General features: G+C 45.6%; 2 protein-coding genes across 4 annotated transcripts; both read right to left on the reverse strand.

Moving 5' to 3' along the window:
- Positions 1-4225: 4225 nt before the first annotated feature.
- Positions 4226-42070, reverse strand: ASPHD2 (aspartate beta-hydroxylase domain containing 2). 3 transcript variants are annotated; one of them, XM_030219718.1, is made up of 5 exons: positions 41954-42070; positions 38535-38614; positions 25455-26583; positions 11297-11410; positions 4226-5841 (listed from the first exon to the last, which is right to left on the reverse strand). In XM_030219718.1, exons 3-5 carry the CDS (start codon positions 26338-26340, stop codon positions 5732-5734), a joined length of 1110 nt encoding a protein of 369 aa, XP_030075578.1. In that variant the 5' UTR covers positions 26341-26583; positions 38535-38614; positions 41954-42070; the 3' UTR covers positions 4226-5731. The 3 variants fall into 3 exon arrangements, with proteins under 3 accessions (XP_030075578.1, XP_030075576.1, XP_030075575.1); XM_030219716.1 differs by having other exon boundaries at positions 38488-38614; XM_030219715.1 differs by lacking the exon at positions 38535-38614.
- A 14633-nt stretch (positions 42071-56703) lies between these two features.
- On the reverse strand, positions 56704-238336 carry SEZ6L (seizure related 6 homolog like). The gene is made up of 17 exons (XM_030218263.1): positions 238264-238336; positions 230102-230785; positions 224289-224422; positions 159292-159484; positions 155004-155189; positions 153154-153319; positions 144074-144240; positions 139666-139860; positions 135707-135845; positions 106399-106595; positions 94802-94996; positions 90482-90673; positions 78905-79099; positions 65168-65200; positions 61760-61871; positions 61014-61116; positions 56704-56781 (listed from the first exon to the last, which is right to left on the reverse strand). The coding sequence occupies exons 1-17, from the start codon at positions 238334-238336 to the stop codon at positions 56752-56754; spliced, it is 2994 nt and encodes a 997-aa protein (XP_030074123.1). The 3' UTR covers positions 56704-56751.
- Between the last annotated feature and the right edge of the window lie 50022 nt (positions 238337-288358).

The raw sequence follows: 288358 nt of genomic DNA on the forward strand, positions 1-288358 counted from the left end.
TCTGAAAATCCAGATACACAATATCAACCGGCTCACCTTTATCCACATGTTTGTTCACCCCTTCAAAGAAATGTAGTAGATTGGTGAGGCAAGATTTCCCTTCACTAAATCCATGTTGACTTTGTCTCATCAATCCATGCTTTTGAATATGCTCTGTAATTTTGTTCTTTATAAAAGTCTCTACCAATTTGCCCAGCACTGACGTCAGACTCACCAGTCTATAATTTCCCGGATCTCTCTGGAACCTTTTTAAAAAAATTTACATTGGCGTTACATTGGCCACCCTCCAATCTTCTGGTACCACGCTCGATTTTAAGGATGCTGATGGTTCTTTAAATTTGTGTGGCTGTCAGGACCTATTTTTTTTGCTTTGGCTGCAGCTGTTCTCTACCACCCCCAGGGTTGTCCTCCTAGGCAAGGACCTAGCCTACCTCATGGCTGAGCTGCCCTGTCTCTCATCCCCCCTCCCCTTCTGCTTGGCACCTGCAGGGGCTTGTGCAGGTGGCTGCTATATCTGCTTCCTCCCTTCTGACTGGTGATTTCACTCTGTTCAAATCAGCTACAGAAAATTCGGTGGCAGCGTATCCAATGGTTAACCCGACTGGAGGATTTGGTTTTGATCTCTAATGGGTTGAGACATAAGTGATGCAAACCACTGCAGCCCCAATGCTATCCTTTAGCACCGAAGTTGATTCCTGTGCTAACATTACCCCTGATGCAATATGAAATTTTAGTGTGGGAAAGTTGCACTGATAGCATCATGCTAAAAGCTAGTGCAGTAGGCATGCAGATCACTGAATGGTAAATTACTCTGAATATTAAAAAAAAACAAACAAAACAAAAAAAAACATCAAAATTTAGACAGACTCTTTTAGAGTGATCTGAGGTGAAATGTGGAACTTCAGGTCAGCCAAGATCCCTGATGGCCCAAGTGGGGCCATGGACTTCCCACCCCTCATCTACCAAAGATCTCCCTGATGACCCAAGTGGCTCTCTTGCACCTCCCCTGGTGGTTTAATTGGACTGCACTCTCTCCTTAAGTTGGGAGGAAGGCACAATGTCTACTAACTCCTGCTTCTGGTAGTACCATCCACAAAAATGTCAGTGCTTGACCCACAGTGGTGTGTTCTGATACACTGCTTGGGGTCAAGATAACGCTTGCTAAATAAGGAAAGTGGAGGAGTGGCCTAGTGGTTAGAGTGGTGGACTTTGGTCCTGAGGACCTGAGTTCAATTCCCACTTCAGGCACAGGCAGCTCCTTGTGACTCTGGGCAAGTCACTTAACCCTCCATTGCCCCAAGTAAGCCGCATTGAGCCTGCCATGAGTGGGAAAGTGCAGGGTACAAATGTAACAAAAATAAAATAGATACTATTGGAGATTCTACATGGAATGTTGCTATTCCACTAGCAACATTCCATGTACAAGGCTGCGCAGGCTTCTGTTTCTGTGAGTCTGACGTCCTGCACGTCAGACTCACAGAAGCAGAAGCCTGCGCGGCCACATTGGTGATCCATGTAGAATCTCAAATAGTAGCAACAGTGGAGGAGTGGCCTAGTGGTTAGAGTGGTGGACTTTGGTCCTGAGTTCAATTCCCACTTCAGGCACAGGCAGCTCCTTATGACTCTGGACAAGTCACTTAACCCGCCATTGCCCCATGTAAGCCACATTGAGCCTGCCATGAGTGGGAAAGCGCAGGGTACAAATGTAACAAAAAAAGCATTCTCTAACGCTCCAGCTCTACATTCTAATGTACCACTTCAGGCAAGGTGGCATGAGAACTGCTCCTGTCTCCCAACATCAGGGGTGGTCGCACAGGGCCTTGCGCTCCTAGGGGCCCCGTATCCCTAGCATGTCTGTCCCCTTGTCTCAGAACACCTCCCTGCTCTATGCCTTGATGTGAATCCGCATGTCAGTAGGTGGCAGCGATTTTCATATCCCACTGGCCACTGAACCCACAGCCTCCTCACTGCTGCGACCCCTCCCCTTTTGATGTCACTTCCTGCTTCTGCAAGGGTGGGACACAGCAGCGAGGAGGATCTAGGGTCAGTGGCCAATGGGATATGAAAATCACTGTCACTACCTGCCGCCCTCTACTGAAACACAGTGGATGCATGTTAAGGTATGGAGTGAGTGGATTTTATTTTTTATAAATTTAAAAAACCTTGGGGGTCTTTTACTAAAGCTTAGCTCGATTTATCTACAGCAGATTCCGGCGGCGGGCAGGGGAAGAGGGCCCCCAATGAAGCGGTCTGCACAGGGCTCACGATTGCTAAGACCGGCCCTGCCCAACATTAGCGGTAGATACAGTCAAAGGGCTCACTCAACCCACTAGAGGCTTATAGGCAGGAGGAGAATTCCCGTCGCCCAACAAGTCCCGACTCTGGACCAGCTAGCCGGGGGTGGGGGGGAGTCAGGAGTGGCCAGAACCAATTAGGCAAGTTTTGTGTGTGGGAGTCCATCCAGTGTGTGTGTGTGTTTTGGTCTCTCTTCTGCTCAGTGCAAGAGCCTATCCTACTCCCCCCCCCCCCTTCCTAAATTGTGCCTTGAAATTTCAACTGGAGTCTTATTTTAATTTTTTTTTGTTTTCCTTTTTATATTCTTGCCTCCTATCTTTCCTCTCACACACTGTAATGCCCTTTCCTGTTTTATCTTTATTTTATATTTACCCTTTTATTTTTCTCTCATTTTACTGTATTTTTCTGTAAGCCACCTACTGGATAGTTCTCTAATAGGTGATAAATCAAATCAGTTTGACACCGGACAAGAGATTTACTCACAATGCAGCAAAGAGCTACATAGGACTGTGGTGGTGTGTATTATTTTTTGTCGACATTGCACTTTTTAATATCACTTTCATTTGCATGCCATTACCTTACTGCATCAGGAATAAAATAATCGAGCTTAGTGCAGTGTTGGAATGCACTGACTGCATCAAGGCCTGCGTTTAGCCTAATGGTGATCTTTATGTGGGGGTAGGGGAAAGCCTTAGCGTTCAAAGAGATCTCCCTTTAAGACCTCACACTTCTCAGAGCTATTAAAGCAGTTTTCTATCCTGCAGGTAACCACTCCGTCAGGATACAGGATTCTCATCTTTTCCTTCCACTTAGAGGCTCACCTTCAAAGAGATTTAGAGGGGTAATAACAGTGAAGTGGCCTTGCCCCCCCCCCCCTCCCCACACACAACCCAGCCTGAGCAAAGAGTGCTGGTGATGGTGAAAGCCGACTTCTTTACTGCTGAGCCAGCACTGGGGTGGTAGATCTAATCAGCTGGCAGGGACTGGGCACCCCCACGAGCAAAAGCAAAATTATTATGGGGGGGGGGGGGGGGGGGAAGAGTAGCCAGAAACTGCATTGTCGCCCCAGTCCACCCCCAAAGACTGAATCCTGGCTATGCCCCTGGGTAGTAGTTACCCCCACCCAATTACCCTGGCTGAAAATTGTTTTCCCCTGCTCCACCCCGACGTATGTTTCTGCATGCACAGGGTGTGGACATCCAGCCAGTTTGCAAAGCGTGGTAAGGGGACGGTCACGTGCACATTTACATTTTTTAGAAGTTCATGCAGGGCTTTGCTCCGTTCCAGTACCTGCACACAAGGTTGCTACACAGTAATTATGCACCCACAAAGGTGGTCTACTGTTTTTAAAGAAAAAACTAAGCTACGTACACTGATTTCCCTTGAAATGGGTGTTTCTATTGCCATGGGTCTTGCGGTCGGTGTACTTTGCAACAACACATAGGCAAGTAAAAATGACCTCCAGTTTATCAGACTGTGTAGAAACCCGAAGAGCCACCAAGAATAAAATGAATCAACAAGAAAAGCAGAGGGATAGGGATGGCGTTAGTTATAAGGGTGAAGAATCTTTAATTTCTTTTCACATTGTAAACTTGTCATCGTATACAGTTTAGAGTAGATGCATGTCCCCGCCTCCCCACTTGACTAACACGTACACCAGTGGCGTAGGCAAAGGTGGGCCAGGGCTCAGGCCCACCCAACAGTAGCAGATGTTTAGCGGTAGCTGATGGAGAGCCCAAGCTCTGTCAGCTGAAGACTTTCCCCGGATAGTAACAAAATTCTACTCTGCACAATACCGGCACCTGCGCATGCTCAGTTTTCAGCGCATGCCTGCTGCAGACTGCCAAGGTGGGAAGAAGCATTTTCCTGCCAGCTGAGATATTTTTGTGGTGGGGGGGGGGGGGGGGGGGGGAGGGGACATTTGGTGCCCACCCACTTCTTAACTAGGCCCACCCAAAATCTGTTGTCTGGCTACGCCCATGATGTACATGGGTACATTTCCTGGTTTTGGCAACTGGAACTGTGGGCTCCTGCTCCGTTGTTGATCCGTTGTCTGATCGTTCTGCCGCTAAGAGGCACAAGGAAATGTTAGAGCGCCTCCTTTGCAAGGTTATAAGCAAGACGACCCCCCCTTCCCCCCACTACTTCATTGTTTTAAAGAAATAAAATCCAATTCTTGAATACTGCTGTAAGAAATGTTGCAAGAGTATAAAAAAAAAAAAAGCATCTTGGGAGGTGAAAAATTTGTCATTGCCATAAATTAATCTTTGTATCTTGCCTACACAGTTTTATTACAGAATTAAAATTAAGTCAGTTGCATTGTTCACTTACAACACAACTCTCTTTCGGACATGAAATACAGGACGGCTGCTGTACAAGAACAGAAACAGATCTAGTTTAAGTAGTCAACGGTCATAAAGACTTAATGCCGAAGGGGAGTGAGACCAGCTTTGGTCAGAGTCTAACATTTACAATCTCTTCTCTCTGCACAAGAGTGTGATGAGAGGGTGTAGATTGGGGGGGGGGGGGGGGGGGGGTTACAAAGTTTATGACACCGGGAGCCTTGGCAAATCTCTTACCACACTCTGTAGTGTTTAATTTGAAGCAAGCCACTGTTCATAGTGTTCCACCTTCTTAGTCAACATTACATTAAGGTGCTACGGAAAAGTCCTTTGATAAAACTGGCAAAGGCTTTCTGTGCGGAAGCCAGAGCCTGGACTTAATGTCTTCTAGATGCAACTGTGTCATGGAAACTCAACAGCATTCAAACAGCAAAGCCGCCAATAGCTTATTCAACTTCGGTGTAAGTGCTGGCTCAAGTCTTAGATACCGAGGAAAATCATTTGGCTCAACCTAGTTGCTGGTCTTGTTACAGACGGAGAGATTTAGATCGTAACACGAGCTAAGCAAGATTATTTGCTTATTGGTAATTTCCAGTTAGGCATGATTAAGTCTCTGAGAAAAAAATGCTCCCCAGGGTAAATGTAAACAAGAACGTTGTAGGCTGTTCATGTCCCACGTGTTAATTTGCTTCTTACAGATGATCACAAGAAGTTTAAGATAAGAAACTACCTTTAAAAAAAAAAATGTTACGCTATAGCTCTGAACACTGCAAAAACACAGTAGCTAACTAATGCGTTTTAAGTAGCATTGCATTCTATCACCGAATGAAAATAAATACACTTCTTTGCTAACAAAATAAAATCATTGGCAAGCCAATGAGTAAACCAACATAAGGAAAAAAAATACAAGTAGGAAGACTTCATCCACAGTAACAAAAATAAAGCTGTTATGAACAGTGGATGGTGTGGGTTATAAATAAAGCTTTTTGTTGAGGCGAGTCTCTTGGTGGTGCAAACTGCACTAACGAGCCGCATGTAACTGTTCCTCCCACCATCAGCCTCATCTTTGAGAACGCTCTTGGAGTGGAGCAGGATCATCGTCCTGGAGCAAAGATGAAATCGAGAGCCTGGCGCTCCGCTGCTGCCACATTTGGGTGCCATAAATCAACCATAAAGATTGCTCGAGGCCCTTCGTCTGCCGAACCTAAGCAGCAGAGAGAACAAAACAGTGAGTTGATTGAGACAGAGGCCTGCTGGCTATGGCACCAGACTGCCTGTGTGATCAAATAGATGGTCCCATGCTCTTTATAGGCCATTTCTGACCTTGTTATTGTCTACTCTTACAAGACCAAAACTTAACACCCAACACACCTTCCAAAATTAGTACGTCTGGTGTCTATCACATCTAGCCACCCCCAGGCTTATTGGCTGTACATGCTACTGCTTGAAACAAATGTGTACAGTGCTTTCATCTCAAATAACTGAATTAGAACACCCTATGAGGCTCATTTTCAAAGCACGTAGACTTACAAAGTTACATAGGAACCTATGGAACTTTGTAAGCCTAAGTGCTTTGAAAATGAGCCCCAATGTGTACCAACAGAAAGCTACAGTGACTAGTGAAAGCCTTCAAATCATGGTCTGCTGTCTATAAAATGCATTAAATCAGGAACCTGTTTCACTGATCTTCACAATGTTCTTTTGTGTTGAAAGTGGAGTTATAGAAATATTTATTTATTATGTATAGCATTTGTATCCCTCATTTTCCCACCTGTGGCTTACATTATGCCGTGATGGCGATCGCCATTTCCGGTTACAGAATTTCAAATGGTAATACATTTAGGCGTATACCTACATGGTAAAGAGGAATACATTGTGGTATTGCATACCAATGATTTTGCATCAAGGTGCATACATACATGGTACAGAGGATTGCGTTATGGCATTGTATAGAGGTTTCTAAGTGATAAAATGAGTTGTAGGATAAGTTAAACAGTCAAGTGACAAGAGTTCGGCCTTGTCTAGTTTGTGTAAAGTCTATTTATTTTGTATTTAAGATGGAACATTATGGTAAGCCTTCTTGAACAGGTTCGTTCAGTAGTCTACGGAAGATTGTTAGGTCATGTTATTCAAACATGATCTAAATGAAATCACCAACGAGATCAACCAAAGCCTTCAAATAATGCACACTTGGGCAGATGCATTCCAACTAAAACTTAACGCAGAAAAAAACACAATGTCTCGTACTCACCTCACAACATAACACAAAAAACTTCACCACCATAGTCACACCATACTGTTCCCTTCCTGTCTCACAATACTTGAAAATTCTTGGGAGTCACCATTGATCGAAACCTCACTCTTGATACCCATGTGAAAAACACAACGAAAAAGATGTTCTACACCATGTGGAAACTTAAAAAAGAGTAAAACCTTTTTTCCAAGATACATCTTCCGTTCCCTGGTACAGTCAATGGTAATAAGTCATCTGGACTACTGCAATGCACTGTACGCCGGGTGTAAAGAACAGACAATCAAAAAAACTCCAAACGGCCCAGAATACGGCCGCCAGACTCATATTTGGAAAAACTAAATATGAAAGTGCAAAACCCCTAAGAGAGAAACTTCACTGGCTTCCACTTAAGGAACGCATTGCGTTCAAGATCTGCACGATTGTACAAAATCATTCATGCAGACGCCCCAATCTACATGCTAAACCTCGTGGACCTACCTCCCAGAAACGCCACAAGATCAGCCCGAAAATTTCTCAACCTGCACTACCCCAGCTGCAATGGACTTAAATACAAGCTGATGCACGCCACTACCTTCTCTTACAAGAGCACGCAGATATGGAATGCACTACCTACAGACTTGAAAGCAATCAACGAAACAACTATCTTTCGAAAATCTCTGAAAACATTCTTCTTCAACAAGGCCTACAATGAGAACCTACAGCCTCACTAAGTCACCTCACCAACCCACTCAATTATGAACGCCCACCTTCTATAACTACCCTAAATCACTCTCTTCCTTCTTCTCTTCCTTGATTACTACACATTACTAACTGTATCTGATATCCTGAAATGACAATGTTAACAAATCTATGTAAGCCACACTGAGCCTGCAAATAGGTGGGGGGATGTGGGATACAAATGCAATAAATAATAATAAACAATATTCAAAGGAATCAAAAATTCTTAATTGTGCTAAGTCTTCACATCACTTGGCTCATACTTGGGGGAAGCCCCTTTGTGGCAATAACAGCCAGGGGGGTGCAGTTTTTGCCATTCTTCTGGGCAGACTAGCTCCAGCTCTTAAGTTGGCTGGAGCTCGTTCCGAGACGGCAGTCTTGCAACAGATTTCCTATTAGATTCAGGATCTGGGCTTTGACTGGCTGCACAAAGACATTCACTTTCTGCTCGCTGAGCCACTCCATTCTTGCTTTTGCTTTGTGCTGAGGCTCTGTGTCCCGCTGAAAAGTCATCTCCCTCCCACCAGTCCTGCAACATAGGATCTTCCTAGACTTTGCATCACCCGTCTTTCCTTCATTCTTCACAAGCCTCCCTGTGCCCTCTGCTGCATTGCATTCCTACAACATAGCGTTGCAGCCACCGAACTGTGTTTTATAACCGCAGATATTGTTTTGCAGTTCAGACCACAGAACCTCCTACCTGTGTAGTGTTTCCTACCTGTTTCTTTACAAAGACTATGCAAGAACATCTCTGCTTTTTTTTTGCAGCAGTGGCTTCCTTGCTGCAAATCTCCCATATGGGCCATGACTGTGGAACAATCCTGAAATTGTAAAACAAACATTTTCCCCCAGTCTCTGAGAGACTGCTGTAGTTGCTTTAAAGTAACATACTATTAGGTCTCACCATGACCTTCCTCAGCAGTTTTTCTTAACCCATAACTACAGACTTTGAAGAGACAACCTGATCGTGGCAAACTGTTTCCACTTTGCATATACCTGGGACACTGTCAGGTCTCTTACTGCAAACACATTGAAAATTGTCTTATAGTCTTCCCCCAATCCGTGCATTTCACTAACTATCGCAGAGTAATCAGTTTTCAGCAGTTCTATGCTCAGTAGGTTTAGACCTCTACTTCAAATGTCATGACACATGCATCCAGTTTTTCTTATATAGGCACGCAGCTATGGAATGCACTGCCAACTGCCATGAAAAAAATACATGACCTAATCAACTTTCGGAAATCCTTGAAGACCCACCTCTTTAACAGAACATACCATAATGATCCATCATTTGAACTTTAGTAAAGCACCGTCTCATCTGCTATTCTATAAATGTTCTGTCTATACATGTTACTTGTATACACTATATTTCCCTTGTTTCCTATGTAATTACTAATTGTATATGTTTATTCAGTCATGATGATACCATGACGGAGCAATGTAAGCCACATTGAGCCTGCAAATATGTGGGAAAATGCAGGATACAAATGCAATAAATGTAACAGAAACAGCTTGATTCTTCATCCAAAAGTATGTGAATCAGTCTAACTACTGTGACTGGACAAGTGGGCTCTATTTACTTTATTATGGGGCCCTTTTACAAAAGCGTGAAAGGGCCTAAGTGCGTCCAGCGCACACCAAATTAGCATTACTGCCCGGCTACCGCATACCGCAGGTGGTAATTCTGAATTTGGCACGCGACAAAAACACACGATAGAAAATATTTTCTATTTTCAAACCATGTAGCACTTACCCGGCGGTAAACAGCAGTGGATGCACGTTGCATGCCTACCGCCCAGGTAGCACATGAAACCTTACCTCTAAGACAATGGCGTGGTGGTAAGGTCTCAGGCCGAAAAAATGGACGTGAACTGTTTTTTTTTAATTTTGCCACATGTTCATTTTCCAGCCCCTTTAAAAAAAAAAAAAAAAGCCTTTTTTTCTAGGACACGGCAAAAATTGGCCCAGCGTGCGCTCAAAAGACGCGCTTGCACTGCCACAGGCCGCTTTTTGCTGCGGCTTAGTAAAAGGGGGCCCCTGTGGGCCTTAAGGCAATTTTTTGAACTGGAGCTAATCTGGGTCTGTTACAAGGGTGTGAAGACTTATGAAATCACGACTTGTTGTTTTCTTATTTTTATGCTATAGAACTAGAGGACATGAAATGAAGTTGCAAGGAGAGAAACATAAAAGCAAGATCAAGAAATACTTTTTCGCAGAGAGTGGAGGAATGGCCTAGTGGTTAGGGAGGTGGACTTTGGTCCTGGGGAACTGAGTTTGATTCCCACTTCAGGCACAGGCAGCTCCTTGTGACTCTGGGCAAGTCACTTAACCCTCCATTGCCCCATGTAAGCCGCATTGAGCCTGCCATGAGTAGGAAAGCGCGGGGTACAAATGTAATAAAAATAAAATAGATACTATTGGAGATTCTACATGGAATGTTGCTAGTATTGGAGATTCTACATGGAATGTTGCTAGCAACATTCCATGTAGAAGCCTGCGGGGCACATTGGTGATCTGCAAGGGCCAACTTCTACATGGAATGTTGCGAATAGCAACATTCCATGTAGAATCTCAAATAGTAGCAACAGTTGAGGAGTGGCCTAGTGGTTATGGTGGTGGACTTTGGTCCTGGGGAACTGAGTTGGATTCCCACTTCAGGCACAGGCAGCTCCTTGTGACTCTGGGCAAGTCACTTAACTCTCCATTGCCCCATGTAAGCCGCATTGAGCCTGCCATGAGTGGGAAAGCGCGGGGTACAAATGTAACAAAAATAAAATAGATACTATTGGAGATTCTACATGGAATGTTGCTACTATTGGAGATTCTACATGGAATGTTGCTAGCAACATTCCATGTAGAAGGCTGCGCAGGCTTCTGTTTCTGTGAGTCTGATGCCCTGCACGTACGTGCAGGACGTCAGACTCACAGAAGCAGAAGCCTGCCCGGCCACATTGGTGATCTGCAGGGGCCAACTTCTACATGGAACGTTGCGAATAGCAACATTCCATGTAGAATCTCAAATAGTAGCAACAGTTGAGGAGTGGCCTAGTGGTTAGGGTGGTGGACTTTGGTCCTGGGGAACTGAGTTCGATTCCCACTTCAGGCACAGGCAGCTCCTTGTGACTCTGGGCAAGTCACTTAACCCTCCATTGCCCCATGTAAGCCGCATTGAGCCTGCCATGAGTGGGAAAGCGCGGGGTACAAATGTAACAAAAAAAAACAAACAAAAAAAAGGTGGTGGATGCCTGGAACGTTCTTCCATGGGACGTGGTGGGATCAAAAACGGTGATGGAATCCAAAGAGGGGTTGGATAAATACAGAAGTTCCCTAAATAATTCACTCAATTGGAGTAATTTCTAGTGTGGGGTGGGGGGGGGGGGAGGGCAATAAATAGATTCCTCAATCCCAGTGCTCCACAATATTCTTCGCAATGCTATATACATCTCATTTAAATAACCAACCACTTGTAGCACTTTAAAATCTTCACTGAGTCATCAGCTTCAGCTCATGATTTGCCTTACTCTATTAAAAGGGAGGGATGTCTGTTTTCCATATGAAGTGAACATGTTGAGTATTCTTGCATAACCAAGCTATGCAAAATTAACCTACCTCTCAGACCAAATATATGTAGCTCTGCCCAATAAGACTGTTCGCAGCTCTGAAGGACTCCTGTCATTAATGGACTTACCTTCATGGAAAGCAGCATGCAGAAAGGAATCGTCGAACAGAAGACATCGACCTTCTGCCCAGCATTGTGGCTCTCCGCCAACCACGAGTTCACAGTTACTGGGAGTCTTCAGACCTTCAGTTGCAAGACAGGCAAAGAAAAATCAGCTTACATCAGGGCTTTTCAAACCTGTCCTGGGGACCTTGTAGACAGGTGGTCGTTCAGGACATCCATGAAGAACATAAGAGATAATTATCAGATACAGCGGATTTCCAATGTATGCAGTATGCAAAGGAGAAATTAGGTCTTACCTGATAAAATATTTTTCCATTAGTCCTTCCCATTATTCCAGAACCTGTGGGAAAGGTGTGTCCATCAACCAGCAGGTGGAGCTAGAGAACTGAAAACTGAGCTAAGACATATCTCTCTTGGCATCCAGTCCAGCTCCTTAGTATTTACATAGACAAGCAGTAAGGAAAAACTCAGAATATACACAACAAACTTAAACAACCTACTAACCTAACACTAACCAGACGAGCAAACATGTGTGGACCTCTCTATTTCTGGACAACTTCTAGAGAACAAGAGATATGCAGGAGGCGCAATGCAAGGCGACAGTCATTATCTGATCCATTACTTCGCACAGATTAAACATCTCAGAAACCTTGGGCAGGCCTCTGGAATAGTGGGAAGGACGAATGGAAAGAAAACGATCAGTAAGATCTAGTTTCTCCTTCTATTACGTAGTTTCCCACTATTCCAGAACCTGTGGGATATTTAAAAGCAATCCCTAGAGTGGGTGGGATCCTGGTACTGCTACCCTGAGGAACGAAGTCCCAAAACTGACTTCCGAGCGCCGCACTATCCATCCTGTAGTACTTGGCAAGGGTATGTGCAGCGTTGATCACGCTGCCTTGCAAATATCCATTGGTGACAGTAAGGTAGTCTCTGCCCACAATGCTGTACATCTTGTAAAATGAGCCCGCAAGACCTTAGGAGCGATAGTCTTCTTCAGTCTTCTAGCAACTGTGGGCTTGGAAACCATGAGGCCAAGCCTCAGCTTACCAAAAAGCACAGTCTGTCCGATTTGCAAAACTCATTCATGGCTTCCAAATATCTAATGAGGACTCTATGCACATCTTCAAGGAATACTGAGTCTATTCGTCCTCTCTACGAAAGGACAGACATTCCACAGATTAGTCGAGATGAAACGCAGATATCACTTTCGGAAGAAAGAAAGGAAATGGTGCACAGGGAGATCCCCTCCACCGAAAAGCGGAGAAAGGGATCCCAACAAGTGAGAGCCTGAAGCTCCAAAACACTGTGTGACACAACAGCCACCAAGAATGCTGTAATTAGCGTAAGATCTTTCAAGGAGGCCTTCCCGAGTGGCTCAAAAGGAGGCTTCTGAAGAACCCAAAGGACTAAATTAATGTTCCACTCTGGGCATGGCGTACAAAAGGGAGGCGGCAAGCAGCCCACTCCCTGCAAGAATTGAGCCATATCCGGGTGAGCCGCAAGAGACATCTTCTGTAGTCAGCCACTGAAATAGGCCAAAGCCACACTTGAACTTTTAGAGAAACCAATGCCAATCCTTTCTGAAGACCTGCCTGGAGAAATGCTAGGATGTGTGCGATCTAAGCAGAGAAGGGAGAAAATCCATGCTCGGACCACCAGCCTTCGAACATCCTCGCATACACCATAGATGTAGAGCATTTCTGAGCCTGTAGGAATGACCGAATCAGAATATGTTTTGTTTTTTTTTACTGAAATTTGAAAATAAACTACAACAGAAATAAAATCGTAACACAACTAAAATTGTACCATCATTATCATAATGGAAAGAAAAAACAATGTATTCAATCCACTACATTACAGAAATGTAGAGAAGAGAGAGAAAAATTACAAACCAATACGGGTAATACTGTTAACTTATCTAACTCCCCCTATACCTATTCGTACCTGGAAGAAAAATATCAAACAAGCTATATTTACATAATCAAAAGGAAAGCCTCCAGTTGAGAAGGATCATTAAACACACAGGGGTCCTTTTACTAAGCCGCGGTAAAAAGTGGCCTGTGGTAGTGTAGGCGCATGTACTGGGCACCCGCCGGGCCAGTTTTTACCGCATCTGCCAAAAAGGGCTTTTTTTTTTTGATAAATGGGACAGGAAAAGAGCCTGTGGTAAAACTGAAACCAGCACACCGAACTGGCCTGAGCCTTTAACGCCACCCATTGATCTAGAGGTAAAGGCTCACACGCTGCATGTGCAGCGTGTGCCGATTACTGCCAGAAACGGCACGTATAGGAGGAAATATAAAAAATAAATCATTCAGGCGTTACGGGCGCATGCCAAATCTGAAATTACCACGAGGGGGCGTGGTAGCCTTATTTTGACAGGCACTGCACATGCGTAGCGCCTAATGCGCCTTTGACTCCTCTCTCTCCTTCTCTGCGCATATCCAGCAGATAGCCAAGACCTGTTGCTTCTTCCTCTTTAACATCAGCAAAATTCGCCCTTTCCTCTCTGAACACACCACCCGAACTCTAGTCCACGCTCTCATTACCTCTCGCCTGGACTACTGCAACTTACTCCTCACCGGCCTCCCAATTAGCCATCTATCCCCCCTTCAATCTGTTCAGAACTCTGCTGCACGTCTCATATTCCGCCAGAACCGATATACTCATATCACCCCTCTCCTCAAGTCACTTCACTGGCTTCCGATCAGATACCGCATTCAATTCAAGCTTCTCCTTCTTACCTACAAATGCACTCGGTCTGCTGCCCCTCACTATCTTTCTACCCTCATCTCCCCTTACGTTCCCGCCCGTAACCTCCGTTCACAGGATAAATCCCTCCTCTCGGTACCCTTCTCCACCACCGCCAACTCCAGGCTCCGCTCATTCTGCCTCGCCTCACCCTATGCTTGGAACAACCTTCCTGAGCCCTTACGCCAAGCCCCCTCCCTGCCCATCTTCAAGTCTTTGCTTAAAGCCCACCTCTTCAATGCTGCGTTCGGCATCTAACCCTTACCGTTCAGTGAATCCAGACTGCCCCAATTTGACTGCCCCTATCGGACCGACTGTTCACTTGTCTATTAGATTGTAAGCTCTTTGAGCAGGGACTGTCTCTCTTTGTTAAATTGTACAGTGCTGTGTAACCCTAGTAGCGCTCTAGAAATGTTAAGTAGTAGTAGTAGTAAAAAGGCCCCATAATTAGTATGTTAATATGAAATTAAACATCTACAAGGAAACCGTAAGAAAAATGTAGTTCCAACAAATAATATTTTAGATTCAAATTGAAGAAACTGTCTCCTCAGCTGGGTACATAAGTACATAAGTAATGCCATACTGGGAAAAGACCAAGGGTCCATCGAGCCCAGCATCTTGTCCACGACAGCGGCCAATCCAGGCCAAGGGCACCTGGCAAGCTTCCCAAACGTACAAACATTCTATACATGTTATTCCTGGAATTTTGGATTTTTCCAAGTCCGTTTAGTAGCGGTTTATGGACTTGTCCTTTAGGAAACCATCCAACCCCTTTTTAAACTCTGCTAAGCTAACCGCCTTCACCACATTTTCCGGCAATGAATTCCAGAGTTTAATTACACGTTGGGTGAAGAAAATTTTCTCCGATTTGTTTTAAATTTACTACACTGTAGTTTAATCGCATGCCCCCTAGTCCTAGTATTTTTGGAAAGCGTGAACAGACGCTTCACATCCACCTGTTCCACTCCACTCATTATTTTATATACCTCTATCATGTCTCCCCTCAGCCGTCTCTTCTCCAAGCTGAATAGCCCTAGCCTCCTTAGTCTTTCTTCATAGGGAAGTCGTCCCATCCCCGCTATCATTTTAGTCGCCCTTCGCTGCACCTTTTCCAATTCTACTATATCTTTCTTGAGATGCGGCGACCAGAATTGAACACAATACTCAAGGTGCGGTCGCACCATGGAGCGATACAAAGGCATTATAACATCCTCACACCTGTTTTCCATACCTTTCCTAATAATACCCAACATTCTATTCGCTTTCCTAGCTGCAGCAGCACACTGAGCAGAAGGTTTCAGTGTGTTATCGACGACGACACCCAGATCCCTTTCTTGGTCCGTAACTCCTAACGTGGAACCTTGCATGACGTAGCTATAATTCGGGTTCTTTTTTCCCACATGCATCACCTTGCACTTGCTCACATTAAACCTCATCTGCCATTTAGCCGCCCAGTCTCCCAGTCTCGTAAGGTCCTCTTGTAATTTTCCACAATCCTGTTGCAAGTTAACGACTTTGAATAACTTTGTGTCATCAGCAAATTTAATTACCTCGCTAGTTACTCCCATCTCTAAATCATTTATAAATATATTAAAAAGCAGCGGTCCTAGCACAGACCCCTGAGGAACCCCACTAACTACCCTTCTCCATTGTGAATACTGCCCATTTAACCCCACTCTCTGTTGCCTATCCTTCAACCAGTTTTAATCCACAATAGGACATTTCCTCCTATCCCATGACCCTCCAATTTCCTCTGTAGCCTTTCATGAGGTACCTTGTCAAACGCCTTTTGAAAATCCAGATACACAATATCAACCGGCTCCCCTTTGTCCACATGTTTGTTTACTCCTTCAAAGAATTGAAGTAAGTTGGTCAGGCAAGATTTCCCCACACAAAAGCCGTGCTGACTCGGTCTCAGTAATCCATGTCCTCGGATGTGCTCTGTAATTTTGTTTTTAATAATAGCCTCTACCATTTTCCCCGGCACCGACGTCAGACTCAACGGTCTGTAATTTCCCGGATCTCCCCTGGAGCCTTTTTTAAAAATGGGCGTTACGTTGGCCACACTCAAATCTTCCGGTACCACGCTCGATTTTAAGGATAAGTTGCATATCACTAGCAGTAGCTCCGCAAGCTCATTTTTCAGTTCTATCAGTACTCTAGGGTGAATACCATCCGGTCCAGGAGATTTGCTACTCTTCAGTTTGCCGAACTGCCCCATTACGTCCTCCAGGTTTACCATGAAGTCAGTAAGTTTCTCCGACTCGTCCGCTTGAAATACCATTTCCGACACCGGTATCCCACCCAAATCTTCCTCGGTGAAGACCGAAGCAAAGAATTCATTCAGTCTCTCCGCTACGTCTTTGTCTTCCTTGATCGCCCCTTTTACCCCTCGGTCATCCAGCGGCCCAACCGATTCTTTTGCCGGCTTCCTGCTTTTAATATACCGAAAAAAATTTTTACTATGTTTTTTGCCTCTAATGCTATCTTTTTTTCGTAATCCCTCTTGGCCTTCTTTATCTGCGCCTTGCATTTGCTTTGACACTCCTTATGCTGCTTCTTGTTATTTTCAGACGGTTTCTTCTTCCATTTTCTGAAGGCGTTTCTTTTAGCCCTAATAGCTTCCTTCACCTCACTTTTCAACCAGGCCGGCTGTCTTTTGGAGTTCCGTCTTTCTTTTCTAATTTGCGGAATGTGAATGGCCTGGGCCTCCAGGATGGTATTTTTGAACAGCGTCCACGCCTGTTGTACAGTTTTTACTCTCTCAGTTGCCCCCCTAAGTTTTTTTTTTACCGTTCTTCTCATTTTATCATAGTCTCCTTTTTTAAAGTTAAACGCTAACGTATTTGACTTTCTGTGTACAGTTACTTCAAGGTCGATATCAAAACTGATCATATTATGGTCACTGTTATCAAGCGGCCCCAGTACCATAACGTCCCTCACCAGATCATGTGCTCCACTAAGGACCAAGTCTAGAATTTTTCCTTCTCTCGTCGGCTCCTGCACCAGTTGCTCCATAAAGCTGTCCTTGATTTCATCAAGGAATTGTATCTCTGTAGCGTGTCCCGATGTTACATTTACCCAGTCTATATTTGGATAATTGAAGTCACCCATTATTATCACATTGCCCATTTTGTTCGCGTCTCTGATTTCTTTTATCATTTCTGTGTCTACCTGCTCATCCTGGCGAGGCGGACGGTAGTACACTCCTATCACCGTTTTTTTCCCTTTTATACATGGAATTTCAACCCACAATGATTCAAAGGTGTGATTTGTGTCCTGCTGAATTTGTAATCTATCTGAGTCAAGGCTCTCATTAATATACAATGCTACCCCTCCACCAGTCCGGTCCACCCTATCACTACGATATACTTTGTACCCCGGTATGACAGTGTCCCACTGGTTATCCTCCTTCCACCAGGTCTCAGTAATGCCTATTATATCCAATTTTTCATTTAGTGCAATATATTCCAACTCTCCCATCTTATTTCTTAGACTCCTAGCATTTGCATATAGACATTTCAGAGTATGTTTGTTGTTCTTATTTGCATGATGCTTAGTACCTGACACTATTGATTTGACATCTTTTGTCTGATCTTTAGTTGTATTTAAGGGCACCTGGTCTACCACGGTCTGTTGTGCAACCTCACTATCCAGAAACCCTATCTTCCCTGTTTGTGAGGTATCTTTGCAAGATACCTTTTCCCGAACCATGCGCTTTTGAGCGACTGTCGGCCTTCCCCCCATTTCTAGTTTAAAAGCTGCTCTATCTCCTTTTTAAATGCCGACGCCAGCAGCCTGGTCCCACCCTGGTTAAGGTGGAGCCCATCCTTTCGGAATAGGCTCCCCCTTCCCCAGAATGTTGCCCAGTTCCTAACAAATCTAAAACCCTCCTCCCTGCACCATCGTCTCATCCACGCATTGAGACTCTGGAGCTCTGCCTGTCTCTTGGGCCCTGCACGTGGAACAGGTAGCATTTCAGAAAATGCTACCCTAGAGGATCTGGATTTGAGCTTTCTACCTAAGAGTCTAAATTTGGCTTCCAGAACCTCTCTCCCACATTTTCCTATGTCATTGGTACCCACATGTACCAAGACAGCGGACTCCTCCCCAGCACTATCTAAAATCCTATCTAGGTGACGCGCGAGGTCCGCCACCTTCGCACCAGGCAGGCAAGTCACCAGGCGATCCTCACGTCCACCAGCCACCCAGCTATCTATATGCCTAATGATCGAATCACCAACTACAACAGCTGTCCTAACCTTTCCCTCCCGGGCAGCACTTGGAGACATATCCTCGGTGCGAGAGGATAGTATATCCCCTGGTGGGCAGGTCCTGGCTACAGGAGTACTTCCTACTTCACCAGGGTGATGCTCTCCTTCTAGGAGACCTCCCTCCTCCAAGGTAGCACAAGGGCTACTAGACTGGAGGTGGGACTTCTCTACAACATCCCTGTAGGTCTCCTCTATGTACCTCTCTGTCTCCCTCAGCTCCACCAAGTCTGCTACTCTAGCCTCAAGAGAACGGACACGTTCTCTAAGAGCTAGGAGCTCTTTGCATCGGGCGCAAACATATGACATCTCACCAACTGGGAGATAATCATACATGTGACACTCAATGCAAAAGACTGGATAGCACCCCTCTCGCTGCTGGACTGCTGACTCCATCTACAAACATCAGGAAAAATTGACCACAATACATCAAACCCTTCTTTCAAATATAAGCCTTTAAGACTAACAATTTATCCTTCTCAGTGGCAAAAGTAGTGAAGTAGCTCTAGTGGAAATAATATCCTGGTAGGTCTCAGGAAATTGTGTTAAGTTGGCAATTGGGAGATCATTAACAACTTGTTCCCCCTTTTCTGACTCAATAGTTGAATTTGACAAATTAGACAAATATTCAAAACTTGCTTAAGATAATTCCTAAACACTACCTCTAGTGTCAAAAGATGGGTTTTTGGAAAATTCAATACTCTAAGATTTGTATTCCTTAGTGAATTTTCCAAAAATTCTACGTGCCTGTGAAGCATGACATTATCCTTAACCCTTGCTGCTCCAAGTGATTGTAAAGAAGACAACTGAGAAGAAAAAACAATCACAGGTCTCCCATCTACTTCACCCATTTTCTCAGCTGTTCCATTAGAAAACGTCACTATCTGGTCAGTCACACCCTTCAGAAGCAAATTGTTGCTGGAGAGTAGAGCCCAAATGTCCTTCAAAGTTACCTGATCCAAAGCCACAGGGACAGCAGATGTTGCTCCTGGATCCACAGGCAAAGTTATTGGTGTTGGAATAGGTAAGAATTTCCTACAAACTTCCAAAGGAGACGCCTGCTTGTCATTTAAATCTCAACCACCAGCAATAGCAGGATCTGTTATCTTTATCGGTAAAATTAAGTCATGTGATCTTTCAGGAATGTGTGTGTGTGGGTGTTGGGGGGGGGGGGGGGGGGGGGGGGGGGGGGCTTGTCCTCTCAATGGGGCTGAAAGATGCCCCTACACTTGAAATAGACTGGTATGAAGAATTCAGCTGGGAAGCTGTCCTCACCAAAGCTGATAAATGTCTACCCATAGGACCACTCACAGTTGCAAAGGAGCAGAAGCTACCTTTTCTTTTACTTTTCTCTTCACCATCTTCAAAGAATAACACACAAAGGGACCTGCCACACCAAACTGGCACCAGTCACGCAGGCTGCGCGGCCACTAGCAGGGAGGCTCAAAGAAATAGGCAGCAGTCGATGACCTCACAGCCAGGGGTGGGGCTAAGCCACAATGTTCCAGTCTCACCCAACCAGCTCATAAGCACATAAGCACCACCATTCTGGGACAAGACCAAAGGTCCATCAAGCCCAGCATCCTGTCTCTGAGAGCGGCCAATCCAGGCTTCAAGAACCTGGCAACCCCCCCCCCCCCCCCAAAAAAAAAAAAAAATTAATAATGTTCAATGGACTTTTCCTTCCGGAATCTGTCCAAACCCCCCCTTAAACTCCGTAAGGCCAGCCGCTGCCACTACATTCTCCGGCAACGAGTTCCAGATTCCAACTACACGCTGAGTAAAGAAAAACTTTCTCCTGTTTGTTTTAAATCTGCCATATTCTAGCTTCATCTTGTGTCCCCTGGTTCTATTATTGTTTGAAAGCGTAAACAAACGCTTCACATCTGTCCGCTCTGCTCCGCTCATTATTTTGCTGCACTTCAGGCTCTCCTTCTCCACACACCAGGTCAGCTTCGGATCAGAATATGTTTATTTGTACTTAATGATCGCCTTTTTGTTTCAGCCAAGCCCTTTCAATGGCCAAACCATAAGACCAAAGGGGCACGGATCCTCCATGAGCACTGGACTTGCTTCAGTAGGCCATATACCTGCGGAAGATGGAGAAAAGATCCCCATCCAGCAGTTGAATTGAGTCCGTATACCACAACCTCTGCAGCCAATCCGGGGCTATGAGAATTATTTAACTCCGGTGCAATGCAATCCTTTTCAACACATTGCCTACCATGGGTCAAGGAGGGAAGATATACAGTAGATGTGTCGCCGAACAGGGCTGTGATCCCCACTGAGCCCGATTCTTTCCAATGGCTGAAGAATTGGGCACTTTGACATTCCTTATTATCATCAAGTCCAGATGCGGAAAACCCCATCGGTCCACTATCAGCTGGAAACTCTGGCTGGATAGTTCCCGTTCTCCCAGGTCTAAGGAGCGCCTACTGAGAAAGTTCACCTCCACATTCAAGGACTCACCAATACGAACTGCCAACAAGCAGAGAAACGTTTTCTCTGCCCAACTCATGAGGGAGGCCACTTCCACCGCCTTTGGATGGCTGGGGCTCCTGCCTTTCTTGTTGATATAAGCAACCTCTGTTTCCCCCTAAGTCCTGCAGTATTTCTGGCTTGCATGCACTGCAATGCCCTGTCGGCAGGTGGGTCCCACAGCGGGAAGACTGCTTAACTGCCTCTGCAGGAGTCGCTATTCACTCTGACTGGTGCAATCGCAGCACAACGCAGTCCCAAGCAGTGAGTCAGGATCTGATCAAAGTAGAACTTGCACCCTCCAAGTGGTTCAGAGTCAAACTTTAGTCAGATTTACCACAGCCAACTGCTCCCCCAAACTCACAGGCTCCACAAGTCTTACCTGAGATGAGAAATAATCAGGACTGATACTCTGCCCTGCGCTCTCCAGTAACCTTCTTTCCGTCTCTTTTTTTTTTTTTTTAAGTTTGTTGTGCTGGAACAGGAGAGTTTCACAGGAAACAGGGGAAAGATGAGGGGAGAGAAGAAGTAAATTTGTGGGGCACCAGAGACAGGGATCAGAAAACCTCCAGATATGAGTCTGCAGACTCAAGCCACCTGCAAAGCTCAACTGGGGACCAGCTGACCAACTGGACCAGGAGCAAATCACTCAGAACCAGGGGCTGAAAAGTGTGTCCATCCACCTGCTGGAGTTAGAAAATACTGAGGAGCTGGGCTGGATGCCAAGAAGGATAGGTCTCGGATCAGTTTTCAGTTCTCTATCTCCACCTGCTGGTTGATGGACACAACTGTCCCACAACTGGAACAGTGGGAAGCTATGTAATGGAAATGTATTTTATGCATATTTCACATTCACTGTAGATATATTGCTCTAGGTAAGTGTATCTCCCAGCTATCAGCTGTACAAGTTTGACTCCCTAGAACAGGGATTCTCAACCCAGTCAGGTTTTCAGGATCTCCACAATAAATATGCATGAGACAGATCTGCATACAATGGAGGTAGTGCATGCAGATCTCTGTCATGTATATTCATCGTGGATATCCTGAAAACCTGGGAGTGCCACAAGAATTGGGTTGAGAACCACTGGCCCAGAAGATACTGCTTATTGTATAAAGAGACTAAGAGAGGACTATGGTGAATGACCCACGGTATTTAGGAATGGCATCTTCTACACTTGGTAGTGGGTGAGAATTGAGAGGGTCTTTTACTAAAGATGAGTTCAAGCTATCTATGCCAGGGCCTACAGGAATACAATGGGCCCTGCTGCAGATAACTTGAGCTAAGCTTTAGTAAAAGACCCCCTGAATGTGACTGCACCAACACCGAGTGACTTTACAAGGTTCTGTGTTGGTTCTGTGTTAGTACAAGTTTGAATTAATTCTGTGGATACATGCGGCCTTCTTTTCCAGGTGCTTAATTGTGACTTTGTATAGCTGGAGTGAAGTGTTTCCATGGACCCAAGAGGAAGTTTTCCTGTGATGATAACTGATCATGTTGAAAATGGACTGATTCTGGTATTTGTTATCATTATTTCCTCTTGGCAAAGTTGTGGCCATGTAGCAGGTGCTTTGATCAGTTGATTAGTGGCTCAATACGTTTTTTTAAATAAGATTTTCTCTGTTATATAATAAAGATGTTTTTGATGATTGAGTATATTACAATGATATTTTGTAATTTAATGAGTATACATGAGAAAGATTTCCATGCAAATCTCTCTCATGTATATCCTGAAATCCTGACCCACTGGTGGCCCTTGAAGACTGGGAGAAAAGACTAAGGCCAAACAGTTTAGTCAGTCTGCCCAGCCACACCAGTTGCTCATTCCCTCCCCCCCCCCCCCCCCCCCCCTCATGCTTATCCCAATGCTTTCTTGTATTCAGATACTGTCCTTGTCTCTACCACCTCCCCTGCTATGTAAAAAAAACGTGAAAAAAAACCCCATTGCTGTGGTACCTCCTCTATAAAGTCTTGTGGAAGCCTGTGGTGCAACCACAAACCACGAATCCAGAGAAGGTACTGCAGCCACATAACATCGTGCCACTGTTTGTATAAACTATGTGAAAGTTAGTTCAATAAAAAGGTGTTTGATTGTTCATCCATATTTCTATATAATCAAGATGACTAACACAGAAATTAAAATTTTCTATACAAATATTTTAAAAAATGTTTTTTTTTGGGTGGAAAAGTAGGTTCCATTAAATGTTTTAATGCAGTTGATATTACAAAGTCATAACAACGCATCTCCTGCTGCTGACGGAGGGGGTGGCTGCTCAGGTGGAGATTCTCACTCCCCTGTATGTACGGGAAAAGATCTGCGTAAGTGGGAGTCTCGGAAAGTCTGCTGATGGTGGCTGCTGCTATACCTGGCGATTCCTGCTAAGGGTTTCAAGGCTTGGAGGGGGCAGTCTATCTGACTTGGGCCAGCAAGGGAACTGGACCTGGTCAATCGTCATCTGGGAGGTCAGTCTCAATGTCCATCAAGCTCAGTATCCTGTTTCCAAAAGTGCCATTCTGGGTCACAAGTACTTGGTGGAATCTTTTTATTATTTGGGATTCTATGCTGCTTATCGGAGTTCTCTCTCTTTAATTAACTTTTCCTCCAGGAACTTGTCCAAATCTTTTTTTTTCTTTTTTACCCAGTTATGCTAACTAGTTTTACCACATCCTCCAGCAACACATTCCAGAGCTTAAACGTGCACTGAAATATTACTTCCAATTTTGTTTTAGAAAGTGCTACTTACTAACCTCATGTTCACCACTTCACTCAGGATTTTATAGGCCTCTGTTAAATTTCTCCTCTGCCAACCTTCTCCGAGGTGAAATGCCCTAATTCCCTTATTTCCGCAGCCCTGTAATGTGGGACCCAAAGATATCTAAAAGCTCATTTAAATGCTGCAATGCAGACAAAGCAGGATGCTCTTTATTCCGCTGAAGTTGTCAAAGAGGGAATCGTTGCTTTTTTTGATTAACCATGCCTTTTTGAAATGCTGCCATAAGTTTTTGGCAAACAGACAAGACCTAGATTCTGCACAGACATAGAATGAACCTGAAAACACTGGGAATTATCTCACTGCTTCTCAACCCTCTCCTGGAGGCACACCTAGCCAGTTGGGTTTTCGGGATTAACACATTTAAAATACAATACGATATTACTATTAAAAATGTATATTCTGCTACGTACCATTACTGGATCTGTGCGGATTACAATAAAAGAAACTAGACATCCCTAGGAAGAGGGCCGCGATTTAACCAATAACCAGTACTCTTAAAATAACTTCGGTCATAGATTCTACTTACAAATATTGCCACAAGTAATTACAAGTTAATCTCAGTTCCATGGGCACCAAATTCCAGCACTGTGCTGAAATATAAACGAAGTCCATGGCATGAACTGATTTAAATCTAACTCCTTTGGGTGTAGGAAACTGTAATAATCCCTGGCCCCGCCTATAATAAACCTCTCTCGTGTATATTCACGGTGGCTAATTCTGAGAACCACAACTGGCCAGGTGATCATCAAGGTCTGGACCGAGAAGCACTGGACTAGACGCTCAAGTTTAAGGTACTATTATTCGTCACGTGACTAAACTGAAATTTCCATAGAAGAAGCATCTTTTAATCTGTTGAAACACTGATCTGCCATTCATTAGAAAGCATCAAATTGGTAATGGAAATAATCAAATAATAAAGGCCTCGTTCATGCCTGAAAAGAGATACAATTTTAGAATTTCTTCCTGTTACTCTGCCAACATTATGGGTGCAAACATTGGTGAGCAGTTACCCGTTTACCATGACAAACCTACAAGGTCCCAATGCACTCGAAATACAAAGGGGCATGTTTACTAAATGGGAGGGTGTACCAGCATGAATTAGCGTGTGCCACCTACCACCACACCCATATAATAGGGGCATGGTGGAGACAAGGCGCATGCTAACATTTCATAAACATTCCCCAGAAGAGCTAAGTGATTGCAGAAGAAACAGATTTTTAGAAATGAAGCAAGATCTACCATATGCCTAAATGATTGTAAATAAAACCTTTTTTTACCAAAATTTGAGCAGAAAAACAGTATCTTTGAATAAGCAGGAAAGAAGAACAAGGAGTAAGATCAGAGGTAGGTAATGGAGAAATTAGACCTTACCTGCTAATTTGCTTTCCTTTAGTCCCTCAGGAGAAGTGGCTGCCTCTCCCGAAGGCTAAAACACCTTTCCTCCGAAAGGGTTGGCCCTTCCCTGACAAACCAAGGGAGATGGGGAGGAAGGGGGAAGGGACCCTGGAACCCCCCGAGTTTACTACCCTAGAAGCTGGAGAAGGAAAGACCTTTATCTCTTAGCCTCTCAACAAGATTTCCCCAGGTACAGAAGGGAACAATCCCCCCCCCCCTTTTTTCCCCCCAAGTAAAGAAAGAGAGACTAATGGGCTCGCCTCCTACCTGCTGGAGACTGAGAAAATACCGAGGCTAGGGTCACATGGCCAGGGCTCTTATTGGCTCTCTAGAGTCAGAAGTTTCTCAGTCTCCACCTGCTGGAAGGCGTGCACAAGCCACCAGTCCAATCCTGGGTCGGTCCGGAGGGATGCTAAGGAAACCGCTGTTTGAAGTGAACATGTCTAGAAGAAAATTAAAAGCGAGGAGTAAAACCGTTACTGCTCTCTACGTACCTAAGTGGCATCGTATCCGGATGTTGGTAGGCCCATAGTGTTCTGTAATAACAGTGCTGGGGCCCAGCACAGATATACAAGCGTTCCCAAAGACGTTGTTCCCTATAAAGGTGCGAAGACTTCCCAGCAAACGATACGTCCGTGGGCACTTCCTGCAGTTGCTGGGAATGACCGTGCCTTGGTTCACCAGGTAAAAGGTCAACCACTCCCCTCTGGGTGTGCTGTTTATCTTCCAGCCTTGCGGCAGGCTGCAGTTTGAAAAAGCCTTGTAAAGTGCTTTGAATTCAGCCAGGATGGTCTGGAAGTTGTGCTCCAGCAGCTCGACATCATGTTTCTGAGCTTCCCGGCAAAAATAGGGAGCTGTTGGCAAGTCGGGTAGAAAGAAAACTTCTGGTTTCTGTATGGACGGTCGACTGTTTAAGTAGCGGCCCTGCTCACGAATCCCCTTGTGAATTCTGCCCATCCCGGACCAGGAGTATCTCTTAGCGTATTCCTGTAAATTATGATACAGTTTCTGGTTAAGCCCCTCATTGTGGGTGCAACGCACGCACTCGGACGAGTGGCAGTACACATACCCGTTCTGCAGCCCGTTGGCATCGACGCTCTGAATGATAGAGTTCACAGTGACATAGGAAAGGGGCTGCTCCCTGCCCACGTGGTAACAATACCACACGAAGACCACCAAAAGGCAGGCGATAGTGCTAAGTGCAACAGTGTCACAGTCACGGACAGAATGGATGCCCGTGGCTATGAAATTCCGAAGTCCATCCAGTGACCAGCTCCAGTCCGTGAACCAATCTAATGACATTTTCATGCAGCTGCCGTTAGATGTGCGTGGCAAGTCAAGGCAATGAGTCCTCGAGCCTTTCACAGGCACCCACACCATGCAGGTTAGTAAGGAGGAGGTGGTGAGTATTTGCAACAGGAAAAAACAAACCCAAGCACTGCTCTAAAGCACCAAAGAGCTGCATTACCGGCTGGAAAACCTCCCCGTCTGCACCCTCTTCGGCGCATGTGACCATCCTGATTGATCGGGGGTTTTCTCATGCACCATTTTAGCAACGCGTCCCCTGGTGAGTTACTTCTGCTGCGGCCGTTCAGGGCTTAGTCACTCTGAAACCATCTGGAGCTGGGAAAAGAAGAGTGCAAAAAAGGATTAAGGACTTATCTGCTATTTCAGAATCAGATTTGCAGACACACAAGTTTGTTCCTGAGCTCTAGTTGGATGCTTTTGTGCAATCACAGCAAGCGAGGCAAAACGTAGATAGCTTGCGGTCGATACACCCCGTGGAGTACGCTGGTTGGACAAATGGACAGAAACAGCAAACGAATGTTTCACCCTCCCTCCCCCCCCACCCACACAGTACAGGTACTACAGCAAGACCACCCTAAACTCTCCCCTTCCTACCCCACTGTATCTTCACCATATTCTGGAGGGAGAAAACTGAGGAGAATGAGAGGATAAGTTCAGCCTCTTTGGTCATGCAGTCCTTCCCTTTTCTGACGGGGCTGCCATTTTGGACTCCAAGGAGGCAATTGTGTAAAGGTTGCCTAGAGCTAAGTAACCCAATGCAGCATGGGGAGAGTCTACTCTACAGTAGTACCTAGACGTAAACCCACACTGACCTGGTGTAAATGGAAGCACCAATGGCAGGTGTAAATGGGTGGACTTAAGGACGGCAAGCATTCTATTAGCTGCACACATTGTTGGAAGACACACCCATGTCCCGCCCACATGAACATCCCTGTGCAATCGTGTGCTATGCCACTTACACACGTCCGTACAGAACAGCACGTAAGGCACTTGAGTGTAAGTGACATATTTTCCTGCATTTATGCACTCACGTGGTGCGTAAATGCAGATGTGCAGTTACAGAATTGCTCTGCAAGTGGGTTACGGGTATCTGCTGACTGGCACTTGGAGCGAGGTTATTCACTCACTGTCACATAAAGCCCCTCTAGCATTTCCATGAGCAACAAAATGCTGTCACTCTACAGCATGGGCTACTCAAATGGCGGACCTCGGTGTGCAATCCGGACTATTGAGATGCCAGTTTTTTGGTTTCACTCCAGCTTCCCTCCTGCGCCTAGGCCCAGCATCTAATGCAATTTCCTATGGGTGGGACACGGCAGAGGAGGCAGCTTTCAGCGCTCTTCTTGCCACAACCTGCTGCCGCATGTAAAGGGCCGGCAGGGGGAAAATGGGGAAGGAAGGGAGAGAGACCAGGAGCGAAGGGGAAGAAGAGACAGAGACTGGACCAGGGGAGAAGGAGAGATGTAAGAAGCTGGACATGGGGAGGGACAGAGACAGAAGAGATGCTGGGCATGGAGGGAACTTAGGGACAGGGAAACGGAGGGGAGACACTAGACAGGACAGATATGAACACACAAAAAAGATAAACGCTGGACACAGAGAAAATAAATGCAAAAAAGGACAGAAAAAAAAGCAGCTTTGGGAAATATGCATCTCCCCCCCCAGTACCCACTACCTTGGGAGCAGTGTCTTTGATACATGGTGTGCACACGGAAGTTTGCGGAACCTGGGTTTCAGACAGCCAAAGTTTCTGGACCTACACTCAAAACATTTGAGTAGTCCTGCTCCACAGGCACTGGTTTGGGTCAATTAGCATATTCATTCACTTCTATTTCTATCTCATCCAACTTGACACTCTAGTCACAATATTCAAATACATTAAAGATGTAATAAATCTACCATCAATCATTTTAACACTACTTAAGTTTGCACCACCATTAAATCACTGTAATATTAAAACAAAAAGGGTAACCGTACGATAACCTCCTTCCTCCCACCAAAACAACATCTCTCCCCTCCCCACACGGAAACACCAGCCCATCAACACAATATCCATATCTAAACACTTCTCTCCACAACTGCAAATCTTACTATACAGAAATCATGATTTTCATTTCTCCTCACGTAAAGGCACTGGTTCTCCAGTGGTTTCAAACTTTTCTTAGTACCAAACACACAATGCTGGGGAAAGTATGAACTAGCTAACTTCCGAATTCTACTGAAGACCCGTCTCTTTAACAAGGCATACAACAACGAGCAACAAATATGAACTCCTGTACACATATCCAGAACTGCCTCTACAATACTTACTTGCCAAACTATTATCATGTTACCCAAGATCCTTCTGCTATTACTAAATGTATATTTTCTTATATAAAATTCTTAGATATTTCTTAAATATTTCTTACTATGTTTGTTTGTTAAAATACTATCATGTTTTATCATTATCATGTTACCCAAAATCCTTCTGTTATTGCTAAATGTATACTTTCTCATGTATTTCTACTATTCATGATGTATTGTAAGCCACATTGAGCCTGCAAAGAGGTGGGAAAATGTGGGATACAAATGCAACAAATAAAAAAATATCGACATGGGTTACCATTAAGATAGGTTATTTTACCATTAAGTTGTACTATTTTAGCACAGGTCCCATTTTATGCAATGAGAGTTGGTTACTAATGACCCTGGTTAACAGTATAATCATCCATCTTAACGGTAGTCCATGTTGATAACTTCCCCCCCTAAGATATCAAGTGGAGTGGCCTAGTGGTTAGAGCGCCTGTCTTGACATCCAGAGGTACCTGGTTCAAATCCCGCTGCTGCTCCTTGTGACCTTGGGCAAGTCACTTAACCCTTCACTGTCTCAGGTACAAACTTAGATTGTGAGCCCTCTAGGGACAGGGAAATACCCAGTGTACCTGAATGTAACTCACCTTGAGCTACTACTGCAAAAAAATGTGTGAGCAAAATAAAAATAAATAAATATCAAAGATTACAACTTTTCCGGAGATGGGAAGGTGGTAGAACTAGAGGACATGATATGAGATTGAAGGGGGGGCAGACTCAAGAAAAATGTCAGGAAGTGTTTTTTCACGGAGAGAGTGGTAGATACTTGGAATGCCCTCCCGCGGGAGGTGGTGGAGATGAAAATGGTAGCGGAATTCAAGCATGCGTGGGATAAACATAAAGGAATCCTGTTCAGAAGGAATAGATCCCTCAGGAGCTTAGCTGAGATTGGGAGGCGGGGGCTGGTGTTTGGGAGGTGGGGCTAGTTCTGGGCAAGACTTCTACGGTCTGTGTCCTGAAAATGGCAGATACAAATCAAGGTAAGGTATACACAAGAAGTAGCACATATGAGTTTATCTTGTTGGACAGACTAGATGGACCGTGCTAAACAGCTGTGATTGGCTGACAGAAACTTGGAGGGACTTAATGGAAAGGGAAGGACGTCTCAACAACTGATTCATGTGGTGTAGTGCTTAGAGCACTGGCGTGGGAATCAGAAGGTGGCTGGTTTGAATCTCCCTTCTACTATTTTTTTTAATTTGGACGTCCCCAACTGCACTTGCATGTTTTTTTTTTTCTTCCGATTTTTGCTCTCTGCTCTCTGCATGGGTCCGGGCAGCACCAACTAAACTAAATTTGCTCGGGGGACCTGCATACTGCTGTCATGGAGCTTGGGATGATATTTGAAGCTGGCATAGAGGCATCTCAGGGGGACCAGTACACTACCAATGCTGGCCCCTCCCACGACCAAATGCCTTGGATTTGTTCGTTTTTGAGCTGGGGCGCTTTGGTTTCGATTATCGCTGAAAAACGAAAACGCCTAGCTCAAAAAACGCCCAAATCCTATGCATTTGCCCGGCACAAACCGTATTTTCGAAACTAAAGATAAACGTCCATCTTTTTCGAAAATACAATTCAGCCCGCCCCTTCACGGACCCGTTCTCGGAGATGGATGTTTTTACAAATGGGCGTTCGCGTTCGATTATGTCCCTCTATGTAATGACATTTATATCCCACATCATCCTAAGGCTAGTTCAGGTTTACAGATACAAATTACTTATACAATTCCTTGATTACAATAAACATGGCTTTATTGAAATAAACTTAATGCCACAGGTTTACAACACCTGAAATAATAGTTTCTCTTTTGTACTTAAAGTTTTCCCCGTCAATGTTGCTGCATCTCCTCCCCCCCCCCCCCCCAAAAAAAAAAAAATGGAGGCAGTGCAAACAAACCTGTTTCATATGTATTCATTGTGGATAGCCCGAAAACCCAACTGGCTGGCTGTGTCCCAAGGACTGCAGTCCCGATCATATAATTCCCCCCTCCCTCACCCACTAACAAATAAAACCTTACCGCCATGCCAGTAGCTCCAAAAATGTACACGTGAAGAAGTCAAGGCAGTTGGAGGAGTTGCAGATATAGAATTATGCCTGTATTGGTGAAAAGCATGCATTTCTGCTCTGTGGATTGTGCAGGGCTTCTGACCTAAAACTAGCTCTCCATTTTGAATAAGTTATTCCAAGTGCATGTACACACGCACATACACATTTACACCTGCTGGTTTGCGTGGACACATTTTCTAACAAAAACAAATTAAACGAATATTTCTAAAGGCCCAAAGATTTCATGCCATTCTCAAGTCCACCCCTACTGTGCATAAAACTACATGCAAAGAGTGGCCATTAAGCATACAGAAACAAAAAAGCAACACTGGGCCTTCAGGATTGAGACGATCAAAGTCTCTTGTTTATCAATTGACGGATAGACCCGACACGGGCCGTGTTTCGGCGCACTGGCGCCTGCCTCAGGGGTATTCTGATGCACTCTTGGTTGTTTTTTTTTTTTTTGTTACATTTGTACCCTGCGCTTTCCCACTCATGGCAGGCTCAATGCGGCTTACATGGGGCAATGGAGGGTTAAGTGACTTGCCCAGAGTCACACTAGCAACATTCCATGTAGAAGTCGGCCCTTGCAGATCACCAATGTGGCCAAGCAGGCTTCTGCTTCTGTGAGTCTGACGTCCTGCCCATAGTCACAAGGAGCTGCCTGTGCCTGAAGTGGGAATCGAGCTTAGTTCCCCAGGACCAAAGTCCACCACCCTAACCACTAGGCCACTCCTCCACTGTTGCTACTATTTGAGATTCTACATGGAATGTTGCTATTCCACTAGCAACATTCCATGTAGAAGTCGGCCCTTGCAGATCACCAATGTGGCCACGCAGGCTTCTGCGAGTCTGACGTCCTGCACGTACGTGCAGGACGTCAGACTCACAGAAACAGAAGCCTGCGCAGCCTTCTACATGGAATGTTGCTAGTGGAATAGCAACATTCCATGTAGAATCTCCAATAGTAGCAACATTCCATGTAGAATCTCCAATAGTATCTATTTTATTCTTGTTACATTTGTACCCTGCGCTTTCCCACTCATGGCAGGCTCAATGCGGCTTACATGGGGCAATGGAGGGTTAAGTGACTTGCCCAGAGTCACAAGGAGCTGCCTGTGCCGGGAATCGAACTCAGGTCCTCAGTTCCCCAGGACCAAAGTCCACCACCCTAACCACTAGGCCACTCGTCCACTCTTTTCTTCTTTCCCTTGTTCATTGTGGAAATACTGTGTTCCTCCTGTTTTCCTGTAGTATTGTGAGCAGCTCCTGCGTGCACTCAGTTTTAGTTCCAACGGGAAGCAAGCCTTCTTTCACACCGTAGTTTACACGGCTTCTTTTTATTTTTCTTTAGGCCTGAGAATTTACTTGGCGATGTGGTTGGTGTTTTTTCCAGGAGAGCGCAGTATTGTCTGTTTTTTGTTCCTCAGGGCTAATTTCAGCCAGAGAGCTGTGTCTGTGCATTAAGCATATAGGGCAGGATTTTTTTTTTTCAATGCTCATTTCCACGGGTAAAGCAGTTTTACTCCCATCTACACCTCTGATCGTTACCCTGTGTTACTTGTAAAGTACATGAATGTGCCTGTAGACCAAGGCTGATCTGCTTCATTAGAAGGTTTGCTTTCCTTAAGATAACTTTTCCAAGGTGGGTACGATGTCAACTTTAATGAAAGGAGTTGGGATTCAATTGTACTTATGTTCTAGACATGCTGGTTTGTTCTGGGTTAATTGTAACATACTAAGATGACAGATAAAGACCAGCATGGCCCATCCAGTCTGCCCAGAAAAGCAGTCAGCACTGTACCTGCAAACCCACGTTACCTCTGCTCATTTCTGATCTGAAGAAGGTTTACCTTCGAAAGCTAATCAAACACGTATTTAGTCCAATGAAAAAGGTATTATCTTATTTTCTTTTCGGTTTAATTACCTTACATTTTATTGGAAGTGGCTGTGCTCAATATTTTTATTGCATCTTCATGGTACACGGGAAACCTCTGTTTACTTGTCTTTTTTTTTTTTTAATGCTCTCATTGTTTGACTTCAACACTTCCAGTAGAAGAACATTCCAGGCATCCATCGCCCTCTCTGTGTAAAAGTATTTCCTGATGTTGCTTTTAAGTTTCCCTCCTTGCAGCTTCATTTCACATTTTCCATAGCCTCTCTCTTTTTGCAAACGGTATTTTGTTCCATGCTATCTCTATATATAAAAGGCACCACCAACGTTCTAAATGAAGCCTCCAGCCGGAAGTGTGAGAGATATCCGGTTTCCCCATGAGTGTCTGCCCCGCCCTCGCTCTCTCTAACACAAACAGTGAAGGAAAACACAGCAAAGCAGGAAATCAAATCGCTCTCTCTGTAACAGTGAAGGACTCAGAGGGGGGAGGGGAGAGAGGGCAGAAGCCCTCACTATCTCTGTAACACAAACAAAGCACAGCAGGAAACTTAACACTGAAGGACTCGACTCCCAGGGGGGAGGGGACAGAGAGCAGGGACACACACACTCCCACATGCACACAGAAGAAAACCTTGCTAGCCCCCGTTTCATTTGCATCAGAAACAGGGCTTTTTTACTAGTCTTTCAATAATTTAGATGTCTGTATTATATCTCCCCAGACCCTCTTCTCCTCCAGGGTTTACATATCCGATTCTTCTCATTTCTCTTCTGCTAGAGACTCTGTATCATTTTGGTCACTTCTCTCTGAACGGCTTCCACTCTCTTTACATCCTTGGACAGATATAATCTCCAAAACTGAACACAGCACTCCAAATGTGGTCTTGTTTAAGGTTTTATGGTCAGGGATAGGAATTGGTGATAAATGTTCATTTATGTAAATACTAGCTGTTGAGCCCGTGAAAATGGGCTACTTTTGGAATGGGGGGGTTTCTGAGCCCCCCCCCCCAAGGACGGCGCCGCCCCGCCTCCCCCAGAGTCGCCGCCGCCGCCGCCCCTCCACCCGGCCCGAGCAGCACTGTAAACTTACATCAGCACGCAGCAGCAGGCACATCAGCAAAGCTGCCGTCAGGGCGGGCTTCCTTCTCTGCCTGTGTCCCGCCCTCGTGTGACGTAACGTCGGCAAGGGCGGGACAAAGGCAGAGAAGGAAGCCCGACGGCAGCTTTGCTGATGTGCCTGCTGCTGCGTGGTGATGTAAGTTCACAGTGCTTGGGCCGGATGGAGGGGCGGCGGCGACTCCGGGGGAGGGGGAGCGGTTCCGACGTCTGCAGCATGCCAGTAGAGACTTCCCTCTCTATCCCGCCCCCGTCATGACGTATTGACGCGGGGGCAGGGCAGAGAGGGAAGTCTCTACTGCGCATTTGCGAGTGAGTACAGTCACTCGCCGTTTATATGTTTGATACTGCAGTAAGATGAATACACATTTTTAAATTAAACACACCTTAGATGCAAGTTGATAGTTCTCCATACCTTTTGTGGTTTGATCTGATCATCATGGAAATTAAATGAAACAATTTTCACATTGATAAAATCGACTGCCTTGTATCCATTCTTGTATACCATAAACCTTGCCCCACTGTTTTGAGCATTTCATGAGTCTTCCTTCTGCTAAATTATTATTATTCTGAAAGGCTGTTAATAACAAAAGGAGAGAGGGTAGGTATAACCCTTGCAGGCCACCATGGTCAATCAGAAGAGTGAAGGGCCAAGACAAGACCAAAAAAATGTACCGAGAGGAAATACAGAATAAAAATAAATAGACCTTTCAATACAGTTTTATTAACATATCTCTCTATATAAAAGGCAACACCAACGTTCTATGAAGCCTCCAGCCATAAGTACATATAAGTACATAAGTAATGCCATACTGGGAAAAGACCAAGGGTCCATCGAGCCCAGCATCCTGTCCACGACAGCGGCCAATCCAGGCCAAGGGCACCTGGCAAGCTTCCCAAACGTACAAACATTCTATACATGTTATTCCTGGAATTTTGGAGTTTTCCAAGTCCGTTTAGTAGCGGTTTATGGACTTGTCCTTTAGGAAACCGTCCAATCCCTTTTTAAACTGTGCTAAGCTAACCGCCTTCACCACTTTCTCCGGCAACGAATTCCAGAGTTTAATTACACGTTGGGTGAAGAAAAAGTTTCTCCGATTTGTTTTAAATTTACTACACTGTAGTTTCATCGCATGCCCCCTAGTCCTAGTATTTTTGAAAAGCGTGAACAGACGCTTCACATCCACCTGTTCCACTCCACTCATTATTTTATATACCTCTAACATGTCTCCCCTCAGCCGTCTCTTCTCCAAGCTGTATAGCCCTAGCCTCCTTAGTCTTTCTTCATAGGGAAGTCGTCCCATCCCCGCTATCATTTTAGTCGCCGGAAGTGTGAAGGGGGCGAGATATCCGGTTTCCCTATGAGTGTCTGCCCCGCCCTCTCTGTAACACAGTCAGTGAAGGAAAACAGCAGAGCAGGAAATCAAATCGCTGGCTCTGTAACAGTGAAGGACTCAGAGGGGGGAGGGGAGAGAAGCCAGAGGGCAGGGACACACACACTCCCACATGCACACAGAAGAAAACATTGCTAGCCCCCGTTTCATTTGCATCAGAAACGGGGCTTTTTTACTAGTAGATCACATAAAAGACCAACACAGCCATATTTCAGCAACTTGCCTGCATCAAGAGGTCATTTTAAAGTGACAGCTTTCAATAGTTTATTCTGCTACGCCGTGCCCAGTGTGATTGAGTGATCATTCTTTGCAGTGATTTTGTATATTTGCATACTTACGACCTCTAAGGCAGGCAAGGCACCGGAACATTGGGTCTTTTATGAGATTTGCGTTAAGCAAGCTTTTAAAACAGTTCCGTTTCTTACTATTCATTTCCTCTTGGTACTTGGTCCTGTCCTAATCCTTCGCTCTTCAGATTCATTCCGAAAGGTAAACCACAAACAAGAAACCACAATGAATTTCCATTCGGAAGGATGACTGACACCAATTCAAACCTGCCTTGACCTACATGGCTTGTTAAAATTATAGGCATAGCAGCCCATTAACTATGCAAAAGCTATTGAGTGTGAGACATCAGACCTCTCTTTTCCTTCGACAGTTGAGAAGTGAATCTACCACAGCCTGATGTCTTTCCATGGGGAATTAAGGAATGACCTCTCCACTAGATCTAGTTTTCTTAAACTCCAATGCACAGCCTCCTCAGATTGCCAATCCTGAGGGGTGCGGTTGTAAGGAAAAGTGCAAGACTGCAATTAAAATAAATAAATAAAAACCCACAGCTAAAAATGGCAGATTAAGAGCTTCCGGTCCATCCCACCTGCCCATTTTCCTTACCTACTGCAGGCTCTATTTGAGCTCTGGCTTTCTTAAAACTCTGCAAGTTAAGAAAATCAGGACTGAATCACTGTGCCAACTATTTCTCCTCCTCAGTGTGGGCAGATGGGAAAAATTTTCCCCACCCAAAATCGGCCCTAAACCCACCCAAAGTCAAACCCCGCCTCCAACGTCACCGACCCCGCCCCCCGACCCCACCCCTAACGTCACCTCTGACATTGTTGGCCCCGCCCCTGACGTCATCTCTGATGTCATTAACCCCGCCCCTGATGTCAACCCTACCCCGGAAAAGCTTCTATTGGACCAAATTGGACCAATAGAAGCCCCGGAAAAGCTTCTATTGGACCAAATTGGACCAATAGAAGCCCCGGAAAAGAGCACAAACCCCGCACAGCTGCAACAAAAAAGAAGCCCAATTTCCCGCAGCCTTCGAAAATTTCCAGCATCCTGGCTTAAAAACCAGCCCAATTGGGTGGGAAACCCACCCATCTGGCAACACTGCTCCTCCTGCCTAGCAGCATATCTCCTTTCTCTTTGGCGTTCACCCCCTGCCCCCTCTCTCCTCAGCTCAGCATCAGGTATCCTTCTCCCTCCAGGGCTGGCCTGTCCACTAGACGCACCTCCTCCGAGGGAGGCAGAAGTCTGTTTAAGGGGGGGGGGGGGGGGGGTAGGCAGCCAGCAAGGCCAGCCAGAGCAACAGGCTGTACCAAGGTGCTGTCCGGGCCTGGTTCTTTTGTCTCCTCATACAGATGTACAAATCGCAGAGGGTGGGACTGTTAGGCCCGGAGGGTGCCAAGTTCCTTCTTGATGCCAGCACAGGCTCCAGAAGAAAGTTGCAGTGGTGATTGGGGGAAGGAAAGAAGGGGGAGATGCTGAACACCTGGGGGATGGAGGATAGAGTAGGAAAGGGAAATGCTGGACACTCTGGGGAGGGGGGCCTAGGAATGGAGCGAGATACTGGATGGTCCGACAGTGCGTATCCACTACTATTTTACCTACACTGGCTACCCGTCCATGAAAGGTTTCACTTCAAGTTCCTGTGTCTCGTACACCTCTTATCTTCACGTACAATTCCTGACACTCCTGAACGTACTCTACGGTCTTTGGATGCCCACTGTTTGGTGCTTCTGTCCCTGCACTTTGCAGACCTGGAGTCCACCAGACATTCAGTCGCCTTCTTCCTTGCACCATGACTATGGAACGACCTCCCACCAACATTACGGACAGTTTACTAAAGACTTATTTCTTTGAAGCAAACTTTAATCATACTCTAGGGCATTCCTGTTCACATATTGCTCTCCTGGAAAATCCCTTCCGTGTGTTTTCTTTGTTCTCGGTACCATTATTGTCAGATTGACTTGCCTTTTCTTTTTTGAATGGTGCTCTTTTCTTTGCCTCTTATAATCTGACCATGTAAACTGCATTGACCTGTCAGTCATATAATGTGGTATATCAATCATATATAATAAACACAAACACATACTAAGGGGGAACAGGACTGGGAATGGCGCGAGATGCTGACACTCTGAGGGGGGATTAGGACAGATGCTGAACACCTCGGGGAGAGAAAGAAAGGAGAGAGATTCTAGACACTTGTGGGGTCTAGGGTAGGAAGGAAGACATGCTGGACATCTGGGGCTAGGAAAGAAAACGGGAGATGCTGGACGGCCGGGAGGAGGGGGCACAACCGAACGTTCACCTAGGGCCTTGGTCTTCACACCCAATCCATGAGGGCCACCGATGGGTAAGGTTATCAGGATATCCCTAATAAAATACATGAGACAGATCTGCATGCCTACTATCCAGTGGCGTAGCCACAGGTGGGCCTGGGTGGGCCAGGGCCTACCCAATTAGGGCTCAGGCCCACCCAACAGTAGCATACGTATTAGCGGTAGCAGGTGGGGATCCCAAGCTCCGCCAGCTGAAAACTTCCCCCTGATGGTAATGAAAACTCTATTCTCCACGATTCCGGCACCTGCGCATGCTCAGTTTTCAGTGCATGTCTACTGCAGACTGCTAAGGTGAAAAGAAGCGTTTTCCTGCCAGCTGAGATTTTTTTTGTTTGTGGGTGAAGGGGAGAACACTTGGTGCCCACCCACTTCTTGCCTAGGCCCACCCAAAATCTGTTTTCTGGCTACGGCCCTGCTACTATCTCCACTATATGTAAATCTCTCCCATGCATATTCATTAGAAGTATCCTGAAAACCTGACATGTTAGCAGCCCTTGAGGACTAAGACTGAAGACCAATGACCTAGGGTACAAGATACCCTTGGCGGGGTCTGGCCCAACCACCACTATCCCGTTACGTTTCTCCAGGATCCATCCTTTTCACTAGTGCTGTTTTCCAAAAAGAAAACTTGGTTGTACCTCAATGCAGAAGAAAGCAACAGGACAACGGGAAAGTAGAGTACACAGTGGAAATCAGTTCCTTCTGCATGAAGGGAACAGGCAGCTTCTGAACACAGAGAACTATAGTTTAAATCTACAGTTAAATTTCCAGGGCCAAGCAATGGCCCTCCCAATCCTACCTGGCCAGTAATTTTATGGGTCTTTTAATCCAGGAACTTGTCCAAACCTCTTATGAACCCCTCTAGGCCCTGACACACATCCTCCAGACATCTTCCTGCTCTCCGGTGTCCCACTCTCATAGTAAATCTGAAGAGAAAAGGGGAAGAAGCAAGCAGAGTTGCAGAGGGGCTCACAAAACTGGAATAAAATAAGCAACTACTACTACTACTATTTAGCATTTCTATAGCGCTACAAGGCGTACGCAGCGCTGCACAAACATAGAAGAAAGACAGTCCCTGCTGAAAGAGCTTACAATCTAATAGACAAAAAATAAAGTAAGCAAATCAAATCAATTAATGTGTAAGGAAGGAGGAGGGTAGGTGGAGGCAGGTGGTTACAAGTGGTTACGAGTCAAAAGCAATGTCAAAGAGGTGGGCTTTCAGTCTAGATTTAAAGGTGGCCAAGGATGGGGCAAGACGTAGGGGCTCAGGAAGTCTATTCCAGGCATAGGGCGCAGCGAGACAGAAGTACTACTACTACTATTTAGCATTTCTATAGCGCTACAAGGCGTACGCAGCGCTGCACAAACATAGAAGAAAGACAGTCCCTGCTCAAAGAGCTTACAATCTAATAGACAAAAAATAAATAAAGTAAGCAAATCAAAATCAATTAATGTGAACGGGAAGGAAGAGAGGAGGGTAGGTGGAGGTGGAGGCGAGTGGTTACAAGTGGTTATGAGTCAAAAGCAATGTGAAAGAGGTGGGCTTTCAGTCTAGATTTAAAGGTGGCCAAGGATGGGGCAAGACGTAGGGGCTCAGGAAGTTTATTCTGAATGTGCTGAACTCATTTGCTGGCACACCTGCATGGTTACACATCTCTCTGTCTAATTTCACACCTTGATAAATAGAAGTAGTATATGCCTGTCTTTCAGTACAAGCTACATGGTAACAAAGACCACTCTCAAAGAGAGGTAATAAATACTAAAGCTAGGAAAATATATAAAAGTATTTCTTTTTCCTGAAGACTTAAATGGGCATAGGAGGGGTGGAGAGCAGGACAAAAAGTTGATTTCTTTGCAGAAAGGTTAAGTTTGGCACCAGCCATTGTACAACTCTGTCTGTACGTGTAAGGAGGTAAATAAAAAGTCGCCAGTGCAATACAGTTCGGTTGTTCCTAGCAGAAAGGGTCCCTTACTGCATGGTGCACTGAGCCTCAAGATTCTCTCAGTGGGCCTGTGAAAGAACCACAACCATGCATGCTTCACTCAGTATATTCCATGTCTTTGTGTCATAAAGCAGCATTCGTGAAAATAAAAGTTGGCAAACTGTAGGTGGCAGCTTTTTTTAAATTGGACTAACTTATCACCTCCAACTTGTTTCATCAAGCTTTATTTTTACGTATCCAAGTGTTAAGGCAGCCTAGCAACTATTCTATTGACTCCTTTTAGTCTTTCTTGGACCAAGCAGAGGCAGAATTGCGCTAGGGAAAGTGGAGGCTAGCTGAGGAGGGAAACAGAAAATACCATGTATGTCACAACAAGCCTTCACACCAGCTATCTGAAACTTGTAGGGCTCTAACCCCTTCCAAATGATGCTCACAGGCTGCTCAAAATACCAGGGTAAACTAGAAGGCCTGTATCAACAAACTGTTTCCTAACAGCTGTAGAAAGCACCTTTCTTCTCTAGATATGAAATGATCACTCTCCTTTAACAGATGCCACATACGGCCCTGTGTAGAGTCTTTCAAATTTGGGTGCTATGTCAATACATTTTTGGTGATTCACACTTGGCTACATAGGTGCAGCCTGATGTTGCTGCATGTTTATCTACTTAAAAGTATTTCTAGATTGTTTTTCCAATTTATTAATTAAACTGCCCCAAAGGACAAATAAATTAACATTCAACCTCAACCCTATAATGTTTGAAAAAGTCAACATTTTACATTGTTTTGCAAAACCAACAGGGAGCCAATGTAACGGGCACAGTAAATGGGCTACTGACTCAGCAGGCACATTCCAATACTGTGGTTGATGCCTGGAATGCCTTCCCAAGGGATGTGGTAGAGACAAAAACAGCGGCAGAATTCAAAACGCATGGGATGAATACAGAGGAATATTTAGAAAATAGATGGCAGAAAACAAAAATAAGAAAAAAAAAACCTTAAATAGCTGCAGGAGGTGGATGTGTGAGTGACGCTTGGACAGCAACTCCGGCTATAAAGAACTAAGGCCAGTGCCAGGCAGACTTTGTAGGTCTGTGTCTGTATATGGCAATCTGGTTTAGGATAAACTGGAAAGGGCTTCAATGGCAACTTCAGTAGCTGGAACCGAGGCCAGTAACATTGTAGATGACGGCAGAAAAAGACCTGCACGGTCCATCCAGTCTGCCCAAACAAGATAAACTCATATGTGCTACTTTTTGTGTATACCCTACCTTGATTTGTACCTGTCCTCTTCAGTACTGGGCAAACTTTTATGGTCCGGGTCCCGCAAATGACAAGGGAGATTTGGATAGGCTGGAGTGAGCTTTGAAGGCAACTCCAGTAGGTGGAACATAAGGAGAGAGCCAGGCAGACTTCTACGGTCTGTGTCCCAGAAACCCCCAAAGACAGACTTGTGATAAAGTATATAATATCCCATTCACTGTTGATTTAATCATGAATTGATAATGAGAGTGACTAATGGGCAGACTGGATGGCCCATTTGGGTCCGTCACTTATGTATTTTTTGAATTTTGCTCAAATCTTTTTCAGTAGTAGCTCAAGGTGAGTTACATTCAGGTACACTGGTTATATTGAAGCGGGTACTTGTGGATGTCAAGACAGGCACTCTAACCACTAGGCCACTCCTCTCCACTTACTATATATGGGGCTCATTTTCAACGCACTTGAAACCTATGGAACATTGGAAGGCTAAGTGCTTTGAAAATATGCCTCGTTACTATGTTGTGGACTACCTGAAGTCTTCATATTAATCTTTAAAGGACAATATAAGTTTATTATTAAAACCCAGATATGAAATATCTAATGTGGTAAAATCTAATGTTGTCAGTAACTAGCCTAGCAAGGGAGAAAAATGACATTGTACTTGGAGATGTACCATTCCAGGATTAAGCATTTCTTGAAGGAGGAGATCCAACAGCATGTTTCTAGCTCTCGTAGGTGGGCAAGGTCTGTAGAACGGGACAGTGGAATTTCCCCACAATATTTTCAACAGGGTGCTGAAAAACCAAACCTGCAGGTGGTGGGGGGGGGGGGGGGGGGCCCTCCTGCTAAGGATCCTCCGATCTAACATACGCCTGCCGATTCCCCGCAACCATATATTACCCTCAGCTCCATTCAGCCCAATTTAAGTGCTGTAGCCCAGCACCATAGAACCCCCACCCCAAGACTTTTGAGTGCCCGCACGCGATCACACATCCCTCTTTACACGCATTTTCAAAGCAAACCCAGGTCCATCATCCCTCCTTCCCAAATTCCGCTTCTTACCTTTAAACTCGTCTTCCAGGGCGGCAAATTGAACAATTCATACAAAAAAAAACCACCCACAGCCGGCCCTAAAGCTTTTCCCTCTCTGATATCCTCCTCCCCTCCCGCTCTGACGCAGCATCCGTTCCTTCCTTCCGCTGTGGCCCGCCCTCCCGGAAACAAGAAATTGCGTCATTAGGGAGGCGGGACTCGGGAGGACCAGGTCAGTCAGTGGTAGTCGAGTTGTTGCTATGACTACCAGCGATGTGAAACCAATTTGAAGAAAAGGGCGGGGCGGGGCGGGGCAAGGAGGAGAGGGAGAGGGTGTTTCGATTGTTGTTGTGCCTCTCACTCTTCACTGCGCTTACGTAGTGATGTTACATAGTAACATAGTAGATGACGGCAGAAAAAGACCTGCATGGTCCATCCAGTCTGCCCAAGACAAACTCATATGTGTATACCTTACCTTGAATTTGTACCTGTCCCTTTCAGGGCACAGACCCTATAAGTCTGCCCAGCAGTATTTCCCGCCTCCCAACCACCACCCTCTCTTCCCCCCCACCTGCTCTATTTATTTATTTATTGCATTTGTATCCCACATTTTCCCACCTATTTGCAGGCTCAATGTGGCTTACTTAACTTTGTTATGACATTAACATTCCAGGATATCAGATACATTTAGTAATGTGCAGAGATTGAGTAAGGGAAGAAAGAAGGAAGGGATTTAGGCGGGTAAGTATAGAAGCTGGACTTTCATGGCTGATGGCCTTGGCCTTGGGCCGGCTTTGACCATGGTGACGGGTTGCCAGGTGGAAAATTTTTTTCCCACCCAATCCAGCCTAAAAACAGCCCAAAACCCGCCCAAACTCAAACCCCGCCCCTGACACCCCCACCCCCTTGTCATCACCCCCGCCCCCGCCATCATCAACCCCGCCCCCGCCGTCATCGGCCCCGCCTCCCCTTCACCAGCCCCGCTTCCCCCGTCCAGAACGTTACTAACCCCGTCCGAAATGTCACTAACCCCGCCCCCCGCGGCCGAAAAAACCGCCCGAAAACCGCGGAAAAGAAAAAAAAGAAGCCCAAAAAACCGCGACCTGCCGCGGGCAAAAATTTCCCGCGGCGGGTTGCGGAAAACCGCCCAATTGGGCGGTAAAACCGCCCACCTGGCAACACTGATGGTGACAGAGGTTGCCAGATGGGAAAAATTTTCCCCGTCCAAAATCAGTCTTAAACCAGCCCAAAACCAGCCCAACGTCATCAACCCCGCCTCCAACGTCATCGACCCCGCCTCCAACGTCATCGACCCCGCCTCCGTCACCGACCCCGACCCCTGACGTCAGCTCTGACGTCATTTCCCCGCCCCCAACGACACCTCTGGCGTCATAAACCCCGCCCCTGATGTCAACCCCGCCCCGGAAAAGCTTCTATTGGACCAAATTGGACCAATAGAAGCCCCGAAAAAAGAGCCCACATCCTGCACAGCTGCAGTGAAAAAGAAGCCCAATTTCCCGCAGCCCGCAACCTTCGATAATTCCCCGCATCCTGGCTTAAAAACCAGCCCAATTGGGTGGGAAACCAGCCCACCTGGCAACTGGTTGTCCTGGAGCTGCCTGCAGGAAGGAGGCAGGACATGTTTGTGGAAATGTTTTTAGGCAGCTTGTAGTTGTATCTCCTCCCCAAATTAGCATAAAGCAGCCATTCTCTACTGGAAGGAGTAAAAGAAACCAAAACTACAAGATAATGAGAAAGGCAATTGTTTTTTTATTACTCACCAATAGTAATTTACAATTACTAATGCTAGTTTTTCATTGGGGGGGGGGGGGGGGGATGCAGGGGACCCAAAGATGTGGTCTACCTCTGCTTTGTAATGCACTGATACAGCTGCTTATATACCTTTTGTGTTAAGCAAGGTTTTAGCACTTATCTTCCTGAGAAATCAGATAGTCTGCTATTCACACCATCAGCCTTATTTTCGAAAGTGATGGGCGCCCAGATTTTGACCCAAATCGGGAGATAGGCATCCATCTCGCAAAGGCGCCCAAATCGGTATAATCGAAAGTCAATTTTGGGCGTCTTCAACTGCACTCTGTCGCGGGAACGAGCAAAGTTGACGGGGGCGTGGTGAAGGCGGGACTGGGGTGTGTTTATCGGCCGAGCAGAGATGGGCGCCTTCGGCCGATAATGGAAAAAACAAAGGCGTTTTTAGTGCGAATTTAGGTCACTTTTTCTGGACCCTTTTTTATCACGAACAAGTCCCAGAAAAGTGCCCTAAATGACCAGATGACCACCCTCCCCCAGTGGTCACTAACCCCCTCCCATTAAAAAAAAACTTTAACAACTTTTTTTCCAGCCTGTATGCCACCATCAAATGCCATACCCAGCTCCATCACAGCAGTATGCAGGTCTCTGGAGCATTTGTTAGTGGGTGCAGTGGACTTCAGGCAGGTGGACCCAGGCCGACCCCCCCCCCTCCTACCTATTACACTTGTAGTGGTAAATGGGAGCCCTCCAAACTGCCCCCCAAACCCACTGAACCCACATGTAGGTGCCCCCCTTCAGCCATAAGGGCTATGGAAATGGTGTAGAGTTGTGGACAGTGGGTTTTGGGGGGGGGGGGATTTGAGGGGCTCAGCACCCAAAGGAAGGGAGCTATGAACTTGGAAGGTATTTTACTTTTTTTTTAATTGTTACAAGTGCCCCCTAGGGTGCCCAGTTGGTGTCCTGGCATGTGAGGGGGACCAGTGCACTACGAATCCTGGCCCCTCCCACAACCAAATGCCTTGGATTTGTTCGTTTTTGAGCTGGGCACCTTTGGTTTCCATTATCGCTGAAAAACAAAACCACCCAGCTCAAATCTGCACAAATCCGATGCGTTTGCCGGGCACAAACTGTATTATCGAAAAAAAAGATGGGCGGCTATTTTTTTTTCTAAAATACGGTCTGTCCCGCCCCTTCATGTACCCGTTCTTGGACATAGACGCCCATGGAGATGGGCGTACGCGTTCGATTATGCCCCTCCATCTATCCCAGGTCACTAAATCTCACATTCTTCTGTTCATCCATAATTGCACCTTTCCCAGGCCCATTGGCACATAGGAATGTCTTTTCAGATCATAAGTTCCTGGGCCTCACGATTTATGGCCTTTATAGTGTTTACTTAGGTGCTAGCAGACCATGAGCTCTGATTCAGTAAAGAGGTCAACCAAAAGAGACACTCAAGGCCTGCGTTTGCAGGTCTTAACCTCATAGTTCATAACTAGCACTATAGAAATTATAAGTAGTAGTAATAGTAGTATCCATAATATACAGAAATCAATTCAAGAAGGTTTGAGGCAAAAGGTAAAAGATGGACCCAGCGCCTGTCCAGTGGAGTCCAGAGCCGCAGTTTATGAGAGGCCAGTACAGGGCAGCACGAGCTCTGCAAGCGATTCCAGGATCCAACAATTGCTCTCGATTTGCACCGCACATGCGCTGTACCTTTCCACATTTAACTGGCTTCGGGTGTGTAAATGGACAACCTTTCTAAGCCCTGAAGCTTTATTTTACTGTTGCTACAATTTTTTCCCTTTTAACCACTACGCATTTTCTGTGTGAAACATTCCACACAGTTTTATAAAAGCCATTTCGACGTGTGGGTGTGGACCGGAGGAGTAGCCTAATGGTTAGTGCAATAGTCGTTTCCCACTGCAGCTCCCTGTGATTGTAGGAAAGTCACCTAACCTTCCAGTGTCCCAGGTACAAACCAAGTACCTGTATATAATATGTGAATCGCTTTGATTGTAACCTCAGAAAAAGTGGTATATCAAGTCCCATCCCCTTTCTTTTCCAACTTTATACTGAGAATACTTAAAAGAAACTTTAAAACAATACAGGAATGCAAGACCTTTGAAGTCAAAATGATTAAATATTTTGACACCCACTAGACAGGACTTTACAAAGATCTGGGTTTTCTAGCCCAAGTACCTGTATATAATATGTGAACCGCTTTGATCGTAACCTCAGAAAAAGTAGTATATCAAGTCCCATCCCCTTTCTTTTCCAACTTTATAGTGAGAATACTTAAAGAAAACTTTAAAACAATACAGGAACGCAAGACCTTTGAAGTCAAAATGATTAAATATTTTGACACCCACCAGACAGGACTTAACAAAGATCTGGGTTTTCTAGCCCATTATAAACCATGAAATTTCACTGCTTTGTCACCCTCAGATCACCATGCATATCTCCCCGTCCCCCATCCTGTCAGCCCTCTCTGTTTCTCACCTAACCCACCTCTCCCTCATCCTTTCAGACTGTCACTGAAATACTTTGATGTTTCACTTATATATGCTGTTACTTATCAAAATGGGCTTCTTTCTGATCTGATGAAGAAGGGCTACCATCGAAAGCTAGTCAAAAAATGTATTAAGTTAGTCCAATAAAAAAGGTATCACCTTATTTTCTTTTCTCTGTTTTATTTTATTCTATTTCTATTGACTGGTTTTCCAACTTTGGAATTTATGTGTAGAAGTATGCGCGCATGTAAAGTACACAGGCCAACAGGAGCAAGTGTACTTTTAAAGAGCCCTGTGTTGTAAGTGTTCCCGAGGTCTGCATTTGAGTGGAGCTGTTGTGTACCTGTGGCAGGTCTTTCCTACGTTAAAGTAATTTGAATCCCATTTTGGGGGGGAGAAGACGGCAATATACAAGTTTGAAATAGAATAGCCAGAACCTCAATGTCACAGCCCCAATCCCCCCTCCTCCAGCTTTCTTTTAGACACTGATCATCAGATCCCTCAACCATAAGACTGTTACCAACTTCACCTCATTTATCGTATTTAGTTTATTCTTGGTTATTTTACTATTGTTATGCTGTAAACAAAATTGTAAGATTTATTGTACCAGCTGACCACTGCTTTGGGTAAATCTCATCATAAAGGCGGTTAATAAATCCTAACAAATAAATAATGGAGTTCTTTTATTATTATTTTTAGTTTTAAATTTTTGAGGGCCTCTTCTATCAAGCCGCTCTAGCGGTCCTCGGTGCGGCAATGCTGACAAAGCCCTTTCATCTTGAATGGACTTTGTTGGCGTTGCTATTCGGGAACCGCTAGCGCAGCTTGATAAACGAGACCCTGAATTTGTAAACTGCCTAGATCTTAAAAGATGGGCGTTATATCAAGTTTTAGATAAAGAGATTTTCTTTTATAAAGTAGATATGTGCCTGCATTTAGAGTACATGCATATAGTTGTACCTTCCTTGAATCAGGTGTAACTTTGTGTGAGAGCATTTCTGCTGCTGGGGATTATTGTAGGAGCCTCTTCTATTAAGGCAATTAAACAATAACTTGTCTTTATAAAATAAAAAATGTATAAGAACATCAGCCTTACTATCGATGCAGCCACTTTGAGCTCGGACCCCTTTACCTTTGCTTGTGGGGTTTTCGAAGCGTGCCAGTCAAATAGAGTGCTACCGCTTCCCCCCCCTTGCGCTGCTTCCTTCAGTCAGAAGTTTGTAGCATGCCTTCAACCGCTGATGCCAGTTCTTTTTGCGCATGTGTGAGAAGTCCCGGCATCGGTGGCTGAAGGCACACTGCTGACCTCTTCCTGAAGGAAGCAGCGTAAGGAGAAGGGAAGCAGCCTGGGCACTGTATTTGGCTGGCAGGGCCTCTGCATCACAGCCAACAAAGGTATGTCTAGAGTGGTAGTGGGGGAGGGAGAGAGCAGGAGGGAGCAATGCATTGTCGTCGTCCCCCCCCCCCCAGGTCCACCCTCAAAACTGGAGTGCTGGCTATACCCCTGGTTGCCATACAGGGACAGACCGAAGGTCCATCAAGCCTAATATCCTGTTTTGAACAGTGGCCAGTGCAGGTCACAAGTACATGGCAAGGTCCCAAAAGAGTAAAACACATTTTATGTTTCATCTTTATTAATTGCAGTCCGAGAAATATGAACAAAGCATAAGTGTCAAGAACAAGTGACTGTCAACCATAGATACAATTGTTGGTGTTATTAATATTGTTATGAACCCTACCCATCACCCACCTCTACCCCTGCTAATCCCTCCCCTCCCCGAAGAGTCACTGCTTATGCTGCTTATCCTAAAAATAAGCAGTGGATTTTCCCAGGTCCATCTTAATAGTGGCTTATGGACTTTTCTTTTAGGAAATTATCCAAACCTTTTTTAAAACTCTGCTAAGTTAACTGCTTTTACCATATTCTCTGGCAATGAATTCCAGAGTTTAATTACATGTTGAATGAAGAACTATTTCCTCCAGTTTGTTTTAAAATTTCTTCTTAGCTTCATTGCATGCTCCCTAGTCCTCCCTTTGTACAGTTTAAGGCAACTCTGAAAACTCACCTCTTTGATTTTTCTTCTTCTAACTAGTGGTTAGTGCAGTGAACTTTGATCTTGGGGAACTGGGTTTGATTCCCACTACAGCTCCTTGTGGCTCTGGGCAAGTCACTTAACCCTCCCTCCATTGCCCCAGGTACAAATAAGTACCTGTATATACTGTGCAAACCACTTTGAATGTAGTTGCAAAAACCACAGAAAGGCAGTATATCAAGTCCCATTTCCCTTTCTATCTTGGCAGCTTATATTTGTTCATTGTAAACCGTGTAGAAGCCAACTTTGGCATATGCGGTATATCATCTGTAAATAAATATACATGGACGTTTATATTTGTCACATGGAGGGGCATTTTTGATATGACATCTAAGTCCGACTTCGGACGTTTTGCAAAAACGTCCAAAAGCTGAATAGCAAAGAAGGTCATTTTCAAAATAGAAAAATGTCTCTCTTTTGTTTTCGAAAATAGAAGGTTTTGTGATTTGGACGTTTTACTTTTGGTCTATTTTTAAAAGAAAACGTCCAAGTGCAAAATGCAGAAAATCAAGCCATTGGGATGTAGGAGGAACCAGCATTTTTAGTGCCCTTGTCCCCCTGACATCCCAGGAAATCAATAGGGCACCCTAGGGGGCACTGCACTGGATTTCATAAAATGCTCCCAGTTACACATCTGACCATTGCTCCCTTACCTTGTCTGCTAAGCCCCCCCCCCGAAACCCACCTAAAACCCCCAAACCCCAACTGTACACCATTACCATAGCCCTTAAGGGTGAAGGGGGCACCTATATGTGGGTACAGTGGGTTTCTGGTGAGTTTTGGAGGGCCCACAGTTTCCTCCACAAGTGTAACAAGTAGGGGGCGGTAGAAGCCTGGGTCCAGCTGTCTGCAGTGCGCCTCACCCACCACTAGACTATTCCAGGGACCTGCATGATGTTCTAATGGACCTGAGTATAACATCTGAGGTTGGCAAGTAATGTTTTTCATCACATTTTTTGGGGGGTGGGAGGAAGTTAGTGACCACCAGGGGAGTAAGGGGAGGTGATTCCCTCTAATGGTCATCTGGTTATTTAGGGCACCTTTTTCTGCCTTATTCGTTATAAAAACAGGCCTAGCTCAAAACATCTTAGTTTTAGTCCTGGATGGTTTTGTTTTGTTCCATTATGGCTGAAAAACGTCAAAGTCTCAGGAACGCCCAAATCCCGCCCTGAACACGCCTCTGATACGCCCCCTTGAGATTTGGGCGCATTTCTGACAGACTTCAAAAAAAATGTCTAAAAATTGGTTTTGAAAATACTGAATTTGTATCCTGCGCTTTCCCACTCATGGCAGGCTCAATGCAGCTTACATGGAGGGTTAAGTGACTTGCCCAGAGTCACAAGGAGCTGCCTGTGCCTGAAGTGGGAATTGAACTCAGTTCCTCAGGACCAAAGTCCACCACCCTAACCACTAGGCCACTCCTCCACTGTTGCTGCTATTGAGATTCTACATGGAATGTTGCTATTCCACTAGAAGTCGGCCCTTGCAGATCACCAATGTGGCCGCGCAGGCTTCTGCTTCTGTGAGTCTGACGTCCTGCACGTGCAGGACGTCAGACTCACAGAAACAGAAGCCTGCGCAGCCTTCTACATGGAATGTTGCTAGCAACATTCCATGTAGAATCTCCAGTAGTATCTATTTTAATTTTTGTTACATTTGTACCCCGCGCTTTCCCACTCATGGCAGGCTCAATGCGGCTTACATGGGGCAATGGAGGGTTAAGTGACTTGCCCAGAGTCACAAGGAGTAGCCTGTGCCTGAAGTGGGAATCAAACTCAGTTTCTCAGGACCAAAGTCCACCACCCTAACCACTAGGCCACTCCTCCACTCCACTCCAAAGTCGCTATGCTCACATCAGCCCTCTCCTTAAGTCACTTCACTGGTTCCCTATCCGTTTCCACATTGAATTCAAACTTCTCTTATTGATCTACAAGTGCATTCACTCTACCGCTCCCCAGTACCTCTCCACTCTTGTCTCTCCTTACGCCCCCCCCCCCCCGGGTACTCCATTCTGTTGATAAATCTCTCTTTTCTGCCCCCTTCTCTTCTACTGCTAATTCCAGACTCCGTTCTTTTTATCTTGCTGCACCTCACGCCTGGAATAGACTTCCCGAGCTTGTACGTCTAGCCCCCTCTTTGGCCGTTTTCAAGTCCAAACTTAAAGCCCACCTCTTTACCACTGCTTTTGACTCCTAACCACTGCTCACTTGCCCTATCCTTTTATCCTCACCTCTTTATTCCCTTACCCTTAATTGTTCTGTCTGCCTTATCTAGATTGTAAGCTCTTTGAGCAGGGACTGTCTTTTTTGTGTATGGTGTACAGCGCTGCATATGCCTCGTAGCGCTATTGAAATGATAAGTAGTAGTACTAGACGTATGCAGCGCTGTACACTTGAACATGAAGAGACAGTCCCTGCTCCACAGAGCTTACAATCTAATTAGGACAGACAAACAGAACAAATAAGGGATAAGGACAAAGAGTAGCAAGATTCCGTGCAGAATCCTAAAGAGTAGCAAGATTCCGGAATCCCATAGTAGCAAGATTCTGTGCAGAATCCCAAAGAGTAGCAAGATTCCGGAATCCCAAGACTACTACTACTACTTATTATTTCTATAGCGCTACTAGACGTATGCAGCGCTGTACACTTGAACATGAAGAGACAGTCCCTGCTCGACAGAGCTTACAATCTAATTAGGACAAACAAACAGGACAAACAAGAGATAAGGGAGTATTAAAGAGAGGATGATAAAATAAGGGTTCTGAACAAGTGAATAAGGGTTAGGAGTTAAAAGCAGCTCTAATTGTAAAATGTGTGATTTTGCACTTAAGGTGAAGTTATCAAATCCTTAACCATTTTTCCATATTTAAAGCCATCTTTCGTTTTATTTCCTTGCTATGTTTACTGATTTTCCCCCTTAGTGACAGATTTTCAGTTGTTCAACTTAGATGGCGAAATGCTGAAAATAAGCATAGAGATATCCTATGCTGGCCATCTCACTAAAGGGGGCCCTTAGGCGCCTACGCGCGTTGAACATGCGGCAATTTGCATGCCAGCCCATACAGGCATTAATGCTACCGTGTTCCCTGGGCAGTAATTCCATTTTTTCTGCACAGAAAATATTTTTTAGCACGTGGCTGTAACTGGGCGGTAATCAGCAGTGTACGCATGAGACCTTACTGCTAAGTCGATGGGGTGGCAGTAAGGTCTGTGGCCCAATATGGGCGCGAGCCAATTTTTAATTTACCGCTCGTCCATTTTCAGCCAAAACAGGCCTTTTTTTGCAGGCGTGCTGAAAAATGGACCTGCGTGCGTCCAATACAAGCGCCTATAACAGTGTAGGCCATTTTTCGGCGCACCTTAGTAAAAGGACCCCTAAATATTCCCCTTGCAGTTAGGGGCCCTTTTACTAAGCAGCACTAAACCCACCGCAGGCTTACTGTGTGCCAATCCAGAACGATCGCAAGAGCCCAGTGGCAGTTTCCACCCTTGCCAGATTCTTTTTTTGCAATAGGTATCAAAGCTAGGGACTGGGTATCTTTTGTGTACAAATGGTGGTGGGGATAGCTCTTAACGGATCACTTAAAGATTCAAATAGTAGTCCTGTAATCGAGTGAGTACTCAAACCATGCTGAATAAGGCTTGAAATAATAAAACTCAGGTGTGACGAAAATGAGGAATTTATTGCACTCAGGAATACAACAAAAAAGGGTCAGAATATGAATGCACATTAATTTATAGTTAACATTGCAAGAAATACATTTTTTTGTTGTTTTTTTTTAATACAGTATATCGGTTCCTGTTCTTCAGAGTACACCTTTTTAAGAAAAATAAGTCTGAGAAGGTAAGAAAATGTGTGTTTTGTTACAAAGCTCTGTCACTGTTCCAGGGAGCAGGTGAAAAAAATTAACACTTGTCTCTCAGCAACTCTTAGACATACTACATCCAAAAAGTGGAGATCCAGTTCTTCAAGTAACAAACGTAGACTTTCGCAGTAAGGACAACCATCATCTGTTTAAAAAAAAAATACCCAAACTGAAGCAAACAAACAAAAAAAAAATCCTATTAATCTATCTACTAAAAGGGTCCAGGTCTGCAGGGAAGGGCTGCACTGTTCCTGATTTTATGCTGTTGCCTCTGGGATCAAGCCAAGCATGGATCCTCCTGGATGTGAGGATCAGGAATCATCTCCTAACCCCTCACCCAATGATTCTCAAACCAGTCCTCCCCAGCCAGTCAGGTTTTCAGGATGTCCATAATGAATATTCATGACAGAGGTTTGCAAGCAAATCTCTTTCATGAATATTCATGGTAGCTATCCTGAAAACCTGACTCGTTGAGGTTCCCCCAGGGCAAGTTTGGGAATATATGGGTGTCTCTAGCATTAACAGGGCCCTTTGTGGTTTGAATAAATTCTCCTTGAAGATCATACCCTCTAGTAGGGAGTAATGCTGAAGCATCTATTTTCAGAATATTCTAGAAGGTCATACTGCACATCAATGAAGGGTGTGCATTTATAGCAAAAAAAAAAAAAACTCCTTGTGGCCATGTTTGGCTATTCTGTGGTGTGTGGAAAGCACAGTAGATAACGTAAAACGCAAAGTTGCTATACATTAGCAAAGCAGACCTCTACCATTCCCTTCCTCCCCTTTTTGTCTAGAAATATTTAGGAGGCAATTTTGTAAAGAGTGTTTAGATCAGGGGTTCTCAACCCAGTCCTCAGGACACGCCTAGCCAGTCAGGGTTTCAGGATATCCACCATGAATATGCATGAAATAGATTTGCATAAAATGGAGGTGGTGCATGCACATTTATCTTCTGCATATTCATGGTGGATAGCTTGCAAACCTGATTGGCTAGGTGTGTCCTGAGGACCGGGTTTAGAACCCCTGGTCTAGATGTAGGCACCCCAATGCAGTGTGGGGACCGCCTGTTCTATAATGACATCTGGGCTTCCAGATTCCATAATGGAATACTGAGGTAAACCATTCCGAAGACCAAATAATTCAATAGTATCACTTAATATCGGAAGGAAAAGCCTCAGATTATCAGAGGCTAAAAAACCTTCCACCTTCATTCCTTTATTTTAATATATTCAAATGATACTTTTTATATAGTTTTTGTAAAAGGCTTATTACAAACTACTTAGCTTTTGAGCAGGTCTGGTCACCTCAATACCGGCCAGCGGTTCGCAGTATTTTGCTGCTGCCTCAGGGGGGGAACCGACCTTTCTGCCAGGTGCTCTATGGTTCTCAAGCGACTCATTGAGCACAAATCACTGGCAGAAAGGTCTGTTCCTCCCCCTGCGGCGGCAGTAAAATACTGCGAACCGCTGGCCAACGTCGGGGTGATCTGACCTGCTCAAAAGCTAAGTAGCTTGTAATAAGCCTTTGATAAAAACTATATAAAAATGATATTTTGAATATATTAGAATAAATGATGGAAAGTGGAAGGTTTTTTAGCCTGTGATGGCTGGTGAACAGGTTGAAAAAACGTTTTTGAGTGTGATATCAATCTGAGGCTTTTCCTTCCGATATTAAGTGATAATATTGGAAGTATTTTGGTCTTGAGAACTGTTTGAATATTGAACACATATACAATGATGGGTTTTTTTGTACTGATATTGTTTATATACTTCATTCCTTCTTATTTGGGTTTGTGATACTGATGTAAACCTGCATCACAGGGGCGTAGCCAGACTTCGGCAGGAGGGGGGTCCAGAATCCGAGGTGAGGGGGCACATTTTAGCACCCCCCTGCGCCACCGACCCCCCCCCCCCACCACCAACAACAACTTTGACCCCCCCTGCCGATGACCCTCTCGACCTCCCTCCTGCCGCCAACCCTCCCCTGCCGCCGTTGCCTACCCCAACCCCCACCAGCCAAGGTCCTCTTCTTCCGGCGCAAGGCTTCGTTCTGTTTCTGTGAGTCTGACGTCCTGCACGATGTCAGACTCACAGAAACAGAACAGAGCCTTGCGCCGGAAGAAGAGGACCTTGGCTGGCGGGGGTTGGGTCGGTGCAGTGGTCTGACGTCCTGCACGTTGTACGTGCAGGATGTCAGACGCAGAAACAGAACGAAGACTTGCGCTGGAAGAAGAGGACCTCGGCTGGCGGGGGTTGGGGTCCCCTGCCAGCAAAGATAGCCCGCAGCGGGGAAGGGTTGGCGGCGGGAGGGGAGTCGAGAGGGTCGTCGGCAGGGGGGTCCAGGGCCAAATCTATGGGGGCCCAGGCCCCCGTGGCCCCATGTAGCTACGCCACTGCTGCATCAATGTGCCTAAATGTAGAAACTACTACTACTGCATCGTGCAGAAATGACTTATACACTCTCCAATTAAAGTGCAAATAAAGAGTTTCATTTACCCAATATGAATCTAAAAGAATCTGTAGTAATTTATTCTGTGAGTAGTCTGTGGTGATCAAGTGAGCAGGCTGCAAATACTGAAGCAATACAGGAGGGATTAGTGTTCCTTAATACTATCAGGACTATTTTGAAGTAAATTTTTTTTTTTACCCATACAAAAACCCCCCTTCAGAAAATGCTCTGGACCTTCTGTGAGGTTTGAGGGTAGCACTGGGGTTGGGCGAGGTCTGGATTTTATTTTAAAGTCCTAGCTCCTAGTTTTCACTGATTTAGGGGTCCTTTCACTAAGGTGCGCTGAAAAATGGCCTGCGGTAGTGTAGACGCGTGTTTTGGGTGCGCGCAGAATTATTTTTTTAGCGCACCTACAAAAAAAATGCCTTTGTAAAATTTTTGCCAAAAATGGACGTGCGGCAAAATGAAAATTGCCGCGCGTCCATTTTGGATCTGAGACCTCACCTCCAGCCATTGACCTAGCGGTAAAGTCTCATGCGGTAACCGAGCGGTAATGGTCTACACGTGTCAAATTCCACTTGACGCGGGTAGCTGCCGCGCATCAGAAAAAAAAAATATTTTTCAGATGCGCGTAGCAGACGCATGCCAAAATTGAAATTACCGCAAGGGCCATGTGGTAACTGGGCGGAAACGCCAATTTGGTGTGCGTTGGGTGGTTCCTATGTGGCTTAGTAAAAGGGCCCCTTAATCTTCATACTTTGCACAGTGCGATTCCCAGATATAAAGATCCCATGTGCCTGCAAGCCACCGGTAGCTCCTCAAAAGTGCCCTTACCATAGTCCAAGCAGTTTAACATAAAGTGTTTCAGATAAGCTGAGTTGCAACTCTTATGTTTTTTTTTTTAAATGCAGTAGTTCCTGCTCCTTTATATCTTCAACTCAGTCAGAACCAAAGCTGGTATCTAGTATTAGGGAGTTTTCACGAGCAACTACCCAGGGATTTTCCTTGTATTTTAGATTCTCTCTTCTCATCACAACGCAGTTATTCTATCATCGAACTGACAGTCTTTGGTCAGAGACCATGCATCTGAGATCCTCCAAAAACTCTGTATTCATGCATCCTGAGTCCAGCCACTAGGTGCCACTTGTAAGCAAGATGCCCTCAACTTTGGGGACCATGAACACTGGCTCCATAACATCCTCAGTTGACCAGGGGAGTAGAAAACTGACCACGATCAAGTATTTTATATCACATTCATTGCTGGTTTAATCATGAATTCGGTTGATAATGAGTGCGACTTTTGGGCAGACTGGATGGACCATTCAGGTCTTTATCTGCCATCATTTACTATGTTACTTATGCATATGTTACTTAGCCTCTTCTTATGGTCCTCCTAATTATTTTTTTTTCTGGCAAAAGGCCTCTTCTCCTGAAGTTACTGTCAGTACATAGTCTGAAAGCCTGCTGGTGGTGCTTCCAGGTTTCTGGTGATAAATGGTACTGTTGCAACCTGCCTTGGTTAGAATTAGAAAACTGCAGATTCTTGATACACTTTTGCCTTGAAATTGATACAAGAGATCATGACGAGAAAAACTGGAGTACCGTACCCCATCTCCTGCCTAAAATGATCAGTAGGAAAAATATTGACTTCTCTTGAGTTGATTGTTCTGAACTTAGCAAGACCAGTCTGCAGGATTCCATTGGAAGTCAGTCATTGGCCATGATGATTACAGACTCTGACTGGGCAAAATTCCACTTTAGTAACACTAATGTACAGTAAGCATATTTTGTACAAGCTTATGCTCTAATCCATGTGGGCATTTTGAAGGATTTGAGTTGATGTGTTGCTTCTCTTGCACTTCATTTCTTGCTCACCGGTGTCTTCTGGATCCAGGTTGCTCCAAGTCTTTGCCCTACAGCCCTGACATGGTTACCACACCTATCTGAAATGTTATAATAAATGTACCAAATACAGTGAAAGAAAGGTAAATCTTCAACAGAGAGCCAAAAGGAAAGATAACAGAAAGTTTAAGGATTTAATTTAACTCCACATTGTCTCTGGATTCGTTTCTGAGAGTGTCCCCGTATGTTCCGAACCCATATCTTGGGGCACCCGGCACCCGGAGCCTTTGGCTGATTTTATATTGAGACTTCATATTCTCTTGTCTCCTGTAATAAGAAGGGGAGAAAAATATTATGAACAATCTTTGTGCTGCTGAGTCTTCACCTCGTCTTCTTCCTCCCCCTCCCCCACTTCTTTCTTATGAACTTATTCACAGGCTTTTGGAAGAGGGGTACATGGAGCACAATGAGTACCAAGGGATCAGAGGGCTATTTCCTTGTAAAGCCCTTCAGGGAATGGGAAAGCTGTGTAAAATTTACCTAAGGAAGAATCATACTTCCCCACCCCCCACCACCAAAAAAAAAAAGGTTTTCTGGTTGCTTCACGGAGACCTCATTTCGTTTATATAATAGCAAAGATGAGGCCAGGTAAAAGAAGACTTTTAAGTGAAGGTTGTCCGGGGAGATCAAAAACATCTAGGTTTTAGGCTGTTTGCAATGAATATTCAAAATTTCCTGGGCAACCAGATTTGCAGGAAAGTTCTGGAAAATTTCACATTTGCACCTGAAAGCCCTTGGATATTATGGATTAAAGGTCAACAAGGATTTTTGGTAGAGTAGCAAAGAACTTATAATTTCCTCCATTGAGTGCTACAGGCATTGTTAATTCTAAGCTGGGGTTCTTGCCTGCCTGCCCTGAAGAATTCGCTGGACAACCTGGGTGGCTGGTGGGGGGCAGGGGGAGAGGAGGGTCACTGGACATGGCTTGCTGGAGGGGGGCAGGGGAGAGAGGAGAGTCGCTGGACATGGGTGGCTGGAGGGGGGCAGGGGAGAGAGGAGGGTCGCTGTATAGCGCTGCGTACGTTTAGTATTGCGCTTTACAAATGATAAGTAGTAGTAGGTGTTGCGGTTATGATCAGCTGACATCGGGAGAGACCTGTGACGTGCCGCGCATGCGCAGAACAGCTGCTCTCTACTGCGCATTTGCGGGTGAGTTGGTCACCTCTCATTTATATAGTTAGATGGCAATACTGCGTAACTTTAGGCTCATCCACTTATGTCATATCAATGGCTCATGTCAGGGGTGGACTGACCATTCAGATAACCAAGCAGTGCCCGAAGGGCCAGAGGCTCTATGGGGCCCAGAGAGGCTCTGCCCCGGTTGCCCGCTGCCACACATTACAGCCCTTCCATGGCCCTACCTTGAAGGGCCCTGGTGGTCTAGTGGCCTCTGCGGGGGCAGGAAAGAATCCCATTCTTTCCTGCCTGCTGCAGATACTCTGCCTGGTGTCGCCGCCACCATGTTTTCAAAATGGCTGCCGAGAGTTTCTGAGACCCACAAGACTACCATGGTAAGTCTCGGCAGCCATTTTGAAAACATGGAAGCCAGGCACAGTAGTGATAGCGGGCAAGAAAGAGTGGGATTCTCTTTTGCCCCCGAAGAATCTACTAGACTACCAGGGCCCTTCAAGGCAGGATCAGGGAGAGCTCACTTTGTCTCAGAAGTCTGTAGTACGTGGGAGTGGGGCAGCAACTGCAGCGGTGGGGGCGGGGCTGTAGTATGTGGGAGGGGGCAGCGGTGGGGCAGTGGCTGGGGAGGCCCAATGACCTTTACTGCCTGAGGCCTCAAGCACTGTCAGTCCACCCCTGGCTGGTGTGAATACTTGCTCCTAAATGCTGACAGTTACACATGTAACTGACAGTACTGTATAAGGCTGGTCTCTAATTGTTAGGTATGCCCATGACCCACTCATGCTCCTCCCACATCCACACCACCTTGCGGGTTAAGCAGGAAGTTATAGAATACGCCTACCGTTATTTCCTGTTTAGCTGTGTAACTACTATTTTGGCTCAGAAACTTAATTGAAACCTAATATGATGCTCTGTACAGAATTAGGGAATAATGGCTGCTGGTTTCTTCTTTTTTTTTTTTTTTAATTTTAGCTTTTAGCAGTGTTTGAAGCAAACAGTTGGTTATGTTGAAGTGTTCTAGGAGTTACTTAATAAATACGAATCTCTGAATCTTTTCATTCAAACTGGGGCAAACAGGTATTGTATTTCACTTTGCAGAATCCTATTTTGTGGGCTTGGACAGCATTTAATGACTCATATAGAAACTAGTAAAAAAGGCCTGTTTCTGACACAAATGAAACGGGCGCTAGCAAGGTTTTCCTCGGAGTGTATGTGAGAGAGAGTGTGTGTGAGAGATGGAGTGTGTGTGTCAGAGAGAGAATGAGAGAGAGAGAGAGAGAGAGAGAGAGACAGAGTGTATGTGTGTTTCTGTGAGAGAGAGAGTGTGTGACAAACAGAGTGTTTGTGTATGTGAGAGTGTGTGTGAGACAGAGAGATAGAGTGTGATAGACAGAGAGTGTGTCAGAGAGTGTGTATGTGAGAGACAGAGAGTGTGTGCCCCCACCCCCCTCTCAGGACCTCCCTTCCACCCCCACCTCTCTGGTCTCAATACCCCCTCCACCCCCACCTCTCTGGTATCAGGATCCCCTCCCCCGCTAACAGGTCCCAAGACCCCCCTGCAGCCACCCATGTCCAGCATCCCTCCTCTCCCCTTGCCCGCCCTCCAGCCACCCATGTCCAGCGACCCTCCTCTCTCCCCCTGCCCTCCTGCAGCCACCCATGTCCAGCGACTCTCCTCTCCCCTGCAGCCACCCATATCCAGCAACCCTCCTCTCTCCCCGGCCCTGCCTCCAGCCACCCATGTCCAGCGACCCTCCTCTCCCCCTGCCCCCCCTGCAGCCACCCATGTCCAGCGACCCCCTGCCCTGGTCTTGCCTGGCCGCTGCTGGCACTGACCCTCCCCCGCTGCCGGATCGGTCTTCAAAATGGCCGCCGAGACTTCCAGTGGCGGACTCGCGAGACTTCTGCTGAAGTCTTGGAGGCCGCCCTTGTAAGTCTTGGCGGCCATTTTGAACAGCGATCCGGCAGCGGGGAAGGGCCAGCGCCAGCAGCGGACAGGCAAGGCCAGGGCAGGGGGAGAGGAGGGTCGCTGGACATGGGTGGCTGCAGGGGGGGCAGGGGGAGAGGAGGGACGTTGGACATGGGTGGGTGGGTAGAGGGGGCAGGGGAGAGAGGAGGGTTGCTGGACATGGGTGGCTGCAGGGGGGGCAGGGGGAGAGGAGGGTCACTGGACATGGGTGGCTGCAGGGGGGGCAGGGGGAGAGGAGGGTCGCTGGACATGGGTGGCTGCAGGGGGGGCATGGGGAGAGGAGGGTTGCTGGACATGGGTGGCTGCAGGGGGGCAGGGGAGAGAGGAGGGTCACTGGACATGGATCAGCCGTGAGGCATGCTTTTTTTTTTCTTTTTTCGCAGTTTCTGAAGTTGACAGCATAATGGCTACGGTGACGTCAGCGAGAGCTACGGAGCCTAGCAGACCAACTCCAAAGCAGCCATGGTCTCAGCCAGCATGATGAATAGAACATTGGAGGTGAGAATTATTATATAGGATGATATGAATAGAGACAGAATCAAGTTCAGCTGAGAATGGATCAGATTTATTGTCTGAAGCAGTAAGTATTCTGTCTTGCCTTGACTCTGATTATCCTATGCTACTGCCTGAAAGTCTTAAACCCCATGTCAGCTAATCAAATATCTTCCAGCTGATGTCATCAGTGTATAAAAAAAAATAATGTGTATTGGGGTATAATATTTCACATTGCAACAACATTCCCATATAAACCAGACTTCAACACTTAGATTCATACATGTCCATAAAATTACAAATGTCTAGTGAACTAAACAGTGACCCTACATTTTCCTTCTTTCTTACTCTTAGAATGCCCCTTCCCCCCTTCTAGTCCTGTTATGGTATAAGCCAATCATCAGAATTAAATGTGTAGCATGATGTTGTGTTGGATCAGATACACCAATATATTTGTGCAGCTTTTAAAAATACACTGCAGCAGAACTGGCTTTCATTCCAAAAGCCCTCTTCCCTCTCCCTTTGGGGAATATTTAAAAGACAAAGGTACTGCTGCAGTTGCAACCTCCCTAACCCTCTCCACCCTTATCCCTTTCCCTCTTCCCCTATTCACCCCTTTCCCCTCCCCCTCCAGTTTTTTTTATGTTGGGAATCAAAGCTGGTTAAATGGGTGACCCTTGTGGTTACATTTTGATGTGTCACCAGTTCAAATTACCTTGATCCCTTCTGGTCCTCAATTTGCATCAGATTCCTCCTCCCTATTCTTAACCTTTCCTGGCCTTGCCCTGTGGTCTCTCTAGCCTGGTTTAGGTATGATGCAGCCCTTACGCAGTCTGGTTTCTTCATCCCTACTAGTGGCATACTTCAGTGACGAGAGTGAAGATGGAGAGTTTAGCTGGACACTTACCCCTGTCTCGTATATTGGATTGTCAAATTCTGTTTCTACAGTAATCTGGCTGTAGGGGTGAGAATACATAAGGGGCAGTCGTAAACTGGAATAATACCTACATCTGGAGAGAGAGAGAGAGAGAGAGAGACAGAGACAAGAAATAAATTAATAAGGCATTAGATATGGGAAAGGGAATCAAATCCTAAATGTATGCAATGCCATAACCTTTTGTGTATTTTTATTACAAACACCCCTCTGTCCTCTTCCCATATAATCCATCAGAAAATTAATTCCAGGGCTCAGGAGGTAGAATGACACCAGGCATTTATGGCTCATTAATTTCAAGGATAGACATCAGTAGTAATAAAGACAAGTATGGGGCACCTATCGCAACCTTGCATCAGTTGCTCTGTGCTGACTTTGAGACTGGTGAATCTACTATTAACAAGAGTTACATATACATAGTAACATAGTAGATGACGGCAGAAAAAGACCCGCATGGTCCATTCAGTCTGCCCAAGACAAACTCATGTGTATACCTTACCTTGATTTGCACCTGTCTCTCCCAGGGCCCAGACTGTACAAGTCTGCCCAGCAGTTTTTCCCGCCTCCCAACCACCTGTCCTGCCTCCCATCACCGGCTCTGGCACAGACCATACAAGTCTGCCCTCCCCTATTCTTGCCTCCGAACCACCAACCCCTCTTCCCACCACCTGCTCCGCCAAGTTCAGGAGGACAATAATGAATGAAGCATGATGCTGTACCTTGTGATGTAAATGTAAGCTCCCCCAAGCAGCAAAGAGATGATAAGAACTGGAATGAATATCACCAATGCCATGTTCCCGCTTTCGAGGTTTGTCTCTGCTGCAGCTTCTGCTACTGGAAAAAAGATTGATAATCCTAGTAGTGATCTCATCAGCGAAACATGCTCATCTTCAAATTATTACCTACGTTGGGATCTATTGTCAGAAAGGTTTTGCAAGAGGCACACAATGGGAAATCACTCTTGAAAGTGAAGGTCTAAGGTTTCCCCCACAGATTCTATATAGGTTGACCAAATTTGGGCACCCAGGGCAGATGCACGAGCAAATTTATTTATTTATTTATTTATTTGCAGCATTTGTATCCCACATTTTCCCACACACAAGCAGGCTCAATGTGGCTTTCAAGTCAATAAGAAATAGGGTCAGGTAAGGGAGGGGTACATGTGTAAAATAAGGTACAAAATAAGAAGGAATAAAATGGTCCTTTGAGGCAATATAATGTAGAGTCTATTGAGTAGCATCAGTAGGGTAGGCCCTACAAAACAGATAGGTCTTTAAAGAGCGCCTAAAGTCTCGATGATCATGCAGCGTTTTCACACAGTTCGGTAACGCATTCCACATCTGCATTCCTAAGTAGGAGAAATTAGATGCGTAGGTGTTTTTGTATTTAAGACCAATGCAACTGGGATAATGAAGATTCATATAATTATGAGATGATCTGTTTCTGTTCCTCGCTGGAAGATCAAATAAATCAATCATATAATCCGGGGCTTCACCATAGATTATTTTGTGGACCAGAGTACAAAGCTTGAAGGTAATACGGTCCATAATTGGGAGCCAGTGAAGTATCCGATGAAGAGATGTAACGCTATCATATCTCGTTTTCTTGAATATCAATCTGGCAGCAGTGTTCTGGGCTGTCTGGAGCATTTAATTAATGAGGCATTTACAATAAATCATTGGAGTTAACTGGCAACAAATTGCATTTGTGCACGCATCTGCCCTAGTTGCCAGGGGTGGACTAACCATTTGGGCAACCGGGCAGTGCCCGAGGGCCCAGAGGCTCTAGGGGGCCCAGAGGTTCTGCTTGGTTGCCCACCACCACCGCACATTACAGCCCTCCCCGGTCCTACCTTGAAGGGCCCTGGTGGTCTAGTGGCCTCTGGGAGCAGGAAAAAATCCCCCTCTTTTTTGCCCCTGCCACTACTCTGCACCAGTTCCACTGTGTTTTAAAAATGGCTGCTGAGACTCCCTGCGGCAGTCTGGTGAGCCGGATGAGACTCGCAAGACTATCACGCTAAGCCTCGGCAGCTATTTTTAAAACACAGCAGCGCCGGGTCGCGATAGCGGTCAGGAAAGAGTGGGGTTCTTTCCTGCCCCCCAAGAAGCCGGTAGACCACCAGCGCCCACTTGCTCAAGGTGTGTGGGAGGGGGGTGGTAACTGAGGTTGGTGGTGGGGGCTGTAGTGTGCGGGAAAGGGCTGGTGCAGCGGTGGGGTGGTCTTATTGAGTAAAGTGGATTATTTCTGATCTGAAGAAGAATGGCTACCTTCGAAAGCTAATCAAAAGATGTATTAAGTTAGTCCCATAAAAAAGGTATCATCTTATTTTCTTTTCTTTGTTTTGATGTATTTCTATTTATTACCTATAGTCTTATTCAAACTCTGATTTTTTTTCACATTTATGATTTATGTTTTATATTGACTTTGATATATTATATATAATTTACATGTCTAAGTGGTTATCAACAAATTAAAGGTTAATAGATCAGATTCTTTTTTTTTTATTTTTATTTTTTAAATTTATCTTTATTAAGCTTTTTAACAAACATAATTTCACATTTATGAATGATAATACACAATTTGGAAATAAATTATATAGACAAGCAAATATTTTTTAAGTTTCAAATAGTTATCGACCACAAGAATAAGAAATCAATCCAAGATGTAAGATTAATAATATAATCTAAAGGAAATAAACATACATTGTAAATTATAATAATGAAGCGTCACGTCCCGAGTGATTCACTCCAAGGCTGTTAAACAGTGTACATACGGGATTAAACCACTACATTAACCTCTTCCCTACTGATTAGAAATTCCTCTAGCTGTTTGGGGTCAAAAAATTGAAACTGTTTAGATTGAAACACTATTCTACATACACAAGGAAATTTCAACAGGAAGGTAGCTCCTATTGCCACAGTTCTTGTGCGTAAAGCCAAAAAGGCTTTACGCCTCTTCTGAGTCTCTCTTGATAAGTCTGGGTATATTCTTATTTTTGACCCCCAAAAAACTGAATCCAAATGTCTTAAAGAAAGTCTCAGTACTGCATCCCGATCCATCTCCAAGGCAAATGAGACTAATAATGTTGCTCTTTTCGTTATAACGAATAGATCAGATTCTATATATAGCGCCGTAAAAATCAGTGCTGGAAAAAATACACCTAGGTGTATTCTCTAAACTACGCCTAAAGTTAGGTGCGTTTTATGGACTATGCCTAGTGCCCATCCACGTGACTAAATTTAGTCGTAGGTATTTATGCTATGTAAACCTTGGTGTAAATGCCGCCGACTAAGTTAGGCGGGGAATGGGTGTATTCTATATCACATTTTAGAAACACCCACAATCTGCCCATTCCACGCCCATGGCCACACCCCCTTTTTGGTTCTGTGACTTAGAATTTACGCGCAGAACTTTACAGAATACGCTTAGCAAGTTCTGCGCATAAATTCTAATTAATTCCAATTAATGTCAATAATTGCCAGTGAAGTGGCAATTATTGGCCCAGACTGGCTTGTTAAGATAAGAAGTGCATGCAAATCAACATATGACCTGATTTGCATGTGGAACTCCGGTCACACTATATAGAATCTAGGGGAATATGAACAATATAGCATTAAAAAAAAATACAAATTAAATAAACAAAGACAGAGATCAAAATATCGCTGGGGTTTACTACATCGTTAGTGGGCTGGCTGTGCATTAGTGCCGGCACAGTCCTTTCACTCTGAATGGGCTGTCTCGGCAATGCTGCGTGGAAGACGCAAGTGCGGCTTAGTAAACAGACCTCTATCAGGCTCCTTTTCAAAAGAGAAGGACGTCCATCTTTCAACATAAATTGGAAGATGGACATCCTTCTCCCAGAGACGTCCAAATCGGTATAATCGGAACCCGATTTTGGACGTCTCCAACTGCAGTCCGTCGCAAGGACATCCAAAGTTCAAGGGGGCGTGGCGGAGGTGTGGCGAAGGCGAGACTTAGTCAATTGTTAGAAGGGAAAAGAATTATTTTTAATTTTCTATCAAACAGTAATTGATTGCTTTCAGTCCTCAGCCTAGAAGGAAACTTCTTCCATTAGTCGGGACTCACAATATTGCTTTTGGATTCTATCAAAAACAGTAATCACTTACCTTCCAAAGCATGCTCAAAACTATCATGATTAGCTACAAGAGAAATCAGAAAAACATTAATAGGGTTTGTAAAGAATATCCTGTTCTCACAAAATTAAAGACAATATAGGCAGCCACTGCTCTTTGGGTATCTATGGTTTATGCATGAAATGTACTTTGTTATGCATTCTCCACTTCCCCTCCCCCTTTCCTTCCCTTTGATTTCTTACCAATTTTGTACAATTGTTCTTTGTTTCATAGTTGTTATTTCTTGATTTACCTTTGTATTGAAAACCAATAAAAATACTAAGACATAAAATAATTTCTAACTTACATTAGCAAAAAAACAGCAAGGCAGTTGATCTGCCAAATCCACTCTCTAATATAATAATTCGCACCTCCAACGAGCCCAGGGAAAGAAACGTGATGTCAGAAGGAGAAGGGACCAACCACAGGCCTCGCACTCGCTCTCAGTGCCCCGCCCTCGGAGGGAAGGGAAGGCTGCATATAATATTCACCCACTGGAAGTTCGTTCCCTCCCTCCGAGTTCCAGGGTCGTCGTCTGTCCCCCCCCTCCCTCCCAGTTCCAGGGTCCTCCCTCCCTTCCTCCCAATTCCAGGGTCCCCCCTCCCTCCCAGTTCCAGGGTCGTCGTCCCTCCCTCCCTCCCTTCCAGTTACAGGCCCCCTCCCTCTGAATTTTAAAAGTCATCCTGACTTACCTCGCGCGGTAAAAAGCGTGCAGGCTCGGCACTTACTTCAGTTTTCCCTTCTCTGTCTCTCAGCTCTGGTCCCGCCCTTGCGGAAACAGGAAATGAGGGCGGGAACAGAGCTGAGAGACAGAGAAGGGAAAACTGAAGTAAGTGCCGAGCCTGCACGCTTTTTACCACTGCTGCCGGCCACCGTAACCCTGACGAGGTAAGTCAGGATGACTTTTAAAATTCGGAGGGAGGGGGCCTGGAACTGGAAGGGAGGGACGACGACCCTGGAACTTGGAGGGAGGGACGACGACCATGGAACTGGGAAGAAGGGAGGGGGGACCCTGGAACTGGGAGGGAGGACCCTGGAATTGGGAGGGAGGGGGGGGGGGACGCTGGAACTTCCCTTAAAAACATTAATGGCAGAAAGTGATTACCTTGCTAGCGCCCGTTTCATTTTAATGAGAAACGGGCTTTTTTTTACTAGTGGAAGATAAAACAATGAGGCAGACCTTGTAAAAAACACAGGGGTCTTTTTACTAAGGTGCGCTGAAAAATGGCCTGCGCTAGTGTAGGCATGTGTTTTAGGCGCGTGCAAATTCATTTTTCAGCGTGCCTGTAAAAAAGACCTTTTTAAAATTTTTGCCAAAAATGGACATGCGGCAAAATAAAAATTGGCGCGCATTCATTTTGGGTCTGAGCCCTTACTGCCACCCATTGACTTAGCGGTAAGGTCTCACGTGGTAACCGTGCGGTAATCGCCTATGCGTGTAGAATGACAATTACTGCCCGGTTTCCGCCGCACGCAGGAAAATGAAAAATTATTTTCCAGTGCGCGTAGTGGCCGTGTTTAAAAAATGAAATTACCGCCCGGGCCACGCGGTAGCTGGGTGGTAACTCCAAATTGATGCTCGTATGCACCTACGTGGCTTAGTAAAAGGGCCTTACAGTCTTTATTAGTAGATTAAAAGCGCCCAGATATTAACATAAAATGGCCATGTTTCGCCAGTATAAAAATGGCTGCTTCAGGGGCATAGCCAGGTTGGTGTGGATATTAAAACATAGAAAGCTAGATTCTGGGAACAGTCTCTTGACCCCCCCCCCCCCCCCACTGTTTTGGAGTGTTAAATCAGCTGGTGACCCACTGCCCCTGACGCAGCCAACTGGACACTGGTCTGAATATTGACTGGTTTACTTCCGGGTAATTCTACATACCTGGATATTCAGGGTTGGAGCCTGGGCAAGGCGCGACATTGAATTTCTGGGGCTAATTCAGCCCCCAGCTGTAATCGGCTTAAAAACTACAGACTGCTGCAGGCTGAATATCTATCCCTGAGATCAGGGGTCCTCAACCCAGTCCTCGGGTCACACCCAGCCAGTCAGGTTTTCAGGATAACCAAAATGACTATGCATGAGAAAAATGTGCATACAATGGAGGCAGTGCATGCAAATTTACTTCATGCATATTCATTGCGGATATCCTGAAAACCCGACTGGCTGGGTGTGTACCGAGGACTGGGTTGAGAACCCCTGTCTTAAGAGAGAAGTACCTAGTTTAGTCAAATCAAACATATAAATGGCAAGAGGCGTACTCACTCATAAATGCGCAGTAGAGACCCTCTCTGTCACGCCCCCGTGTCAATATGTGATGACGGGAGCGTGACAGAGAGGGAACCTGCGCACCTGCAAGTGAGGGAACCGCCGTCACCACCGCTCCCCCCCCCAGGGTTGCCGCTACCGCTCCCCCCCCCCACCCGGAGTCGCCGCCGCCACCCACCCTCCACCCGGCCTGGGTACCTGGCTTCACTATTCAAACCGCCGGAACGCAGCACACAGCTCATCTGAGCTGCCGTTGGCCTTCCTTACCTGCCTGTGTCCCGCCCTCGCCGACGTTACGTCACAAGAGGGCGGAACACACGCAGAGAAGAAGGAAGGCCGAAGGCAACTCAGATGAGCTGTGTGCTGCGTTCCGGCAGTTTGAATAGTGAAGCCAGGTACCCGGCCCGGGTGGAGGGGTGGCGGAGAGGACTCCGGGGGGGGGGGGGGGGGGGGCAGCGGCAACCTATCCGGGGGGGGGGCCTTTCAACCCCCCCTTCCTTTACTAGCCCATTTTTACGGGCTCAACGGCTAGTATATATATATATATATATATAAGGGGTTCTCAGTAGTTGTACCAAACACACTTGTTAATATTCGGAGGAAAAGGCCTCGAGAAACCCCCAGACACATGAAAAAGTCTTTAGGGAGCTGGACTTCCTCATCATCGGCCAGAAAAACCTCCGTATGGGGTAAAGACTCACTAAATATTTTGATGTTAAACTTTAAACTCAGCCGAAAAAAAGTTTATAATGGAAACTTCAAGGATCTGTAGTAAGACATTTTCACTTAGTTTAAGGATTTACGGTAAAAACTTTTTCCGGAACGTAGCAGCGTGTGACGTAGCAGCTGGGTTTTAAAAGAAACGCCATTTTTCCAGGGGGTTGTCTCTGTTGCTCCTGCCGGCAGAATTGAGCGTAGGTGAGTACACTTGAGGAGAAGTTTGGAAGGTATTAAGATATGAATTGAGAGTGGGTTTTTTTGTTTCTATTTTAGATCGATTGTCCGGTGATCCTGAAGCAGAAAATGTAAATTTGAAACGCTGGCCGCCGTTGATCACGGTCAATGTTAACAGAAAAACACAGAGATCTACCAAACAAAGCTAAGATTATTCATCATTTTTCTTTTGGCTGAGTTTAAAGTTTAACATCAAATATTTAGTGAGTCTTTACCCCATACGGAGGTTTTTCTGGCCGATGATGAGGAAGTCCAGCTCCCTATAGACTTTTTCATGTGTCTGGGGGTTTCTCGAGGCCTTTTCCTCCGAATATTAACAAGTGTGTTTGCTACAAGTACTGAGAACCCCTTATATATATACTAGCCATTGAGCCCGTAAAAACGGGCTGGTATAGAGGTTTTCCTCCCCCCGCGGTCACCACCGCTCCCCTCCCCCCGCGAAGTCGCCACCGCTCCCCCCCCCTCAAAGTCGTCGCCGCCGCCACCCCTCCACCTGGTCCGGGCCCTCTCTTCACTTCTGAACTTACAGATCCATTCGCCGAACGCAGCAACGCACATCAGCTGAGCTGCCCCTTCCTTCTCTGCCTGTGTGTGTCCCGCCCTCGCTGATGTTACGTCACAGGAGGGCGGGGCCACAGGCAAAGAAGGGAGGGCTCACTGCAGCTCAGCTGATGTGCGTTGCTGCGTTCGGCGAATGGATCTGTAAGTTCAGAAGGGAAGAGAGGGCCCGGGCCGGGTGGAGGGGTGGCGGCGGCGACTCCGAGTGGGGGGGGGAGCGGTAGCAACGTCGGCGGCGCAGTTTCCCTCTCTGTCCCGCCCCCCCCCTCGTCATCACGTATTGACGCAGGGGCGGGACAGAGAGGGAAGTCTCTACTGCGCATTTGCAGTGAGTACGGTCACTCGCCGTTTATATGTTTGATATTTAAGAGAGAAGAATATCTCTTATAGCAAGAATCCCAGATAATCATAGATCTAAGGACAGAAAACTGATTAGCTCAGGATTAACAGGTGAGCCTAAGTGTTCATGCAATCATATTTTTTAATGGCCGTGCATTAATGGCAACATTAGTGCGTGTTTTGATATAGACTAGAAAAATAATAAGGAAAAGAATAAAAAAAAACGCCTAGCAAAATAAATAGAAAGATTCTTTATATTCTCATCAGTAAGCAATAAAAATAATACATAGGGAGGAAAAAGCCTCAAGAAGCTCACAGCTATTAGCTGAAAGAGCAGGGCTTCATCATCATTGGCAAGAAACCTCCCTGGTGAGTTAAGTGCAAATTGTGAAATCTCAACAGATTTATCAAAAATACCAGCTTTAAACACTTAGCTGTAGAGTCTCTTTCTTCCAGCTAAACCAAAAATAAGACCGCTGTTCCGTTGAGCTGCGTCATATAAATGCTACTGTGGAGAAAATTTGGATTTTATGTGGTTACTAGTAAAAAAAAAGGCCTGTTTCTGACACAAATGAAACGGGCGCTAGCAAGGTTTTCCTCAGAGTGTGTATGTTTGAGAGAGTGTATGTGAGACTGACTGTGTGTGAGAGAGTGAATGTGCAAGTGTGTGTGTGTGTGTGTGAGAGAGAGAGAGAGAGAGTGAGTCTGGGTGCGAGTGTGTCTGTGAGAGAGTGTGTATGTGAGAATGAGAGTGTGTGCAAGTGCGTATGTGAGACACAGTGTGAGAGAGAGAGAGTGTTTCACACAGATACAGTGTGTGCGAGAGAGAGAGAGAGAGTGTGCGTGAGACACAGACTCTCTGTGAGACTGAGTGTATGAGACCAAGAGAGTGTGTGAGTGAATGTGATACAGTGTGAGACAGAGTGTGTGAGAGACAGTGAGAGAGAAAGACATTGACTGTGAGAGAGAGAGAGAGTGTGTGTGTGTGTGACAGAGATACCTCCCCCCCACTCTATGGTGTCAGGCCCCCCTCCCTCCCTCTCTCTGGTGTCAGGCCCCCCTCTCTCTCTCTGGTGTCAGGCCCTCCTCTCTCTCTCTGGTGTCAGGTCCCTCCCCTCTCTCTCTGGGGTCTGAGCGTTACTGTGCAGGACACTGAGCTCTGGCTGTGCTTCAAGGAACTGACCAATCCTATTTAATAGAATGCACCTCCAACATTCTGAAGCCGAGAAACCTCGTGTGGTTGGTCACTTCTGCTTGTGACAAACCCGAAAGTAAGTGATGTCAATTCAGGAGATGGATACAGAGAGCAGGAATACCTCAGCCATGCAGTCAGCTTCAGAATGTTGGAGGTGCGTTTTATTATATAGGATAATTTTTCTTTTTTCTTGCAGATTTTTTGCAGACACAGCTCAACGAAATGCTGGCCACCTTTGGTCACGGTCTTATTTTTGGTGTAGCTGGAAGAAAAATAGAAGAATGAACGAATGAATGTATGTCAGTGCCTGAAGCAAAGGGCAAAGTGAGGCAACCTATCCGGGATCACTAAATGGAGTTACAGGTTAATGCTTCTCTCTTGTTTCTCATAGCAGTGACGCTTAGTTTAAAACTATTATATTCTTCTTTCTACCCCCCCCCCCCCCTTTAATTGAGGACTAGTGCCAGAGAAAATGTTTGGTTACGTTTTAGGTAATCGCCAATACGATTATCAGTATTGACATTTCTTTATTTTCATGGCTTTGCTCGTTTTGTTATTTGAATAATTCCATAAATAAAAAATAAAAAAATATTAGTGACTGTCAGGGGAATTTTCGAAAGAGAAAGGCGCCCATCTTCCAACACAAATCGGGAGATGGGCGTCCTTCTCTCAGGGTCGCCCAAATCGGCATAATCGAAAGCCGATTTTGGGCGTCCTCAACTGCTTTCCATCATGGGGACGACCAAAGTTCACGGGGGCGTGTCGGCACCGTACCGAAGGCGGGACTGTGGCGTGATTAAGAGATGGGCGTCCTTGGCCGATAATGGAAAAAAGGAGGGTGTCTCTGAGGAGCATTTGGTTGACTTTACTTGGTCCATTTTTTTTCACGACCAAGCCTTGAAAAGGTGCCCGAACTGACCAGATGACCATCAGAGGGAATCAGGGATGACCTCCCATTACTCCCCCAGTGGTCACCAACCCCCTACCACCCCCCAAGAAACAATTTAAAAACATTTTTTGCCAGTCTCTATGCCAGCCTCAGATGTCATACCCAGCTCCATCACAGCAGTATGCAGGTCCCTGGAGCAGTTTTTAGTGGGTGCAGTGCACTTCAGGCAGGTAGACCCAGGCCCATCCCTCCCTACCTGTTACACTTGTGGTGGTAAATGTGAGCCCTTCAAAACCCACCACAAACCCACTGTACCCACATGTAGGTGCCCCCCTTCATCCCTAAGGGCTATGGTATTGGTGTACAGTTGTGGGGAGTGGGTTTTGGGGGGCTCAGCACATAAGGTAAGGGAGCTATGCACCTAGGAGCAATTTCTGAAGTCCACTGCAGTGCCCCCTAAGGTGCCTGGTTGGTATCCTGGCATGTGAGGGGGACCAGTGCAGTACAAATGCTGGCTCCTCCCACGACCAAATGCCTTGGATTTGGTCGTTTTTGAGATGGGCGTCCTCGGTTTCCATTATCGGCGAAGACCGGGGACGACCATCTCTAAGGACGACCTAAATGTTGAGATTTGGGTGTCCCTGATCGTATTATTGAAACGAAAGGTGGACACCCATCTTGTTTCGATAATACGGGTTGCCCCGTCCCTTTCGCGGCGCCGTCCTTAGAGATGGGCGCCCTTAGAGATGGTCATCCCCGTTCGAAAATGCCCCTCTAAGGAGCCCTTAAACAAAGCGGCGATAGGGCTACTGCATGTTTAGCACATGCCAAATCGACACTACTGCCCGGTTAGCGCACCCACCTGGTGGTAATGTCAAAGTTTGCATGCGCTGTTTCCCGCGGTAGAAAATATTTTTCTATTTTCTACCTGGTGGTGCTCCCGGCGCTAATCGACAGCATGGCCACATTGGCGCGCGCTGCATGAGTGCCACACGTGTCGTGCGTGAGTCCTTACCACTAGGTCAATGGGTGGCGGTAAGGGCTTAGGCAGTAAATAGCTGAACGCTACTTTTAATTTTAGCGCACGGACATTTACTGCCCCCATTGAAAAAAGTCTTTTTTCCCAGCCATGGTAAAAAAATGGCCCAGCACATGCCAAAAACGTGCACCCACACTACCACAGGCCACTTTTTACCACGGCTTAGTAAAAGGGTCCCTAAATGATGGAATTATGCGCATAACTTAAAGGGGGACACGCCCGTGTTCAGCCTATACTTTGCCCACATGTATGCCTTCTTGCAGTAAAGCATATTCCCACCCCTCCCACCCCCGACGATACATTTTTCCCGTGCGCCAGGGCCCTTTTTACCGCAGCAGGTAAAAAAGCCCCCCCCCCCGCACACATGAGAACTCTTACACCATGGCCATTCGACAGGGAGCCCTTACTGCCACCATTGAGGTGGCGATAAGGGCTCCCACGATAACCCTGTGGTAACCGGGGCAGTGCATGGTGATGCCCGATTAACGCCAGGTTACCGCCACGCAAGCAACTTCTGGGGGGGAGGGGGTGTTCTGTTTTTCCACGGAAATGGTGCACGCTCGGGGCATAACTACCGTCGGCAGCCGCACTGGGCCGGCAGTAGTCCTGAAAAAGCGAGCGGTAAGCCTGCGTTGGACTTATCACTGCTCTGTAAAAGGACCCCTTAATTTTGTAAGTGAGCGCTAATTGTTTTTAACTACCAATAATAACCCTTAATGGCATTAATTGGCACAAGTTTGCAGTTAGTTGCTATTCTGTAAATTTAGATCCTTAAGTTCAACAGCACGTAACTGCAAGGCCGGTCAAACCTGGTAAGCGGGGTAAGCACCGCAAGGGGACGCCTGCCTTCAAGGACGGTGCTGTGCCGCCATACCGCGCCGCCCTTGGTGGTTTAAATCTTTTATTTACCTCCGTCCCAGCGGCCGCGTCATTTCCAAAGCCCTGCCCGTCTCTAGCCTTCCCTCCCTTCGTGAGTTCGTTCCCGCAGAGTCCCGCCTTCTGATGTCATTTCCTCGAGGGCGGGACTCTGAGGGAACAAATTCACGACTGGAGGGAAGGCTAGAGACGGGCAGGGCTTCGAAATGACGCGGCCGCTGGGATGGAGGTAAATTAAAAAAGACTTAAACCACGCAGATTGGCAAGAAGAAAAAGGGGGATGTTGGGGGGGGGGGGGAGAAGAGGGCGGGCAGGTGGCCATAAATGGGAGGGGGATGGGGCGAAGGAGAATCGCTGGACAGGGGCAGGGTGGGAGAAGAGAGAAAGGAGATGCTGGTGGGGGGGGGGGGGGCCCAACTCATAGTCTGCAGGGGGGCACCAGAGACCCTAGGTCCGGCCCTGCGTAACCGCAACAGGGTGTTAACATGGGAGGAACATGGGTGGGTCAAGGGTTGCATCAGGCACTTATAAACTAAGATTAGAGAATACTGATAGTGTTTACCGGCTCATGGTAGTGTTTTTGCGAGCTTGCATCCAGTGTACACTGTACTGCCTGCCGACAGAGTTGTTTGATCTGCTTCTTTCGCTGCACCAGACCATATACATAGCGGCTCTTAATAATAGAGCATTATCTGTGACCCCTGAGGCAGGCGGCTGTGTCCGCTGAAACACGGCCCGTGTCGGGTTCCCTCTCTGGTGCTGCTATTAAAGAATGTCAAGCAACATATCCGCGTCGGGTCGTCATTTGGTCATCCTCTATTCGATTCTGGTTTCTTTTGGATCTCTGTAGAGGCATTTTCTCCTGTTGTGTTTGTGGACAGTGTTCAGGCATCAGCATTTATATTAGCCGAAAGTTAGGAGTTCACATTCTGACTTACATTAGTGTTCTATAATGGCTTTAGCACCAAACTTTGGCGTTATAGAATATTGGCTTAGTGCTCAATTTTTTTGCACCTAATTTCTGATGCCCTTTCTGAATCTACTTCATTGTGCACATGTGCTATATAACACGCTGGTTTAGCAAATACATGTATAAGTGTGCACAGGGCCGTGCCAAGGGTCTATGGCACCCCCCTGCAGATGATCAGTTGGCGCCCCCCCTCCCCGCAGACGAACAGTTGCACGCCCCCCCCCCCCCCCCCCCCGTGAAGGTGATCGCTGCCCTCACGCTCCCTGGGCCATGTCACAACTGCCCGCCCTCTTCTCCCCCCCCCAACAAGATCCCTTTTAAATTTACCTCCGGCAGCGAACGAAGGCGCAGCGTCAGTGAAGGAGACGGCGCTCCCGACGTCTCTAGTCTTCCCTTCGCTCTATGTCCCGCCTTCTTCTGACGTCATTTCCTTGACGTCAGAAGAAGGCGGAACACTGAGCGAAGGGAAGACTAATAGAGATGGGAGCGCTGCCTCCTTCACGGACGCTGCGCCTTCGTTCGCTGCCGGAGGTAAATTTAAAAGGGATCTTGTTGGGGGGGGGGGGAGAAGAGGGCGGGCAGTTGGGAGAGGGCGAGGTAAGCATGGCGCGGCGGGGCGCCCCCCAGAGGACGGCGCCCTCCTGCCGTGCTTACCTCGCTTACTGTGTTGGCACGGCCCTGAGTGTGCATCAAGGATGGCCCAAGGCAATCTGCTGCCTGAGGCAGTGGCGTAGCCACAGGTGGGCCTGGGTGGGCCCGGGCCCATCCACTTTGGACTCAGGCCCACCCAAAATTGTGACACTCTTGCTGTGGCAGGTGGGGATCCCCAAACCTTGCCAGCTGAAGATTTTCTCTCCTTGGGCACCAGCGCTCTTCCAAATGTCAGCCAGCGGCACTAGCCTGGAGACCGGCCCTTCTGCACATGCTCAGTTTTCACACATGCATAAGCACTGAGCATGCACGACAAGCCGGTGGTAGCGGCATCAGTTCGAGGCAAGTGCTGCCGTTTGAAAGAGTGCTGGCTGCTCGAGGAGGAGGAGGAGGAAATCTTCAGAAAGCAGGGTTTGGGGATCCCCACCTGCTCAAGTATTTAATATTTGGGGTCTGTGGGCAGGGAAGGGTGGAGAGAGGAGCAAACCAGAAGGGGATGTGAATTCCATGCCCACCCACCTTGGGCTCAGGCCCACCCAAATTTGACCATCTGGCTACGCCCCTGGCCTGAGGCAGGGATGAAATGGTGCCCCAGTCTCCCAACATCGCCCTCCCCCCAGCCAACTCCTTTCCTCCCCCCAGCCATGGTCTAGCATCTCTCCCCCCCCCCCCCCGAGCCTACCTTCTTTTAATTTTGTTGTTGTTTTCAAAGGTCAGAAGCGGCAGCGATCCTCATATGCTGCCCTGCTGCCGGCACCAGCGTCTCCTCTGTACTGTGGCCCGCCTCCAAGGAAACAGGAAGTTACATCAGAGAGGCAGGCCGCAGTACAGAGGAGACACCGGTGCCAGCGGCAGGGCAGCGTATGGGGATCGCTGCTGCTGCCGCCGCCTTTTGAAAAACAAATAAAGAAGGGAGGGGGGAGGGGAGTTGAGGAAGGAAGGGAGAAAGATGCCACTCTATAATGAGTACCAAAATCATGTCCCAAACATTGACATATTTAGCAGGAGATTTCTTCCAAACAATGTCCAACTCAATGTAACAAAGTATTTCTCATGAACTTGAATACACATTTATAGGGATTATCAGATCTATATGCATCTCGCAACCATCTGAACCGCGGGGGTTCCCTGATATTTCTATGTTGCTGCCATTAAAGATAAGTTGTAATTCTTAAGAATCTTTGAGAAAACCCTTTTGAACAAAAGTAAATAAATATTAGAGTAAAAGTGGGATTCTATGAGGATTTGCACCGCGCCATTTCGTTTATAACGATAGAACAAAATTGTTCAGATGGTTGCGAGATGCATATAGATCTGATAATCCCTATAAATGTGTATTCAAGATCATGGGAAATACTTTGTTACATTGAGTTGGACATTGTTTGGAAGAAATCTCCTGCTAAGTATGTCAATGTTTGGGACATGATTTTGGTATTTGATATATAGTCCCCACATATTTCTGTCCAGGTGATTTAAATATAGAGGAACTCTATAATGAGTGCCACCTGAGGCCCCCGCATCATACGCGAGTATGTTCTAATATTCTCTATCATATATACACAAATTCCCCCAGATTCTATACATCCTGCCCAAATTTCTGCACCCAACTTTGCCCGTGCATCCGAGGTGCGTGTGCAAATAAATTGGCTAATGAGCTTGGAAACATCAATAATTAAGGTTCTCACGACCACTGATTGATGTTGATTGACAGTCCTGAAAATCTGCATGTGCTTCTCGCTGTGCACTATTCAAGAAAGCACGGTGCCTAACTTTGCGCCTATCTGAAAAGGGGGCATGGCCAGGGGCGTTACCAACCATCGTGTGCAGATTTACAGAATTCGCCCGAAGTGCACCTAAGTTGGTCACTGGCATTTACACCTGCTTTTAAGCAGGGCATAAGTACAGCGCCCCAGGGGCGTAGCCAGACTTCGACAGGAGGGGGGTCCAGAGTCCGAGGTGAGGGGGGCACATTTTAGCCCCCGCCGCCGCCGCAACCCTCTCAACCTCCCCTTCCCGCCGCCAACCCTCTCCCGCCGCATACCTTTGCAGGCGGGGGACCCCAGCCCCCGCCAGCCGAAGTCCTCTTCTCAGCCGCGCGGCGTTGCCGAATGATCTGATCAAGTTTGAATCTGTTTCTGTGTGTGCGTCTCACGTCCTGCAGGTAGAACATACAGGACGTCAGGCGCACGCACCGAAACTTGATCAGATCATTCAGCAAGCAACGCCGCGCAGCTGAGAAGAGGACTTCGGCTGGCGGGGGTTGGGGTCCCCCGCCAGCAAAGGTACGCGACGGCGGCAGGGGAGGGTTGGCGGCGGGAAGGGGGGGTCGAGAGGGTCGCGGCAGGGGGCTCCAGGGCCAAATCTACGGGGGCCCATGCCCCCGTGGCCCCATGATAGCTACGCCCCTGCAGTGCCCAAAAGTGAGCTGCAGGATCCACGCCAATTGCTGTTCTAGAAGTGATGTTCTCCCTTTATCGAATGGCTCGTAGCACTCAATTTTTCTGGTGCTGAATTTTTGGCACCAGTTTTTGAATCCCTTCCATTGTGCCTAACTTTAGGGGGATTGCGGCTATAGCTGCTCCATCAGTGGATACACAGAAGGCAAAAGTAGAGACTAATAGACGATTCACCACTGGAGACGTGAGTCCAACAGTCTTTATTATATCAGAGATAACGACCCGACACAGGCCGTGTTTCGACACTAAAAAGCGTCTGCATCAGGGGTCAATAAATACACCAAGTAATGAATGCAAAACAAAGAGTCCTACTTGTATATGTGTTGTCAACTCACTGATCACGTAGCACCAAACAAAATATGCTGGATACAAACTATCAGGTGTATTTATTGACCCCTGATGCAGACGCTTTTTAGTGTCGAAACACGGCCTGTGTCGGGTCGTTATCTCTGATATAATAAAGACTGTTGGACTCACGTCTCCAGTGGTGAATCGTCTATTAGTCTCTACTTTTGCCTTCTGTGATTCGTCATCGTAGAGAACTTTTCCTGTTCTATATTTTGGCCATCAGTGGATACAACCAGTCAGTCTCTTTATGGCATGCATTTCCTCCATTATATGCAAATCCATCTCATGCATATTCATTATGGAACTGCTCCCCAATCTTTTTGTGGCTGTGACCCTATGATTGCTGTCAAATAAAATTATGTGACCCCCCCCCCCCCCCGGAGATGCAGAATGATGATGCACCTATGGAGAGCCTATCGAGGTCATGATCCCAAAGGCAGGTTTTGTGATCCCATTTGGGGTTCTGATCCACAGCGTGGGAAGGTCTGCATCATGGATATACCCTGAAAACCAGACTGATCTAGTGTAGCCAAATGGTTGGGCTGAGAACCAGTGGTGTACTGTGATGACTAGAATTTTTACTGGCCTCCACAACAGGGCCTCAGAGGTGGTGATGGTGGTGGTGGGGAGGGCTGGCAAGATTCTCCAGGCCTGGTCTCCAAGAGGAGCCCCGCATGGGCAAGGCTTCTGGAGGCAGGCACAAGGTTCTGTTCTTTTGGTCTATCTCCTATTCCTGTGTATTGGGACCCGGGTAATTGCGTTAATGCGATTACCCGGGTCCCAGCACACAGAAGCAAGAGACTTGCAGACCGAGGAAGGAACAGGTGCAGAAAGGTAAGGGGCAGGGAGGTGGTGGTGGTTAGTGGTGGGCTGCCTCGATCTTGGCTCGGTCTTTCAGCAGTCCCTGCTCCACAACATCCCCAGCCTGAAATCAAGAGCAGAACCCAGGTCCTCTTGGGTCTGCTCCATAAACGTGCTTTTGAGAAACTTTTATATTTGTAGGTGCAGAAGAGAACAATGTTTTTATGTCACTGCTAATTAACACTAGAGTCAAGCTTCTCCATGGAGAATCCAGTTCTACTAAGAACAAAGCATCTGGTTCCTTTTACTGTTCCCAGTGCACACGTTACTCCATACTTGGCGTGGCTTTTCATTTCGGCATTCCATGTAAAGTGGCCATGCTTTTTACCTTTGCAGATTGGAAGTGATCCACTCCAGTGAGAAGGTTGCCCAAGGATGCACTTAATTGTCACTTCGCCAATGATGTCAAATCCTTCGTAGCACATAAAAGTTAGCGATTCACCAGGCAAGTACAGCCTCTTGTAAAGTATTTGATAGCCATTTTCAGGTAATCCCGGATTATCACACGCCAGGGACTCCTCCGCTGCAACAAACCCATACTTTAAATGTTAATGTTTGTATTTAATGTCAGTGCCATTAGCTACCCAAGTGCTGCATTCCAGATCCTATATATTAGGCTGGCTGCAACTGTGCTCCCCCCTATGTTGTTAGGTAATCACTGATGGTGTTTACCTTTAAGGATGCTGAATGCCTAAAATAAAACAACGTACCAGAGTCCCCGGGAATGAAATACATTTAATATTACAACACATTTCCCTCACTAAACAAATCAGGTTTGATCCAGGCGAATCTAAGGGAACTATTTACAGATCGGAATTCAGTTTGGCTCAGCAGAGACGCTGCTCACTTTATCCAGGGTCTGTCCTTGGGGTGGGGACATGGGGGTGACTAGCCTGGGCTTTGTGACCCTTTGCATGCCTGCTTACTTCATACACATGATCCAGTCATAGTTGCTCTCTATAGAAATACATATGCAAATATATGCTTTTACATCTCTGTTATTTGAATGTTCTTTCATGCTGTCTGTTATGGTATTGTCTGTATTGTACTGACATTAATAATATTTCTGTTCTATAATTGTTCTACAGTGCTGCTAAATGTGAATATTTCTGATATTGTTAGTCCTAGTACAAGGTTTCAAAGTGCTGTTTCCAAGTTTACCTCATTGATTGTATTTAGGTTTATCTTTGATCATTTTACTATTGTTATGCTGTTAACAAAATTGTAAGTTTTATGTTAAATGGCACCTGTTATATTATTATTATTATTAACATTTGTATAGCGCTACCAGACGCACACAGCGCTGAACACCTGACATAGAGAGACAGTCCCTGCTCAATAGAGCTTACAATCTAAAAATAATACAGACGGACAAGACAATTAAGGGCGAGGGAAGTACAGGGTGAGAAGGAACAAAGGGAGGTAATTGAGTAGTAGTTAGGAGCCTTTGAGTGAATCTTTTCATAAAGGTGGTTAATAAAAACAAACAAACAAAAAAATAAAAGCATGCACTAGGCATGCATGTGTCATGCGAGCATTGCATGTACATTTCTGGAAGGGTTGGGAGTGCTTCTTGGAAGAAATTGTGATTTTGGACTGAGCAGAAACAGAAAAACCAAAACAGAAATGCTAAAACATTTCAAAATGGTAAACATAAAAACTATGAAAAATGTTGAAACTTTACAAAAACCATGATTCAAAATTTATGAGGAGAGAAAAAAAAATGAATGCTGTCAGGAAACAGTATTCAAGAGGATTTCAACGGGCCAAAAAAAAAAAGAAAAAGCAAAAAACAAAACCCCACAACCCCAAAACAAAACAGGAAAAGGAGGAAAATGCTTAGTACATTTGGCCCAGAATGTCACACAATGACCCCATTTTGGAAATATGAGGCACAATATTTAAACACATTTATTCAGACAGCAGAGCCTGCTATCTGGTAAAGTGCCTCTGAGGGGTGTAGCCACGGGTGGGCCTGGACGGGCCCCGGCCCAGCCACTTTCCCTCCAGGCCCGCCCATTCATGATCCAACATCCTTCGTTCCGGAGCGGAGCTGCCTGTAACGGCAACGCTCCAGGCTCACCTCGTTGTAGCCGCGCTGCCAGGCCCGCCCATCTATGATCCAACATCCTTCGTTTTGGAGCCAAGCTGCCTCAATGGCAGCGCTCGCCTCGTCGTAGCCACGGCGCCCGCTCAGCTGATCTGTGCAGTGGCGCTCTCAGCAGCCTCGTTCTCACTCCGCCAGATCATCTGGCTAAAAAAAATAGTTGCACGTGCACGCACGCAGTGCGCGTTACAGGGAGGAGGTGAGGAGCATTGAGCTAGCTAGTGCGAGGAGGCGAGCCTGGAAGGTTCTTCGTTTGAGCCCAGGAGCTCAGACAAGCACTGCAGGTAATAAAAGTTTAAGTACTTTTTTTTTTTACATCATTTTTAACATTGTGTAATTTGTAGTATCCCAAGAAACACTACTCATGCCTCTCTCTCTCTCTCTCTCTATATATATATGTATGTATAGTGCCCACCAATATTAGCTCTGGGCCCAACCAAAATGTCAGGTCTGGCTACGCCACTGCTCTGAACAGGGCTGTTTGTTGATTTTCGGCAGCACTGTTCAGATAGTACCACTGAAAACTACTACAGACTGCTCTGATGCTCTCTGGATAGTTCTGGAGCAGTGCAGAAGAGGAGCACTGGCAGAAGCAAAAGATATCTAGCTAGAACCTAGAAGCAATATTCAACAGCTGTTTGGATTTCTATTCAGATGATGTTAGGGCAGAGAAAGACCTGTCGCTTCTTCCTCTATAACATTAGCAAAATTCGCCCCCTCCTCTCTGAGCACACCACTCGAACTCTCATCCACTCTCTCATTACCTCTCGCCTTGACTACTGCAACCTACTCCTCACCGGCCTCCCACTTAGCCATCTATCCCCCCTTCAGTCCATCCAGAACTCGGCCGCACGTCTTATCTTCCGCCTCAACCGATATACTCATACCACCCCTCTCCTCAAGTCACTTCACTGGCTTCTGATCAGATACCGCATACAGTTCAAGCTTCTTCTTCTCACCTACAAATGCACTCAGTCTGCAGCCCCTCCTTACCTCTCTACCCTCATCTCCCCTTACGTTCCTACCCGTAACCTCCGCTCTCAAGACAAATCCCTCCTCTCAGTACCCTTCTCCACCACCGCCAACTCTAGGCTCCGCCCTTTCTGCCTCGCCTCACCCCATGCTTGGAACAAACTCCCTGAGCCCATACGCCGGGCCCCCTCCCTACCCATCTTCAAATCATTGCTCAAAGCCCACCTCTTCAATGTCACTTTCGGCACCTAATCACAGCACCTCCACTCAAGAAATCTAGACTACCCCAACTTGACATTTCGTCCTTTAGATTGTAAGCTCTTCTGAGCAGGGACTGTCCTTATTTGTTAATTTGTACAGCGCTGCGTAACCCTAGTAGCGCTCTAGAAATGTTAAGTAGTAGTAGTAGTAGTAGTTTTAACCAGGTTTGAAGATCTCTGCCATGTGGATATTCAGCAACACTCCTGTCCCTGATGGTAACTCACATTGAGCTCAGGTTTGGAAAAGACAAGTGATAAATCCAAATCTAGAAATAAAAAATGGCCCTGCTGCAGCTCTCTTGCTTTGAGTACTTGAGTGTTGCAAACCTTCTGCTTCCTCTCCAAGGTGAATCAGTCTCTCGGTGGCCCTGGCACATGAATTGGGCAGGGCACTAACATTTTGGAGGCGGCGCTGGAAGAAGAAATGAGTGCTACTCCCTCCTCCTTGTGAAAGGTGTGAGGGGGTGCCGAGAGCAGCTGCGCGCTTGTCGGCTCCGCTGGTTCCCTGCTCCCTCTGCCCTGGAACAGGTTACTTCCTGTTCCGGGGCAGAGGGAGCAGGGAGCCAGTGGAGCTGACAGGCGTGCGGCTGCTCTCTGTACCCTCCAGCAGCCAAGAATGCACCCGCGAAGGGGGGGGGGGGTTGATGCGCCGGGGAGGGGGGTTGTGCTGCACCCTGGGGGGGACGGACGCTGCTGCACCCGAGGGGGGGGGGGGATCGCCCCGGGTGGCAGCCGACCTAGGATCGCCACTGCCTAGTGGACCAAGGCTTCAGCAATAAATCTTTAAACAAAACGTTGTGGTCTTTAAAAAGACCGGACTCCTGAAGAAGGCACTTTCAGTGCTGAAACATGGTACCTTGTTTGGTCTTTTTTTTTTAATTTCAAACATTTTTATTGAGAACTCCACTGAAAATACAATCTCGTTTATCACAATCTAGACAACCAGTATACACCAATCATTGCTGAGTACAAGTGTACAACCATTCTCAAATTTTACTTTTTCCTTACCCTGCTATTAACCCTCCCCCTTCCCCCCCTCTCCTCTTTAATCAACTCTGAAGACCCATTGTTTGGTCTTTTTTTTTAATAAACTTCATTTCTACATTAAAGGACGTCCTTGGTCTGTTCCTTGAAGAGCCTGATTCTGTGCCCACTCCCCTCTTGCTGCTTTGACTTTGCCTGGGCCATTCTTGTTCTTTCCACTCCTGTGGTTTGGAGATCAGCATGGGGTTAGAAGTGTCTAAGTGGATATAATCTGCAATATATTATCTTGTACTGAAGTAGCAGTCGGGATGTGAGCGCCTGGCTCAAATCCAGCTGCTGCTCCTTGTGGTCTTGGGCAAGTCACTTAACCCTCCATTTCCTCAGGTACAAAATTAGGCCCTGATGATCAAAAGTAAACGCGAACGCTAGAGGCCATTAGCGCCGTACTAGCATAGAATGATCAGAGGGGTTTAGCGCAGCAAACAACGAGCACGCCAGGCCTTAGCGCAGATAGCATGCAAATGTAGTCAAGCTCATTTAAATGAGGTCATTTTGTATTCCTCCCCAATGATCAGAAAAGGGAACCCGAAACAAAGGCGCCTTACCGCTTTAAAAAATAACGCCAAGTCGGAGCAGGCGTTAGGGTGTTGGAAGAGAGGATTTCCCATGATTCTCCTGCTTCTCTCATGATTCTTTCTGCAAAATGTACTGGTTTCGATTGCTTTTGGAAGCAGAAGGAAGCCCTTGCAAGCCCTTGGTCGTGAGAAACAGCAGACCCGAACGGCCATGCTTAAAAAAAATCCCCCAAAGCACACATTGGCGTCTATTACTTGCATCTAAATATAAGCATCCAGAAAAAAAAAAATTAAAACACTTATATTAGGCTACAGAAAACATACACCAATGCGTGCTTCACGTTCGGGTTTTACCAGGCGCGTGCGCGCCAGTGGCGTAGCTACGTGGGGCCACGGGGGCCTGGGCCCCGTAGATTTGGCCCTGGACCCCCCTGCCGACGACCCTCTCGACCCCCCCCTCCCGCCGCTAACCCGCCGTCGCCTACCTTTGCTGGCGGGGGACCCCAACCCCCGCCAGCCGAGGTCTGCTTCCTCCTGCCGCTGCCTTTAAAAATATTCCTTCAGCTGGCGGGGGACCCCAACCCCCGCCAGCCGAGTCGAGGTCTTTTAAGTTCTTCTTCAGTCGTTCTCCTTGCTGTTCAAAGCTGCTGAATCCAGTTTCGGAGTCTGATGTCGTAGCATGTTGTACGTGCAGGACGTCAGACTCACAGAAACAGAGTCTGATCGAAGAAGAACTTAAAAGACCTCTGCTGGTGGGGGTTGGGGTCCCCCGCCAGCTGAAGGAATATTTTTAAAGGCAGCGGCAGGTGGAAGCGGACCTCGGCTGGCGGGGGTTGGGGTCCCCCGCCAGCAAAGGTAGCCCATGGTGACGGCGGGGGAGGGTTGACGGCGGTAGGGGGATCCAGGGCGAAATCTGCGGGGGCCCAGGCCCCCATGGCCCCACGCAGATACGCCCCTGGTTCCAGTGCTATACGTATGGTGCTATTCAGAATAGCGTCAGAGTTTTGATTGTAAGCCCTGCAGGGACAAGGATATACCTAGAATGCTTGAATGTAACTCACCTCGAGCTCCAACTAAAAAGGCGTGAGCAAACGTCAATTATACGAATAAACAAGTAAATAGGCAAGGATGGACTTTGTAATCGAGGGGCCCATTTTACTAAGGCGCGTAGGCAGCTATGCGCATCCAACGCGCGTCAATTTGTAACTACCACCCGGCTACTGCGTGCCCCGGGCGGTAATTCCATTTTTTACGTGCGTTCCAATACGTGTGGCAGAAAATAATTTTTATTTTCTACTGCACGGCACTAACCGGGTGGAAATCGGTAGCATACGCGTGCTGACGATTACCGCCCAGTTAACGTGTGAGGCCTTACCGCTAAGTCGATGAGTGGCAGTAAAGTCTCAGGCCCAAAATAGACGCACGCCAATTTTTATTTTGACGCACATCAGAAGCATAGCCAGACAACAGATTTTGGGTGGGCCTAAGCTAGAAGTGGGTGAGCACCAAGTTTACTCCCTCCCTACCACACTCCAAAAAAAACATCTCAGCTGGCGGGAAAACGCTTCTTTCCACCTTGGCAGTCTGCAGCAGATATGCATTGAAAAACTGAGCATGCGCAGGTGCTGGTATCGTGGAGAGTAGCGTTTTCGTTACCATCAGGGGGGAAGTCTTCAGCTAGCTGAGCTTGGGATCCTCACCAGCTACAGCTAAACGTGTGCTACTGTTGGGTGGGTCTGAGCCCTAAGAGGGTGGGCCCTGGCCCACCCAGGCCCACCTATAGCTACGCCACTGACGCACATCTATTTTCGGCCCCCAAAAAGGCGCGCTGAGAAATGGACCTGCACACGTCCAATATATGCGCCTACAACAGTGGAATGAAGAAGTGGCCTAGTGATTAGGGTGGTGGACTCTGGTCCTGGGGAACTGGGGAACTGAGTTCGATTCCCACTTCAGGCACAGGCAGCTCCTTGTGACTCTGGGCAAGTCACTTAACCCTCCATTGCCCCATGTAAGCCGCATTGAGCCTGCCATGAGTGGGAAAGCGCAGGGTACAAATGTAACAAAAATAAAATAGATACTATTGGAGATTCTACATGAAATGTTGCTACTTTTGGAGAATCTACATGGAATGTTGCTATTCCACTAGCAACATTCCATGTAGAAGCCTGCGCGGCCACATTGGTGATCTGCAAAGGCCGACTTCTACATGGAATGTTGCTAGTGGAATAGCAACATTCCATATAGAATCTCAAATAGTAGCAACAGTGGAGGAGTGGCCTAGTGGTCAGGGTGGTGGACTTTGGTCCTGGGGAACTGAGGAACTGAGTTCGATTCCCACTTCAGGCACAGGCAGCTCCTTGTGACTCTGGGCAAGTCACTTAACCCTCCATTGCCCCATGTAAGCCGCATTGAGCCTGCCATGAGTGGGAAAGCGCGGGGTACAAATGTAACAAAAAAAAAAAAACAGCGCAGGCCATTTTTCGGCACACCTTAGTAAAAGGATCCCTAAGCCTCAAGGCATCCACCAGACACCAATTTTTGTTTCCTCATATCCCAGGATGTCGAACTCCAGTGGGCAGGAGTGTATTCATCTAAGCAGGACTCAGATCAGGAGTGACTCTATTGCAACCTGAGGTTTTCTGCAATGTGATGTAAGTCCTTCAGATTCTGTCCAGCAGAATGTTTTCTCTCCCATTTGAGTTTGCAGAAGCGAAAACAGATTACGCCTCGCAGTGCCTGAAACAAGCAGCAGATGGAGGTAGTCGCTCGGATTTGACCCTGCTATGAAAACACAAGCTGCCGAAATTCACTTGCAAGCAACATTTGGGCAATGAGACGATGGGAGCCGCTGAGCAGGAGTTCGAAAAGCTGTACAATAGAGATGGTAAGATTCTGACAAGATGATTGTAAGTAATCAGCCTCCCATTCCTCTAAAACGCTTCCCTCATTGTTTTTCCGATAACAGGCAGGACAGAGTGTCCACTGTAATCAGTGCATCAGAAAAGGTTGTGCATTACAGACAGTGACAGAAGATGAATCACTTCTCAATCCTCGTGAAAGGAGAGTCTCGGCCTAGCCTTTACAAAGTCTAGCATGCAATGTTTAAAAAATCCAGGTATGCAGGTAACAAACAGGTAACAAACAGCATGTCAAGAGGAAAACGACTTTATCAATAAACAATTTATCTGCAATGTCACGTCTTGCCTTGTTGTTATTAAAGCCTGGCAGGCTGTTAATGAGTCTTAGGTCAGGAGTTTGCTGACGCAGTCATAAATCAAAACAAAGTAAACATCCTTGGCTCCAAGCAAGTTTCCATTTCTAGTTGATCAGAATCGACTGGTCTCTGCCAAAGGCTTGATGGAGACAGAATGGGGTGGATTCAGTAAAGGATGCCTTAAGATAGGTGCCAAGATACAGGTCGCTAAGTGTAAATTCCATAATAGCAGTTCTGCGTGGAACACCCATTACAGAATACTCGGCATTCTTGTGCCTAACCTTAGTTGCGAGCATTTACGCCAGCCAAAGGCTCATCTACTGGTATTTAGCCATGTGTAATCCACTGTTAGGTTGGGATTACTAGGAGCGTAAGTCCCTGTTGAGAGTTACTGGGGGGGGGGGGGGGGGGGGGGGGGGAAGAGGTCCCTGGGTGGGAGGAAGCCCAGCCCAAGGGGAGTAGTTTGAAATAAAATGCAGAGAAATAGCACCCTTAGATTAAAGAGTGACGGGGTGGGGGGGTAGGGTTACCATATTTGGTCCCCCCAAAAAGAGGACACATGCCCCGCCCCGCCCCACCATACCCTATCCGCCCCCTTTCACACCCTCGCTCCGCCCCCTTTTACACCCTTGCACTGCCCCCTGTCACATATTCCCCTCCCCCCTGTCACACACCCCATCATCCCCCCTCCACTTCCCTCCCTGTCACCCTCCTTCCCTTCCCTTACTCTATTGCCCTGGTAGTCTAGTGACCTCTGCGGGGCAGGAAAGAGCCCCCTCTTTGCTGCCCAGTGCGCTGCTCTGCATCCTGTTGCTGATCTCGGCGCTGATTCAAAATGGCCGCCGAGAGTTGAAGTCTCGCTAGGTCGCTTCAACTCTCGGCGGCCATTTTGAATCAGCGCTGAGATCAGCAACAGGATGCAGGGCAGCGCTCCGGGCAGGAAAGAGGGGGCTCTTTCCTGCCCCGAAGGCGGAAGAGGTCACTAGACCACCAGGGCAGTAGAGCAGTAAGTAAGGGGAGGGGAGGGCCGGGAGGCTAGCATAGGACGGTCCGCCCGACAGCCTGCCCGTTTGTCCAGAAATCTGGACAAACGGGCAGATTGGCAAAACCCGCCCGGTTGCCCGGACATGTCCTCAAAAAAAAAGGACATGTCCGGGTAAATCCGGACATATGGTAACCCTAGTGTGTGGGGTGGGGGGGAGATAAAGGTGATAGTTTGTCCTTTAGGTAGGGGGGGGGGGGGGTCTTTGTTGACTGATGGTCCCCTGCCACTGACCGGGAGGAAAGAAAAACAGAAAGCAGACACTGAAAGTCCAAACAGTACAAAGCAAACTTTGTATTACGTTTTCCCTGTATTTGTAATGTAATGTTTGAAGGTAAACAGTTTCAATTTGTGGACCCTAAACAGCTTAAAGATTTCCTAGATGCTAGAGGTGAAGTAAATGTTATATGCCTTCCTACACAACAGGCTGGAGTCTGAACATAGAGGTAGCAATTGTGTATTAATTTAATATTCTTGTTAAATTTTTCCTATCTTGGAACCAATTTTCTCTTTTGTGTGGACAGAAAAAAGGTTCTCATTGTTTCCTTATATGTTAAATGAAATGTTTTTCTGTTTATGGAACTAAATGTGAATCGCATGGTCACATTGTATTGTGTATCATTGAAAATATAAAAAAAAAAAAAAAAAAAGAAAGTCCAAACAGTACGAATAAAGAACCTGTTTGGACTTTCAGTGTCTGCTTTCTGTTTTTCTCTTCTGTCGGTGAAAGGCATTCGGTGCCTCTTTGCTATTCCAGACTGACTTGGAGGAGTAAAGGGGAATTTCCAACTAGGAGAAGTAAAACCACCGGCTGCAAAGAGGAGCTGTGGGCTCAGCGAAGCGGTAACTGTGATACGCTGGGCGGGACTACAAACCATGTAAGGGAATCGCTCCCTTACATGGTCTGTAGCCCCGCCCCTTGCATCCCAGGATGCAATGGGCGGGGCTGGGAGCTGCCATTTTGCGATGTCGTCCACTGGAAGAGGAGGGAGGCAGGCTGCGTCCCTCCTCCAACTAAAGGTAGGGGGGGCCGGGAGGGGGGTTGTCACTACTTCTAGACCACCAGGGATTGGTATACGCTGAGGGGGGGGGGGGAGTTGGGGTGGCTTCGCTCGCTGGGTGGGAGGGTGGGAGAGGGTTTGGCCGGCGGCGGCGGCCACTTGATATTTTCTGGGGGTTCGGGGGGCTGGAGACCCACTGGATCTCCAGCCCTCCCTGAACTTGGGGGGGGGGGTGGGGTGAGATCGTCGGGGGGACCGGAGGTCCACCGGACCTCCAGCCCCCTGTTCGCGTTTGCTTTGGGGGGGAACTGCATGCTGGACAGGGCTCACCATTCCTCCCCAATGATCGGCGGAAACCCTAACGCCAGCTCGGAGCTGGCGTAGGTTTTGCCGCAGCCAGTGACCCAATCTTTGGTGCGCTGGCCGCTGATCATTGGGGATGAATGCGTTAAGCGCTGATTAGCATGCATTTGCATGCTACTTGCGCTAAGAGCCCTCGAGTGCGTTGTTTCAGGCGCTCGAGGGCTCTGATCATGGGTTGGCAGCAAACTCCGGTGCTAGTATGGCATTAACAGCCTCTAGCGCCGGAGTTTGCTTTTGATCATGAGGGCCTCAGCGCATGGCCATTAATTAAAAAATAGAAAATCGGTCATTTTACTGTTGCACTACAAATAGCCTTAATGCATGGGGAAAACCCACGGAAGGGCGTGCTAAGGCCACTTTTTACCACAGTTTAGTTAAAGGACCCCATAGTAACATGTTAGTTACATCATAGTACAGTAAATGACGGCAGATAAAGACCAGGCCAAAGTGTTACTTCAATAACTGTGAATCATTCTTTGCAGAAATCAAGATTGGCTATAATAAATGATCTGTCAAGCAAACCCATTTTGTGTCACTGCTGTATGTATATCCAGGGCTTTTTTTGAGGGGGTACTTGGGGGTACTGAGTACCGGCACCTTTTCCATTGTTAATTAAAATTGACCCATGGACCCAAAGTTTTAATGAAAGAGCTCAGGCTCTACACACCAATTCTGCCTTGTCATAGTTTCTGCGACTGGTTGCAGGGGGCCTGGCTGTTGTGGGGTGATCACCCCACCCCTGAAGGGTGGCCTAGCATTTGAGTACCGGCAGCTTTTTTGCTAGAAAAAAGCACTGTGTATATCCTATACTTAGTGGTGTGCTGGAGCAGGCTCTCACAGGCTCGCAAGAGCCGGTTGTTAAGTTTTTAAGAATTTTGGGAGCCGGTTGTTAAAGTAGGGCCCTCCATGGCTACTTTAACAACTGGCTCCCAAAATGTGGGCTTGGGTCCCCTGCTGAATTCTCTTTTACTTTGCTGGTGGGGATGCTGAGCCCTGCCAGCCAAGTAAATAGACTGCTGCTGCTCCCCGCTCCTTGTTTCCAGCTCTGAGCAGCAAGCTGGGATTTCTTGAGCATGTGTGAGAAGTTCCAGCATGCTGCTCAGAGGAAGACCTTGGGAGTGGAGGCAGTCCATTTATTGGCTGCCAGCAAAGGTATGCCTAGTGTGCCTGCACGAAGGTAGGGAGGAGAGAGAGACAACTGTTGCTCCCCCCCCCCCCCCCGGCCACCCCTGGCCCTTCCAACTGCAGAGATGGATATGTCCAGAGAAAGAGCCTGTTAAAAATTTACCAGCACACCCCTGCCTATACTTCACAGTCAGGGCTATAATTACCATTTAAATTAACCTCAGACAAAAGTGTAGAATAAGGGCAGAAGGACACTTACAGACACAATGAGGAATCCTTGAAGTCCAGATGGGTGTTCCAGTCTCTCGACTGTAACAGGTCAGAAGGGAGCTTCCTTCCAGTACAAACCCGGAAATGCATGTGTACTGAATAGTGGTTCCAACCAGCAGCACCGGGTCCGAAATCAAACGGGTTGAGTGATCCACTTCACCAGGATCTGTGCAGTACATAACTATGCAAGAGAAGGATTTAAAAAATAATATTGTCATTTCTGTCTTTCTTTACTGGCTCCCATTAGACCACAAGGCAGCTTACAACACAAGCAGCCTTTCATACAGAAAATGAAACCTGCTTGAACGTTTCTGTACACAAGAAATTGCCTAAATATTCTTCAGGTTTAAAGATATAATTTTAGCACGAAGGGCATAAGAACATAAGAAAAGCCATGGTGAATCATGTCAATGACCATCACTACTACTACTACTACTATATAGCATTTCTATAGCGCTACAAGGCGTACGCAGCGCTGCACAAACATAGAAGAAAGACAGTCCCTGCTCAAAGAGCTTAAAATCTAATAGACAAAAAATAAATAAAGTAAGCAAATCAAATCAATTAATGTGAACGGGAAGGAAGAGAGGAGGGTAGGTGGAGGCGAGTGGTTACAAGTGGTTACGAGTCAAAAGCAATGTTAAAGAGGTGGGCTTTCACTCTAGATTTAAAGGTGGCCAAGGATGGGGCAAGACTTACTGGCTCAGGAAGTTTATTCCAGGCGTAGGGTGCAGTGAGACAGAAGGCGCGAAGTCTGGAGTTGGCAGTAGTGGAGAAGGGAACAGATAAGAAGGATTTATCCATGGAGCGGAGTGCACGGGAAGGGGTGTAGGGAAGGACGAGTGTGGAGAGATACTGGGGAGCAGCAGAGTGAGTACATTTATAGGTTAGTAGAAGAAGTTTGAACAGGATGCGAAAACGGATAGGGAGCCAGTGAAGGGTCTTGAGGAGAGGGGTAGTATGAGTAAACCAGTATCCGCCTTTGACAGCGGACCATATGGGTTACAAGCACCTGGCAGATCCCAAAAAGTAGATCCAGTTCCTCATAGCTCATTTCCAGGGTCAAGTGACGGCTGTCTTACGTCTACTTGGCCAATAATTTTTTTGTGCGCTTTTCCTCTAGCAGCTAATCCAAACCCCTTTTGAACCCTGCAACGTTAGCCACCTTGACCACACCCCTCTAGCATCAATTCTACAGCTCAGGGGTGTAGCCAGACAAGAGATTTTGGGTGGGCCTAGGCAAGAAGTGGGTAGGCACCAAGTGTTTTTCCCGACCCCCCACCACCATAAAATTATCTCAGCTGGCAAAAAAACACTTCTTTCCACCTTGGCAGTCTGCAGCAGGCATGCGCTGAAAACTGAGCATGTGCAGATGCCGGTATCATGGAGAGTAGTGTTTTCGTTACCATCAGGGGGAAGTCTTCAGCTGGCGGAGCTTGGGATCCCCACCAGCTACCACTAAGCGTGTGCTACTGTTGGGTGGGCCTGTGACCTGGGCCCACCCAGGCCCACCTGTGGCTACGCCTCTGCTACAGCTTAATTATTTAATTTATTTTAAAAAATGTATAACATGCTGATATGTGCCTCATACACACACACACACACACAAAAAAAGAATTCTGTGATCTGTTTTCTAGTCATTAGTTTAATCGTGTTCCTCTTCTTTATCTGTTGTTTGAAAGGTTAAATAATTGTTGGAGTGGAAAAGATAGATATGGAGCATCTGTTTACGCTTTCCAAAAATACTAGGACAAGGGGGCATGCGATGAAGCTGGAGTGCAGTAAGTTTAAAACAAATAAGAGAAACTTTTTCTTTACTCAGCGTGTAATTCGACTCTGGAATTCGTTGCCAGAGAATGTGGTTAAGGTGGTTAGCTTAGCAGAGTTTAAGAAAGGTTTGGACGGCTTCCTGAAGGAAAAGGCCATAGAATATTATTAAATGGACATAGGAAAAATCCACTATTCCTGGGACAAGCAGTACAAAATGCTTTGCTCCATGGATCTTGTCAGGTGATTGTGACCTGGATGGGCCACTGTCGGAGACAGGGTGCTGGGCTAGATGGACCTTTGGTCTGACCCAGTGTGGCGATGCTTATGTCTTATTTAGGAGTGAAAGCAGACCTTTATTCACCGCTTTTTGCTCCTGGTTTTAACAAATGTGCTAGAAGCAAGCTTGTTTCTTGCTTTTCCATAGTAACATAGGGGGCCCTTTTATGAAGCGGCAGTAAGCGGCGCTGAAGACTCTTTGGCTGGCGGGCATTGGGGACCCCCGCCAGCGAACAAGGTACCTGATGCGGCAGTGGGGGGGAGGATTTGCGGTTGCGGGGAGGTCTAAAGTGGCGGGGGGTTGGCGGCGGGGGGAGGCGGCTAAACAGTGCCCCTCACCTTGATCTGTGGCCCCCCCTCCTGCCGAGGTCTGGCTACGCCCCTGTTAAAAACACTAGTGAAAGACTCCCTTTATGACATTAGGGGCAAGATTCTATATGTGATGCCTAGAAAATCTGTGTGGAAAACATTTCCGCTTAAGTGTATTCTATAAGTGGCACCTAGATTAAGTTAGCTTAGTTGATATTCTTGTGCCGAAAACTACGTGCCTCCATTTACACCAACGAAAACATGGCTTAAATCCCGGCATGTAGGTTTAGGTGCAGAGGGCCATATTTTATAACAATGCTTATAAATTTTGGAACGCCCACGAAATGCCCATTTCCCCGCCCATAACCATGCGCCTTTTTGCATGCGCGCATTAAAATTTAGGCACAGTGCATTACAGAAAATGCTTAGCGAGTTGTGCACGTAAATTATAATTATTGCCAATTAGTGCTCATTATTGCTTGTTATGTGCATTGTTACAGAATACCTTGGATTTCAGTGCTGAACCATTAAGGCGCGCTATATAGAATCCGGGGGTAGATCCATAACTGCGTAACCGTTTCAGATAAATTATTATTTGCTGCATTTGTATCCCACATTTTCCCACCCATTTGCAGGCTCAATGTGGCTTACATTATGCCGTAATGGTGATGGCCATTTCGGAATGACAAACACAGAATATTATAATATTAAGGTACAGAGAATATCAATCAAATACATTATAAGATATTAGCTGCCTTGATGCCTATAGAGAACAGGTGCTCCCCACCCTGCATTGGGGCACCAAAAGGAGGTGCCAATTTACAGAACTGCCCCGATATCACACAGGTGGGTAGGGCAAGGGTACAGAAAAAGCATACCCCAAATTTGGTATTAGTGCATAAGAAATACGCTGCGCTAACTGCCTCTATGGTAACTGGGGGCTGATGCTCATGCGCTAATTACAATGTTAACAAGCAACTGCATAGCCAACATGCTGGAAATGCCCCCACATACTGGCATACTAATTTTGCTGATAGCACACCTACTTTTCAGCAATAAGCCAAGTTAACAGCAAATTTTGGCATCCTTTAGTAAAAGGGCCCCTAAACATATCTTTATAAATCTATATATATGCATGTTTCAAAATAAAGGGATCCCTTTTCATTTCTTTATAATATCAAGTAGCCGTTGAGCCCGTGAAAACGGGCTACTTTTGGAATGGGGGGGGGTTTCCGAGCCCCCCCCCCCGAGGTCGGCGCCGCCTCGCCTCCCCCGGAGTCGCCGCCACCGCCCCTCCACCCGGCCCGAGCAGCACTGTAAACTTACATCAGCACGCAGCAGCAGGCACATCAGCAAAGCTGCCGTCGGGGCGGGCTTCCTTCTCTGCCTGTGTCCCGCCCTCGTGTGACGTAACGTCGGCGAGGGCAGGACAAAGGCAGAGAAGGAAGCCCGACGGCAGCTTTGCTGATGTGCCTGCTGCTGCGTGGTGATGTAAGTTCACAGTGCTCGGGCCAGATGGAGGGGCGGCGGCGACTCCGTGGGAGGGGGGAGGGGGAGCGGTTTTGACGTCTGCAGCATGCCAGTAGAGACTTCCCTCTCTGTCCCGCCCCCGTCATCACGTATTGACGCGGGGGCGGGGCAGAGAGGGAAGTCTCTACTGCGCATTTGCGAGTGAGTACGGTCACTCGCCGTTTATATGTTTGATTTTGTGAGGTTATTGATTTATTTGTGTCTTCAGTCTTATTTCTTCAGTCCATGAAGGGGTCTTTTACTAAGGTGTCCTAACAGATTTAGTGCATGCTAATGATTAGCATGAACTAAAGACGCCCATAGCAATATAATGGGCGTCTTATCATTTAGCACATGCTAATCATTAGTGTGCGCCAAATCCATAACAAACAAACAAACAAACAAAAATAAAAACCTAAACCAAAGCAAAATCCAACAAACTTACTTTTCTCACAAAATGGTGGGTCGCTGCTCCAGCTGAGATCCCATTGGCAAGTTAGTGTGTCACTTCCTACAATGTCATATCCTGGGTCACACTGATAGGTTATCTTTGCTCCTCTGACCAGCTCTGTATGAGAAGTTGTTTTCCACCCGTTCTGAATCTCAGGCAAGTCTGAGCAGGAATCGTTCTTGGACACCTCTTAGAGGAAAAAAAAATATGACATTTACAGACAGACTATTTCTGGGATAAGCAGTATAAAATGTTTTGTACTTTTTTGGGATCTTGCCAGGTATTTGTGACCTGGATTGGCCACTGTTGGAAACAGGATGCTGGGCTTGATGGACCTTTGGTCTTTCCCAGTATGGTAATACTTATGTACTTATGTACTTATGATTTACATGTGAAAACCCCCCACATTTCTATGTACATCACATACATATGTAAAAAAGCCAGCATTTACATGTGTGTATCTGCACTGCATGTAAATTGCAAAGGGGTGTGGTTTGGTCGGGGCTTGAGCAGAACTTGGAGTGGAGGAGTAGTAGACTAGAAGTTAGAACAGCAAGCTCAAATCCCACTCCTTGTGGCCATGGGCAAGTCACTTAACCATCCATTTCCTCAGGTGTAAACTTAAATTGTATGACCTCAGGGAATGGAGAAATACCTACTGTACTTGAATGTAACTTACCTTGAACTATCATGGGAAAGGAGCAGGGGCGTAGCCAGACTTCGGCGGGAGGGGGGTCCAGAGCCCGAGGTGAGGGGGCACATTTTAGCCCTCCCCCCGGCGCTGCTGACCCTGCCGCTGCCACCACTACCAACTTTGACCCCCCCCGCCGACGACCCTCTAGACCCCCCCTCCCGCCACCAACCCTCCCCCGCCGTCGCCTACCTTTGCTGGCGGGGGACCCCAACCCCCGCCAGCCGAGGTCCTTATCTTCCTTCGTTCTGACTCAGAAACAGAATGAAGGAAGAAGAGGACCTTGGCTGGCAGGAGTTGGGGTCCCCCACCAGCAAAGGTAGCAGATGGCGACGGCGGGTTGACGGTGGGTTGGTGGCGGGAGGGGGGGGGTCGAGAGGGTCATCGGCAGGGGGGGTCCAGGGCCAAATCTACAGGGGCCTTATGAGGAAAGACTGAAGCACCTAGAGCACTTCAGCTTGGAGAAGAGATGGCTGAGGGGAGATATAATAGAGGTTTATAAAATGCTGAGTGGAGTGGAACAGGTAGATTACTTTTTCCAAAAATACTAAGGCTAGGGGTCACTCAAAGAAGCTACTAAATAGTAAATTTAAAACAAATCATAGAAAATATTTCTTCGCTCAACGAGTAATTAAACTCTGGAATTCGTTGCCAGAGAATGTGGTAAAAGCAGTTAGCTTAGCAGGGTTTAAAAAAAAAAAGGTTTGGCTAATTTCCTAATAGAAAAGTCCATAAGCCATTATTAAGTTGGGAAAAATCCACTGCATATTCTAGGATAAGCAGCATAAAATCTGCTGTGTTGTTCTGGGATCTTGCCAGGTACTTGTGACCTGGATTGGCCACTGTTGGAGACAGGATACTGGGGCTTGATGGCCCTTCTGTCTGTCCCAGTATGGCAATTCTTATATGCTCATCTATCTGGGAAAATGCAGCATTTGCCTTTTTGCTTCTTGGAGGATGAAAATGCCAGAAGTGAATCAACCCTTCACAACATATCTGAGGTTATTTTTGTCCTTTTGTATCCAGTGAGAAATACCATCTTTCTTACAAGCCCCATTTAGTTTATATTTTATGGCAAGAACATTTGGAGTTCGTTGGAGAAACACACTGACAAATCATTATTCTTACACAGCATAGTGCTTTTTCCATTCATTCATTGATTGTTCTATTTCTAACCAGATCATCTTATAATTGTTTATTGAATTCAAATTGAAAAGTCATGCTTCAGCATTTTCACTTATTGCTTGAGAAATCATTTCATGCATACAGCATGGTCTTAACTATTAATAGTCTGTGTCAAAAGACACATCAAAGAAACTGGACAAAATCAATAAATTCCTCCATTAATCTTTCATTCTTGGTCTGTTGCCAAGTGCTTATCATGGGCATTTTACAACAATACTTACTGGGATAGTTTAGAACAATGAATAGATCAGCTGTTCACGTTTCGTCACTGGGGCTGTAATTTCAATGCATTTCAGAAGAGAATTCCTGTTTCTAACGATGAAAGGTTTGCTATTGTCCCTTCCTATTTATTTCTGTCACAGGGATTTTTTTTTTAAACAAAATCCTACGCTCAAGTTAATCTACTACCTCATTTTTTGGTAAACAATTGCAAGATATCAAATTGTTATGCTTTATTTGCTTGAAATGAGGTCTATTTGCTATTTTCCTCTTGACTGGTATCTTTTAAACATTTTTATATTTATTCAAGGTTTTCACACATTTGTCCAGTAGGATACTAGAACCAGAAATGAAAGAAATATGGATTTTATGGGCCCTGTTTACTAAGGCGCGTTAACGTTTTTAACTTGCCTACAATTAGCACACGTGTTAACCATATAGGCGCCTGTAGGGATATATTGTAGGTGCCTCTCCAGCTTATTTTCGAAAGAGAAAGACGCCCATATTTCGACCCAAATCGGGAGATGGGCGCCTTTCTCTCATGGGCGCCCAAATCGGTATAATCGAAAGCCGATTTTGGGCGCCTCCAACTGCAGTCTGTCGCAGGAACGAACAAAGTTTACGGGGGCCTGTCGGAGGTGTGGTGAAGGCGGGACTGGGGCGTGTTTATCGGCCGAGGAGAGATGGGCGCGCTGGGCCGATAATGGAAAAAAAGGGCGCCAGAAGCGAGAATTTGGGTCACTTTTTTGGACCCTTTTTTGTCACGAACAAGTCCCCAAAAAGTGCCCCAACTGCCCAGATGACCACCGGAGGGAATCGGAGATGACCTCCCCTGACTCCCCCAGTGGTCACTAACCCCCTCCCACAAAAAAAAAAAGAACTTTAAAAACTTTTTTCCCAGCCTGTATGAAAGCCTCAAATGTCATACCTAGCTCCATGACAGCAGTATGCAGGTCCCTGGAGCAGTTGTTGGTGGGTGCACTGGACTTCAGGCAGGTGGACCCAGGCCCACCCCCCCACCACACCTGTTACACTTGTGCTGCTAAATGGGAGCGCTCCAAACCGCCCCCAAAACCCACTGTACCCACATGTAGGTGCCCCCCTTCAGCCATAAGTACTATGGTAATGGTGTAGAGTTGTGGGGAGTGGGTTTTGGGGGGGATTTGGGGAGCTCAGCACCCAAGGGAAGGGAGCTATGGATTTCAGAGGTAGTTAACTTTTTTTTTAATTGTTACAAGTGCCCCCTAGGGTGCCCGGTTGGTGTCCTGGCATGTGAGGGGGACCAGTGCACTACGAATCCTGGCCCCTCCCACGACCAAATGCCTTGGATTTGGTCGTTTTTGAGCTGGGCGCCTTCGGTTTCCATTATCGCTGAAAACCGATACCGCCCAGCTCAAATCCGCCCAAATCCGATGCATTTGCCCGGCACAAACCGTATTATCGAAACAAAAGATGGACGCCTATCTTTTTCGAAAATACGGTGTGTCCCGCCCCTTCGCGTACCCGTCCTCGGAGATAGGCGCCCATGGAGATGGGCGTTCGCGTTCGATTATGCCCCTCTATGTGGTTAACGTGCGTACATGTTCAACATGTGTTAAAGACGCTAACACACCTATAACGCGGCTTAGTAAACAGGGCCCTATATTTTTGATATGTCTAAATCTGATTTTGGATGTTTTGCTTAAAATGTCCAAGAATCAAGTGGTGAACTTGGCCATTTTCAAACCTGAAAAACATCTTATCTTTTTGTTTCGAAAATGGCCATTTCTTAGATGTTTTTAGCTGTTTTGTGCTCAGCTCATTCTTCTTTGGTGACCATTTTTGAAAAAAAAGTCCAAGTGAAAAACACATAAAATCAAGCCATTGGGATGTAGGAGGAGCCAGCATTCTTAGTAGACTGGTCACACAGACATCCCAACAGAGCAGTGGACTTCACATAAAAGGTCCCAGGTACATATCTCACCATTACCACCTTATATTATATGGAGAGCCCTCCAAAACCCACCAAAAACCTACCGTACCCAACTGTACACCACTACAATAGCCCTTATGGCTGCAGGTGTCACTTATATGTGGGTACAGTAGGTTTTTGGTGGATTTTGGAGGGCTCACACTTTCCACCACAAGTATAACAGTTAAAGTGAGATAAGGGCCTGGGTCCCCTCCTCCACAGTGCACTGTACCAACAACTAGGCTACTCCAGGGACCTGCTTGTTGCTCTAACAGGACTGGCCATAACATCTGAAGCTATCAGAGGTGTAGCCAGGCAACAGATTTTGGGTGGGCCTAGGCAAGAAGTGGGTGGGCACCAAGTGTTCCCCCCCCCCCCCCCGCACCACCAGCAAAAAAAATATCTCAGCTGGCGAGAAAACGCTTCTTTCCACCTTGGCAGTCTGCAGCAGGCATGCGCTGAAGACTGAGCAAGCGCAGGTGCCAGTAGCAAGGAGAGTAGCGTTTTCATTACCATCAGGGGGAGGACTTCAGCTGGTGGAGCTGGGAATCCTCACCAGCTACCACTAAACGTGTGCTACTGTTGGGTGGGCCTGAACCCTAAGTGGGTGGGCCCTGGCCCACCCAGGCCCACCTGTGTCTATGCCACTGCTATCACAGAGGCTGGTATGTGCTGTTTCTTTCACAGCTTTGGGGGCGGGAGGTGGGAGGGGTTTAGTGACCACAGGGGGAGTAAGGGGGGGTGGAGTCATGCCTTAATGGCACCTTTTTATGACTTAGTCGTGATTGAATCAGGTCCAGACCAAAACGTCCAACTTGTAGCCCTAGACGTTTTTGCTTTGTTCCATTATGATGGAAAAAACATCCAAGTTGTGGGAATACCCAAATGCCATCCCCGATATGCCCCCTTCTGATCTGGACAAACTGCAGATGAACTGCTTAGAAAAATGTGCTTCGAAAATAGCGATTTGGACGTTTTTGCCAGCAAAGAGAAAATGGTGCGATGCCCATCTTCATCCAATGGGTCACGACAGTGCACAATATATAACTGAATGTTCCCCAGTTTTACACTCAAGCCAGTGGCGTAGCCACGTGGGGTCACAGGGGCCTGGGCCCCCGTAGATTTGGCCCTGTACACCCCTGCCGACGACCCTCTCAACCCCCCCTCCAGCTGCCAACCCGCCGTCGCATACCTTTGCTGGTGAGGGATCCCAACCCCCGCCAGCCGAGGTCCTCTTCTTCCCACGCAAGGCTTCGTTCTGACTGTTTCTGATGAAGCCTTGCGCGGGAAGAAGAGGACCTCTGCTGGCGGGGGTTGGGGTCCCCCGCCAGCAAAGGTAGGCGACGGCGGTGGCGGGGGAAGGGGGGGTCAAGAGGGTCATTGGCAGGGGGGGGGGGTCAAATTTGTTGTTGTTGGTGGTGGTGGTGGAGGCAGCAGCAGCAGCAGCGGGGGGGCCTAAAATGTGCCCCCTCACCTCAGACTCGACCCCCCCCTCCCGCCGAAGCTTGACTACACCCGTGACTCAAGCATTACTCCCAACTGTCAGGTTCTGTCAGGTTCTGAGCCCGCGGGACCGGGCTCTGGAGCAAACGTGAGCCCTTGGGCTGCTGACGAGGAGCGACAGCAGCAGGCAAAACCCACCAACCAACACTGGGTAAGCACAACGGCAGGGACTGCAGGCACTGCCCAGCGAACCGGAACACCTGGACTGGAATCCCCCGGACTGGAGGACACAGGACTGGAACACTGGACTGGAGCACACCAGACTGGAACACACACCGGACCGGAACACACTGGACTGGAACCCGGACTGGACCTAGGCTTCACCTACACTTGACTGCCTTCCTCCTCGGGTTGAGCCCTCAGGTTCTGGCAGCCGGTAGGACTTACAGGAACCACAGGAATGAAGGTCCAGGAGTGCCCCCTGGCCCCTAGGCGATGGCAAGGCAGACAGGCAGGGAATGTCCGGGTTCTGGCAATAGGTAGGTTCAAAGCAATGGTCACAGAAGGGCTGGAAACCCACAGAGCAAGAACACAGAAGGGCAGGGAACCTACAGAGCAATAAACACAGAAGGGCTGGAAACCCACAAGCGATAAACACAGAAGGGCTGAAAACCCACAGCGCAATAAACACAGAAGGGCTGGAAACCCACAAAGCGATAAACACAGAAGGGCAGAAAACCCACAGCGCAATAAATACAGAAGGGCTGGAAACCCACAAAGCGATAACCACAGAAGGGCTGAACACCCACAGCGCAATAAACACAGAAGGGCAGGGAACCTACAGAGCAAAACACAGAAGGGCTGGAAACCCACAAGCGATAAACACAGAAGGGCTGAAAACCCACAGCGCAATAAACACAGAAGGGCTGGAAACCCACAAAGCGATAAACACAGAAGGGCAGAAAACCCACAGCGCAATAAATTCAGAAGGGCTGGAAACCCACAAAGCGATAACCACAGAAGGGCTGGAAACCCACAAAGCGATAAACACAGAAGGGCAGAAAACCCACAGCGCAATAAATACAGAAGGGCTGGAAACCCACAAAGCGATAACCACAGAAGGGCTGAACACCCACAGCGCAATAAACACAGAAGGGCAGGGAACCTACAGAGCAATAAACACAGAAGGGCTGGAAACCCACAAGCGATAAACACAGAAGGGCTGAAAACCCACAGAAGGGTAGGAGACCCACAGAGCAAATAACACAGAAGGGTAGGAAGCCCACAGAACAATAAACACAGAAGGGCTGAAAACCCACAGAGCAAAAGACAAGGAAAGCAAACGGTGCTAACAGCACACTAACCTCGGGACCTAAAGCACTGCGGAGGGAATGGCAATGCAAAGGCCAGGACTGTAGTCTTCAGGTGACTAATAAAGCCCATCAAGACCAGAGCCACAGCTGCAGCAATCACCTTGCAACCAAACAGAGGCTTGACACACAAAGCAGTCATTCCATAGGAAGGAACAGCGGGAGCCATCTTGGAAACTGGCAAGGAGGAAGAGGCGGCAGCCATCTTGGAAGAGGCATAGCCCACACAGGTGAGGTTCAGTAGGGCAATCAGCACACAGAGCCAGAGAGAAACTAAGACAGAGACAGACACAGAGACAAGCAGAAGCCAGCACAGCCACTGACTCCCAGAAACAGGGTAAGTATGAGGGTGGTCACGGCCACAAACGTGACACCAACAATCATGGGACCCTCCCAATTTTCTAGCAACTTCTCCTCTTGGGTAGGATCAAAGAAAGCACATTGGTGCACTGAACCATCCCGATACATTTCACAGGAAATTGTGGAAAAGAATTCAGATTCCAACTGGGTTAGCATGGTTATGATGACAGGAACTTTCTCCTTTTAGGTTTCATTGCATAAAAAAGCAAACATTAGTAGTAAAATAACCCATTGTAACGGTTGCCCACGTTGATAACTTCCCTCCTTATTCTCTTATGCAACCTGTAATGCAACAGGTGGCCTTAAGAGATCCCTCTAAAATGGGATGTGGCCTTCCGATTTTAAAAAGACTCCCTACCTCTGGTCTAGATAAACAAAACTTCTATCATCCTAATTGGGGGTTACAGAGGATGGGCAGACTGGGGGGTAGATGCACTAAAAACCCCGTTAAAGCCTTTTCCTTACCAATTCCTTAGCGAATCAGTAAGCAACGGGAATGCATCAAGGAAATCGCATGCAAATGAGCTGGTTGCTGCTAGCTCATTTGCATGGGATTTCCTTCCAAGCCAGTCGGCCAGCTGAGCATGCGCAGAGCAGCCAAGCGTTATGCTGGCTGCTCTGCGCATGCCAAGGACGTCCTTTATGGATGTCCTTCACTAAAAGAAAGAAAGAAAAAAGTTGTCCCCATAATCGGGAGGGAGATCAGGGCTACGGGGAGGCTCCCGATGCTGCTGGCATCTATCGGCGGCTTCTGCTCCGGCCGCCTTGCTCCTTTCTGTCTGCCCCGGGGTGTTAGCAGCATGTCCGATGCCCCTCCTCCAGGTCTCTCTCAGCCAATCACAGCGCGTGTAGCTGTCACTGGTGTCAGCTAAATGCGCTGTGATTGGCTGAGAGAGACCTGGAGGAGGGGCATAATCGAAAGAGACGTCCAAATAGTTTTTTGATTTGGACGTCCTCGCACGTCTCTCTCCGGCGGTGGTCATTACAGAAGGACACGCATCACAAAAAAATCTGGGGGAAAAACGTCCAAGTGCTCATCAGGGACGTCCTTTTTTTTGTTTTAGTGAAGGACGTCCATGTTAGGCACTTTAGAAGGACGGCCCTGACGAGCACTTGGACGTGGCTAGGCAAAGGTTTCCGGCTGGTTGCTTTTTTTGTTGTTGTTGTTTTGACTGAAGGACATCCATAAGTCAACCTTTTCATACCTGAGCACACAATTCTGGAACGCGCTGCCGCGCAACTTAAAAACAATTTATGAACTAACTAACTTCCGCAAACTACTGAAGACCCATCTCTTTAACAAGGTATACCACAAAGATCAACAAATGTGAACTCCTCCACATACATCTAGAATTGTCTTATAATATCTGCTTGTTATACTACCATCATGTTTCTATCATTACAATGTTACCCAAGATCCTTCTGTACTATTTATTATCTATTTTCTTATAGATTTCCACTATTCGTGATGTATTGTAAGCCACATTGAACCTGCAAAGAGGTGGGAAAATGTGGGATACAAATGCAATAAATAAATATATAAAGGACGTCCCTGACAAGCAATTGGATGGGGTTTTTTTTCCGATTTTTTGGGGGGGGTTAAATTTACAGAAGTTTTTAGAGGCGAATAAATCCCGCACAGCCCCAACGAGAGGTACAGACCTCCCGTTAGATTTTCCACGGTTAGGCAATCAGAAAATGGTAGTGCATCTCATTACAACACGATTTATACACATGATAATACTAATTTGCTCATCTGCATTCCGTTTTCGTTAGCTGCTATCCTGATAGGACAATGCCCTTTTGTGCATGTCCTGGTTTACTACTTGCACGTTAAACTGGCTAGAACCAGTTTAAAACCCACGTTAATGGCTCGTTAAGTTTAGTGCATCTGGCCCTGGATGGGTCATATGGCCTTTATCTGCCGTCATAAGTACATAAGTAATGCCATACTGGGAAAAGACCAAGGGTCCATCGAGCCCAGCATCTTGTCCACGACAGCGGCCAATCCAGGCCAAGGGCACCTGGCAAGCTTCCCAAACGTACAAACATTCTATACATGTTATTCCTGGGATTTTGGATTTTTCCAAGTCTGTTTAGTAGCGGTTTATGGACTTGTCCTTTAGGAAACCGTCCAACCCCTTTTTAAACTCTGCTAAGCTAACCGCCTTCACCACATTTTCCGGCAATGAATTCCAGAGTTTAATTACACGTTGGGTGAAGAAAAATGTTCTCCGATTTGTTTTAAATTTACTACACTGTAGTTTAATCACATGCCCCCTAGTCCTAGTATTTTTGGAAAGCATGAACAGACGCTTCACGTCCACCTGTTCCACTCCACTCATTATTTTATATACCTCTATCATGTCTCCCCTCAGCCGTCTCTTCTCCAAGCTGAATAGCTCTAGCCTCCTTAGTCTTTCTTCATAGGGAAGTCGTCCCATCCCCGCTATCATTTTAGTCGCCCTTCGCTGCACCTTTTCCAATTCTACTATATCTTTCTTGAGATGCGGCGACCAGAATTGAACACAATACTCAAGGTGCGGTCGCACCATGGAGCGATACAATGGCATTATAACATCCTCACACCTGTTTTCCATACCTTTCCTAATAATACCCAACATTCTAGTCGCTTTCCTAGCCGCAGCAGCACACTGAGCAGAAGGTTTCAGTGTGTTATCGACGACGACACCCAGATCCCTTTCTTGGTCATATTTCTATGTTTCTAACTGCACAGTGTTGTACAAAGCACCTGTTTGGTTGGTGTTTCTGTTCTCTGTCTGCTGCTCAGTAGAAGGTGATAATTCATGTTTAATGTTCCTGAACAACTTCATCCTTAATGAATCAGAACTCCTACAACAGTGTCCCAATGAAAACACAAAGGCCTAATTGTTACAATGTGACTTATCTCTAGAGCATTGCTTTAACACATCCGGTTCGTTTTCTGATATAATTTGGATATACTTTTTTTTTGTTTTGTGATCGATTTAGCCAAAAAAGGGTTGGGTTTCTTGACTCCAAAGTACCCCACCTCAAGAAACTAAGGGACTCTTTTACTGAAGTACACTAAAAGCTGGGCTTAATGCATTGTAATGCAGAATTTTACTGCATGCTAAACCCAGATTTTATATGGCAATGGGGATGTTCACTCAATTTTTAAACACTTTGCAGGTCGTGCTTAATGTAACCCAGTGACGTAGCTATGGGTGGGCCTGGGTGGGCACAGGCCCACCCATTCCTGCCTCAGGCCCGCCCTGTGTGACCTTCAAAATAGTTCAGCAGCGGCTGCCTCACTTCTCTCTCTCCCTCTCCCTCACCCCCAGATCTGGCATTTGCCTCCCGCCTGCAGCTCCATAACACGCCCCTTCCCTGTTCTACCTCAGCACCTTCCCTTTGACGCACCCTATCCTCACTGACATCACTTCCTGTTTCCTCCCTGGCAGGATGTGGCAGAGGGAAGCCTGCGGAGCTGACCAGGCAGCGGATGTATATAGCTGCTGTCGAAAGTACTGAGGTATGGGGGTAGTTTCAGAGAGGGGGGAGATGCTGGGCATCAGGGAAGGGGGATTCTGGTTCTGGGGGCAGAGGAGGGGGAGAAAGATGCAGGACAAAGGAGGAGGGATTTTGGAAGGCCCACCCATCCAACCTTTGGGCCCAGCCAAAATGAAAGGTCTGGCTACGTCCCTGTAACTATTAGCGTGCAGTACCTGCAGGGGGTTAGTGTAGGACAACTTACCGCCTCATATTTAGCCTGTTACAGCTAAGTGTAACAGGCCCCTTTTACCAAGCTGCAGCAAAAGGGGGCCTGCACTGGCATCGGCGCATATTTTGACGCATGCCGAGGCCCCCTTTTACCGCAGTGGGTAAAAGGTATGTCTTTCTTTTCTTCAGCACAAAGGGCCTTTAAAAACAAAAGGGACACAGTTCTTACATTTAAAAATCCTTTAATAATGAATTTTGATTGAAGAGAGACCCGACACGGGCCGTGTAGTTTAACTACGCGTTCAGTCAAGAAAAATTTCCTCCGATTCGTTTTAAATTTACCACACTGCAGCTTCATCGCATGCCCCCTTGTCCTAGTGTTTTTGGAAATCGTAAACAGACGCTCCACATCTACCCGTTCCATTCCACTCATTATCTTACAGACCTCTATCATATCTCCCCTCAGCCGCCTTTTCTCCAAGCTGAAGAGCCCCAGCCCCATGAGGAAGTTAGGCAGCACGTATAATATATATCTAGTTCTTAATTCTTTTTGTGATATTTCCGAACTAGGGTGTCGAGATCTATAGCATACAGCTCAGACGTTACTGCAAACCTTTGATGCAATGTGATCACTTTTCATTATTCAAACACACAATTTAAAAGAGCCTACCTATATAGTTTATGATAAATCCATGGCCTTTTGCGAAGACCAGCCCTGCTGGGTCAGAGTGAAACTGGATGGTAAGGTCAGGTGTGGAGGAGTAAAGTTTCTGCAGACTGCTGCTTCCTGCGAACTGTCCCAGAACTGTTGACGTGATCTCGTCACCGTCATAAACTGTTAAAATGTCGTTGTTGCTCAGATTTAAACTGTGAAGGGGAAAAACATGCATCAGTTAAACTTGCATTGGAACCGAACAGACAGTTTTGGCTCTGATGGGTTAAAATGGATCTATTTGGTAAACCACATCAGTATTTGAGGTTGAGTATTGCCCACAGGCTAAATTCCTTTCCAAGGGGCTCAGGGGAACTATTTATAGTATAATTTTTTATTTTTATTATACTATAAATAATTCCCCTGAGCCCCATGGAAAGAGCAGTGTGTGTGGTAACGTCTGGAAGGATGCATGATGGTAGAACACTTGTGTGAAATGTGCCAGAACTCGGGGAATGCACCCCTGCTTGGATTATCACAATAAATAATTGTCTTAATACTTTGTTAACTTCCAAGGAAGGTGTCACACAAACGTCATAGTCATTACCCTCTGTTTTCTCATTTACATTGTTGTAAAATGTTTATTTATTTATTTTATTTATTGGGATTTATTAACCGCCTTTACGAAGAGATTCACCCAAGGTGGTGTACAGTTTAACATCAAACTTAACAATTTTGCTAATAGTAAAATGTACAAGTATAAACATAAATACAATGACAGAGGAAAACTTGAAAATTCCTGGCATTAAAACCAAGACTGCTTAGTTTAGGAGGGACTGTCCTCCTTAAATTTCCTTGTAGATGTACTGTTTCTTTAAATTCTTCTATATATATTTTCCTTGAACCTGGGAAACTATTAGAATTCATAGTTAGTAAAGAGTAAGTTGGTGACAGTGCTGTAGCGAGGGCGGTTGACACCCGGGGCGGGTTGCCGCTGCGCACCCCCCCCGGGGAGCAGCACGGCGCCCCCCCTCGGCTCGAACCCTCCCCCCCCCGGAGCTCATTCTTACTTGAATTAGGAAGCGAGGGCCGGGCAAGAGGGCCGATCCGCCCCCGAGTGCACGTCGCTGGGAGCTGCGTCGGCTCCGCTGGTTCCCTGCTCTCTCTGCCCTGGAACAGGAAGTAACTGTTCCGGGGCAGAGAGAGCAGGGAACCAGCGGATCCGACACCCTCCTCCAGCGGCGTGCACCCGGGGCGGACCGCCCCATCCTTCCTACGCCACTGGTTGGTGACATTCTTGATTGCATCAACGCTACTTGGCTGTGTACTCTTAAACTCCTTCCACTCTAAAGAATACAATATTACCATAATTAGCTTAAATGTCTATATACCATATTGCCTAGTACTTGGATCAAAAATTGTGGACAAAGAATTTAAAATCTATTTTTCCTTTCTTTTTTTTTGTTTTCTTTTGAACTAGGAAGAATTTCTAAATTCCATATGTTTATGTTGTTGCTTGAATGTAATTGAAAAATTCATAAATAAAAAATAAATAAAAAAAGAAAACAGCGAATTGAAACCTAATAATAAGACTACCATGAAACAGGATAAAAAAATATACACATTTAACAGCACTGAAATTCAAACAGCAGAGAAATAATACAATGCAAGCATAATAGTGATGGAGTATCTAATAAGCACACAATTAAAACATTGGGCCTGCCCGTGGGTGGGAAAATGTGGGATATAAATGCTATAAATAAATAAATAAATTCAAATAAACATTGCTACAGTACTAATGCTTTTCTACAATGCCTTGTTTAATTAAAACTACTACTACTACTACTTAACATTTCTAGAGCGCTACAAGGGTTACGCAGCGCTGTACAAATTAACGAATAAGGACGTCCCTGCTCAGAAGAGCTTACAATCTAAAGGACGAAATGTCAAGTTGGGGTAGTTGAGATTTCCTGAGAAGAGGTGTAGTGATTAGGTGCCGAAGGCGACATTGAAGAGGTGGGCTTTGAGCATTGATTTGAAGATGGGTAGGGAGGGGGCACGGCGTATGGGCTCAGGGAGTTTGTTCCAGGCATGGGGTGAGGCGAGACAGAAAGGGCGGAGCCTGGAGTTGGAGGTGGTGGAGAAGGGTACTGAAAGGAGGGATTTGTCTTGAGAGCGGAGGTTACGGGTAGGGACGTAAGGGGAGATGAGGGTAGAGAGGTAAGGAGGGCCCGCAGATCGAGTGCATTTGTAGGTGAGTAGGAGAAGCTTGAACTGTATTCGGTATCTGATCGGAAGCCAGTGAAGTGACTTGAGGAGAGGGGTGATATGAGTATATCGGTTAAGGCAGAAGATAAGACGTGCGGCAGAGTTCTGAATGGACTGAAGGGGGAATAGATGGCTAAGTGGGAGGCCGGTGAGGAGTAGGTTGCAGTAGTCAAGGCGAGAGGTAATGAGAGAGTGGATGAGAGTTCGGGTGGTGTGCTCGGAGAGGAAGGGGCGAATTTTGCTAATGTTATAGAGGAAGAAGCGACAGGTCTTGGCTATCTGCTGGATATGAGCAGAGAAGGAGAGGGAGGAGTCGAAGATGACACCGAGGTTGCGGGCAGATGAGACGGGGACGATGAGGGTGTTATCAACTGAGATAGAGAGTGAAGGGAGAGGAGAAGTGGGTTTGGGTGGGAAAACAATGTTCAGTCTTGGCCAGGAAATTAACATATTGGGGTCCTTTTACTGAGGTGCGCTGAAAAATGGCCCTTGGTAGTGTAGGCGTGTGTTTTGGCCTCGCACCTGTAAAAAATCCCTTTTTGGGGGGCTGAAAATGGACTTGCGGCAAAATGAAAATTGGCTCGCATGCATTTTGGGTCTGAGACCTTACTGCCAGCCAATGACTTAGCGGTAAAGTCTCACACGCTAACCAAGCGGTGATGGCAAATGCACGTCCAAATGTCGATTACCGCCCGCGTGCTAGAAAATAAAAATATTTTCGGATATGCATATCAGACGCACGTCAAAAATAAAATTACTGCCTGGGCCACATAGTAGCCAGGCAGTAACTCGGAACTGGCATGCATTGGGCAAGTGTTGGCGCTTACGAGGCTTAGTAAAAGGACCCCTTAAAGAGAAATGAGCTGTAGGACATTTTACAACAGAAGCCCTGACCACCTAGTGTCCAAGAGCCAAATACAGTAATACCTCGGTTTTCGTTGACTTCGGTTATCGCCGGTTTCGGTTTTCGTCGATTTTTTCTGCAAAAAATTTGTCTCGGTTTTCGTCGGTTGCCTCAGATTTCGTTGGCGTGCCCACGTGACCTCGCTGCTAATTTTGCGAAAACAAAGGGCGACCCACGCGTTCTCCTGCTCAGTGCTAATACTACAATTACATTCAAGTGCCCTATTTTAGGCAAATCTTAAAGAGGCGGCAGAAACAGACCTCTTTGCACAGCTTTCTTGTGCGACATAGATCCACTGACTCTGAAGCTGGTCCTAGTGCCAAAACACCAAGAAGGGAAGTGACCCCAGATAGTGCCTTGATACCTAAGGTCCTTATGGAGGGGGATCCCCCTTCCAAACAATAATATCTGCACCGCTCTCTCCCCTCCTCGCTGTCTTCCATACGCCAAGAAGAGTCTTCAGAAAGGTAAATGCCATGTTAAATTGTTCATTTATTCTTTACATTAGTCTTTTATGTTCATTTTATATTAATTTCTTACTGTTTTTAGTATTAAACACTATATTTATTCTCTATAAAATGTGTTTTTGGTATGTATTTTGGAGTGTCTAGAACGAATTAATTGGATTTACATTGATTCATATGGAAATAATTGCCTCGGTTTTCGTCGGTTTTGGATTTCGCCGATTGTTTTCGGACGGTTTATCGACGAAAACCGAGGTATCACTGTTATGGGCATGGTGGAGAAGAAATCTAATGGTGAGAGCAGTGGACTGAGAACCTGGGAAACTGGCATTCAAACTCCACTGACACTCTGTGGGCCGGATTTAGTAAATAGTACCCAAAGTTACACGCCGGAAGGATCTACGCTAAGTTGTTTAAGGGAGCTCCATGCAGACAGCACAATATAGGATAAGTACATAAGTACACAAGTACATAAGCATTGCCATGCTGGGACAGACCAAGGGTCCATCGAGCCCAGCACCCTGTCACCGACAGCGGCCAAAAGGACAAGCAATTTGTCCCGCCCATCCTAGAAATACTGTATTATTCCCTCATCCATTCAATAACATTCTATGGCTTTTTCCTCCAGGAAGCTGTCCAACCCTTTTTTGAAGTCCGCTAAGTTAACTGCCTTAACCACCTTTTCCGGTAGCGAATTCCAGAGTTTAACTATGTGTTGAGTGAAGAAAAATACTAGCTGAATTTCACACCTAACTGGGGGGCCCTTTTACTAAGGCACGCAGGCTCCTATGCATATCTAACACGTGTCAAATTAGAAGTACCGCCTGGCTACTGCGTGTCCCTGGCAGTAATTCTGTTTTTGGCGCACGTCCAAAATGCACAGCAGAAAATATTTTCTGTTTTCTACCACGTGGTGCTAACTGGGCGGTAATCGGCGTTACAATGGACCGCAACCTAACGTTAGAGAGCCAAGTGACATCCACAACAAAGAAAATGTTCCACTCAATGTGGAAACTCAAAACACGTGAAACAATTCTTCCCGAGGGGAACATTTCGCAACCTGATACAATCAATGGTACTAAGCCATGTAGACTACTGCAATGGAATTTATGCAGGATGCAAAGAACAAACCTTAAACTTCAGACCGCTCAAAACACGGCAGCAAGGCTTATCTTCGGAAAAACGTGATTTGAAAGCGCAAAACCCCTTCGCGAAAAACTACACTGGCTCCCAATCAAAGAATGCATTGCTTTCAAAATCTGCACTCTGGTTCACAAAATTATCTACAGTGAAGCTCCGGGATACATGACAGACTTGATCGACCTACCAACTAGAAACACATCCGAATCAACACCAACGTACCTAAATCTGCACTACCCAAGCTGCAAAGGACTCAGATACAAATCAACTTAAGCGTCCAGTTTTTCCTACATAAGCACACAACTGTGGAACGCATTACCGAAAGCCTTGAAAACTACGAACGACCACCTAAACTTCCGGAAAACACTAAAAACCAACCTGTTTAAAAAGGCTTACCCTACCGATCCAACATAAATGCCTGATATTTGCAACACAACAAAACTAAAGTGCGTAATGGACATAACACAACTCTTCCGTTATACGATGCCCTAATGTGGCTGTGCCACATGAACTTTATCTTACCACAACATCACTTTGTATTTGTTCACAACGGAGCCTGTGCAAAGGCCTCTCCGGTACTATGTAAGCCACATTGAGCCTACAAATAGGTGGGAAAATGTGGGATATAAATGTAACAAAATAAAATAAATATAGTAACATTGAGGGGCATAATTGAACGAAAACGCCTATCTCCATGGGCGTTTATCTCCGAGAACGGGTCCGTGAAGGGGTGGACCGAACCGTATTTTGGGAAAAAATAGACGCCCATGTTTTATTCGACAATTTGTGAGCTGGGCGTTTTTGTTTTTCAGCGATAATGGAAAATGAAAGCGCCCAGCTCAAAAACGAATAAATCCAAGACATTTATTCGTGGGAGGGGCCAGGATTTGTAGTGCACTGGTCCCCCTCACATGCCAGGACATCAACCTGGCACCCTAGGGGGCACTTTTACAAAAACAAAAAAAAAGGTCAAAGAGCTCCCAGGTGCATAGCACCCTTCCCTTGTGTGTTGAGCCCCCCAAATCCCCCTCAAAACCCACTGCCCACAAGTCTACACCATTACTATAGCCCTAAGGGGTGAAGGGGGGCACCTACATGTGGGTACAGTGGGTTTGGGGGGGTTGGACGACTAATAAGCATTATGCAGCACAATTGTAACAGGTAGGGGGGATGGGCCTGGGTCCACCTGCCTGAAGTCCACTGCACCCCCTAACAACTCCTCCAGTGACCTGCATACTGCTGCCAGGGAGCTGGGTATGACATTTGAGGGTGAAAATAAAAAGTTGTGAAACATCATTTTTTTGTGGTGGGAGGGGGTTAGTGACCACTTGGGGAGTCAGGGGAGGTCATCCCCGATTCCCTCCAGTGGTCATCTGGTCATTTAGGGCACTTTTTGGGGCCTTATTCGTGAAAAAACAGGGTCCAGGAAAAGTGTCCTAAATTCTAGCTAAAAACGCATACTTTTTTCCCATTATCGGTGAAATGCGCCCATCTTTGTTCGGCAGATAGCCACGCCCCAGTTCCGCCTTCGCCACACCTCTGACACGCCCCCATCAACTTTGTCCGCATCCGCGACGGAGTGCAATTGAAAACGTCCAAAAATCGGCTTTCGATTATACCGCTTTATTCATTTTTGTGAGATAAACGTCCATCTCCCGATTTAGGTCGGAACTTGGGCGTTTTTCTCTTTCGATTATAAGCAGGATAGTAACATAGTAGATGACGGCAGAAAAAGACCTGCACGGTCCATCTAGTCTGCCCACGATAAACTCATATGTGTATATCTTACCTTGATTTGTACCTGTCTTTTTCAGGGCACAGACCGTATAAGTCTGTCCAGCAGTATTTCCCGCCTCCCAACCACTAGTCCCGCCTCCCATCATCGGCTCCGGCACAGACCCCGTATAAGTCTGCCCTCCCCCATCCTAGCCTCTCAACCACCAACCCCTCTTCCCCCCGCCACCCAATTTCAGCTAAGCTTCTGTGGATCCATTCCTTCTGCACAGGATTCCTTTATGCCTGTCCCACGCATGTTTGAATTCCGTTACCGTTTTCATCTCCACCACCTCCCGCCGGAGGGCATTCCAAGCGTTCACTACCCTCTCTGTGAAGAAATACTTCCTGACATCTTTCCTGAGTCTGCCCCCCTTCAATCTCATTTCATGTCCTCTTGTTCTACCGCCTTCCCATCTCCGGAAAAGATTTGTTTGCGGATTAATACCTTTCAAATATTTGAACGTCTGCACCCATGACACACCCTTCGAAAAATATTTGTAAATAATATGCTGGTTAGTGCACCTAAACAGGCAAAATACCGTAAACCACTTTAACATGCTTCTGCAGCAGGTTGTACTCGTGTGCCAACTGCGCATTAACGGCACTTTTGTAAGTTTGCTGAGGACAGGAAAATACCCACTGTACCAAAATGTAACTTCCCTAGAGCTACTGCTGCAAAGGTGTGAGCTAAATCGAAATTCTCCTTCATAATGAATTCAGAGCAAGGAGGTATGTTTGAATGCTTTTCTCTGTTAGGAAGAGCTCTGACAATATTTCTTAGATTTGCACTGCAGGTGGCATAGACGAGACTGAAATACTGACGATGAATTGCTGTAGTATTGCAGATCATTTTCTTACTGTTTTTTTTTTTCTCTCCGGATTTCTCTGTCTTCGCTTCTTCTTGTCCTAACACACGTTCTTTCAGTTTGCTCTGTCTGCTTGTGCAGACTAACACTGTCGGGGGGTCCTTTTACTAAGGTGTGCTGAAAAATGGTCTGTTCGTAGGTCCATTTTTCAGCGCGCCTGCAGAAAAGGTCTTTTTTTTTTTGGCCGAAAATGGACGCATGTTCCAATTAATGTGGAAACTCAAGAGATTAAAACCTTTCTTTCCAAGAGCCATCTTCCGCAACCTGGTACAATCGATGGTGCTAAGTCATCTAGACTATTGCAACGCGCTTTATACTGGCTGCAAGGAGCATATCATCAAGAAACTCCAAACAACTCAGAATACCGCAGCTAGACTAATATTTGGAAAAACAAAATACGAAAGCGCTAAACCCCTAAGAGAGAAGCTGCACTGGCTTCCAGTCAAAGAACGTACCGTGTTCAAAATATGCACTCTGGTTCACAAGGTTATTCACGGAAACGCGCTGGCCTACATGTCAGACCTTATTGATCTTCCACCCAGGAACGCTAAAAGATCATTGTGCACATTCCTAGGACTCCATTTTCCAAACTGTAAAGGCCTAAAGTACAAGTTAGTACATGCGTCTAGTTTTTCCTACATCGACACGTAGATGTGGAATGTACTGCCACCTGACCTGAAAACTATTCACGACCTAAGCAATTTCCGGAAATCATTAAAAACTTATCTTTTCAACAAGGCCTACCATAACAGTCAATAATAGGAATTCTAATACGTCGCTAATCACTTGATATTCTGACTACTTGTTCATTGTACTGATCACATCCATTCTGTCACACTTATTCAGTATGTAAGTAATTGTTCCCTACTCTTTAACGATGCCTGTCATGTTGTAATATTGTAAGCCACATTGAGCCTGCAAATAGGTAGGAAAATGTGGGATACAAATGCAATAAATAAATAAAAATTGACGCGCGTCCATTTTGGGCCTGAGACCTTACCACCGGTTAATGCGTGAGACCTTACCGCTAAGTCAATGGGTGCCAGTAAGGTCTCACGTGTTAACCGGGCAGTAATCATTAGCGCACGTACACTGTCGATTAGTGCTCGATGAGCGCCACATGGTAGAAAATAAAAATATTTTCTGCCTCACGTTTCAGATGCGGGTAAAAAACGGAATTACTGCCTGGGGCACGCGGCAGCTGCAAATTGACGCATGTTGAACGCGCGTAGGCGCCTATGCACCTTAGTACAAGGGCCCCTAGGGTTGTCACTTCTTCCAGGGTAGGATTAACCCATTAGTGGGCCCTTTTACTAAGCCGTGTAAGCGTCTACGTGCGCCAAAATGGTGTTACCGCAAGGCTACTGGGTGGCTCTTGCAGTAGTTTAATTTTTGGTGCGTGTCCAAGACGCATGTCTGAAAAATAATTTTTATTTTCTGCCATGCGTATTGGACGCGCGCCAAGTGGCATTTGGTGCATATAAGTCATTACCGCTCGGTTACCGCATGAGATTTTACTGCTAGGTCAATGGCTGGTGGTAAGGTCTCAGACCCAAAATGGACGCGTGGCAATTTTCGTTTTGCCGCACGTCCATTTTCGGCAAAATTTTTTTAAAAAAGGCCTTTTTTATAGGTGCGCTGAAAAACGATTCTGCGTGCGCCCAAAACCTGCGCCTACACTACCGCAGGCCATTTTTCAGCGCACCTTAATAAAAGGAGCCCATGGTTTGATACCACTCCCTCCTCTTTACCTAACACCTCCACATCTTCTCCCTTTATGTGCCAATCCCATGTGCCTTGCTAAACAACAAACCTTAAGGCTTTTTCCTATAACAAAGAAAATCTGATTCCCTTCAAATTTCCATAGACAGCTCTGGTTCCATGCTAGAGGTCCAGCTACAGAGGGCATACGATTGAATAGTAGATAGATAAGCTGCTTTTACTGATGGACGGATCAAAAATCCTTGCTGATCGGGACATAATCCTGCAACAGAGAACAAAACTCTCCCATAGCAAACAAGAGAAAATGGATAAGAAAACTTATAGCTAACTTAATGGGAATCAAATAAAGATGGCATAATACGCTCTCTGATGGAAATCCCTGTAATTAACCTTGGTGTCATGTTCTGTACCAGTTGTAATAATTTCAGCACTATGCCTAGGAGACCTACAGAGATTGCATTAGAACAATCCAGAACTAGCACAAACATTCCCTCAAGAATAGAACAAAAATTACTAGTCAAAAGGTTAAACTTCAATCTATGCAATGAATGCAGATAATAATGCAAACTTGCTTACCTGGAATGGGGTTTCTCCATAGACAACAGGGGATGGACCCACACGGGTGATGACATTGTTGTCACCTGGATCTGGACCTCCTCCAGTGCTAGTGTGGGAGGATGGTTCTTCAGGAAGCCTGTTCCGTGCTCCCTCACAGGCACTGCTTGGGGCAGCCGATATCTCCCTTCTCCTCCAAGGACCCCCCCCAGCTGAAGCAGCGAGCAACCACTGGCCCTGCTTTCCACCGACCAGTACTGGAGGTCAGTGCAGGGGAGAAGTAGAAAGAGGAATTTTTGACACTGCAGTTTGGGAGGCTCAAACAGCAATTGCCAAAAGTCACAAGCACCTAAACAATGGTACCCAAATGGCAGCGCCAAAGTAATGGTGCCCAAAGCTCACGTACCTCACTGAGGGTAGGGTTACCATATTTTGTCCTCTCAAAGTTACCATATTTTGTCCCACCCCTTTTGCATCCTTACCCCGCCCCTGTCACATATTTCCCTTCCCCTGGGTCACATATTCCCCTCCCCTGCCCCCCCCGTCACCTCCCCTCCCCTTACTTACTATCTATTGCCCTGGTGGTCTAGTGACCTCTTCGGGGCAGGAAAGAGCCCCCTCTTTCCTGCCCGGAGCTCTGTCCTTGCCCTGCATCCTGTTGCTGTTACGGTCTAGGGATTCAAAATGGCCACCGAGAGTTGACGTCTCGCGAGGCTGCTTCAACTCTCGGCGGCCATTTTGAATCCCGAGACCCTCACAACAACAGAATGCAAGGCAGGGCAGCGCTCCGGGCAGGAAAGAGGGGGCTCTTTCCTGCCCCGAAGAGGTCACTCGACCACCAAGGCAGTAGATAGTAAGTAAGGGAAGGGGAGGCTAGGATAGACCCGCCCATTTGTCCAGAAATCCGGACAAACGGGCAGACTGGCAAAACCCATCTGGACGCCCGGACATGTCCTCAAAAAAAGGGCATGTCCAGGTAAATCCGGACATATGGTAACCCTAACTGAGGGGCTCTTTTACAAAGTGGTAGTAAGCCCAGTGCGGGCTTACTGCACGCTATCCCGGAGCTGTCACCGGCCCAACGCGGCTGCTGGCAGTAGTTCTGGCTCCAGTATTTGCCATTTCTGTCACGCCAGCAAAATTATTTTTATAGTGTGGCATTAACCCGGAGGTAATCGGGCATTGCCACATGCTGCCTAGTTACCGCTGGGTTACCGCAGGAGCCCTTACTGCAACCTCAATGGGTGGCAGTAAGTGCTCCCCGCCACATGGTCACGTGGTAAGAGTTATCTTACCGCATGACCATTTTTGGAGCATTCTGTCTGCAGCAGAAAAGAGGGCCCCGGTGCACGGGAAAAACAGCCCGCACTGCTAACGCAGGGTTCTTTTTCCCGCAGCTTAGTAAAAGGACCCTTGATCCATCAAAGGATCTGATTTTCTAAGCTTCATTCCCGTAGACACAGAACTGAAAAGAAAGTAAATTAGATCCACAGTCAGTTGAACATCCCAAGGTGATCTGGAATTACTTAAGCAAGGTCATAAGTAATGTTTTAAAATTAATTCATAACCAAGTTTGAGCTACAAATTAGACTCAATGCTAATTTACAGTATGTATTTCAGCAAAACAACTTACATTAATTCCATTATCCCTGATTAAATATTTCTTAATTTGATCCAGTTCACAGTGAATGAAATTTCAGTCTGAAAATCTAATTGGTATTTTTTTTTAGAACATATATTACATAAACAAATGAGCCACTAATTAATCCCTGTTCCTATGAATTCCTGATGTAAGAAATATTCAAATACAAATTTAACTAAAGGGCTTGATATTCAAAGGATTTATGCTCTTAACTTTGAGAGTTATGCTACTAAATTGGCCTCTTTGTAAATAGGTTGAGCAAGGAGGTTTGGTTGAGAATAGAAGAAGGCATGATGTCAAAAAGTTGAAACCACTTAGGTTAGTCTCTATTTCCCCTTCCCCGCGCAGACATCGTTCTGCGAACACCAAAAACAAAGCAAACAAACCTATGAGTTGCTGCTTCCACGTTGTCATTTTTTACGGTTGGTAGCAGTTTTATTTAATCTCACATATATTTGAAAACATGCCAGCTTGTGCAGCATACAGATGTACACAGCGGAAATATAATAATGGAATAACTTTTCATAGGTTGAGTAGTAATTTGTTACAAATCTTAATCAGCGTGTCATTTAGAGTAACTGGTTATAGGGAGGGGAAATGGGACTTGATATACCGCCTTTCTGTGGTTTTTGCAACTACATTCAAAGCGGTTTACATAGAGGGGCATAATCGAACGAAAACGTCTATCTCCATGGGCGTTTATCTCCGAGAACGGGTCCGTGAAGGGGCGGATTGAACCGTATTTTCGAAAAAAATAGACGTCCATGTTTTATTCGACAATTTGTGAGCTGGGCGTTTTTGTTTTTCAGTGATAATGGAAAATGAAAGCACCCAGCTCAAAAACGAATAAATCCAAGGCATTTGTTCGTGGGAGGGGCCAGGATTCAAAACCCACTGCCCACATGTCTACACCATTACTATAGCCCTAAGGGGTGAAGGGGGGCACCTACATGTGGGTACAGTGGGTTTGGGGGGGGGGGGGGGTTGGACGACTAAGCATTAAGCAGCACAATTGTAACAGGTAGGGGGGATGGGCCTGGATCCACCTGCCTGAAGTCCACTGCACCCCCTAACAACTGCTCCAGGGACCTGCATACTGCTGCCAGGGAGGTGGGTATGACATTTGAGGGTGAAAATAAAAAGTTGTGAAACATCATGTTTTGTGGTGGGAGGGGGTTAGTGACCACTGGGGGAGTCAGGGGAGGTCATCCCCGATTCCCTCTGGTGGTAATCTGGTCATTTAGGGCACTTTTTGGGGCCTTATTCGTGAAAAAACAGGGTCCAGGAAAAGTGCCCTAAATTCTAGCTACAAACGTATACTTTTTTTCCATTATCGGTGAAAGGCGCCCATCTCTCCTCGGCCGATAACCACGCCCCAGTTCCACCTTCGCCACGCCTCTGACATGCCCCCGTCAACTTTGTACGCTTCTGCGATGGAGTGCAGTTGAAAACGTCCAAAATCGGCTTTCCATTATACCGATTTATTCGTTTTTGTGAGATAAACGTCTATCTCCTGATTTGGGTCGAAATCTAGGCGTTTTTCTCTTTCAATTATAAGGTGGATAGTATATTCAGGTACTTATTTTGTACAAGGGGCAATGGAGGGTTAAGTGACTTGCCTAAAGTCACAGGGAGCTGCAGTGGAATCAAACTCAGTTCCACAGGATCAAAGTCCATTGCACTAACCACTAGGCTATTCCTCTGCAACAGAGACACCCTAGCACGTGTTTTGGGGAGAGGGCATGTCAGGGGGGTGTTCCTGTGCTAATGAGTTAGCACAGTTACATTACTGTGTGCTAACTGGTTAGGACAGGATTACTGCGTGAGCCCTATTGCTTACAAAATGGGTGGCGGGAAGTGCTCACTGTAATTTTTTTAATGGCCGCACGTTAATGGCAACATTAGTGCACGCCATTAATGCAAAAAATGGAAAATTGTCCATTTTCTGCTGGATTCTATATATCACGCCTAGAGTTCTGCACTGAAATCTAAGCATATTCCATAACGATGAGCGTAACTTAATTGGCCTAACATAAGCACTTTTAACAGCACTTAAGCAATAGTGAGCACTAATTGGCAATAATTAGAATTTACATGCATAACTCGCTAAGCATACTCTGTAATGAACTGCACCTAAATTCTAAAGTGTGCAGTTCAAAAGGGGCATTGCCATGGGCGGGGAAATGGAAGTTTCATGGGCGTTCCCAAATTTACATGCGTTGTTATAGAATATGACCCAGTCCATGTAAATCTACATGCAGGGATTTACACCACGCTTTCATTGGTGTAAATGGAGGCGTGACGATGCTGGGATATCAGCTAAGCATATTCTATATATCGCGCCTGAAGCTTATAGAATGCATTGAGGCAGAACTGTTTTCCATGCGGATTTTTTAAGCGCCATATATAGAATCTGGCCCTTTACAGCTATGGTTAAATTTTATTTATTTATTTATTCCATTTGTATCCCACATTTTCCCACCGTATGGCAGGTTAAATGTGGCTTGCATATTGCCAATAAGGCGGTTACAAAATTTAGATTTGTAGAAGTCCAGTACATAATACTGAAGTACAATAAACGCTTAGGTTGATACATTAGCAAATTGTGAGAGAGGTTAATATTACTGTTTTTCATTTCTGAACTTTCCGTGATATATGGTGGTGTGGGATTAGGCCGATCCAGAGGGGAAAGACTTCTTGAAAAGATGTGTTTTCAGGTTTTTTTCTGAATTGTAGGTAGTTTTCTGTGAGTTTCTGGTCTTTGGGTAGTGAGTTCCAAAGTTGTGTGCCTATAAACGAGAGGCTGGTGGCATGTGAAGATTTGTATTTATACCTTTGCGAGTGGGGTAGTGAAGGGTTAGGTAGGTTCTTGCTGTTCTCGTCACACTTCTTAATGGTAGATCGATGCTCCGTCATCCGTAGATGATTCTGTGGACTATTGTGCATGTTTTGAGTGTTAAGCGAGCATTAATAGGAAGCCAATGTAAGCTTATTAAGAGGGGTTTCGCGCTTTCAAAGCGTGTTTTTCCGAAGACGAGTCTGGCATCTGTGTTTTGTGCTGTCTGTAGTTTTCTTATGATTTGATCTTTGCAGCCTTCATTAATACTATTGCAGTAGTCTATATGGGTTAGCACCATTGGATCATGTTGCGGAATGAATCCCTGGGAAAGTAAGGTTTTATACGTTTGAGCTTCCACATAGTGTGGAACGTTTTCTTGGTCGTGTTCTTAGCTTGGCTTTCTAGCGTTAGGTTGCAGTCTGAGATTGGGAGGGATGAACCTTGTGCGTTAATTGCCGAGGGGGGAACATTATTGTATTGGGATGAGAGAATGAGACATTGGGTTTTATCTCTATTGAGTTTTAACTTGAATGCCGATGCCAGGATTCCATGATGTTCATGCTGTTTATTAATTCCTTGGTGATTTCTGTGGGGTTCTGTTTGAAGGGAATATAGATGGTGATGTCATCTGCATAGAGAAATGGATTGAGGCCTTGTTTGGAAAGAGATGTAGCCAGTGGTGTCATCATTAGGTTGAATAATATAGGAGAGAGCGGTGATCCTTGTGGTACTCCACGTTACGCTTTCCAAGGTGGAGATATAGCTGAGTTTGATTTGGCAAAATCAATGGTTTTAGTGTGCAGGAAAAACCTGTACAAGGGTATGCTATGGCTACTTTGTGCCACAGCTTGGTAAAAGGGCCCCTAAGTTAGCAGACCGCCAAGACCTGTCGTTTCTTTCTTTACAACATCCGTAAAATCCGCCCCTTTCTTTCCGAGCACTCTACCAAAACCCTCGTCCACACCCTTGTCACCTCTCGTTTAGACTACTGCAATCTGCTTCTTGCTGGCCTCCCACTTAATCACCTCTCCCCTCTCCAGTCGGTTCAAAACTCTGCTGCCCGTCTCATCTTCCGCCAGGGTCGCTTTACTCATACTACCCCTCTCCTCAAGACCCTTCACTGGCTCCCTATCCGTTTTCGCATCCTGTTCAAACTTCTTCTACTAACCTATAAATGTATTCACTCTGCTGCTCCCCAGTATCTCTCCACACTCGTCCTTCCCTACACCCCTTCCCGTGCACTCCGCTCCATGGATAAATCCTTCTTATCTGTTCCCTTCTCCACTACTGCCAACTCCAGACTTCGCGCCTTCTGTCTCGCTGCACCCTACGCCTGGAATAAACTTCCTGAGCCCCTACGTCTTGCCCCTTCCTTGGCCACCTTTAAATCTAGATTGAAAGCCCACCTCTTTAACATTGCTTTTGACTCGTAACCACTCGCCTCCACCTACCCTCCTCTCTTCCTTCCCGTTCACATTAATTGATTTGATTTGCTTACTTTATTTTTTGTCTATTAGATTGTAAGCTCTTTGAGCAGGGACTGTCTTTCTTCTATGTTTGTGCAGCGCTGCGTATGCCTTGTAGCGCTATAGAAATGCTAAATAGTAGTAGTAGTAGTAGTAGCTCACCAAATAGGACCGCATAAATAGAAGTCTTATTTATTATTATTAGTTGTTACATTTGTATCCCACATTTTCCCACCTATTTGCAGGCTCAATGTGGCTTACATATTACCGTTAACGGCGGTAGCCGATTCCGGTATGAACAAATACATGGTGTGAATAATACAAAGTGATATTGTGGTGGGATGAAGAGGGAGAGGGGAGGAAGAGTCAGGTAATGTCCATTAAGGTCTTTGGTTTCATTGTGATGTAGGTGTCCTGGTATTTTATGTTGAGACGGTGGGGTATGTTCTTCTGAACAGGTCAGTCTTTAGTGCTTTCCGGAAGTCTAGATGGTCGAGCGTAGTTTTTACTGCTTTTGGCAGTGCGTTTCATAGTTGTGCGCTTAAACAGGAAAAGCTGGTTGCGCAGGTGGATTTGAATTTGAGTCCTTTGCTGCTTGGGTAGTGGAGGTTTAGGTACGATCGTGCAGATTTTGTGGTGTTTCTGGCTGGCAGGTCGATGAGGTCTGTCATGTATCCCGGTGCCGCGCCGTAAATTATTTTGTGAACAGTCATGCAGATTTTGAAAGTGATGCGTTCTTTGATTGGTAGCCAATGCAGTTTTTCTCGTAGTGGTTTGGCGCTTTCAAAACACGTTTTCCCAAATATTAGTCTTAGTCTGGCTGCTGTGTTTTGGGCGGTTTGAAGTTTCTTTATGATTTGACCTTTAATGCCAGCGTATGCATTGCGGTCGCAAAATCAGTGTAACCTTGTAGTACCTACTTTACAATATTTGCGTTTGCATCTAACTGGAGCCTTTTCTGTTAGTGCCCCCGTGGCATGGAATACACTACCTTTATGTTTAAATGCTGAATCCAGGCTTCTGTATTTCAAGAGGACATTGAGGGGTCCTTTTACTAAGGTGCGCTGAAAAATGGCCTGCGCTAGTATAGGCGTGTGTTTTGGGCATGTGCAGATCCATTTTTTAGCGGTAAGATCTCACACGTTAACCGGGCGTAATCACCTATGCGCATACAATCCTGATTACCGCCTGGTTAGCAGGGTGCGCCAGAAAAGAAAATATATTTTCTGGCACATTTAGCGGGCGTGACTAAAAATCGAAATTAGCGCCGGGCCATGCGGTAGCCGGGCGGTAGTTCCAAATTGACACGCGTTGTAGGCACCAACGCGGCTTAGTAAAAGGGCCCCTGAGGGATTATTTATTTCGTTTGGCGGTTTATCTGCCCTCTTGATTTTGCTGTGCTCTGAGCTCATGGACTCACTTCAAGCTGATATTTTGCTGCTACTATGGATTTTCATTTTCTGAATGTGTCTTTGTTTGTGTTTTTTATTATGCATTTTTTTTTTCGTATTTCTGCCTTGGATAAACATAGTGTATAACTAAGTATTCTAAATTCTATCTTTGGCCAGTTTAACTTAACTGGTTAAGGCTGAATATTGATACGTAACCAGTTAAAGTGCCATCTGTCCACACATACCTGGATATTCAATGCCGCTGCCCAGACATGACCTGGCATGGAATATCTGGTCATAAAAGTGCCGGTGGTGAAAACATTGCCTAGAGCCGCTGGCTGAATATTTAATTCTGAACTCCTAAATTTAGGAGCATATAAAGTGGGTAGTAAATGGGGTAGATATGGGGGTGGGGTGAAGAAGTGAGGAGCTTAGGACTCATTCAGTAGTAGGCTCATTTCAACCTTCGAAAGCTAATCAAGAAATGTATTAAGTTATGTCCAATAAAAAAGGTATCATCTTATTTTCTTTTCCGTGTTTTATTTTGTTTGATTTCTATTGATAACCTTAAGAGTGGACTAACACGGCTACCACACTCCTCTACTTAAGATGGAAGATACCGCATACAGCCGCATGAAAAAGCAAATGAACAAACTTTTGGAGACATTTGCTTATTTCCGATCTGAGGAAGAAGGGCAACCTTCGAAAGCTAATCAAGAAATGTATTAAGTTATGTCCAATAAAAAAGGTATCATCTTATTTTCTTTTCCGTGTTTTATTTTGTTTGATTTCTATAGATTCTACATGGAATGTTGTTATTCCACTAGCAATATTCCATGTAGAAGTCGGCCCTTGCAGATCACCAATGTGGCCGCGCAGGCTTCTGCTTCTGCTTCTGTGAGTCTGACGTCCTGCACGTATGTGCAGGACGTCAGACTCACAGAAACAGAAGCCTGCGCAGCCTTCTACATGGAATGTTGCTAGTGGAATAGCAACATTCCATGTAGAATCTCCAATAGTAGCAACATTCCATGTAGAATCTCCAATGGTATCTATTTTACTGTCATAGTAATGCTTGAATGTTTTCACTTATATACACTGTCAGCTAGCACATTTGCTTATTTCCGATCTGAGGAAGAAGGGCAACCTTCGAAAGCTAATCAAGAAATGTATTAAGTTATGTCCAATAAAAAAGGTATCATCTTATTTTCTTTTCCATGTTTTATTTTGTTTGATTTCTATTGATAACCTTAAGAGTGGACTAACACGGCTACCACACTCCTCTACTTAAGAAGTAGGCTCATAAATTAAGATGATAAATCTAAGCAAATTTTATTTATTTATTTGTTACATTTGTATCCCACATTTCCCCACCTATTTACAGGCTCAATGTGGCTTATAATGGTACCGTAGAGGCGTTCGCCAATTCCGGTATAAACAGCTACACAGTGATTTTATGGTAGAATAGGGTTCATTTGGAACAAACATGTTAGGGAATCGTATAGAGGAAGAGTTACGTTATGTCCATTACGTTCTTTGGTTTTGTTGTGTTGCTGAGTTCCGGTGTTTAAGTAGGGTTGGTAGGGTATGCCTTTTTCAACAGGTACGTTTTTAGTGATTTCCGGAAGTTTAGGTGGTTATACGTTGTTTTCACGGCTTTTGGTAGTGCGTTCCATAATTGTGTGCTTATGTAGGAAAAGCTGGATGCATAAGTTGATTTGTATTTGAGTCCTTTTGCAGCTTGGGTAGTGGAGGTTTAGATATGTTCGTGTTGATCCGGTTGTGTTTCTGATTGGTAGGACGATGAGGTTTGTCATGTATCCCGGGGCCTCGCCATAGATAATCTTATGAACAAGGGTGTAGACTTTGAAAGCAATACGTTCTTTGATTGGGAGCCAGTGCAATTTTTCACGGAGGGGCTTGGCACTTTCGAATCACGTTTTTCCAAATATAAGCCTGGCTGCCGTGTTTTGAGCGGTCTGAACTTTCTTTATGAGTTGTCCATTGCAGTAATCTAGGTGGCTTAGTACCATTGATTGTATCAGGTTCCGGAATGTTTCCCTTGGGAAGAATGGTTTCACGCGTTTGAGTTTCCACATTGAGTGGAACATTTTTTTTTAGTTGTGGATGAATGGAAGGCCTCGATTTATAATCATAGGGGGAGATATGACACAGACATTTAAATGCTTAAAAGGTGTTAATATACTAACAAATCTTTTTCAGAGAGGGGAAAGTGGTAGAACTAGAGGACATGAATTGAAATTGCAGGGTGGTAGGAGAGCATGGTGGATGCCTGAAATACCCTCCCTGTGAAGGTGACGGAGTCCAAAGCAATGACAGAATTAAAAAAAAAGTGGGATAAACATAGAGGATCCCTAAACATGAGATGGCATTAAAGCAAAATTAAATGACCTTCACGCTTTAAAAAAGGGCACAGAGGGTGAAAGCTGAATGGAGGAGCAGGTACAAATCTGGTCACTTGTGGGGCAGTGGATGGACTATAAAAAGCCTTTATCTGCTATGTTACTAGCTATGAGGGGCGTTTAAGTCCAACTTTGGATAATTGCTCAAAACGTCCAAAATTCCAGTGGGGAATATAGCCATTTTCAAAACAGAAAAACATCTGTATTTCTTTTTTCAAAAATGGCTTTTTTTTAAATTTTAGATGTTTTGTGCTCATAATATTTATCTTTTTGGTCCATTACAAAACAAAAATACGTCCAAGTGAAAAATGTAGAAAATCAAACCATTGGGAAGTAGGAGGGGGGGGCCAGCATTTTTAGTAGACTGGTCACACAGACATCCCAAGAGAGCAGTGGGGCGCCATAGGAGACGCTGCGTGGACTTCATAAAAATGCTCCCAGGTACACATCTCACTGTTGCTCCCTTATTTTGTCTGCTGAGCCCTTCAAAACCCATCCAAAACCCACCGCCCCCAACTGTACACCACTACAGTAGCCCTTATGGGTGAAGGGGGCACCTATATGGGGGTACAGTAGGTTTCTGATGAGTTTCAGAGATCTCACAGTTTCCACCACAAGTGTAATAGGTCCCAAATCGCTTGTGGGACAAGATGGTGTTCTTCTGCCCACCCATCTTGGGCCCAGGCCCACCCAGAATTGGGTGTCTGGCTACGCCTCTGATTGGACATGGCTATAACATCTGAGACTGGCAAGTCATATTTTTATTCACATTTTTTGGGGGTGGGAGGGGGTCACTGACCACTGGGGGAGTAAGTAACATAGTAACATAGTAGATGGCGGCAGAAAAAGACCTGCACGGTCCATCCAGTCTGACCAACAAGATAAACTCATATGTGCTACTTTTTGTGTATACCTTACCTTGACTTGTATCTGTCATTTTCAGGGCACAGACCGTATAAGTCTGCCCAGCACTATCCCTGCCTCCCAACCACCGGCTCTGGCACAGACCGTATAAGTCTGCCCAGCACTATCCCTGCCTCCCAACCAGCCCCGCCTCCCACCACTGGCTCTGCCACCAAATCTCGGCTAAGCTTCTGAGGATCCATTCCCTCGGAACAGGATTCCTTTATGTTTATCCCATGCATGTTCCCTGATTCCTTCCAGTGGTCATTTAGGGCACCTTTACATGCTTTATTTGTTCTAAAAAAAACCTTTAAATATCCCCAAATTACCTCTGGTAAAAAATTATAAACACCAATAATGCTAACTAACATAGTAGTAACATAGTAGATGAAGGCAGAAAAAGACCTGCATGGTCCATCCAGTCTGCCCAACAAGATAAACTCATATGTGTATACCTTACCTTGATTTGTACCTGCCTTTTTTCAGGGCACAGACCGTACAAGTCTGCCCAGCAGTATTTCCCGCCTCCCAACCACCAGTCCCGCCTCCCATCACCGGCTCTGGCACAGACCGTATAAGTCTGCCCTCCACTATCCTCGCATCCCAACCACCAATCTCTCTTCCCCCACCTGCTCTGCCACCCAATTTTGGCTAAGCTTCTGAGGATCCATTCCTACTGCACAGGATTCCTTTATGCATATCCCACGCATGTTTGAATTCCGTTACTATTATACTAGGGTATAATATCCTGGAAATATTCTCAGTGAAGGAGTTGACCCAGTGGTACACCAAATCAGGGTAGTGCCTATGTAATCAAATATTAGGAGAGACCTCAGAGTAAAAACTCACACAGATAAATCAACACAAAGTGTTTAATGTCTCCAAGGGTGGACGAACATCTCAATCACTGGTCTACTCCTTAATATATTTTTATATATAATTTTTATGCTTACGCATGCACCCCCGTGCTATAATACAGTTCAAACCTTCCTACAGCACACTCCTTCCACCAATATAGGCTACCAATAGGTCAGCTCCATCACTGGTTTCCAATGACCTCATATGCACCAAAAATCTTTAAGTTTGTTCTAAAATTAGGTCTAGACCAAAATGTTGAAGTTTCAGCCCTAGGACATGTCCTTTTTGTTCCATTATGGCTGTAAAATGTCCAAGTGTTAGGGAACACCCTAATCCCACCCCTGAAATGCCCTGACATGTGATTTGAACAACCTGCAGATGAACTGCATAGATAAGCATCTGCAAAGCAGGTTTTCAAAATACTGAGTTGGACGTTTTGTGAGAAAAACATCCAAATGCTGGTTTATGCCACTTTTTAGACGTTTTTCTCTTTTGAAAATGAGCCCCAACGTAAATTCGGAAGCTCTGCTTTGAGCCCTTTACTGGTACTGATGTTATATGCGCAGCACTGATTGGGGAAGGAACAATTCTAAAAACAGCAATGCCAAAAATAATCTGAAAACAATGAAACACCTGCAAAATAAGGCTAAACCAGCCTAAAGAGAACTTGAAGGCCAAGGTGCCACTGGTGTATTTAGCCCTGATAGGCAGTCTGGCTTTTAAGTTGTCTACAGACTTCACACTGAGTGAAATGTTTGACAGGAAAATAGAAAAGGATTGTGAATATTGCTTGATTCAGAATATAAATAGAAATCTTAACTTGAAGGTAATGGACATGGACCAAAAAGCACTTGGTTAATAACAAAAGCGTTGTCACTTTTGTTCCCATCCATCATGTCTATTCATTCCCATCTTTTAGGTCAAGAAAATTTCATGTGACAAACAGGTCACCAGCTGCTGGAACATTGTAGCATATAAAAAGATTTGTAATGTGGTATTCATTAGGGATGTGCACTCATCTGAAATTTTCCATGTCATTTCATATCATTTTCAGCTCAAAGTAACAGGAAACAGCTCAAAATGTTGTTATTTTGCCCTGTCACAGCAAAAAGCAGAGACAGCTAAGGGGATAATGATGTCACTGGAGCTGTACTCTGGTTATAAATGTTATTGTTGACCCGACCTGGCCATGTTTCGGCAAGTGCCTGCACCTGGGGTCCTTTTTCAATGTGAGTAAACACATTCCCCCCAATATTCAAAGCTGTTTAATTAGTCAGACATGGCCGCTGACCAGTGGCGTAGCTACGTGGGGCCACGGGGGCCTGGGCCCCCGTAGATTTGGCCCTGGGCCCCCCTGCCGACGACCCTCTCGAGCCCCCCTCCCGACACCAACCCTCTCCCACCGCCGCCGTCGTCGCCGTGGGCTACCTTTGCTAGCGGGGGACCCCAATCCCCGCCAGCTGAGGTCCTCTTCTTCCCGCGAAGGCTTTGTTCTGTGAGTCTGATGTGCAGGACGTCAGACTCACAGAACGAAGCCTTCGCAGGAAGAAGAGGACCTCAGCTGGCGGGGATTGGGGTTCCCCGCCAGCAAAGGTGGCCCACGGCGACGGCGGCAGTGGGGGAGGGTTGGCAGCGGGAGGGGGGTCGAGAGGGTCGTCGGCAGGGGTCGTCAAAGTTGGTGGTGGCGGCGGCGGGGGGTCGGCAATGGCGGGAGGGGGGGGGGGCTAAAATGTGCCCCCTCACCTCGGGCTCTGGATCCTCCTCCCGCTGAAGTCTGGCTATGCCCCTGCCGCTGACTGGTTAAATAGCATATTAGTGCCTAACCACAGATATTTGGCGGGACATATCCACGGTTAGCAGCTAGCCGCTAACTAGCTATATTGCGTGACATAGCCGATTAGGCACGGATATTCAGTGCTTAACTGGCAGGGGCATAGTTATGGGTGGGCCTAGGTGGGCCTGGGCCCACCCAGTTTGGGCTCAATATGTATACTTTGGAAGAAATGCATGAGAGGGGAAATATGATAGAGACATTTACACGCCCACAAGCCATAAATGCACAGGAGGTGAGTCTCTTTGAATTGAAAGGAAGCTGTGGAATGAGGGGGCATAGGATAAAGGTGAAAGGGGACAGACTCAGGAGTAAGCTGAGGAAATACCTCTTTATGAAAGGGTGATAAATTCGTGGAATGGCCTCCCGGTGGAAGTGGTGGAGACAAAAACAGTATCTGAATTCAAGACAGCTTGGAACAAATACACGGGATCTCTAAGGGAGTGATATGAAGAGTTCATGGCATAGATGGGCAGACTGAATAGACCATATGGGCTTTATCTCCTCACATGTTTCTCTGTTTCTATTAGCGCATGGCCATGAATTCGGAAAATGGTGTAATTGGCCACACCTGAAATATACTGGCTTATTTGCCCTGCTCCTCTAATACTCTAAAGGAACGTAGGTATCTACTTTCCCCTATAGAATAGAGTCCATTAGCGCTGCCGCTGTCTTGGCATTAGAATTACCTTCAAAATGCGAAAATCCTCATGGTACATCGGGACCCCTGCATTGTAACACTGTTCGCTATTTGTACTCAGTGGCGTAGCCGCAGGTGGGCCTACTTTGGACTCAGGCCCATCCAAAATTGTGACACTTGCTCTAGCTGGTGGGTATTCCCAAACTTTGTCAGCTGAAGATTTTCTGTCCTTGGGCAGCCAGCGCTCTTTCAAATGTCAGCCAGCATCACTTGCCTTGAGCTGACGCTAAGACCGGCCCTTCTGCACATGCTCAGTTTTCACACATGCAAAAGCACTGAGCATGCATGGCCTGCCGACAGCAGCTTCAGTTTGAGGCAAATGCTGCCGGTTGCCATTTGGAAGATTTGCTGGCTGCTCGAGTGGTAGGAGGAAGTCTTCAGCTGGCAGAGTTTAGGGCAGGGGCGTATCTGCGTGGGGCCACAGGGGCCTGGGCCCCCGCAGATTTTGCCCTGGACCCCCCTACTGCCGCCGTGGGTACCTTTGCTGGCGGGGGACCCCAACCCCCACCAGCCGAGGTCCGCTTCCTCCTGCCGCTGCGAGGTTTTTTAAGTTCACCGGGATTCGTCCTCCGTCACTCTGTGCTGCTGTTCAAAGAAGCTGCTAGCTGAATGCAGTTTTCGGACTGAGTCTGACGTTGCTGCTGCACGTTGTACATGAGTCTGACGTCCTGCACGTACAACGTGCAGCAGCGACGTCAGACTCAGTCCGAAACTGCATTCAGCTAGCAGCTTCTTTGAACAGCAGCACAGTGTGACGGAGGACGAATCCCGATGAAGAACTTAAAAAACCTCGCAGCGGCAGGAGGAAGCGGACCTCGGCTGGTGGGGATTGGGGTCCCCCAACAGCAAAGGTACCCACGGCGGCAGGGGGGGGGTCGGAAATGGCGGCGGCGGCTGGGGGGGGCTATAATGTGCCCCCTCACTCTGGCTTCGGCCCCCGCTACCGCCGACTTTCAGATACGCCCCTGGTTTAGGGACCCCATCAGCTCAAGTATTTAATATTTGGGGTTTGTGGGCAGGGAGGGGTGGAGAGAAGAGCAAACTGGAGAGGTATCGGGGGGGGGGGGGGGGGGATTCCATGCCTACCCACCTTGGGCTCAGGCCCACCCAGAATTGGCTATCTGGCTACGCCCCTGTTTGTACTATTGTACTTATGTGTTACAGTGAAGTCTCACTCAATGACATCAGAATCATTCTAATACAATTTACAATTTTTGATCTATATAACTTCTTAATTTTTCATCTTGACAGCTGATCTGGCAGTAATTGGGAAAGATACGTTTGTGTCCACTACTATTCATCTGTAACCGGAGTCTGTTTAGAATGTCAGTTTTCTTTCTTAAGCATTTCAGTTCATCCGACTAACTCATGGGAAGAAGGCTGGGAGATGAAAGCTGTTTGGTTCTGCTTCCTGTACGCTACTTTCTTGGGAAAATCTTTATAGAGACTTGGAAAATGATGATGGTCAATAGGAGGACCGTTTGCCCTGTGGCTGTACTAATCCTATTGGTCACTGTATGAACGGACATACAGTCCTTGTTTTCCTAAAGAAATCAGCATTAGAGATCAGCCATGTAGCTAGACCCAGGACTGCAGAGAGGGGGGGCAGGGGGGACAAAATTTCCTGGGCCCGGCGCCACAGTCCCTGCTCTCACCCGCCCGCCCTCGGCTCCGGCGATCGTCCGCCACAGGGCCGGGCCCCCTGCATTCAAATCACAGCGCCTCACCTCCGTGTGAAAGCGCAGCAGCGGCAGATTGTCTCCCTTTGGGCCTTCCCTCCCTCGCGGAAGTTACATCAGACGAGGACCGGACACAGGGAGGGAAGGCCCAAAGGGAGGTGATCTGCCGCTGCTGCGCTTTCACACAAAGGTGAGGTGCTGTGATTTGAATGCAGGGGGCCTGGCCCGGTGGTGGACGGTCGACGGAGCCAAGGGTGGGCGGGTGAGACTGGGGACTGCGGCGCGGTGGCCTTGGGGGGGGGGGGGGGGCCCGGCCCAGTCTCTCAGCAGCCCTGGCTAGTCCTTCAGTTTTGGGGGGGGGGGGTCTGAGCCCAAAGTGTGGGAGGGGAGAACAAAATTTTGCTCTACCTTCCTGCTTTCTGCCCCCACCTTCACCCTGCTCTCTACCCCCCTCCCAGTGACCCTTAAATACTGGAGGCTGCTGGTGGGGATCCCCAAGCCCCATCAGCTGAAGAGGTCCTCCACTGGTGACCTGGCAGATCGTGGCACTTTCTATGGGCTGCCACCACTATACCAGCCTCCCCACCTTGCGTACACTCAGTTTTCACATATGTGTGAAAAACAAGCATGCGTGGGGGGAGGGGGCAGCATTGTGGCGGGCTTGGGGATTCCTGCCAACAGCCTCAGGTATTTGTGATCACAGGGGCAGGCAAGGAGAGCAGTAGGCAGTGCTGCAGTTATTGGGGGCTTGAGTGCAAAGTGAGGGGACTCAGGCCCCCTAGGCTCCCCTTTATTAAGGTGCCTTAAACTTTTAATGTGCACAAAATTGGTTTAATGTGCATTAACCTACAAATTAACAATTGTGGTACATTAAATGTTCTAATGCAGGATAAACTTTTTTTTTTTTTTACCATGAATGTGTGAAATGAATGGAAAAGATGCACAAAATCAAGGAAAATGCCACACTCTCCAAACATGAACTGAATATTTTGTGCCTGTGTACCTTCTTAAGAATTGCATTCCCGTGCATGTAGCAGTGGCATAGCCATAAAGGTAGGTCAAAAGATAGGTTAGATGAGCATGTATTTCCTCTATCCCACCCCCCCTTCTCCACGCTACTACCCCCTCCCCCGCTCTCCCACCAAATTTTTAAAAATTAAATATCTTAGCTGGCAGAGATTCCTAAGCCCAACCAGCTGAAGACATCAGCAGCCCGCCAACACTGTGAACCCCTATTGAAAACTGAGGTAGTCAGTGCCACTGATGCCAGCACCCCACACATGCTCAGTTCTTGCGCATGAACTAAGTATGCATGAGAACTGAGCGTGTGCGGGGTGCTAAATGCCACAGTTTTCAATTTGAGTTTACAACTTAAGCAGGCTGCTGATGTCTCCAGCTAGCGGGGCTTGGGGAATCCTGCCAGCTACACCAATAGTGCGCTGCTGGGTGGACCTGAGGCAAAAGTGGATGGACCCAGGAATTCCCAGGCCTACTTGTGTCTACATCCCTGGCATGCAGTGGGGTAAAACAGGGACTGGTTTAATCTGACCCTTTGGACATGGAGGGGCATTTTCAAAAGAAACGTTTAAGTTGGGATTTGGACGTCTTTGTACAACGTCCAGGTGGGGGAAAAGCATATTTTCGAAAAAAGATGGATGTCCTTCTTTTGGTTCGAAAATACCAAGGATGTCCTTAGATTTGGACGTCCTTAGATTTGGACGTCTTTCAGTTTTGGCGATTTTCAAAACCAAAGACGTCCAAGTCAAAAACATCCAAATGGAAGCCATCTGGACGTGGGAGGAGCCAGCATTTCTAGTACACTGGCCCCCTGACATGCCAGGGCAGCAATTGGGCACCCTAGGGGGCACTGCAGTGGACTTCATAAAATGCTCCAAGGTACATAGCTCCCTCACCTTTTGTGATGAGCCCCCCAAAACCCACTACCCCCAACTGTACACCACTACCATTGTCTTTACAGGTGAAGTGGGGCACCTAGATGTGGGTACAGAGGGATTCTGGTGGGCTCGCTGTTTCCTCCACAAATGTAACAGGTAGGGGGGAGGTATGGGCCTGGGTCCACCTGTCTGAAGTGCACTGCACCCACTAAAACTGCTCCATGGACCTGCATGCGCTGTCATAGACCTGAGTATGACATTTGAGGCTGGCAAGTAATATTTTTAACTAGTATAAAAGGCCCGTTTCGGTAGGCAATGAAACGGGCGCTATAGCAAGGTAATCCCCCCCCCCTGCAGCGTCCCTCCTGTCTCCCCTGCCCCCCCTGCAGCCACCCTTGTCCAACGACCCTCCTCTCCTTTCCCCTTGCCCCCCCTGTAGCCACCCATGTCCAGCAACCCACCTCTCTCCCCTGCCCCCCCTGCAGCCACTCATGTTCAGTGACCCTCCTCTCCCCCTGCCCCCCCCTGCAGCGTCCCTTCTGTCTCCCCTGCATCCACCCATCTGGTCTCAGGACCCCCTCCCCACCTCCCTCTTCCCTGCCCCCCCGCAGCCATCCATGTCCAGTGACCCTCCCCTCCCCCTGCCCCCCTCCAGCTACCCATGTCCAGCGACTCTCCCCTCCCCCCTCGGCGCATCACCCAAGCCCCTACCCCTCCCCTCGGGCACATCAACCGCCTCACCACCCACAGCCGCCAATACTAACGCTGTCTTGTCGCTGCTGCGTCTCCTGTTGAGCAGCAGCGGCCGGTACCAAAAGAAAAAAAGCCAAAAAAAGATTTGTAACCTGAAACTCGGCTCCGTAGACAGCCATCTGGCATTGGCTGTCGTCTCTGCAGCCGCTCCTCCTCTCCCCTCTAACAATGCTGCGCTCCTCCGGGGTCTTCCTGCAGGGGCAGTGACGTGGAGGGGAGAGGAGGAGCGACTGCAGAGACGACAGCCAATGCCAGATGGCTGTCTACGGAGCCGCGTTTCAGGTTAAAAATGTTTTTTGGCTTTTTTCTTTTTGTACCGGCCGCTGCTGCTCCACAAGAGAAGCAGCAGTGGCTGGACAGAGTTTGTATTGGCGGCTGCGGGTGGCTAGGGGGTTGATGTGCCCAAGGGGGGGGGGGGGTAGGGGCTTTGGTGATGCACCGGGGGGGGGGGGGTCTTGGGTGATGCATCGGGGGGGGGGGGGTAGGGGCTTTGGTGTTGCGCCTGGGGAAGTGGCACTGAGAGCTGATTGGTAGGCAGGGGAAGGAGTATGCCTTGGAATCAGCTGTCAGTGACGTCACTCACGTCTGAACGTTCTAAACTGCCTAGCAGACCACCTGTGAGGGAGCCACAGTCCCAGGCACATTAGAACGTTGGAGGTGAGAATTATTATATAGGATAATGTTTTTTGAGGGTGGGAGGGGGTTAGTGACCACTGGGGGAGTAACAGGAGGTCATCCCTGATTCCCTTCAGTGGTCATCTGGTCACTCCGGGCACCTTTTTGTGCCTTATTCATAATAAAAACAGGTCCAGGTGAAAACGTCCAAGTTGTAGTCATGGACGTCTCTGCTTTTTTCGATTATGGGTCAAAGACGTCCAAGTCTTAGGAACGCCCAAGTCCCGCCTTCACCACGCCTCTGATACGCCCTCTTGAAATTTGGACGTTCTTGCAACAGACTTCAGCTAGAGACGTCCAAAATCGGGTTTTGTTTATACCGATTTGGACGTCTCTGAGAGATGGACGTCCAAGTACCGATTTATGTCGGAAATGGTTGTCCATCTCTTTCGAAAATGAGCCCGATGGCCACCCTAAATATTGCTGTTACACGCTTCTTTCCAGTACAGTCTTATTCTACATGTTCTTCTCTCAGTAGAAACACCGACTTGAACTGCTTCAAACTTTGGCAAGCAGTAATGAGCAGCTTAAAAGCATGTCCTGCAAAGCTTTCAGATTTGATCATTAAATACTCACAGCTGCATGTCCAGGAAAATCCTTTTTTCATCCCCCACATGGATCCTCCAAGTGCAGTCCTCGCCCACGACATATGGCTCTGGCCAGTTAGGAGACAGAATTATGCCTGCAGGTGAGGAGAGCTCTCCTCCACACATCGCTGAAATATTGAGCGAGGCAGAGTGGGAGGCAGAAAAAAGAACAAAGAGCAGAGGATTAGAGAGCAAGGAAAAGCAAGGAAAAAAAAAAAGGAGAGATGGAAAAGAAGACCAATTAGTTCCATCTTAGGGGGGAAGATATCAACGTGGGCTACCGATAAGAGGAGCTATGTTACTTTTCATCCAAGTTATTTGTAACCAGGTCTGTGCTAATAACACGAGTTAATAGTAAAATAATACATCTTAATGGTAGTTCACATTGATAACTCCTCCACCCCAGAGGCATAGCTAGGTGGGTCGCCCAAACGGACTTCCGACGGTGCTGGCACCTATTTTTCACTCAATATGTTGCGTTTAAAATACATGACGGCGCCATTGGCAGTCTGCTGTCTGCTCCCCCTGTGCCCTCAACTTGGCTATGCTTCTGCTCCTCCCCCTCCTAAGTGTGAAGAGTTTCAATCTCTGGTAAAGACAGCTGATATTGTGATGTCATAATGCCTCATTCCACCAGTGCCTAAGAGCCAACCTCATCAGTGATGTCACAATGGCTTCACTGCCCTATATTTGGCTCACTTTTATTACATATAGCAGTGATTTTGATTTCTAGAGACATTTCTTTTTTCTATAATTAAGGGATAAAATTATCAATCTGGGCTATTGTTGTGTTATTTTACTGACCGGGTCTCACTGCATGAAAATGGAATCTGTGCTACAATAGCATCAGTTAGCAGTAAAATAATACATCTTAATGGTAGTTCACATTGATAACTCCTCCACCCCAGAGGCATAGCTAGGTGGGTCGCCCAAACGGACTTCCGACGGTGCTGGCACCTATTTTTCACTCAATACGTTGCGTTTAAAATACATGACGGCGCCACTGGAAGTCTGCTCTCTGCTCCCCCTGCGCCCTCAACCTGGCTATGCTTCTGCTCCTCCCCCTCCTAAGTGTGAAGAGTTTCAGTCTCTGGTAAAGACAGCTGATATTGTGATGTCATAATGCCTCATTCCACCAGTGCCTAAGAGCCAACCTCATCAGTGATGTCACAATGGCTTCACTGCCCTATATTTGGCTCACTTTTATTACATATAGCAGTGATTTTGATTTCTAGAGACATTTCTTTTTTCTATAATTAAGGGATAAAATTATCAATCTGGGCTATTGTTGTGTTATTTTACTGACCGGGTCTCACTGCATGAAAATGGAATCTGTGCTACAATAGCATCAGTTAGCAGTAAAATAATACATCTTAATGGTAGTTCACATTGATAACTCCTCCACCCCAGAGGCATAGCTAGGTGGGTCGCCCAAACGGACTTCCGACGGTGCTGGCACCTATTTTTCACTCAATACGTTGCGTTTAAAATACATGACGGCGCCATTGGCAGTCTGCTGTCTGCTCCCCCTGTGCCCTCAACTTGGCTATGCTTCTGCTCCTCCCCCTCCTAAGTGTGAAGAGTTTCAGTCTCTGGTAAAGACAGCTGATATTGTGATGTCATAATGCCTCATTCCACCAGTGCCTAAGAGCCAACCTCATCAGTGATGTCACAATGGCTTCACTGCCCTATATTTGGCTCACTTTTATTACATATAGCAGTGATTTTGATTTCTAGAGACATTTCTTTTTTCTTTAATTAAGGGATAACATTATCAATCTGGGCTATTGTTAAGATGTGTTATTTTACTGACCGGGTCTCACTGCATGAAAATGGAATCTGTGCTACAATAGCATCAGTTAGCAGTAAAATAACACATCTTAACGGTAGCCCACATTGATAACTTCCTTCCTAACATGTGCAATGAATATAAAACAGGTGCTAACATTTAAACAGTGTTATGCGTGTATGTACCTGTATGCATGTATATGGTAATACTCTGCTTAAGTGCTACTGTGTAAGTATACTCTTTAATGTGCGTAGTGTCTAGCTGGAAGGGGGTGTAGAATGGACGGAGCATGGGCAGGACATAGGTGGAGCTGCCACTTATACATGTAATTTCCAGAATACTGTAAGTTATGTGCATCACTGCCACATTTGGTATTTGCACTTACACCAGCTGGTGAAGGTACATTTGTCTAGATGTGAGGCACGGCAATACCAGGTTACGTTAGTAGTCTATAAGAGAACCTAGATGTCTAGGGTCCTACTGCATACCCTCAGGGTGCCAAAACTATCGGGGAGCATTCCTATTATGTTCCCATACAGCTACTACACAGCAGTGGCGTACCAAGGGGGGGGGGCAGTGGGGGCGGTCCGCCCCGGGTGCACGCCACTGGGGGGTGCCGCGGTGCGTGCCTGGCTCCGAGTTCGCTATCTTCACTCGTTCGCTGCAGCTCCCTCTGCCCCGGAACAGGTCCGGGGCAGAGGGAGCTGCAGCGAACGAGCAAAGTTAGCGAACTTTTCAGAGCCGACAGGCGCACGCCGCGGCACCCCCCCCCCCCAGCGGTATGCACCCAGGGGGGGTCATTTCGCCTGGGGGGAGGTGTCATTTCACCGGGGGGGGGGGGGGCCCATCGGCGATCCGCCCCGGGTGCCATCCAGGCTAGGAATGCCACTGCTACACAGAAAAACCCTTTTGTGCATATGTAATGGAATATATGCTGGATGCAAAGAACAACTTGTTAAGAGACTTCAGACTGCCCAAAATACAGCAGCCAGATTAATTTTTGGTAAATCCAAATTTGATAGATCTAAGCCCCTTTGGGAAAAGTTACACTGGCTGCCAATAAAGGAAAGAATTAACTTCGAAATTTGTACCCTAGTCCACAAAATTCTTTATGGAGAAGCCCCAGGATACATGAATAACCTAATCAATCTTCCTTCTAGGAATACATCAAGAACATCCCGTTCATTCCTAAACCTCCATTATCCTACCTGCAAGAGTCTCAAGTATAAATCTACTTACGCTACCTCCTTTTCCTTTATCAGCACCCAATTATGGAATGCATTACCAAAACCTGTAAAAACTACCCCAAATCATCTCAACTTTAGGAAATTACTCAAGACCAGCTTATTCGAGAAAGCCTACTCCCAGGATCCAACATAAATCCCAAAGTCCTCCAAAGCAAGACATTAATGGACTATTTTGGACTCTTATCTTTCCCTTTTCCCTACTTTCAACTTGTTCCTTCTACACTCTCTGTTTACCACAATATATTGTAATTGTTTAATAACCGGGTTGGCGATTGCCTTTTCGGTTTAACATGAGCCACATTGAGCCTGCAAACGTGTGTGAAAATGTGGAGTATAAATGAGACAAATAAATACAAAAATAAAAAATAAATAACTGCATTCACATTATCTGCAGCAGTGACAGTGTGTGGTGAGTAGCAAAACAGAGGGTCAAAGTACACACTATAGAAGTAACGGCAAAAAAGCACCAAGGGCCGTCAAGGAAAGGGTAGTCAAGAATCTTTTATTTGGAGAACCCGACACAGGCTGTGTTTTGATGTCAAGCGCCTGCGTCAGGGGCCAATGAAAGAAATCTTAATTCTTGAGAATTTACCGAATAGTAATTTCATTGTTCGTAAGGCCAGCAGACCTAGGCTTGTCTAACACATATCATAAAAGAGAATGAACATGCGTCCTCAAGCTGACGCCAAACAAAACCAGGAGTTGAGGATGCCCTACTTCCATTCTATGCGAAACTATCTCATACATATTCATTGTGGGTATCCTGAGCATCTGAGTACTGGGTTGAGAATCACTGCTATAGACAATTTATATGGTTTGCTACAATAAAATAAAATAAGATAATCCAAAGATAATTAGTATTATTTTCAATGTCAATACAACTAACAGACCTATGCAATTGGCAATATTCACCTCTGCACAGTGGCTCTGTGTCATTCCAGTAGGGTCCTCTCATGTTGATACACTCAATGACTGCAGGCCCTTGCTCCAAAGAGTGACCAGGGTCACAGGTAAACTCCACTATGGTTCCCATGTTGTACGTTGGATCAGTTGTTGTGAAATTCCCATTCTGAATGTACGGCTCATAGCAATGGCCACGCTCAAAAGCTTGAACAAAAACGGCAAATTAAATGGATTATGTTTATGAAGATGCAACACCAATAAATCAAGCAATAGTCTCTTTCTGCTTCAGCGGGCTTCCGGCTCAATAGGTACTAAGTCTGACATTCTGGAATCATGAGCCTTCACTCAAAACTACTTGAGAATTTCCCCCCTCTCATATATGTAGCTTAGTCACTGCAGTGACAGCTCTTCAGCTGGAGCATTGAGAAAGGCTTCTTCTAGAACCCTGTAATCATGTGCACTAAGGGAGGAAGTTATCAATGTGGGCTACCGTTAAGACGCGCTATTTTACTGCTAACCCCTGTTAATAGTAATTTGATCTCATTGCATAAAAGGGACTTGTATTAAAACAGCATGGGTTAGTGATAAAATAACAGTAAAGTAACATATCTTAATGGTAGCCCATGTTTATTTAGATTTTGCTCACACCTTTTTCAGTAGTAGCTCAAGGTGAGCTACATTCAGGATATTTCTGTGTCCCAGGAGGGCTCACAATCTAAGTGTGTACCTGAGGCAATGGAGGGTTAAGTGACTCACCCAAGGTCACAAGGAATGGCAGTGGGATTTGAACCAGCCACCTCTGGATTGCAAGACCAGTGCTCTAACCACTAGGCCACTCCTCCACTCCATGTTGATTAACCTTCCCCCCCTTACTGTGAAGAGTTTCAGTCTCTGGCAACCAGCGCTGATATTGTGATGTCATATTGCCTCAATCCACCAATGCCTAAGAACCAACCTCATCAGTGATGTCACAATGGCTTGATTGTCCTATACATGACTCACTTATTACATATAGCAGTGATTTCAATTTCTAGATGCATTTCTTTTTTGTTTAACTAAGGGCGGAAGTTATCAAAGTGGGCTACAGTTAAGATGTGTTATTTTACTGTTAACCTCATTTATTAGTAACTTGGTTTCATTGGATAAAATGGAACCTATGCTAAAGTATCATGGATTAGTGGTAAGTTAACATGCCTTAACAGTAGCCCATGTTGATAACTACACCCCTTAATCTGGCCCCTAGGTGTTGCCCTTGAGCAATGACTACAACTCCCTTCTCCTTGGGGTGTTGTAAACATTGAAGACTCCGGGAGCAGAAGACCTGACTCAGGAGGTACTAAGTGCTCCTGTGCTAAGTCTGCGTTATCCATTTAGCGCAAAATAATCATAACACACTAACTGAATAATGCTTTCCTGCCCATTTACTGCCCCTCTTAAAAACATTGACAAATAGTTAATGAGCAGTTAGTGCACAGAAAAGGGGAAAATATTGAAAAATGCTTTAAAGCATTTTGTGGTAGCCTGTTTTCCCATGCTAAATGCACGTTATGGGCTTAATGTGGTTTAGTAGAAGGGTTTCTATGTTGGCAATATATACAAGGTTAATTCAACAGCCCCCCTCAGATTTTATATATGTTGCCCAGATTTGGGCACCCGTGGAGGGGCATAATTGAACGGGGCCGGCCATCTGTAAGGGTGGCCATCTCTAACGCCGGCTCCGTCAACCGGCGTACCCGACTGTATTATCGAAACAAGATGGCCGGCCATCTTTTGTTTCGATAATACGGTCGGGGCCGGCCAAATCTCAACATTACGCCTGCCCTTAGAGATCGCCGGCGTTAGAGAAGGCCGCCATTGGTTTTCGCTGATATTGGAAACTAATGGTGGCCATCTCAAACCCGGCTATATCCAAGGCATTTGGATGTGGGAGGAGCCAGCATTTGTAGTGCAATGGTCCCCCTCACATGCCAGGACACCAACCGGGCACCATAGGGGGCACTGCAGTGGACTTCACAAATTGATCCCAAGTACATAGCTTCCTTACCTTGTGTGTTGAGCCCCCCAAAACCCACTCCCCACAACTGTACACCACTACCATTGCCCTTACGGGTGAAGGGGGGCACCTAGATGTGGGTACAGTGGGTTTGTGGTGGGTTTTGGAGGGCTCCCATTTACCACCACAAGTGTAACAGGTAGGGGGGGATGGGCCTGGGTCCGCCTGCCTGAAGTGCACTGCACCCACTAAAAACTGCTCCAGGACCTGCATACTGCTGTCATGGAGCTGGGTATGACATTTGAGGCTGGCAAAAAAATGTTTTTTTAGTTTTTTTTTGGGTTGGGAGGGGGTTGGTGACCACTGGGGGAGTAAGGGGAGGTGATCCCCGATTCCCTCCAGTGGTCACCTGGTCATTTAGGGCACATTTTTGAGGCTTGGTTGTGAACAAAAAAGGACCAAGTAAAGTCGGCCAAATGCTCGTCAGAGCTGGCTTTCTTTTTTCCATTATTGGCCGAGGCTGGCCATCTCTTAACCATGCCTCCGTCCTGCCTTCGGTACACTTCCGACACGCCCCCTTTATCTTTGGCCGGCCCTGTGACGGAAAGCAGTTGAAGCTGGCCAAAATCGGCTTTCGATTATACCGGTTTGGCCGACCTTACTACTACTACTTGACATTTCTAAAGCGCTACTAGGGTTACGCAGCGCTCGGAAGATGGCCGCCCTTCTCCTTCGAAAATAAGCAGGATAGTTGCTCGTGCTTCTGAGATGTGTGCGCAACTTAATTGGATAACAAGCCAATCAAAGTTAACAATTGGATGTTAGCAACTAATTTTTGGTGTTAATTTGCACCAATTAGAATTTTGTACATGCAACTGGCTATGCGTTATTCTATAATGCTGGGTGCCCAACTCCCATAGGGTGTATCTCAAAGGGGGAACGGCCATGAGGGGAGTATGGTTGGATCAGGGGTATTCCTAAAAGTTGGGTACAGTGTTATGGAATGGTGGGTCACCGTGCCCAACTTGGGCTCCAACATTTATACCATGTTTCATCAGGCATAAGTCTGGTGCCTAAAGTTAGGGCACAGTAATCAGCGCTATGCGCTATTCTATAAAGGGTGTGCACCAGGGGCGTAGCCAGACTTCGGCGGAAGGGGGGTCCAGAGCCCGAGGTGAGGGGGCACATTTTAGCCCCCACCCGGCGCTGCTGACCCCTCCGCCATTTTTAACCCCCCCCCCACTGCCACCACCACTTTTGACCCCCCCAGCGCCAACCCTTTCGACCCCCTCTTCCCGCCGCCGCCGCCAACCCTCCCCCACCATCTGTGAGTCTGACATCCTGCACGTTGTACATTGTACATGCAGGATGTCAGACTCACAGAAACAGAAGTCTGCCCTTGCAGATTAGCAACGCGGCCGCGCCAGAGGACTTCGGCTGGCGGGAGTTGGGGACCCCCGCCAGCAAAGGTACCCGACGGCGGCGGGGGAGGGGGGGGTCGAATGGGTTGGTGGCAGGGGGGACAGGGCCAAATCTACAGGTGCCCATGCCCCCGGGGCTCCACATAGCTACGCCCCTGGTGTGCGCCCTTCACAGAATAGCTCCGAGCGCCGATCTTTTCTGGTGCAACGCGCAGGACGTCAGAAAAAGAAAGAAGCCTTCGGGGGAAGAAGAGGACCTCCTCGGCTGGCGGGGATTGGGGTCCCCCACCAGCAAAGGTAGCCCACGGTGGCGGCGGGGGAGGGTTGGCGGCGGGAGGGGGGGTCGAGAGGGTCGGCGGGTCCAGGCCCCTCCTGGCCCCACATAGCTACACCACTGGTTAGCACTGCTTTTTATGTGGTCCTATGTGCAGCAGTCAAAGCTGATATTTAGTGGCCCTCACGGGTTAAGAGCTGCTGCATATCTGCTCCCAACCCGCTCAGTGCCTCTCTGGCCTGCTTTAATATCACTGAATATCTACCACTAAATTATTAGCAAGCCACTACTACTACTGTTATTAATCACTTCTATAATGCTACTAGATATATGCAGCACAGTACACATTATATGCAGGGTACTTTCTCTGTCCCTAGAGGGTTTTTTTTTTTTTTTGTTACATTTGTACCCTGCGCTTTCCCACTCATGGCAGGCTCAAATGGGGCAATGGAGGGTTAAGTGACTTGCCCAAAGTCACAAGGAGCTGCCTGTGCCTGAAGTGGGAATGGAACTCAATTCCTCAGGACCAAAGTCCACCACCCTAACCACTAGGCCACTCCTCCACTCCAATCCAATCTAAGATCTTGTACCTGGTGCAATGGAGGGTTAAGTGACTTGTCTAAGGTCACAAGGAGCTGCAGTGGGAATTGAACCCAGGTTGTCAGGATCGAAGCCCTGACTGCACTAACCATTGCATTTGATTTCCAACGGAATTCAAGGCATATTCACCTTCAAATCGAATGTTAAATCCTGCTGCTGTCCTCGCGTCATCCGAGGTGAATTCAATTTGAATAACGGACCCAACGCTTATTACGCCTTCAAATGGCACATGCTCAGTTACGAAAGAGTCGTGAAGAATCGCCGACTTGTTGCTCTCGCCACTGTAGACCACCACCCTGTGGATTCAATCAGTTTAAAAAAAAAAAAGACACATTTGGAAATAAATCTTAGTTATGGGAAACAGATGACATGGACAGTTCACATTCGTATGAGTCTTCAGTACATTCCATTGTGCCTGCTAAGAGTAGCTTGCCCCAATGGCTTAGAGATTTTAGGTTTGGAGGCCAAGTAAGTGCTTAGTTATTTCAAATCTCTTTTGTCGAGTCAAATGCACAACACAGAAACTGCCAAGATGCAGGGCTGCCGAGAGACTGAGTGAGTCGGGCCTGGGGCAGGGCCGCCACCGCCAATGGGCCCGGGCCTCTGCCCCCCCCCAGGATCATTGTTGCTGCCACCGCCCCCCCCAGGATCATCGCCGCTGCCCCCCCCCCAGGATCACTGCTGCCCTCTGCTCGCCGCCACTGTAAATACCTTGGCTGGTGGGGATCCCAAAGCCCCACCAGCAGAAGAGTCTTCCTCCAGCGCTGCTCTTCCTCAATCTCCCGCACAGTGGCGTTCCTAGGTTGCCTGACACCCGGGGCGGATCGCCGATGCGCCCCCCCCCCCCCTGGGTGCAGCGCGCCCACCGGCGAAATTACACCCTCCCCCCGGGTGCAGTTTTACTTGCTGGGGGGGTGCCGCGCGCCTGTTGGCCGAGTCCGCTCGTTCCCTCCCTGCTGCTCCATCTGCCCCGGAACAGGAAGTAACCTGTTCCGCGCAGAGGGAGCAGCAGGGAGGGAATGAGAGGACTCGGCCAACAGGCGCGCAGCACCCCCCAGCGGCGTGCACCCGGGGCGGACCGCCCCCCCCTTGGTACGCCACTGCTCCCGCATGGCCTGCCCCTGCGCTGCTTTTTCTCTCAGGTCGCACATGCTCGGTTTCAAAACCGAGCATTCGCGGCCTGAGGGGAAAATCAGCCACTTGGAAGGCAATGCGGCAGACTGAAGAAGAGCAGCGCTGGAGGAAGTTCTCTTCCACTGGCAGGGCTCCTGGGGGGGGACCCCCGCCAGCCTGCTGTGTCTGCTCCTTCGGGTCCTCCCCAGCCTCCAAGAGGGGGCCCGGCGCCGGAGTTTTCTCTGTCCTGCTCCTGTCGGGACGCGATCATAATGCAACAACATTGAAATTCATCAATTATATCCGAATCCTTGACCAATCAAACTCATTGCAAATATACATTTTTGGAAACTGTCCCCCATATCACAAGTAAATGCTTTGTTTAAGTCTCCCGCGGCTTGTGCTGAACTCAGATATTCAATGCCGGGTCGTTTCCGGTCATCGGCACTGAATATCGATGTTTTTTTGGCCGCCTTGAAGATAACCGGATATGTCGATATTCAGACATAGCTGGTTATCTTTAAACTGGCCGAAGATATACCAGGGTTATACGCGGCCAAATATGACCGCCAAACCCATTTTAAAACATCACGTGATATAACCTGTTATCCGCCAGCTGCTAACCACAGATATTCAGCGGAGGATAGCCAGTTATCCCTTGCTGAATATCGGCGGATAGCCGGTTAAGCGCTATTTATCCAGTCAGCATCCGTTCTGACCGTTTAAATCGCGCTAAATATCGGGTGGTATGTGTTTTTATAAAACTGCCCCATCAGGGGCGTATCTGCGTGGGGCCACAGGGGCCTGGGCCCCCGCAGATTTCGCCCTGGCCCCCCCTCCCCGCCGTCAACCCTCCCCCGCTGCTTACTTTTGCTGGCGGGGGGCCCCAACCCCCGCCAGCCGAGGTCCGACCCGCAATCTCCATATTTCGTCTTCCTCCGTGGCCATGTGCTTCCAGGAAGTAACGCTGCAGTGCTGATTGGTTGAATCCAGTTCGGCGTCTGACGTCGCTGCGACGTCAGACGCCGAACTGGATTCAACCAATCAGCACTGCAGGCTGCAGCGTTACTTCCTTGAAGCACATGGCCACGGAGGAAGACGAAATATGGAGATTGCGGGTCGGACCTCGGCTGGCGGGGGTTGGGGCCCCCCCGCCAGCAAAAGTAAGCAACGGGGGAGGGTTGACGGCGCGGAGGGGGTGGAGAGAGGCAGAGGCGGCGGCGGCGGCGGGGGGGGGGGAGGGAGGCAAAAATATGCCCCCCCTCTCTGGCTCTGGCCCCCCCTACCGCCGGATTCCAGATACGCCCAATAGAAGCAGTCAAACTGCAGGCCATAATGAAGCTGTGCACATTTAAATCAGCTTGGAAGAGGGGGTGAATGTAGACTCATCCAATATGCATGAACACATGTATATTATAAAGAACTCATAAATCGCAACACCACCTTCACTGCACCCAAAATCCACCCTCAAACATGTAAACACATGCACTCTTGTCATCACATTTATACCTGCGCTTTGATGCACGTGTTTTGTTTTGTTTTTCAGAGAAATACATGCATATTTTTGAAAATGCAAAAATACGCGTGTAAGTGAAAACCCCAGCACAACCCCTGCAGCAGGAATGCTAGTGCTTGCTGGTGGTAAAAGTAAGCACACGGAGGGAATTTCACTACAGAGACACATACTTGGAACCAATTTTAAAAAGGAAAGTAGGCCCGTACCTTCTTGTATAGATTACTAGCGTAACAGGTCAAATATGTGGGGTCATAAGACCATAAAAATGTAAGCATTTCCATACTGGGATAGTCCGAAGGTCCATCAAGCCCAGTGTCCTGTCTCCAACAGTAGTCAATCCAGGTCACAAGTACCTGGCCAGATCCCAGAACAGCAAACAGATTCTATGCTGCTTATCCTAGAATATGCAGTGGTTTTTCCCAAGTCCACCTTAATAATGGCTTATAGACTTTTCTTTTAGGAAATTAGCCAAAGCTTTTTTAAACCCTGCTAAGCTAACTGCTTTTACCACATTTTCTGGCAATGAATTCCAGAGTTTAATTACTCATTGAGTGAAGAAATATTTTCTCTGATTTGTTTAAATGTACTACTTAGTAGCTTCTTTGTGTGCCCCCTAGTCCTAGTATTTTTGGAAAGAATAAATAATTGAATCACATCTACCTGTCCCACTCCACTCAGCATATCATATACCTCTACCATATCTCCCCTCAGTCGTCTCTTCTTCAAGCGGAACAGCCCTAGCCACTTTAGCCTTTCCTCATAGGGAAGTCGTCCCATCCCCTTTATCATTTTCTTCATCCTTCTCTGTACTAATTCTACTATATATATTTTTAGATGCGGTGGCCAGAACTGCACACAGTACTCAAGGTGCGGTCGCACCATGGAGTGATACAAAGGCATTATAATGTCCTCATTTTTGTTTTCCGTTCCTTTCCTAACAATACCTAACATTCTATTTGCTTTCTTAGCCGCCGCTGCACATTGAGCAGAGGGTTTCAATGCATCATCAACGATGACACCTAGATCCCTTTTCCTGGGCGGCGACTCCTTGCGTCACATAACTATGGTTTAATTGGGTGGAAGAGACTCATATCTGGTTAAAACCCACTGAGCTGGCCGGCTGCCAATATTCAGCAGCACTTAACCAGGCAGTGCTGCAACCTAACTGGCCATTCCCTAAGCAGCTAGATTAGGGGCAGTCCGGGGACAAAGCCAGCGCTTAGCCGGTCAGTCTGCTAACCCCCCTAATTCTAGAAAAGATGCCAAAATTGCATGTGCAAATTTGGGCGTACACCCAATTTGAATGTGAAATGTAATTAAATAATTAGCTAATTAGTGGCAATAATTTATTACATTTGTACCCCGTGCTTTCCCACACACAGCAGGCGGTGAAGGCGGTTAGCTTGGCAGAGTTTAAAAAGGGGTTAGATGGTTTCCTAAAGGACAAGTTCATAAACCACTACTAAATGGACTTGGGAAAAATCCACAATTCCGGGAATAACATGTATAGAATGTTTGTACGTTTGGGAAGCTTGCCAGGTGCCCTTGGCCTGGATTGGCCGCTGTCGTGGACAGGATGCTGGGCTCGATGGACTGTTGGTCTTTTCCCAGTGTGGCATTACTTATGTACTTATGGTTCAATGCGGCTTACAAAGTAAATAGTATTAAAAAGCATTGTAAGGAGAATATTACAAACTGTAATAAACATAGTAATAGTAAGGTTTTAAGAATAGGTGAATTGAACATGGAAAGGTAAACAAGGCATGATAGGCAAAAGGAAAGAGATTGGGAGGGGTAAGGTGTAGGGAAGATGGAGACAAGAAAACTGGGGGATGAGTATAAAGAGTTTGAGAGACATGGGTTAAGGTACAATCATCTTCTGAGCAGGAGTTGTGTGGGTGGGCTTATAAGGTTAAGTTGGGCCGTTAGGGTAAGCTTGCTTGAAGAGATGTGTCTTCAACATTTTTCTGAAGGGTAGATAATCGTTAATTGTTCGGATGGATCTTGGTAGAGCGTTCCAAAGCTGGCTGCCCAAAAATGAGAAACTGGATGCATGGGAGGTTTTGTATTTAATTCCTTTGCAGTTGGGAAGGTGTAATTGACTTTTCCACAAGCAATTATTGGCACTAATTCGATTTAATTGGAATTTAATGCATGTAAATTTAGGGACAGGATCCAGCCCATGGCATCTCGGTGTTTCCTGCCAGCTGATTTCTACCTGACGCTAAAAATGCTACTGCTGCTTAGTAAAAGACCACCTTCAGGAGCTGCCAATTATGCCCTGCTAAAACTTGGTGTAAACGTCGACGCCTATATTAGGCGCAGTTCGGCTAAAATTTTGGAACACCCCTAAAATGCCCCTAGCCACACCCCCCAAAATTTACAGGCAGATCGTTATGGACTATGACCTGCGTGTAGATCATAATTAAGGCCAACTAACACCAATAATTGGTTGTCAGCAGGCTCTTCAGCTTGGAGAAAAGGCGGCTGAGGGGAGATATGATAGAGGTCTATAAAATAATGAGTGGAGTGGAATGGGTAGATGTGAAGCGTCTGTTTATGTTTTCCAAAAATACTAGGACTAGGGGATATGCGATGAAGCTACAATGTAGTAAATTTAAAACGAATAAGAGAAAACTTTTCTTCACTCAATGTGTAATTAAACTCTGGAATTCGTTGCCAGAGAATGTGGTAGAGGCGGTTAGCTTAACGGAGTTTAAAAAAGGTTTGGACGGCTTTCTAAAGGAAAAGTCCATAGACCATTATTAAATGGACTTGGGGAAAATCCACTATTTCTGGGATAAGCAGTATATAATATGTTTTGTACTTTTTTGGGATCTTGCCAGGTATTTGTGACCTGGATTGGCCACTGGAAACAGGATGCTGGGCTTGATGGACCTTTGGTCTTTCTACTTATGTACTAATTATTGGTGCTGATTGGCTTAAGCAATTAAGCTGCACACGCAAATTGGCTACGCGTGCTGATTTGTGAACGCAACTTTTGTCGCCATTGATAGAATTTGAGGGTATGTCAATTGGTGTGCCTAGGGACTCCAAGCGATGCGCTTAGGGGCCTTTGTACTAATCTGCGGTAAAAAGTGGCCTGTGGTAGTGTAGGCATGTGTATTGGGCGTGTGCCGAGCCAGTTTTTACCGCATCTGCAAAAAATGGACTTTTTTTTAATGGGAAGGGAAAAGGGCCTGCTGTAAAAATGAAACCAGCGCGCACCCAAAACTGGCCCGTGCAGTTAATGCCACCCATTGATTTAGCGGTAAAGGCTCACGTGCTACACACGCGGTGACCAGTCGGCGCACGTAGGAGGACATAAATAAATAATTCATCTACGCGTTATGGGCACGTGCCAAATCTGAAATTACTGCCAGAAGTGCGCTGGCCTGGCAGTAAAAGGGTCCCTTAATTTATAGTGTACTATAAACTATGTGCATAACTTTGAGACACCCTCCTGGCTCGCCCATGCTTTGCCCACGTGAACACCCTTTTGCAGTTAGGCGCCACGGCACTTAGAATAGCGCCCAATGCACACAGGCACCTAACTGTCAATTAATGGTGCCTTCAAGGCATGCAAGTAACATACATAGTAAATGACGGCAGATAAAGACCTGTACGGTCCATCCAGTCTGCCCAACAAGATAAACTCATTTACATGGTAAGTAATACTTTATATGTAATCCGAGTTTGATTTGTCCCTGCCTTTCTCAGGGCACAGACTGTAGAAGTCTGCCCAGTACTGTTCTTGTACTAAAAGTTCTGAAGATTCTGGAATCCTAAAGAGTTACAAGACTCCGGAATCCCAATTAGTAGCAACATTCCATGTAGAACCCCAAAAAGTAACATAGTAAATGACGGTAGATAAAGACCTGAATGGTTCACCCAGTCTGCCCAACAAAATAAACTCATTTTACATGGTATGCAATACTTTATATGTATACCTGAGTTTGATTTGTCCCTGCCTTTCTCAGGGCACAGACCATAGAAGTCTGCCCAGCACTGTTCTTGTACTAAAAGTTCTGAAGTAAACATCGAAGCCCCTTAAAATTTACAATCCAGCCCATCCCTATCTATTCAGTCACAATCAGGGTGTAGACCGTAGAAGTCTGCCCAGCACCGGTTCTGTAAGTGGCACCTACCTCTAAGCAAAAACAAAAAGGAGTGGAAATCACCAATGCCACAAGTTCGAAGACCACAGGTTTCCAAAATCTTTATTCACTAGTAATGGATACAGGCAAAACCCAACACGGGCTGCATTTCAGCATGCAGGCCTTCGTCTGAGGTCCTGTAAGGATATTGAGAGCTGAACTTAAGCGCTCTCACTATTATGGGCGATAAAAGGTCTTAATCCAAAAATACTTCAGACTCTCCCGATATACCTCAAACGTTTGTGGGTTGACATTTGGAAGAGGTATATTGGGAGCGTCTGAATTATTTTTGGATTAAGATCTTTTTTCGCCCATAATAGTGAGAGTGCTTAAGTTTCAGCGCTCAGTATCCATACAGGACTCCTGACATAGTAACATAGTAGATGACGGCAGCAGTGGCGTTCCTGGGGGGGGGCTGGCACCCGGGGTGGATCGCCGATGTGCCCCGCCCCCCGGGTGCAGCGCGGACACCCCCCCCCGGTGAAAGGACACCCCCGCCAGGTGCACGCCGCCGGGGGGGGGGGGGGGTGCCGCGCGCGCCTGTCCTCCGTTGTTCCATGCTTCTTCTCTGCCCCGGAACAGGAAGTAACCTGTTCCGGGGCAGAGATGAAGCATGGAACAACGGAGGACAGGCGTGCGCGGCACCCCCCCCCCCCGGCGGCGTGCACCCGGGGCGGACCGCACCCACCGCCCCCCCCTAGGAACGCCACTGGATGGCAGAGAAAGACCTGTACGGTCTATCCAGTCTGCCCAACAAGATAAACTCATATATGCAGCTTTATGTGTATACCTTACCTTATTTTATTTATTTTTTATTTTAGTTACATTTGTACCCCGTGCTTTCCCACTCATGGCAGGCTCAATGCGGCTTACATGGGGCAATGGAGGGTTAAGTGACTTGCCCAGAGTCACAAGGAGCTGCCTGTGCCTGAAGTGGGAATCAAACTCAGTTCCTCAGTTCCCCAGGAACCAAAGTCCACCACCCTAACCACTAGGCCACTCCTCCACTGTTGCTACTATTTGGGATTCTACATGGAATGTTGCTGTTCCACTAGCAACATTCCATGTAGAAGTCGGCCCTTGCACCAATGTGGCCGCGCAGGCTTCTGCTTCTGTGAGTCTGACGTCCTGCACATACGTGCAGGACGTCAGACTCACAGAAACAGAAGCCTGCGCAGCCTTCTACATGGAATGTTGCTAGTGGAATAGCAACAATCCATGTAGAATCTCCAATAGTAGCAACATTCCTTGTAGAATCTCCAATAGTATCTATTTTATTTTTGTTACATTTGTACCCCGCGCTTTCCCACTCATGGCAGGCTCAATGCGGCTTACATGGGGCAATGGAGGGTTAAGTGACTTGCCCAGAGTCACAAGGAGCTGCCTGTGCCTGAAGTGGGAATCCAACTCAGTTCCTCAGTTCCCCAGAACCAAAGTCCACCACCCTAACCACTAGGCCACTCCTCCACTGTTGCTACTATTTGGGATTCTACATGGAATGTTGCTGTTCCACTAGCAACATTCCATGTAGAAGTCGGCCCTTGCACCAATGTGGCCGCGCAGGCTTCTGCTTCTGTGAGTCTGACGTCCTGCACATACGTGCAGGACGTCAGACTCACAGAAACAGAAGCCTGCGCAGCCTTCTACATGGAATGTTGCTAGTGGAATAGCAACAATCCATGTAGAATCTCCAATAGTAGCACCATTCCTTGTAGAATCTCCAATAGTATCTAGTTTATTTTTGTTACATTTGTACCCTGCGCTTTCCCACTCATGGCAGGCTCAATGCGGCTTACGGGGGGCAATGGAGGGTTAAGTGACTTGCCCAGAGTCACAAGGAGCTGCCTGTGCCTGAAGTGGGAATCGAACTCTGTTCCTCAGTTCCCCAGGACCAAAGTCCACCACCCTAACCACTAGGCCACTCCTCCATTTTCCTCCATTTTCAGGGCACAGACTGTAGAAGTCTGCCCCACTAGCCCCGCCTCCCAACCACTAGCCTCGCCTCCCACCACCGGCTCTGCCACAGCTTGCGCGCTGAAACGCAGCCCGTGTTGGGTTTTACCTGCATTCATGGGTTTTGCCTGTATCCATTACTGGTGAATAAAGGTTTTGGAATATTTTAACAACACTCCCTGGAAACTTGTGGTCTTTGAACTTGTGGCATTGGTGACTTCCACCCCTTTTTGTTCTTGCTTGCTGCTTTCTTGCGGAAGATTTTAGATTCTTCTTTTGCAGACTGCCTTCTGCATGTTTGAAAGTTCGTTTACATTCTCATTTCCAAGTTGATGTAAATTGAAATTGGTGTTCCCAGGTGAACTAGAAGCACTGCCTTTCCTTTAAAATACGTTGTATTGGGCCTCTCAGTTCGGTTAGCCTGGTCCATTGCTCATTTACTCAGAAAAGCTTTGCTGTCCAGTGCTTACCTGTCTTTTTCACTGAGAGAGAGCTTCTCGAAATGTAAATGCACTTTCTGACCCTCCGGAGCGCTGATTGTCCACACGCAGTGCAGGTTATCGCTGTAGTTCCCTGGGTAATTAGGCGACAAGACTCTTCCAATTGTGGCGTTTTGCACTGTCTTTCCACAAGGGGCTGATGTTGCATCGCATGGGGGAAAAGGGAAGAAAAGTAAGTAGTAACTTTTGTTTTTTCTTCAAGCTAGGAACATGAGAAGAAAATCATGCATTTTTGCGTTTTTTAATGTGGTGATGAAAAATCATCCCCTAATGCATAACTAGCAGGGAATGAATTAGGATAAGAAGGAAGAACTTAGCAAGGGGTGACGTACTAACACTGCCATTAACAAAACACACATCTCTGTCATCTAGTTTCACGTTTGCATTGCTTAAAATTTTCTTGAATCTAATTGCAAGGGAATTATCATTCCCCCTCCCCCCAAGATATTGCCCCTGCCTTGTATTACAAAGGTTCCTATGGCAGACCATACCTGACACCTCTTTTACTGCCTTAACTTTAGTCACTAAGGGGTCCTTTTACTAAGGTGCCCTGAAAAATAGCCTGCGCTAGTGTAGGCGCGTGTTTTGCACGCACGCAGATCCATTTTTCAGCGCGCCTGTAAAAATGCAATTTTTTGGGTGCCGAAAATGGATGTGCGGCAAAATAAAAATTGGCGTGCGTCCATTTTGGGTCTGAGACCTTACCGTCACCCACTCACTTAGCGGTAAGGTCTCACGCGTTAACTGGGCAGTAATCGTCAACACGCGTACACTGACGATTACCACCTAGTTTGCGCCGCGTGTTCGAAAATAAAAACTATTTTCGAGACGTGCGTAGCGGACGGTTGTAAAAAATGGAATTACCGCCTAGGCCATGCGGCGGTTCCAAATTGACACGTGTTGTGCCTGCGTAGGCGCCTACGCAGCTTAGTGAAAGGACCCCTCATTTAGTGTTCTGAATATCAATGCTAATTGGCTCCTCCCAGGCTCCACCCACAGGCGGCCCCTGCACTAACTGGAAAGTACAGGGGTCATTTGTGGTGATATTCCACAGCACTGTCCAGTTAAGTGGCGCTGAATATCTGCAGTTAGATGGCCACAAGTGATTTAAATGGGCAGAAGGCTCTCCTGCCCAATTAAATTGCTTTGAATATTAGGCAGTATGCTTTTATTCAAAGGCTGGTTTGGACAGTGGAAGGACTGAGGCAGCAAGGAGAAATTTATATTTTACAGAGAAAAGGCCTTGAGAGTTTTCCCCTCCCCTCCAACATGACTACAAGAGCCCGGAGATTTGTCCCTGTCCCTCATTGTGTGCCTGGGTGAAACCCCCAATCAGGGGTGGACTGAGGGTGGTCTGGGCCTCCCACCCAGCCGCTGCCCGACACCCCCGCTGCCCCAGTCCTACCTGAGTGGTCCTGGTAGTCTGGTGGCTTCTGTGTGTGTGTGTGTGGGGGGGGGGGCATGTTCTTTCCTGCCCACTGTGCTGTCGCTATTCCTCCACCTGTTGGCCGCTGTATTTTCAAAATGGCGGCCGAGACTTCCTGTGGTAGTCTTGCGGGTCTCGTGAGACTTCCACAGGGAGTATTGGCCGCCATTTTGAAAATACGGGGTGTCAGACGGGGGGGGGGGGGGGGGGGGGGGAATAGCAGCAGCCCAGCGGGCCGGGCAGGAAATGTTCCCTCTCTGGGGCCCTAGAGCCTCTGGGCCCTTGGGCGCTGCCCGGTTGCCCAAATGCTCAGTCCGCCCCTGCCCCCAATCCTCCCAAACCATTCCATAAATATACATTATTCTCTGGAATCCTTAAGTTATGGGTGCAATACCTGAGCAGACAGGTTCTCTACTGCTCCAGTGGGGCTTGGATGCGTTGATGCAAGTAAGAATATTTGAGCCCTGCAGCTCGTATCCCATATGGCAGTGGAAATGGGAATGCCCACCGGCGTGAAGATCCATTACAGTGACGTCTCCGTAATCGGGCCTTCTGGGAAAGTTGCAGCTCAGCTTAAAAACTGAAAGCAAACACACACAGTATCTGACGCCAAGTTTATCTTCAGAAAGTCATTCCGCCTTCTAAGAGGGAAAGATGGGAGTGAAAGGTTTTAAGAGAAGAATAATGGCATTAGCAGCACGTCTTTAAAGGAAAGGGTGTTCGATGCAGGGGCTACATTAAAAAAAATATTTCTTCACGTAAAGGGCGGGGGGAGTGTAGATGGAGACAAAAATGGTAATCGAATTCAGGGAAGCCTGGGGCTGAGCACAGATGATGTCTAGTTGTCAACCAGTGTGGGGGAGGCGGAGCTCAATTAGGGTCAATGGATGTGCACCGGGAATGGAAATGAGCAGACTGGATGGATCTTACTATCATATATTGTGTGATTCTGCCTCTGTGTTGTTCAGATTCTTTTCATAAAATGAAAGCCTGGAGCTGCAGGCATGTAAATTTCCCAGAATTTTAGATGGATGGTACATAAATCTAATAGATGAAATGTCTTCCAGGCCATATGTGCTCAGTGTCTTGATTTTTTTTTTTCTGGGCAGCCTCATCCATGTTGCTTATATTCTATTCTATTATTTGGAACCCACCTTTCTCCCAAGGGATTCGGAGCCTTACAGTTCAATAATAAATGAGAAAAACAGCTTTAAGAAATATAAAGTATAGTTAATGTAAACAATTGAAAAAGAAAAAAAAAAAACATACATACAGTGGTGGAAATAAGTATTTGATCCCTTGCTGATTTTGTAAGTTTGCCCACTGACAAAGACATGAGCAGCCCATAATTGAAGGGTAGGTTATTGGTAACAGTGAGAGATAGCACATCACAAATTAAATCCGGAAAATCACATTGTGGAAAGTATATGAATTTATTTGCATTCTGCAGAGGGAAATAAGTATTTGATCCCCCACCAACCAGTAAGAGATCTGGCCCCTACAGACCAGGTAGATGCTCCAAATCAACTCGTTACCTGCATGACAGACAGCTGTCGGCAATGGTCACCTGTATGAAAGACACCTGTCCACAGACTCAGTGAATCAGTCAGACTCTAACCTCTACAAAATGGCCAAGAGCAAGGAGCTGTCTAAGGATGTCAGGGACAAGATCATACACCTGCACAAGGCTGGAATGGGCTACAAAACCATCAGTAAGACGCTGGGCGAGAAGGAGACAACTGTTGGTGCCATAGTAAGAAAATGGAAGAAGTACAAAATGACTGTCAATCGACAAAGATCTGGGGCTCCACGCAAAATCTTACCTCGTGGGGTATCCTTGATCATGAGGAAGGTTAGAAATCAGCCTACAACTACAAGGGGGGAACTTGTCAATGATCTCAAGGCAGCTGGGACCACTGTCACCACGAAAACCATTGGTAACACATTACGACATAACGGATTGCAATCCTGCAGTGCCCGCAAGGTCCCCCTGCTCCGGAAGGCACATGTGACGGCCCGTCTGAAGTTTGCCAGTGAACACCTGGATGATGCCGAGAGTGATTGGGAGAAGGTGCTGTGGTCAGATGAGACAAAAATTGAGCTCTTTGGCATGAACTCAACTCGCCGTGTTTGGAGGAAGAGAAATGCTGCCTATGACCCAAAGAACACCGTCCCCACTGTCAAGCATGGAGGTGGAAATGTTATGTTTTGGGGGTGTTTCTCTGCTAAGGGCACAGGACTACTTCACCGCATCAATGGGAGAATGGATGGGGCCATGTACCGTACAATTCTGAGTGACAACCTCCTTCCCTCCGCCAGGGCCTTAAAAATGGGTCGTGGCTGGGTCTTCCAGCACGACAATGACTCAAAACATACAGCCAAGGCAACAAAGGAGTGGCTCAGGAAGAAGCACATTAGGGTCATGGAGTGGCCTAGCCAGTCACCAGACCTTAATCCCATTGAAAACTTATGGAGGGAGCTGAAGCTGCGAGTTGCCAAGCGACAGCCCAGAACTCTTAATGATTTAGAGATGATCTGCAAAGAGGAGTGGACCAAAATTCCTCCTGACATGTGTGCAAACCTCATCATCAACTACAGAAGACGTCTGACCGCTGTGCTTGCCAACAAGGGTTTTGCCACCAAGTATTAGGTCTTGTTTGCCAGAGGGATTAAATACTTATTTCCCTCTGCAGAATGCAAATAAATTCATATACTTTCCACAATGTGATTTTCCGGATTTAATTTGTGATGTGCTATCTCTCACTGTTACCAATAACCTACCCTTCAATTATGGGCTGCTCATGTCTTTGTCAGTGGGCAAACTTACAAAATCAGCAAGGGATCAAATACTTATTTCCACCACTGTAAGCACAGTCTAACCCGTCCCATCGGTTTTTACCCCCCTTCTCTCAGTCAGGGTTCAGATGACATCACCAACCTCCAGTTCACCCCATAACAACATCGCATGAAAACTATCACTACTCCCATTCCCACCTTCTCCTTCATTCACATTGCTTTAGCAACTTTTGCGATATAAAACCCACTCAAAGTATTTTCTAGGAGGTCTAAAGTCTACGCCAAAGAACCGGTCTCTGGATGACTATGAGGAACCTCGAAGGCGGAAGTAAAGACACCTTTGATAGTTGACCCATTAGTAAAGTTTACACTAGGCGACCACCTACTATCCTTTAAAGAATACTAACATAATAGATCAGACACACATCTTTTAAATCTTCCATCCAGAAACAGGTCAACATCTTCACGAACATACCTTAACCTGCACCTTCCCAATTGCAAAGGACTAAAACATATCATGCATCTAACTCCCCCTACCTGGAATTACAACTCTGGAATGCTCTACCCAGATACATTCGATCAACTAGTGAGTACCTTCCCTTTAGGAAACTATTGAAAACCCATCTATTCAAACAGATTTACCCGAACGACTTGACCTATCATAAGCAACCCATCCATTTACCGGTTCATCTTATCATTAACAACAATGACTTAGAAATTACCTCCTACCAATCTTCTTACCTTCCATGCTCTTCCCCTACCTCTTCTTTATCGCTCTACGTCCTTACCTATCCCTATCCTTATCCTTTCTCTCATACCTCTTTTATCCCATTTACCTTTGTTCATTTGTCCTACCACATACCTCCTTTGCTGATTCTGATACTACAGATTTTACTCTCTTGTTACTATGTAAGCCGCATTGAGCCTGCGATGAGTGGGAAAGCGCGGGATACAAATGTAATAAATATATAAATCTATACCCCAGGATTTGATACATGTCACCCAGAGTTGCGTACTCAAATTTGCGCAGGTGCCCAAGATGCATGCAGAATTTAGTTAACAAGCCCTTAACTATCAATAACTGGGTGTTAACAATAGGCACTCATTAGCATTTTCACACACATCTAACTGCGTGCTATTCTATGAGGCATGGCGCCTAACTTTACTAGTATGTAACGCAAAATGGGGTGTGGCCACTGTTCCCTGTAAGCTAAGCAGGAGCATCAGCTATGTAGGCGCTGCCTTTGGTCTGCCCCAGAAGCTTTCTGTGTACATTGTCCCGCGTAGGTACGATGTACAGGACGTCAGACTCAGAAACTGAACGAAGCCTTGCGCCGGAAGAAGAGGACCTCGGCTGGCGGGGGTTGGGGTCCCCCGCCAGCAAAGGTAGGCGACAGCGACGGCGACTTGTCAGCGGGAGGGGGGGTCGAGAGGGTCATCGGCAGGGGGGTCCAGGGCCAAATCTACGGGGGCCCAGGCCCCCGTGGCCCCACGTAGCTACACCACTGGGCTAGATTCTATATATAGTGCCTGAAAAATCCATTTGGTAAAAAAATACGCCTAGGCGTATTCTCTAAAGTACACCTAAATTTTATAGAATCGGCTTAAATTTCTGTGCAGTATATAGAATTATACCGATCGCCTCTCCACGCGACCAAATGTGTGCACATAAATCTTAATTAATGCCAAGTAGTGCTGATAATTGCTTGTTAAAATCCAATTAACTGTGCCGATTAGCTAGATAACCAATTAAGTTATGCGCATTGTTGTAGAATAGGCTTTGATTCTGCGTGGAAATTAAGGCGCGATATATAGAATTTGGGGGTTAGTGCACTACAGCAAACAGGTCCCATAGATTTCCAATACTGCAGGAAATGGTTCCGTACCTTGATAATGAAGCTGAAAGGTCCCCATCATATCATCTTGAAATGTCCTGAAGTAAACTGAAATCGTATTGGTCGGGCTGCGGATCACCTGACCCTCCACCAAAAGCGTCTCATTGGCTAGGACCACCAACCCTTCTCCGCCAATTCCACGAATGGAAAGCTGCTCCCCTTCCGATAGGTTCACACTCTTCACCTATGTTTGGAACACAGGACAAGAATATTGACTGTTTGAAACAGAAAATAGACAGTAGCTTTTTCAAAGACTTACCCGAGAGCTATGGAATGACATTAGGGCTTGTTGTGATTTTGTTACATGCTACGTATACAATTGCAAGACTGAAATCCTCTTGGGATGGGTGAGGGTCAAAGCCCAAGTTTTCTGCAGAAATTTTTGTTAATGATTCTGTGGTACTGTTATATAGCAAGGTCCCAATAGTTTTGCAAGATGTTTTACATTGCACAGTGTGCACACAAAAGTCGTTTTTTTATTGAACATTTCTCATGTGATACGTAAACAATACTGAGACTATATACAGTGGGGGAAATAAGTATTTGATCCCTTGCTGATTTTGTAAGTTTGCCCACTGACAAAGACATGAGCAGCCCATAATTGAAGGGTAGGTTATTGGTAACAGTGAGAGATAGCACATCACAAATTAAATCCGGAAAATCACATTGTGGAAAGTATATGAATTTATTTGCATTCTGCAGAGGGAAATAAGTATTTAATCCCTCTGGCAAACAAGACCTAATACTTGGTGGCAAAACCCTTGTTGGCAAGCACAGCGGTCAGACGTCTTCTGTAGTTGATGATGAGGTTTGCACACATGTCAGGAGGAATTTTGGTCCACTCCTCTTTGCAGATCATCTCTAAATCATTAAGAGTTCTGGGCTGTCGCTTGGCAACTCGCAGCTTCAGCTCCCTCCATAAGTTTTCAATGGGATTAAGGTCTGGTGACTGGCTAGGCCACTCCATGACCCTAATATGCTTCTTCCTGAGCCACTCCTTTGTTGCCTTGGCTGTATGTTTTGGGTCATTGTCGTGCTGGAAGACCCAGCCACGACCCATTTTTAAGGCCCTGGCGGAGGGAAGGAGGTTGTCACTCAGAATTGTACGGTACATGGCCCCATCCATTCTCCCATTGATGCGGTGAAGTAGTCCTGTGCCCTTAGCAGAGAAACACCCCCAAAACATAACATTTCCACCTCCATGCTTGACAGTGGGGACGGTGTTCTTTGGGTCATAGGCAGCATTTCTCTTCCTCCAAACACGGCGAGTTGAGTTCATGCCAAAGAGCTCAATTTTTGTCTCATCTGACCACAGCACCTTCTCCCAATCACTCTCGGCATCATCCAGGTGTTCACTGGCAAACTTCAGACGGGCCGTCACATGTGCCTTCCGGAGCAGGGGGACCTTGCGGGCACTGCAGGATTGCAATCCGTTATGTCGTAATGTGTTACCAATGGTTTTCGTGGTGACAGTGGTCCCAGCTGCCTTGAGATCATTGACAAGTTCCCCCCTTGTAGTTGTAGGCTGATTTCTAACCTTCCTCATGATCAAGGATACCCCACGAGGTGAGATTTTGCGTGGAGCCCCAGATCTTTGTCGATTGACAGTCATTTTGTACTTCTTCCATTTTCTTACTATGGCACCAACAGTTGTCTCCTTCTCGCCCAGCGTCTTACTGATGGTTTTGTAGCCCATTCCAGCCTTGTGCAGGTGTATGATCTTGTCCCTGACATCCTTAGACAGCTCCTTGCTCTTGGCCATTTTGTAGAGGTTAGAGTCTGACTGATTCACTGAGTCTGTGGACAGGTGTCTTTCATACAGGTGACCATTGCCGACAGCTGTCTGTCATGCAGGTAACGAGTTGATTTGGAGCATCTACCTGGTCTGTAGGGGCCAGATCTCTTACTGGTTGGTGGGGGATCAAATACTTATTTCCCTCTGCAGAATGCAAATAAATTCATATACTTTCCACAATGTGATTTTCCGGATTTAATTTGTGATGTGCTATCTCTCACTGTTACCAATAACCTACCCTTCAATTATGGGCTGCTCATGTCTTTGTCAGTGGGCAAACTTACAAAATCAGCAAGGGATCAAATACTTATTTCCCCCACTGTATATATAACTAATAGAAATTTATATGTAACTAATAGAAATTTACAATGTGCATAAACTGTATTTAACAAGACCAGCTCTATGTTAAACTTAATTGTGAAGTGTCACTTTGGTCTTGATTAAAACATATATTCATTTTTTGAAAATAGGAAATTTTTTCATGGCTGGGTGGGTTAAAAGTCTGCATGTGCTTTTGTACCAGCTACACTGTGGGGAATTACTTACATGTGCATATTTTCCCAAGTAATTAGTAAGAACACACAATCACTTAAATCCATATAATTTTTCCTCACTCCTCACCAAATCCCCCAGACTCTCACAACTTCTTCCCTGATACCTCTCTGGATCATTCCTATCCTCTCCCAACGCTCCTGGCTCCTCCCCCAGACTTCCCAACCCCCCTCTCCACCCACCCATTTACCTATCTCTAAAGGTGTGACAAAACAGTGGGTTTCGGAACCTGAAAACTGTACTAATTATTTCATGAAGTGTATCTCTTCTAATTGGCCAGCAGATGGCGTTTGTTTTGAGTTTTAAAGCTGTTGCAGAAAAAGACATTCTCTTCTCCAGTTTCAATTTATGGAACACAATCTGCAGTACCATTGGGCAGCTACTTTCAAAATTAATGCCCTGGGCTCTGATTGGCCCTGGATTTCAAATGTAGCTTGAAGGTACTGGATTCTTCCCAGTCTTAGCCAGGGAGCGGAGAGAGAAAGATCTCTTTACTGAGACCCTGTGAGCAGTCATATGATATAACCTTGGCTTCGAACAGCTATATTTCCTGACCTCCCCAGGTACTACCCAGGTAGTAAACAAATGTTTAGACAGTTTTAGAATTGATCCATATTCAGTTACCTGTTATTGCTTACTGAGTTCACCTTTTTCGTTTCACTGTTCAAGTTCTGTGACAATTATTTAGGGGCCCTTTTACAAAGGTGCGCTGAGAAATGGCCTGTGGTACTGCAGACGCGTGTTTTGGGTGCGCGCAGAATCATTTTTCAGCGCACCTGTGAAAAAGACCTTTTTTAAAATTTTTGCCGAAAATGGACGTGCAACAAAATGAAAATTGTTGTACGTCCATTTTGGGTCTGAGACCTTACCGCCAGCCATTGACCTAGTGGTAAAATCTCACGTGGTAACTGGGCAGTAATGACCTACATGCATCAAATGCCACTTGGCGCGCGACCAATACGCGCGTTTCAAAATAAACATAAATTTTTGGACGCACTTATCGGATGTATGCCAAAAATGAAATTACCGCAAGAGCCACGCGGTAGCCGAGTGATAACTCCATTTTGGCATGCGTTGGGTGTACTTAGACGCTTATCCTGCTTATTTTTGAAAGAGAAGGCCGGCCATTTTCTGACACAAATTGGGAGATGGCCGGCCATCTCTCAAGTCCAGCCAAATCAGCATAATCGAAAGCCGATTTTGGCTGGCCTCAACTGCAGTCTGTCGCGGCGCCAGCCAAAGTTCAAGGGGGTGTGTTGGCAGTGTACCGAAGGCAGGACGGGGGCGTGGTTAAGAGATGGACGCCTTCGCCCGATAATGGAAAAAAGAAGGCCGGCCCTGACGAGCATTTGGCTGGTTTTACTTGGTCCATTTATTTTTAGGACCAAGCCTCAAAATGTTGCCCCAACTCAACAGATGACCACTGGAGGGAATCGGGGATGACCTCCCCGTACTCCCCCAGTGGTCACCAACCCCCTCCCACCCTAAAAAACAAACAAACATTTTTTGCCAGCCTCTATGCCAGCCTCAAATGTCATACCCAGCTCCATGACAGCAGTATGCAGGTCCCTGGAGCAGTTTTAGGGGGTACTGCAGTGCACTTCAGGCAGGCAGACCCAGGCCCATCCCCCCCTACCTGCTACACATGTGGTGGTAAATGGGAGCCCTCCAAAACCCACCCGAAACCCACTGTACCACATGTAGGTGCCCCCCTTCACCCTTAAGGGCTATGGTAGTGATGTACAGTTGTGGGGAGTGGTTTTTGGGGGGGATTTGGGGGGGGCTCAGCACCCAAGGGAAGGGAGCTATGCACCTGGGAGCTATTAATGAAGTCCACTGCAGTGCCCCCTAGGATGCCCGGTTGGTGTCCTGGCATGTCAGAGGGACCAGTGCATACGAATGCTGGCCTCTTCCACGACCAAATGCCTTGGATTTGGCCGGGTTTGATGGCCGGCATCGGTTTCCATCTCTGACATATGGCCGGCCCCAACCGTATTATCGAAACGAAAGATAGCCGGCCATCTTGTTTTGATAATACGGTTCGGGACACCTCTTTACGGCGCCGGCCTTAGAGAAGGCCGCCTATATAGATGGCCGGCGCCGTTCGATTATGCCCCTCCACGTGGCTTTAGTAAAAGGACCCCTATGGTTTTCTTTGATATTATGTGATTGTTATTGTTTATTCTTTATGTCCTGATATTGTGAATGTTTTTTTATTGTAACCTGCTTTGATTTTAAAGTGGGATATAAATCCACTAAATAAATAAATAAATAAATAACCAAAATATCTGATACTAACAATAAAACATTTATGTTTAAGACAATGACATGTGAGATCTTATAGGTTTTTATACCTCTTAATACAAATATGACAGGTAACAAATCGATTTATCCAAATGCCTTTTGAAATAAAAAAAAAGCCTTGAGCTGTTTTCTAAAAATAAGATAAGACTCCAATTTACACAAATCAGCTTTCCTGCCCTGAAATCCCTCCATCTCTGGGAACAGTGTTTCCCCAAGGCTAAGTCCAATCATTTTTTAAAACATGCTGACTAGATTTATCCTCTGAGGAAAAGGCTGTTTCCACCCCACCAATTTAGCTGGAAAATGTTCTTTCCAAGCATGTTTTTATGTGTGTAGCACAGCTTCACTAGACCTAGGAACACTAGATTGTTATAAAACCTACAATTAATAAATTAAATGAATATTATAACTTAAATTCCTTTTAAACAGCAGTTTGTGCAAAACATACACATATCCACTGCTAACTCCAGGCTTCGCTCCTTTTCTCTCGCGGCACCTTACGCCTGGAATAGACTTCCTGGACCTATACGTCTAGCTCCATCTCTACCTGTTTTCAAATCTATGCTGAAAACCCACCTTTTCACTGCTGCTTTTAGCTCCTAGCCACAATTGCCCTCCCCTTGTCCCTTCCTCCCTTCTCACCCATTACTTCCCTCACCCATAACTGACTTGTCTGCCTGTACAGGGCCGTGCCGATGCGGTAAGCAGGGTAAGCGCCGCAGGGGGGCGCTATCCTCTGGGGGGCGCCACCGCTGCGTGCTTACCCTGCCCTCCCGCTCCCATGTAGGAACTGCCCGCCCTCTTCTCCCCCCCAAGATCCCGTTCCTTTTTTTTTTCTTTTAAATTTACCTTCCTCCGGCAGCGCAGCGTCAGTGAAGGAGACGGCGCTCCCAGTCCCGACATCTCTAGCCTTCCCTTGTTCGCTGCTCACTGCCCCGCCTTCTTCTGACGTCAGCAGCGAACAAGGGAAGGCTAGAGACGTTGGGACTGGGAGCGCTGCCTCCTTCACTGACGCTGCGCTGCCGGAGGAAGGTAAATTTAAAAGAAAAAAAAAGGAACGGGATCTTGGGGGGGAGAAGAGGGCGGGCAGTTCCTACATGGGAGCGGGAGGGCAGGGGAGCGAGGGGAATCGCTGCCTTGGAGCCAGGCAGGTGCGGGGGGGGGGGGGGGGGGGCGCCAACTGGTAGTCTGCAGGGGGGCGCCAGAGACCCTTGGCACGGCCCTGTGCCTGTATTACTTAGATTGTAAGATCTTCTGGGCAGGGACTGTCTCTTTGTATCAGGTGTTCAGCGCTGCGTGCGTCTGGTAGTGCTATACAAATGCTAATAATAATAATATCACTATGGAATGACCAACCAAAGACATTAACCTCAGGATTCTACATATGGTGTCTAAAATTGGGCACCAGTCCAAGATGTATGCCCAATTAAATTAGGCTAAAGAGTCAATCAGTGCAACTAATAGGAGTGGAGTAGGAGTAGCCTAGGGGTTAGTGCAGTGGACTTTGATCCTGGGGACCTGGGTTCAATTCGCACTGCAGCTTCTAGTCACACTGGGCAAGTCACTTAACCCTCCATTGCCACAGGTACAAATAAATATCTGTATATACTATGTAAACCGCTTTGAATGTTAGTTGCAAAAACCACAGAAAGGCAGTATATCAAGTGCCATTAACAAGATTCCATAATCTCAAAGAGCGGCAGCATTCCATGTAGAACCCCAAAGAATAGCAAGATTCCGGAATCCCAAGGAGTGGAGGAGTAGCCTAATGGTTAGTTAGTGCAGCAGACTGATCCTGGAGAACTGGGTTCAATTCCCACTGCAGCTCCTTGTGACTCTGGGCAAGTCACTTAACCCTCCATTGCCCCTGGTACAAAATAAGTACCTGAATATATGTAAACCGCTTTGAATGTTAGTTGCAAAAACCTCAGAAAGGCAGTATATCAAGTGCCATTAACAAGATTCCATAATCTCAAAGAGCGGCAGCATTCCATGTAGAACCCCAAAGAATAGCAAGATTCCGGAATCCCAAGGAGTGGAGAAATAGCCTAATGGTTAGTGCAGCAGACCGATCCTGGAGAACTGGGTTCAATTCCCACTGCAGCTCCTTGTGACTCTGGGCAAGTCACTTAACCCTCCATTGCCCCAGGTACAAATAAGTACCTGTATATACTATGTAAACTGCTTTGAATGTAGTCATAAAATCCACAGAAAGCAACTTTGATCCTGGGGAACTGGGTTCAGTTCCCAGTGTAGCTCCTTGTGTAACATAAGTACCTGTATATAATATATAAACCACTTTGATTGTAAACACAGGAAGGTGGAATATCAAGTCCCAATCTCCATTTCCTAATTGGAAACAGAATTTACTTGTGATGCAAAGACCACCTCATAAGGAAGTTACAGACTGCCCAAAATACAGTAGCCAGACTTATATTTGGAAAATTATGATTCGAAAGCATCAAACCCCTTCGAGAAAAGCCACATTGGCTCCCAATCAAAGAACGTATTACTTTCAAAGTCTGCATCCTGGTCCACAAGATTATCTATGGCGATGTCCCGGGATATATGTATGACCTCATAGACCTGCCAAACAGCAAAACAAAAATGTACCAGAAGCCTTAAATCTTTACCAAATCAATTTATGGATCCAGCTTCTCCTATATAAGTACGCAACTCTGGAATGCACTACCAAAAGCCGTAAAGACAACGTACGACCACCTCAGCGTCGGGAAATCACTAAAGACCAACTTATTCGAAAAGGCATACCCTTCTGATCAAGCTTAAATGCTTAACTCAGCAATACAACAAACAAAAACTTATCATGATCACTATATAACCCTTCTCTGTGATTCCCTACTGTGTTTGTAACATATTTATTTCACTGACTACCAACATTATTCTGTATTTGTTTCATCACCGAAGGTAGATACCGCCTCACGGTATTAGGTAAGCCACATTGAGTCTGCAAATAGGTGGGAAAATGTGGGGTACAAATGTAACAAATAAATAAATATTTGGCACTGATCAACACCAATTTGGAGCTGGGCATACATTTTGCTATGTGCTATTCCATAACCATTTGCGTCCAAATCCTATAGCATGCAAGCCAAAGGGGGTGTGGCCCTAGGAGGTGCATGGGTGCCCAAATTGAGTGCCAGCAATTATACCTGGATTTAGCAGGCATAAGTCCCTGGTGCCCAAATTGGGCGTTGAAATCAGCGCTCAATACTATTCTATAATGGGTGCTCATGTTTGAGTGTCCATTAAAGAAAACAATTAAGGGCTAGATTCTATATATGGCAGGGGCGTAGCTAGGTGGGGCCACGGGGGCATGGGCCCCTGCAGATTTAGAGCTGGCCCCCCTGCTTTCACCCCCCCACATTCGACCCCCCCCCCCCGCCGCCGCCAACCCTCCCCCATTGCCGCCATCAGGTACCTTTGCTGGCAGGGATCCCCAACCCCCGCCAGCCGAAGTCCTCTTCAGTGCCGGTCTCCGGCGCGTTGCTGATGTGGATTCTGTTTCTGTGAGTCCTGACACGTAGCGTGCAGGATGTCAGGACTCACAGAAACAGAATCCAGATCAGCAAACGTGCCGGACTCGGAGACCGGTGTTGAAGGGGACTTCGGCTGGCGGGGGTTGGGAGAGGTACCTGGTGGTGGAGGGGGAGGGTTGGCGGCGGCAGGAGGGGGGTCGAAAGGGATGGGGAGGGTCGGCGATGCCGGGGGGAGTCAAAAGTGGCGGGGGGGGGGGGGGGGTCGGCGGTGCCGGGGGGGCTAAAATGTGTCCCCTCACTTCGGGCTCTGGACCTCCTCCCACCGAAGTCTGGCTATGCCCCTGCTGCAACCCCTCAACTATGCGACTTGCAATTTAAGCGCACCACGTTACAGAATATGCTTAGCGAGTTGTGCGCGTAAATGTTCATTTATTTATTTGTTACATTTGTATCCCACATTTTCTCACCTATTTGTAGGCTCAATGTATTAAAAAATACAATCCATACAAATCAATTTGTGCATATATAAATGACAAACATTTACAGCTAAGATATAAAAAAAACAATGACACCACAAATAATATGTGCTGAAAGCAAGGGACTCACTGCTGTGCCCCCAGGCAATTAGCCACAGCAGTGATAACCTGAAATTCTACCTTCCGGACACTAGATGTCAGCAGTAATACTGCCAATGAACTCAGAACAAGTGCCCTTTCCACCTGATAAGTTCCTCAGCTCGGCTGATTGGCTTTTTTCCCACTAAACGAGATCTGATTGGATGAAGTGTGTGCAATGTGTGTGTGTGGGGGTGGGGGGGAGAAGAGGGGTAGAGCACACAGAGAGCAATGGGTGGGGGAGGGGGAGAGAGAGAATATTAGACTGCAGCTTAGCTCTACCGCCCAGCAGTGTTGCCAGGTGGGCGGTTTTCCCGCCCAATTGGGCGGTTTTCTGCGACCCGCCGTATGAAATTTTTGCCCGCAGCGGGTCACGGTTTTTTGGGCTTCTTTTTTTTCTTTTCCGCGGTTTTTCGGGCGGTTTTTTCGGCCGCGGGGGGCGGGGTTAGTGACGTTTTGGGTGGGGTTAGTGACGTTTTGGGCGGGGCCAATGACATAGGAGGCGGGGCCGATGATGGGGGAGGCGGGGCCGGTGACGGGGGAGGCGGGGCCGGTGACGGCGGGGGCGGGGTTGATGACGGCGGGGGCGGGGGTGATGACGCGGGGGTGGGGGTGTCAGGGGCGGGGTTTGAGTTTGGGCGGGTTTTGGGCGGTTTTTACGCTGGATTGGGTGGGAAAAAAATTTTCCACCTGGCAACACTGCCGCCCAGAGAGCAGCTGCTTTCAGCACAGTTGCTGGCTGTTGACTGTGATTCTGTGGTGGGCAAATAGCCACTGTGTATTGACTGTGGCAACCAATTGTGTGACATCAGAATCACCACCTTGTATCTACAGAGAGAAGGATGAAACTACAGCATTGCACCTTTTACAGGAAAGAACTCCAGGTGCCAGTTTTAGATGATTTTGTCATAGGACAACATGGAAGAAAAGAGAGCATACCTCTCCTGCTTTCTTCACGTGCTTTTTAATGCCTTGTGGAGTGTAATTTTATAAAGGGCTGCCTATATTTAGAACCTATTTGGAGAAGAGGCCGATCAAATTTCAGTTTTGGTTTTGGCACCAAAACCAGCCCGAAATAAGTATTTGGTCTTGTTTTGGTTTTTGGCTGAAAATACCAGTGCATTTTCAGGAAACCAAAACTTTGTGCTGTGTTCCCATAGCGCTCTCTCACCTGCCCAAACAGAGTTATGTCACACTCCTTCCCCACTTCCAGCCATAGGTCGCTCTTCTGGGCCTACCTTAGTCTAGTAGTCGGGGCAGAAGTGATTGCCAGTTACTCCTGCCAGTGTTGCCATATAAAAAAAAAAAATTCCCACCCAAAACAGCCCAAACCCCGCCCCAAAACCGCACACACCCCACCCCCGACATCATCACCCCCGCCCCTTCCGTCATCACCCCCACCCTCGCCGTCATCAACCCCGCCACTTCCGTCATCACCCCCGCCCCCGCCGTCATCAGCCCCACCCCTTCTGTCATCACCCCGCCCCCATCATCGCCCCGCCCAATACGTCACCTCGCCGCGCCCAATATGTCACCAAACCCCGCCTCTGTCGCCGTTAGCCCCACCCCCCCGCCGGCCGAAAAACCGCCCCAAACCCGCGCGAAACAAAAAAAACAAGCCCAAAAAACCGCAACCCGCCGCGGGCAAAAGTTTCCCGCGGCGGGTTGCGGAAAACCGCCCAATTGGGCGGGAAAACCGCCCATCTGGCAACCCTGACTCCTGCTCATGTTGTCTTCGCTGTCAAAATGGCTGCCATGATCTTATGCGGCAGTCTTGTGAGACTGCTGCTAGAAGTCACGGCAGCCATTTTGAGATGGGAGGCGGCACGGGCAGGACCAACTGAATGTGGCACCTCAGTATGTTAGAGGGCGACCAAAACTGGGATTCTCAGTTTCAACCAAAACCAAAACAGCAACCAAAATTTGCAGTATGGTTTTGGCTACACCCTCGACCCCCTCCCCCATCATCACTCTCAAAGCCCCCTTCCCATCCCCCTCACAATCACTCTCGGTGCCCCCCCCCCTTCACCCACCAGCTGAAGGCCTTCCCCAGTCCTACCTTTAAATCTCTTGATGGTTTATTGGCTCTTCAGGGAATGAGCCATCCCCAGTCGCTCTTGGCCCAACTGATTGAGCAGCCAAAATAGCAGCGAGGACGTCCCCCGGCAGTCTTGCGAGACTGCTGTGGTGGACATCTTGGGAATGGAAGCAACATAAGCAGGAGCAATCTAAGTCGCTCCTCCTTATGCTGTTTCCAATCTCAAAATGGCTGCCAGGACCTCCTGCAACAGTCTCGTGAGGCTGCCACAGGAAGTCCCAGCAGCCGTTTAAGCTGTGGAATCGGTGGAGGCAAAGAGCGACTAGGGATCACTCTTGCCCTGAAGAGCCACTAAGCCACCAGGAGACTGAAAGGTAGACCTAGGGAGCCTTTGGGTTGTGGATGGTGGGTGGGTGGAACGAGTCATCACATGGGGGGGAGGGGGGTTCAGTTTCAGCTGAAAATGCACTGTCATTTTTGGCTGAAAGCCGAACCCAGATTTTGGTCGGTTTCAGTGGTGAAACAGAAATTAAGTCAGTCTCTATAGTTTGTATCTACAGAATTCTCTAATTTATGTGAATAAATATGGGACCCGCCCATGCCTCACCCATGTTCCTCCCCCTGTGCATGCTTCCTTGCATTCACATGCTAAGTGACTTGCACACAAAAGTCATAGTATACTGATTAGTGCCCAACTAGCACTTGCATAAGCACTAATATTTCTAAGCTCCATGGAGCAAGATCTGTATTTTATATGTATCTATACTGCACTTCATACGTGTGGCAACAGTAGAGCAGAGCATCTCAACTCTATCTCACCTATCCAACATAAATCCCAGCACCCAGCAACACAGCATAACTAATGATCGTACTGGACAATTTATAATCTTCACTTCCTTCGACCTCATGACGCCTGATCCACACCTACCTCATGTGACCACAATATAACTTTGTATCTGCTATCAACCGAATTGGCAAACACCTCTACGGTACTATGTAAGCCACATTGAGCCTGCAAATAGGTGGGAAAATGTGGGGTACAAATGTAACAAATAAATACATATTAATTTAGCACACAATGGTGCTCATAGGAGCCAACTTTTCAAAATGATTGGGGGTGCTGAATTTTTTTTTACAGATGGTGCATTCCCCCCTCCCTCTCCCCGCTGTCCCCCTCCCTCTTCCCCTCTCCTGTCCTCCTCCCTCGTCCCCCCTCCTGCTCCCCTCCCTCGTCCCCCCTCCACCTCCCTCTGAGTTCCAGGCTCCCTCCCTCCCTCCCAGTTCCAGTCCTCCTCCCTCCCTCCCAGTTCCAGGCCCCCTCCCTCCCAGTTCCAGGGTCCCTCCCTCCCTCTCTCCCAGTTCCAGGGTCCCTCCCCCCTCCCTCCCAGTTCTAGGGTCATTGTCCTTGCTTTCCTCCCTCCCTCCCTTCGAATTCAAGGCCCCCTCCCTCCATATTTTAAAAGTCATCTATCTTACCTCGTCGGGGTAAGGGCGGCAGCAGCGGTAAAAAGCATGCAGGCTCGACTTGGTGCTTAGTTCAGTTTTCCCTTCTCTCTCTCTCTCAGCTCTGGCCCCGCCCTTGAGGAAACAGGAAATGAGGGCGGGACCAGAGCTGAGAGAGAGAAGGGAAAACTGAACTAAGCACTGAGCCGAGCCTGCATTCTTTTTACCGCTGCTGCCGCCCTAACCCCGACGAGGTAAAATAGATAAAATTCGGAGGGAGGGGGCCTGGAACTCGAAGGAAGGAGGGAAGGAGGGAACGAACTTCTGGTGGGTGAACTATTGGGGGTGCTCGAGCAACCAGCACCCACGGAGTCGGCGCCTATGATGGTGCTCACATTTAGGCATTAAAGTATAGAATGTGCGGGTTAACCCTCCATTGCCTCAGATTCAAATGTAGACTGTAACCCTTCTGGGGACAGGAAAATACCAAATATACTAAAATGTAATTCAACTTGAGCCACTACTGAAGAAGATATGAGCTAAATCCCAATAAATCCACAAATTTCAGCATATCGCATCTGTGACATAGTCAGGTGTACCAGAAATGTAACAGCAAGGGACTAGAAACAAAGAGTCATGACAGCAGATAAGGGCCAAATGGTCCATCCAGTCTGTCCTTCCTCAGTAACCACTAGCTCCTCCTTTTCCTCATGGATCCAACGTGCTTGTCCCACGCTTTCTTACATTTTGACACAGTCTTCATCTCCACAACCTCCACCAGGAGGCCATTCCACACGTCCACCACCCTTTCCGTGACATAGTATTTCCTCGGATTCCTTCTAAGCCTATTTCTTCTTAACTTCATCCTATTCCCTCTCATTCCAGAGTTTTCCTTCGTTTAGAAAAGGCTCACCACCTGTACATTAGCGCCACTGAGGTATTTAAATGTCTCTATCACTGGTACAACGATGGCATCTCCGATCTCGGGATATGTTGCATAAATAAAACTCTGAAACAAGCAAATTACTGTAAATTGGGTCGACAACTTTCTGCTGACACAGCCAGTAAGTGAAAAGCACAGTTTTAAAAGATTGTTAAAAATGGTTTGATGGCTTCCAAAGGAAACTCTCGATAGCCTGGGGATTTAACATTTTATTTTAATAATGAGTTGCAAGTTTTTTAAATATTATTTTATAGCCAGATTTTTCTAGTGGAGTCAGAGCTCTGATGTGCCATGCAGCATTTACTGAACAACACCGAGGGCGGTGGGGTTCGAAGCACAGAACACTACTACTACTACTTAACATTTCTAGAGCGCTACTAGGGTTACGCAGTGCTGTACAGTTTAACAAAGAAGGACAGTCCCTGTTCGAAGGAGCTTACAATCTAAAGGACAAAATGTCAAGTTGGGGCAGTCTAGATTTCCTGAATAGGGGTGTAGTGGTTAGGTGCCGAAGGCGACATTGAAGAGCTGGGCTTTGAGCAAGGCTTTGAAGATGGGCAGGGAGGGGGCCTGGCGTATGGGCTCAGGGAGTTTATTCCAAGCATGGGGTGAGGCGAGACAGAAAGGGCGGAGCCTGGAGTTGGCGGTGGTGGAGAAGGGTACTGAAAGGAGGGATTTGTCTTGAGAGCGGAGGTTACGGGTAGGAACGTAAGGGGAGATGAGGGTAGAGAGGTAAGGAGGGGCTGCAGATCGAGTGCATTTGTAGAACACAATCCAAAACAAACAAAAAGTACCAACAGCCTTCAAAAACAGGACCAATCTTGTATATCAAAGACTCAATCTTGTAGATCAATGACCCGACATGGGCCGTGTTTCAGCACACAGTGCCTGCGTCAGGGGTCATGCGATATCAAAAGTCCAATGTGAACATGCCCAGCATCCAAGCTGAAGGTAAGAAATAGGAATCTTATCCTTTTTCAGCTCTCCCCCGGGCTTACGTTACTGTGGCAACCTTCTTGCCACACTCCGTGGTTGCAATTTCTCTGTTCTCCTATGGTGCCTAAAAAATCGCCATGGAAAAATACCCTCTTAAATGGTATTCATAAGCCACACCTAAAGTTTGGTGTGGTTTATAGAATACATGCTTAAGCGGAGAGTCGCGCGTAAATATAGGTGTGGCCATTTGCACCAACGAAAACATGGTGCAAATGCCCACACCTAAATTTACATGCAGAGCACCATTATTCTGGAATTACGCATGCAACTCGAAACCATGCCCTGAAACGCCCATTACCCTCCCATTTATACGCCTCCTTTTTTGGACCACGTGTACATTTTAGATGCGTATCCCATGCTTAACTTTACGTACGTTAGTCCCAATTAAATCTAATTAGTGCCAATAATTGCTTGTTAAAAAGCCAATTATTGGCACTAATTGGCTCATTATTATATTACATTGCGCACGCAAATCAGGAATGTGCCTAAATTTATATGCACAATTTTTGGCGACCTTTATAGAATCGGGGAGGTTTGCATGCAACATTTATGTCAGGGAAGTGCTGTAAGATTTGGCTGTCCTGTTATAGTTCCCTTCACTTCCCTTCCCTCAATTTTCTTACATAAGTAATGCCACACTGGGAAAAGACCAAGGGTCCATCGAGCCCAGCATCCTGTCCACGACAGCGGCCAATCCAGGCCAAGGGCACCTGGCGAGCTTCCCAAACGTACAAACATTCTATACATGTTATTCCTGGAATTGCGGATTTTTCCCAAGTCCATTTAGTAGTGGTTTATGGACTTGCCCTTTAGGAAACTGTCTAACCCCTTTTTAAACTCTGCCAAGCTAACCGCCTTCACCATGTTCTCCAGCAACGAATTCCAGAATTTAATTATGCGTTGGGTGAAGAAACATTTCCTCCAATTTGTTTTAAATTTACTACACTGTAGTTTCATCGCATGCCCCCTAGTCCTAGTATTTTTGGAAAACGTGAACAGATGCTTCACATCCACCTGTTCCACTCCACTCATTATTTTATATACCTCTATCATGTCTCCCCTCAGCCGTCTCTTCTCCAAGCTGAAAAGCCCTAGCCTCCTTAGTCTTTCTTCATAGGGAAGTCGTCCCATCCCCGCTATCATTTTAGTCGCCCTTCGCTGCACCTTTTCCAATTCTAATATATCTTTCTTGAGATGCGGCGACCAGAATTGAACACAATACTCAAGGTGCGGTCGCACCATGGAGCGATACAATGGCATTATAACATCCTCACACCTGTTTTCCATACTTTTCCTAAGTTTTCCACCTTGAGGAAAGTGACAGGATTACCCCTTGAGGTATTGTATCACCCCTGAAGCAGCCCAGCAGGGTGAAACACGGCCGTGTCGGGCACCTGTTTACCCACATTTTACAATAAATGTTGTCATTCATCTCTCACCGTATCTGCTTCTGAATCTTCCATCCCAATCCTGTCAGTGCATGAGCCAATCACCGCTCAGACACTGACAGGAAGGGGGACATTTTTGCAATGAGCTGGTGGTTTACAACCACGATTATAATGCAGCAGTGATTTACAGGCTCATTGATTACTGCATGGCAGTGGTAATTTTTGTGGGAACTTCACTTCACATTAGAAACGGTCAGTGGCTCTGTTGTGACATTTTTCTGCATCAGCTCCACTGTTATTATATGGTGAGCATTAGTAAGTAGGGGGTCTTAGCATTGTATACCCTCTACTTGAATCTCCTGATATTTTTTTCATTATGATGTGATCCTAAGGAAATTAACAATAAAAGCACATTCCTGCCCCCGTACCACGGTCATAAAGGATTCGGTGTACTTTCTTCATCTGTATTCTCCAATCACTCTTATGCTTATCTAAACCTTCCACTTTAAAGAAAAACACAGGCATGGACTTTCTTGTCTGTTATATGGATCTTCTAGCCCGCAAATATCAAAATAGTTCATTGTGAATTACATTCAAAAGCAAACGGAGACAATGCTCTGAAATTTGCAATCCATAAATCATAACTCATAAATAAATCATACATCATAACATGCCTGAACCCTGGAACACAACGAATCTAACACTCAAAATGGACATAACATAACTCTTCTCCTCTCCTATTCCATGATGTGTCTGTCGCACATGATCTCTACCATAATATCACTACGTACTTGTCATACCGGAACTGGCGATCGCCAGCACGGTGCTATGTAAGCCACATTGAGCCTGCAAATAGGTGGGAAAATGTGGGATACAAATGCAATAAATAAATAACTTCCAATCCTAATTGATATCCAGTTACTCAATAACAACAAAGAAAACATTTTCATAAAGAAAGTTCTTAAAAGACATCTTCGGCTTATTCAGTTTCTTAGACAATATATCTTTTTCAATTAGCTAAGTTTTAAGAGCCTGCCCAAGGAGCTCAGGAGCTAAGCTCCTGTTCCCTTTAAGCACTTTTTGAAACCATCTCCATTAAGAGTTGACCCCAGGCTTACAGATAACTTGGGATGAAAAGGGAAACCATTGTGTCTGTTGGTAACAGTAGAGTGCAGGACAGTGGCGTTACGTAGCCAAGGGTGGGCCCGGGTAGGCCCACCCAGTAGCTGCACACCTATGATATGGCTGGCAGGGATCCCCAAGCCCCACCGGCCAAAAACTCCCAACAACTGTCCCTCCTGCATACCTTGTAAATAGCAGATCTTTGCCTGCAGTGAGCAGCGACTGATACATACTGTTCACACCAGCCCCACAGCCTTCCCTCTGATGTATTCGCGCCTATGCGGAAACAGGAAGTTGCATCAGAGAGCAGGCTGTGGGACCAACATGAGCAGTGTGTATTAGTTGCTGCTCGCTGCCAGTGAAAATCTGCTATTTAAAAGGTATGCGGGGGAGGGGGGATGTTTGAGAGACCATCAGGCTTATTTTCAAAAGAGAAGGGTGCCCATCTTTCGACACAAATCGCAAGATGGGCGTCCTTCTCACAGGGTCGCCCAAATCGGCGTAATCGAAAGCCGATTTTGGGCGTCCTCAACTGCTTTCCGTCACAGGGATGACCAAAGTTCACAGGGGCGTGTCAGAGGCATAGCGAAAGCGGGACTGTGGCGTGCCTAACACATGGGCATCCTCGACCAATAATGGAAAAAAGAAGGGCTTCCCTGACGAACTCTTGGATGACTTTACCTGGTCCTTTTTTTCTTACGACCAAGCCACAAAATTGTGCCCTAAATGACCAGATGACCATCGAAGGGAATTGGGGATGACCTCCCCTTACTCCCCTAGTGGTCACTAACCCCCTCCCACCCTCAAAAAAAAATAAAAAAATATTTTTTCCAGCCTCTATGCCAGCCTCAAATGTCATACCCAGCTCCATGACAGCAGTATGCAGGTCCCTGGAGCAGTTTTAGTGGGTGCAGTGCACTTCAGGCAGGTGGACCCAGGCCCATCCCCCCCTACCTGTTACACTTGTGGTGGTAAATGTGAGCCCTCCAAAACCTACCAGAAACCCACTGTACCCACATGTACGTGCCCCTCTTCACCCATAAGGGCTGTTAGTGGTGTACAGTTGTGGGTAGTGGGTTTTGGGGAGGTTTTGGGGGCTCAGCACATAAGGTAAGGGAGCTATGCACCTGGGAGCAATTTATGAAATCCACTGCAGTGCCCCCTAGGGTGCCCGGTTGGTGTCCTGGCATGTCAGAGGGACCAGTGCACTACGAATGCTGGCTCCTCCCACGACCAAAGGGCTTGGATTTGGTCGTTTCTGAGATGGGCGTCCTCGGTTTCCATTATCAGCGAAAATTGGGGATGACCATCTCTAAGGACGACCATCTCTAAGGTCAACCTAAATTTTGCAATTTGGGCATCCCCGACCATATTATCGAAACAAAAGATGGACGCCCATCTTGTATTGATAATACAGGTTTCCCCGCCCCTTCGCCGGGACGTTCTGCGAGGACATCCACAGGAAAACTTGGGCGCCCCTTTTCATTATGCCCCTCCACATGGCATGCATGTGAGAGAGGTAGAGACCAAATCACTTGTGGGACAGGGCGGAGTTCTGTCCACCCAAAATTGCGCGTCTGGCTACGCCCCTGGTGCAGGAGGGTCACCGCAGAACTTGACCTGACAACTCAAACATATTGCCAAAAATAATCCAACCTAATCCTCTGGTGATGTTGCTCAGTCTTGGTAAAACAAAATATAAATTTGCTCTTTGCTTCACTACCATGTGACACGTTTGCTGTAAACTGACCTAAGACCTTTCCACTTCCGTTGATTTGTTGAAAGCTGTTTCACAGTCTAACACTGCATTCCCATCATGCTCTGGGGCTTGTTGCTGTAAGTGAATATCTCGTCCTGTCTCCCTTCACTGACCTCTATTGCAAACATATTTCTAATAGCCTCAAGAGGACAACGTAGCGAGCGAGAAGGAGAGATGTGGCTCTATGTCGTGATCCCGACCAAATAAATAACAGCACAATCGTGCTGAGGCTTGCGCAAGCTATTTCTTCCTGAGGAGGCCCTAGATTAGCAGCCCCGTCAGCTATTTTAAGCCCCACTTTCAAGCTGAAACAATTCACCTGATTCAACACATTTTCCGAGCATGAAAATGCCATTTGTTTGGCAGAAGCAATTAAGATTCCAAGCTGGAAAGTAAAAAAAAATAAGCAGCGTGCTCCCCTGATTGTAAAGTGGATGCTCTAATTCATTAGTATAATGAAAGACATTTCGGAGTAATTGGGACTGTTGTAGAGAAGACATGCTTTTGGTACAGAAGTGATCATCCATCTATGTCATTTGTCACACCCGAACGAGCACATTTTCCATCACTTTTGGGTACGTGTAGTGGTTGATTTAAGTTCCTTAGGATCTCCTCTTGGAACTTGCCCCGAATTTGCTCTTCAGAATTGTAATTAAGAGAGGCCTATTTCTAACTTGCAGTAACGTTTTGTTGTTAATGCATATTAATGACGATTTGTAAGGTATGTTAGTGACAAAACTTCCGTGATAATGTTTTTGTGGTAAAGGGAGCATGCCCAGTAAGCGGGGAGAAACAGCCGCCATGGTAATGTATGTTAATGTGCATTAACATAGTGAGAAATAACCAAGAGGCAGTTATGAGAGTGTAATTACCTCTTCCACAGTAACTGCCAGTCTTGCCATTAGCACACATTACGGGAAGTATATGCTTTTTCTATCTATTCTATTACATAAGTGTTGTCATACTAGGACAGACTGAAGGTCCATCAAGCCCAGCATCCTGTTTCCAATCCAGGTTACAAGTACCTGACAAGATCCCAAAACAATGCAATACATTTTATGCTGCCTTTCCTAGAAATAAGCAGTGGATTTTCCCAAGTCCATCTTAATAATGGCTTATGGACTTTTCTTTTAGGAAGCTATCCAAACCTTTTTTAAAACCCTGCTAAGCTAACTGCTTTTACCACATTCTCTGGCAACGAATTCCAGAGTTTAATTACACGTTGAGTGAGGAAATATTTTCTACGATTTATTTTAAATTTACTACTTTGTAGCTTCATCACATGCCCCCTAGTCCTAGTATTTTTGGAAAGATTAAAAAAGTGATTCACATCTACCTGTTCCACTGCACTCATTATTTTATAGACCTCTATCATATCTCCCCTCAGCCGCCTTTTCTCTAAGCTGAAGAGCCCTAGCCGCTTTAGCCTGTCCTCATAGGGAAGCCGTCCCATCCTCGTTATCAATGTATTTCTATCTTTTGTTTATTTTAAATTGTGTTTTCAGTTTTATTGGTCTTTAACTTTGTACACTGCCTAGATGGTTTTTCTCATAGGCAGTATACGAAATAAATTTGAACCTTGAATATGCATTATCAGTGCTGCTTTCCCCATCCCTTTCTCAACCCTTTCCTGTATTAACATAAAATTCCATCTTGGATGTTTAGCAGGGAGTTAAATGTGAAATAATGACTTTTAAATGTCATAAGGTTTTTTTTTTTTACTCAGATTAAAACTCACACTAATCACCTAATGCAGTTTAATAATACCTTTGTTACTAAGCTTTCTTCACTTAGGCGAAGAGTGGGGAAAAGCCAATTTAAATAAGACCCGAGCACACACTGTTCCTTCTAAGCTGAGGATGGGTCCTCCAACTGCATTGCTGCCAGCAGGGGGCAGTGTTTCAAAATACCCAGTATACCTGAATGTAACTCAACTTGAGCTATTACTGAAAAAGGTGTGAGCAAAATCCAAATAAATAAACAAATACATAAATATTGTGTTTTCAGTCGCTAGGGACAGACAGGTTCCCTGGAGTCCGGCAGAACTTGCCTGTCCCTCGCTATTGAAAATGTGATAGTGTAACAGCACCCCCTACTGGCAGGATTCTAGATGGAAGACTCCTGCTCAGACTCCATTAAAAAGGGACCAGTCTTAATTTAACTCACTAATTTCTTGTCTATAGTCCTATTGGGGCAATTTTCAAAGGGGTCTCTATCAAGGGATGGTACAGGGGTTAGGGATATGGGGGATCCCTGAAACTATTTGCAGGCATTTCATTTTGAAAAAAAATCCCCATATGTTCTTTCCCCTGCTTTACTTTCCACACTGGGTGAAGAATTCCTGCATTTGCCCGGGATAGGAAAACTCCTGTTTGGTGGGGGAAGCTAAATAAAGCAATCCCTGCTCCCACCCTCCAAGCTCCCTAGTTGCTATTGCTGCATGGCGGTGGCGTTCCTAGGGGGGCTGACACCCAGGGCGGATCGCCGATGCGCCCCACCCCCTGGATGCAGCACCCCCCGGAACAGTGCGACGCCCCCGACGAAAGAACCCCCCCCCCCCGTGTGCACGCCGCTGGGGGGGGGGGGGGTGCCGCACGCCTGCCGGCTCTTCGTTTTCATGCTCCCTCTGCCCCGGAACAGGAAGTAACTCACAGAAACAGAAGCCTGCGCAGCCTTTTACATGGAATGTTGCTAGCAACATTCCATGTAGAATCTCCAATAGTAGCAACATTCCAAGTAGAATCTCCAATAGTATTTATTTTATTTTTGTTACATTTGTACCCCACGCTTTCCCACTCATGGCAGGCTCAATGCGGCTTACATGGGGCAATGGAGGGTTTAAGTGACTTGCCCAGAGTCACAAGGAGCTGCCTGTGCCTGAAGTGGGAGTCGAACTCAGTTCCTCAGGACCAAAGTCCACCACCCTAACCACTAGGCCACTCCTCCACTCTATTCTGTTATTAATTCTGTTATTAATTCAATAAAAATATTAAGACTTAAAAAAGGAAACTCCATTCGAAGCTTCCATTTAAAAACCGAGTCCCTGTGGACTGCAGGAAGGATGAAAACTAGTGAACCAACAGGGGGTTGTCATCTAAGCGTCTAGAGTTCAAAGAAAACAGAATATCCCATTGGAAATGTGCACTAAGGATGACCTTTGCTTTGAAAATAAATGACCTTGATGGACTGATGTTCTGACCCAGTAGGGGAATCCTTGTATTTTTAACATATATTGATAGAAAAAGAGTAACAGTGCTTTATTGATTTGTGGAATGCATCAGAATCAGGCCTTTTTGTTTAGGGGGAACTTAGGGGTACTGAGTACATTTCATACTAAAATTGACCCATGGTCCCCAAGTATTAATGAAAGAGCCCAGGCGTTCTACATCTATTCTGCCTTTTCATAGATTCTATGGGGGTTCCAGGGGTCTTGGCTGTTGTGGAGCAGGTCCCTCAGTGATCACCCCACCCCTGAAGGATAGCCTGGCATTTGAGTACCGGCGCCATTTTTGGTAGAAGAAATGCACAGATCAGAATATGAATAAGTACATTGGGGCCGATATTCAGACTGCAGGAGGTAGCTGGGCTGCCTCCTGTGGTCAGAACTGAGCCTGGATTTTCAATGCCGGGCCATGTCTGGTGACTGGCATTGAATATTCAGGTGGGGGTTTTTTTTTTTGGCTGATTTCAACTTAACTGGCCAAGTCGATATTCAGCTCTGGCCAGTTAAGTTGAAACTAGCCAAAGATAGGCCTGCCATTTCGGTAGCCCAATTTGGCTGCCAAAGTTAGCCAGTGATGCGCTGAATATCGGCGGATAGACGGTTATCTGCTAAGCGCTAACTGGTGATATTCAGAGGGAGATAACCAGCTATCTCCCACTGAATATTGCTGATCAGCATGGGTTGAATTGGTCCCTGATATTCAACCTATGGTGGTCAGTGTTTTTTAAAGCACTGTACACTGTGGATTGAATTGGTCGCTGATGTTCAGCCTGTGTGGTCAGTGTTTATTTTAAGAGTTGATCGCCGTGGGTTGAATTGGTTCCTGATATGCAGCCTACGGTTTTCAGTGGTTTTTTTATAGCACTGTTTGCCATGGGTTGAATTGGTTCCTGATATGCAGCTTGCGTGGTCAGTGTTTATTTTAAAGAGCTGATCGCCGTGGATTGAATTGGTCCCTGATATTCAGTGCCAGAGCTAATCTGGATACCAGCACTGAACACACAGGACTGTCACGGCTGCTAAAAGTTATCTGGGTCCAGCTCAGATTCACTGCCGGTACCGAGATAACTATCCAGGTAAGTTAGGATTGCTATTTCTGCAGAACCTACTTGCCCTTACAGTTATCTGGCATTGGATTAGCAGCGGTATCCCAATAACTCCTGGTTCTGCCTCGACTCTGCCTCTGGACCACCCTGGCATTAACTGGAAAGTTCTGCAGTAGTCAGAGCAGATACTAAGCTACACTCTCCTATTAAGTGCCACTAAATACCTGCTCCTGGCCCGGTGCCGTGCAACATTATTTAACTGGGCTGTAGCCTGTGCTACCCAGTTAAATTGAGTAGATTATCTAACCCCCCCCCCCCCCCCCCCCAAAAAAAATGTCAGTTTGTTTCATTTCTCAAAGTATTCAATATAATAGTGGATGAAAGAGGCTCAAATATCACAAATTACTTCACTCTTTCAAAATACCCAGCTTGCAGTTCTTATCAAGCTGTCAAAAAATCCCGCTGGAGTACAAAACTTCAAGAGGAAAAAGCCTCACATCCCTCTCTCCACTTCTGTTCAACAGAAAATTTCTTATGTGGTAGAATCAATGAGGTTAAGATTACTTCATCGGAGTGGAGGAGTGGCCTAGTGGTTAGTAGTGGTGGACTTTGGTCCTGGGGAACTAGGTTCGATTCCCACTGCAGGCACAGGCAGCTCCTTGTGACTTTGGGCGAGTCACTTAACCCTCCATTGCCCCAGGTACAAATAAGTATCTGTATATAATATGTAAGCCGCATTGAGCCTGCCATGAGTGGGAAAGCGCGGGGTACAAAATGTAACAACAACATGGAATGTTGCTACTATTTGAGATTCTGCATGGAATGTTGCTACTATTGGAGATTCTAGATGGAATGTTGCTACTATTGAGATTCTGTTGCTACTATTTGAGATTCTACATGGAATGTTAATGTTGCTATTCCACTAGTAACATTCCATGTAGAAGCCTGCCCTTGCAGATCAGCAATGTGGCCGCGCAGGCTTCTGTTTCTGTGAGTCTGACGTCCTGCACGTATGTGCAGGACGTCAGACTCACAGAAACAGAAGCCTGCGCAGCCACATTGAGTGGCCTAGTGGTCAGAGTGGTGGACTTTGGTCCTGAGGAACTGAGTTCAATTCCCACTGCAGGCAGAGGCAGCTCCTTGTGACTCTGGGCAAGTCACTTAACCCTCCATTGCCCCAGGTACCAATAAGTACCTGTATATAATATGCAAGCCACATTGAACCTGCTATGAGTGGGAAAATGTGGGGTACAAATGTAAGAAACCCCCCCACCTGAAATATTTTGTACTCCAGAGGGATTTTTGATAGATTGGTAAGTACTGCAAGCTGGGTGATGTAATTTGCAAGTTTGTTTCATTTCTGACATTTTAGGCTGCTCTAAATCGATTTAATGCACATTAAAACTGCGGCAGCGCAGTACAAGCTTCAAAATAAATAGAAAGCGAAATGAAAAGAAAGCAAAACAAAAGATTTTCCACGTGAAGGTTGGCAGTCAGGCAGGGACAAGTGTAGGAAACTTTTAAAAAAATGAAGAACGGTCCTGCAACAATGAATGAATGAGGGGAAGGGACATGGGAGGTCTGGAAAATTTGGACTGCAAACGCCAGCCAAGGGCAACAGGAGAGGATTTAATTCTAAAAGCTGTCTGAAGCTATTCAAGGTGACTGCAGTAAATCAGGTTGGTGTAATTCGAAAACCCACAGCACATAAGTTCAAGCTTTGCTTTTCATTATTTGATCAGGACCAGGGAGATTTATATTTTGCTGAGTGATGACTCTGCCGCTTCTGCTCATGAGAGAATTTGGATCCATAACAGTTTGGAATTAAATTTAACTCAATTGAAAATGAACTAATTGCGAGTGCCTAAGTAAGTTACTTTATTACTCAGGTGCAATATTTGTATGTCAACATTTTAGCACCTGAGCGTGATAATCTTTGTACCTAATAACTTAATTAGTTAAGTAATTAGGGAAGTTGAGAGCACTTGGAAAGGCACAATATTTAGTCTGAGACTGAAGAGTCTAAATGGCAGGATTATCAGGAGAAAGAAAGCAATGCTTGTTAAACATAGAAGGTCCGATATGCGAACGGAGTTACATGTTTACTGGTGGCCATTAAGCACATAACTTCACTGTGGGGTAAACTCAATATAGGTTGCCAAAAATTAGGCCCCCAAAAACTATATTCTAGAATGGCAGAGTTGCATGCCAAATCTCTTATGGAATACTAGTGCAAGTCCGCAGTTAAGTGCCAGACAACGGACAAGGAGTCATGGATTTAATATACAGTAGTACCTCATAAGTACATAAGTAATGCCACACTGGGAAAAGACCAAAGGCCCATCGAGCCAAAATCCTGTCCCCGACAGCGGCCAATCCAGGCCAAGGGCACCTGGCAAGCTTCCCAAACATACAAACATTCTATACATGTTATTCCCGAAATTGTGGATTTTTCCCAAGTCCGTTTAGTAGCGGTCTAAGGACTTGTCCTTTAGGAAACCGTCCAAACCCTTTTAAAACTCTGCCAAGCTAACCGCCTTCACCGCGCTCTCCGGCAACGAATTCCAGAGTTTAATTACGTGTTGGTTATCGTCAGTTTCGGGTTTCGTCGATTTTTTTCTGCGAAAAATTTGTCTCGGTTTTTGTCAGTTGCCTCGGATTTTGTCGGCGTGACCTCGCTGCTAATTTTGCGATAACAAAGGGCGACCCATGCGTTCTCCTGCTCAGTGTGGCGTTGTTTCTCATTGTGTGAGCATCACCCTGCGCGTCTAGCCAAACAATTCCATTGCATACCAGTGTTGATTCATATGGAAATAATTGTCTCAGTTTTCGTCAGTTTCGGATTTCGACGATTGTTTTCGGACGGATTATCGACGAAAACCGAGGTATCACTGTACCACCTTTCTGAAGTACAAACAAAGCAGTTTACATATCTTAAATGCAGGTGCTTTCTCTTTCCCTATTTGGCTCACAATCTAAGGGGTCCTTTTACAAAGGCGCGCTGAAAAGTGGCTTGCGGTAGTGTAGGCACGGGTTTTGAGTGCGCGCAGAATCATTTTTCAGCACGCCTGTAAAAAAAGGCCTCTTTTTTTTTGCCCTAAATGGACGTGCGGCAAAATCAAAATTGCCACGCGTCCATTTTGGATCTCTGACCTTAGCGCCAGCCATAGACCTAGCGGTAAAGAATTTGGGTGGTAAGAACCTACGCGCGTCAGATGCCACTTGACGTGCATCTGCTATGCACATCCGAAAATAAAAAATATTTTTCAGACACGCATAGCGGACGGGTGCCAAAAATGAAATTACCGCAAGAGCCACGTGGTAGTCGGGTGGTAAGTTCATTTTGGCGCACATTGGGCGTGCGTGGGTGTCTACGCTGCTTAGTAAAAGGGGCACTAAGTTTTTTTTTATATATATATATTTGGGACAAAGCAGGGGTGGGGTAGGGGAGGTGCCCATTTCAGTTTTTGCATAGGATGCTGGTTAGTAGAATTGGGTCTGGGGGTCCATCAAAGATCAAGGGAGGGAAAAAGAGCAGCTCAATCAGAGGCAGTGGTGGAGATAACTGTCCTTCATTGATTTTACCACGTTGCCTCAAATTTTAGGGGGTTGTCTTATATTTCAGGCCATCTTATCTTCAAACCAATGTCGTATGCTCCCATATTTTGAGCCTATGGCTTGATCACAGATGGTTTTCCTACTGGATGCTAAAAAATGCAGGGTCATACACTTAGGTTGCAAAAATCCAAGGGAAAGGTATAGTACGAAAGAAGAGCAAGACTTGGGGGTGATTGTGTCTGAGGATTTCAAGGTGGCCAAACGGGTAGAAAAGACGACAGTCAAAGCCAGAAAGATGCTCGGCTGCATAAGGAGAGGGATAACCAGCAGGAAAAAGAGGTGATACTGCCCTTGTATGAGTCTCTGGTGAGGTCCCATTTTGAGTACTGTGTGTGATTCTGGAGACCTCACCTACAAAAAGATTGCAGGATGGAGTCAGTCCAGAGGGCAGCTACAAAACTGGCCAATGGTCTCTGTCATAAAGACTATGAGGACAGCCTTCCTGTCCCGTTTCCCTATCATCCCTTTATTACCTTCCTTTTGTGATATTATTAGATTGTAAGCTCTTTGAGCAGGGACTGTCTTTTTTCTTCTATGTTTGTGCAGCGCTGCGTAAGCCTTGTAGCGCTATAGAAATGCTAAATAGTAGTAGTAGTAGTAATATTATTATTATTATGACATTTGTACCCCACATTATCCCGACCTTGCTCAGGTTCAATGTGGCTTACGTTCAAGAAAAAAACTTCAAAAATATAATACCGTCAGATAATTCATTATAACATTTTAATATACTAGGAATAATTGTATGTTTGTCATGAAGCTAGGCTAGAGTATTGGTTATATACGGTACCATTAATAAACTTACTTCAAAGAAACACAAAATATGCGGCAAGAAACTATCTCAGACTCCACCTCCCAAATTGCAAAAAAGAGATCCACAAAACTGTCCACTCTGCAGACTTCACTTACCTAGGAACCAAATGGTGGAACTCCTCACCATCCAAAAAAGAAATATACAGGAATATACTAGATTCTGCAAAATCCTCAAATCATTCCTATTCAAACAAACCCTCACAAAGAACAACCATATCTCAAACAATTAATTATTACCTGAATTGGTTATTACTCTATTTACCATTAACCTTCTCTTTGTTTCATGTACAATTTCTCATGCATAATAGATTTTCTAAATGTTAAACATCCATAGCTATCCCAGTATGTTTACGATACTGTATTGTAAAATCAGATTCTTACAACAAATTACTTTCGTATGCATTATTCTTTGTTATGTATCCCATACTGTTTATTGGGATAATGTGGGATATAAGTGTCAGAAATAAATAAATAAATGTTGAAACATATAAGAGAGACAACAACATTAGTTTATTGTCTATTGATACAGTGTGCACTTAAGGGAGGAGTGGCCTAGTGGTTAGAGCACCGATCTTGGAATCCAGAGGTGGCCAGTTCAAATCCAGCTGCTGCTCCTTGTGATCTTGGGCAAGTCACTTAACCCTCCATTGCCTCAGGTACAAACTTAGATCGTGAGCTCTCTGGGACAGAGAAATATCCAGAGTACCTGAATGTAACTCACCTCGAGCTACCACTGAAAAAGGTGTGAGCAAAATCTAAATAAATTTGAGATTCTGTTGCTACTATTTGAGATTCTACATGGAATGTTAATGTTGCTATTGCTATTCCACTAGCAACATTCCATGTAGAAGCCTGCCCTTGCAGATCAGCAACGCGGCTGCGCAGGCTTCTGTTTCTGTGAGTCTGACTCACAGAAACAGAAGCCTGCGCGGTCGCGTTGCTGATCTGCAAGGGCAGGCTTCTACATGGAATGTTGCTAGTGGGCTAGTGGAGGAGTAGCCTAGTGGTTAGTGCAGTGGAACATCGAACGTTGCTACTATGAGATTCCGTTGCTATTATTGGTGATTCTACATGGAATGCTGCCGAGTGGAGGAGTGGCCTAGTGGTTAGAGCACCAGTCTTGGAATCCAGAGGTGGCTGGTTGAAATCCCACTGCTGCTCCTTGTGATCTTGGGCAAATCACTTAACCCTCCATTGCCTCAGGTACAAACTTAGATCATGAGCTCTCCTGGGACAGAGAAATATCCAGTATACCTGAATGTAACTCACCTCAAGCTACTACTGAAAAAGGTGTGAGCAAAATCTAAATAAATATTTGAGATTCTACATGGAATGTTGCTACTATTGGAGATTCTACACGGAATGTTGCTAGTGGAGGAGTGGCCTAGTGGTTAGAGCACCAGTCTTGCAATCCAGAGGTGGCCGGTTCAAATCACACTGCTGCTCCTTGTAATCTTGGGTAAGTCACTTAACCCTCCATTGCCTCAGGTACAAACTTAGATTGTGAGCCCTCCTGGGACAAAGAAATATCCAGAGTACCTGAATCTAACTCATCTTGAGCTACTACTGAAAAAGGTGTGAGCAAAATCTAAATAAATAAATTAATAGAAAAACCTTCAGTAATTTATGGAAGCTCAGATAATGTTCTAAGTGGTCCTTTTACTAAGGTGCCCTGAAAAATGACCTGCGCTGGTGTAGACACGTGTACTGGACTTGCGCAGGTCCATTTTTCAGTGCACTTGCAAAAAAGGCCTTTTATTTTGGCAAAATAAAAATTGGCACATGTCCATTTTGGGCCTGAGACATTACTGCCACCCATTGACTTAGCAGTAAGGTCTCATGCGTTAACCGGGCGGTAATCATCAGCGCACATACACTGCCCATTACTGCCTGGTTAGTGCCGCGTGCTGGAAATTTTCTGGAATGCGTAGTGGATGCGCATAAAAAATGAAATTACCGCCCGGGCCACACGGTAGCCGGGCAGTAGTTCCGAATTGGTGCGCATTGGGCATGCATAGGAAACTACATGGCGTAGTAAAAGGTCCCCTTAATTATTGATATGTGTGTTGTGAAAGATCACCTGATATTCAGCGCTATTTAACTGATCAGAACGGCTGCTGACCGGTTAAATAGAACTTAACTGGCTATCCATTGATATTCAGCCGGTGATAACCGGCTGTCCCTTACTGAATATCCCTGGTTAGTGGCTAGCGGCCATATTTGGCCACGTCAAAACCCTGGAATATCTGTGGCCGGTTTGAGTATAACCGGCTAAGTCTGAATATCGGCTTAGGCGGTTATCTTCAAATTGGCCAAAATTAACCTGGATATTCAACGCCGATCACTGGAAATGGCCCGGCATTGAATATGTGCACTTAGAACGGACCACGTGAGTTAGCTGGTCTAATTCCCGCGGTCTGAATATCAGCCCTGTAGTATCTATATTCCGCCAACTCCTAAAAAAGGTTCAAAGCGGATTACAAAAATACTGCAATACAGAAAAAAGAAAGAAGGGAAAAAATTATCCTAATAAATATTCTTCGTTCCGATGAAGGGCAACCTTCGAAAGCTAATCAAGAAATGTATTAAGTTATGTCCAATAAAAAAGGTATCATCTTATTTTCTTTTCCATGTTTTATTTTGTTTGATTTCTATAGATTCTACATGGAATGTTGCTATTCCACTAGCAACATTCCATGTAGAAGTCGGCCCTTGCAGATCACCAATGTGGCCGCGCAGGCTTCTGCTTCTGTGAGTCTGACGTCCTGCACGTACGTGCAGGACGTCAGACTCACAGAAACAGAAGCCTGCGCATCCTTCTACATGGAATGTTGCTAGTGGAATAGCAACATTCCATGTAGAATCTCCAATAGTAGCAACATTCCATGTAGAATCTCCAATAGTAGCAACATTCTATGTAGAATCTCCAATAGTATCTATTTTACTGTCATAGTAATGCTTGAATGTTTTCACTTATATACACTGTCAGCTAGCACATTTGCTTCTTTCCCATCTGAGGAAGAAGGGCAACCTTTGAAAGCTAATCAAGAAATGTATTAAGTTATGTCCAATAAAAAAGGTATCATCTTATTTTCTTTTCCATGTTTTATTTTGTTTTATTTCTATTCATTACCTTTAAAAGTGGACTAACACGGCTACCGCACCGCTCTACTCAAGATGGAAAACTCAAATAAAAGGGTACGGTTTTTAGCTCAATCGGGACAGCACGTCACGTCTGAACTGTCTGATCGCGGAAAGATTTCTCTGATAATCCTTTGTACTGTATTCCAGAAAAAGAAGGAACAAAAAAAAAAAAAGGAATCTAGATGGCCCTGCCCGAGAAATGTTAGGATGAAGAGAAAATAAAATAAAAAAACCTGTTAAATACTCTGGGCATGTACCATTAAATAGTTTGAATATCAAGCAAGCTAATTTAAAAATTAATATGGGCCTGAAACGGTAGGTAATCAATGCAAATGAATCAGAGAGGGTGTTTCCTTGTCAAATTTCTTAAGGCGGAAATTTGTTTTGGCTGTGACATTTTGAAGAATTTGTAGTTTAGAGGACAAATCATTGAAGAGAATCCGTCATCTATTATCTATTCTATACCCCATATCCCCTCCCTATAAACCCACCCCTCAAAAAAACCCAACCAAAAACACCCCCAGGGGAGGAACAAAGTAAGATGTCGAAATCTAAATCCTGGGACATGGCGCATGCAGTTCAAGGCCTGCACCCAGACCAAAATCTATCAAAACATAATGACACTGGGCAATCCAGCAGTTCACCAAAACGACTAAGAAAAGGGACTTCCCCTCAGGGGGAATTCAAAATCAAGCTCCTGGCCCTGTGCGGAAGGGACTGAACATAAACATCCCATACTGCTAAAAAGACCTTCCAGTGCTTAGGAGAACATCTAGCATGCCTTTTTTCCAACAGCATCATTTCATGTAATTGATTTCTCCAAGCCCAATAGGAAGGGATCACCTCCCCCACCCAAGCGCTCAGAGCAATATAAACCGTTACAGTTCCCTCATCTCATGGAGGGAGCGGGTAATTCTATAACTAGGCACCTATATTTAGGTGCCTAGAGGATGGCAAGGCAGTGCCTAGTCTATAAAGGAACAATAGTGTAATAGTGAAAATATGTGACTATAGTTAAGGCATAAGCACTCACATCAGCCGTAGAGCTAATGCAAGGGTGGACTGACAGTGACCTGGGCCCCCCCCACCACCACAGCATTGCTGCCCCCCCTACTGCCCCCTTCCCATACACCACAGTCCCCCAAGCCTCAGTGGGCCCTTCCTGGTCCTACCTTGAAGGGCTCTGGTGCACTAGTGGCTTCTTCGGGGGCAGGTGGGAGAGGGTTAGTGACCACTGGGGGAGTCAGGGGTGGTCATCCCCGATTCCCTCCGGTGGTCATCTGGTCATTTAGGGCACTTTTTTGGGACTTGTTCGTGAAAAAAAAAAGGGTCCAAAAAAAGTGACCCAAATTCGCGCTAAAAACGCCTTTCTTTTTTCGATTATCGGCCAAGGGCGCCCATCTCTCCTCGGCCCATAAACACGCCCCCCGGTCCCGCCTTCACCACGCCTCCGACATGCCCCCGTCAAGTTTGGCCGTTTTCCGCGACAGATTGCAGTTGAAGACGCCCAAGATCGGCTTTCGATTATACCGATTTGGGCGCCCAGGGGAGAAAGACGCCCATCTCCCGATGTGGGTCGAAACATGGGCATCTTTCTCTTTCGAAAATAAGCTGGATAATGTAACTTGATTTGGGAACAGTTGTTAAATTTATTTGACACTGCTTTTTTTTTTCTCTTTAAGCATATAAAGAGACAAAATAATATTGCAAACCAGAAGAGCATCTGCTCCGATATTTTAAAACCACAGGAAGAGAAGAATCAACCATTTGAGCATATGGGACTGCATTCTAATAATAATTTGAATGTCCTTAATGAGACAAAGGCAACTCTAGCTCTGTTAATGAAACATCAGCTTCAATAGTACAGTTCCACGTTTTCAAAAAGCTGTTTAACATTTTTAAAAAAGAGGCAAAAATTAGGCCGTTATGGGACAAACGTAGGCTGTGCCCATTTTGATAGTCTCATAAATATTATATAAATTACATCGTGTAATCCGCATGCATCAGTCCCCTGAATTAAGAATCCGGAGGGTGAGACATGCAGTGAGCAAACGTTCAAGGACGTGCCGCTGAGTTCCATGCCGAGTGCTTTTCATGCACACTTACATAATTAACGAGAAACGGGGATAGCAGGAACAGGAATAGAAGTATCCACAGGTGCAACAGATGGAGAGAGGGTTTTCAAGACCACCGACTGATTTCTATAGGGGTTTAGAAGTGAGGTTCGTTACTGTTGTGGTATGTGGTATTTATTTATTTATTTGTTGCATTTGTATCCCGCATTTTCCCACCTATTTGCAGGCTCAATGTGGCTTACATAGTACCGTTAGGCGTTTGCCCAGTCGGTTGATAACAAATACAAGGTTGTATAGTGGTCGAGTGAGGTATTTGTGGAGGGTCGGAGGGGATGAAGGTTGTGTGTTGTCCAGTGCGCTCATTAGGCATGCTATGCTTTGGGTGAAGGGGTTTACGTAGGGTCGTTGGGGTAGGCCTTTTTGAAGAGGTTGGTTTTTAATGATTTCCTGAAGTTCATAGTAACATACATAGTAGATGACGGCAGAAAAAGACCTGCACGGTCCATCCAGTCTGCCCAACAAGATAAACTCATATGTGCTACTTTTTGTGTATACCCTACTTTGATTTGTACCTGTCCTCTTCAGGGCACAGACCGTATAAGTCTGCCCAGCACTATCCCCACCTCCCAACCACCAGCCCTGCCTCCCAACCACCGGCTCTGGCACAGACCGTATAAGTCTGGCCAGCACTATCCCCGCCTCCCAACCACCAGCCCCGCCTCCCACCACTGGCTCTGCCACCCGATCTCGTTCAGGTGGTCATGGATTGTTTTCACAGCTTTTGGGAGGCCATTCCATAGTTGTGCGCTTATGTAGGAGAAGCTGGATGAGTAGGTTGTTTTGTAGTTCAATCCTTTGCAATTTGGGTAGTGTAGGCTTAGGCATGATCTAGCAGACCCGAATCTGTTTCTTGTTGGTAGATCTATGAGGTATGGAGCAGGGGCGTAGCCAGACAGCAGATTTTGGGTGGGCCTAGACAAGAAGTGGGTGAGCACAAGTGTTCTCCCCCCCTCCCCCACCAACTTAAAAAAATATCTCAGCTGGCAGGAAAACGCAGCCTGCAGCAGGCATGTGCTGAAAACTGAGCATGCGCAGTTGCCAGTATCGGCAGCTTAGGAAGCTCAGACTTCTGAAGTGGAGAGCAGTGTTTTCAGCACCATCAGGAGAAGGGTCTTCAGCTGGCGGAGCTTAGGATCTCTACCAGCTGCCACTAAATGTGTGCTGCTGTTGGGTGGGCCTAAGTGGGTGGGCCCCAGCTACCTCCCCCCCCGCCCCGAGGCAAGGAATGAGCTGCTGCTGTCACGGTCTGCCATCTCCCTCCTTCCTTCCCCAGCCCCCTTCCTCCAATTTACCTTTTCTTTCTTGTTTTTCCAAAAGCGGCGGCAACGATTCCCAGAGGCTGCCCTGCCGCCAGCCCAAGCCCCTTCTCTCTACTACAGCCCGCCTCTCTGATGTAACTTCCTGTTTCCTCAGGGGCGGACCACAGTTGACAGAAAGGGCTGGGACTAGCAGCAGGGCAGCCTCTGGGAATCTGGGAATCGTGGAAAGGGGTTGGGGAAGTAAGGGCGGGAGGCGATGCTGCCTCAGAAGAGTGCCGCCTGAGGCCCCCACCCCAGGTAGCCTAATGGTAGGGCTACCCCTGGGATAGACCCATGGAGACTGAGGTGAGCCAGAGAGATAGAGAGAGAAAGAAAGAAAGAAACAATGAAAGATTGTAGTGGGAGAGAGAGAGCTCCATGGGGGAGAGTAAGAGAGAGAGAGAGAGAGAGAGAGAGAGCGCGCATGTGTGAAGAGAGGGGGAAGGTAGAGACAGGAGTGAGAGAGGGAAAGGAGAGAGAGGAGGCTGTGTGGAGGGGGAGGGAAAAGGAGAGAGAGAATGCCTGGGTTAGGGCATATGTGTATGTGTCTAATGCTAATTAGTAAGGGATCGGGTGAAGGGTACATCCAAAGAGGCATTTTTCAAGGAGATTCTTTATCACCTTTGTTCTTCATGCTGTCATTGGTCCCTCTAAGAAGAATATTAAACAACACCCATCATGATTATCAAATGTCAAAGGAAAGTCTGAAAATCTCACACCTATTAATACATGGCCACTATAAAATTATATGTAAAATCTAAAACTGAACTTGAGTCGCTACTGTTCACATTTTCTCTGAGGATATCTCAGTGGAATTTGGACTTGACAAATGTTTCGATATCGTTAAAGAGAGGAAACTACAGAAGAAATCGAACTGAATGGTAGCATCCATCACTGAAGGACAAATATTTAGGAATTCTTTGAAGCTTCTGAAATTATGCATGAGATCAGATCAAAAACAAAACTATGACAATATGTTAGGCATGTTTGGAAAATTTTATAGTCAGAACTCGATGAAAGAAATACAGTAAAAGCAATAAATACATGGGCTGTACCTCATACTTTGATAATCTTCTTTTGACATTCTAGACCAGAACGCTAGAAAACTAATGATTATTACATCATGCTCTTAACCCACAAAGTGATTTAGATAAGTTCTATCTTTCATGGAAGGATGATGGAGGAGGGTTATTACAAGGCCTATGATTACATTCTAAACAGCAGGAACAGCTATTGATAGAAGTATGAAATGCAAAATTGTTTAAATCAAGGGAAACTAATGAGAAATACAAAAGACAGAATAGAAAATTGGAAAAGCAAACACTTGCATGAACAGTATTTGAAAAATATAGAAGGAATTGCAGACACCAACTTAACACATATATATATAACACAAAAAATATAGGGACAGGCTTATGAACCTCGACGGAAGAGAGGAGATATGATAGAGATATTTAAATATCTCAAGGGCATTAATGTAACATAACATAGTAACATAGTAGATGACGGCAGAAAAAGACCTGCACGGTCCATCCAGTCTGCCCAACAAGATAAACTCACATGTGCTACTTTTTGTGTATACCTTACCTTGATTTGTACCTGTCCTTTTCCAGGCACAGACCCTACAAGTCTGCCCAGCACTATCCCCGCCTCCCAACCACCAGCCCCGCCTCCCACCACCGGTTCTGGCACAGACCGTATAAGTCTGCCCAGCACTATCCCCGCTTCCCAACCATCAGCCCCGCCTCCCACCACCGGTTCTGGCACAGACCGTATAAGTCTGCCCAGCACTAGCCCCGCCTCCCAACCACCAGCCCCGCCTCCCACCACCGGTTCTGGCACAGACCGTATAAGTCTGCCCAGCACTATCCCCGCCTCCCAACCATCAGCCCCGCCTCCCACCACCGGTTCTGGCACAGACCGTATAAGTCTGCCCAGCACTAGCCCCGCCTCCCAACCACCAGCCCCGCCTCCCACCACCGGTTCTGGCACAGATCGTATAAGTCTGCCCAGCACTAGCCCCGCCTCCCAACCACAAGCCCCGCCTCCCACCACCGGTTCTGGCACAGACTGTATAAGTCTGCCCAGCACTAGCCCCGCCTCCCAACCACCAGTCCCGCCTCCCACCACCGGCTCTGGCACAGACTGTATAAGTCTGCCCAGCACTATCCCCGCCTCCCAACCACCAGCCCTGCCTCCCAACCACCGGCTCTGGCACAGACCGTATAAGTCTGCCCAGCACTATCCCCGCCTCCCAACCACCAGCCCTGCCTCCCACCACCGGTTCTGGCACAGACCGTATAAGTCTGCCCAGCACTATCCCCGCCTCCCAACCACCAGCCCTGCCTCCCACCACCAGTTCTGGCACAGACCGTATAAGTCTGCCCAGCACTATCCCTGCCTCCCAACCACCAGCCCCGCCTCCCACCACCGGTTCTGGCACAGACCGTATAAGTCTGTCCAGCACTATCCCCGCCTCCCAACCACCAGCCCCGCCTCCCACCACCGGCTCTGGCACAGACCGTATAAGTCTGCCCAGCACCATCCCCGCCTCCCGCCACTGGCTCTGCCACCCAATCTCGGCTAAGCTCCTTAGGATCCATTCCTTCTGAACAGATGTACAGGAAGTGAGCCTTTTTCAACTGAAGGAAAGCTCTGGAACGAGGGGGCATACGATGAAGTTAAGAGTGAATAGGCTTAGGAGTAATCTAAGAAAGTATTATTTCACAGAAAGGGTGGTGGAGGTGTGGAATGGCCTCCCGGTGGAGGTTGTGGAGTCAAGGACTGTGTCAGAATTTTAAAAGGCATGGGATAAGCATGTGGGATCGCTTAGGAACAGGAAGAATTAGGGGTTACAGAGGATGGGCAGAATGGATGGGCCATTTGGCCTTTCTCTGCCGTCATGTTTCTATGTTTCTAACATGGATTCAGAATGGAAGCCTGAGCAAAGAACAGAAGCAGTCATTTTTGCTGCTCAAGAACAAGTAATTAAAAAACTCTCATGAAGAAAAAAAGAAAAAGAAAATATATATAGAGAGAGAGAGAGTGAAAGAAAAGAGGAAACATTAGACCAAATTCTGTGTGTCTATCCTAATTAGATTGTAAGCTCTGTCGAGCAGGGACTGTCTCTTCATGTTCAAGTGTACAGCACTGTGTACGTCTAGTAGCGCTTTAGAAATGATAAGTAGTAGTAGTAGTTTTGGGGATTCCGGAATCTTGCTACTCTTTGGGATTCCGCACAGAATCTTGCTACTCCTTGGAATTCCGGAATCTTGCTACTCTTTGTCCTTATCCCTTATTTGTTCTTTTTGTCTGTCCTAATTAGATTGTAAGCTCTGTCGAGCAGGGACTGTCTCTTCATGTTCAAGTATACAGCGCTGCGTACGTCTAGTAGCGCTTTAGAAATGATAAGTAGTAGTAGTAGTAATTATCAGTGGATGGAGCAAAATTGCTCAAACTGAATTTAGGATACAACATGCTATAGTCGTCAAATTAATTCACTGGCACTTATGTAAAAAAGCATGCAACTACTGTGAATAAACATGTTTGGAAACATGAAATTAAGAGGGATGAAGTTAAGAGGGGTCTTGGGGTGATAGTATCCGAGGATCTGAAGGCGACGAAACAGTGTGACAAGGCGGTGGCCATAGCGAGAAGGTTGCTAGGCTGTATAGAGAGAGGTGTGATCAGCAGAAGAAAGGAAGTGTTGATGCCCCTGTACAAGTGGTTGGTGAGGCCCCACCTGGAGTATTGTGTTCAGTTTTGGAGGCCGTACCTTGCGAAGGATGTTAAAAAAAATGGAAGCAGTGCAAAGAAAAGCTATGAGAATGGTATGGGATTTGCGTTCCAAGACGTATGAGCAAAGACTTGCTGACCTGAACATGTATACCCTGGAGGAAAGGAGGAACAGGGGTGATATGATACAGACATTCAAATACTTGAAAGGTATTAATCCGCAAAAAAATCTTTTCCGGAGATGGGAAGGCGGTAGAACGAGAGGACATGAAATGAGATTGAAGGGGGGCAGACTCAAAAAAGATGTCAGGAAGTATTTTTTCACGGAGAGGGTGGTGGATGCTTGGAATGCCCTTCTGCGGGAGGTGGTGGAGATGAAAACGGTAACGGAATTCAAACATGCGTGGGATATGCATAAAGGAATCCTATGCAGTAGGAAGGGATCCTCAGAAGCTTAGCCGAAATTGGGTGGCAGAGCAGGTGGGGGAAGAGAGGTTGGTGGTTGGGAGGCGAGGATAGTGGAAGGCAGACTTATACAGTCTGTGCCAGAGCCGGTGATGGGAGGCGGGACTGGTGGTTGGGAGGTGGGAAATACTGCTGGGCAGACTTGTACGGTCTGTGCCCTGAAAAAGGCAGGTACAAATCAAGGTAAGGTATACACATATGAGTTTATCTTGTTGGGCAGACTGGATGGACCATGCAGGTCTTTTTCTGCCGTCATCTACTATGTTACTATGAAATTAAAGAAAAAGTCATAGAAAATGAAAATGCCCAGCTAAGGGGTGGAGCAAGATAGCCCCGTGTAGTCTGGAGGGGGAGGGGCAATTTCTCCAAATGGGTTAGTTGTGCGCATACCATGACAGGAAGCTATCGTATGTGGAGTATGATCTCATGATCTGAGTCCCTCAAATGCACTGCTAACGCCTGCCGTAGTACTCGCATTGCAGAATCTACAGATATCTGTTGCAACAGCTTGCTGTAAACCTTCATGTCTGTGATCCACTGTCCTGGGCTGCAACTATCAATTGCTCATCCTTAGGATTCAATTTACCTCTCCTTAACCATTCATGTGTCCATTGTTGATCCATGAATGGGATTTTCCAAGTCCGTTTGGACATTCACATTATTGTAAAGCATACTGAACTCACGGAAGAGATAGTTAATAAAACTGCTGTTTATCTATCTATCTATCTATCTATCTATCTATCTATCTATCTATCTATCTATCTATCTATCTATCTATCTATCTATTAATCTAATCTAATTAATCTAATCAATCTCCAAGTGATATCTGGGTAGGTATTTATATATAAGTATATTGATAAAAATATTAATTTGCAAATATTTCCCTGCACAAAGTCTGCACTTCAGCTTCCTTCCTTTTTTCATTGTTAAAATTTTTTTAAAAAAAAATAAAGATCTCTATTCACCTGTCAACTAAAAGCGAGTTGTCTTGGCAATGTAGAACATTAATTGTGTTTTTTGCACCCTACCTCTGCTCCTGCTCATTAATTTGTTTCTTTCTCGGTGCCCTTCTGACCCTCTCTTAGGAAACCTTCTTGGCTTCCTTTCTTATTCTCATTATGTTGCTCCCTCTGGTTGAGCTGAGCTTACTCAGAACCATTCCTAGAAAGCTGGGGCACTCATTTCAGTTTTTCATGTCATTTATCCAATTTTTCCAATGTCTAGTTAAAATAAAGCTGTAGGTAATTTATAATAAATATAATATAGGAATGCCATTTCAATTAAAAACCAATAATAAAATACAAATAAAAAGTTTTAAGCTCTGGTGACTGGATATAAGAACATAAGAACAGCCATACTGGGTCAGACCAATGGTCTATCTAGCCCAGTATCCTGCTTCCAGCAGTGGCCAATCCAGGTTACAAGTACCTGGCAGAATCCCAAGTAGTAGCAACATTCCAGAATTCCAAAGAATAGCAAGATTCCAGAAAACCAAGGAGTACAAAGATTCCAGAATCTTAAAGAGTGACAAGATTCCATGTACAACCCCAAAGAATAGCAAGGTCCTGGAATCCTAAAGAGTGACAAGATTCCATGCAGAAGAGTAGCAACATTCCATGTAGAACCCCAAAGAATAGCAAGATTCCGGAATCCTAAAGAGTGACAAGATTCCATGTAGAACCCCAAAGAATAGCAAGATTCTGGAATCCCTAAAGAGTGACAAGATTCCATTCAGAATCGCAAAGAGTAGCTACATTCCACTCTACAAATCCCAGGGCAAACAGTTGCTTCCCATGTCTGTGTCAATAGCAGACTAGAACTTTTCCTCCAGGAATTTGTCCAAACCTTTTAAAACCCAGATATGCTAACCGCTGTTACCACATCCTCTGGCAAGCAATTTCAGAGCTTAATTACTTGTCGAATGAAAAAAGCAATGCCAAAAGCCAGAAGAATGCTTGGGTACATAGGGAAAGCAAAGGCCACCAGGAAAAGGGAGGTGATAGATCTTCTGTGATGAGACATCACTTAGGGGCCCTTTTAATAAAGGGTTTTGCACAACAATAGGCTTGCTACGCACCAATCCGGAACTAGTGCCGGGCTACTGCAGCAGCCCGGCAGTAATTCCACCCCCAGTGAGCGCCATATCTGGTGCTATGGAAATTTTATTTCCGTATTTTTACCGCCGGGGTTACCGTCGGGTTAGCACGGCAGCCCTTACTGCCTCCTCAATGGATGGCGGTAAGAGCTCTCCCCTGAAATGGCCACACAGCAAGTGCAAACTTACTGCATGGCCGTTTTTCAGCCTTTTTACCCTTTGCGGTTAAAGGGGCCTTGGCACGCAGCAAAAACACGCACTGCCGCTAGCGCAGGACCCCTTTTACCACAGTTTGGTAAAAGGGCCCCTATGAGTACTGTGTACAGTTCTGAAGGCCGCACCTTCAGAACAATATAAATAAGATGGAGTTAGTTCAGAGGCCTTTCCTTTCTGAACACGCTATCAGAACCCTCATCCACACTCTCATCACCTCTTGCTTAGATTACTGCAACTTGCTTCTCACAGGTCTTCCACTCAGCCACCTCTCTCCTCTTCAATCTGTTCAAAATTCTGCTGCACGACTAATATTCCACCAAAGTCGCTATGCCCATATCAGCCCTCTCCTGAAGTCACTTCACTGGCTCCCTATCCGTTTCCGTGTAAAATTCAAGCTCCTCTTATTGACCTATAAGTGCATTCACTCTGCAGCCTCTCACTGCCTCTCCACCCACATCTCCCCCTACACCCCTTCCCAGGAACTCTGTTCACTAGGCAAATCTCTCCTAATTGCACCCTTCTCCTCCATCGCTAACTCTGTTCCTTTTATCTCGCCACACCTTATGCCTGGAATAGGCTTCCTGAGCCGTTACGTCTAGCTCCATCCCTGGCCGCCTTCAAATCTGGGCTAAAGACCTACCTGTTTGATGCTGCTTTTGACTCCTAAACTTGTCACTTGCTCGTAACCTCTCTTATCTTGTCTTCCTCTCTTCAATAGTCCCTTTCCCTTTGTGTCCTTCTGTCTGTCCTACCCTTATCCCTTATTGGTCCTGTCTGTCTGTCCTGATTTAGATTGACTGTCTTTTCTTCATGTTCAATTGTTAAGCGCTGCGTACGACTGGTAGCACTATAGAAATGATTATAGTAGTAGTAGTAGTAGAAGCCTGCCCTTGCAGATCAGCAACGCGGCCGCGCAGGCTTCTGTTTCTGTGAGTCTGACGTCCTGCACATACGTGCAGGACGTCAGACTCACAGAAACAGAAGCCTGCGCGGCCGCGCTGTTGATCTGCAAGGGCAGGCTTCTACATGGAATGTTGCTAGTGGAATAGCAACATTAAGATTCCATGTAGAATCTCAAACAGTAGCAACATTCCAGAATCTCAAATAGTAGCAACAGAATCTCCAATAGTAGCAACATTCCATTTAGAATCATTCCTATGTGTCCTATCTGTCTGTCCTACCCTTATCCCTTATTGGTCCTGTCTGTCTGTCCTGATTTAGATTGTAAGCTCTTTTGAGCAGGGACTGTCTTTTCTTCATGTTCAATTGTGAAGCGCTGCGTACGATTGGTAGCGCTATAGAAATTATTTATAGTAGTATAGTAGTAGTAGTAGTAGGAAGGCTACTACAGTGAAATCATAAAGCCTATGGGGACAGAGCTAAAACCTGTCATGGAATAGCACTGAATGTGTACCTAGCACCTAAGCACGCAAGTGTTCACTCCATTCTGCAAAACAAGTGCAGAGATGTTGCTTCAATTTAGGTGCCAAGTTACTGAGTGAGTGGGAATGTGTATTGTTATTTGAAGCTTAGCGGAGATTGGGTGGCAGAGCCGGTGGTGGGGGGCGGGACTGGTGGTTGGGAGGCGGGGCTAGTGCTGGGCAGACTTCTACGGTTTGTGCCGTGAAAATGGCAGATACTAATCAAGGCCAGGTATACACAAAAAAGTAGCACACATGAGTTATCTTGTTGGGCAGACCGGATGGACCGTGCAGGTCTTTCTCTGCCGTCATCTACTATGTTACTATGTATGAATATATTTACTGCTGTAATTGGCTATTGCCTGTCCCTCCTGTTTACTAAAACACGCTAGTGGCTGACGTTTGGCGAAGCCAATTCAAAGTGAATGGGCTGTGTTGGCATTACCGTATCACCAACCGCTAGCGTGGCTTATTCTTGCCGTATACTGCCTTGGGTGAATTTCTTCAAAAAGACGGTAAATAAAGCTCCCCCAAAAAATAAATAAAAAGGAAACAGAACAAATTGTGTTTACCCTCTAGTTTGGGTCATTTTTGTTTTACCTAGCAGTTCTCTGTTGCTCCTTTGGGCTTCCGGATCATTTTGGTTCAGTGCTGGGATGTTACACCGTGAGCCTTCATTTGAAAATTTTTTGGGGTATTTCCCCACCTAATTTATAGCCTCTTCCAAGCTACTTCACCCAGGGACCCTTTACTAAGCTGCTTAGGCACCTACGTGCACCTAACACACGTGAAATTGGAGTTACTGCCCAGTTACTATGCGGCCCTAGTGATCATTTCAATTTTGTCTGAAAAATATTTGTTATTTTCTGGCACTCGTAACGGACGCGCGCCAATTGGCATTTGACGCGGGTAGGTCATTACTGCCCAGATTCTCTACCGCTAGGTCAATGGCTGGTGGTAAGGTCTCAGACCCAAAATGGACGCGCGGCAATTTTGATTTTGCTGCACGTTCATTTTTGGCAAAAAAAAAAAAAGAGTCCTTTTTTACAGGCGCTCTAAAAAAATGGATCGAAGCACCCAAAACCTGCGCCATTTTTCAGCACACCTTTGTAAAAGGAGCCTCCCCCCCCCAATCATTTCAAGGACTGTCTTTGCACTAGGACTCCTTTCAGAACCATAAAAATGATAGGACCTCAGTCTGGCCACTAGGTGTCACCATTGCACAATGACTAGCAGTCTCTCTCCCCAGAGGTTCACTTTTTTCACTTTTTTTTTTAAAAGCAACGACATGCACTGTAAACTCTTGTGATAGTTGCCGTTTCCAACCTGTCTTACGCAGGTAAAGGAAATAGAATGATTGACAGCAGTTGAAAATATGTAATCATTTCTTTAATTAAGCTAATTGATTCTGGTGGCCTCTAGGCATTCCTTTTTAACACCGTAAACTTTAAAAATGATTCATTGTGTTAAAGATGCATTACATTGAGGAAGCTTAGAGAGAGCTTGGATTTCAAATCCAGAATGGAAAGGCACCCTCAATCCCACAGTCATCCTGTGAAAATATCAGCAGGTGCTTGTTTGATCAATGAGAAATATCAGCCGACTCACTCTTCTAATATTTATGATGTGTCAAACTAGTGCTCTCTGATGGAATGGATGAAAGTGTGTTCACTGTGATCCTGCTGCCTCCTATTAGCCTGACCTGTAGATTACCAGGCTATTATTTCAGCAGGGTTTGTTTTGCCTGCATCACCGCCCTTGTATGGGGTTGTCCTAACAGTTCTGCAGACATGTCAGTCTCATGTCTAGTGTTCCAGTGCTTTTTTTACTCTTTAATTTTAAAAAGCATCAGTATTGGTTCAGGCATAGTATTAATGCACAGTCATTTAAACCCTTTCCCATATTTTGTGATGGCATTGAGATGAATTCATGTCTGAAGTGGAACAAAGGTTTTTGGATAATACAAGTTTGTTTATTTATTTGTTCCAATGAGATTGAAGGGGGGGGGGGGGGCAGACTGAGGAAAGATGTCAGGAAGTATTTTTTCACGGAGAGGGTGGTGGATGCTTGGAATGCCCTCCCGCGGGAGGTGGTGGAGATGAAAACAGTAACGGAATTCAAACATGCGTGGGATATGCATAAAAGGTATCCTGTGCAGTAGGAATGGATCCTCAGAAGCTTAGCCGAAACTGGGTGGCGGAGCAGGTGGGGGAAGAGGGGTTGGTGGTTGGGAGGCGAGGATAGTGGAGGGCAGACTTATACGGTCCGTGCCAGAGCCGGTGATGGAAGGCGGGGCTGGTGGTTGGGAGGCGAGGATAGTGGAGGGCAGACTTATACGGTCCGTGCCAGAGCCGGTGATGGGAGGCGGGACTGGTGGTTGGGAGGCGGGAAATACTGCTGGGCAGACTTGTACGGTCTGTGCCCTGAAAAAGGCAGGTACAAATCAAGGTAAGGTATGCACATATGAGTTTATCTTGTTGGGCAGACTGAATGGACCATGCAGGTCTTTTTCTGCCGTCATCTACTATGTTATATTTGTATCCCACCTTTTCCCACTTATTAGTAGGCTCAAAGTGGCTTCTATAGTTCCGGAGAGGTGGTTACAGACTCCAGTGTGAACAAATACAGTATAGGGGTACTATTACAGTGACAAGTACAGTAAAGAAGTATCGGGAAATAGGTTGGGGTGATTAGAATTTAAGGCAACCTACAGGACAACTAGAATGGAAGATAGGAAGAAATTGTGAGAAGGGATGAAAGAAGACGGGAAAGGGAGCACAATCAGTGGCGTAGCCACAGGTGGGCCTGGGTGGGCTGGGGCCCATCCACTTAGGGCTCAGGCCCACCCAACAGCAGCACATATTAGCTAGTAGGGATCACAAGCTTCGCCAGCTGAAGACCTCCCCCCCTGATGGTGCTGAAAACACTGCTTTCCACTTCAGCAGTCTAAGCTTCCTAAGCTGCTAATACTGGCCTCATCACATTCGGGGGGGGGGGGGGGGGGGGGGGAGGAGAACACTTGGCGCCCACCCACTTCTTGACTAGGCCCACCTAAAATCTGCTGTCTGGCTACGCCCCTGAGCACAATAGAGAGGATATTGGGGTCAGAGACTAGAGGAAACAGAGGAAGACGAAGAAAAAAAGCCCAGAAAACCATGGATATTACACCTATGTGGGTAAAGCAGTATAATTGGAAAAACTTACATCTTTGTCAACAAATACTGTGCCATATCTGCTTACTTGCATCTGCCCTTACAAATGACAGATTAAAAAAACCCAAAAAACGAAAACCAACCTCCTATCACATGCACCTTCCCAGTCAGTGTTTCTTTTACTTCAGAAAGTAAAAGAAATGTGCCTCAGGGATCAGATAGATCTTCTTTAAAATGACTGCCAAGACTTCCAACGGCGGCCTCGCAAGACTTCAGCGGAAGTCTTGCGAGGCCGCCGCTGGATGTCTCGGCAGCCATTTTTAAAGAGCAACGCAGAAGCAAGAGGGTCAGTGCCGGCAACGGGCAGGAAAGACTGGGGATCTTTCCTGCCCCGAAGACTCCACTAGACCACCGAGGGTGGTTTCAGGTATGTGCTGGGAGGGCACCCTGCGGCTCGGGGGAGGAGAGGAAAGAGTCAGATAGCGGCAACAGCAGGGAGCGGGAAGGAGTGCCGCGGGGCCCCTGGAAGCGCGAAGCCCTGTGCGACCGCCCCTGTCTAAGACCGGCCCTCTATAAGTGACCCCTTCAGACATTTTATTTATTTATTATTTGCTACATTTTTATCCCACATTTCCCCATCTTTTTGCAGGCTCAATGTGGCTTACATAGTACCGTAACGGCGTTAGCCGGTTTCGGTATGAGCAAATACAAGGTATGAACAAATACAAGGTGATATTGTGGTAAAATAAGGTTCATGAATGGTAAATACATTGGGGGAACTTAGAGAGGGAGAGGAAGAGTTGGGATATGTCCATTTCGGTCTTTGGTTACGTTATGTCGCAGGTATCCAGGTTTTTTAAGTTGGGTCGGTGGGGTATGCTTTTCTGAACAGGTCTGTTTTTAGTGCTTTTTGGAAATTTAGGTGGTCGAGCGTAGTTTTTATTACTTTTGGCAGTGCGTTCCATAGTTGTGTACTTAAGTAGGAAAAACTGGATGCATAAGTGGATTTGTATTTGAGGGCTATTGTAGTGGTGTACAGTTGGGGACAGTAGGTTTTGGGTGGGTTTTGGAGGACTCACTATACAATATGAGGGGGTAATGGTGAGATGTGTACCAGGGAGCTTTTATGGGAATTCCACTGCAGTGTGTCCTAGGATGCCCCACTGCTCTGCTGGGATGTCTGCGTGGCCAGTCTATTATTATTATTAACATTTGTATAGCGCTACCAGACGCACGCAGCGCTGAACATCTGACATAGAGAGACAGTCCCTGTTCAATAGAGCTTACAACCTAAAAATAATACAGACAGACAAGACAATAAGGGAGGGAAGTACTGGGTGAGAAGGAACAAGGGGGAGGCAAATGAGTAATGGCTAGGAGTCAAAAGCAGCAGTGAAAAGGTGTGTTTTCAGCATAGATTTGAAAACAGGTAGAGATGTAGCAAGACCTACAGGCTCAGGAAGTTTATTCCAGGCATAAGGAGCCGTGAGAGAAAAGGAACGAAGCCTGGAGTTAGTGGTGGAGGAGAAGGGGGATGACAAGAGAGATTTGTCCAGCGAGCGAAGGTCACAGGGAGGAATGTATGGAGAGATGAGAGTGGAGTCTACTAAGAATGCTGGCTCCTCCTACATCCCAAAGGCTTGATTTAGTTTTTTTTTCCTCTTGTACATTTTTTTTCTTTCAATAATGGGCCAAAAAGATAAACAGAGAGCACAAAAACACCTTGCATGTGGTGATTTTCGAAAAAAAAAAAAAAAAAAGATTGACGTTTTGCTGTTTTGAAAATGGCTACCTTCGCTATACGGATTCTGGATGTTTTGAGCAAAACATCCAAAGTCAGACTTAGAAGCGATATCGAAAATGTCCCTCCACGTAACTTTGCAGGTCTAAGTGCTTGAAAATACGCATCCATCTCTCAAAGTTAGGAGTTCATGACAAACATAAGAAGGCTTGTTTTACAAAGCTGCGCTAGCGATTTCCGCACGGCAAATGAGAGGAAGTCCATAGGAATTGAATGGGCTTCCTCTCATTTGTCGCACCGAGAATCGGTAGTGCGACTTAGTAAAAGAAGCCCTTGGTTCGATTTGGAGTCATTTGGGGGCATTTTTTGCTTTATAGAATGTTTGTACGTTTGGGAAGCTCGCCGGGTGCCCTTGGCCTGGATTGGCCGCTGTTGTGGACAGGACGCTGGGCTCGATGGACCTTTGGTCTTTTCCTAGTGTGGCATTATTTATGTACCACTTATGTACTTATTTCAAACTTTTTCTGCTAATACAAAATTTTAAACAAAACTTATTAACACAATCAAATTGACTTTCATGTGTTAATTTATAACTTAACACATGTTAAATTGATTTTGCATGCTCTTATTTTTGAAGGCATGCTAACTAACCAAATGCATGCTAATGAATGCACATCCCTAAAAAATAGATCTGTTAAAAGTCATCAGGGGAATAGCTTCACGAAATAATAATTCCTTGTCAGTCATTCTTCTCCTCCCACTCAGGGGAACAATAAATGTTAATTCTCTACTTGGCTGTCGCTCTGTGTCTCTATTACTGTCTTTCCCAGGTCATTATTATTTCTAGCCAACATTTGCACTTAACACTCACTCACTTTCCTTGATGTGTTTTATTGCTGCAAAAATTGTGCTTAACCATTATGGTGGAATCAATGTATGGGGGTGAATTTTAGACGTTGACATTTGCATGTCATTGCACGTTGCTGTCAAATGAAAGTGAGCTGAAAAAAAAAAGCGCACAAGAATTCATGTTTTATCATTTGCTGATAAAAGTGTGCACTCTTTTGCAAAGACGGTAGGGGCTTTTCCAAAAGTTATAGAATACTGCCATTCCGGCACCCAAATGCCATCACTACCAGGAATGGGCTCTGAGCACTTTATACAATAGTGCTCTGCGCCAATGTCGTGATCCTGGGTGGTGAGCCCTGGAACCGTAGCCAGGTTTCTGACCATGGCAGACAAGTCACCTCTGAAGGAGGAGAAGAGGCAAGACAGAAGCTTGGCAGGGTAGGAACCAGGAGACCAGTGGACTTGGCGGCAGCAGGAACCAGGAGATTAGCAGATTTGGCAGCAGGAACTAGAAGACCAGCAGACTTGGCAGCAGGAACCAGGAAATCAGCAGACTTAGCAACAGAAAACAGGAGACCAGTTGCAAAGGTACTTGAGGTGGGGTAGCCTTCCCTAAAAGCGCCCAGGCCCCTGATGTCACTCCAGAGCGGTATATATATATATATATATATATATATATATATATATATATACAGTGCACTCCATTTAAGTTCACGTTGGATAAGCGCATGCTCTGTTTAACTGCATGCCGTACTTCGGTCCCGTTTTTGGCGCCATCAATTTCTATGGGGACAAACTTCGGTTTAGTGCACCACTGATAAGTGCAAGATTCACTTATATGCATGGTTTAAGACCGCTCCTCTGCAGGAAAGACTCCGCATAAGCGCATGTACGGAATATGGATGCCGATTGGCATGTGACAAAGGGGCAATAAATTTGAAATCTCGTTGGTTAACTGCCACAGGCAGAATATGCGAAAGAATGTTGTTAGAGTGTACACTGGAGTCGTTGTCATCGCACAACTGTAAGACTTTAACACTGGCTGAACGAATAGAAGTTCTTAAAAAATTAGAAAACAAAGTCAAGCATCTATTGCTAAAGAATATGGTGTCAATCCTGGTCAAATTTCACGTATCTTGAAGCAGAAAGATCAGCTTCTGGAAGACTAGCAAAACAATACAATTCCACACAGGAAACGAAAACGGGTGGGAAAAGCTGAAGAGGTAGAAGATGCTCTTCTTCGGTGGTTTTCTCAAGTCAGGAGCAGACAGTTTCCTGTCAGTGGTCCACTGCTTATGGAGAAAGCTAATCAGCTAACTGAAAATCTTGGACTAACTGAATTCAAAGCCACTGTTGGATGGTTGGAAAGATGGAAGGAGAGGAACAACATAAAATTCAGGAAACAGCATGGCGAAAAACAAGACGCTGATGACTTTGGTGCTGAAAATTGGGTTGTTTCAGTTCTTCCTACCACCTTGAATGAGTTTGCACCGTGTGACATTTTCAATGATGACGAAAACGGTCTCTACTGGCGAGCGATTCCTGATGGAACACTTGCATTCAAACAAGCCGAAACTACAGGAAGTAAAACGTCGAAGGACCGACTGACGATCTTCCTTTGCTGTAATATGGATGGGAGTGAGAAGTTGGAACCACTCGTCATTGGAAAGAGCAAACAGCCCCGTTGCTTCAAGAATGTTAAACAACTTCCTGTGTCATATGAGGCTAATGCAAATTCATGGATGACTGGGGAAATTTGGAAGCAGTGGCTAAAGAAGTTATATACTAAAATGCGGGCACAAAAGTGTCAGATTTTGTTGCTTTGTGATAATTGTGCTGCACATAGTGGTGATGTCAGGCTGTCTAACGTCAAGGTGGTCTTCCTGCCACCAAACACTACCTCTCTGATCCAACCTATGGATCAGGACATAATAGCCAATTTCAAACAACATTATCGGGCTCTTGTGCTACGTCGTCTGATGAGCATTATGGATGACCAGACTGGCAAGGATAAACGTGCTGTTGAACTGGCTCGTAATCTATCACTGTTGGATTCCCTACATATGCAGAAAGAAGCCTGGAATCATGTTACACAGGCAACCATTGTGAACTGCTACAAGCGGGCAAGCTTTGTTAGGGGTGTGGAGAGGGACGAAACAGATGCAGCTGTTGCAACCGCGTCAGATGAACAGGCTATTGACATCCCATCCGGTGTTTCTGAAGAGGAGTTTCATCACTACGTAGCTGTTAATTATGATCTACAAACAGCTGGCGACAGCACTGATGTCGAGATATGCGCCTACACGCAGGCAAAGGCTGATGATGAAACAGATGATGAAATGAGCAGCGAGGCACATGTTGACGAAATTCAACAACCTCCTGTCACTTTTGCAAGAGCGCTGCAGAGTCTCAACACCGTGCGGGCCTATCTGGAGGCCACTGGATGTCAGTGCTATGACAGTTTTTACCGTCTGGCAGACCTAGTCTATGGAACTCACAGACACAAAAATGTACAGAGAACTATGATTGCTTCAAGTAAGCCTAACGTCAGTTAACGGAGACTGTATAACGTCAGTTATCGGAGACTGTATACTGTACGTATAATAAACAGTGCTGTACATATGTTTATCAGATGTCAAGCTTCTTTGGGTCACAACGGTTAAGTGCACGCTCCGGTTAACTGCATGTATTTCTTTGGTCCCAGACCCTTGCACTTAAGCAGATTGCACTGTATATATATATATATATATATATATATACACAGTACATAAGTACATAAGTAATGCCACACTGGGAAAAGACCAAGGGTCCATCGAGCCCAGCATCCTGTCCACGACAGCGGCCAATCCAGGCCAAGGGCACCTGGCGAGCTTCCCAAACGTACAAACATTCTATACATGTTATTCCTGGAATTGCGGATTTTTCCCAAGTCCATTTAGTAGCGGTTTATGGACTTGTCCTTTAGGAAACCGTCTAATCCCTTTTTAAACCCTGCCAAGCTAACCGCCTTCACCACGTTCTCTGGAAACGAATTCCAGAGTTTAATTATGCGTTGGATGAGAACTCACTCCTGCCTGAGTAAACAGCTTGGAACAAAGAGACTAAAGGAGAAGGTTGTCATGCTGAAGTACAAATTTTGATAATGAAACAGTGATTGAATATTCACATAGCAAACACCCTGAGCCAACAGATTTATTTTCCACTGAACATAATTAACTTTGTATGAACTTGGCTGCTAACTGTGTGCTGAACTGGACAACGCTGGCACATTTAGACTGACTCTGGACAGTTCTGCACAAAGGAAACCCTTCCCTCATTAATCAATACCTTCTCTGTGAAATAGTAGTAATAAAAAAAGGCATTTTTATCATATATACCACTGCATTCCACAAAGCAAAAGGAGCAAGTTCCCATGTGCCATATTTTTTTCTTTTTGTTGGCACAGGAAAAAAAACAGATTTTAAATGCTCCCAGGTTCCAATCTAATTCATGCTTAATGTGGGATAAAATGTCATAAATAAGTAAACAGATAGACAGAAACTCTGAATGTTCAGCATCTGATTATCATAACATGATGTCTATTTAGTGGCGCTTTACCAGGAGAAAACAAAATCTCTGCACATTTACAGTACGCTCCGCACCCTACCCCACCCCACCCCACCCACCTACCTACCTGTTCCAGATCTCCTCCCTGCTCCCCCGGTCCCCCAAGCCACAGGGTGCCCTTCCAGCACATTCCTGAAGCAACTCTGGCGGTCTAGTGGATTCTTCGGGGCAGGAAAGCTCCCCAGTCTTTCCTGCCTGCTGCCGGCACTGACCCTTTTACTGCCGCATCTTCTTTAAAATGGCTGCCGAGACTTACAACGGCGGCCTCGCAAGGCTTCAGCGGGCCGGCTCCAGCACACCACTGGATACAGGACATATGATACAGATATTTATATATACAATCAAATCTTTTCCAGGGACAGGAAAACAGAAATAGAGGACATGAATTGAGGTGGCAGGGTGGTAGACATAGGAGTAATATCAGGAAATACTTTTTCATAGGGTGGAGGATGCCTGGAATAGCCCCCCTTCCTATGCTCCTCTTCATCCTGGATTCCCTGAAACCCTCTTCTTATGCTCCTCCCTCCTGAAATCCTGTCTTCATTTTCCTGCTCTGAGATCTCCCCTGCCTCTTCTACCCCATCCCTTAGATCCCCTCTCAGTCCCTGTTCTTTTGCCCTTCCACCTCATTCCCCAGATCTCCCCCATCTCTATTCCCTACCTCTCTCCTCCTTTCCCAGCAACAATCACTAAGATATCTCCCCCCCAAAAAAAATCCCAAAAGAAAATAAATTATGGGGTTATTTTACAAAAGCGCGTAGAAAAATGGCCTGCGGTAGTGTAGGTGCGGGTTTTGGATGAGCGCTGATCCATTTTTCAGCGTGCCTGTAAAAGAAAGCCTTTTAAAAAATTTTTGCCGAAAATGGACGTGCGGCAAAATCAAAATTGGCGCGCGTCCATTTTGGGTCTGATACCTTACCACCAACCATTGACTTAGTGATAAAGTTTCACTCATTAACCGGGCAGTAATCGTCAATGCGCGTACACTGTCTCACGTGGTAACTGGGGCGGCAATGACCTACATGCGTCAAATGCCACTGGGCGCGCGTTTCTGATATGTGCGTCCGAAAATAATTTTTCAGACACGGGTATTGGATGCGCACCAGAAATGAAATTACCACAAGAGCAACGCGGTAACTGGGTGGTAATTCCATTTTGGTGCACGTTGGGCGCGCGTAGACACTTACTTGGCTTAGTAATAACGTCCCTATATGTCAGAAAAAAGGCTTTATTTTTATAATGAAAGCGCAATTCAAAGTTCTAATATGCAAATCTGTGCTACAGTATTCAAATATGCATTAGAATTTTCTAGCTTTTGCTGCAGAATCTATCCATAAGTTGATACCGGAAACTGTGAGCTGTACTTCTGAGACTTGATGACAGTGAATGCTCTTCAGAGACAGACCACAGCGGTGGGCTGGATAAACAAATCCCAAGGGCACAGACCATTCTAGCAGAAGAACAGCACAAGATCAACAACTCTTTTGCTGATAGCATCATGATGAGCTGATTTTAAAATCCCCTTCAGAATTACTGATCATTTAAATGCAAATTTTTAATTACACCTATTAAAAGCGAATACATTTTAATTAAAAACAAATCATGGCATGCTGGGGGAAGGAGGGTGATTGTTTAAAAAAAAAAATGAAAACAAACCGGAATTGATATTTTGAGACTGATCGAGTTCCTGGCAGCAAATTTGGTTCTGAACATGTTTAGGGGCAGTTGGAGTGTTATTGGAGTCTTGTGTTTTGCTACCTACCTATCTGCCTCATCACGGTTTCTCATTAATTAGAAGATGTGCATTACATTCCCAGCTGCTGTGATACTCAGATCCCTCAGCCTGCCTGGTACTTTATCACTGGGGAGTACAAAGAATTGACATTAACCAGGCGCAGCGAGGAGATGAGGCTGTCCAGCTAAGGCGCAGGTCGTTGGATTGCAAGTACTAAGAAGTGTAGAAACTCCCAGAGCCTGCCTGCTGGAAGTTTCTGCAAGAGAAGTATGAGATTTCCGTCCATGTGGGACTGGTGGATATAAAAGGAAAGAAACAGATTCATTACCAACACCGAGTAGATGAACAATCTGCCAGGCTGTCATAGTAACATAGTAAATGACGGCAGATAAAGACCTGTACAGTCTTTACATGATATGTTATACTTTATACCCGACTTTGATTTGTCCTTGCCATTCTCAGGGCACAGACTGTAGAAGTCTGCCCAGCACTGTTCTTGTTCTAAGTTCTGAAGCTAATGTCGATACCCCTTAAAATTTACACTCCAGCCCAACCATATCTGTTCAGTTACAATCAGGGCATAGACCGTAGAAGTCTGCCCAGCACCGGTTTTGCTTCCCAATAACAGGTGTCACCACCTAATCTCCGTGGATCCATTCCTTCTAACTAGGATTCCTTTGTGTTTATCCCATGCATGTTTGAATTCCAGAACCATTTCCTTCTCCACCACCTCCTGTGGGAGGGCATTCCACATATCCACCATTCTGTCTGTGAAAAAATACTTCCTGACATTACTCCTGAGTCTGCCCCCCTTCAACCTCAATTCATAGTAACATAGTAACATAGTAGATGACGGCAGAAAAAGACCTGCATGGTCCATCCAGTCTGCCCAACAAGACAAATTCATGTCCTCTAGTTCTATCGCCTTCCCTCTCCAGAAAAGGTTTGTTTGCGGATTAACACCTTTCAAATATTTGAAGGCCTATATCATGTCACCCTGTTTCTCTTTTCCTCCAAGGTGTATTTGTTCAGGTCAGCAAGTCTCTCCTCATACGATTTGCAATGCAAATCCTATACCATTTTTGCAGCTTTTCTTTGCACCGCTTCCAGTCTTTTTACATCTTTAGCAAGATACGGCCTCCAAAACTGAACACAATACTCCAAGTGGGGCATTTGTTACAGTAAAGTTTTAATTTTAACATTCATAGTGGAAATCCTGAAAACCTAACTGGGTTCTGGCCTTTGAGGACTGTGGTTGCCCACCCCTGGGCTAGAGAGAGCTTTGAGGACTGTGGTTGCATATCCTTGCTGTAGTCTGAAGTCAGGAAGATGGTAGGGAGGTAACAGAAAAAGGTCTAACTAGACAGACAGCTTGCCTGTGTGCTCCCTCAGCCAGACATGCTGAGTTTCAGCATGCCAGCTACTGGAGCCACCCACCCCCCACTTTGGGGAAGGATATGAGGACAAGGACCAGCTTGGCTGTGCAGTGGCATCCATCTTCTCGGACAGGTCCCGAGTCATGTGCCAGGTCATGCAGGAGAATTGTTTCCTGGTGGACTTGCATTACACTGGGACACGACACCCTGACTTGAGGAGATCAGAGTAAGAAAAAGATATCAACAATATCATGATCTGATTTTCAGGTTCACTAGTCAGCAGTGGCATGGGGACCTTTTGCTATGCAGAGCTGAACTGGAGCGAGCCCCTTGGTGATCAACTGACAGTGGTAAGAACCCTTTGATAAGAAATTGGGAGCATGTGTCTATCAGCTTGGCAGTTCAGGCACTGAAAAATGAAGACTGAAAATATTGCACTTTACACTGATTGCAAGATTCCCATCAATAACTGATTAACAAAAACAGAAAAATGAGTTAATTAAGCGAGAGTGCATCCTATTTTTCATACAACTGTCAGTTTCTCTTTTTAGAAGTAAATTAGATTTCAGTGTTTTTCCTTTCACAGCTAATTATATGGTAATTTAAAGCTTAGATCACACAAAGGGTAATTTTATATGGGATTCGTAAGTCGTCACCGCAGGAGCCAGCTCTGTGGGTGCTTGTGCAACCCCGATATTGAGAAAACTCCTTGATTTTTGTCTAGGGAGGAGTGCATGCCATTGGGTTTAGCACCCCCAATCATTTTGAAAAGTTGGATCTTATGGACGTCACGCACGCGCATAGGTCGCCAAAAACCATACCAATATTTTATTAAAAATGAGGCAAGATCTGCATAGTTGATAACATAGTAGATGACGATGATGACGGCAGAAAAAGACCTGCACAGTCCATCCAGTCTGCCCAACAAGATGAACTCATGTGTATACCTTACCTTGATTTGTACCTGTCTTTTTCAGGGCACAGACCATATAAGTCTGCCCAGCACTAGCCCCGCCTCCCACCACCGGCTCTGGCACAGACCGTATAAGTCTGCCCAGCACTATTCCCCGCCACCCAACCACCAGCCCCGCCTCCCACCACCGGCTCTGGCACAGACCGTATAAGTTTGCCCAGCACTATTCCCCACCTCCCAACCACCAGTCCCGCCTCCCACCACCAGATCTGCCACAGACCGTATAAGTCTGCCCACCACTATCTTCACCTCCTAACTATCAACTCCTCTTCCCCCCACCGGCTCCGCCACCCAATTTTTTCTAAGCTCCTTAGGATCCATTCCTTCTGCACAGGATTCCTTTATGTAAATCCCACGCATGTTTGAATTCCGTTACTGTTTTTCTCTCCCCCACCTCCCGTGGGAGGGCATTCCAAAATACACATATCTCCCCCTCTCCCCTAAAGTATGCATGCAGTGGTTGAAATATATATTGACGTAGTTGGGACAATTTTATGAACTAGGTACCAACATTTGTCTGCATCTCACATGTATGCATGTTTAGAATTGTAGCCTGTACATGCATATATGTGCACTTATGGAAGTATATGCTAACATGCTGCTTAAGGGGCCCTTTTTCAAAATGGCCTGCGGTAGTGTGGGTGCGTGTTTTGGACGTGCACTGGACCATTTCTCTACTGCGTCTAGAAAACGGACGTTTTTTTGTGGCTGGGAAATGGACGCGCGGCAAAATTAAAACCAGTGCATGTCTATTTACGGCCTGAGCCCTTAACGCCACCGATTGACACGGCGGTAAGGGCTCACGTGTTACCCACGCAGTAACCGTCAAGCACTCGCTATTTGCTGATTACTGCTGGGAACGTCCCTATGGTAGAATATAGAAAATTATTTTCTACCGCGGGTTTTTGGCACACACCAAACTTGGAATTACCGCCAGGCGCACGTGCTAAATGGGCAGTGATGCCGATTTGACGTGCGCTACACACGCATAGGCCCTTACGCTGCTTTGTAAAAGGGCCCCTTAGCGTTATCTGCAAATATCTGCTTAATTTACATAGGGCCCCTTTTACTAAGCCGTGCAGGCGCCTACGCACGCCCAGTGCACGCCAAAATGGACTTATGGCCCGACTATCATGTGACTTTTCCGGTTATTTCATTTTTGGCATGCATCCGCAAAATAATTTTTATTTTCGGACGCGCGTAGGTCCTTACTGGCCAAATTCTTTACTGCTAGGTCTATGGCTGGCGGTAAGGTCAGAGACCCAAAATGGACGCGCTGCAATTTTGATTTTGCCGCACGTCCATTTTCAGGGAAAAAAGGCCTTTATTACAGGTGCACTGAAAAAATGATTCTGCGCGCGCCCAAAACCTGCGCCTCCACTACCGCAAGCTACTTTTCAGCACGCTTTTGTAAAAGGATCCCATAGTGTGTACTTGCAAACGGGATGTACACGGGGCAAAGTCAACCGTCAGGAGTGAGGAAGCAAAAAAGAGGAAACCTAAAGCTAATCCAATAAATCAAGTCTTTATTGCCTCAAAAATGATGTAAGGCAATTGTCGAAAAGCTCGACACGGCCGTGTTTCATCAGACGTGCCTTCATCAGGAGCTTTATCTTATTGACCACATAAAAGTGTAAACATGAAGACTGGTACAAATATAGTACACATTAGGCTAAGATATGTCGACCAGTTACACCCGGCATTGGGCTCACATCATTTCACATTTCATGTTTTTGGATGTGAAACGTTGTGAGCCCGGAGAGAAGTTGACTGTTCAAAGAAGGTGGGGGAAGCGAAAAAGAATGGGAAAAGAATAGGTTTGTTTAGAGGCATTGGGGAAATGGGACTTGATATACCGCCTTTGTGAGGTTTTTGCAACTACATTCAAAGCAGTTTACATATATTCAGATACTTATTTTGTACCAGGGGCAATGGAGGGTTAAGTGACTTGCTCAGAGTCACAAGGAGTTGCAGTGGGAATTGAACTCAGTTCCCCAGGATCAAAGTCCACTGCACTAACCACTAGGCTACTCCTCCACTCATTCCACCAATAAGAGCCAACCTCATCAGTGATGTCACAATGGCTTGATTGCCCGATACTTGGCTCACTTTTGATATTGTGATGTCATAAGGGAAAGGGGGAAGGGAAATGGGACGATACACTGCCTTTGTGAGGTCTTTGCAACTACATTCAAAGCAGTTTACATATATTCAGGTACTTATTTTGTACCAGGGGCAATGGAGGGTTAAGTGACTTGCCCACAGTCACAAGGAGCTGCAGTGGGAATTGAACTCAGTTCCCCAGGATCAAAGTCCACTGCACTAACCACTAGGCTACTCCTGTTGAGGAAGAGAAGGTTAGATTTAAGCCAGAGAAATACCTGGACAGACATGCATTGAGGCGGGGAGAGAGGAGGTTTCGTGAAAACCTGATGTAAATACCCACGCCTACATGTAGGCACGTTCCCCCAAATTCTATAACAATGTGCGTAAATTTGAGTGATGCCCCCGACACGCCGCACCCCCTTTTAAGTTACACACACTGCAATTTACGTGCGCCTCTTATAAAGAAGTGCATGCAAATTTCAATTACTGCCAATTAGTGATGATAATTGGTTGTTATCGGCCAATTATCATCACTGATTAGCTTGTTACTCAATTAAAGAAGTGCATGTAAATTTCAATTACTGCCAATTAGTGATGATAATTGGTTGTTATCGGCCAATTATCATCACTGATTAGATGTTACTCAATTGAGTAGCATGTGTAAATTGGCCACACACACAATTTAATGCACACTACTTACCACACCTTATGCAGAATCCAGGCTTTAGTGGACTGAATATCATCGCTAATCAATTAAGTGCTGGTTCCATCCAAGCTCTGCCCTCAGACGACCCTGGCACTAACCAGACAGTGCCGAGTAGTCACAGGCAATATTGAGCAGCACTACCTGTTTAAGGGGTCCTTTGACCAAGCTGCGGGAAAAAGGACCTGCGCTAGCAGCAGGGGGCGTTTTTCCCACACATCAGGACCCTTTTTACCGCAGTGGGTAAAAAAAGCCCCCAGACACACATAACCATGCGGTAAGAGAACTCTTACCGCATGGCCATGCGATGGGGAGCCCTTACTGCCACCCAATGAGGTGGTGATAAGGGCTCCCGCGCTAACCTAGCAGTAACCAGGCAGCGTGCAGCGATGCCCAGTTACCGCCGGGTTACCGCCACGCAAGCCATTTCTGGGGGGAGGGAGGTTCTTTTTCCCTTGGAAATGGCGCATGCTCCGGGCGGTGGTCCTGGAAGAGCGAGCGGTAAGCCTGCGTTGGGCTTACCGCCGCTCTATAAAAGGGTCCCTAAGAAGTGCCGCTGAATATTGACTTATGGCCAACCGGGCAGATTGAACCATTTTGAATATTGGGCCCCTTACTTTTCTGTATACGTTGTACAGGGCTTAATTTCTGGAACAGAGTACTGCGGCATCGTTTCAGATGAAAGGATAGGAAGGGTGCTCTTCTCCAGCCCCTCCCTTCCTCCTGGATAGTACTGGGGTAGTCCATAAGAATTTTCAGAGCACTGTCCATATAGGACCAAATTCTATAGATGACACTGAAAAATCGGCACCAAAATAAAATGTGTGCTAAGCGCTATTCTACAACTGGCGCACTAAGTTGACCACCGTTTATAGAATAACATTTGGCAATGGGATCCGGTGCTGAATTTTGGGTGTGAGATTTACACCAGCTGAAACCTGGTGCAAATCTTTACGCTTAAATTAGGTGTGTATTCAGGGCCGGTCTTAGCAAGTGCGGGACCCTGTGCAGACCAATTTGGTGGGGCCCCATCCTAGCCCCGCCCTAGCTCCGCCCCCACCCTAGCTCCACCCCATTGATAAGATTATTCCATTTTTTGAAATTTTTTTTATTTATGAAATTTCAAATAAAGACGAATGAAGCTAAACTTGTACAAAAAACTGATTGAAATAATAAGCACAATGCTATCATGAAACCTCCCCTCCCCAGAAGTGGAGTGGCTGAGCCACGGGATCATCATGAATGATGCGGACGGTCGTCTGAGGCGAGCGGAGGTCGGAGCGGAGGCAGAGCGGGGCCCTCTTAGGCGCGGGGCCCTATGCAGCCGCCTTGGTCGCCTCTGCCTAAGACCGGCCCTGTGTGTGTTGGCCTTATTCTATAACACTGCGCATACATTCTAGGAACACCCCTGACCCACCCATGCCACTCCCCCTTTTCCGATCTGCACGGAAACATTTACTTGTGCATCTTTATAGTATAGCGAGTATAAAGATGCATATATTCCAATTAGTGCCAATAGTTGGATTATTAGCACCCAGCTATTGGAACTAATAGATATAGTGGAATTAGAAAAGGTGCAGAGAAGGGTGACGAAAATGATAAAGGGGATAGGACGACTTCCCTATGAGGAAAGGCTAAAGCGGCTTGGGCTCTTCAGCTTGAAGAAAAGGGGGCTAAGGGGAGATATGATAGAGGTCTATAAAATAATGAGTGGAGTTGAACGGGTAGCTGTGAAGCGTCTGTTCACGCTTTTCAAAAATACTAGGACTAGGGGGCATGCAATGAAGCTACAATGTAGTAAATTTAAAACAAATCGGAGAAAATTTTTCTTCACTCAACGTGTAGTTGAACTCTGGAATTTGTTGCCAGAGAATGTGGTGGAGGCGGTTAGCTTGGCGGAGTTTGAGGAAGGTTTGGACGGCTTCCTGAAGGAAAAGTCCATAGACCGTTATTAAATGGACTTGGGGAAAATCCACTATTTCTGGGAAAAGCCGTATAAAATATTTTGTACTTTTTTGGGATCTTGCCGGATATTTGTGACCTGGATTGGCCACTGTTGGAAACAGGATGCTGGGCTCGATGGACCTTTGGTCTTTCCCAGTACGCAATACTTATGTTATTTAATTGGCTCATTCAGCAATTAAATTGCACATGCAAACTGGGCGCATACCCAAATTTGCGCACATAATATTTAGCACCATATATAGAATTAGGGGGAGAGCGCCACTGAAAATTTATGGGGGGGGGGGGGGGGTTATACCTTTATCAGCTGCCCCTAAAGAGCCAGATTATCAGTATGGCGACTAAAATATTCGCACGGTAAGCATTGCTGCCTAATCGTATTCTATAAGCTGCACCTAGATTTAGGCACGGTATCTAGAATTTGCTTAGTTGATATCCCAGTGCATAAAACTCTTCGCATTCCATTTACACCAACGAAAATGTGGCGTAAATCTCTGTGTGTAGATTTATGGGCACTGGGCCGTATTCTATAACCATTCGCATCAATTTGGGAACGCCCACAGAACACTCATTTCCCCGCCCTTAGCCACACCCCTTTTGAACTGCGTGCATTATAATTTAGCTGCAGTTTATTACAGAATACGCTTGAGTTATGCGCGTAAATTACTGCCAATTAGTGCTCATTATTGCTTGTTAAGTGCTGTTAAAAATGCTGATTGACTTGTTAAGCCAATTAAGTTACGCGCTTTGTTATAGAATAGGCCTAGATTTTGGCGCAGATCTTTAGGTGCGCTATATAGAATCAGGTAGAAAATGTATAAATCCTTCTGAATATTGACTAGTAGGGATTTTTAAACTGCACAGACCAAAATGTCTGTTGTTCTATAGAAAGCTATTGTCCACATGGAGGGAATTTCATCTTCTTCTTGGTGAATAAAAATATCTCACATATTTTTGCAAGAATTGTCAGGCTGCTGCAGATAACATCTTTCCATATGCACTTTGCAGTGAACCTTTGCTGTATTCTATTTTCAGAGCCAGTAGCCAGCTTTCGACCCTTTGCTCTTTTGTTGTCGTTCAATAGGAAAAAATGATTTTGTTAGAGCAAATTTCAGCCTGCTTATTGCTCTTATGCCTATTATCCCGTGTAATAAATCATAATGAAAGATACAGCACTGATTCATTTTAGACAGCAGAACTAGTAAAAACAAAACACATCAGAGGGAAGGTCCAGCCTTGGTGAAATGTTTCAGACTGTCTGAAGGTTTAATTTATTATTCTTTTTTTCAGACGGGAAAGACATACATTTTTTTTTCCTGTTGTCACTGTACTCAAATTAATGTGGACGTTTCTCTCTCTCTCTTGACCATAAATAATCTGCAATGTCATCAAATAGAACAAAAAGGATAACAAATGTGGTTCAGCACGAAAAGTCCTGAATTCTGGAGAGGAAAAGAATTCTTAAAGGGATGTGGAAGGCCCTTTACAGGTTATTAGCGGCCCTTCCTAAATGGATAACGTCGCTGATTATTGACCTGCATGTTTGCAAACTTAAAGAAAGATAGAGGCTATATTAAGTGATGGCTATATTAAGGCTCCACAATCGGGCGTTTTCAGTGCCAGTTCATAGTAACATAGTAGATGACGGCAGAAAAAGACCTGCACGGTCCATCTAGTCTGCCCACGATAAACTCATGTGTATACCTTACCTTGATTTGTACCTGTCTTTTTCAGGGCACAGACCATATAAGTCTGCCCAGCAGTATTTCCCGCCTCCCAACCACCAGTCCCGCCTCCCATCACCGGCTCCGGCACAGACCCCGTATAAGTCTGCCCTCCCCCATCCTAGCCTCTCAACCACCAACCCCTCTTCCCCCCGCCACCCAATTTCAGCTAAGCTTCTGTGGATCCATTCCTTCTGCACAGGATTCCTTTATGCCTGTCCCACGCATGCTTGAATTCCGTTACTGTTTTCATCTCCACCACCTCCCGCGAGAGGGCATTCCAAGCGTTCACCACCCTCTCCGTGAAGAAATACTTCCTGACATCTTTCCTGAGTCTGCCCCCCTTCAATCTCATTTCATGTCCTCTCGTTCTACCGCCTTCCCCTCTCCGGAAAAGATTCGTTTGCGGATTAATACCTTTCAAATATTTGAACGTCTGTATCATATCACCCCTGTTCCTTCTTTCCTCCAGAGTATACATGTTCAGGTCAGCAAGTCTCTCTTCATACGTCTTGGAACGCAACTCCCATACCATCCTCGTAGCTTTTCTTTGTACCGCTTCCATTTTTTTAACATCCTTCGCAAGGTATGGCCTCCAAAACTGAACACAATACTCCAGGTGGGGCCTCAAGTTCCTGGAGGAAAAGTTCATAGTCTGCTATTGAGACAGACATGGGAAGCAACTTGCCCTGAGATTTACATAGTAACATACAAGGGGGGGGGGGGGGCATTTTCAAAAGAAACGTCTAAGTCGGAATTTCGACGTTTTACAAAGACATGCAAATTCGGAGGCGGGCAGAAGGTCATTTTCGAAAAAAGATGGACATCCATCTTTCGTTTCGAGAATACCAAGGACGTCCTGTGATTTGGACATCATTGGTTTTGATCGATTTTCGAACAGGAAAAGTCCCAATGCAAGACATCCAAAACAGAGGAGGAGTGGCTTAATGGTTAGTGCAGCAGGCTTAGATCCTAGCAACATGGGTTCAATTCCCACTGCTGCTCCTTGAGACTTTGGGCAAGCCAAATACAAGAAGGGCATTTTTGGATATGACCTCTAAGTCTGAATTTGCCCGTGTACATTTCAATTAAATCTAATTAGTACCAGTAATCTCTTGCTAAAAAGCCAAATATCAGCACTAATTAGCTCATTATTCAATTAAATTGTGTGTGAAAATTGGGCACACGCCTAAATTTGCGTGCACAATTTTTAGCAACTTTTATAGAATGGGGGGGGGGGGGGTTATATAACCATATTTTGACACCCACTTGACAGGACTTAACAAGGATCTGTGTTTCCTATCACATTATCTCTATCCTATCTGTACTTCAGGAATCAGGTGAAAATTTTGCTCTTCAACCAAGCCTTTAATGGAAGAAGTAACTAACTTGTTAGTCTCAATCACACACACAGGGATTGACTCGGGCTGCACATACTGCAGCGGGACATGTTTATCCACTCCTGCCCTAGCTGAGATAATATTTAACCATCTCTCTGACCTCATGTGCAACTTTCTTCAAATCAGTCACCTTACTTTCAAATGCTTCTTACTTTCTTACTCATCTATATGTTACAACTTTGCTTTACCCTTCACTACCAATTATAATGTTCTATTACGTATTGTGTTGTCATTGCAAGTAGTATACCATGCCATTCTTTGTATTGTTGTTTGAATATTTTTACTGCTGTAGTTGCCTATTGCTCATGTTTGATCTATTCTTACTGTACACCGCCTTGAGTAAATTCCTTCAAAGATGCAGTAAATAAATCCTAATAAATAAATAGATAATAAATTATAAAATTATACTGCTTTGTTACCTTCTGGTCACCCATCCATCTCTCCCTGTTTTCACCCCTCCCTCTTACCCCCACTGTCACTGGAATGCTTTTATGCCTCACTTATATATTTTGATCTTGCCATCTATTGCTCATTCTTCACCTGAGGAAGAAGGTTCTGCCTTCGAAAGCTTGTTAAAACTGGACCTATGAAGTTAGTCGAAAAGAAAAGCTATCACCTTATTTTCCTTTGCTGTTTTGTTTCATTTCTATGTTTTACCTTTAAAATGGACTAACCACGTTATTATAACCACAAGCAAAAAAGCCTGTTTCTCCAAAAATGAAACGGGCCCTAGGAAGGCTATCGTCTAAGCGATTTCTCCTCTCTCCCCTGCCCTCCTCTCCATGTCCAGCGATTCTTCCCTTCCGATCCCTTCCATCCATGTCCAGTGACTCGCCCCAGCCCCCACCTGCCCCCTTTTAAGCACCCGAGTTCCAGTTCAACCCCAGCCCTCACCTGCCTGCCCTCTTCTCCCACAACAGCCCTCTTTTCCTTCCAGCCGCCCTTCCTTTAAAACTTTTATTTTACTTCAAGTCGCAGCGGCGTCAGTGAAAGCGGCAGGCTCGACTCGCCTCCAGCCTTCCCCTTCCTTCCCTCTCAGTGTCCCGCCCTCCTCTAATGTAATTTCCTCTTTCCGCAAGGGCGGGACACTGAGAGGGAAGGGAAGGCTGGAGGCGAGCCGATTACGTAGTAGCTCATTTGCATACCGTTACGAACCCAGCCAGCCAGCCAGCCGTCCAGGGACGGAGATTGAGAAATGATTATATAGAGGATATTTGACATTGTCTTAGGGCTGAATGCCTTAATATCACAGCTTCTGGGTTGGAGCCTGATCTATCCAAACATAAGCTGAAAACTTGTATGAATTTATATTAAAAAAAAAACCCCAATAAGATTAGATCATAAACTCTATGCAACATTTTACTTTGCATATTGCTCTTACAGATTCGTCTCTCTTGGGGATACAATGGCCTTTTTAATTCAGTAAACTTATCATGCAAATGCTGAACCAGCTTCTTCTGCCTACGTGATATAGTAGCTTTATTATACATCTGCAGTCATTAATTATACAAATCCTAAAAGTATATGGTATTCTTAAGATGATATGCACAGCACAGCAAATGTTCTGTGGACAAAATGCAAAACACATATCTTCCCGCTCATTGAGTATTGCTTTCTCAAGTGGAAACAGACCACAGTGTTATAGCTTTCTTGGTGCATGTGAGGCAGAAGAATACAGGCCATTTCAGTGATGATAATTGCTCATCTTGGACGTATTTTTAAATCTATAATCTTGTTACTATTAAAATTATAATAGTTGTTTGTCTTTTAAAAGCTTGTGGGTTGCAGTGCTTTAATTCATTTGCAAAGTATCATATGTATGGGAAGAGCATTACGTTGGTACATTACTGGAGGTTATTTTTTTTTAATGCTTTAATAACTCCACCGTTAAGTAGAATAAAAACTGAAGACATAGGCATGGCTGGAAAAGCCCATATTCTCGCCGCAGATTTATGTATTAAGGCGTTTACAAGAACTGAAGCATGCATGTCAGATTCCTACCTGAAGCTCTACTCCGTATCCGGTGTAGACGGTCACATTGTAAGTGCATTCCAGAAAGTTCTGCAGAGGTAGCGGAGGGTACTCCGTAGGATCAATATAACCCTCAGAATCGAAGAGATTCACACTGCACAGGACTGAAAATAAGAGCTGATTTTTAGTCTGCCAGAACAAGGGTAATTGGAAGGGGTCCTTTTACTAAGGTGCTCTGAAAAATGGGCTGCGCTAGTGTAGGCGTGTGTTTTGGGCGCGCGCAGATCCATTTTTCACTCGCCTGTAAAAAAATGCCTTTAAAAAGAACTTTTGCCGAAAATGGACGTGCGGCAAAATAAAAATTGGCAGGCGTCCATTTTGGCTCTGAGAAACTTATCGCCAGCCATTGACTTAGCAGTAAGGTTTCTCTCGTTAACCGTGTGGTAATCGTCTATGCACATCAAGTTGGCATTACCACCCGATTTTCGCCGCATGCCAAAAAATAAAAATTATTTTCAGGTGCGCATAGCAGACGAACGTCAAAAATGAAATTACCGCACGGGCCACGCGGTAGCTGGGCGGTAACTCCAAATTGACGCACGTTGGACGTACGTAGGCGCCTACGCGGCTTAGTAAAAGGGACCCTTAAAGACTACAATGAGACCCTATGGAGCGGGTTCATACAGATCGATGCCTACGATATTGGATGCCATGTCGGTGTTCAGCTTAGCTTTAATAAAATGCATTTGAGACCATGTTTCTTTTAAACGCTAGCTGCAGTTTAAATTTATACCCAGATATTCAATGCCAGTCAATATCCAGAAATCAGCCCTGAATATCTGAACAAGGTGCTGACCGCTGCAAATACCCGATATGCAATGCCATTATCTAGACACAAATCTGGATAATTTTGGGGAGCTTTTCTCCTGACCTAAATTATCTGGATACGGGTTCTGAATGTTGCCAGTCTCTGGATAAATCTTGGCTCCACCCCTGGATGACTTACACTTTATCTGGATAGCTCTGGGGCAGTCTATAGTGATTTTCAGCAGCATGATCTGAATAATGCTGCTGAAAATCCGAGGATGGCCTTGGCCAATGCTATTATGGCCCTGATATTCAGACTGCAGCAGATAGCCAGGCTGTCTCCCGTGGTCCGCGCTGAACCCGGATATTCAATGCTAGGCTGTTTCCTGTGATCGGCATTGAATATCCAATTTAACTTTGCCCGGTTTCACCATCAGGGGCGTAGCCAGACTTTGGCGGGAGGGGGGTCCAGAGCCCGAGGTGAGGGGGCACATTCTAGCCCCCCCCGGCACCACCGACCCCCCCCGCCATTGTTGACCGCCACCGCCACCACCACCACCACCAACAACAACTTTGACCCCCCCGCCGACGACCCTCTCGAACTCCCCTCCTGCCTCCAACCCTCCCCTGCTGCCACTGTTGCCTACCTTTGCTGGCGGGGGAACCCAACCCCCGCCAGCTGAGGTCCTCTTCTTCTGGCGCAAGGCTTCGTTCTGTTTCTGTGCAGGACGTCAGACTCACAGAAACAGAACGAAGTCTTGTGCCGGAAGAAGAGGACCTCGGCTGGCAGGGTTGGGGTCCCCCGCCAGCAAAGGTAGGTGACGGCGGGGGAGGGTTGGTGGCGGCAGGGGTGGGTGTCGAGAGGGTCATCGGCAGGGGGGTCCAGGGCCAAATCTACGGGGGCCCAGGCCCCCGTGGCCCCACATAGCTACGCCACTGTTCACCATAACCGGCCAAGCCAATTTTCAGCGCTGGCTGGTTAAGTTGGAGCAAACCAAATTTATTTCACCTATTGTGGTGGCCAAATATAGCAATAAAGCAAAAAAAAACAAACAAACACAAAAACAAAAACTGACAACATGACATTTTTATGAGAGGAGACCAATGAAGTTTTTGATTTAACAACATATTTTCATCAGTGTATAATATTACACTGCAACATCTGAGATTGATCAAGACCCCTGAGGCAGGCCTTAGGGCCGAAACATGGCCGTGTCGGGTCGTTTTTTAAATATCTAATAAAGTTTTTTTTTGTATCCTCCTTGGTTCTCCTCACTTTTCTTGTTTCACAGCCAAATATAGCAGTCAAATGTAGTTGACTCCACGATGAAAATCGCAAAATAGCCAGTTATATTGCGTGATATAACCGGCTATCTTTAAGCCACTAACGGCAATATTCGGCACTGGATAGCCCGTTAGGTGCCATTTTGGTGGTCATTTCACTTTTAATATCAGAATGGAAAAAGAAGCCAGCAGATCAATATAACATCAGAAAGATTTTATTGAAGATGCTAGCTTCTTTTTCCATATTGGATTTTCCAGATCGTTTGCCTTGTTGTTTTTTGGGCCCCTTTTAATATCAGGCAGTGTGGCTTTTCCACTCAGAGAATCCTGCTTATTTTCGAACGAGAAGGCTGGCCATCTTCCGATACAAATCGGGAGATGGCCGGCCATCTCCTAAACCCGGCCAAATCGGTATAATCGAAAGCTGATTTTGGCCGCCTTCAACTGCTTTCCATGCAGGGCCGGCCAAAGTTAAAGGGGGAATTTTGGCAGGGTACGGAAGGCGGGACGGGATTGTGGTTACGAGATGGCCAGCTTCGGCCGATAATGGAAAAAAGAAGTCCACCTCTGACGAGTACTTGGCTGGCTTCACTTGGTCCATTTATTTTTAGGACCAAGCCTCAAAAAAGTGCCCCAACTGAACAGATGACCACTGGAGGGAATCGGGAATCACCTCCCATTACTCCTCCAGTGGTTACCAACCCCCTCCCACCCAAAAAAACTTTTTTTAAACATTTTTGTGCCAGCTTCTATGCCAGTCTCAAATGTCATACCCAGCTCCATGACAACAGCATGCAGGTCCCTGGAGCAGTTTTAGTGGGTGCTGCAGTGGACTTCAGGCAGGCGGACCCAGGCCCCCCCCCCCCCCCCCACCTGTTACACTTGTGGTGATAAATGTGAGCCCTCCAAAACCCTCCCGAAACCCACTGTACCCACATGTAGGTGCCCCCCTTCACCCATAAGGGCTATGGTAGTGGTGTACAGTTCTGGGGAGTGGGTTTGGGGGGCTCAGCACACAAAGTAAGGGAGCTATGGATCTAGGAGCAATTTATGAAGTCCACTGCAGTAGCCGGCCATCTTGTTTCGATAATACGGTCGAGTATGCCGCTTTCCGGGGCTGGCCTTGGAGATGGCTGCCCATATATATGGACGGCCCCGTTCGATTATGCCCCTCAATGTGACCTGAAAGTGATGAAAGAGGTGTTCGTGTGGAATTTAAGCACTTGAAAGGGTAATGGATGAACGAAATAGCCTCCCGGTGATGGTGGAGGCAAAACGAATAACAGAATTCAGAAAAGCCTGGGATAAGCACAGAGGACTCCTGGTAGCCAAGAAGGGAAAGGGACAGCCAAAGGTCAACTGTGTTTTATAAAAGAATAATTACATTGGGTTTCATGACTGTTTTGGGTCCCTGGACTGTATGGGGACAGCGGGATGTAAACAGTTTTCAATCAATCAATCAATCAATCAATCAATCTAGCAGGTGTAGACAAGTCACTTAACCCTCCATTGCCCTAGGTACAAAAAAAAATTGTGAGCCTACTAGGGACAGAGAAAATACTGTATATAATAAATGTAAACCTCTTTGATTGTGACACAGAAAGGTGGTATAACAAATGTTCTAAAATGAAGAGGATGAAAGAGTCTATAATCAATAAATCCACAAAACTCTCTTTCAAATAATCAGTCAAAAGTACTTTTAAAACTAGAAGATCAACAGTTGGGTACAACTAGATCTGAAAGGGAAAAAGCCTCAGGTACCCTCACCTCCTCCCATTAAAGAAAGTTTAAGGGGTAAAGAGGAATCTCACAATCTCATCGCAGGCATAAAAAAAACCCTTTCAAAAAAAATTGTTAAGACACCACTTGTATTCAATTTCACTGGATCCACAATTTAAAAAGTGACACAATAAAGAGAAAAGTCAACAACAACTTAGCTTTCAAGAAAAAAAAAATGTGCTCTTCCGCTGTTACAAACAGTCACATCGACTGTGGCCACAGTTTCACTGCATAGCTGTCTCAAGGTGTGAACAATTTCAGCATTTCCAGACACTATCCCCGGATTCTATATATGGCGCCTAAAACTCCGTGCAGAAACACGCATTTTCTATAACAAGGTGCATAACTTAACTGGTTAACTACATAATCAGCGCTGTTAATTGGATGGTAACAAGCAAGTATCAGCACTAATTGGCATTAATTGAAATTTAAGTGCACAACTCGCTAATGGACTCATTTTCGAAAGCGAAGGACGTCCGTCTTTCGACATAAATTGGAAGATGGACGTCCTTTTCCCAGGGACGTCCAAATCGGTATAATCGAAAGCCGATTTAGGACGTCTCCAACTGCACTCTGTTACAAGGATGGCCAAAGTTCAAGGGGGCGTGTCAGAGGCGTGGCGAAGGCGGGACTTGGGCGTGCCTAACACTTGGACGTCCTTGACCCATAATCGAAAAAAACAAGGACATCTCTGGCGAACACTTGGACGTTTTCACCCGGACCTGTTTTTCTTACGACTAAGGCACAAAAACGTGCCTGAAATGACCAGATGACCACTGGAGAGAATCGGGGATGACCTCCAATTACTCCCCCAGTGGTCACTAACCCCCTCCCACCCTCAAAAACATCTTTTAAAATATGACGTGCCAGCCTCAGATGTCTTACTCAGGTCCATGATAGAGCTCAGGTCCCTGGAGCAGTTTTAGTGGGTACTGCAGTGCTCTTCAGACAGGCGGACCCAGGTAGTGGGTTTTGGGGGGTTTGGGGGGCTCAGCACACAATGTAAGGGAGCTATGTTCCTGGCAGCATTTTATGAAGTCCACTGCACCCCCTAGGGTGCTTGGTTGGTGTCCTGGCATGTCCTGGCTTTCATTTGGCCGTTTTTGACATGGATATCTTTGGTTTCAAAAATCGCCGAAAGTCAGAAATGTCCATGTCTAGGGATGAGCAAATCTAGCGATGTCCAAATTTAAGGATTTGGACGTCTCTGACGGTATTATCGAAATGAAAGGTGGACGTCCATCTTGTTTCGAAAATACGGGCTTCCCCGCCCCTGGATTTTGCCATTTTGCAAGGACGTCCAAATCATAACTTGGACGTCCCTTTCGAAAATGCCCCTCCACGTGTATTCTATAATGTGGTGCGCCTGAATTCTAAGTTGCATAGTTGAAAAGAGGACGTGCCCGGGCGAGGCATGGGCGTTTCTAAAATCTATGTGCATTATTATAGAATACACCTGATCTGTACCTTATTTAGGCGTTAGGATTTATACCAAGTAAAACATGGCCTAAATGGATGTGACCAAATTTAGTTGCGTGGTAAGCTGCTCAGCGTATTCTATATACCACATGGAAATTTAAGTCTATTCTATAAAATTTAGGCAATTTTTTCTGACAGACATGAGTGACCCAGATTGTCAACACTGATGCTCAGATTAGACCTGGTATTGAATATCTGGCACTGAATATCATTAGACCTGTGGTGATTAGCGATGCAAAAATTGTTGACTGCCTTGGACCCATTCAATATTTTATTGTATTTCACTTTGAGACTCCATTGTGGAGACATAAGCAGATTATCAAGTCAAACAATGATGTAAACTAAACTAAATACACCTTGGAAAACGTCAGTTGTAAAGAAAAATCCTCCAAAACGTCACGCCCTTTTGACATTGGACTGGGTCGGGTATTGCATCTTTTGGATCTTATCAATCAGTTTCTTTTACTAGGTTAACACGGATGAAGTGCCTTTACCTGGAGTCGGCTCAGTGGTGATCACGGTTGTTGTTATTATGGTAGAGGTGGTCATTTCTTGATGCTCTTCGGATGCATTCGAATCATTTTTCATCACATTTGTAGGATTAACCATAGGGGCGAGGAAATGACTAGTTTCAACTCCAGTGTCAACAGGCTTGGACTGCAACTCTATTGTACCTGGATTCTCCTGGATGTCATGTGGAGAAAGGGGAGGATCCACATAAGGAGAAATCTGAAAAGGTCCTTGTGTTATCGTAGAGTCGTGCCCTTTCTTAGCCACAGATGATGGCCGCTCAGATTGCATTTGATTTGCTTCAGTAGGTAGGGGAAGCACATCTCGCAGAGCTTGTGGCTTTTCACCATCGGGTGGATAAGTGAAGCTGGCTAACGTTGGCTCAAGGGATGGCCTTTGGAGGATGGATGGTGTCATTTTGGATCTCAAATGCTTTCTTGCTGTATTTACTTGCATTGGTGAAGGAGGTTTCTTCTTCATTGGCAATTCTTTTTTATCCATTATGTTAGGAGTAGATGTTGGTGTTGGTAAAGTTTCTTGCTCAGCTGTGGACATCGTTTTTCCTGCTCCAGTATCAACGCTCTGAACTGTGGTAGTGCCGCTAGCTGGGTTGTCCTTGCCACTTTTGCTGGCCAGTTCAGCAGAAGATGGTTCATGTGAGTTAACATCTAAAAGAAAAACACATAAAGAGAAAGAGATAAATTTTTATCAATACATAAGCTCATTAAATGAGTAGGGATGGGCAACCCCAAAATTTTCGTTATATTTTGTTTCCCATATCGTGTGCTGTATTTTCATTTGTTTTGCTAGACTTTATTTTAGTTTTGAGAACAATGGGGTCCTTTTACTAAGGCGCGCTGAAAAGTGGCTTGCGGTAGTGCAGGCACAGGTTTTGGGCGCGCGGCGATCCATTTTTTAGCACGCCTGTAAAAAAGGCCTTTTTTTTTGCCGAAAATGGACGTGCGGCGAAATCAAAATTGCCACGCGCCGATTTTGGGTCTGAGACCTTACCACCAGCCATTGACCTAGTGGTAAAGACTCATGCGGTAATCGGGCGGTAATGACCTACGCGTGTCAAATGCCACTTGGCGTGTGTCCGTTATGCACGCCAGAAACTAAAAAATATTTTTCAGATGCGCATATCGGACACGCGCCAAAAATGAAATTACCACTAGAGCCACGTGGTAGTCGGGTGGTAACTCCATTTTGGCACACGTTGGGCGCGCGTAGACGCTTTCACGGCTTAGTAAAAGGGCCCCAACGTCATTAAGAATGTGTATGCTATTATCAGGGAATGAAAAGACGTAAAGGCCCTCATTTTACAAGCCATATTCACATTTAAGACATGCATAAACATTTTTCTTGCATACACATTTATGTCCCCCTTTTACAAAGCTGGGATATGCACATTTCAAACCCAAGTGCTTGTAAATGGCAAAGGGGCATGGTCTGGGTGGGTTTTTTTGGGTGGGGCAAGGGCACAGCAAGTTCATAGACGTTTATTCCCCTTTTCTGAAGGGGACTAACCCCCAGATTCAATATAGGTTGCCAAAATCCGCATGCCAAAGTTTAAGCGCTCAGGACAGATGCAACAATTTGGATTTGTGTGCGCATCTGCCCTAGTCACTATTCTATAACATTACTACTACTACTTATCATTTCTAAAACGCTACTAGACGTACGCAGCGCTGTACACTTGAACATGAAGAGACAGTCCCTGCTTGACAGAGCTTACAATCTAATTAGGCCAGACAAACAGAACAAACAAGAGATAAGGGAATATTAAAGTGAGGACGATGAAATAAGGGTTCTGAACAAGTGAATAAGGGTTAGGAGTTAAAAGCAGCATCAAAACGGTGGGCTTTTAGCCTAGATTTGAAGACGGCCAGAGATGGAGCTTGACGTACCGGCTCAGGAAGTCTGTTCCAGGCATATGGTGCAGCAAGATAAAAGGAACGGAGTCTGGAGTTAGCAGTGGAGGAGAAGGGTGCAGATAAGAGAGATTTACCCAGTGAACGGAGTTCCCGGGGAGGAATGTAGGGAGAGATGAGAGTGGAAAGGTACTGGGGAGCTGCAGAGTGAATGCACTTATAGGTCAATAAGAGGAGTTTGAACTGTATGCGGAAACGGATAGGAAGCCAGTGAAGTGACTTCAGGCACATCAGTGCCTAAATGATCTAGCAGACAACTGAAAAGGGGCATGGTCGTGGGAGGGGTATGGCCAGATCAGGGGGTGGTCCAAGAGGTTGGGAGTACAAATGACAGTATTCTTTTATTATTTTTTTTTTTAATTATTTTATTTATTAAATTTAAATTTTAGTTCAAGCATAGTTCTTGAAATTAGAGAAAGATGATTATAAGTCAAAACATAGCCAAAGGAAATGAAAGATATTACATTATTAGTCAAAGTATTGAATCCATTACTCATCTTTAGTCCAACATCAGGCGCCATTACACAATACTTGAGGAAATTAGAAACTTATAATAGAATATTAGCTTCTAACACTAAGAAAAGAAAAGGCGGCTGAGAAGAGCTCCCAGGATTAATTATACTAGTTACGGAGTATTCTGTAACATCGCCTTTAACGCCTGAAAATTAGGCGCTAGTATTTACACCAGGTTTCTGCAGGTGTCCTAAGCTGGGTACTGGAATCCACTCTAAGTGCTATTCTATAAAGGAATCGCTATGCAGAGTTCACTTTAGAGATCAGCCCCCTGATATGCAGCGTTATTGAACCAGTCAGAGCTGAACATCCCTGGTTAGCATTGAGAGTGAGTAAGGGGATGGAGAGTGGGCGTGTTCTGCACTAATCATTCAACACAGCTACACTGCCATGTGCTAAACTGATTAGCGCATGCTTAGCAAAGGGAAAATTAGCATGTGGCCATTAATAAGGGAAACAGGAAAATCGGCCCTACCGGAGAAATGGACATTTATGTAACAGGTGCATGCAGCATAACATCCATGGTAGAAAAATAAGCATATATAATATCAACAGGTTCAAAACCAGCACATACCAAGTTATATGCCAGCACATAACTGGCTATCTTTGCGATTTTAGAAACATAATTGGGTATTAGCCCAATGTTGTCACAGAGACCGATTTCCCTTGCCACTTTGACATTTAGAGGAGGGTACTTTGCTTTAAGTCTTTGCTTAAAGCCCACCTCTTCAATGCTGCGTTCAGCACCTAACCCTTACCGTTCAGTGAATCCAGACTGCCCCAATTTGACTGCCCCTATCGGACCGACCGTTCACTTGTCTATTAGATTGTAAGCTCTTTGAGCAGGGACTGTCTCTCTTTGTTAAATTGTACAGCACTGCGTAACCCTAGTAGCGCTCTAGAAATGTTAAGTAGTAGTAGTAGTATTACATGTAGCAGTGATTTAACCAGAGCTGAGATTGTGATGTCATAATGCCTCATTCCACCAATGCCTAAGAGCCAACCTCATCAGTGATGTCACAATGGCTTGATTGTCCTATATTTGTCTCACTCTTATCTATTAGATTGTAAGCTCTTTGAGCAGGGACTGTCTCTCTTTGTTAAATTGTACAGCGCTGCGTAACCCTAGTGGCGCTCTAGAAATGTTAAGTAGTAGTAGTGGTACAAAAACACTGGGGGATTAAGGAGGCAACCACCCCCCCCCCATCCCTGCAATGAAATGCTACTCTATAGCGGCTGTTTACCAAATCCTAAATGTGCTTGGTAGCAGCTATAATTCTTGATACTGATCTTTTAGGACATAGAGATTTACCCCCAGATTCTGTATAGGTTGTCCAAATTTGGGTACGGATCCCAGAGGCCCTATGCGTTCAGTTTTGGAGGCCATATCTTACTAAGACTTGACATGGTCAAAGAAAAGCAATGAAAATGGTATGGGATTTGCTCTGCAAGACGTTCGAGGAGAGACTTGCAGACCTAAACACGTATACCCTGGAGGAAAGGAGAAACAGGGGTGATATGATACAGATGTTCAAATATTTGAAAGGTATTCATCTGCAAACAAACCTTTTCCAGAGACGGGAAGGCTGTAGAGCTAGAGGACATGAATTGAGGTTGGAAGGGGGCCGACTCAAGGAATAACGTCAGGAAGTATATTTTCACCGAGAGGATGGTAGATACCTGAAATGCACTCCCACGGGAGGTGGTGGAGATGAAATGGCAACGAAATTCAAAAAGGGTGAGATAAACACAAAGGAATCCTGTTTAGAAGAAATGGATCCAAAGAAGCTTAGCAGAGATTAGGAGGCAACACCAGTAATCGAGAAGCAAAGCTAGTATTGGGCAGATGTCTACAGTTTGTGCTCTGATCTTGGCCGGACAGGTTCAGCTTCAGCTTCAGAAGTTGGAGAACAAGGCCAGAGCTGGGCAGATTTCTACAGTCTGGGCCCTGATCCTGGCTAAATAGATTTGGATGGGCTGCAGTGGAGCTTTTCAGGGACTTCGATGACAACTTCAGAAATTTTAGAACAAGGATCATGCTGGGCGGACTTCTATGGTCTATGCCCTGAAAATGGCAAAGACAAATCAAGACCAGGTATACATATGAAGTATCACATACCTTATGTAATGAGTTTATCTTGTTGGGCAGACTGGATGGACCTTAAAAGTCTTTGGGCGTCTTTTACTAAGGCGCGCTAATGTTTTTAGTGAGCGCTAAAATTGTGGGCGTGTTAAACATTAGAGATGCCCATAGGAATGCATTGGCGTCTCTAATGTTTAGTGCACCTACAATTGTAGCATGTGCCAAAAACGTGAGTGTGCCTTAGTAAAAGACCCCCTAAATCTGCCATCATCTACTATGTCACAATCAGGCTCATTTTCGAAAGAGAAGGACGCCCATCTTTCGACACAAATCGGAAGATGGGCGTCCTTCTCACAGGGTCACCCAAATTGGCATAATCAAAAGCCAATTTTGGGCGTCCTGAACTGCTTTCCATCGCAGGGACAACCAAAGTTCACGGGGTCACATGGACGTGTTGGAGGCGTAGTGAAAGCGGGACTTGGACGTGCCTAACACATGGGTGTCCTTGACCCATAATGGAAAAAAAAAGGCATCCCTGATGAGCACTTGGACGACTTTACCTGGTCCTCTTTTTCTTATGACCAAGCCACAAAATGTTGCCCGAAATGACCAGATGACCACCGGAGGGAATCGGGGATGATCTCCCCTTACTCCCCCAGTGATCACTAAACCCCTCCCACCCTCAAAAAATATCTTTAAAAATCTTTTGTGCCAGCCTCAAATGTCATACTCAGGTCCATGACAGCAGTATGCAGGTCCCTGGAGCAGTATTAGTGGGTGCAGTGCACTTCAGACAGGCGGACCCAGGCCCAACCCCCCCACCTGTTACACTTGTGGTGGTAAATGTGAGCCCTCCAAAACCCACCAGAAACCCACTTTACCCACATCTAGGTGCCCCCTTCACCCGTAAGGGCTATGGTAGTGGTGTACAGTAGTGGGTAGTGGGTTTTGGGGGGGGGGGTTGGGGGGCTCAGCACACAAGGTAAGGGAGCTATGTACCTGGAAGCAATTTATGAAGTTCACTGCAGTGCCCCCTAGGGTGCCCGGTTGGTGTCCTGGCATGTCAGGGGAACCAGTGGACTATGAATGCTGGCTCCTCCCACAACCAAAAGGCTTGCATTTGGTCGTTTCTGAGATGGGCGTCCTTGGTTTCCGTTCTCGCCGAAAATCAGAAATGACCAAGTCTAGGGATGACCATCACTAAGGACAACCTAAATTTCAGGATTTGGGCGTCTCCGACCGTATTATCGAAACGAAAGATGGACGTCCATCTTGTTTCGATAGTACGGGTTTCCCCGCCCCTTCGCCGGATGTTTTACGAGGACATCCTCAGCAAAACTTGGGCGTCCCTTTCGATTTTGCCCCTCTATTTAGATGTGAACTCAATAGACAGTTAAGCAGTAACAATCAATTATTGGCATTAACAAGCACTTAATTGGCAGTAATTCTATACTGTACATAGTATTTCACTCTTCTTGGTTGGTTGGTTGGTTTGTTCTTTTTTTCTGGCTGTTACTGGTTATTGCTCTTATCATTAATAAAAATAAATGAAAAACAATAAGAATACTAGCAGCACGGATCAAGTTTGGGAACCATTTACTGATTCCGACCCTTAATTACGCTACTATGTAAGCCACATTGAGCCTGCAAATAGGTCGGGTACAAATGTAACAAATAAATAAAGAGGATCCATAAATGTTCAGAGGTTAGTAGTTTTTAAGTTCTTTTCCGTTTTAAAAATGTTTGTATTCTAATAATTCTGTTGCTATATTGTTAATATTTTATGTAAATTCTTATATGTTTTGAATCTATGCACCGCTTAAATGTGGTCGTTAGGTGGCTCACATAAATTTTAATGCATAAAAGGCCCTGTTTACTAAGGTGCGTTAGTGGTTTTAGCGAGCCTACACTTAGAGCGTGCGCTAGCCATGTAGGCGCCTATAGAGATATTGTAAGCATGTACATGGTTAATGTGCGTACATGGTTAAAGCACATTAAAAATGGTTAAGACACGTACATGGTTAATGCGCGTTAAAAATATTAACGCGCCTATAACGCTGCTTAGTAAATGGGGCCCAAAATGAAATGGCAAATAGAAACGTGGTGTAGCATAGCCCTCTGGGCCATGTATGGGCAGAATGTGATGGAGAGATGATGCAAGCTCTTTCGACTTGATAGAAGGTACAGATTATGTACAGAAAGCTGGTTGGGAGGCTACCCTAGATCAAGAGTCCCCAAACCACAGCCCTGGAGCCTCAGCCATACCTACTCCATCAATCCACAAGACAAGAGGAAGGAGAAAGTGTATGTGGGGGAGGGGGAGAGGAGGGGGAGAGGGAAAGGGAAGGGGCGGGGAGAGGAGGGGGAAAGGGAGGGGAGAGGGGGAGGGGAGAGGGATGGGGAAAGGGACAGGGAGGGGGGAGAGGTAGGGGAGAGGAGGGGAGAGGGCGGGGCAGAGGGAGGGGCAGAGGGAGGGGGAGGGGTTGAAGGGAACTACATCCCCTCCCCTCTCTCACCAAACTCCCAAGCTCTTTCAGCAATCTGAAAGGTCCAGTGTACAAAACTTTTGGGAACCTCTGCCCTAGATGAAGAGAAGGTGGTATTAATTAGCTATAAATGAGGATTTATATCATGAAGATTCTCTTGAAATTTCTAGTGCAGAGGATAATGAATTGCACGTCAAGGAAGAAAAGCACATGACTTAAGAAAATATAAAAGTTTGAAATTCAAATTATCCGAATTAAATCTATGGATTTATCTGTTAAAAAGCTGAAACGCAACTGATAGTACTGCAGCTCTTTGGCTAATGTGCGATAAAATAATAAAATACTACAGGAAACAAATTCATAGCAGAATACATTTCCATGGTGATAACGGCTGCTGAAAAAAAAATGTAACCCAACCCTCTTTATCATCAAGAAAGTAAAAGCTAGCAGCTGTACTTTAATTCCACCGGCTCACATTCCATACATCTCAATGTGACAGTGCCTTGTTTCCCGTTTACCGCAATTGATCTTAATTGAACACATCAGACTTCATCCAGAGTACAATTATAGGAGGCAGTAAAACTTGACAGCACATAGCTAAACATCCGTGGAGAGCCAAATGCATGCAATGGCCATATCGATGAGGGGCTCCCGTATATTTTGTTAATTGAAAAATTGATCGTTATTAAAAATCCACTGGATAATGAGCAAACGGTATAACACAGCAGTTATGACTCTGAGCTGAGATTGTAGACACCCTGGTTTGGTTCCCTTCCTCACCAAGCCAAATAAGACTCAAAGGGGCCCTTTTACTAAAATATGCTGAAAAATGGCCTGTGCTGGTGTGTGTGTTGGACGCTCGTAGGTCTATTTTTCAGCGCACCTGCAAAAAAGGCCTTTTTGTTTTTGCTGAAAATGGATGTGCGGCAAAATAAAAATCAGAGCGTGTCCATTTTGGGCCTCAGACCTTACTGCCACCCATTGACTAAGCGGTACGGTCTCATGCGTTAACTTACTATGTTACTATGTTTGTGCAGCGCTGCGTACGCCTTGTAGCGCTATAGAAATGCTAAATAATAGTAGTAGTAGGAGGCAGTAATCGTCAGTGCCACGCGGTACAAAATAGAAATTACTTTCTGCCGCGTGTTTTGGATGAGCATCAAAATTAGAATTGTAGCCAGGTGGTAGTTCTAATTTGATGCCCATTGTACGTGCACGGACGCCTACGCATCTTAGTGAAAGGGCCCTAAATAAGAAGCTAACTTTGATGCTTAAGAGCAGTTGGCACAGCTGCAGAATCTGAGATGTGGCTGCATCTTGCTGGAGGGTGCCGATTGGGAGACTGGAAGAGAAAACAGTCTGCCGTAGAGGAAGGACACTGTAGTCCCACAGGAGGTCAGCAACAGTAGGAATTGGACTATGGCTTCCCGAGGACAACCGCAGAGGACTCCAGAATTTCAAACTGAGAATTTATTGATGATTGTAGACTCAACATAGTACCGTGTTTTGGCAGAAAGGCCTGCTCCAGGAGTCTGAGCACTATATCTAATATGAAAGTATCCAGTGGTTCAGATGTGCTGTTGAACGCCAAAGGGATGTTAGAAGAATGGTCTTGAAAAAGTCCTTTGGTAAAGTAGTATAAATATACAGCAATGTTTTCTAGTGGCCAAACGAGAAACAGGCGGCATTTGGCCACTAGAAAATGTCACTGCATCTTTATTTGTTACATTTGTATCCCACATTTTCCCACCTATTTGTAGGTTCAATGTGGCTTACATAGTACCGGAGAGGCCTTTGCAGGCTCCAGTGTGAACAAATACAGGGTGATGTTGTGGTAAGATCAAGTTCATGTGGCACAGCCACATTAGGGAATCAGAGAACAGAAGAGTTGTGTTTTGTCCATTACGTGCCTTAGTTTTTTTTTTTTAATATTTGTACCCCACGCTTTCCCACTCATGGCAGGCTCAATGCGGCTTACATATTGTATACAGGTATTTATTTGTACCTGGGGCAATGGAGGGTTAAGTGACTTGCCCAGAGTCACAAGGAGCTGCCTGTGCCTGCAGTGGGAATTGAACCCAGTTCCCCAGGACCAAAGTCCACCACCCTAACCACTAGGCCACTCCTCCACTGTTGCTACTATTTGAGATTCTACATGGAATGTTGCTATTCCACTAGCAACATTCCATGTAGAAGTCGGCCCTTGCAGATCACCAATGTGGCCGCGCAGGCTTCTGCTTGGAATGTTGCTAGTGGAATAGCAACATTCCATGGAGAATCTCCAATAGCAGCAACATTCCATGTAGAATCTCCAATAGTAGCAACATTCCATGTAGAATCTCCAATAGTATCTATTGTGTAGAGTAGTCATGATTGTAGAGTTTAATTGTCTCCCTGCACTCCATCCCTAGAACTCCGTTCACTAGGCAAATCTCTCCTAGTTGCACTCTTCTCCTCCTTCGCTAACTCCAGACTCCGCTCCTTCTATCTCGCCGCACCTTATGCCTGGAATAGGCTTCCTGAGCCATTACGTCTAGCTCCATTCCTGGTTGCCTTCAAATCCGGGCTAAAGGTCTACCTGTTTGATGCTGCTTTCGACTCCTGACTTGTTACTTTTATCTTACCCTTGTGTCCTTCTGTCTGTCCTTCCCTTATCCTTATCGATCCTGTCTGTTTGTCCTGATTTAGATTGTAAGCTCTTTTGAGCAGGGACTGTCTTCATGTTCAATTGTAAAGCGCTGCGAACGACTGGTAGCGCTATAGAAGTGATTTATAGCAGTAGTAGTAGTAGATCAAAAAATCATAACAGTGCTTCATAAGGCATATTTTTTTCCCTCTAGGGCATATAGAACGGGTTGTATTTTGTATCCCTGGACAATTTAACTGGGTGGATTAGGATTCCTTGGGGGAGTAGAAGTCAGCTATTGTTGGGGTTAGAAGGGTAGAGGGTGGTGGTGGGGAGGAGGGTTATTATAGCTGCTTGTTGTTATTATTGTTTTCTATTTGTAATGTATACACAACAGTTGAATAGCTTATTGTTTCTTTTAATACTTTATTTATTTATTTATTGCACTTGTATCCCACATTTTCCCACCTATTTGCAGGCTCAATGTGGCTTACAAAGACCTGTTATGGCATCGCCATACCAGGGTAAAGAGTACAATTGGTGTTACAAAGAAGTCAAGGAAGACAAGAGGTTTTGGTCAAGCAGTAGTAGAGAGATACATTCTAAATAAAGTTGGATAGGTGTTGTGTAATAGTTAGTTATGGGTTCTCATGGTAGGCTTTGTCAAAGAGGTAAGTCTTCAGAAATTTGCGGAAGTTAGTTAATTCGTTGATCGTTCTCAAGTGGGTTGGAAGTGCATTCCACAGCTGTGTGCCCATATAAGAAAAGCTGGTCGCGTGTGTTAGTTTGTATTTTAATCCTTTACAACTGGGGAAGTGTAGGTTGAGAAAGGTGTGGGAAGATTTTTTAGCGTTTCTGGGTGGCAGGTTCACTAGGTTTAGCATGTAGGTCGGGGCATCTCCGTAAATGATCTTATGTACAATTGTGCAGATCTTGAATGCGATACGTTCTTTAAGTGGGAGCCAGTGTAATTTCTTTCTCAGGGGTTTCGCACTTTCATATTTTGTTTTCTCAAATATGAGTCTGGCTGCGGTATTCTGGGCTGTTTGTAGTTTTTTGATGGTCTGTTCTTTACAGCCAACATAAAGTGCATTGCAGTAGTCCAGGTGGCTTAATACCATTGACTGTACCAGGTTCCGAAAAATGGCCCTTGCGAAGAAAGGTTTTACTCTTTTGAGTTTCCACATGGAATGGAACATTTTCTTAGTTTATTATTTATTTCACTTGTATCCCACATTTTCCCACCTATTTGCAGGCTCAATGTGGCTTACAAAGACCTGTTGTGGCATTGCCATACAGGATGAAGTATACATTTGGTGTTACAAAGAAGTCAAGGAAGACAAAAGGATTTGATCAAGTATTTGTAGAGAGATACATTCTGCTTAAATTTGGAAAGGTGTTGTATTATGGTTATCTATGAGTTCTCGTGATAGGCTTTGTCAAAGAGGTACGTCTTCAGAGATTTGCGGAAGTTAGTTAATTCGTTGATCGTTATATTCTTCACGCAGTTTTCAAGTGTGAGATTTCGGTCAATGGTGACACCCAGAATTTTCAGATTGAGATGGGGAGGGAGAGGTTTTGGGGTGGTTATGTTGGTGAATTTACTTGTATTGTGTTGTGAGGTGATTATAAGACATTGTGTTTTTTCTGCGTTGAGTTTTAGTTGAAATGCATCCGCCCAGGAGTGCATGATTTGGAAGCTTTGATTGATTTCGTTGGTGATTTCCTTTAGGTCATGTTTGAATGGGATGTAAATCGTGACATTGTCTGCATACATGTATGGGTTGAGATTTTGATTGTCTAATAGCTTGGCTAGTGGTGTCATCATTAGGTTAAAGAGGGTTGGTGAGAGGGGGGATCCTTGGGGAACACCGCATTCAGGTATCCATGGACTGATATCTCCGCGTTAGTTGTTACTTGGTATGATCTTATATTTAAATAAGATTTAAATATAAAATCATAATTGTTTGAGGCTACTGCAGATGAGGACAGAGCCCACAGGGACGGGGTGGGGATGGAGACAGAGCCTGCAGGGACGGAGACAGAACCTGTGGGGATTTGGTGGGGTCAGAGACAAAACCCACGGGGATGGGGACAAATTTTGTCCCCGTGTCATTCTCTAGGTCCTACTCTGTACTGGCTCTTAACTGAGTGCTCAGTAATAATAAAAACAAGAACAAGAAAATAACGGTATATGATTAAGAAGAAGCACATTACTAATGATGTTTTCCGAGTAAGACACTTTGCAAAGACTATGCCAGATTCCCCATAGTGTTTTAGCAATTTGCGATATATCAGCCTTCAAACAGCGGCAGATCCCTGTTAGAGCAGGAAGGTACTTCAATCATTCATTCCAGTTCGCAGTAGGTTTCTCCTTATTAAACGCTGCCATTTGTGCTGATCACAGTGGAAACCGGTTAAATGTGCCATGTTGCTACAGGGAGTATTGCTCACTTTGAAACCTTATTTACTTTGGCCACTAAGTAAATAGGTTCATAGGCTGTGGGGAGCTGGGGAGGGGGGGGGCATATATTTATTTGTTTAGAAAAATTAACTTGGATTATCAGTTGCATTTGTACTAAGATATGTGCAAGATATGTGTTCAGATCTGAATTTGCATCCTGTTATTACCTAAAAGGTTATTCCCAGATATTATATGCCAGGCCATGTAAGGGTATACGCGACTGACCGGATAAAGCCTAGCTGGTTAAGTGCAATATTGATCACTTAACCGGCTACGATAAGTACATATGCACATAAGTGTTGCCATACTGGGACAGACCGAAGGTCCATCAAGCCCAGCATCCTGTTTCCAACAGTGACCAATCTAGGTCACAAGTACCTGTTAAGATCCCAAAAAATGTACAATACATTTTATGCTGCTTATCCAGATGAGCGATAAGCACCCCAGAGAGACTGAACTGATTGTCCCTTGACAAAGCGATTGAGCGAAACAGGCCCTGTCGGGACATCTAAAATTCCTGGGATTGCTCTGAGACATATATACAGATAAGTGTTTGAATTCAGTACAAACTTTTATGTAACATACATAGAGGGGCATAATTGAACAAAAACGTCTCTCTCCATGGGCGTTTATCTCCGAGAACGGGTCCGTGAAGGGGCGGACCGAACCGTATTTTCGAAAAAAATAGACGTCCATGTTTTATTCGACAATTTGTGAGCTGGGCGTTTTTGTTTTTCAGTGATAATGGAAAATGAAAGCGCCCAGCTCAAAAACGAATAAATCCAAGGCATTTGTTCGTGGGAGGGGCCAGGAGTCGTAGTGCACTGGTCCCCCTCACATGCCAGGACACCAATCGGGCACCCTAGGGAGCACTTTTACAAAAACAAAAAAAAAGGTAAAAGAGCTCCCAGGTGCATAGCACCCTTCCTTTGTGTGTTGAGCCCCCCAAATCCCCCTCAAAACCTACCGCCCACAAGTCTACACCATTACTATAGCCCTAAGGGGTGAAGGGGGGCACCTACATGTGGGTACAGTGGGTTTGGGAGGCGGTTTGGAGGGCTCCCATTTACCAGCACAAGTGTAACAGGTGGGGGGGGGGGGATGGGCCTGGGTCCACCTGCCTGAAGTCCACTGTACCCCCTAATAACTGCTCCAGTGACCTGCATACTGCTGCCAGGGAGGTGGGTATGACATTTGAGGGTGAACATAAAAAGTTGTGAAACGGCATATTTTTGTGGTGGGAGGGGGTTTGTGACCACTGGGGGAGTCAGGGGAGGTCATCCCCGACTCCCTCCAGTGGTCATCTGGTCATTTAGGGCACTTTTTGGGGCCCTATTCGTGGAAAAACAGGGTCCAGGAAAAGTGCCCTAAATTCTCGCTAAAAACGCATATTTTTTTTCCATTTCGGCGAAAGGCGCCTATCTCTGATCGGCTGATAACCACGCCCCAGTTCCGCCTTCACCACGCCTTCGACATGCCCCCATCAACTTTGTCCGCATCCGCGACGGAGTGCAGTTGAAAATGTCCAAATTTGGCTTTCGATTATACCGCTTTATTCATTTTTGTGAAATAAACGTCTATCTCCCGATTTGGGTCACAATATAGGCGTTTTACTATTTCGATTATAAGCTGGATAGTAACATAGTAGATGACGGCAGAAAAAGACCTGCACGGTCCATCCAGTCTGCCCAACAAGATAACTCATATTTGCTACTTTTTGTGTATACCCTACTTTGATTTGTACCTGTGCTCTTCAGGGCACAGACCGTATAAGTCTGCCCAGCACTATCCCCTCCTCCCAACTACCAGCCCCGCCTCCCAACCACTGGCTCTGGCACAGACCGTATAAGTCTGCCCAGCACTATCCTCGCCTCCCAACCACCAGCCCTGCCTCCCAACCATCAGCTCTGGCACAGACCGTATAAGTCTGCCCAGCACTATCCCTGCCTCCCAACCACCAGTCCCGCTTCCCACCACCGGCTCTGGCACAGACCTTATAAGTCTGCCCAGCACTATCCCCTCCTCCCAACTACCAGCCCCGCCTCCCAACCACCGGCTCTGGCACAGACCGTATAAGTCTGCCCAGCACTATCTCCTCCTCCCAACTACCAGCCCCGCCTCCCAACCACCGGCTCTAGCACAGACCGTATAAGTCTGCCCAGCACTATCCTCGCCTCCCAACCACCAGTCCCGCTTCCCACCACCGGCTCTGGCACAAACCATATAAGTCTGCCCAGCACTATTCCCGCCTCCCAACCACCAGCCCCGCCTCCCGATCTTGACTAAGCTCCTGAGGATCCATTCCTTTATGCTTATCCCATGCATGTAAGAAAAACTGAATACTTCCACTGGATTCACAAGAGTCTTTTAATCACAGACATATTGTTATGTATTCACCAGCAATCGAAAGAAAAAATATTTATAAAAATTGATTTGGATGGCAGGGAGTTGTCTATGATTAAATGTGTCACCAAAACAGGCATAACGTTTTACACACAAGTGTGTTGCCTTAAGTGACTGTATGAGACTTCCCTATAATACATCCCGTAAGTGATTAAGGGACTTAATCTCTACTACTAAGTGTGGTTGTGTTTGTTTAACATTATAAGTAGAGTGCCGTTAAAATTTTTTGACGGTATCCTAGAAATAAGCAGTGGATTTTCCCCAAGTCCATTTTAATAATGGTCTGTGGACTTTTCCTTTAGGAAGTCATCCAAACTTTTTAAAACCCCGCTAAGCTAACTGCTTTTACTACATTCTCTGGCAACAAATTCCAGAGCTTAATTACACGTCAACGTACACTGCATTGCACCTCACCGCACAGTCACCTTGATCTCCCCCCCCCCCCCAAAGAAATCCAGATTCTATAAATACTGGTAAAAGTAACATAAATGCATTTTCTTCCATACTCTGCTAAATAAAAAATTTAAAAAGATGCACATTTCCAAAAAAACCATTCATGAGCAGCATGTCCCCCTTTCCTCTCCATCCCCTTGTATCCCATGTGCTCTATTTCTCCTTTCTCTTCCCCCTCTCCATACATGTCCCCCTTACCAAATTTTTTTCCAGCCCCTTCCCTCCCTCCGTCCCTCCCTTTTTACAGCCTCCTTACTCCATCCCACCCAGGCCCCCCCATGCATGACTCCATCCAACCACCCACCTCCCCTTCCCTCCAGCAGAAGTCTCGCAAGGCCGTTTGAAGTCTCAGCAGTCATTTTAAAGAAACAGCGGCAGCGAGAGGATCAGTGGCAGCAGGCAGGAAAGCGTGGGGATCTTTCCTGCCCGTAAGAGGCCACTAAACCACCAGGATGTACTGAGGTACATTTGGGGAGGGCACCCAGGGCTGGAGGGGAGAGGAGGCAAGACTTGCCTACACTTCCGTGGGATCCCTGAAGGACCCGGGACCATCCTTGTGGGATTCCTGCAGGACCTGGGTCCATCCCCACGGGATCCTTGGAAACCTGGGTCCATCCCCGTGGGATTCCCACTAGTCCCGTTCCTCTCATGATCAGTAACCTAGGGTAGTTCAGCGTTACCTCAGTCAACAGATTTAACAGTTCTTGCCCAGACAACACGGACAAATTCACCACCATTGACACACCAAAACGGAATCTTCTGATCTTGGACACCCTAAAAATTCTTGGAGTTACCATCGACCGACACCTAACACTTGAGAGCCACACGAAAAACACAACCAAGAAAATGTTCCACTCAATGTGGAAACTAAAAAGAGTAAGACCTTTCTTCCCAAGGACTGTTTTCCGTAACCTGGTACAATCAATGGTGCTCAGTCATCTAGACTACTGCAATGCACTTTACGCCGGCTGTAAAGAGCAAATAATCAAGAAACTCTAGACAGCCCAGAACACTGCAGCTAGACTCACATTCGGTAAAAGAAAATACAAAAGCGCTAAACCCCTACGAGAAAAACTACACTGGCTCCCACTCAAAGAACATATCACGTTCAAAATATGCACCCTAGTTCATAAAATTATTCACGGAGATGCACCAGCCTACATGTCAGACCTGATAAACATACCACCCAGGAATGCTAAAAAATCATCCCGTACATTCTTTAATCTTCACTTCCCAAACTGTAAAGGTCTTAAATACAAACTAACACATGCGTCAACCTTTTCCTACCTGAGCACACAATTCTTGAATGCGCTGCCACGCAACTTAAAAACGATGTATGAACTAGCTAACTTCCAAATTCTACTGAAGATCCATCTCTTTAACAAAACATACAACAAGGATTAACAAATATGAACTCCTGTACACATATCCAGAACTGCATTGACAATATTTGCTTCCTAACTTCTATCATGTTTTTCGTTAACATGTTACCCAAGATCCTTCTGCTATTACTAAATGTATATTTTCTTATATAATTCTTAAATAATTCTTATTATATCTGCTTACTAAACTACTATCGTGCCTTATCATCATCATGTTACCAAAGACCCTGTTGTTATTACTAAATGCATATTTTCTCATGTATTTCCACTATTCATGATGTATTTTGGAAGCCACATTGAGCCTGCAAAGAGATGGGAAAATGTGGGATACAAATGCAACAAATAAAATAAATAAAATCACAAGCAGCCAGAGTCCTTGTTTCCCAGCTGGATTAGGAGACATTCAATTTCTGACTCAGACAAGTGGGGGATGGATAGGGTTACCATATGTCATGTCTGGGAACCGGACGGGTTTTGCCAATCTGCCCGTTTGTCCGTATTTCTGGATGGCCCACCCAGCAGCCTGCCCATTTGTCCAGAAATCCGGACAAACAGGCAGATTGCTAGCCTCCCCTCCCCTTAGTTACTACTGCCCTGGTGGTCTAGTGACCTCTTCCGCCTTCCAGGCAGGAATGAGCCCCCTCTTTCCTGCCCAGAGCGCTGTCCTGCATGCATCCTTCCTGTTTATGATCTCGGTGCCGATTCAAAATGGCCACCGAGAGTTGAAGTGATCTCGCGAGACTTCAACTTTCGGTGGCCATTTTGAATCGTGCCGAGGTCACGAACAGGAAGGATGCATGCAGGGCAGCGCTCCGGGCAGGAAAGAGGGGGCTCTTTCCTGCCCCGAAGAGGTCACTAGACCACCATGGCAGTAGTAAGGTAAGGGGAGGGAGGTGACGGGGAGAGGGAGTGATGGGGTGTGTGAACGGGGGGAGGGGAAAATGTGACAGGGGCGGAGCGAGGGCGTGAAAGGAGGTGGGGTGGGGTGTAAAAGGGGCGGGGTATTAAAGGGGCGGGGTATGTGTCCTCCTTTTTGGGGGACAAAATATGTTAACCCTAGGGATGGAGACTCTGCGAAGTTTGGTTGTCTCTTATCAGGACTACTACCCCTTCACTCCGATTCCCTTGTCCTGGTTGGTGCAGGATAGTGAATCCTGTGGGTTATAGTTCAGCCAATGGTACTCCCGTGCTTTCATCCAGCCAGGTCTCAGTTACTCCCAAGATGTCTAGGTGGTATTCACTAATGACATCATAGATCATAGGACATTTTTTATTGGCCAATTTGGCATTTACTAGTCCCAAGTTCCCAAGTTCTGGCCTGTTATTTGCGGATGTAGTTGTAGTTTTAGGGGTTACTTGGTGGTGGTAGGCAGGTATTCGCGTGGGTATAGCTAGATAAGTGTTTTGCCTCTTGAATGTAGGCGCATTTTAAAGTAGGAAAGATTACAGGGCTCTCTAGCTATTCAGTATAACAAAAAGCCAGTTTGTGTTTTGGCAGTAAATTAACAGTTGAGTGTTAATTACTCAGACAGTGTTTAATGAGAATCTGAGTCCCTTTGAAGTATCTGCTTCCTCTATGCAGTCAGTCAGTCTCAGTCAGTCTTGCAGAACTGCTAATTCTAACCCACATTTTGTGCTTTTAAATCTTGAAGCAAGGTAAAATAGTTTTTAAAGTCCAGTATCTAATATCTAACAGGCACTTCTGCTCGCCAGAGACATAAATCAAATGGCTGTTCAAGAACATAAACCTGTGAAATAATTTGGAAGTTTTAATGCAGAGGGAGTTTCAGCTGGATAGCAATAGAAATCAAACAAAATAAAACATGGAAAAGAAAATAAGATGATACCTTTTTTATTGGACATAACTTAATACATTTCTTGATTAGCTTTCGAAGGTTGCCCTTCTTCCTCAGATCGGAAATAAGCAAATGTGCTAGCTGACAGTGTATATAAGTGAAAACATTCAAGCATTACTATGACAGTAAAATAGATACCATTGGAGATTCTACATGGAATGTTGCTACTATTGGAGATTCTACATGGAATGTTGCTATTCCACTAGCAACATTCCATGTAGAAGCCTGCGCGGCCACATTGGTGATCTACAAGGGCCGACTTCTACATGGAATGTTGCTAGTAGAATAGCAACATTCCATGTAGAATCTATAGAAATCAAACAAAATAAAACATGGAAAAGAAAATAAGATGATACCTTTTTTATGGGACATAACTTAATACATTTCTTGATTAGCTTTCGAAGGTCGCCCTTCTTCCTCAGATCGGAAATAAGCAAATGTGCTAGCTGACAGTGTATATAAGTGAAAACATTCAAGCATTACTATGACAGTAAAATAGATACCATTGGAGATTCTACATGGAATGTTGCTACTATTGGAGATTCTACATGGAATGTTGCTATTCCACTAGCAACATTCCATGTAGAAGGCTGCGCAGGCTTCTGTTTCTGTGAGTCTGACGTCCTGCACGTACGTGCAGGACGTCAGACTCACAGAAGCAGAAGCCTGCGCGGCCACATTGGTGATCTACAAGGGCCGACTTCTACATGGAATGTTGCTAGTAGAATAGCAACATTCCATGTAGAATCTATAGAAATCAAACAAAATAAAACACAGAAAAGAAAATAAGATGATACCTTTTTTATTGGACATAACTTAATACATTTCTTGATTAGCTTTCAAAGGTCGCCCTTCTTCCTCAGATCGGAAAGAAGCAAATGTGCTAGCTGACAGTGTATATAAGTGAAAACATTCAAGCATTACTATGACAGTAAAATAGATACCATTGGAGATTCTACATGGAATGTTGCTACTATTGGAGATTCTACATGGAATGTTGCTATTCCACTAGCAACATTCCATGTAGAAGGCTGCGCAGGCTTCTGTTTCTGTGAGTCTGACGTCCTGCACGTACGTGCAGGACGTCAGACTCACAGAAGCAGAAGCCTGCGCGGCCACATTGGTGATCTACAAGGGCCGACTTCTACATGGAATGTTGCTAGTAGAATAGCAACATTCCATGTAGAATCTATAGAAATCAAACAAAATAAAACACAGAAAAGAAAATAAGATGATACCTTTTTTATTGGACATAACTTAATACGTTTCTTGATTAGCTTTTGAAGGTTGCCCTTCTTCCTCAGATCGGAAATAAGCAAATGTGCTAGCTGACAGTGTATATAAGTGAAAACATTCAAGCATTACTATGACAGTCTGACAGGGTGGGAGGAGGGGGGTGGGTAGGAAGTATGCATGGGGACATCAAAGCATATCATTGGTATTAGCTGGATAGCAGAAATTTTGAGATAATATAAGTTAAAAGATATGAACTTCGACTGACAGATTGCAGCCATGGTTTCATTCTGCAGTTTCCGATCCTGATGTCCTTTGATGATCCAATCGATGCAGTTAGGAACGATATTATAGAATACGACAAATTCCACGCCCAACTGCCGTAAATTTGGCGCCAAATTTTACAGAAGGTTCTGGTAGTTGTAAATCTTGGCACCCAAAGTTAGGTGTGAAACCCACTCTAAGCTAGCACTCTAGAAAGAGCGCTCTCTGCGGAGTGTCCTTTAGAGCAGTGGCGTAGCTACGTGGGGCCTGGGGCCCCGTAGATTTGGCCCTGGACCCCCTCCCGCTGCCCCTCTCGACCCCCCCTTCCCACCACCAACCCTCCCCCGTTGTCGCTGTGGGCTACCTTTGCTGGCGGGGGACCCCAATCCCCGCCAGCCGAGGAGGTCCTCTTCTTCCTCCGAAGGCTTCGTTCTGTTTCTGACGTCCTGCGAGGGCGGGACCAGAGCTGAGAGAGAGAGAAGGGAAAACAACTAAGCACCGAGCCGAGCCTGCATGCTTTTTACCTCTGCTGCCGCCCTAACCCCGACGAGGTAAAATAGATGACTTTTAAAATTTGGAGGGAGGGGGCCTGGAACTCGATGGGAGGAGGGAGGGAGGGAGGGAGGGAACGAACTTCCGGTGGGTGAAATATCGGGGGTGCTCGAGCACCCACATCACCCACGGAGTTGGCGCCTATGTCGACATTGAATATCTGGTTATATGTTGGCTGCTAAAACGTATGCGATGAAGTGCAACATTCAGCCCTTAACCCCATAAGATGAACATCATAATACAGAACTGCTTTTTATGTAGCTCGATTTAAGCGGTTATACTATGTGGTTACGGGCTGAATATCCGCACTTAGCTGCATAAGTGCTGACTCCGCCCCCAGATTACACACAAAATAGCCGACTTTGAGTTTGCAGTATTTCATGAAAGCACCATATGGTAGAAATTACCAATGAAGATACCTGTTCAAGAACAGAAACCTATTAGAAATGATTCATTTTCTGCACAACAGGAGAAATGATAATACAGTAAGGACTAGATTCACTGAATGGCACCCAAATTTGGGCACTGAAAAAAATGCGCACCGAGAGCTATTCTATAAATGGCGATCTGAGTTGGGCGCAGTTTATAGAATATTGCGTAGCGCCGAGATCCACATCCAACTTTGGGCATCAGGATTTATACTAACTGAAAGTTGGTGTAAATCCTGGTGCGTAAGCTAAGGGCAGATCCCTGGAATTCTCTAAGAATGCGCGTATCTTTAGTGAATACCCCTGACCTGCCCATGCCCCTCCCAAGGCCACTCCCCCTTTCCCTGTGTATCTTTATAGAATAGCGCTTAGCAAGATGCACATGCAAAACCCTAATTGGAGTCAATTAACTGCAATAAGTGGTTATCACCCAATTACTGCTAGTTTATTTATTTATTTATTGCATTTGTACCCCACATTTTCCCACCTATTTGTAGGCTCAATGTGGCTTACATAGTACCATCAAAGGCGTTTGCCCAGTCGGTGGATAACAAATACAAAATTGTATAGTGATCATATGAGGTAGAAGTGGAGGGTTCGAATGGATGAAGCTTGCGTGCTGTCCTGTTCGATCATAGTCATGCTGTGTTGGTAGGTGAAGAGGGTTACGTGGGGTCATTGGGGTAGGCCTTTTTGAAGAGGTTGGTTTTTAGTAATTTCCTGAAGTTCAAGTGGTCGTGGATTGTTTTCACGGCTTTTGGGAGCCCATTCCATAGTTGTGCGCTTATGTAGGAGAAGCCGGCTGCGTGAGTTGTTTTGTATTTCAGTCCTTTGCAATTTGGGTAGTGTAGGTTTAGGTAGGATCTTGACACTCTGACTCTGTTTCTTATTGGTAGATCTATGAGGTCTATCATGTATCCTGGGACTATGCCATATATAATTTTGTGGACTAAAGTGCAGATTTTGAAGATGATCCGTTCTTTGATTGGGAGCCAATGCAACGTTTCTCAGAGGGGTTTGGCACTTTCGAAGCGTGTTTTGCTGAATATCAGCCTGGCTGCTGTATTATCATCTCATTACACAATTAAATTATATGCACAACTTTGGCCACCGTATATAGAATCAGAAGGTATGTATGTGCCAAGTTAGGAGGTAATCCTATAAAGGGGCACCTATTTGGAGTTTATTTTATAAAACAAAGTAAGTATTTACTTTCCTTTGTAGACTACCAGTGTAGCAGCACAAATACATGTGCATATTTTAAGCGCAAACAATTACGCCAACCATAGAGCTGGTGTAAATGCTCTCCACCAGATTGCTAATATGCATAAATTATAGTGTTCTATAATTTATGCATATAACTGTGCGTCCTCTGCCAGGGCCGGCGTTAGGGGGGGGAGGCAAACAGGGCAGCTACCCTGGGCCCCACAGCTCCAGGGGATCCCGCGGCCAAGCATTTCTTTCCCTTCTCTCGACCACAGTCTGTCTCCTCCTTCCTTCCCCTCACCTTCCCGATTTTCTTTAAAAAGTTATTTCCCTTCTCAGAGGGGCCCCAGCGCAGCAGCCATCCTCACAAGCTGCCTCAGGTTGCTCCGAAGCTTTCCCTCTGCCGCGATCATCCACCCCCCTCTGACGCGATTTCCTGTTTCTGCTGTTATGACCTGGTGAATGTGAGCCCTCGTGCCCCGACTGAGCACGGCGAAGATGAAGTGGCACCGCACTCGATCAGGCAGCCAGACAACCCCTAGCTTCACCTGGGGAGCGACCACCGTTCCCTGGGAGTTGAGCCCCCAGGTGCAGGCGGCCACCAGGACTTCTGGAACCTGCGGGGTTGCACAACCACTGACCAGGCTGGCAGGCAGGCAGACACAGTCCAGGAGCAAAGAGTCAGTGAAGCAGCAAAACAGAGAGCAATCCGAAAGTCTGGGCAGGCAGCAACACAACGCGTGGTCAGTAAACAATCCAAGGTCAGGAACACTGGAACAGATGACAACCACAACCTCTAAGCGAATAGAAGCCGAAGCATGGAAGGACTGGAAACAGGGCTTTAAATAGAGCAGGAATTAGGCTCAACCATGAGCAGCTGTTCCAAGATGGCTGCCCCCATCAGCAGAGGTGCCTACATCCAAATATGGGCTTCCTTCCTGACCTCGTTACTCCAAGATGGCTGCCCCCTCCTGAGCTAGCCAAGATGGCTGCTGTCCATGATCCAACCCGGATGACGGCTGCTAGGTTAGGAAACAGAAACCAACCCATCCTGGACAAGTGTGTAGCAGAGCGTAACATCTGCCTGGACGGATCATGGCAGAGAGGGAAAGCTTCGGGTCAGCTGGAGGCAGCTTGTGAGGATGGCTGTCACGCTGGGGTCCCTCTGAGAAGGGAAATTTGTAAAGAACACTGCAAGGTAAGGGGAAGGGAGGGAGACGGACTGTGGTAGGGATAAGGGTATGCGATGCCTGGACCGTGTAGTAGCAATGCAGGTGGGGAGATTGGGGGGGGGGGGGGAGAGGAGAAGGGATCAGGGGCCCCCTCTTTAATTTGTGCCCTGGGTCCCACCATGTCTAAAACTGGCCCTGCCCCCTGCCCTCGCTCTGGCCAGGCTCTGCCTATGTGTAAGTCTACTTTCAAAGTATGCACCATCTCATTTAGATGCCTTGCTATAGAATAGCATACAGCTGGAATATTGTCACATACGCCCTTACATGCCAGTATTCACGTACTTGTGTTCTCGGCATCCTCCTTATAGAACTGCCCTCCACATGGACATCTCAATTAAAAGCAAATTTAGATAGTTTGCTATACTTTTACAATCTAATCAAAATTCTTGAGGACAAACCCACTCTAAAACTCATTATTTAGTGAACATTTTCACAGTACTGTTTGTACTTGTCCGGGTTCATTAGGAGCTGGCTTTTGATGGTACGCTTTTCTTTATCCCATTTAATATGTTCTCAGTTCTGTGGCTTGATCATTTGTAAAATATGACAGATTGAATCTGATTACCACTAAGCATGGCACGGCTTTTTCAGAAGACAATTTTCTAACAGGTCAACAACGGCCCTTATTTTGGAAACCTTATTTGTGATGTACACATGTAAGTTCCCGACACAGACACATGAATATCGCAACATAGCATCAACAACTAAACCAAAAGGACTTTTAAAATCCCTCCCCCCCATATGTCAGTAGGTAGATATGATTTCTTTATGAAAACTAGGAGCATAACTTCTGGCATTAGCCTAAGGTTGCCAACTGGATTTAGATTTACCTGATAGGGTAGATCCAGTCTTGGGTTTACCCCATTATATGCAAGGACTTGTAGTCTTGCTTTTCTTAGGGAATGCAATGGGGAAATCAGAATTACAAGTCCCTATATGAACGTAAGAACATAAGAGTAGCCATACTGGGTCAGACCAATGGCCCATCTAGCCCAGTATCCTGTTTTCCAAACAGTGGCCAAGCCAGGTCACAAGTACCTGGCAGAAACCCAAATTGTGGCAACATTCCATATAGAACCCCAAACAATAGCAAGATTCTGGAATCCTAAAGAGTGACAAGATTCCATGCAGAATCTCAGAGTAGCATCATTCCATGTAGAACTCCAAAGAATAGCAAAATTCTGGAATCCTAAAGAGTGACAAGATTCCATTCAGAATCTCAAAGAGTAGCAAAATTCCACGTAGAACTCCAAAGAATAGTAAGATTCTGGAATCCAAAAGACTGACAAGATTCCATGCAGAATCTCAAAGAGTAGCAACATTCCATACTACAAATCCCAGGGCAAGCAGTTGCTTCCCCAGTTAGTAGCAACATTTCATGCTACCAATTCCAGGGCAAGCAGTTGCTTCCCATATAGGTCTCAATAGCAAACTATGGACTTTTCCTCCAGGAACTCGTCCAAACCATTCTAAAACCCAGACACGCTAACTGCTGTTATCACATCCTCCAGCAAAGAGTTCCAGAGCTTAACGATCTGTTGAGTGAAAAAATATTTCCTCCTATTTGTTTTAGAAGTATTTCCATGTGACTTCCTCGAGTGTCCCTTAGTCTTTGTACTTTTGGAACGAATAAAGAATCGATTTACTTCTACTCGTTCTACACCATTCAGGATTTTGCAATGGAGTAAACTCAGGACTGGGTCCAGTTGGCCACCCCTCCAGTAGACCCAGAAGTAGGCATAGGAAGTTGTCTCTATCATCAAATGTTGAAAGTGCCATTGAATCCCCAGAACTGGAAACTGTTGTTTGCTTGTCCAGTGCTTCCCTTTAGAGGACAGGTGGGGAGAGGCAGGAGAAGAGAGCAGAGCAGTTTTCCATTCTTTGCCTATTACTAGAATGACCTCAAGTCTTTGGAGAATGACCGAGGACCAAAAACAAGATCTAACTTTTCCCCTTGCGGTTGTGTGCATTAGCCCCAGAACAAAAATAATTCTTGTTGAAAATGTATGGTATTTCGATATTCTATTGCAGATAGAGTCAACTGTTTGATTGTAGAATAAGGGAGTAACTTTCTAAAAGCTTTTTTTTTTGTTACATTTGTACCCCGCGCTTTCCCACTCATAGCAGGTTCAGTGCGACTTACATATTATATACAGGTACTTATTTGTGCCTGGGGCAATGGAGGGTTAAGTGACTTGCCCAGAGTCACAAGGAGCTGCCTTTGCCTGAAGTGGGAATCGAACTCAGTTCCTCAGTTCCCTAGGACCTCTAAATACTTCAGATTAAAGTATGTTTATGTTTATTTAACTAATATTGGACAATAAGTATGTTTCCAACGAAATTAATTGACTATACACCGTTTTCGGTTTGAGGAAGCCAACCAGACGATCAATGTGGAATAATGATTCAGATAGATAATAACTGGGGATAATCAGGTTAATACCACGTTTTCTTTCTTTACTGTTGTTTAATTGATCACCTTGTCTTGTTTCACTCTCCCTATTTATTTTGTGGTCTAAGAAAAGAAAGATTGTATATAATCCATTTACTAGTTGAGATTGTGTTCCTCTAATATTGTATTAATGTACAGTCATCTCTGTATTACTGTTTGCAAGTGACCCTAGTAAAATGAAAAATTATAAATAAATGATTAAATAAAAAAATGTTTATTTAAGGCTTGATATACCACCTTTACTTCAAGCAAGACCAAAGCAGTTAACAAATATCAAAATAAAATCTGGGGAAAGGAACGCCACAATTAATAGGAAAGAGTACATTCTTTCATTCACTATCCAGCTTATAATCAAAAGTGCTCGCTGGCTATCTTCCAACACAAATCGGGAGATGGCCGGCGATTTCTTAAAAGCGGCGAAATCGGTATAATCGAAAGCGGCATTTTAGACAGCATCGCCGCTTTCCCGTCGCTTCGCTGGCGAAATTTCAAGGGGGCATGTCGGTAGATTAGCGAAGGCGGGACATGAGCGGGCATGGGCGTGGCTACCAGATGGCCGGCTTTCGCCAATAATGAAAAAAAAAGCGGCGTTAAGCAATATTTCTCCGGGTTTACTTGGTCCTTTTATTTTCACGACCAAGCCTCAAAAAGGTGCCCCAACTGACCAGATGACTACTGGAGGGAAGGGGAGATGACCTCCCCATACTCCCCCAGTGGTCACCAACCCCCTTCCATACTAAAAAAATAAAACTAAAAACCTTTTTTGCCAGCCTGTATGCCAGCCTCAAATGCCGTACCCACCTCCATGACAGCAGAATGTGTGCTATCCTCCGACAGCCTTTACCTGGTTGCGATGTGGCTTTCGGGTGAGTGTGACACCTTTTCTGTTAGGTGCCCTGCAGAGTCATATTAGCAATGCATTGTGGTGGGTATAGGGTACTGGGCTGTACTCCCATGGTGCTTTTCCCCCCTGCTAACTGGGTCAGAGTATGCCCTGTTTTGTTTCCTGTTGTAGTCCATGCAGTAGTGGCCATTTTTGTAAGCCAGTTTTAGTTCCCTTTCTTGTGTTACCCACGTTAGAGAACGTAGTTCTTACCTTGAATGGTGCTGTAAGAGGGCATTGTACACCATTGTGCCAGCTCTGACCTGCTGCTAATCTTAGTACCAGGGGACTCTGATCTGTAGTTAACTGTGAGTAAATGTGGTTATTTCAAGAAAGGACTTTTTCAGAGAGATTAGTCTTCAGGTGTGAACTGGTGTGCCAAAGTTATACAGCAGCAGGTCCCTGGAGCAATTTTAGTGGGTGCAGTACATTTGTGGGTAGTGGGTTTGGGGGGCTCAGCTCCCAAAGTAAGGGAGCTATGCACGTGGGAGCTTTTCTGAAGTCCACCGCAGTGACCCCTAGGGTGGCTGGTTGGTGTCCTGGCATGTCAGGGGGGCCAGTGCACTAAAAATGCTGGCTCCTCCCACGGCCAAATGCTTTGAATTTGGCCGGGGTTTGAGATGGCCGACATAACTTTCCATTATCGCTGAAAAACAAACCCGGCCATCTCAAAACCGGCGAACTCCAAGGCATTTGGCCGGGCTAAACCGTATTATCGAAAAAAAAGATGGCCGTTCCAGCCAGCCGGCGATCTATTTGGCCGGCGACATTCGATTATGCCCCTCTATATGATCTGAGATAAAGGAGAGGAGAAAAGGAAAAGGAAAAAGGTATATGCCTTGTAGATCAATCATAGAACAGGATCTCAGGGCAGATTGGACTTAAAACGCCTATCTGGAAGTACAGAATAGTAGGTTTTCAGTTTCACCTTAAATTTAGTAATGGAAAGTTAATTTCTAACATCTGAGGGGAGGCCATTCCAAAGACTTGGAGAGAGAAAAAAAGAAAGCTGATGTACGAGTGGACTCATAATGAGACTGCCTGGGAGAAAGTAGCATTAAATGACTGGAATCCAGAGATCGAAGTAGATGTGAAGGTGTGTAAGGAATAACAAGTACAGAAAATAAGACAGCTCACCCTAGTAAAATGTTTTCTGCATGAGAAGATGAACTTTGAACCAAATCTGATGTAAGACCAGTAACCAATGCAATTTCACGAGAAGTGGTGTTACTGGATCGTTGCATTTACAAGCGATGCAGTTGAAATTTAGGCAAATCTTGTATAAACTGCATTACAGTAATTTATACGAGACATGATGAAAGTGTGAATCAAGGTTTGGACTTAAGGAAAAGTCTAAACAATATCTAGCAGTCTGAATCTGGCGTAACCAGAAAAAAAAAACCTTTTTGACTAGTTGTGAAATTTGCTTTTCAAAGGAAAATTTGGAATCAATGACTATACCTAAGTACCAGATGGAAGCTACTGGAGAGATCTGGAGATCAAAGAATACAAGATTGTTAGTTAGAAAAAAACCCTGGAGAGAACTGGAGACCAGAGAGTACAAGACTGCTAGTCATTACAACATATAAAAAAAACCATATAAAAAAATACAGATCACAGATTCATGTTTGGCTACTCAGTAGTTCGTGGCCATTACCACGTGGATACTTACTGACACCTATTTTGTAGCCGGTAAGGGCTCACGTGCTAAGCAATCAGCATGCAGCAAAGTAGCTGCACTAACCGATTAGCATTGAACACGCCTACTCTCCGCCTGACCCATCCCCAGTGCTAAAAACGTTTTATTTTTTAGTGCTTGGGTAGTGCGTGCCAGGGGGACTTCGGTGGGAAGGGGGTCTAGAGCCCGAGGTGAGGGGGCACATTTTAGCCCCCCCCCGGTGCTGCCAACCCCCCCGCCATTGCTGACTCCCCCCACAGCCACCACTGCCGCCGTCACCGCTGCCACCACCAACTTTGATGACCCCTGCCGCCGACCCTCTCGACCCCCTCCTGCCGCCGACCCTCTCGATCCCCCTTCCGCCGCTAACCCTCCCCTGCCGCCAAATCTATGGGGGCCCTGGCCCCATGTAGCTACTCCACTGGTGCGTGCACATGCAAAAATGACCACAGGATGCCTGAACGTGCCCCACGGTAAGCACATTGTGCTGCAGCAAGCATGCGTTAGTGCTTACTACAGCTTAGTAAAAGAACCCCCATTTGGTAAAATCTGAATTTTATTTCAATAGATGTAATTGGTCACATCATTCATTTAGAGACCAGGATCAGAGGGAATAAACAACTCAGCATCAGAAGAACAACCATAAAGTTGAGTCGGCCACGAAGTGGGATTGAAGAGCAACTTTATTGACGTCCTGACATGGTCCATGCTTCGGCAACTAGTCTGCATCAGGGGTCTGCATAAAAATAATGGATATTGCATATATGCATAAACAACAATTAACTCAAATTCTTAACACAAAACTGCAGTGACATTTATAATTTGTATATAAACAAATAAACATAAAAAATTAAAATAATTCTAAAACAGAAGAAGTAAAATCAACTAAAACTGCATAGAATTTTGTGATCTTAAATTCCTACATCATCAGTAGTACACATTCTTAATTGTGATCTTAAATTCTTACATCATCAGTAGTACACATTCTTAATTGTGATCTCTCATTTTTTTGGGATAAAAGATGGTGACGGGTGAATAAATGAATAAATATTAAAATTTTTTTTAAAAAGATGATGACGGGTGAAAGTAGAGGTGGATGAGGGAAAGAACCTAATTGAACCTAGATTAATATAGAAACATTTAAGACTAAGTAGCTGGCTGACCAAGCGCAACTTCAAAGTTCAGTATTTTCGAAATACTACGGCACAACCAATTGTGCTAAGTAGATATTTAAAGTAAATGCAAAGGAAAACATATATAATTAAGAATAACCTGGTAATACATTTTAGTAAACTATTACTGGCAATCTTTTGGCACAATTCAACAGAGAAAAAATTTGTAAAGAATGAAAACTAATTATGACTAATTATGCAAACATTGGAGTGTGGCCTCACAAGCACTTTAATTAGTAGTTTTACATTTATTGACACAGCTATGCCTCGTCTTGTCTGTCCTGAATTATTGTAGAGTAGGAAAGGAGAAAACAGAGTGAAACAGCCTGCAGAAATATGGTCTTTACACCACCCAGAATGCGTCTCGGATGAATGAATTCTAAGAACGGATGGCATATTCTTTATTCTGGCCAGTCCATTTGTGACATTTATTCTACCATACCTGCTTGCGAAGTACCCCAAGGCACAACTGTAAACCCAAACCACAAAAACAGGAACAAAAAAAAAAATAAAAATGGAAAATACAAAAAATTAGAAATAGATGCTTAGATTTATTACAAACCAAAACGTAACAAAACCTAACATGACCATCCACCTTATAATCGAACGAGAAAAACGCCCACTTTCCGACCTAAATCGGGAGATGGACGTTTATCTCACAAAAACGAATAACACGGTATAATCGAAACCCGAACTTGGACGTTTTCAACTGCACTCCATTGCGGAAGCGTACAAAGGTGACGGGGGCGTGTCAGAGGTGTGGTGAAGGCGGGACTGGGGCATGGTTATCACCCGAACAGAGATGGGCGCCTTTCACCAATAATGGAAAAAAAAGTATGCGTTTGTAGCTAGAATTTAGGGCACTTTTCCTGGTCCCTGTTTTTTCACAAATAAGGCCCCAAAAAGTGCCCTAAATGACCTGATTACCACCAGAGGGAATCGGGGATGACCTCCCCTGACTCCCCCAGTGGTCACTAACCCCCTCCCACCACAAAACATGATGTTTCACAACCTTTTATTTTCACCCTCAAATGTCATACCCACCTCCCTGGCAGCAATATGCAGGTCCCTGGAGCAGTTATTAGGGGGTGCAGTGGACTTCAGGCAGGTGGACCCAGGCCCATCCCTCCCCCACCTGTTACAATTGTGCTGCTTAATGCTTATTAGTCGTCCAACCCCCCAAACCCACTGTACCCACATGTAGGTGCCCCCTTCACCCCTTAGGGCTATAGTAATGGTGTAGACTTGTGGGCAGTGGGTTTTGAGGGGGATTTGGGGGGCTCAACACACAAGGGAAGGGTGCTATGCACCTGGGAGCTCTTTTACCTTTTTTTTTTGTTTTTGTAAAAGTGCCCCCTAGGGTGCCCGGTTGGTGTCCTGGCATGTGAGGGGGACCAGTGCACTACGAATCCTGGCCCCTCCCACGAACAAATGCCTTGGATTTATTCGTTTTTGAGCTGGGCGCTTTCATTTTCCATTATCGCTGAAAAACAAAAACGCCCAGCTCACAAATTGTCGAATAAAACATGGACGTCTATTTTTTGAGAAAATACAGTTCGGTCCGCCCCTTCACGGACCCGTTCTCGGAGATAAACGCCCATGGAGATAGACATTTTCGTTTAATTATGCCCCTCTACATCTCACCCAGAAGCCGCATCAGGGGTATAATAAATGAGTTTCAACCTAAATTCAACATATCCATACAATCTTTCCAAAGAAAAAACATCCCGGGTGACCTGTGAATCAGCATTTAAAAACATTCAATGAAAAATAATAAATAAATAAATAAATAAATAGATAAAACAAATTGTAATACAAATATTAGATTTCAACAAGAAATGCACATATTAATACTTACTGGGGTTGATATTAATCCGGCGGTGGTAAGCGTTTTATTAGCCGTTGGTGGGGTTATTCCCAGATATTCAATACTGGGCATTACTCAGGCACTGGCGCTGAATACCTAGGTTTATGTGACTGGCTATCTCTTATGTGGTTAAGGGGTCGTTTTACAAAGACGCGCTGAAAAATAGCTTGCGCTAGTCTAGGCGCGGCTTTTGGGTGTGCTCTGATCCATTTTTAGCACACCCGAAAATGGACGTGCGGCAAAATCAAAATTGCCGCGCATCCATTTTGGGTCTGAGACCTTACTGCCGGCCATAGACCTAGCGGTAAAGAATCTGGGTGGTAATGGCCTACGCGTGTCAAATGCCACTTGGCGCGCGTCCGTTACGCGTGCCAGAAAACGAAGAAATATTTAGTCTGACGTCCTGCACGTACAACGTGCAGAACGTCAGCAATGCATGCAACAAGAGCAGGAGCAGGACGGAGAGGACGTCGGCTGGCGGGGAGTGGGGTCCCCCGCCAGCAAAAGTGAAGGTAGGCGGCGGCGGGGGAGGGTTCTCGGCGGGAGGGGGGTCGGAAAAGACGTGGGGGGCAGCAATGGCGGTTGGGGGGGTGGCGCCGGGGGGGGGGGGAGGGCTAAAATGTGCCCTCTCCCCTCGGGCTTTGGACCCCCCTCCCACGGAAGTCTGACTACGCCCCTGCTTCCCCTTACTCCCCCAGTGGTCACTAACCCCCTCCCACCCTAAAAAAAACAACTTTGAATATTTTTTCCAGCCTCTATGTAAGTAAACATCTAGTATTTCATTTGTGCTGAGTCAGGGAAGCAGCGCGTGACTACGAGCAAGGGAAAGACACGGCCAATTCCGCAAGCTCGGTGTAGTAATTTCACAGCTGTAGATTGAGTCAGTAGAAGACATTTAAGAGAATTAAAGGGCGCGAGTTACAACAATCAATCCAAGAAATGACCAGTGATAATACGTTTAACTTGAACAGATATGGAGAAATACGAAGAAAGAGGAGCAGAATAATGAATTGATTTCTGATTTAAAGGTGAATTTAGAGTCAAAGATGATACCAAGTATACGAACAGAAGAGTCCTGAATGATTGGGGGAGGGGGAGGGGACGCAGACAGAATGTTGATTTAGAAAGAGAATTAACTCACATTGAGAAGAGCTTAGAAAGATGTGATTATCTTTAAGCTATGAGGCAATTTCTTTGAGGCAGGTGTCCAAAGAAAGGTTTCAGTGGAAGACAGGGGTAATGTGAAAACAAAATCTGGATATTCTCAGTATAAGAGAAGGGACTACGGCCAAGGGATTGGATCAACTAAAGGAAGGAAGCCATGAAAATACTAAAAACGGCTGGTGGTAAAAATTTATCCTAAGTACATAAGTATTGCCATCCTGGGACAGACCAAAGGTCCATCAAACCCAGCTTTAGGAAGCCGTCCAAATCTTTTTTAAACCCCTCTAAGCTAACCGCCTTTACCACATTCTCTGGCAACGAATTCCTGAGTTTTAATTATACATTGAGTGAAGAAAAATGTTCTCTGATTCGTTTTAAATTTACTACTTTGTAGCTTCCTCGCATGCCCCCTAGTATTTTTGGAAAGAGTAAATAGACACTTCACGTCTACCGTTGCACGCCACTCATTATTTTATAGCCCTCTATCGTATCTCCCCTCAGTCGTCTTTTCTCCAAGTTGAAGAGCCCTAGCTGCTTCAGCCTTTCCTCATAGGGAAGTTGTCCCATCATTTTCATCGCCCTTCTCTGCATCTTTTCTAATTCCACTCTATCTTTTTTGAGATGCGGCGACCAGAATTGAAGACAATAGTCGAGGTGCGGTCGCACCAGGGAGCGATACAAAGGCATTATAACATCCTCAGTTTTGTTTTCCATTCCTTTCCTAATAATACCTAACATTCTATTTGCTTTCTTAGCCGCAGCAGCACACTGAGCAGACGGTTTCAACGTATCATCAACGAAGACACCTAGATCCCTTTCTCGGTCTGTGACTCCTAATATGGAACCTTGCATTACATAAGGAGAGGGATAAGGATCACAATGTGTATTAACCATCTCAACTCTTAAGTCCCTTAGTGGAGGAGTGGCCTAGTGGTTATGGTGGTGGCCTTTGGTCCTGGGGAACTGAGTTCAATTCCCACTTCAGGCACAGGCCTTGTGACTCTGGGCAAGTCACTTAACCCTCCATTGCCCCATGTAAGCTGCATTGAGCCTGCCATGAGTGGGAAAGCGTGGTGTACAAATGTAACAAAATTAAAATAGGTACTATTGGAGATTCTACATGGAATGTTGCTAGCAACATTCCATGTAGAAGGCTGCGCAAGCTTCTGTTTCTGTGAGGCTGATGTCGTGCAGGACGTCAGACTCGCAGAATCAGACTCGCAGAAGCAGAAGCCTGCGTGGCCACATTGGTGATCTGCAAGGGCTGACTTCTAGCAACATTCCATGTAGAATCTCAAATAGTAGCAACAGTGGAGGAGTGGCCTAGTGGTTAGGGTGGTGGACTTTGGTCCTGAGGAACTGAGTTCGATTCCCACTTCAGGCACAGGCAGCTCCTTATGACTCTGGGCAAGTCACTTAACCCTCCATTGCCCCATGTAAGCTGCATTGAGCCTGCCATGAGTGGGAAAGCGCAGGGTACAAATGTAACAAAATAAACAAGCAAATCTATTTCACTTCTATATATTTTCCTTGGGATTTAAAAATAGAAAACACCTCAGTGGCTCTTCTTCAACTAAAGTTTCACATCCTTAAGTTTAACATGCATTTTTAGGTGAGTAGTTATCTGAAATTTTGTAAACTGCTTCATTCTAAAGTGGTCATTATGTGCAAGTTTATTGAGCAAGATATTGCAGGTAAACCATTATTCCTACGTATAATGGAGAAATTAGTTTAAAAGCCTTTTCACTCTTGAGCTTCCTATAGACAGATTCAATTAACTGAGGCTGGAAAGCTAGCTTAAATATGCTTAATAAATTAATGTTATTTTACAGTCATGCTGACAGCATAAATAATGTAATGTGAAATTCTGGCTTACTCAACTTATTCTATTATAGGAAGGCTATGTGAATATAGTTCCTATTTTGTTTCAACTGTAGCATTACGAGTATAACACAGTTTATGATTTATAATTTTTATTATTTTATATATACTTATACAGATGAATACAACTGCAAAGTGTAATACAGCCATAATTGTAATAACTTTACAAACTTAGGAAAAAAAACCATTTGTTCAATTATTTATATAACATTGGCTTCCTTAGACCACCATGTAAAGGTTAGGAGGGATAGGAATTAGTGAAGTGTATTACACAATATCACACGTTAAACAAGAAAAATAGTGACACCGTTATTCCCTTACTTCTTATCTCTAAGCTTGTTTAGTATCTAAGAAGTTCTGAAGCTGATCAGGCATATAATATATATATTTTGTTTGATTTATCCTGATAACACATTTACAAGGATACGCAAGAAGGAAGGAGCCTCCCATTTCCAAAATTTTTGACCTCATTGACAGAAACTTTTTCCTTTTTTCCTGTGTTATTTTAGTCACGTCAGGATAGAGCCAGATCTTCTGGTCTACAAACATGCGGTTGGTTGATTTAAAATAAAGTCTCATTACTGCATTTAAGTCCTGCTGGAAAACAAAAGAGACTATCAACGTTCCTCTTTCCATCACGTTTGTAATTGATTGTTCCAAAATGGCTGTGACATTTTGTAAGTCCACTGAGTCTTCTCCCTCTACTTTGTTCATTGTATTTGAAATGTAATAAATTTTATTCAAAGGAGGAAATATTTCTTGGGGAAAATTCAAATTTTCTTTCAAAAATCTGCAAAACATATCATTTGGAGAGACTCCCAACATTCTAGGAAAATTTAATAGTCGAAGGTTTAACCACCTGTTATAGTTCTCCATTTGTTCCATTTTTCTTCTAATCTCAATACTATCTTTAATCACAGCCACTTTGAATTCTTCCGTTTGCTTAGAGTCTGTCTGTAAGGCCTCAATTTTCTTTGAAAAATCCCGGTTAGCTACTTCCATAGAGTTCTTCACTTCCTGTACCGATAAATTTAATGTCTTTACCTCATCAGAAGATTGTTTCAGGGTTCTTTCAATTTCTAATAACTTCAGCCAGATCCGACTTAGATTCACCTCCGTCTCTCCTGCAACTTCTGATCTCCCCGTCAGGTCGAGCTCCCCTCTGGGCTCTTCAGAATCACCCTTTCCGGGTCCTGGAGGAAACCCCGTTCGACTAGCGAGAGTTGCCGGGCAAGGAGGAGTTATAGAGCATAGCGGGGAAAGAGATGTTTCTATGTCCAGTGGGAGAGCCGCTTCACCGGTTCCCCCCGCTAAGGACTCCACTCCGCTAACGCGGGAAACCGCGGGGAAGAAGCGCTCCAAGCCTGTCCTCGCCGGAGTGGATGTCCCGGAAGGTAGGGGAACTCCCCGGATCGTCCCTTTACGTTTTGTATGCAGCATTCTAACAGGAATATCTATTTAATCAGCAGGGAAGGCAGGAGACCGCTTCAAACACAACCGCTCACGGCGCCATCTTGACACCGTATAACACAGTTTAATACTGCTGCCAATGTCCTTTGTATTTCCAGTGGATTCACTATGGTCACCTAGACTTATTTATTTCTTTGTTACATTTGTACCCCACATTTTCCCACCTATTTGCAGGCTCAATGTGGCTTACATAGTACCGTAAAGGCGTTCGCCAGTCGGTTGTGGTCAAATGAGGCAGGTGCGTGTCAGGCACCGTGAAGGTCGTATGGAATGAAGATTGTATATTGTCCAGTACGATCATTGGTTGAGCTGTGTTGCTGGACGTGGGGATTTACGTTGGATCGGTGAGGTAAGCCTTTTTGAAGAGTGATATACTCAACCCTCGTACACAAGGCGAAGTAAGACTTTAAAGCCTTCATTGATAAGGACCTGACGGTTAACCAAAAGGGACATATTACTGGCATAGGAGCCAACTTTTCAAAATTATTGGGGGTGCTAAGTCCAATGGACATAACCCCTCCCTTGACACGTACAAGGAATTTTCTCAATATTAGGGGTGCTCATCACCCACAGTACCCACAGAATCGGCTTCAATGATTACTGGTACTTAGGATCCCTTTTTGTAAGAGATCTATTAAAAATAAAATTTATTTTAACACAAGATGTTCCTCAAAGAACTCATGGGGCCTTATTTTCTGTGATGTGTCCATCTCCACGGCTCTATCCAGATCCAAAAGTGATAGAACTCCTTTCAGGACCTTCTGGCATATTGGAATATTTGGTGTGGGAAACATAATGGGCCGATATTCAGCCAGCAGTGATCAATGTTTTGTCAGCTGCTGTTGACGCTACACCCGAAATGTCAACGCTGGATCGTGTCCTGGTTTGGCATTGAAATTCCGGGTTTTCGGGTTCTGACAAAGGGTTAAGAAGCCCTTGTACAGAGAAGCAGTAGAGCTGCCACTGCTTTGCCACACGCCAAATCGGGACTACTGCTGGGCTACCTGTTTAACTCCACTCATTATTTTATAGACCAAAACACAAGTCTACACTACCGCAGGCCATTTTTCAGCGCACCTTAGTAAAAGGACCCCTGAGTTGATGAAATAGTACTCATGCTAGCAGCACTAGGTAGGGGTGTATAGCCTAAAATGGTTGCTTTTGTATCGTTGCTGCAGCCCACATTGTTCCAAGTGTCTCAACATTTGATTCTATTTCTCCTGAACTTCAAAAATTGCGTTGGCTTTCTATCAAATGGTGAGCTCTGTATATTCCTTCCTATGTTAGGCCTATTACTAAGGGCTAACTACTGCTACTGAGGCCTGTACTTTGCTCACTTTGTGGGGCTAACTGCTCAATTTAAAGTTTTGACTCTGATATTTGAAACCTCTAACTGGCGATGTACTTTCCTCTTTTGCTACATCGTTACGATGGTCCATGCGCTCCTCCATGCCCATTAAGGTCTGCTGACAAATTAATGTTGAATGTGCTATCATTCAGGCAGATTAGATTAGATGATTCTAGATCAATAATTTTTTATGTAAAAGGTGCACGTTTGTGGAATGCTCTCCCAGAAAAATTACGTACTGTAAAAAAATGACTTACATTTTAGGAAATTTCTTAGACATACTTGTTTCACTAAACATTTTAGGTGGCAGTGGCTGCTGTTGTGTGCTGATTTTATTATCCTGTTCTTAAGTGTTTTTATTGCTTTTATTATGTATATAAATTTGTAAACCGCCTAGTACTATGAATAGCGCTTGTGAAGAAACTGTATTAGATTTTTCCTGTTTTAATTATATCCTGAAGTGTATTTCTTCTATTTGGCCAGCAGGTGGAGGTGGTGTTTCTTTGCTGTAAAGCTGTTATAGGGAACTGAGGGGTCCTTGTTCTGAGACCTTACTGCCAGCCATTCACCTAGCAGTAAAGACTCACGTGGTAACCGGGCTGTAATGACCTACACATGCCAAATGCCACTTGGTGTGCGTCTGTTACGCGTGCCCGAAAGTAAAAAAATATTTTTCAGATGTGCGTATCGGACGCGTGCTAAAAATGAAATTACTGCAAGAGCCATGCAGTATCCTGGCAGTAACTCCATTTTGGCACGCGTTGGGCATGCGTAGACGCTTATGTGGCTTAGTAAAAGGGCCCCTGAATGTTCTTTTTCTTTAACACAAGCAGGAAGCATGCAGCAGTATACTTTTAAAACTTGTTAACTGGGCTCTGAATGACCTGGAGTTTGAAAAATTACCCAGCAGTACTGGCTGTTCCTTTAGTCTTAGCCCGGAAGAAGAGAGAGACAGATCTCTTTGCTGAGGCTCGATTAACTATATGTCCTGATCTTCCCAGGAACTGTTTAGGCAGTATACAGATGTTTAGTTAGTGTTATAATTGATCCATATTCCAGTTACCTTTTATTGTTTGCTATTTGCACTATTTTGTTCCACTGTTCAATATTTTTAAGAGAATAAACATAATTGTTTGTTTGCCCTCTTTCTCTGGACTGTTAAAGAATCCTGGTGGTTTGTGTGTTGGGTCTTTGTATGCTTTCTGGAAACTGTGGAACCACTGGGAGTGTGGCCTCAGTAACCTAGAAGTCACTGGGGATAATTTGAGAGCGGGAGGAGGGTGCTAGCGTAGAGCACAAGTTGCAGGTGCATGCTGACTTGAGCTGTGTTGGGGATAAACCCTCTAAGTGGCTGCAGGGTAACTCCAGGCAGGTGGATAGGTGTTTCTTGACAGTGCAATATAGAAATTGTGTAATAAATAAATAAATAAAATAAAATAAAAATAACATTTCCCATGTTACTTTATGGAAATTTTAATTTTGTTTGGATTCTTTTTGCTATTTTTTTCTTTATGAAAGCAATATTATCGTTTATTGTTTATTTCAGGTTTGATATACCGCATTTCACTAGAACAACCAAGGTGGTTAGTAGTGCGCACTGTTTCAATAACAGCACACACTCTTTTGGAAAAAATGTGAACCCTTGTGAAAGAATGTGCACTTTTCTGAATGATTGTGTACTTTTCACACAGTGTTCACTGTCAATGAAGAGTGTGCACTCTTTCCCAATATTGCCCACTTGTGTATACTATTCACACAAGCGCAATGGTGCATGCATGTGTATATACTCTCTGCGAAAGTGCACACTGTTTGTGATAAGTGCGTGCGCATTCTGAAAAGTGTGTACTCGAGTATGTACTATTAAGAACACAAACACAACCCCCCCTCACTTCCCCAAATTACAGGTGCTGATATTCAAAATGATTTAACTGGCCAGAAAAGGCTCCTGGCCAGTAAATTGCCTGTTTGGGGCTAACCAGTCATATTCAGCGATACTTTACAGCACCACTGAAAATGACCATTTAGCACCCAACGTGAAACCAGCAATCTTGGCAGCGTTCTGGGAGTGAAGTCAGCACTTGGCCAGTTAAGTGCCAATATTCATCACTTAGGGGCAGTGGCGTAGCTATGTGGGGTCTGGGGGGCCCCCGGGGGCGGCCTTGTCCCGGGCCTGGCCCACTCTCAGCGGCCCTGGCCTTCCTCCTTTTCTTCCTCCTTCCATTCCATGGGCTCCTCGCCCCACCCATTCCCCAGCTGATCCTCCTCCCCCTGATTAGCTCTGCTTAGAGGCTCCCCCTCCATTCCTGGCCTCCCCTCCGTGTCTTGGGTTTCACCTTTACCTGCCTTTCCCTTGGGCTCCACTGGGGGCTGCTGGGACAGGAAGTCTTTGATTCTGTTGTAAGACTTCCTCAAGGGCTGCTGGGAATTGTAGTTTTTACCCTGCCTCCAGCCCTCTGGGGAAAATGATCTATGCTTTCTCCTGATATGTGGAACTCCCTGAGCTAAGAATCTGGGTTGTCCCCTCCTCTGGGCCTTATCTTCTCCTCCGCTCGTACCCCCCTATCTGTTCCCTTATCCCCTTCTTCACATAGGGGCCCTTTTACCAGGCAGTAATAAAAAGTGGCCTGTGGTAGTCTGGCCCATTTTGTACCAAGGCTGGGAAAAAGGACTTTTTCTAGTGGGCGGTAAACGGTCATGCGCTAAAGTTAAAAGTAGCGTGTGGCTACTTACTGCCTGAGCCCTTACCGCCACCCATCAACCTAGCGGTAAGGGCTCACACGCTACTCGTGCAGTAATCAGGCAGCATACGCTAATGTGGCTTCACAACCATTTACTGCCAGGAACCCCCACCCCCATGGCCGAAAATAGAAAAATATTTTCTACTGCAGGAAACAGCGCACGCCAACTTTGAAATTACCACCTGGCAGAAATGTTGATTTGGCATACACCACCTGCGTGTTAGCCCTACCGGGACTTAGAAAATGCGGTTCACCATGGCTGGTTAAGTGCTGAATGTTTTACTTAGGGGCCCTTTTACAAAGCCCACATTGGGCTTACCACACACTAACCTGGAACTACCGCCAGTCCAACGCAGTTGCCGGCAGTAGTTCTGCCTCGAGCGTGTGCCATTCCGTCGCACCAGAAATTTTTTATTTTATTTTATGGCATGGCGCTAACCTGGTGGTAATTAAGCACTGGCACACACTGCCCAGTTACCATGGGGTTACCGCGGGAGCCCCTATTGCCACTTCAATGGGTGACAGTAAGTGCTCCCCCCCCCCCCCCACATGGCCACGCGGTAAAAGAAATCTTACTGCATGGCCGGTTTTTTAGGGACTTTATACCCGCTGCAGTAAAAAGGGCCCTGGCACACAGGAAAAACGGCCTCTTTTTCCCGCAGCTTAGCAGAAGGACCCCTTAACTATTTATTTATTTGTTGCATTTGTATCCCACATTTTCCCACCTATTTGCAGGCTCAATGTGGCTTCCATAGTACCGTAAAGGCGTTCGCCAATTCTGGTATGAACAGTTTCACAGTGATGTTATGGTAGAATAAGGTTCGTGTGGAACAACATGTTAGGGAATCGTATACTACTACTACTAATCACTTTTACAGCGCTACAAGGCATACGCAGCGCTGTACACCATAGAGGAAGAGTTACCTTATGTCCATTACGTTCTTTGGTTTCGTAGTGTTGCAGGGTTCTGGTATTTAAGTAGGGTCGGTAGGGTATGGTTTCTCTGGCTCCATATACCAGGAAATTCAATGCTGGAGCCTGGACATGACCTGGCATTGAATTTCTAGGGATAAGGCCAGCGGCAGTCAGCAGAACGCTGATTGCCGCTGGCTGAATATTTGGCCCTCAGGTTTTTCCGTCATTTCAGGTAAAACAAAACCCCCAAACAACTCAAGTAACATGGTAAATATCTTTTCAAACGAATGCACATTTCTAGTACAAACATCATTGCCTTAGTACAACTGGGTTACCTAAGGTGGCGGGGGAATGGGGTCACCTAGGAAGGGCGTATTGACTCGTCTAAAGGTCTCATTAGATGTCTCAGTGCTAACTGTGTTCCTGTCGTAAATACTAGAATTGGAAAGGGCTTTAAACAGAAGCCAACACAGACTGAAAAATGAAAATCAGCTGCCCTATTACTTTTAAATATATTGTATTATCTTAACATATTTCATTTATTATTTTCTTAGAAAAGAACTTTACAGGGTACTCCAAGATTATTACCATATGCAAGTAATAACTCCCATTTTAAAAATGTAGGTGAATGTACTTTTAATGATTCTGGAAATTTAACTAAATTGCAATGAAGCTAGCAGGAAGGAGGCACTTAAATGGCCTCTACTTTGCAAAGCACGAGATGCAGTTCGTGTTACTGGCAGTTCATTACGAGATCTAAAAAACCTTAATTCCAAGAGGGCAAATGGTTACCGTAGTAATGTGTAGACCACGTAGCCTGGGGAACGGAGATACCAAGGGACAGAGCTGTAACCAGAAATAGCAACATACATTTCAGAAACTAATTTGCTCTCCACTGCTCATGTAGCTCTCAACTTCCATGGAAACATCTTCTGCTCTCTGCCGACTTTCTCCAATAACTGTCTTCCGTTGCCTTAGTTCTCCCCCAGCTTACGTGTATTTCATTAGCACAATGTCTTGTTTCAAGAATGTTATGAAAAATGCCTGCACCTAAAGATATGGAAATGGTAGTATTCTACATTTTATGTGCGCATAGGGACACTGCGCCCATGATCCACCTAAACTTCATCCATGCGCGCACCTTCCGGCAAAATATGTGCCATCAAAGCATGGCATGTACTTTCTTACTAAGTGGAGGGGCATTTTTGAAAGGGACGTCCAAGTTGCGATTTGGACGTCCTTGCAAAACGGCGAAATCCAGGGGTGGGGAAACTCGTATTTTCAAAACAAGATGGACGTCAGAGACGTCCAAATCCTTAAATTTCGCCGTCCCTAGATTTGGATGTCCCTAGACATGGTCGTTTCTGACTTTCAGCTATTTTCGAAACCAAAGACGTTCATGTCAAAAATGACCAAATGCAAGCCATTTGGTTGTGGGAGGAGCCAGCATTTGTAGTGCACTGGTCCCCCTGACATGCCAGGACACCAACCGGGCACCCTAGGGGGCACAGCAGTGCATTTCATAAATTGCTCCCAGGTGCATAGCTCCCTTACCTTGTGAGCTGAGCCCCCCAAAACACACTACCCACAACTGTACACCACTACCATAGCCCTTATGGGTGAAGGGGGGCACCTAGATGTGGGTACAGTGGGTTTGTGGTGGGTTTTGGAGAGCTCGCTGTTTCCTCCACAAACGTAACAGGTGTGTGTGGGGGGGGGGATGGGCCTGGGTCCGCCTGTCTGAAGTGCACTGCACCCACGAAAACTGCTCCAGGGACCTGCATGTACTGTCATGGACCTGAGTATGACATCTGAGGCTAGGATGACATATTTTTAAAGATGTTTTTTGAGGGTGGGAGGGGGGTTAGTGACCACTGGGGGAGTAATGGGAGGTCATCCCCGATTCCCTCTGGTGGTCATCTGGTCATTTCTGGCACCTTTTTGTGCCTTAGTCGTAAGAAAAACAGGTCCGGGTGAAAATGTCCAAGTGTTCGTCAGGGACATCCTTGGTTTTTTCGATTATGGGTCAAAGACGTCTAAGTGTTAGGCACGCCCAAGTCCCGCCTTCGCTATGCCTCCGACACGCTCCCTTGAACTTTGGCCGTCCCTGCGAAGGAGTGCAGTTGGAGACGTCCTAAATCGGGTTCTTACGTACACTCTATGGCATTGTATGCAACTTACAATGTCAACACAATACACAGGAAAACATCTTAATATAATCTAGCCAACTGCCTTTGCTTGACACGTACCAGTCTGCAGATTATAATTGAAATGCTTAACTCTCTTGCTGTCTGTGCTGAGACGGACAACTTAAGGTCCTTGCTCACGTACCAAAGTGCATAAGAAGCTCAAAATCTCATGGCTATGACAGATGAGCTAATGTTCATGCGTCTATGAGAGGTACTTTTAGGATTTCTATTCAAAAAACATGGTAAATTATAGTACATTCATTCATTCACATTTTTATAAACTACTTCTCAGTTCTGCTGGTGTTTGGAAGTAGCAGCCAGATTGATGCTGTCTGTATTCAGGGCCTGTCGTTTCCTTCTCGTTGTCGTGTTTTATCATGGGGTGCTTGACTGCAAGAACTGATTGACTTGTGTTGCACCACACAGAGGCATTAAAAAATGAATGCAAGAAGGAAAATGAGGCTTGACATATGGAACACATGTAAAAGAGCAGCTACCATTGTGTCCTACCAGAGATTGACAGATAATTGATTTGTGACGTTGCTCTACATGAATTGAAAAAACTGGGCTAGGGTACAAATGGGATTTTCTTGGTGCCAGGGTCAATTTTGTATGCTAATGAGAGATTCTCAAAAAGTTTTCTGGCACATTTAGAAAAAAAGAAACTTTCCATTCTTTTTCTGAAATGGAAAATTGTGAGCTTTTTTCTCTGTACTCTTCAAAGCTGTATCTGTTCCTTAATGAGGATGTATGCAGATAAATTAAAAGACTTTTTAATGGCACTGCTGTCTGAGCTACGTGGAGGGGCATAATCGAACGGGGCGCCTAAGGTTTCCTGGGGAGTCCCCGCTAAGGGGCGGGGAAACCCATATTATCGAAACAAGATGGGCGGCCATCTTTTGTTTCGAAAATACGGTCGGGGACACCCAAATCTCAACATTTAGGTCGAAGTTAGCGAACTTGAAGCCGACAGGCGCACGCCGTGGCACCCCCCCCAGCGGCGTGCACCCAGGGGGGGTGTCATTTTGCCGGGGGGAGGTGTCATTTTGCAGGGGGGGGCGCTGCACCCGGGGGGGGGGGCGCTGCACCCGGGGGGGGGGGGCGCATTGGCGATCCGCCCAGGGTGCCATCCAGGCTAGGAACGCCACTGAGTCATCCTTAGAGATGGTCGGCCACGGTTTTCGGCGATAATGGAAACTGAGGACATCCATCTCAGAAACTACCAAATCCAAGCCATTTGGTCATGGGAGGAGCCAGCATTTGTAGTGCATTGGTCCCCCTCACATTGCAGGACACCAACCTAGGGGGCACTGCAGTGGACTTCAGAAATTGCTCCCAGGTGCATAGCTCCCTTACCTTGGGTAACAGGTAGGGGGGTTTGGGCCTGGGTTTGCCTGCTTGAAGTGCACTGCAGTACCCACTAAAACTGCTCCAGGGACCTGCATACTGCTGTCAGGGAGCGGGTATGACATTTGAGGCTGGCAAAAATTATTTTTAAAGTTTTTTTTTGAGGATGGGAGGGGGGTAGTGACCACTGGGGGAGTAAGGGGAGGTCATCCCTGATTCCCTCCGGTGGTCATCTGGTCAGTTCGGGCACCTTTTTGAGGCTTGATTGCAAGAAAAAATTGACCAAGTAAAGTCGGCCAAGTGCTCGTCAGGGACGCCCTTCTTTTTTCCATTATCGGCCGAGGATGCCCATGTGTTAAGCACGCCCCAGTCCCTCCTTTGCTATGCTTCCGACACGCCCCTGTGAGTATTGGTTGTCCCTGCGATGGAAAGCAGTTGAGGACGCCCAAAATCAGCTTTCGATTTTGCCAATTTGGGCGACCCTGGGAGAAGGACGCCCATCTTGCGATTTGTGTCGAAAGATGGGCGCCCTTCTCTTTCGAAAATAAGCCTGAAAGTCTCAATATGGAGGCCAATGAATTTAAAGAGAAAACCAAATGTTTGGTAATTCTATTTTCAGACAATCAGGCCAAATGTGACAGCCTTTAAATAAATAAGATTAAGGCCAAGTAATGCAATTCTAATAAACCTTAAATGAAAATGCAATGTATCTACGAGAATGGACTTCAACATTTCCAGCTTAGATATGTCAAACAAAAACTTTCTGGCACAAATATCACCATTAGTTCACATCAGTGCAATTGTATTTGTGTTCAAATCCCCAAATATTATATATGGTGCCTTAAGTTGTGCGTGCTAATTTGGCCACATGGCCAAATCGCGCACACAACTTAATTAACTAGCCAATCAGTGTCGATAATTGGTACTTCATTTATGCACACACCTTTCTAGGCATATTGTGCAATGCTGTGCGTGTGCATTCTCATGTGTGAAAAGGGGGTGTGGCCATGGGTGTGGAACGGGCAGGTTGTGGGCATTTCAAAACACTATGCGCACTATTATGGAATACACCCAATCTTTGCCTAACTTAGTTGCAGGTATTTAGGCCTGGTTTTAGGTGGTCTAAATGGGATGTGCCTACATTATAGTTGCAAGAAAGGAGTTTAGGCATATTCTATAAACTACGCCTAAAGTGATTAACAAAACTTATCTCTGAAGAATTCTCCCTTCGACATGAATGTGTTTTGCATAATGCATCAGGAAGTTGGAAATTTAAACTATTCATTTATTTCACAAAGGGAAACATTTAGGAACATACATATTTGCAGGACTTGTCTTAATCTTGATTTTTTTGACCTAAGATAAAAGAAAGGAGAAGGCTAGTGCAATGTAGGTGACAGCCTGGGGTTGAGACACCATAGGACTTCTATCTCTAGTGAGTGAGTGGTGTCCAGAACATTGAGACTAAGGAAATGGAGATCCAATATTGCTGCCTGAGAGATCCAATATGGCTGCCTGAGAAGAGGATACACTGCATCATGCTCCATTGTGAATACTGCCTGAGAATTCTAGCTCTTCTCGCACCTTTTCTTCTATGGTGGAATGTAAAAGGGAGAGTGCAGGGGTTTTTCTTAAAGACAACCTTGTGGCAACTTCCAATTATAGGCTTCATGTCGTGCTTGTAACTTGTAAACACACTCAAAAAAACCTCTCTTTATGTAAATTGCAGAGTACTTCATATAATACTATACTAGCCGTTAAGCCCGTAACAATGGGCTAGGTTTTTGTTTTCCTATGGCCTCCCCCACCGTCCACCAACCCTGCTCTCTCCCCTGCCCTCCCCCCAGCATCTGTTTCCCTCAGTTCCGCCCCCTCCTTTCCTCCCTGCTCCCTCCTCCTCCGATTTCCACGCCCATGTCCAAGCCCTCCTCCCTATTGGGCTGTACTGCTGGTGGATGTGGGGCTTGGACTTCTACACTCTCAGCGTTCCGACTCTACTGCGCATTTGCAGGTGAGTCAGTCACTTGCCGTTTATATGTTTGATTCCTGTGAAGTGCAAAAAGAATATTATTGAGAGGAGGGGAGATATGATAGAGGTCTATAAAATAATGAGTGGAGTGGAACAGGTAGACATGAATCGTTTGTTTACTCTTTCCAAAAATACTAGGACTAGGGGGCATGCGATGAATCTACAAAGTAGTAAATTTAATCCGAATCGGAGAAAATGTTTCTTCACTCAACTCGTAATTAAACTCTGGAATTCGTTGCCAGAGAATGTGTAAAGGCAGTTAGCTTAGTGGGGTTTAAAAAGTGTCTGGACGGCTTTCTAAAGGAAAAGTCAATAGACCATTATTAAATTGACTTGGGAAAATCCACTGCTTATTTCTGGGATAAGCAGCATAAAATGTATTGAACTTTTTTGGGATCTTGCCGGGTATTTGTGACCTGGATTGGCCACTGTTGGAAACAGGATGCTGGGCTTGATGGACCTTTGGTCTGTCCCAGTGTGGCAATACTTATGTACTTACGTACTTAAAAGGAAAAAGCCTCTGTGTCCAAACCTCCACCCAATATATATTTTGAATAGGGTATGGAGGAAATCACATGGGCCAACTATCTTCATCGGCATAAAAAACCCTTATCTCTTTTCATCCATATTGCTAAAAACGTCACAGGAATGACAAACTCATGGATCCAAAAAAGTAGAAGTGAAAAAATACTTAACAAACTTCTTAATAATGATAGACACAAACGTGCAAAGTAGGTCAGTCACACCGACTGTGGCCAGAGTTTTGCTACCGTGGACTGTCTCAAGGCGTGCAAGACATCAGTAACTTTGAGCACTGCGTGTCTTCAATGCTTCAGGATTCCTCCTAACATGCCATGAAGGTGGGATTAGGGCGTACCTAACACTTGGACGTTTTACAGCCATAATGGAACAAAACAAAAACGTCCAGGACTAAAACGAAGATGTTTTGGTCTAGACCTGTTTTCAGAAAGAATAAGGTACAAAAAGATGCTCTAAATGACCACTGGAGAGAATCAGGGATGATCCCCCAATAACTCCCCAGTGGTCACTGACCCCCACCTCCCAAAAATGTGAATAAAAATATGACTTTAAGTCTATTAGAGCAACATGCAGGTTCCTGGAGTAGTGTAGTGGTGGGTGCAGTGCACTATGAAGTGGGGGACAGTGTTGCCAAATGGAAAAAATTTTCCATGCCCCTAACCAGCCCAAAAACTGCACAAAGTCATTTGCATATGAATGACATCATTAATAAATATGTCAATTTGCATATGAATGCCATCATTAATAAATATTAATGAGCCCATTTGCATACAAATTACATCCTTAAGCCCACCTCCATGGGGCTTCTATTGGCCGCGGCCATGGGAAAACCAGCCAACCCGCCGCCGTGCGATAAAACCGCGGCCAGCGAAAAAATCGCAGCGGGGCAAAAATAAAGCCACCCAAAATCCCACAACCCGCACACGGTGTGAAAAAGCCACAGCGGGTCACGGAAAGGAGCCAAATGGGGCGGAAACCCCGCAGCCCTGGCAACGCTGGTGGGGGACCCAGGTCCCTATCTCCCTCTACCTGACACACTTGTGGTGGAAACTGTGATCCCTCCCAAAGCCACCAAAATCCTACTGTACCCACATATAAGTGTCCCCTTCACCCATAAGGGCTACTGTAGTGGTGTGAGGACAGTGGGTTTGGGGTGGGTTTTGGAGGGCTCAGGGGACCAGATAAGGGAAAAAGGTGAGATGTGCACCTGGGAGCATTTTCATGAAGTACACAGAAGTGCCCTCTAGGGTGCCCCATTGCTCTCCTGGGATGTCTGGGGGGACCAGTCTACTAAAAATGTTGGCTCCTCCTACATCCCAAAGGCATGAATCTCTATGTTTTCACTTATTCCCTTTTTTTTTTTTCGAAAATGGACCAGAAAGCAAAATGTCCAAAGCACAAAACCTTATTCAAAACGGTATTTTTGAAAAAAAAAAAAAAGACATTTATCTTTTTCGAAAATGACCTACTTTTCTATTCGGATTTTGGATGTTTTGTGCAAAACATCTAAAGTCGGACTTAGACATCATATTTATTATTATTATTATTATTACATTTGTACCCATTTACTTATTGGGATTTATTAACTGCCTTTATGAAGAGATTCAGCCAAGGCGCTGTACTATGGTACAGTTTAACGTCAAACTTACAATTTTGTGGCAATAGTAACAATGGCCAAATCTAAACTTGAATACCATAAATGAGATAAACTTGAGAACAGCAAAGTAAAACCTAATAATAGGACTACCATGAAACAGTATCAAAAATATACATGTCATAGCACTGAAATTAAAATAGCAGAGGTATAATACGATGTCAGTATAATGCTAATGAAACATATAATAAGCACGCATTCAAATAACATAGATATGATGTTAATAATTTTCTACAATACAGCTTTCCATGTAGCTGAGGGGTCAAGTGCAGATATATAGATGGGGACAAGATGGGTGGTACGGAGTCAGTGGGATAAATAATTGGGTGGCTAAACTAAAGGCAAGTTCTTTGTATAGTTAAACAAGATATAAGGAACTGCTCAAGTTACAGTGTGTGTAGCGAGCTAGTCAAGGTGCAGAGTGGTGTATAGTCAGTCACCCTATGTATTAAAGGCTTGGGAGAAGAGCCAGGCTTTCACCTGCTTCCTTAATTAGAGGTAGTCTTGATTTAGTTGTAGCCCCTCTGGGAGTAAATTCCAGAGCGTGGGGCCTACTTCTGAGAAGGTTTGCTGGCGGGTATCGCATTGTACAATTTCTTTTGATGAGGGTAGAGATAGTGATGCTCCATGAGTAGACCTTAGAGGTCTCAAAGGTATGTAAAGGGCTAACTTATTCTTTAAAGGCCTTGTTTACTAAGCCGCACTGTAGGCACACAAACACAGAGTGGATTGCAATCCAAAGGTGGCCAGTTCAACTCCCACTGCTGCTCCTTGTGATCTTGGGCAAATCACTTAACCCTCCATTGCCTCAGGTACAAACTTAGATTGTGAGGCTTCCTGGGACAGAGAAGTATCCAATGTACCTGAATGTAACTCTCCTTGAGCTACTACTGAAAAAGGTGGGAGCAAAATGGAAATAAAAAAATAAAATTTTAGCATACATACTGGAATATAATGGGTGTCTCTATTGTTAGTGTGCACTAATTTTTAGCATGCGCTAAAAAGATAGCGAGACTACAGCACGGCTTGGTAAACAGAGCCCTAAGTAATCTGGCCCATTTTGTTTGAGGTCTTTGTTTGAGATCTTTGAAAATCAAGCATAGAGTTTTAAATTTAGCCTTGTAAGGTACTGGTAGTCAGTGTAGTTTTTGCAGGAAGGGTGTTATGCGGTCACGTCGCTTGTAGCCTTCTATCAGTCATGCTGCAGCATTCTGAATTAGTTGGAGCTAATGCAAACCATTGTTGGTCATTTGAACACGCAACACTTGAGTGCGTCCAACATATTAGCACGTGCCTTTTTGACGTGCATCAGTTTGTCAAGTGTAACATTTCAGTGTGCACCACCTGAGTGTGTGTCATGTACACTTCCGACACTTAAATGCGTATCACATGACTGAATGTCTCTTAATGCTCCATGAGGCCGTGCTAGCTGAGGGATGGAGAAAAAGTCCTCTAAAGGCAAACAAAATACACCTTAACGTCTTTTCTTACCTTTTCTTAAGCAAAAACAAGTCCACTTTGAACTGAAAATGCGACCAACAGTGTTGCAATGGTAGTTTAACTACCTCATTGGATTCCTAATGCGTCTTTTCAAGAATTTGGACATCATGACCATCTGCTTGATCCTGTCTCTGAGGAGCTTAAGGTAAAATTACAAAGAATGACATTTGATGGGTGCACTAATAGGCTTCCTCCTCAGTGTATGCTAACTTCTTCTTCGACATCTTTTACTGAAAAAGTTCTCACTTCTGCTTCCTTGAAAACGTCTATTACCCGTAAAATTCCGCATGCTCAGAAGCATCTTGATGGATCTGAGGAAGAATCGAGCTCTGCAGTGAATTGCATTTTCCAGAGAAATATCAGATTGCCATTCACCTGGGTAAGGTGTACAGTTAAGAACTTAAGAGTAACCATACTGGGTCAGACCAATGGTCCATCTAACCCAATATCTTGTTTCCAACAGTGGTCAAGTCAGGTCACAAGTTCCTGGCAGAAACCCAAATTGTGGCAACACTCCATGCTACCAATCTCAGAGCACCCATATCTGTCTCAATTGCAGACTATGGCCTTTTCCTCCAAGAACTTGTCCAAACAATTTTTAAACCCAGATACGCTAACCGCTGTTACTACATCCTCCGGCAAAGAGTTTCAGAGCTTAAATATTCATTGAGTGAAAAAATATTTCCTCCTATTTGTTTTAAAAGTATTTCCATGTAACTTCCTTGAGTCTCCTCTAGTCATTGTACGTTTGGAACAAGTAAAAAATCGATTTACTTCTACTTTTACACCACTCAGGATTTTGTAGACCTCAATCACATCTCCCCTCATTTGTCTCTTTTCTGAGCTGAAGAGCCCTGACCTCTTTAGCCTTTCCTCATACGAGAGGAGTTCTATCCCCTTTATCATTCACTTTTCTTTGAACCTTTTCTAATTTCATTATATATTTTTTGAGATACAGCGACCAGAACTGATCGCAATACTCAAGTTGTGGTTAAACCACGGAGCGATACAGAGTCATTATAGTATTTTCGGTCTAATTCACCATCCCTTTTCTAATAATTATTTATTTATTTAGTACCATTTGTAACCCACATTTCCCCATCAATTTGCAGGCTCAATGTGGCTTATATTTGCCGTAATGGCGGTTGCCTTGCAGACCATCGCCATTTCCGGATAACAGAGTTACAAATAGTATTGCGTTAAGGTGCATACATACTTGGTACTAAACATGTAACATAACATAGTTAGAATGGATCAAGTTGTATATGTACATCATGTGCATTACATACATGGTAAAGAATAATACATGATGGTATTGCGTGAAGGTTCCTAAGTAGTGAATTGGATTGTAACGTACATTGGGTCTTCGCCTATATAGAGTGGTATTGCCTAATTATTAATTTCAGAGAGTTTAATCAGTCATGTGATAAAAGTTCGGTTTTGTATATATCGTGTATGGTGTTGTTTTTTTTAGTATTTACGATGAATGCTTATGGTATGCCTTCTTGAAAAGATCTGTTTTCAGTAGTCTTCAGAAGATGGTTAGGTCCTGCGTTGTTTTTAGGGCCTTCGGCAGTTAACACTAACATCCTGTTTGCTTTTTTGGCTGCCGCCACTGCACAAGCTTTCAGTGCTACATTGTGAAGATAGTTGTACAAATAGCGATCAGGCGTATTTTAATGCTTCTGATGCAATGCTTGATTTCTTATGTGCTGCTAAAGTTTGGATGTGTGATGGGACTTGTAAAGCTGCTTCTTTAATATTCTGGCAGCTTTTTGCTATTCATGCACTTTGTGGTGGAGAAGTTTATCCCTGCGTTTATGCAGTCCTGCCTAATAAAACTCAAACTACTTATTCTAGCCGCTGTATTAAAGACATTTACCTATAATTTAGCTCTAGAAATGTATTTATGGTCTTCAAGCTTGCTTGAAAAGTGCCCTTCAAGGACGAATTCCTGGATGCCAATATTCAGGGATGTTTTCTCCATTTGGCTCAGTCTATATGAAGAAATGTTCAATGTAATGGATTGACTGCAGCATATACTGAGGATCTGTGCCTAACTTACACTCCGGGATTTACATCTGGTTTCAGTGCATTCATATATAAAATAATTTATGGATTGGCTCCAGACCATATGTTGGATTTGATTGATCTCCTAGCCTGTAATGCATCTACAAGATCAAGAGAATTTCTCATGCTACATTTTCCTAGCTATAAAAATAACAAATTTGAATCTATTCTATATAGACCATAGCTAGAAGGTTGCTAGGCTGTATAGAGAGAGGTGTGACCAGCAGAAGAAAGGAGGTGTTGATGCCCCTGTATAAGTCGTTGGTGAGGCCCCATCTGGATACTGTGTTCAGTTTTGGAGGCCGTATCTTGCTAAGGATGTAAAAAGAATTGAAGCGGTGCAAAGAAAAGCTACAAGAATGGTATGGGATTTGCGTTACAAGACGTGTGAGGAAAGACTTGCTGACCTGAACATGTATACCCTGGAGGAAAGGAGAACCAGGGGTGATATGATACAGACGTTCAAATATTTGAAAGGTATTAATCCGCAAACGAATCTTTTCCGGAGATGGGGAGGTGGTAGAACTAGAGGACATGAAATGAGATTGAAGGGGGGCAGACTCAAGAAAAATGTCAGGAAGTATTTTTTCACGGAGAGAGTGGTGGATGCTTGGAATGCCCTCCCGCGGGAGGTGGTGGAGAGGAAAACGGTAACGGAATTCAAACATGCGTGGGATAAACATAAAGGAATCCTGTTCAGAAGGAAGGGATCCTCAGAAGCTTAGCGGAGATTGGGGGGCAGAGCCGGTGGTGGGAGGTGGGGCTAGTGGTTGGGAGGCGGAGCTAGTGCTGGGCAGACTTCTACGGTCTGTGCCCTGAAAATGACAGATACAAATCAAGGTCAGATATACACATAAAGTAGCACATATGAGTTTATCTTGTTGGGCAGACTGGATGGACCGTGTGGGTCTTTCTCTGCCATCATCTACTATGTTACATAGAGACTTTTCACACACAGGCTCAAAATGGTGGAATTCCACTCCAAATAGGATAAAAAGTATTACCAACTACTTACCGTTTTGCAGATTTCTAAAGGCTTCCTTTTTGAGACGTTTTCCCATTGATTGTATGATTTACTGAATTGAAAAATGTTTTTGATCCTTAATCAATTTGTTAATATGTTTAGTTCCTATAGCGATAGAACCTTTCATCTTGCTGGAGACTACATTTTGTGTAATCTATCATTTTCTTTACTATTGTAAGCCACATAAAACTGGATAACTGCAATTTGCATTATGTGGGATATGAGCACCAATAACTAACTAACTAACTAACTGACTAACTAAATCCTTACATCCACAGTTGAGTGCAGATCCTGGGGCTCCTTTTATAGAATACCGTTCAGCGCCGATTTTTTTTTTGGTGCCAAATTTTGAGCGCCACTTATTTATTTATTTTGCCGCATTTGTATCCCACATTTTCCCACCTCTTTGCAGGCTCAATGTGGCTTACATTATGCCGCAATTGTCATTAACGGAATGAGAGGAACAGAGTATTGTTACAAGTAAAGGTACATAAACATGTCATGAAAATTAGAGGTAGAGAAATAGCTAATACACATCAGGTATGCAAAATGTAGGATAAAGTATAGCGTTAAATAATAACCAAATAAAGTGACCAAATTAAGGAGTTCAATGTTGATTGGTTCTAATACAGATATGGTAGTGAGTCTTTTATGAAGGATTCTTATTATGTCTCATTGAATAAGCTGGTTTTCAGTGACCTCTGCAAGGCCGTCAGACCGTGTGTTGTTTTTAAGGCATTCGGCAGTGCATTCCAACGTTGCGTGCAGATGTAGGAGAAGCTGGATGCATATAATGATTTGTATTTAAGTCCCTTACAGTTTGGATAATGGAGGTTTAGAAAAGTACGTGAGGAACGTTTTGTGTTTCTTGCTGGTAGATCTATAAGGTCTGACATATAAATCGGACTGAAACTAGTACTTTATATATTTAAAGAGGATTAAACTTATATTACAGAAGAACATAAGAGCAGCCATACTGAGTCAAACCAATGGTCCATCTAGCCCAGTATCCTGTTTTCCAAACAGTGGCTAAGTCAGGTCACAAGTACCTGGCAGAAACCCAAATCATGGCAACATTCCATGTAGAACCCCAAAGAATAGCAAGATTCTGGAATCCTAAAGAGTGACAAGATTCCATGCAGAACCTCAAAGAGTAGCAACATTCCATGTAGAACCCCAAAGAATAGCAAGATTCTGGAATCCTAAAGAGTGACAAGATTCCATGCAGAACCTCAAAGAGTAGCAACATTCCATGTAGAACCCCAAAGAAAAGCAAGATTCTGGAATCCTAAAGAGTGACAAGATTCCATGCAGAATCTCAAAGAGTAGCAACATTCCATGTAGAACCCCAAAGAATAGCAAGATTCTGGAATCCTAAAGAGTGACAAGATTCCATTCAGAATCTCAAAGAGTAGCAACATTCTATACTACAAAATTCCAAGGTAAGCAGTTGATTCCACATGTCTATCTCAATAGCAGACTATGGACGTTTCCTCCAGGAATTTGTCCAAACGTTTTTAAACCCTGATAGACTAACTGCTGTTACTACATCTTCTGGCAAAGAGTTCCAGAGCTTAACTATTCGTTGAGTGAAAAAATATTTCCTCCTATTTGTTTTAAAAGTATTCCCATGTAACTTCCTTGAGTGTCCCCTAGTCTTCGCACGTTTGGGACGAGTAAACGATTTACTTATACTCGTTCTACACCACTCAGGATTTTGTAGACCTCAATCATATCTCCCCTCATCTGTCTCTTTGCCAAGCTGAAGAGCCCTAACCTCTTTAGTCTTTCCTCATACGAGAGGAGTTCCATCCCCTTTAGCATTTTTTGTCGCTTTCTTTGAACCTTTTCTAATCCTGATATATCTTTTTGGAGATACGGTGACCAGAACTGAATGAAATACTCAAGGTGCGGACGTACCTCTCACACTATGCCCTGTACGCCACCAAGGACCAGATCCAGAATGATCCCGAGCACTTACTGCAGCTAATTCAGAACAGTGACAAATTCCTTGGTATCTTATAAAGACGTCAATAATATCCAGGAAGCCAATTTTGCACTACTCTATGTGTAGAATGAATAATTAGCTAATTGAATCATATATTATTACAAGAGCGTACACTGAAACTTTGACCTACCATAAATTAGAACATTCTTATTTTTTTTTCTTCAAAAGTTTGGTTTTAAACCGTTTAAACTTCTTTTCTGACATTCTATGTGTTGTAATTTATATGTGTGGGTAGCTTTTGATTTTAGCCTACGCAACTAATTTTTTTGTTTTTGAAGGCTTCGATATATTCACTCAAAGGGAACTGATAAAAAAGAAAGTACAAGGAATGAAAAAGAAGGGCTAATTGAATGCAAATCCCTTCTCTGCTACCTAATCAGAGTTGTTTAAGTTATAATGTATTTATTTATTTATTACATTTGTACCCAGCGCTTTCCCACACATGGCAGGCTCAATGCGGCTTACATAGCAACAATATAAACAATTACAAAGTCGTAGAAAGAATATACAGTTTGTGGTAAACGCAAAACAATGGGGTTAACGGAAAGTAAGTTAAAACATATGGGGAATTGGGTTCAAAGGAAATGAGCGTTGGGAGGTAGGCGTAGAAAGATGGAAAGGAATGGACATGGGTTAGCAAAAAGGATAATGGGAAAACAAGGTCAGAATATAACTATTGTCAATAAGAATCATATGGGCAAGTTTTGGTTTTGTATAAAAACTAATCTATGTTGTTGATATTCAGTGGTAGTTAACGTGATAGGACTAAATTCAGTAAATGGCACCCAAACTTGGGTGCTGAAAAAAATAAACAGTAGCCCCGAGATTCTATATACTGCGACTTAAGTTGGGCGCACAAATCCAGTTGTACTCTGTATTTCCATATGCAACATAGGGCCCTGTTTACTAAGCCATGCTGTAGGCATGCTAGCATTTGTAGCAAGTGCTAATGCTAGAGACACATAGTAACATGATGGCAGAAAAAGACCTGCACGGTCCATCCAGTCTGCCCTTACCTTGATTTGTACCTATCCTCTTCAGGGCACAGACCGTATAAGTCTGCCCAGCACTATCCCCGCCTCCCAACCACCAGCCCCTCCTCCCAACCACCGGCTCTGGCACAGACCGTATAAGTCTGCCCAGCACTATCCCTGCCACCCACCACCGGCTCTGGCACAGACCGTATAAGTCTGCCCAGCACTATCCCCGCCTCCCAACTACCAGCCCCGCCTCCCAACCACCAGCCCCTTGATTTGTATCTGTCTTTTTCAGGGCACAGATCGTATAATTGGCTCATTATTCTATTTAATTGTACGTGCAGATCGGGAACATTCCTAAATTTGTGGACACAATTTTTGGCAACCTTTATAGAATCAGGGGGTTGAATTATAGAATACTAGCACTTACGCACCTATCCCAGCAGAAGGTTCCAGGTGGTTTACAATACAAAAACTCATGCAAAGTGTGGAATAACAAAATACATAAAATAAAATGAACACATAAAATTATCCATAACATTTATCAACTAAAAAAGTTTTCAAATTCTTATGCAAACACATATAATGTAATTCTGAATGAATTAAACCCGGTAAGTTATTCCACTCAGAGATAGCTTAAAAAAGAAACATAGAACCAAGCCAATGTTTCAATCGTATATTCTTAAAAACTGGAAATTTTAACAGTAAACTATTGCAAACTCGAACCGAGTTAGAAAAGCAGTAAGAAAATGTTGAATCAATAATTCTGATGTAGTCCCATGTGACACCTGTAAAACTAAACGTACAGGTTTAAAAACAATTCGTGCACGAACACAGAGCCAATGTAATTCTTTCAACTGACTGGAAACACTGTCATATTTTCGTAACTGAAAAATCAACCGTACAGGTTTTTCTGCAGTAGTTCTAATTTAGCTGTGCACATTTAAGCCTGCTATTGACAGGGTGGGTGTAAGTGGGCATGCGTAAATGCAGACATGTAGATGTTGACTTATCTTAATATTCTAAAATGAAATCTTGGTGCCCAGATGCTATTATAGAATTAATGCCTATTATTATTATTATTATTACATTTGTACCCCGCGCTTTCCCACACAATGCAGGCTCAATGCGGCTTACATAGTAATTTGAAATACAAAGTTAATAGAATTTTAATAAAAAACAGTAGTAAAACAATGTAAAGTCGGGCTTAGTAGTGTATGATAAGTTGAGCTAGATAATATATGACTAGGATAAAAGAGGGTAGACAGGATAAGATAGTGTAATTTGGGAGAAAGGGTAAGGAGAGCTAAAATTAAGGAGAGATGGAAAGAGAAGGTTGGGAGGTTGGTATTTAAGTTAGAACAGAATTGGGAGTGGAAGTTGGTGAGATTAGGTTGGGGCATTTGGGTAGGCTTGCTTAAAGAGATGAGCTCTCAGCATTTTTCTAAAGGGCAAGAAGTCGTTTATTAATCGGATTGGTCTGGGTAGAGCGTTCCAAAGCTGGCTGCCCAAAAAGGAGAAACTGGATGCGTAGTAGGTCTTGTACTTAATTCCTCTACAATTGGGAAGGCCTAGATCACTCTTTTAGGTGCCTAGCTGTGGCACCCCCATTATAGTATTGCTTCATATGGCTATCCAATCTACTCATCTATACCATCTACTAATCTCTACTCTCCACTCTCATCTCTCCCTATACTCCTCCCCGGGAACTCCGTTCACTGGGTAAATCTCTCTTATCTGCACCCTTCTCCTCCACCTCTAACTCCAGACTCCGTTTCTTTTATCTTGCTGCAGCATTTGCCTGGAATAGACTTCCTGAGCAGGTACGTCAAGCTCTATCTCTGGCCGTCTTCAGATCTAGGCTAAAAGCCTACCTTTTTGATGCTGCTTTCAACTCCTCACCCTTATTCGCTTGCTCAGTACCCATGTCTGTTTTATCATTCTCAAGGGCGTAGCCAGACTTCAGCGGGAAGGGGGTCCAGAGCCCGAGGTGAGGGGTCACATTTTAGGCCCCCCCCCAGTGCCGCCGACACCCCCAGCAATGTCGACTTTGCCCTCCCTTGCCGCCAACCCTCTCGACCCCCCTCCCGCCACCAACCCGCCGTCGCCTACCTTTGCTGGCGGGGGACCCCAACCCCCGCCAGCCGAGGTCCTCTTCTTCTCGCAAAAGGCTTCCTTCTTTTTCTGATGTCCTGCACGGCAGGGGGGTCCAGGGCCAAATCT

The sequence above is a fragment of the Microcaecilia unicolor genome, chromosome 11 (genome assembly GCF_901765095.1).
Source record: "Microcaecilia unicolor chromosome 11, aMicUni1.1, whole genome shotgun sequence".
In the NCBI taxonomy this organism is placed as follows: domain Eukaryota; kingdom Metazoa; phylum Chordata; class Amphibia; order Gymnophiona; family Siphonopidae; genus Microcaecilia; species Microcaecilia unicolor.

What these genes read in the sequence shown, in the direction of transcription:
- ASPHD2 (XM_030219715.1), bottom strand. Translation starts at nt 26,340, where the DNA reads ATGGTGTGGGTGCCTGTGAAAGGCTCGAGGACTCATTGCCTTGACTTG. An exon ending in CCGGATACGATGCCACTTAG is followed by an intron (nt 11,411 to 25,454) that starts GTACGTAGAGAG and finishes TTGCAACTGAAG; the next exon opens with GTCTGAAGACTCCCAGTAAC. An exon ending in GCATGCTGCTTTCCATGAAG is followed by an intron (nt 5,842 to 11,296) that starts GTAAGTCCATTA and finishes TCTGCTGCTTAG; the next exon opens with GTTCGGCAGACGAAGGGCCT.
- SEZ6L (XM_030218263.1), bottom strand. Translation starts at nt 238,336, where the DNA reads ATGGGCATCAAATTAGAACTACCACCTGGCTACAATTCTAATTTTGAT. An exon ending in ATTTAACATTCGATTTGAAG is followed by an intron (nt 139,861 to 144,073) that starts GTGAATATGCCT and finishes TTTTTGTTCAAG; the next exon opens with CTTTTGAGCGTGGCCATTGC. An exon ending in CACAGAGCCACTGTGCAGAG is followed by an intron (nt 135,846 to 139,665) that starts GTGAATATTGCC and finishes TCAATATTTCAG; the next exon opens with CGATGTGTGGAGGAGAGCTC.